The 288,358-nt window shown below is 51.5% G+C and overlaps 2 protein-coding genes across 2 annotated transcripts; one reads left to right on the top strand and one right to left on the bottom strand.

Annotated features, from left to right (window-relative positions):
• Positions 1–14,211: 14,211 nt before the first annotated feature.
• LOC148136434 (putative G protein-coupled receptor 139) lies at positions 14,212–17,394 on the bottom strand. Its single transcript, XM_087983193.1, has 2 exons — positions 17,325–17,394; positions 14,212–15,119 (listed from the first exon to the last, which is right to left on the bottom strand). Exons 1-2 carry the CDS (start codon positions 17,392–17,394, stop codon positions 14,212–14,214), a joined length of 978 nt encoding a protein of 325 aa, XP_087839319.1.
• Positions 17,395–81,839: 64,445 nt separating this feature from the next.
• On the top strand, positions 81,840–283,179 carry LOC148136433 (CD209 antigen-like protein C). Its single transcript, XM_087983248.1, has 6 exons — positions 81,840–81,995; positions 266,795–266,914; positions 275,631–275,702; positions 278,632–278,783; positions 280,247–280,356; positions 281,679–283,179. The coding sequence occupies exons 1-6, from the start codon at positions 81,911–81,913 to the stop codon at positions 281,809–281,811; spliced, it is 672 nt and encodes a 223-aa protein (XP_087839374.1). The 5' UTR covers positions 81,840–81,910; the 3' UTR covers positions 281,812–283,179.
• The last annotated feature ends 5,179 nt before the right edge of the window (positions 283,180–288,358 follow it).

The following is a 288,358-nucleotide window of genomic DNA, read 5'->3' as shown; positions in this document are numbered from 1 at the left end:
CAGCTTTAAGTCACAGCGTTCTGTGGTTTGGCCTCTCTCCAAGTCTTAGTATGCTCTGTCTACTGAGCTGATCTGCCAAACATACAAATAGAACGTCCAGTTCATCAGTATGCATGATCATAGAATCCCATCAGAGTGGAAACAGGCCATTCAGGCTAACCAGTCTGCACCAACATTCTGAAGAGAATCGCACCCTGACCCATCCCCCTATCCTATATTTCCCATGGCTTGTCCACCAACCTGCACATCCCTGTGCACAATGGGTAATTTACATTGATCAATCCATCTAACCTGCACATCCCTGAACACGATGGGTAATTTACCATGGCCAATCCAGCTAACCTACACATCCCTGAGCATTTTGGGTTATTTAGCATGGCCAATCCACCTAACCTGCACCTCCCTGAACACTATGGGTAATTTACTATGGCCAATCCACCTCGTCTGCATATCCCAAAACACTATGGGTTATTGATCATGGCCAATCCATCCAACCTGCACATCGTTGGACTGTGGGAGGAAACTCAAGCAGACACAAGGAGAATGTGAAAACTCCACACAGACTGTCACCTGAGGATGAATCAAACCCGGGTCCCTGCTGCTGTCTGGCAGAAGTGCTAATCACTGAGCATCGGACCATGGACATGTCAATCAGTGGCTGGGGATAACAACCATTGATGTGAGGTCAAACACTTCAGTTAATGAACCACATTTGTAATAAAGGTGGCCCACGTGAGAGGACATTGTGATCTGAGACATGGTGCAGGATGGAACGCTACTGTTCCTGGGGGCGCTTAAACACAGATGGGTCAGGGACCATTCAAAAGGGTTGAATTGTGCCTCAGTTGGGCAGGGCCCAGTATCCTGGAGTTCACAGGGGATTTTACCTGCATGGTTGGAGAGGTTAAAAGTATATTAGCAGAGGGGCTGTTATATTCAATAAGGATATATTACGCCAAACAGTTTGTGACAGTTCGTCAAGAGATAAAGGCCCACCTTGATAGAGCAGATATGCTCTATTTGTCCAGCCTATGTCATTATGATCTGCGTGGACCATATCAACTGGATCCTTCTTTCTAACTCCAGGTTCCTTTCCAGCCCTGAGCAGTTGCCCAGAAACCCAGGCACCCAGCAGCTTACACAGCCATTTGGACACATGCAGTTACCCAGAAACCCAGGCACCCAACAGCTAACACAGCCATTTGGACTCATGCAGTTTGCTGCAAAATGCAATGTCAATCCCGCTCACTATACCTTCGCTTACAGCCACTTCACTCTTTATTACTCCTCCTCATCAGTGACTACCTGTAACAGGGTGCCATGTTCAGTGCCCTCTTCCTCTGTCTCCCCACATCCAGACAAGCAGCAATCTGATGGAAGGTTGCAAACTCCTGCAGTGCTGTCCCCTGCTCTCCCCACCTGTCTAAATCACAGTCACACTCTCTTTCCTTGAACACTGACGAAATCAGAAGATCCAATCCCATGAGCTGTGACTGACACCAGGGACCACCACCTTTCCCCCCTCCAACTCCACGATGTGTCAAATAGCCTGCTGTGCAGCCTCCAACTCATAAACCCGGTTCCGAAACCGATTGAACTTCAAACACGTAACACAAACAGGTTTGATCCAAATGTATGCCAGTATCCCCTGAATCCCTAAATACTGCAATTGTGACACATTACTCAATCTGCCATTCAGCAGTGTCCCCAAAGGGTGGGGTAGGTACTAATTGAGACAGGTTTTGTTAAATAATGTGCTGCTCGAGAGAAAAAAAAAACACCCCGACGCCACCCTTTGGTACCCCTCTGTCACATTCTGGCACCATCATACCAAAACAACTCATCCCTTCCTGGATATCCAGAACTGTCCAAGACCCATGGTGCAGCACCACCATTAGAAAGATACTGTGCACCCAGACAAAGGGTTGTCAGTCTGGAGCTGCCCTACATAGTTCCTGACACTGGCCCTAGACGTCTCAGACACTGGAAATTCTGTGCCTCTCCTTGTGTGCAGGGACATGGAGATGCCGCTGATGGTGATGCGTTGATGCAGAGGCAGGGCATCCTTTTCACCCAGGCCAGCAGAGGATGCCATTCTACTGGAACCATGCCAACCTGGGTTACCATTCAGGCCAGTGTAGCCCCAACCATCTGAAAGAATGCACAGAATAATGAGAGAAGAGCAGTGACCTTCTCCACTCTGCCAGGGAAAGGGCCACCACCTTCTCATTGATACCTCACACTCCCTCTACCTCTGTTACTGTACCCACCATTTCCTCCAACACCTTCCCTCCTCACTCTCACCCTCACTAACATCTGACCCTGAATAACCCTGAATCTCTTCTGCACAGCCTACTCACCCCCTCAGGACATCTCCACAGATGCACTGAAAGTAACAGTGTGTTTCAAACCTTTCTCTCCTTCACCCACTGGGTGCAGAGTTGCCAACTCTGATCACATTGAGTAGCTGACTGACCATGTCCAAGCCCATGTAATGGTATTGTTTTGCAGTTTGTTTCCATAGTGATTAGTCACTGAAACAGATTCATGTGAGTCTGCAGATATTCTTCCACATCTAAACGTACGTTTTAAGGAAAAAAGAGAAAAAAAAGCTTTAATACAAACAACAAGGCCAAATTTTAAACTGATCCTCATCATATTCCTTTCACTGTGAGTCAGTTCCAGTGAAATTTCACTTTTATCTCAATTCTTTAAGTTTTTAAATTAACAGATTGCTCCTAATTTCTTGCCCTCAGAGTGTAGAGACATTTTCACGATGCTTTTCCAGGTTCACTAGCACAAACATTTCACAATATGTTTCACAATGTTCTTCACGAAAAAATCGCATGAACTGACTGACCATGTAATGCTGGTGCAGAGTATAATCCTTCGTGCACCGTGACACCTTGTGTGGGGGATGGGAATCGGGTAACAGCGAACGGGAACTCACTCTATAAAATAAACTGTGGTCAATTCATGTATCGCATTCCAGAGAAATGGCTTTTATTAAATGAGCATTATTGAGGAACCACCTGTATACTCATCATGTGTAATATGAGGAAAAAGCTGGAGGAAGACCCTCTTCTGTGACGGAACAAATTGGATATTGATGCTAAAACAGATGATGAAATAGACTTCTCCCATGGTTTGGCAAAATCCAAGCATGTCAGCCAAAAATCTGTGAACAAGCAGCAGCCGTGACTGTTACCAAGGCAGGTATCCGTGAGAATGGAATTGATAGTGTTTCCCCAACAGTTCCATCCCTGCGTGAGGAGACAGAGTTGGTGGATAATGTCACGCATGAGCTGGAAGGGGGAGATGAAGGATTAGGTCCCTTAGGTACAGTTAGGGAGGAGATCGAGTCCTGTTCCACCACGAGAGTGAAAAAAGGCCTCTGTGAAAATTGTGTTGTACTGACGGAGCATTTCCATAACTGTTATGGGGACTGCATTCCTTACATTCGACGGAATTTAATACTGAAAGAAAGAGTACTCTTACGTTTATCACCAGTTTTGCTTGTCGGAGTAGTTCAAGGAGCTCTGCCATCTGTACCATAAGGTCTTTCCAGGACTTACTACTAAAGATCATTACATCATCTAAATGGAGTGCACAGCTTGTTAACCCAGCCACAACTCTATTCATGTGTGTTTGAAATGTGATGAGTACATTCTTCATTTCAAAGGGCATCACTTTAAACTGATGCAGCTCATTTGGGGTTACAAATGCAGAAATTTCTTTTGCCATCTCTGATAAGTTTAATGACACTAACCACGCATTAAGTTCAACTTGGTGACATAACTGGCTTGTCCGACTTTCTCAGTACAGTCCTCCAATCTAGGAATTGGATATGAGTCTGATTGTGTAACGGCACTGACCTTCCAATAATCCACAGAAAATCGTTGAGTCCCGTCCTGTTTGGGAACTAAGACGATCGGCGAACTCAACTCGCTCTGGCTTGGTTTGATGATGTTCTCATCGAGCATAGCCTCCAGCTCCATCTGGACTTGTCTAGCCTTGAAAGGATTAAGCCAATAAGGGTATTGTTTTACCAGAGCAATATTCCCTACGTTTGCTTCATGTACAATTGCATTAATCCTACCCATCTGATTCTTACATATGTCATTATACTCATTTCAAAATAGATTTTAAATCAGGCGGTTCTGTGGACATGGGTGAGGCTCTCGAATGGTTTGTTGCCTCCTGGGTGCCAGGGTCCGAGGCGTCTCGGACCGTGTCTTCAGAATCCTTAAGGGGGAGGGTGTGCAGCCAGAAGTCGTGGTGCACGTTGGCACCAACGACATAGGTAGGAAGAGGGGTGGGGAGGTCATTCAGGAGCTGAGGGAGTTAGGCTGGAAGCTAAAAGCTCGGACAGACAGAGTCGCCATCTCTGGGTTGTTGCCGGTGCCACGTGACAGTGAGGCAAGGAATAGGGAGAGAGTGCAGTTGAACACGTGGCTGCAAGGATGGTGTAGGAGGTAGGGCTTCAGGTATTTGGATAGTTGGACTGCATTCTGGGGAAGGTGGGACCTGTACAAGCAGGGCGGGTTGCACCTGAACCAGAAGGGCACCAATATCCTGGGAGGGAGGTTTGCTAGCACTCTTCGGGGGCGGGGGGTTAAACTAATTTGGCAGGGGGATGGGATCGGGACTTGTAGTCATGCAAGTAGGCTAGCTGTTTGTCAGGATGTCCAAGAATGTAGGGAGGCTGTGGAGAAGGTAGCACTGACAGGGAGTACTTGCGGACACAGAGATGTATGTATACTCCAATGCAAGGAGTATCAGAAATAAGGTGGGTGAACGTAAGGCGTGGATCGGTACCTGGGATTACGATGTTATGGCCATCACGGAAACGTGGATAGAAGAGGGACAGGAATGGTTGTTGGAGGTTCCTGGTTACAGATGCTTTAGTAAAATTAGGGAGGGTGATAAAAAAGGAGGGGGGGGGGGGTGGCGTTGCTAATTAGAAATAGTATAACGGCTGCAGAAAGGCAGTTCGAGGGGGATCTGCCTTTGGAGGTAGTATGGGCTGAAGTCAGAAATAGGAAAGGTACAGTCACCTTGTTGGGTGTTTACTATAAGCCCCCCAATAGCAGCAGAGATGTGAAGAAACAGATTGGGAAATAGATTTTGGAAAGGTGCAGAAGCCACAGGGTAGTAGTCATGGGTGATTTCAACTTCCCAAACATTGATTGGAAGCTCTTTAGATCAAGTAGATTGGTTTGTGCAGTGTGTACAGGAAGCTTTTTTTAACTCAGTATGTAGATTGCCCGACCAGAGGGGAGGCCATATTGGATTTGGTACTTGGTAACGAACCGGGACAAGTGATGGGCTTGTTCGTGGGTTAACATTTTGGTGATGGTGACCACAATTCTGTGACTTTCACCTTGGTTATGGAGAGAGATAGGTGCGTGCAACAGGGTAGGTTTTACAATTGGGGGAAGGGTAAATACGATGCTGTAAGACAGGATCTGAGGAGCATAAGTTGGGGGCACAGGCTGTCAGGGAAGGATGTCGTGGAAATGTGCAACTTTTTCAAGGAACAGATACGGCGTGTCTTTGATAAGTATGTACCTGTCAGGCAGGAAAGGGTTGGTCGTGTGAGGGAACCTTGGTTGACGAGGGAGGTTGAATGTCTTGTAAAGAGGAAGAACGGGACTTACATAAGGTTGAGGAAACAAGGTTCAGACAGAGCATTGGAGGGATACAGGATAGCCAGAACGGAGCTGAAGAAAGCGATTAGGAGAACTAAGAGAGGGCATGAAAAATCTTTGGCGGATAGGATCAAGGATAACCCCAAGGCATTTTATGCGTATGTGAGAAACATGAGAATGAAGAGAATGAGGGTAGGTCCGATCAAGGACAGTAGTTGGAGACTGTGTATTGAGTCGGCAGAGATAAGTGAGGTCTTGAATGAGTACTTTTCTTCAGTATTTACAAATGAGAGGGACTGTATTGTTGAAGAGGAGATTGTGAAATTGACTGGTAAGCTAGAGGAGATACTTGTTAGGAAGGAAGATGTGTTGGACATTTTGAATAACTTGAGGAGAGACAAGTCCCCCAGGCCTGACGGGATGTATCCTAGGATTATGTGGGAAGCAAGAGAGGAAATTGCAGAGCCATTGGCAATGATCTTTTCGTTTTCACTGTCAACAGGGGTGGTACCAGGGGACTGGAGAGTGGTGATGTTGTGCCACTGTTCAAAAAAGAGAATAGGGATAACCCCGGGAATTACAGGCCAGTTAGTCTTACTTCGGTGGTAGGCAAAGTAATGGAAAGGGTACTGAGGGATAGGATTTATGAGTATCTGGAAAGACACTGCTTGATTAGGGACAGCCAGCACGGATTTGTGAAGGGTAGGTCTTGCCTTACAAGTCTTATTGAATTCTTTGAGGAGGTGACCAAGCATGTGGATGAGGGTAGAGCAGTGGATGTAGTGTACATGGATTTTAGTAAGGCATTTGATAAGGTTCCCCATGGTAGGCTTATGCGGAAAGTCAGGAGGCATGGGATAGAGGGAAATTTGGCCAGTTGGATCTAAAACTGGCTAACCGGTCGAAGTCAGAGAGTGGTGGTAGATGGTAAATATTCAGCCTGGAGCCCGGTTACAAGTGGAGTTCCGCAGGGATCAGTTCTGGGTCCTCTGCTGTTTGTAATTTTTATTAATGACTTGGAAGAGGGAGTCGAAGGGTGGGTCAGTAAATTTGCAGATGATACGAAGATTGGTGGAGTTGTGGATAGTGAGGAGGGCTGTTGTCGGCTGCAAAGGGACTTAGATATGATGCAGAGCTGGGCTGAGGAGTGGCAGATGGAGTTCAACCCTGCCAAGTGTGAGGTTGTCCATTTTGGAAGGACAAATAAGAACGCAGAATACAGGGTTAACGGTAGGGATCTTAGTAAGGTGGAGGAGCAGGGGGATCTTGGGATCTATGTTCAGAGATCTTTGAAAGTTACCACTCAGGTGGATAGAACTTGTAAGAAGGCCTATGGTGTATTAGCGTTTATTAGCAGAGGGATTAAATTCAAGAGTTGTGAAGTGATGTTACAGCTGTACAGGACTTTGGTTAGGCCACATTTGGAGTACTGTGTGCAGCTTTAGTCGCCTCAATTTAGGAAAGATTTGGAAGCTATGGAGAGGGTGCAGAGAAGATTTACCAGGATGTTCCCTGGAATGGAGAATAGGTCGTACGAGGATAGGTTGAGAGTGCTAGGCCTTTTCTCATTGGAACGGAGAAGGATGAGGGGTGACTTGATAGTGGTGTATAAGCTGATCAGGGGAATAGATAGAACAGACAGTCAGAAACTTTTTCTCCGGGTACAACAGAGTGTTCCAAGGGACATAAATTTAACGTGAAGAATGGAAGGTATAGGGGGGATGTCAGGGGTAGGTTCTTTACCCAGAGAGTGGTGGGGGCATGGAATGCGCTGCCTGTGGGAGTGGCAGAGTCAGAATCATTGGGTAACTTTAAGCGGCAATTGGATAGGTACATGGATGGGTGCTTAAGCTAGGACAAATGTTCGGCACAACATCGTGGGCCGAAGGGCCTGTTCTGTGCTGTATTGTTCTATGTTCTATGTTCTATCCCCATATTCCTATGTACCAGCTTTGAAAGGCTGAATGTTTCCTTCCGTTTCCTGTGTAACAGACATTAGAGTTAAAAAAATGTGCTCTAATTGCTGAGTATCAGGCTCCAATGGCCGAATTTCCTCTTCTGTTCCTGTTTGATGTGCTGAATAGCTGCTTCAGTACCAGTTTACCTGTGAATAGGGCTGAACATTGTGGAACCCCCATCAGTGAACAACCCACTTCTGAGTTGATGATGGAGGGAAGGCCATTGATGCTGCAGCTGCTGAGAGCCGACAGTGCCTCATTGATGCCCAGTTTCCATTTGCTCGGTCCTTTAGAACTATGTCCTATTTCGCAGGAGGTAGTGTTATATAACACCTTGGGCCATATCTTTAAATGAGGCTGAGACTTTACCAGGAATATGTACTGCGAGCTCTTACAGACACTGTTATTGCACAGACATCTGGGCAAAGTCATTTGCTGAGAATGTTTCTGCCTTGTTGGTTCTCTCATCAGTTCAGATTCTAGCTTCTGTGCAATTGAGGCCTAGTCCTGCACAAGTCAGTGATGGGTCTATGGAGACATTCCATCTTTGGACATTGAAGTACCACACCCAGAGTACGTTCAGTGTCCTTGTCACCCTAGCGCTTCGTCCCCTTTGTTTTCAATATCAAGGGGAACAGAATCATTACTGAGGGATAATATGGAGGATAGTAGATGTCCATCAGCAAGCGGTTTCCTTGACCATCATTAAACGTGAGATTTCTTGGGTTCTAGAATAATGCTGGAGAATCCCAGCGTAATTCATTTCCTGACTATACCACGGTGCCACCACCACTAGTGGGTCTGTCCTACCGGTCATACAGGGTAGACCCAGGGATGGTAATGTTCCTTCATGCAACATTACCCATTAGGTCTGATTCTGTGAGTATGATGATGTCTGACTGTTTTCTGAGCGGTAAAAGTGAGCAATAAAAGTGACATTGGAACAGGGAATAATCGGTTAAAAAGATGAATGAAAGGCACTCTGTCTGGATGTGTGTTGCTTTCTCAAAAAGGATTGAGGAATTCATTGCATGAACCGAGGTAAAAGGATATGATTTAACAAGGTGAGACAGACATGGTGACAGGGTAACCGATGTTGGGAACTGAATATCCAGGATATTTCACAGCTGAGATTATTACACAAGATGGAAAAGGAGGTGCGGGAGCTCTCCAAATAAGGGATGCCATCTGTATGATTGTAAAAGCGAATCTTACATTAAATGATTCAGGTATTGTCTTCATCTTATTGTTTTTCTTTGCAAAGTGACAGTTGAACATAGAACAGAGAACATAGAATATTACAGTGCAGTCCAGGCCCTTCAGCACTCGATGTTGTGTCAACCTGTGAAATTAATCTGATGCCAATCTAAACTACACCATTCCATTCTTATCCATGTTCATGTACAATGCCCATTTAAATGCCCTTAACATCAGTGATCTACTATCGTTGCGGGCAGGGCATTCCACGCTCCTACTACTCTCTGATTAAAGAAACTACCTGTGGCATCTGTCCTAAATCTATCACCCCTCAATTTAAGCTATGGCCCCTCATTTTAGCCTTCACCATCTGAGAAAAAAGGCTCTCACTGTCCACACTTCTAACCCTCTGATTATCTTATATGTCTCGATTAAGCCACCTCTCCACCGTATTCTTTCCAATGAAAACAGGCTCAGTTTCCTCAGCCTTTCGTTGTAAGACCTTCCTTCCATACCAGGCATCATCCTAGTAAATCTTCTCTGAATCCTTTCCAAAGCTTCCACATCCTTCCTATAATGAGGTAACCAGAACTGTATATAATACTCCAGGTTCGGCCTTATCAGTGTCTTGTACAGCTGAAGCATGACCTTGTGGCTCCGAAACTCAATCCCCCTACCAATAAACATCAACACAACATATTCCTTCTTAACAACCCGATCAACCTGGGCGGCAACTTTCAGGGATTTATGCACCTGGACACCGAGATCTCTCTATTCATCTGCACTACCAAGAATCTTACCATTAGCCCAGTATTCTGCATTCCTATTACTTCTTCTGAAGTGAACTACCTCATACCTTTCCGTTTTAAACTCCATTCATCACTTTTGAGCCCAGATCTGTGTCTTATCTATGTCCCTCTATAACCTGCAACATCCACAACTGTGCCTCCCTTCGTGTCATCCACAAATTTAATCACTCATCCTTCTAAGCCCATTCCAAATCATTTATAAAACTGAAAAATACCGGTGGCCCCAAAACAGATTGTTGTGGCACACCACTGGTAACTGAGCTCCAGGATGAACATTTCCCATCAACCACCGCCTGTCTTTTGTCAGCTCGCCAATTTCTGATCCATACCTCCAAATCACCTTCAGTCCCAAAGGTCCAAACTTTGTGCAATAGCATACAGTGTGGAGTCTTATCAAACACCTTAGCGAAGGCTTGTGGAGTGGGACATAGTGTGGAGGGCTGTTGTTGGTTGCAATGGGGCATTCACAGGATGCTCCCTCTGTTGCTCCTGCAAGTCTCACCAATCTCCCTGCAAATTTGTTCCTCTAATTCCAATTGAGAATGTGAGGGCCTACAGTACTACCCAATAACGTCATCACGCCTCCTTATTCCTGAGCTCGACACACAAAGCCTCATTGGATGATTATTCAGTTATTTCATTTCTGATTATTGTTATGGAACATGCCTTGTACAAAAAACATCTCCCCCTCCCTTCCTTCCACCACCTCTGTCCTGCCTAAAACATCTATACCCTGACACATCAAGCTGCTTGTCCTGTCGTTCCCTTAGTCATGTTTCTGTAATGGCTATAATATCTCAGCCCACGTATCTAACCACGCCCTGAGTTCATCAGCCTTACCTATCAGCCCTCTTTGAGAGAAAGTGAGGGCTGCAGATGCTGGAGATCAGAACTGAAAATGTGTTGCTGGAAAAGCGCAGCAGGTCAGGCAGCATCCAAGGAACAGGAGAATCGACGTTTCGGGCATACGCCCTTCTTCAGGAATGCGGAAAGTGTGTCCAGCAGGCTAAGATAAAAGGTAGGGAGGAAGGACTTGGGGAGGGGCCTTGGAAATGCGATAGGTGGAGGGAGGTCAAGGTGAGGGTGATAGGCCGGAGTGGGGTGGGGGCGGAGAGGTCAGCAGAAAGACCACTCCCTCCGTGACTCCCTCGTCAGGTCCACACCCCCCACCAACCCAACCTCCACTCCCGGCACCTTCCTCTGCAACCGCAAGAAATGCAAAACTTGCGCCCACACCTCCCCACTTACTTCCCTCCAACGCCCCAAGGGACACTTCCATATCCGCCACAAATTCACCTGCACCTCCACACACATCATCTATTGCTTTCGCTGCACCCGATGTGGCCGCCTCTTTATTGGGGAGACAGGCCGCCTACTTGCGGAACGTTTCAGAGAACACCTCTGGGACACCCGGACCAACCAACCCAACCACCCCATAGCCAAACACTTTAACTCCCCCTCCCACTCCGCCACGGACATGCAGGTCCTTGGACTCCTCCATCGCCAGACCATGGCAACACGACGGTTGGAGGAAGAGTGCCTCATCTTCCGCCTAGGAACTCTCCAACCACAAGGGATGAACTCAGATTTCTCCAGTTTCCTCATTTCCCCTCCCCCCACCTTGTCTCAGTCAAATCCCTCGAACTCAGCACCGCCTTCCTAACCTGCTATCATCTTCCTGACCTCTCCGCCCCCACCCCACTCCGGCCTATCACCCTCACCTTGACCTCCCTCCACCTATTAATTTCCAACGCCCCTCCTCCACTCCCTCCTCCCTACCTTTTATCTTAGCCTGCTGGACACACTTTCCTCATTCCTGAAGAAGGGCTTATGCCCGAAACGTCGATTCTCCTGTTCCTTGGATGCTGCCTGACCTGCTGCGCTTTTCCGGCAACACATTTTCAGATCCCATCCCTCTTGCATTGTGATAGATGCAATTTAATTCAACAGGCATTCCTTGCTTCCCGTCATGTTCCAGCCTGACCTGTCTTTTCACTTTAATATTAAAGGAACAAGAATAACCAGAGAGAGAATAGGGCTCCTCAAGGTCCAAAGTGGGCATGCGTGTATAGAACTGCTGGAGATGGATGAGGTTCTCAATGGATATTGCTCCACTATGTTTACCACGGAGAAAGGCATGAAGGCTTAGTAACTTGGGCAAGTTAGTGGTGATATCTTGGGGACAGACCATGTCACTGTACGGGAGGTGTTGGATCTATTCGAATATGTGAAGGTGGGTAAATTCTCTTGTCCTGAACAGATACATCCAAGAACATTTCAAGAGGCTGGAGAAGAAATTGCGGGGGCCCTCATTTATATTTTTGATTCATCGTTAGCTATGGGTTTGCTCCTGAACGACTGGTGAAGAGCGAGTTTTATGCCCTTATTCAAGAAGAAGTGCAAAGAAAAACCTGGGAACTGCAGACTAGTAAACATAACATCTGTGGAAGGTCAGTTACTTTAGAGATTCTGAGAGATAAGACATACATGCACTTGGTTAGGGATAGTCAGCATGGATTTGTATGTAGGAGATCATGCCTGACAAATGTGTTTGAGTTCTTTAATGAAGTGACCAGAAAGTCTGACATGGGCAGGGTGGTAGATTTTGTCTACTTGGATTTCAATACGTTCTTTCATAAGATTCCACAGTGTAGGCTGCTCTGGCAGGTTAGATCGCATGGAATCCAGGGCGAGCTGCCAAATTGAATGCACACTTGGCTTGATGGTAGGAAGCAGAGGGTAATAGTGAAAGGGTACTTGTCAGACTGGAGGTCTGTGACTAATGGACTCAGGGGTCGGTGCTGGGCCCATTGCTGATTGTTATTTATATCAATGATTTGGATGAGAATGTACAGTAAGTTTGCAGATGAATATGTGTTATCGTGGAAAACGAGGAAGAGTATTAGAAAATGCAGGAGGACCTTGATCAGCTGGAGAATTGGGTCGAGAAATGGCAAAAGGTGTTTAATGTAGATAAGTGTGAAGTATTGCATTTTATAGAGTGAAATCAAGATAGGAGTTTCATGTTGAACTGTCGGACATTGAGGAGTATAGATGTACAGAGGGACCTTGGAGTTCTGGTGTAAATTTCTCTGAAATTGTTGTCACATATAAACAGGGCAATGAAAAAGGCTTTTGGCACACTGGCCTTCATCAGTCAAGGAACTGAGTATAGAAGTTGGGAAGTTAGGTTGCAGTTGGACAGGACATTGGTGAGACTGCACTTGGAGTACTGTGTTCAGTTTTGGTCACCTTGTTATCGGAATGATGTTAGTAAACTGGCAAGAGTGCAGAAGAATTTACAACAACATTGCCAGGAACCAAGGATCTGAGTTATAGGAAGAAGTTGGATAAGCTAAACCTTTTTCTTTAGAGCATAGGAGACTGTTATAGAAATGTATAAGATCATGAGAGGCATTGATCAGGCGAATGCACGCAGCCTTTTTCCCAGAGTGGGGGAATCGAGGAATAGAGGGCATCAGTTTAAGGTTAGAGGGGAAAGAATAAAAGAGAAGATGAGGGACAACTTTCTTTTACACAGACAGTAATACGCATGTTGAATGAGCAGCCAGGGGAAGTGATTGAAGCAGACACATTAACAACATTTGAAAGGAGTTTGGACAAATGCATTGATGCCAAAGGTTTAGAAGAATATGGTCCAAGTGCAGGGAAATGGGTTTAGCGTGGATGAAAAGTTTATTTGACATGGGCCAGTTAGAGGCAAAGGGGCCTGTTTCCATGCTGTGGGATTCAATGACTCAATGGTAACAACGTCAATCCGAAACGAAAGCTGTCCCATACTAATTAGCAACAGGTTTATGTATTCGGATTAGACATTTCTGTTCCCTTCCAGTTGGGAAGGAATGAACATAGCATTGGCCCACATTATGTCTGAAAGGTGTAATATTTCATATACAGATGTGTGAATTCATAACACATGCAGAGAAAATAAAAAGAATGTGAAAATAAATTTTCAGAACGTGGTCAATGTAACTTTTCTGAAGGGATCAATTTTCATTTGGAAATAGCTGTGAATGAGTTCCCTGAAAACGAAGCCGAAATGTGGAATTATATCTAATTCTGAGAGGAAGGAAAGAAGTGAATGCAGAAACTCCAAACATGTCTCAGACACATTGACCTTGTCAAACCTATCCTCATTTGAGAGGGAGAGAGAAATCATTCGTTGAGGAAGAAGTAAGATGTTCAAAGCACTTTATTTTTTTCCACCCACATCACACTACAGAAGTTAATCTCAGATTGCAAGATTAATCTTTTTACAAAATAGCTGACACATCATTTTTAAATTCACAAATTGCTGCATACGTTTACTTTTAATGTGTCTGACATTGCAGAAGAAACAATTACTGGTCGTACCTAATAGAGCTGCGGAAACCAGTTCTCCCTGCCATTTCAAACCAGACTTCATCTACACCAGGCTACACAAACAGGAGGAAATGTATTTAGCACCAAGTCATCAAATGTCCTTTTACTGGATCAAAAGTGAATTGAATAATTAAAGTCACTTCGCAACCTTATACTTTTCACCAGATCATGTCACTAGTTGGCGGCAGGTAACCCCCTTGTGTAGTTTCTATTTCATTTGTTTTTCCTTATAATTGCACAAGCGATTAGTGGATTCCTGACAATGTTCTTCAACTCCTCTCTAAATTTGCTCTGAGTTATGGCATAGATAAACGTGTTGGTGCATGCACTGAGTAGCTGCAACATGTTACCACATTCTCGAAGAATAAATTGTGGATCGCTGAAACCTGTGATTTGATAATCATTTGTAAACCGTTCATAAAGGAAGTAGATCAGAAACGTCAGCCATAGAAGGATGAAACTGCCGGATACAGCAAATAGCAAAACGATAGACTTTCTCCGGCTCTCCATTTCCGGGTCAGCCTTATTCTCTTCATTGTGTTGGGAGCGGAGTCTTCTGCGGGCCTCATTGGCCACCAAAATGTTTCTGACAGTCAGAGCATTTAGCAGAAGAATCAGAAAGAATGGAAAACATGGCGTTAAAATATGCTCAACCCATTCAAATGTTATCCACAAAAGGGAAGTATAACGGATTTTCTTCAACCTGCAATACCATGGTATGTTATTATTTATGTCGATGGGTTCATGTAGAAAGTACCACGGGACGCTCTTTAGACATCCCAATGAGCAAACTGTTCCGATTACCACAGCAGACATTGTATCAGTACAATATTTGACTTTAAATTTCTGACAACAAATAGCAACAAACCGGTCCACAGTGAATGCAACAGTTAACCAGACAGAAGTATTTCTGGCCGCGTAAATTAAAACAATGGTGAGACTGCAGACGGGAGTAATCGATAGGACAGAACCTGGAAAATAAATCCCAGGAATACGGTTTAGAAGCACAGCAGTAATGATAACCAGGAGGTCCGTTACTGCCATGGACACCAAGTACCTTGTGATACATCTCGATAGTCCGCATTTTCCTCGGGACAAAATTGCAATCGCCAGTAAATTAACTGTTCAAACAAAATGAAATGACCAGTGTCAGTTAAGAGTGACGAAAACATTACACTTATCATAATGCAAAGTTGGGGGTTTGACATTTGAAGTAAGCAAATATATTTTAGCATCTAAAGATAAGGTAGGATAAATGAGAACTTGATAGGATGTCAGTTACTGTTTTATCATTATAATAATAGAAATACTTGGAGTCTACACGGAAATGGACACGATATTAATACCTATGTACAATTTAAATAAACAAAAATGATCCACCGCACAAGTGAAGCAACACAGCCTGAGCTGGTATGTCCAGAGAATTTCAAGAGGATATAGACATTGTTGGAATGAAAAATGGTTGCATCGACCAAGTACAAGTCCAGTACCAAACTATGTAAGTAACCTTCAAGTGACACAACAGCTTTCGTGATTTTAAATTGCGTGCAAACCCGAAGAATGTGTTCTACACCTTGTTTGAATTCAACCAATGTATATTAAATCAAAGCAATACTTTAGCAACTGCTTGAAAATAAATGATGCAACTGTCAGAATTTGGCTTGGAATTGTTAATCAAACATTTCAAGGAATAAAACACTCTTATTTTCATCTGAAAGGTATTAAATCCAAGCTCCATTTTGTCTTAGGCAATCTGTAGCACTATTTTAAACAGAAGAGTCCACGCAGGTCTGTCTCCATAAGAGGAGATGGGAGGAAACAATAACACACAGCATGTGGGGGGCAAGTGGAATTCACTACTTAACGTTAGGAGATCCAGAAACCTTCATAACATTTCAGAAATAGATAGATGTGTAATTGGTCAGCCAATGCATCCACGGTTCTGGAGCAAGCGCTGGAAAATAGGATTAGAAAAGTGAGGTTGTGTTTGGAACAGCACAGATGCATTGGCTCAAATCACTCTTTTCTGTGCAGTCGACGTCTATGACACTGTGTTCCGTCCTCATGGTGATAAATAATTCCTGATCATATCCGAAATCAGGCAAATGTCTTCTTTTGCTTTCTAATTTATTGCAAATCATAGCATGGGATGTGATGGTAATACTGCGATAATATTTCCAGATAAAGGTGAAGTCGTCATAGCACGACAAGAAGAATGTGCTGCTCTCTCAAAAGCGAGAGATGATTGGCGGTGGTATAACCTGAGCGATATCACACCTCAGGAGAGGGGATAACTGAGAAATGTTAGCTCTATTAGACAGTTGTCTGATTTGCCCTGCAAGATTCCCTTCAAAGTGTGGGTTCAATTCCTGTCCTGACTGATGTTTGCGTGGTGGGTCTGCCTTTTCAAAGTTAGCACTTGGCGGTATATGGTGACCCTCAGAAGAAACCCACTCTGTCAGTCGGCTCTCTCTGGAATGAGAGCATTGACTATGGTGACCTCATCGTTGTAATACGAACACTTTTCACGTCAGTGTTTGGAGCCCTTGCATTAATTAGCATTGTTTCTCGATTATGGAAACTTGCAAAATGCTCATTGGAGTTAACTCTTTGCTACATAATCTCTAGACAGGTTAAACAAGGAACTGATGCATTTGATTTTAAAGCTGGCAAACTGATTTGGAACAAGTTAATGTCATTTACGCAAGATGAGCGAGCAGTAAAAACATGATGGGAGGTCAAAACTGGAATGGAAATTGGTTCAGAGGCAAAGATTGGAATTGCACGTGTGTACAAAAAAAATCAATGAGATCTGTGGAGAAACAGTGTCATTTACCAGACAAAGGGCCAGAGTTGGGAGGCGCAGCTGGACAGAAGCTGAGCTGCTCCTCTGAGTGAAGGCATATGGATTTGAGCATTTTTGTATCATTGTTTGCCGTGATCTTCTCCCGGCTATTGAAAGATAGAAGGTCAGTGCTGCCCAAGCCAGGAACAGTGAAGGCAAAGGCGTAGTCAGACAATGACCAAGTGGCTGATCGGTGAGAATTAACACAGTTTAGAAATATTCTTGGGACAGTGGTCCAGGTGGATGCCTTTACCATTTTTATACCGAGTGACACTCCGAATGTACATCAGAACGCGACTCTAACTGAGTTAAAGAAAAACATTTAAACGTTCATTCAGCTTGGAACATCAATCCAACTGATAGAGCTTGTTCAGAAAACTCAGCTGGAATCTCGTTGTTAAAATTATCATCAACAGATCTTTACCACGATAATCCACTTAACTAGTGCATTGCAAAATGCTTAAAATTCGGAGGACTTTACCTGGGACTGCGATACCTGCAAGGGCTGTGTAGTAAATTGCATAGATCAGGCCTCTTGGTGGAAGATGCATTATTTCCTCGGAGCACTGATGTCTGTTTGTATCCCACATGCATTATTTCCACCTCTCCATGTTTATAGCTGATGTTGAATCCTTAGAGATGCAATTAGAGTGCAGCAGGAGGTATCTTCCAATACACTGGTTAGGTTACATCACAGTGAACAAAGACTGTAGTCATTAAGCAAATGCATTTCATCAAACATTTCTTTTCCAAATAGTTTTAATACAAATAGTTTTAAAAAAACACGCTGTTAATCATCTGCAACAGAATCTGAATTTTACATCAAATTAGAACACTTTGATGATGATTAATTCAGCTTGTTCTTTACAACAGAAATAAGTAATAGATTACAAAACTGATACTGAGCACGAAGTGACCAGCTGCTCTGTTGTCTCTATCCACATTTTCGCTTGTAGGTGCTCCAAATATTTCTATCCACGTGCTGGATAACCAAGTAATTGTTCACTTTGCTTTAAATTATCCAACTCCATTCTGGGAATGATCAGTGAGTCGATATTCAGCAGACTTCATAGAGGCGATAACCATAAGGTTTCAGCTCACCAGCTTACCGCTTTCACTTCACTACTGGTGAAAAATTTGCCAGTCAGCTTCAGCTACTCTCCTTTAACTGATGCCCCTTGTCAAGAAGTGCTTGCTTTAAAATGCAATGTGCTACTGAACTGGATGTCACTTTTTCGCATAATCATTCAGGACTTGTTATACCTGCATGATATTGATGTAACAAACAGGAAACTCCAAATAGCATTTCACAGGTTGAGGTATCACAGAATCAATGTCTATTTATTTAAGGGCTTTCCAAACACTGACCTAAAAAGAGACAATATTACAAAGATAAAGTCGCCACATTCTGCACTGTCATAGAGAGAGATTTAGAGATGCCAGTGTTGGACTGGGGTGTACAAAGTTAAAAATCACTCAACACCAGTTTATAGTCCAACAGGTTTATTTGGTTGCACTCGCTTTCGGGGCACTGCTCCTTCATCAGGTGGTCATTAACCTTTCCTTGTGAGTTTCATCAAATTGAAATGTCTAGATCTGTAAGTCACAAGAAAGATTATAGAGTTTAGGCAGACACTACGCCATGTACTGATGAATAAACAGTGCTCCGAAAGCTAGTGTACAGGTAGTGTACAGAGTAAACCGGGTTGATGTGGTGTATATGGATTTCAGCAAGGCATTCGAAAAGGTTCCCCACAGTAGGCTATTGTACAAAATGCGGAAGAATGGGATTGTGGGAGATATAGCAGTTTGGATCAGTAATTAGCTTGCTGAAAGAAGACAGAGGGTGGTGGTTCATGGGAAATGTTCATCCTGAAGTCCAGTTACCATTGGTGTACCACAAAGGTGGGTGTTGGGTCCACTGCTGCTCGACATTTTTATAAACGACCTGGATGAGGGTGTAGAAGGGTGGGTTAGTAAATTTGCAGATGACACTAAGGTCGGTGGAGTTGTGGATAGTGACGAAGGATTTTTTAGGCTACAGAGAGACATAGATAAGCTGCAGAGCTGGGCTGAGAGGTGGCAAATGGTGTTTAATGTGGACAAGTGTGAGGTGATTCACTTTGGTCGGAGTAGCCGGAATGCAAAGTACTGGGCTAATGGTAAGATTCTTGGTAGTGTAGATGAGCAGAGAGATCTTGGTGTCCAAGTCCACAGATCCTTGAAAGTTGCCACCCATGTTGACAGGGTTGTTAAGAAGGTATGCAGTGTTTTAGCCTTTATTAATAGAGGGATCCAGTTCCGGAACCATGAGGTTATGCTAAAGCTCTACAAAACTCTGGTATGGCTGCACTTGGAGTATCGTGTACAGTTCTGGTCACCACATTATAAGAAGGATGTGAAAACTTTGGAAAAGGTGCAGAGGAGATTGACTAGGATGTTGCCTGGTATGGAGAGAAGGTCTTATGAGGAAAGGCTGCGGGACTTGAGGCTGTTTTCGTTGGAGAGAAGAAGGTTGAGAGGTGACTTAATAGAGACATATAAGATAATCAGAGGGTTAGAGAGGGTGGACAGGAAGAACCTTTTTCCAAGTATGGTGACGGCAAGGACGAGGGGGCATTGTTATAGGACAAGTGTCAGAGGTAGTTTCTTTACTCAGAGAGTAGTAAGGGTATGGAATGCTTTGCCTGCAACGGTAGTAGATTCACCAACTTGAAGTTCATTTAAGTTGTCTTTGGACAAGCATATGGACGTACATGGAATAGTCTAGGTTAGATGGGCTTCAGATTGGTATGACAGATCGATGCAACATCGAAAGCCAAAGGGCCTGTATTTCGCTGTAACGTTCTATGATCTATATATATATATATATATATATATATGTATATATAGAGAGAGAGAAAGAGAGAGAGAGAGAGAGAGAGAGCACTGGTGGGGAGTTTAATCTGAGACTCACCACACTATCAGCGAGGGATGAGATTGAGAAGGCAGAGCCATCCTGATAACCTCAGCTAGAGCAGGAAATAAACCGATGCTGTTAGTCTCATTCTGCACAGTAAATCAGCCGACGAACCAAGGAACCTATCAACCACTCCCCTTGACTGAGAGGTGGTCACCCTCAGGTTGTACCATACACCAGTTACATCTCTCTGGTGAGAGATCAATTCTGTGCTCCTGTGGGAGTGTAGTGACTTTACATTCCCAAAAGTATTATCGTGGTCTCACCATTATATACTTATCCAAGCTATCAGAAACCATAATATCAACAAAGGAAAGAGAAACATGTCATATTATCTTCAACACCTCTGTGATCTTTCTTGTGACTAACAGATCTACATATTTCAATTTGATGAAACTCACAAGGAAAGGATAATGTTTAATGAAATGAAGAGGTGCATATCATAACATTTGTCACCATCTTGGAAGTTCCTGGAGAGGTTTCCAACAAACGGTGTGGCATTAAACTCTCCAGATGAAACTGGTATACCAGCAATACATAGCAATATTCCAAAATGTCCCCAATACACTGAATAGATCGAAGGCCACACAAACGAAATCAATTTATCATGTTCTGTCTCTGGCACCATCATCAAATCATGAATGAATTTCTTGCCTATTTCTTCTTAAGAACGATTCATAGATGATTATAAAGTGACAGACTTCAGCAATCTGCAAAATGTCCATCTAAAAGAAAACAATATGTGAAGGCAATTTTGCGCATGCAACAACACATTTGTCACCGCAGTAGCTCAGAGCAAATTCAGATCTGCATTCGAGAAAATGGTTAAGCATCCATGAATGTTGTTAACTAGATTAAAATAAAGTAAATTAATGAGAAAACAAAAAAGGAGTCTACCTGCTCAAAATTATTAACTTCATTTGGGGAAATTGCGTTTTGGTGAAGTGAATTATAGATTTCAGCTCACTTTTGAGCCCGTAAACTGAAGCTTATTATCTCGAGGCTAAATAGTGCAACAGTGCAGGGATAGACAGTAGGAAAGAAATGTTTTCATTATTGCATGACCTGACCTGGATAAACTGTCAGGGAAGGCGATAGCTTACTGGTATTATCGTTCGACTATTAAACCAGAGACTCAGAAAATGATCTGGGGACACAACTTTGAATCCTGCGGCAGATGGTGGAATTTGAATTCAATAAATCTAGAAGTAAGGACCTAATAGTGATAATGAAACCATTGTGGATTGTCAGAAAAATACATCAACTTCCTCAGTGTCCTTCAGGGAATTAAATCTGCTATCTTCATCTTGATTGGCCTCCACGTGACAGTTAATCCATAAACTCAGCTAATGTCCTGGCACCCAGGTTCGAATCTCACCATGGCAAATAGCGGACTTTTGAAATCAATAACTTTAAAAACATCTGAAATTAAGAATCTGCTAATGCCATTGTTTCCATTGTAGATTGTCAGAAAAGACCATATGCTTCAGGGAAGACAATCTACTATCTCCACCTGGTTTGGCCTATGTGTGACTTCAGATCCATAGCAATATGGTTGACTCTCAATTGCACTCTCAAAATAACCTAACAAGCCATTCAGATGTACCATTCGCTACAAAATCTCAAACAAATGAAACTGGATGGATCAGCAAATATCACACTCGGCACCGGAAAAGGAAATGGCAGAAACAGCCTTGTGGGACTTTCAAAAGTCGACTCACTAAGATCTGGGCGCTAGTGCCAAAATTAGGAGAGCTGCCTCACAGACTAGATAGGTAACAGGCTGACGTAGTCATGCTCATGCAATCATACCTCACAGGCAATGACACTGACACCACAATCACATTCCTGGATGTGCCTTGTCCCAGCCGCAGGATAGACTCAGTAGAGGTGGGAGTACAGTGGTACAAAGGCGAAGGGAGTTTCTCTGCGATTCCTGAACATTGACACTTGATCTTGTGAAGACTTATGGCTTCAGGTTAAACATGGGCAAGGAAACCTCCTGCTGATTACCACGTATCATCTTCCCACAGCTGATGAACCAGTACTCTTCCGTGTTGAACAACATGATGAGGAAACAATGAGGATGGTAAAAACACCAAATATTCTCTGTGTGGGGGATTTTAATGATCACCCCCAAGAGTGGCTCGGCAGCAGGACTACTGATCGAGCTGGTCGGGTCCTAAAGGACATTGCTGCTAGACTGGGTCTGCCGCAGGTGGTGAGGGAACCAACAAGAGGGAAAAATATACCTGATCTCATCCTTACCAATCTGTCAGCTGCAAATACATCTGTCCATGACTGTATTGGTATGAGTGGGCTTGGTAGAGCTTCTTTGGAGACCAAGGGCCGCCCTTCATATTGTGCTCAATGGGACAGACTTTGAACAATTCGAGCAACTGAAGACTGGGCATCCATGAGGCGCTGTGGGACACCAACAGCAGGAGACTTGTACTTACACAAAGTGTAACATCATGGCCCGGCATATCCCCCACAAAGCCATCACCATCAAACCAGGGAATCATCACTGGTTCAATGGAGAGTACTGGAGGGCATGCCAGGAACAGCACCAGGCATACCTGAAGATGAGGTGCCAAGCTGGCGAAGCCACCAAGTAAGGCTAGTTGCATAGCAAACAATATAAACAGCAAGTTTTAGACAGAGCTAAGCGATGCCACAATCAATAGATCAGATCCAAGCTCGGCAGTTTTGCCACATTCTGTCGTGACCGGTAGCGAATGATTAAATAGCGCACTGGAGGAGGAGACTCCACAAATATCCCCATCCTCATTGATAGAAGAGCCTAGCACCTCAGTGTAAAATATAAGGCTGTAGCTTTCACAGCAATCTTCAGCCAGAAGTACCGAGTGGATGATCCATCTCAGCCTCCGCCAGTGATTACCAGCATTACAGATACCAGACTTCAGTCAATTCGATTCACTCCACGAGATATTAGGGAAACGTTGGAAACACTGGACACTGCAAAGGCTATGAGAACATTCGGGCAGTAGTATTGAAGAGTTGTGTTCCAAACCTTTTTGCTCATCTAGCCAAGCTGTTCCAGACCAGTTACAATGCATGCATCTTCCGATTATTGTGGAAGATTGCCCAGGTACGACCTGCAAACAAAAAACAGACAAATCCAACCCGGCCAATTCCCAAACCCACCAGTCCACTGCCGATCATCAGTATTGTTAATGACACCTTCCATCACATTACTATCAAGCAGCACCTACTCAGTGATGCCCAGCTTGGGTTCCACCAGGGCCTCTCAGCTCCTGATGTCATCGCCACCTTGGCCCAAACAAGGAGAAAAAGAGCTGAATTCCAGAGGTGACATCAAGGCCGCAATCGATTAAAAGTGGCATCAAGGAGCCTGCCTAAAACTGGCATTAGCGGTAACAAGGGGCAACCTCTCAGGTGGTTGGAGTCATACCTGACACACAGAAAGATGGTGAGAATTGTGGGAAGTCAGCCATCTGAGCTCCAGCGCATCTCTGCAGGATTTCCTCAGGGTAATGACCGAGGCCCAACCATTTTCAGTTGCGTTGTCAATCATCTTCCCTGCATCATAAGGTCAGGAGTGGGGATGTTCCCTGATGATTGAACAATGTTCAGTGCCATTCGCCACTCCTCAGGCACTAAAGCAGTCCATGTCTAAATGCACAAAGATCTGGATGATATCCAGGCTTGGGCTGATAAGTGGGAAATAACATTCATGCTACACAAATTCAAGGTTATGACCATCTCCAATAAGTTAAAATGAAAACACCTTGACATTCAATGGTGTTATCATCACTGAGTCCCTCACTATCAGCATCCTGGAGTTATCATTGATCAGAATCTCAACTGGACTGAACACACAAATGCATTGCAATGGCTACACGATCAGGTGAGAGGCTAGGAATATTGTGGTGAGTAACTCACCTCCTGACTCCCCAAAGCCTGTCCACCATCTACAATGCCCAAGTCAGGAGTGTGATGGAATCACTGAGTCTATCATTATCAGCATCCTGGAGTTATCAATGATCAGAATCTCAACTGGACTGAACACACAAATGTCATGAAACATCTACAAGATCAGGTTAGAGGCTTGCAGTACTGTGATGAGTAAGTCACCCCCTGACTCCCCAAAGCCTGTCCCACCATCTATAATGCACAGGGCAGGAGTATGATGGAATACTCCCCACTTGCCTGGCTGGGTGCAGCCCCAACAACACTCAAGAAGCTTAATACCATCCAGGACAAAGCAGACCCCTCTTGATTGGCAACAAATCCACAAGCATCCATCCCTACATAACTGATGCTCAGTAGCAATAGTGTGTACTATCTAAAAGATGCAGAACTTCACCACCGATCCTCAGACAGCACCTTCCAAAACTATCATCACTTCTGTCTGGAAGGACAAGGGCAGCAGATATATGGGAACACCACCAACTTCAAGATCCCCTTCAAGCCTCTCTCCATTCTGACTTGGCAATATATTGCCGTCCCTTCACCGTGACTTGATCCAAATCCTGAAATTCCCTCAGTAAATGGCACTGTGGGACAACCGAAAGCAGGTGGACTGCAGCTGTTCAAGAAGACATCTGAGCACGACCTTCTCTTAGGCAACTAGGAAAGGGCAATGAATGCTGACCAGCCAGCAAAGCCCACATCCCAAATGAATTGAAACATATCAGCAAGAGGGAAGTTAGTGAAAGGAGGGGTCCACTCAAATGAAAATGCAGGGAGTTTATGTGTGGAGTTGAATTGGATGAAATCCTGAACAGACCCTTTGCATTGTATTCACAAAAATAAGTACATGGTGAATGGTGAATATAGAAAGGGATATGTGTCCAGAGCGTTTCTAATTACAATATGGAGGAGGTACTGGACACTTTGATAAATATTAAAGTGTACACGTGCGCAGGACCTGAAGAGATCAATCCCAGAATACTGAGGGAGGAGCGGGAATAAAATGCTGAGCCGTTGTCTGTGTTCTTCAAATCTTCTTTCGTCACAGGAGACATTTCGGAGAACTGTGGAATCTCCAACATTGTTCACTCGTTGAAGCAAGGTAACAGGATTTGTTAGGAAATTACAGGCCAGTGAGCGTCAGTGGGAGGGAAATTATCAGAGAAACTTATTCGAGGTAGGATTGATTCTCATTTGGTAAAATATGGAATTACTAGCAATAGGCAGTATGATTGTGTGCAGGGAGGTCATGTCTCACAAATACGACTGAGTTTTTTGAAGGGAGTGACAAAGATTCTTGATTAGGGCATGGAGCTGGATGTTATCCAAATGGACCCAAGCAAAGTCTTTGACAAGGTCCATCATGGCTGGCTGATACAGAAGGTGAAGTCAAGTGGGATCTGTCGTGAGGTGGTAAAGTGGATATCGAACTAATTTGGTGACTGAAGACAGACGACTGTTGAATGGATTTTTTTGCCTTCAAACCTTTGACCAGTTGTGTTCCACAGTGATCAACACTGTATCTCCTGGTGTTTATGAAAATATATAAATGCTCTGGAGATAGAGAGTAGGTATTCTGATTAGAAATCTTCGAGACCACACATAATTCAGAGAGCTGCGGAAAGTGAGGACAATTGCCAGATGATATTTCAGGACATGGATAGGCTGCGGACTTGGAGACAAAAAACGGCAGATGCAATTTAATCTGGACAGTTCAGAGGTGATACATTTTTGAAGGACTCATGCAGGAGATATGTAAACAGTAAATGGAAGAATTCTTCATAACATCAATTTCTGCTGGGGATTCCGAGGCTGACATGTCGACAGGCTCCTGAAAGTGAAAACCCAAGTGAACAAGGCAGTCAAGAATTTTCATGGCATGCTTGCCTTCATCGATTGGGGCATTTATATAAAAGTTGGCAAATAATATTGCAGCTTCATAGAACATTAATTTAGCCACATTTCGAATATTATGTACAGTGCTAGTTGCCACGCCACTCGTGAATGTGGATGCTTTGGGGAGAGTAGAGAGACAGTTTAACAGGATGTAATCTGGTTGGGAGGGTATGAGCTTTAAGGAGAGAGTGGACAAACTTGGTTTGGTTTCCCTTGAAGGTCTGAGGCTGGTCATGTGAGATTCGAGCTGAGTTGAATGCTCACAGAAGTATTGCGTGCCGAACTCTGGAGCAGTATTTCCCTTCTGCCAGAGCGACCAGGCTCACCCACCTGCTGTGCTGGCTTGTTGTTTAGTACAGACACAAAACCAGGAAGATTGATATCATTGTCCACGGTTAGTCAAGGGCCCCAGTACAGTGAGCCAAGGGGAGTCTCTGATATCAGTTCAGGACACATTCAGTCAGTCGCACATGGTTGTTTAGGTCAGGATCATTTCCCTGTTATGGGGAGTATTTGAATATTGAGGAGTTCACTACCCCTCTTGGACCTTATGCCTAATTGTGGAGATTCCTTCTGGAATAAGAGACCGACTAAGAATGTGTGAATGGTAGTGAAGTGATTGCCACAGCTGTTAGTGTTGGTAAAGCTAGGGGAAAGATGGCAAGGAGTCCGGAGCAAGTGAATAGGCAGCACATGCACAAGGGAGGGAAAAGTGCAGAGAAGAGGTTGGGAGAATGTGAGAAGATGCTGCATTCACTGGTGAGAGTGGGAGGTAAGGGAGAATGTGCGAAGATGATGCATTCTGTGGTGAGAGCGGCTGGTTAGGGACAATGTGAGAAGGTGCTGCATTCACTGGTGAGAGTGGGAGGTAAGGGAGAATTTGCGAAGATGATGCATTCTGTGGTGAGAGCGGCTGGTTAGGGACAATGTGAGAAGGTGCTGCATTCAGTGGTGAGAGCGGCTGGTTAGGGAGAACATGAGAAGATGCTGCATTCACTGGGGTGAGAATCGGAGTTTAGGGAGAACGTGAGAAGATGCTGCATTCACTGGGGTGAGAGTGGGAAGTTAGGGAGAATGTGAGAAGATGCTGCATTCTGTGGCAAGTGGGAGGTCAGGGAGAACGTGAGAAGATGCTGCATTCCATTGTGAGAGTGGTAGAACATGAGTCCTAGTGGGAGGTTAGAGCAGCAGCAGAGAGAGTGAATGCGAGATCACAGAGTGCAGATACTGGCTCTTACACTGGTGGAGTGGTGAAGCTCACTGCCATCCTTCCTACACTGCCGGGTGTTCATTGAGAAGACAAGATCTTCACCAATTCAGGGGTCAACCTCGGGCACACCTCAGCACAATGGTTAAGTTGTTAGGACTGCTGCCTCACAGCGCCAAGGACTCAGCTTCAAATCCAGCCGTGGGCGTCTGTGTGTGTGGAGTTTGTACGTTCGACCTGTGTCTTTGTGGGTGTCTGCTGGGTCCGGTTTCCTCCCAAAGTCCAGAGATGTGCAGATTTTGTTGATTGTCCAGTGTTCAAGGATGCTTAAGTTAAATGTATTAGCTATGGAAAATGCACAGCTATAGGGATAGGATGAGGGGATGTATAGAACATAGAAAAACATAGAAACATATCTGGCAGAAACATATCTGCTATTTGTGAGTTGGTGTGGACTATTTGGACTGAATGTCCTGTTTCCATGCAGTCGGATTCTGGGAACGCCGACAGTGTCTGGAGTCATGACCTCCCATGACAGTTCTGAAGGAAGATCATTTCTCTCTTCTGCACCATGTTATCCACAAGAACCTCAGGTGTTTGTCCACACAGTGAGTCCCCAGTTTTACTGTGTCTGCCATGTCTCGGGCCATTTCAGATTAACAATCAAAGAGTGAAATGGTGTTTTCCAGATGACACCTACTAAAGGAAACTGATTCATTGTGGGCTATCCAGCTGTTTGGGAGTTGTTAAGGGGAATAACGAAAGGAAGACATCACCAGGTTAGTGTCAGAGGAGAGGAGGACTGAATAAAACCGGTTTGGGATGCTATCAGGAGAAAATTCACTTCATCTTGCAGGAGGAAAGCCCCCCTTAAAACTCACTAAAATGAGTCGTGACAAAATCACAATATCGGTATAAAAGGGTCCTTCTCAAGATGGGAGCCGATTACTCGTGGTGTTCCAAAAGGGTCAGTGCTGGGACCACAACGTTTCACCGTATACATTAATGGTGTGGATGAAGAAACTCCGGGCACTCTGGTTAAGTTTGCAGATGATACAAAGATAGGCGGAGGGACAGTTAGTACTGAGGAGGCAGGGAGGCTGCAGAAAGATTTAGACATTTCAGGAGAGTGAGTTAAGAACTTTCAGATGGAATACACTGTGGGAATGTGCGAGGTCATGCACTTTGATTGGAAGAGTGGAGGCATGGGCTAGTTTCTAAATGGAGAGAAAATGCAGAAATGTGAAGTGCAAACGGACGTGGCGAACTTGCAGGTCGAGACGATAGTTAAGAGGACAAATATAATGTTTTAATTCACCGTGAGGGGACGAGAATATCAAAGCAGCGATGTACTTCAGAGGCTTTATAAAGCTCTGCTCAGAACACATTTCTTTTTCTGTGCGCATTTTTGGCTCCTTATGTTAGGGAGGATGCACTGGCCCTGGACCAATTCCAGAGGTAGTTCACGTGAATGGTCCCAGGGATGAAAGGTTTAACAATGAGGAATGTTTGGGGACTCTGGAACTATATGTTTTGGAGTTTAGAAGGATGGAAATGGGGAGATCTAAATGAAACTTATGGAATACTGAATGGCCAGTACAGAGTGGATTTTTGGAATATGTTTCTATTGACAGGAGAGACCAGGAAATGACTGCAAAGTCTTAGAGTAAAGGGAAGACCCTTTAGAACAGAGATAAAGAGAACATTCTTTAGCCAGGGAGCAGTGAGTCTGTGGAATTCTTTGCCACGGAAGGTTGTGGAGGCCAAGCCATTGAATATATTTAAAACTGAGCTCGTTAGATTCTTGGTTATCAAGAGAATCGAAGAATATGGGAAGAAAGTGGGAGAATGGAGTTGAGAAAGCTGATCAGCCACAATTGAATGGTAGATCAGACGTGATGGGTCCAATGGCCTAATTTCTGTTCCTGTATCTTGTGGTCTATTATGGTCTTCTGAATGGAGTGATTCGAGGAGATTACCGTGTTAGAGAGGGGTGGACTGCCTGGGAAATGTTATATTGATGGGGAGGGATGGAGTGACTGGGAACGTTGTAGTGTTGTGGAATGTTGGAGTGAATGGAGGAGATTAGACATATTCGCAGGGTTGGAATAACTGGAGGAGGTTAAAGTGATAGGGAGGGTTGGGGTGGCTGCAGGAAATTACAGTGAGATGAAGGTTGGAGTGACTGGTGAGAGTATACAGTGATAGGGATGTTTGGACTAAATGTGGAGAGTTCCAGAAGTAGGGAGAGATGGAGTGATTGGGGAGATGAGAGCTACTGAAGGTTGGAGTGTCCAGGGGTGGTTGCAATCATAGTGTGGGTTGGAGTGACTGGAGAAAGTTACAGAGGTAATGTGGGCTGGAGTGAATGGAGTGGTCACCGAGTAAGGGAGAATGGAATTGACTGGAGGGATTTATTTATTGGGAGATTGGAGTGACTGGAGGAGATTATAGTGTTCAGGAGGATTACAGTGTCTGGGAGATGGTACAGAGACTATGAGGGTTGGAATGACTGTTAGAAGTTACGGAGATCGGAGTGAGTTGGAGTGACTGTGGGAGGTTTCAGAGATTGAGGGTTGGACTGAATGCAGGTGATTACAGAGACAGGGAGGGTTAGAGTCACTGGGGATGGTTACAGAGAGTGGACATTAGGAATGACTTGAGGTGATTACAAGCTTTCTGAGGTTTGAAGTGACTGGCAGTGTTTACATAAGTAGTGTGGGTTGTAATGAATGAGGGGACATCACAGAGATAGGGAGTCTGTGAGTGAGTGGAGGATTTTACTGATAGGGAGGATTGGAGTTACTGGAGGAGGTTAGAGTGTTTTGGAGGGTCTCAGTGACTGTAGGAATGTACAAAGATATGCAGCATTGGAGTGACTGGAGATAGTTCCAGAGATCGGGAGGTTTGGAGTGACTGGAAGAAGTTACATCAATCAGAACATTTGGAGTGCCTTGTAGAGGGTAGAGAGATAGGGAGAGTGCACCAGTAACTGTACGAGTTTGCAATGTTGGGAAGATGGAAGTAACAGAGACAGAGAGGGCTGGAGTGATTGGAGGAGGTTCCAGAGACATGCAGATTTGGAATCACTGGTGGAGCGTATAGTGATAGGGAGGGTTGGATTGACTGGAGAGTCCACTGAGACAGGGAGGATTGGAGCGATTGGGAGATATTACTCCAATGGGAAAAATTGGAGGGACTGGAGACTCCATGGACACAGGGAGGATTGAAGTGATTGGGAGATGTTACAACAATGGGATGGATTTGAGGGTCTGGAGAATCCAGGGAGACAGGGAGGATTGGAATGATTGGGCGATGTCACAGCAATGGGAAGGGTTGGAGGTACTGGAGAAGGTTACTGTGATGTGTGCTAATGGAATGACAGAATGAGTTTACAGTGAGAAGGAGGATACGAGTGACGGGAGAGGCTTCAGAGAGAAAGAGGGTAGAATATACTAGGGGAACATACAGAGATAGGTAAGATTGGTGTGATGGTTGATGGTACAGAATTGGGGAGGGTTGGGGTAGCTGAGAGGTTACAGTGATAGGGAGGTTTGGAATGATGGGTGACTTTACACAGATTGGGAAAGTTGAGTGACTACAGGATTTTAAAATACCTGAAGATTTTAAAATACCTGAAGAGTCAAGGAGAGGATACATAGATAGGAAGGGTAGGAGTTACTGGGGGAGGCTACTGTGATTGGGTGGTTTGGAATGATGGGTAACTTTACACACATAGGGAACGTTTGCGTGACGGGGAGGTTGGAGTGATAGTGAGGGTTGGAGTAACTTGGGAGGTTAAAGAGATAGTGTGGGTTGGATTTACTGGAGCAGATCACAGAGACAGGGAGTATTAGAATGATTGGGAGTCATTGGAGTGATTGGGAGTGTTCCAGCAGAGGGTAAACTCCTCTGCTAATTTAAACCAACAACACAGAAAAGATTCACCCCGTGCTATAATCTGTTAAAATTGGAGATACAAAGAACTATCCTAGAACACTATTTAAAGTAAAAAAATAAAAAACTTTATTCTTTAAGTGTAACTGAGAATATTAGCTAACAATGATTTAAAACTTCTTTTTCTTAAACCTATCATTTACCTCTCATTCTACAATACTGGTCTGATACAACATTCCGATTACAAATTCCGAAAAAAATAAATCATGTTTCAAAACCAGCTTTGCCGAGATTCGTTTATAGATTCTCTCCAGTTCGGTTGTGAACTGCTGTGCAGACTTCTTCCACAGACAGGTACCTCTCACAGAGGTCTTCAACTCGCAGTCTCCACCTTTTGGGCTTTTAGCTGTTGTCTCTCAACTGTTTAAAAATGTCTGGTTTAATACTCCAAAACATTGGATCAATTCATTGGTTTTAATATTATCAAAATACTAAATTCAAATTTGATTGAATTTGGCATCTTGGAGCATAATTTAAACTGATTGGTTGAATTTGAATTTGTTTTTGTCTCATGGCAACCCAACTACTCTATTTGTGTCGACGATATGTTACGTTCTTCTCCTGTTCAGAACACTTTGTGCTATGTCAGGCAGTTTTGCGAGCTTTTCAACTCTCTTCAAGGTAGAGTATCTCTATTCCTTCACAACACCTCCTCCCTTAAGAAAAAAGAAAGAAATATCAGAATGAAAAGATGGCTAATGTTTCTTTCTCTACTACTTAACTACAATACCATTACATATGGATGACTTTAATCGACGTTCATATTAACAACTTTCCACATAAGTATAACACAGAATAAATATTAATCTTATGGATACATTTCAATTAAATTCACGATAAAGCATCTGCGATTACATTCTTACAAACTGCAACATGTACGATATGTAAATTAAAAGTCTATAACATAAGATTCCAATGAAGGTTGCAAGGTCTGGAGGAGATTACATAATAAGAAGCTTGTTTGGAACTGGACGACATTACAGAGGCGAAGAATGTCGGTCTAAGGGAAATAGAGACCCAGAGCTCTGAGGAATGATGGATATTGAAGGGTTCAGAGAGCTGCAGTCAAGTGTCGGACGAAGTAGCTTTGAGTTAGGGAGGAGTGCAGATGCTGGAAAGGCAGACTCGATAAAGGCTGGAGCTGGAAAAAGCACAATCGGTCAACCAGCGTCAGAGGAGCAGGGGAGACGAATTTTCAGGTTGGAATCTTTCTTCAGGGCTCATCTTCAGGAGACCCCTGCTCCTCTGATGCTGCTTAACCTGTTGAGATTTTTTTCCAACCAAGGGAAGAAGCAGATTTGCCAGGTTGATAATAAGGGTTCTCCTCATAGGAAGAGCTGCTGAAGGAGTAGGAAGCATTGTTAGAGTTTAATAAAATGTTACAACATGGGAGAGTGAGTGGGGGCACCTTGGGGACAATTCATATCACAGTAGAGGAGTTGGTGGATGTATTATAAAGTATGAAGGTGGATAAATCTCCTGGTATTGATCAGATATATACAAGGACACTAGAAGACGCTAGAGAAGAAATTGACGGGGTCCTGGCTGATAATTGTGCATCATTGTTAGCCACCAGTGAGCTCCCAGCAGACTGGAGTGTCATGATTGTTGTCCCATTCTTCAAGAAGGACTGCAAAGACAAAGCCTGGGAACGATAGAGCAGTAAGTTTAACCTCTTGGTGCGTAAGTTACTTGTGAACATTGTGAGAAATAAGATATACGTGCATTTGGAAAGACAGGGTTTGGTTCGGAGTACTCAGCATGGCTTTGTGGGTGGGATATCATGCCTCACAAATTTGTTAGAGTACTTGATGAAGCAACTGGGAAGGTTGACGAGGGCAGGGCAGTGGATGTAGCATATATGGATTTCAGTAAAACATTTGATAAGATTCCATATGGTAGGCTGCTCGAGGAGCGAGATCGCGTGGAATCCAGGAGGAGCTGTCAATTTGGATACAAAATTGGCTTGATGGTAGGAAGCAGAGGGTAATAGTGGACAGATATTTGTTGGACCTGGGACATGTGAAGAGTGCAATGGCTCAGGGATTGGTGCTGGGCCCATTACTGTTAGTTTTTGATGTAAATGATTTGGATGAGAATGTACACGGCATCATTAGTAAGTTTGCTGATGACACTAAAATAGGTGATATCATGGAGAGTGAGGAAGTTTATCAGAAATTGCAGCAGGACCTTGATCAGCTGGAGAAGTGGGTTGGGAAGTGGCAAATGGAGTTCAATACAGATAAGTGTGAGGTCTTGCAGCTTGAAAAGTCAAATCAAGGTAGGAGTTACATCGTGAATGGTAGTTGTTTACAAGGTTAGTGGAACAAAGACATCCTGGAATTCAGGTTCCCAGTTCTATGAAAGTGGAGTCACATCAAAGCAGCGCAGTGAAGAGGACTTTGGGCACACTGGCCTTCAACAGTCAGGGCATTGACTATAGAAGTTCTGAAGTTATGTTGCAGTTATACAGGACATTGGTGAGGCAACACTTGGAGTATTGTGTTCAGTTTTATTACCTTGTCATAGGAAGGATGTTATTAACCAGGGAACCATCCAAAAGAAATTTGCAAGGATGTTACCTGGTCTCAACGGTCTGCGTTATAGGGAGAGGTTGGACACGCTAGTACATTTTTCCAAAGAGCATAGGAGACTGAGGAGGGAACTCATAGAGATGTATACAATGATGAGAGTTATGGATAGGGTGAATGCACTCAGTCTTTTTCCGAGGATTGGGGAATCGAGGATTGAGGCCATCAGTTTAAGGTTAGAGTGGACAGAATAAAATGGAACCTGAAGGGCAACATTTTTACACAGAGGGTTGTACGCATATGGAATGAGCTGCCAGTGGACATGGTTGTGACGGTTAACTTAACAACATTTAAAAGGCATTTGGACAATTACATGGATAGGAAAGGATTCTGAGGATATGGGCAAAGTGCTGGGAAATCGAGTGAGTGGGGACGGATGGTTTTGTCAGCATGGACCAGTTTGGGCCAAAGGGCTTGTCTCTGTGCTGAAGGACTCGGTGACACTACATATGGCCATTTTTAGGCGCTGTAAGTTATGGCAGAGATATGGAATGTGTTAAGGGAATGAATTATGTCACAAAGCTGTGCAAATGGCTGTGGTTGGGGAAGGTTATAGAGATCGGGAGTGCAACATGTGGTACAGTTGACTAAAAGATGTAGGTGGGGTCAATGGCAAAGGGAGGAAGAGAACACATTGTAGGACCCGAAAACAGGTTATCAAGATGGGAAGAGTCAAGGTGTGAGCATAGTTCTGGAGATCAACAAACCTGTTGGGGATCGAGAAGTTTAGATATTGAGAGGAGTTGCAGGAACAAGAAGATGTTCAGGGATTTAGCTGATTACAAAAACGTTGCAGGTACAAATATTTTGTATGGACTGGAAGCTGATAAGTTCCGGTCCTGGTGGTTGAGAAAGAAAATGCCAATATGTACATTCAGAATTGACATGCTCAAAGTGAATAAAGAGTTACAAAATACAACCATTCACCATTGACCATGCCTTCAATAAGGCGTTTGATAAGGTGAGTTCAGTAAGGTCTTTGATAAGGTGAGTTCAAGAAAGCATTTGATAAGGTAACTTCAGGAAGGCATTTGATAAGGTTCCCCATGATCGACTGATGAAAAAAATGAAGTAACATGGGGTCCAGGGTGTACTAGCTAAATGGATAAAGAACTGACTGAGCAATAGGAGACAGAGAGTAATAGTTGAAGGAAGTTTCTCAAAATGGAGACCTATGACTTGTGGTGTTCTGCAGTGATCCTTGTTGGGACCACTGTCGTTTGTGATTCACATAAATGATCTGGAGGAAGGTAGAGGTGGTCTGATGAGCAAGTTTGCAGATGACACAAAGATTGGTGGAGTAGCAGATAGTGAAGTGGACTGTCAGAGAATGCAGCAGAATATAGATAGACTGGGGAGTTGGGCAAAGAATTGGCAGATGGAGTTCAATCCGGGCATTATGGTGTTCAGGTCCATTGCTCCCTCAAGGTGGGAATGCAGGTCGGTAGAGTGGTCAAGAAGGATGTGGCATGCTTTCCTTCATCGGACAGGATATTGAATATAAGTGTTGGCAGGTCATATTACAGTTGTATAAGACTTTGTTTTGGCTGCTTCTGGAATACTGCGTACAGTTCTGGTCGCCACATTACCAAAAGGATGTGGATGCTTTGGAGAGGGTGCAGAGGAAGTTCACCAGGATGTAGCCTGGTATGGAGGATGCTAGCTATGAAGAGAGATTGAGTAGATTAGGATCATTTCCATTAGAAAGATGGAGGTTGAGGGGGGGACCTAATTGAGGTCTACAAAATCATGACAAGTATAGAGAGGGTGGAGAGCAAGAAGCCTTTTCCCAGAATGAGGAACTCAATTACGAGGGGTCACGAGTTCAAGGTGAGAGGGAAAACATTTAAGGGAGATATAGGTGGAAAGGTCTTTATTCAGAGGGTGGGGATGCCTGGAAGGTGCTGCCAGCAGAGGTGGTAGTGATGGGCACAATACGGTGATTTTAAGAGTATCTAGAAAGATACATGAATTGGCAGGGAGCAGAGGGATACAGATCCTTAGAAAATAGGTGACAGGTTTAGATAGAGGATTGGATCGGGACAGTCTAGGAGGGCCGAAGGGCCTGTTCCTGTGCTGCAATGCTCCTTTTTCTTTGTTTTTCCTTTGTATCGGCAGATGAAACATTACCCGCACAGTGTTTGTATTAGCAGATGATACAGTACCCAGACATGCCAGTGTAGTGTTTGTATTAGCAGATGAAATAGGACCCAGACATGCCAGTGTAGTGTTTGTATTAGCAGATGATACAGTACCCAGACATGCCAGTGTAGTGTTTGCATCAGCAGATGAAACATTACCTGCACACATCGTGCAGTGTTTGAAGATTCAAAACTCCACAGAATCAAAAGCTTCTGTCCACACAGAACTGGCTACTTCCAATCCATTTGATTAAAATCAAATTCCCAACAGACCATTTGAAGCCCACAGGATAAAAATAAGCTCGCCACAGCTCATTGACCATTTCTACTTCACAGTTCCAAACCAGCGTTTCCCAGAGAAATACCTATTTACAGTTAACCCACAAAAGGAGAGATCATCCCTGGCCACCACCCCTGACACACATAACTGACCATTCACAATCCAAGGGTAAAACTCAGATGCCTTGGGAGAAATGACTGTGCACAATCCACTGAATAAAAAAAATCAGATCCACACGCTGATCTGACCTTTCAGAATCCACAAGGTGAGATTCATATTCTCAGACAGACATGACCACAATCTGTAGAATTAGAAACAAACTCCCCACAAAAAGTCCATTCAAAAATGCCAGGATTCACCTGCTCCACATGCATATCTATCCCTTGCCAAGCCACAGGAAAAATAAACTCCCACACATTGGGAGTGCCAATGTGCACATTCTCAGGTCATGGATTAAGGACAGCATGACGCATCGAACTGTCTATTAGCGTTCCATAGGAGAGATGAAAACCTCCCATTCGCTGAAAAAGCAGGTCATCCCCAATCCACACCACGGGTTACAAATCAGCTTGCCCCAGGAACAGACAAGTGCACAGGTTGAGAATATCCTCCTACACAGTTGGCCAAATACTGTCCTTGGGAAAAGAAACAGATACTCGAACAGTACTGAACCCACACATTAACATGAATGAGGCAATATTCAAAAGCTGTAACCATCAGCATTTGGTTAATAATTAATTGTTTAATCAACCAGACATAACACACATGCCAACATTAATTATATTCATTTGAAGATATGTTCAAACTTCTTAAAAAGAGTTGTGTTCACTGTTTCCAAACTGCTCTCCCACTGAAAGGTCAGTCACCTGGACAGGCAATGAGCCAATACCCTGGCAAGTTGAATATCCCCTCTCTCAACCAGGTCTCTGTAATGACCAGAACATCATAGCCCACGTACTAATCCAGGTTCTATTCCCATCTGTTTTACCCATAAGACCTCTGGCGTTGAAGTAAACAGACGTTAATCCATCAGTAGCATCATGTTAATTTACCTGTCTCTGGGTGTCCTTTCTTTTGGATTAAGTGATAATTAGCACATCGCTACTTGTCGAAGCTTTTTTTGTTCAGATATGATATTGCTTTCTCTTAGCTGCATTATATTTAGGAACGTTTAAGTTCAAGAGAATTATGAACGTGACAAGTCATACATGTGTGTCTCAATATGTATGTTTCTGAATTTCTCTGTCGGTTTGCAATTGACATTGTAAGTTTCGATCAAAATATATAAATTCCATTTTCATAATATTTGTGATAAAGAAAGAATATTTTTTTTTATTATTGGTACATGCTATGCATTTAATCATACATCAACACTTTGCACCACGGTATTTAGGAATGGCCGATAAATATTGGCTCAACCAGCAACACCTGCCTTTCTCCAGATGTTACTTTTTTGAAATGAAAAGAATGATTGTTCGTTTGGCCACAATTACAAAAGGGTCCTGTCTATGTCGCTCGCTTCCCTTCAGAACATTTTGAAAATGGGCAAGTGGGAGCAGGGTCCAACGTTGAATGATCAGCCATGATCTGTTAAGAGGCTAAGCAGGATAGAATGGTGGAATGGCCTATTTCTGCCAATCTTTCTCTGCTGATGTTTCTTTTAATTAATCATTACCAACTACTTTTATCCTGCTGTTTTCCACATTACCAATACTTGAAACATCAATTATTTCTTTAAAGTGTAAAACATTTGATGACTTAAAGGGATTCCATCCGAATCCGCTTTGGGTTCTCTATGCTCAAGAGAGTCAGCATAGTGAATCGTGACTGTCTAATTAACTGGGAACTTGCAGCTTAAAAATAAGTTTAATGAAGCTCTTTTATGCGTTGACGACTGGAGTGAAAATCTTATTAAATGTTGAGTGTGTCAGTATGGTACATTATACCGTAGTGTCCATGGATGAGAAGGTTTTTGTGTGTTAGCCATGATAAATTACACCAATGTATGCACGGATGTGCATAGCGGGGTGGGTTGGTTGTCCATGCTAAATTACAGCATAATATCCACAAATGTGTAGGATGGGTGTGTTAGCCATACTAAATTACTCCATAGTGTTCACGAATGTGTAGTTTGGGTGTGTTAACCATGCCAAATTTCACCATAGTGTCCACGGATGTGTAGGTTGGGTGAGGTGGTATGGAAAATAAAGAACATGAAAGTATGGGAAGGGTTAAAGCATGAAGACTACTGGCAATCTGTGGTCTGTGGAAGGCAGGATGGGCTAAGAACAGTGGAATGCTCTTACACCAATTAGCAGAGTAAAGTTAAGGCTGAAAGGTCACTATGGTAAGATGAGATAACAGTTAGTAGAGGTAGCTTTCCCGTTAAGTGTTATTGTGATAGGATTGGGACCATAAATATTTGGGACATTACATTAAAATATCTAATTAATAGTTAGTAGATCAGCTTGAGACAGGAGACTATTATAATAGCTGGAATAGCTACATATCTGTCATGGCAGGTTAGTCTGGAATGGAAGATCACTGTAGTAGAAGTGATAATAAATGTCTAATCATGGCATTAGGAAAGTATTTAGTAGGGTCTGGAATGAAAGAGCATTGTTGCAAAAGGTTAGCAATAAATATCTAACCGTGATATAAGAATAACTTAAGTAGAATGTACAACTAAAGAAATAATGAGAACTAACATCACTGGCTTATTGTGTAGCCAGAGTGAGGTACTTTGGTTCATATAGTTGGACATGCTGATAAGGTAACAGGAACATGATAAAAAAAAAATAAAATCCACAGACCCTGAGGTTCGTGGCCATTTGAGAATCTGCTTTCGAAGTGTCATGATCTTTTTGTTTGCAAATAAAAAAACCTGCTTCTTGAAGAACTGTCTGCTGCTGATTCTCAATATTGTCTCCACGGCATTAGCCATGGGAAATATTGGGTGGGCTACTAGTCCAGATGGGATCCTCTTCCAAGAGCTGGTGTGGAATCGCTCGGCTGTATGACCTGTCTCAACACTGTATGGATTCTATGAAGTTCAGGATTTGCTCCCTCTCTACTTGTAACATCTATGTATTGATAACGAAAATTCTCTTGAACTCATTTAACAAATTATTCATCATCCAAATCTTTAAATATGGCAGTCATAGTCAGTATTTGGAAAATTAAACTCCCTTACTTTTAGAACCTTCCTATTCTTACTGATGTTGAGATCTCAATATGTTTACTACTCAAATTGTTTCTCAGAATTGTGTGTGTGGGGGGGATAGGGGGTGCTGCTGTACAACCCCGTGAAGGTCACCATACCTCTCTTATTTCTCATTTTAACCCATATGTGATCACTAAATGGCCTCTCAGAAATATGTGCTCTAATTACAGTAGTGATGTTTTCCCGAATTAAAAATCCCTCCCTCTCCTCTCTTGCCTCTCTCCCTATCCTTCACATAACATCTAAAACCCAAAACATTGAGCTGTTATTCTTGTCGTCCCCGCAGCCAGGTTTATGTCATAACTACAAAAGCCCAGTACGATGTAAAGATATATGCCGTGAGATCATCGCTCATATCTGTAAGACCTCTTGCACTGAAAGAAATTTATTTGAATTCTTCAGTTATTTTGATCCCTGACTTCCTCCTGTATTATTTTTTTCTAATTAACTTATTCTTTTCTGCTTCTGAATCGTCCTCACCCTCCTTTCTATTTTCACTCTTATTTAGGAAGTTCCCACTCCCATCTCTAAACGTGTATAGGCTCTAAAAATAGAGCCGAACAGGCTAACGGTCTCTTTCCAATTCAGGTCTTTTCTGTCCCAGAAGAGATCCCAATGATCCATGAAACGGAATCCCTGCAGCCTGCACCACCTCTTCAGCCACGGATTTATCTGTCCTGTCCTTCCCTTCCTTCCCTCATTAGAACTTGGCATTGGAAGGAAACCACAAATTATTACTTGAGATGTTCTGTATTTAACCTGTTCCCTAACCTTTTATACTCACTCCGCAAAGCTTTAACCCATTCCCTGACTCTGTCATTCCTATTGATTTGTACAATAACTTCCAGCTTCTCACTCTCCCCTTTGACAATATGTTTCACATATTTTGAGAAGTCCTTTACCCTGGCCCCAGAAAAGCAACATACTCTCCTAGATTCACCCTCCCTGCCGCTGAATCTCCTGTCTGAGCCCCTGACAGCAGAAGCCCTGTTAACAATTATTCTTTGAAATCTTGACAAACCAGTTAAACATCAGATTCATTCTTAGTGCCCAACATCTGGCTACTATTTCTATTTTCCTCTGAGAGACTACCTCTTTTCACAGCATCCGAAACAGAGAGGAATAGCCATAAGAGATTTCTGAACTCCCCTCTGACATTTCCTGACAGTCAATCATCTATCTGATTGGTCCTGCTGTGTAACCACTTATCGAAATCTATTCGGCATCACACTCAGTGTCTCCTGTATGTCTCCAATGACATTAAGTCTGAAATGAAGACGCTCTCAATAGCATCTTATATCTAAAAACAAAACTGCCTTTCCTTCCCCATCAATTTAATATGGAGCATGCATAAAATAGTAAGGGAAAGCAATTTAACGATTAAAAAGAGAGCAAAGACTTAACAGTATGGTGGCTCAGAGGTTAGCTCTGCTGACACAGCGCCAGGGACCCAGCTTCGATTCCAGCCTCGGGCGACTGTCTGTGTGGAGTTTGCACATTCTCCCTGTGTCTGCGTGGGTTTCCTCCGGGTGCTTCGCTCTGGGTGTAATAATGATAATTCAAAAACATAATGCTCCTGTGAGAATGAAAGGCCAGCTTGCTGAGGTTAGGAAACAAGGAGGAATACTGTTATTGAAGCTCTTGTCAAGAATAAAAAGGAATCAAGTATCAGAAAGAGACAATTGGGATCAACTGAATCTCTTGCCAAGTTTAAAGAATGTAGCAGCACTCTTCAGAAGGAAACGAGGAAGGCAAACACAGGATGAGACATTTTTGCCAGATAAGGTTAAAGACTATCCAAAACAGATTCTACAAATAAAGAACAAGAGAGCAAATTGAGAGAGTCGGCCCATCTGAGAATCAATGCGGTTGTCTTTGCGTTGAAGATGAAGAGATGGGAGAGACATTAAATGAATATTTGAAATCAGCTGTGACTGTTGAGAAATAAATGGATATTAGACATCTCAGGGAAATAAATGTTGTTTTCGGGAGTGTGGTGCTGGAAAAGCACAGCAGGTCAGGCGTCCAAGGAGCAGGAGACTCGACATTTCAGGCAGAAACCCTTCATCAGGAATGAGGCTTGTGGGCCGTTGGCGGAGGGTGTGGGGTGGGGTGTGTGTGGCTGAGACATAAATAGGAGGGAAGTAGGGCTGGGGGAAGGTAGCTGGGAATGTGATAGGTAGGTGAAGTTAGGGGATATGGTGATTGGTCAGAGAGGAGAGTGGAAGATGGACAGATGGGGCAGTTCAAGAGGATGGTGCCGAGTTGGAGGCTTGGGAATAGGATAAAGTGAGGGGAGGGGAAATGAGGAAACTGGTGGAATCAGCATTGATCCCGTGTGGTTGCAGGGTCCTCAGACAGAAGATGAGGCTTCACACACTTGAGCCACAGGGAGATGCTGAATAGGCTGGGGCTGTTTTCCCTGGAGCATCGGAGGCTGAGTGGTGACCCTATAGATGTTTATGAAATCATAAGATGCATGGAGAGAGTAAATAGCTAAGGTATTTTCCTTGGGGTGTGGGAGTTCAGAACTAGAGGGCTAAGGTTTAGGCGGGAAAAATATAAAAGGGACCCGGGGCAACTTTTTCACACAGTGGGTGGTGCGTGTCTGGAATGAGCTGCCAGACGAAGTGGTAGAGGTTGGTATAATTACAGCATTTAAAAAGCATCTGGATGGATATATGAACAGGAAGGATTTGGAGGGATATGGGCCAAGTGAGGGCAAATGGGACTAGGTTAGGTTGGGATATCTGGTGAGCATGGACGAGTTGAACCGAAGGATCTGTTTCCGTGCTGTATATCTTTATGACTCTATAATTCTGCGACTGAATTCTATGAATTCTGCAATTTCTTTGACTATCACACCAGCTGATAATATTACACCACAGTAGAATATTTAACACTTGCACAGAGGTTTTACAGAACAAGATTTACACCCGGAGGAGAAAGTGAGGTCTGCAGATGCTGGAGATCAGAGCTGGAAATGTGTTGCTGGAAAAGCGCAGCAGGTCAGGCAGCATCCTGAAGAAGGGCTTATGCCCGAAACGTCAATTCTCCTGTTCTCTAGATGCTGCCTGACCTGCTGCGCTTTTCCAAGATTTACACCCATCCAGGAAACCAAATAGCATTTCGAATAGCAGTGAGAATGTATAACTGAGAATTTGGAGGACAACATGCCTGTGTGTGTCACTCTGGTGAGTGGATGGTCAGGAAATGGGATTTGCTGATAAAAGAAACCAAGAGAGTGGAAGAAATTTGTACGAAGTTAATGTATGGAATTTATAATCTGGTGTCAGGCTGATGTGGTGCTGGAATACAAGGGCCCGAAGAAACAATGGAATTAATGATTGATTCAGCAATCATGAGCTGAGGCAGGGATGGGTTGAAGAGCTGTGTTCCAGATGGAAACAATAAATCTTGGTGATGATGCAAGTATCTTTCTGCATTGATCTCAGGCTCTAGTATCAAGCCACAAGCAAACAGGGTTCATCCAGAGTCAGTTCCTGCTAAGCTCGATGGACTCACTGAGATCCACAAAGCATTTTCATGGAAGCACTGACGATGTCAGCTCATCTCCCACATTCGACCTGATTCCCGAGCTTCGGATCCCACCTGCCACCGAGCCCTCTGATTGGGCCGTGGATTCCCCATCAACACAGCAGCTGATTGGTGGAAATAATCAAATAAAGAAAGGGAGGGATATCAGCAGCAGGCCGGGGGAAGAACTGAATTGGAACAGACAACGTGTTGCTGGAAATACATTCGTAATCAAAAGATACAGTTTTATTACAGTACGTTATTTATACTTTTAATAGAAACCTTGTTTTTAACATTTGTCCCGATGTGTGGATCAGAGAATTCCGTGAGGAGAGTGGAGAGGATTCTGTCATTGTTATTCCCACATTGACCTGCAATCAAACATGATCCTTCCCTCCATGTCCTTTTTTAACAATCCGACTCACTCACTGGGAAGGGATTGCTTGGGATGAATGCTTTTTTGTGCATGTTTAATTACCCTTCCAGTTATGTTTTTGTTGTTCAGCTCACAGCTAACAGCACTTTACGCTGGCTTAACTCCTGCAGAGTCTCTTTCATTCTGATCCTCAGATGGATGCATTCCCTGCTCATTAGAAAAGGAGTGTTATCATGATGTTCCTCCTCCTTCTCCTTTCAGTCCATTCCTCACCTGGACTCCTCCTTCCAATCTCTGCTGCATCTCATGTTGCCTCTCAGTTTCTTGGATTTATTCATCAATTGAGTTACTTTTATAATGGGATATTTCGCTGCATGCTTTAACTGGTCTCTGATATTTTTCTGTGTTACCACATAAATAACTGCATTTGTGCAGCAGCTTAGATTCCGCAGCATATATCCGACTTGTTTAAAGAGATCAGCAGCAGCGGAATCCAAGGAATAATCAGCTTGAAAGAAAAATAAAATATACCCCAACCAGAGAAGGATGAAGCTGGCGGATATAGCAAAGAGTAAAGTCACAGAATTCTGCCTGCTCTCTACCTGCGGGTCATTCTCTGCTTTTCTCTGACCCCTCAGTCTCTTACGCATCTGATTGGCCTCAGTGATATCTCTGACAGTCAGAACATTCAGAAAGAGAATACAAGTAAATGGAAGAAATGGTGTTAAAAAATTTTCAAAACGCTTAAAATTTATCCAGCGACTATCATTATAATAGCCATAGCTGTTATAATAGTACCATGGAACATTGTTGATGATCTTTCCAGGTTTAAATCGGAAATAGACAGGAATGTTCTTCACAGAAAACAAAATACAGATTGTTGCCAGAACCCTCGTTGCAGTTTTCTCTGTGCAATCCTGAGATTTCATCTGATGTGAACAAATAGCAATAAATTGATGAAAAGAAAAGGCGACAGTGAACCAGACAGAACAATCAATGGTCACGGGGTTCAGGTCATAGATAACACTACAGACAGGAGTGATGTCCAGGAAACACCATGGATAATAATAGTAAGCAAACTGATCAAGTATGACATAAAATATAATGAAGAGTAGATCAGCTGTTGCCATGGTCAACAGATAGCGAGTGGTACATTTAGAAAGACCACAGTTCCCCCGAGCCAAAAGTACAATCGTCACTAGACTCACTGTAAGAGAGAGATGGAGTAAAAGAGACATGAAGTTACTGATCAAACATTCTCAGTGACTGCGCCCAGACTGTGAGTAATGGATTTTCACATATAGAAAATTGTAGTTCCATATCATATGAAGTTTAAACAATCAGAACCAGAGCAACAAATCATCTATAAATGAATCATTTTCACTTGTAAATTACATAGAGAAGAGCATGAGCAGCAGATTATTCTCAGAAATACTGTCATATATTCAGTGTATTTTTTGGGGTTCGACAGTGGTTGATATTACCTGCTTTGTAGGTTACTCTAATGGAATAGTTTTTCCCATAAGACCATAACATCAACACAAGACAACAACAATCAGTAAACAAAGTACTGGAGACACCTAACACAGACATTGGTTGCAAAATACATTCATACAATTTTGAAGCCTCCATAGTTGAGATTGCCTCCAGAAGTATACATCACACAACATGACCTACAGTTTATTGGCATTCAATCATTCCACATTGTGCCCGCCACCATGTGGATGAACCAATGGTCAGGCATTGAGTGTCTCCGTCTGAGAATCCTGACAATCTGAACCATGGAAATATTCAGTAGTGAATCCAACCGCTATGTCCCAATTGGATCCTCATCACAATCAATATTTAACACAATCGAGGTGAAAGGACCTGTCTTCTGGCTTTGAGACCAGCAGGAGTTAGGAAACTCATTGGACCTGGCAAAATAAGCTGTGACACAGATTATCCACGGGGATGGGGGGAAAGCTGATGCTCTGAAAACCATTCACCTTGGATATTTCTCCTGGGTGACAAGGGAGAGCCATTCAGGACTGAGATGACAAAGAATTTCTGCACTCAGAGAGTTGCAAACTTGTGGAATTCTCTGCCACAGAAAGCTGTTGGGGCAAGTTTGTTAGAAATATTCAAGATGGAGCGAGTCATGGCTCTTTCAGTGGAAGGGATCAAGGGGTATGGAGAGAAAGTGGAAGGGGGAGACTGAGATTGCACGATCAGACACGAAAATATTAAATGTTGGTGAAGGATCAAAAGGCCAAATAGACTACTCCTGCAACTTTTTTCTGGATGTTTCTATGTTTCCCTCCTTTAGACACCAGAGCAGGAGGACTGGAGCGATTTAAGAAGGCAGCTCACCATCACCTTCTCAAGATCAACGAGGGACAGGCAGTAAATGCTGAGTCCAGCCAGCCACACCCACATCTCAAAATTGAATAAATTAAAAACACAGTTATATTGGAATGTCAGAGGCTATGGTACAATAACCAAATAACGAGTAACAGCATTTGGCCTCCCAGCAGATTCAGAATGTCTGTCATTATCACATAAAATGAAGAAAAATGCCCACCATTCTGGAAGTGGAAATTGTAAAATGCGTTAGTAACATACGAGTATATGCAGATGTATACAGAGGATAAAGGACTTTGTGATGCAAATATGGAAATCTTATTTCCCAAATGAAAGAGACTACAATGGAATCTTTGGCATTAATATGGAATACTCATTCTGGGTTCGAGCACATTATGATAGGGGAGAATTGTATGGTCTGTTGAAATACTATGTTAAATGTTCTGTATTCTTACTGTTATTTCTATGTCATACTCTTCAACTCAATTATAAACCATCAAAATATTGCAGGGACTAATGTTAGTTATTTGTTGAAATCGGCATTTTTATTCTATTACTATTATTGTTTTTATTTTTATTTTTATACATTGCCTTAAATGGGTACGCAATGAACACAATCCACCGATTTCTCAGCAACAAACCCAAACAAGCAGACACAACACGTCCAGAAACCCAAGCCACTCTCCCCTACATCAAAGGCATTAAGAAATGACTGCCAGACTACTCAGACCCCTTGTCATCATGGTAGCCCACAAACCCACCAACACACTAAAACAGCATCTAATGAACTTGAAAGGCTCTATACAGACAACAAGCAAAACTAATGTCATTTACAAAATACCAGGCAAAAACTGTCACAAACACGACATTTGACAAACAGGCAGAAAACTAGCCATCAGGATGCATGATCATCAACTTGCAACAAAAAGAGATGACTCTGTCTCACTAATATCCTTATATACAGATGAGCACAGACACCATTCCACTTGGGACAACAGATCCATCCTAGGACATGTCAAACAGGGGCACACACGAAAATTCCAAGAAGCATGGAATTCCAACAACTATCAACAAATACTTTGACGAAGATCATATTTACCACCACTGAGAAAAAGAACAGGAAATGAGATCACAACAGGAAATGAGATCACCACAGGAATGATGTCAGCAATCCAAGGAAACGAGGCCATACCTCCAGTGCTTCATCCGGAGGCTCCCTGTTGAGGTTACCTGGTATTGTGATGAAATGTCTGAAAACAAATCTTCCAGCTCAGCAAGGTAAAAGCAATGACTACAGATGCTGGAAACCAGATTCTGGATCAATGGTGCTGGAAGAGCACAGCAGTTCAGGCAGCATCCGAGGAGCTTCAGCAAAATCGACGTTTCGGGCAAAAGTCCTTCATCAGGAATAAAGGCAGAGAGCCTGAAGCGTGGAGAGATAAGCTGGAGGAGGGTGGGGGTGGGGAGAGAGTAGCATAGAGTACAATAGGTCAGTGGGGGAGGAGATGAAGGTGATAGGTCAGGGAGGAGAGTTGGAGTGGATAGGTGGAAAAGGAGCTGGGCAGGTCGGACAAGTCCGGACAAGATAAGGGGACAGTGTTGAGCTGGAGGTTTGAAACTAGGATGAGGTGGGGGAAGGGGAAATGAGGAAGCTGTTGAAGTCCACATTGATGCCCTGGGGCTGAGTGTTCCGAGGCGGAAGATGAGGCGTTCTTCCTCCATGCGTCTGGTGGTGAGGGAGCGGCAGTGGAGGAGGCCCATATCCTCGGCAGAGTGGGAGGCAGAGTTGAAATGTTGGGCCACGGGGCGGTTTGGTTGAAACCTACATCCCGAACCTCAACCTAAGCTACAAATCTTCTCAAAATTCGCTAACACTTATGGGTGCAACACACTAAAACTGGCCTGAAAATTGGAAACCAATGCCATCCATTGGAGCGCCACCCACGAACAGTTGTACTTACTGCAGGAATGCCGAAGGAAACAGATACTACCTAAATGTCTTAAATACAAACCTCCCCATAACACCCCACTAGCCAAAATAATGGCCGAGCAAAACGTCAACAGAATACTTAGAGAAATGATTAATGATGCCCACAACAGACTCCGTAAATACAACTGGGAAATTTCGCACCAAACAATTTTACGCACCAATGTAACAGATCAATAATGGACAGAAACAGTACAACACGCCATAGATATTAGACAGCGACAAACACAGAAAATGGAAAAAACTAGGCCTGCAGAAAGAAAATAGACAATCTTACACAAAATAACAAGACAGACAACACCAAAGCATGGATGTAACACTTATCTGACCGACCCTTAACAGGCACTGACAAATCTGTCTCAGTAAGGGAATTAAATTACAACTTCCAGGATGCAGACAAGAAAGATTTCTTAGCAGCATTAGAGACAACACTGAAATACCAACAGATACCAACACTTACCAACTAGTGGAGATCGACCCAATCCCACCGAATCACAGCCCGACTCAAAAAGCTTCAGAATTCTGGAGAAATAAATAAGACCGACTTCAAAAAACTGAAACCAGATGGATCCAACACACACACTCTTCTACGAATTACCCATCATTCACAAACTAGGAGCTTCCCTCAGACCCAGTCTCACTAACCTGGAACACTGACTTAGAGATTGGCCAAGGAGCTACACCAAAGACTAAAACACTTAACAGAAGACTTACACCACTCCATCCACTCCACCCAAAACTTCCTGAAGAATATCACAGACACCAAGATAGAAGAGGTTAAATAATGATCTCTTTTGAAGCAACAGCCCTGTTCACATCCATCAACATCAACCTGGCTCAGGAAACATTGACTACACTATTCGAAGAATCAAAGACACTTACACTAAACACCACCAACTTCAACAGCAAGGACAGTATCGTCAAGCTAGTGGACCTATGCCTTACCACACACTTCATCTGCAACAACAAAACCTACAGACAAACCAATGGAACATCCATGGGATCTCCGATATCAGGGTTCTGAGCAGAGACACTCAAACAAACATCTCTGCCAACCATCCAACCCAACCTTTGGATCCACTACATGGATGACACCTTTGCCATCACTGAGCAAAACAAGTTAGAGGAAACGTTCAAGACCATCAATAATACCTTTACTGGCATACAGTTAACTAAAGAGGAGGAAAACAACAACAAACTGCCAATCCTAGATGTCACAGTAGAGCGACCAGCCAATGGGGAACTTCAAACCAGCGTCTACAGGAACACAATGCATATTGACCAAATACTGAAGTACAGAAGCAATCATCCTAACACCCACAAATAAAGCTACATTAGAATATTATCTGAACAAGCCACCACAGACTGCACCACAGAGGAACTCTGCAGAGCACAGAAAAATCATCAAAACAGTGTATTGAAAAAGAATGGGTACTCAATGAACACAGTCCACCGATTTCTAAGCAACAAATCCAAACAAGCAGACAGAACACGTCTAGAAACCCGAACCACTCTCCCCACATCAAAGACATTTCGGAAATGACTTCCAGCTCAGCGAGCAAACCTACATGCATTGCCTTAAATCTGATCGATGTACGGCCCTTTTCAATACCTCCTCCTCGCAAGGAGGATACACCTTACAAAGTGGAGAGCAGCAATCACTAGGAAATTAACTGTCGAAAGATTATAAATTACAGATTCAAACATTGTACCTCTGAATCTAACTAGGGATAGATGATAAATAGTGTCAACTCTTCCAACTCCCTAATCATCCTTATTAATGTACGGACAATAACTGAGTGTAGCCATGTCCCACAACTTGTCCCAACCTTGCTGAAAGATTAATCAGCACCAGAAATATTATTTGTGTCAACATGATACGTTGATCGGTCACTTTAGTGAATGAACATTTTTGTTCTGCCATTTTCACTTTATGAAAAATATCACATCTGTTTATCTCCATTGGGATATTCCCGTTGTAAACTTAGCACCAAACATATACAACTAGCTGTGAGGATTTTCCCACTTGCAATCCATTTTATATTTACAAACTACACTGAGAGCTCCATCATGGGGTAGAACAGAAATGGGGAATGTAACATAAATCAAGCAGCGCATGGTTCATATTGTTATTGTCCTAGTTCCCACTGCGGTCAGATATTCCATTTCATTCAGTTCCCTACAAATGGTTAAGGTCTATTGTCAGGGACAGACCTCCTTATGTAACTGGGGGGAGTTGGTCCTCTGCAGTTTGTAACCCACACTTTAATTTGAGAAATGCTCCCAGTATCACTTGGATTGGGGTTGGTTGTTCCCTTTTGGCTTGGAACCCACAGTCATTAAATTCAAATCGAAAGACTCTCACTGAATCACATTGTCACTGGAATCTGATGTTCGCTTCAGGTTATTGCACATGAAATAAAGTTCTACAGTGAAAGATATTCCCAGTAAAATTTGCAATTGGTATCACAGGTATTCTCCTGTCAGTGCTCCACACTTACTACAATGCTACATCTATAGATACCCAAAGAAAAGCAGAGCACTGGGTCAGAAATGGCTATGGAAGCAGTTCCCCCTACTCAGTACAATTTTACAATGACCCATTCTCTCAGCAACATGAGGACACAGCTATCAGAGGTAAAAACAATGACTGCAGATGCTGGATACCAGATTCTGGTTTAGTGGTACTGGAAGAGCACAGCAGTTCAGGCAGCATCCAAGGAGCTTCGAAATCGACGTTTCGGGCAAAAGCCCTTCATCAGGAATGAAGGCAGTGAGCCTGGAGTGTGGAGAGATAAGCTAGAGGAGGGTGGGGGTGGGGAGAAAGTAGCATAGAGCACCTGGGAGTTGCAGTGGGAGAGGGACTCCCTGAGATTATTGTAGAGAGAGGAGGAAAACTTCTTCAAGGCAGGCATCCTTGCAAGAGGATTCGCAATAGGGTTAAAATCAACGAGGTAAAAACAATGACTGCAAATGCTGGGAACCAGATTCTGGATTAGTGGTGCTGGAAGAGGGTCCAGCCTGTGGATTGGGATCCCCATTCCATACAATTCCACAATCAGGAATACCTTCACTCAGATTGATTCCTGGAGATCTGGATCAACAGCGGCACAGTGGCACAGTGGTTAGCACTGCTGCCTCACAACGCCCGAGACCCGAGTTCAGTTCCCGCCTCAGGCGACTGACTGTGTGGAGTTTGCACGTTCTCCCCGTGTCTGCGTAGGTTTCCTCCGGGTGCTCCGGTTTCCTCCCAGAGTCCTAAAGATATGCAGGTTAGGTGAATTGGCCATGCTAAATTGCCCGTAGTGTTAGGTAAGGGGTAAATGTAGGGGTATGGGTGGGTTGCGCTTCGGCGTGTTGGTGTGGACTTGTTGGGCCGAAGGGCCTGTTTCCACACTGTAAAGTAATCTAATCTAATCTAACAATACAGAATATTCTAGTCAATCACTGGATAATGCAGATGGCCTGTGAGCGACAGACAAAATATTTACTTTCCTCTCAGTTGAGGAATTACCCACAGAGTCAGTTTGGTAATGTTAACTGTGTACATTATTATCATGCATTAGGATCTTGTAACGTCCCAGTCCAGTATGCAGTAAGTTAAGGGTTAAGGCTGGTGGGATCTCAATCTGCATTGAAATAACTACAGCGAGTCACATTAGAACTGTTGGAATGTATATATCTGTATGAATGTCGGTCATGTACAGTAACGGATCAGCATTCAGACAGCACCCAACATCAACGAGCAGGATCCTCTGAGGAAGTGAGTCAGGACAAGAATAAAAAAAAAGCTACCAGAGAGTTCCTCACAGAATACTCGTGCCCCAGTACACTCAGCGTCTTGCATTGGACTAATCTCTGTCATTATGAGAGTAATACATTATGACAGTAATACATTATAAGAGTAACACTCAGTGTTCTGCATTGTACTGACCTCTGGCACTATGAGAGTAACGCATTTTCTCTGAATCTTATATGCTGCTGTCAGCTACAAAAATAAATTTGTTTGATATCTTGCCACCCATTTCGCCGACAATAGCATTTTCCTTCAAGTAAACCATTTTGGGATTGAAGCTACAGGATGTCATTGCATCAAAGAGATGTATCCATGGTGTTACTGCCCTGCTGTAAAACACACTGGGCCAGGTCTGTCCCAGCAGCAGTGTGGGTGCTGCATCCCTAACATTTACAATGGACTGTGGAAATTGTCTGCTCAGTGTTACTGTTACTGCAAACATTTATAAACTTCCAAGTGCAAGCTGGCAGCAACAAGTCCCTTCAATACTCCCTCACTCTCACCCCGAACATACTTTCCATCCATCAATCACCACAAAACAGTCTGGGATTACTGAGCCCTTAAATGTGATCTCCAATAAACTACCTCCCCTTGATACAGCGACTTGAACAACAGGAAAAGCATCATCCATCCAGAAGGAGCTGAACCTACTGAGCTGCCCTGTGTGGGGTGAGTTCCCTGAATGTTGCTGATGGACAATGGATCAACTGGTGACTCTGATATACATCCAACGCACCAAACCTCTCAATACTGAACATCAGGTCAGCTGGAGGTCACAGTAACAGTGCTGATTTCCCTCCATACGGTTGGCTGTTCTTGATCCTGATTGGATCCCCGGAGCAGCACCAGGATATCAATTATCTGGAATCGTGCATCAGTCACTACAAACCAACTTGTCTTTCATCAGCGAAACAATCATGTTGTACCACCCAATCTCCAGTGTTCAGAGCCCTGTGGACCAGGGACAAGAAAGGAGATTTCACAAAGCTGACAGAGTACTGCACTCCATGGTGTGGCACGATGGCTTCACAGTGAATCGGTCTCAAAATATTTCCAGGGCATTCATCTCCAAAAGGTCAGTGTCAACTAAATAACGACAATAATAATCGAACATAATTATCCAAATTGATATCCAAATACTAAATAACAATCCCAAACCAAGGCACATGGGAGGACCTTCACATAGACCACTATCGTGCAGGGAACATCAAAGGATAACAACAACAAAAAGGCAGGGTGGGAAAGCACCTGTTGGACAAAGATGTTTGATTCTCTGTGGGACAGCTGCTACTCCCACACTCCAGATCTCAGTGTTTCTCCTGTTCGACAGTATGGTGCATCGTTTCATAAATGACACAACTCACATGTCTGTTTGACAAATAATTCAACAATACACATCGCAATTGGAACCCTGTGCTCAACACCCCTCCAACTGATCTGTCCTCACAAATACCATGCCCCCACCCAACCACTGATTTTTAAAACACACATGGTAGTGAAAGCATTCTGTGCTGATGCTTATCGATCACTCTATAATGACCTGCTCCAGCCACCCTTTGCCCATATTGTATCTGGGCACCCATTTGGAACAAGCTGCCTGAGCAAGAGCCACCAACACAATATCTTGACATCAAGGAATGGGGAACACCAAGTGTCATTAAAAGGTGGGTTGTTCCAAAACCTATCCGACTGATAGCAGGCTTTGAACTCCCACAGAGAGTGTGGTCTTTCTAAACACTTTCTACACCAGCCAGGGCCGGTGGTCAGCCAAACTCAATCAATGAGGCCTCAGTGCAAACCCATTGGGCACAGAGCAGAGAAACAGACAATGGTGCACATTACTGAGGAGCCTCCTCATTGACAAACTCTTCACTTTAAACTATGTAAGTGAGGACACTGTCACCTGGCATCAGGATTTCCCTTGCTAAAACGAAATAAAATACTTTTCAGTCGTCGAGTTGAAATAGGTATGAATCAACACAGAGATTTATACACGTTGATTACTTCCAAGACTTACCAGGAATACCAACAACAGCAAGGATGGTGTAGTATACTTTGGTGACCATTTGCCTTGGAAGATGCATATTGTTGTTTGGGAAACCACCTCTCTGTTACTGCTGCTAGCAATCTGCCGGAATTGGCGAATTCTCTTGGAGTTGGAGCTGACATCGTTCAAGAGACTTTATTTTATATTGTGTGGTATCCCCACTGGGAAACTATGGTTACATGTATATTTTTAAAATCATTTTCAGCAAACAGATTACGACAACAGGTTTATTTTAATGATATGATATCATTAAGATTTAAGTCTGTAACTAAATACTGGATTAATCTGATCCTATTAAGTCTCAAATGTTAATCGCAATTTGTCTTCAAACAACACTCCTGACATTATTTCACACACTATCGTCCCAGCAATATCTAAATATCATTTGATATCCTTTTCCGCGATACCCTTCATTTTGCTGAAGCTGTTTGTTTATTCAATCCCTCATGTTGTCGAGCTCCTTGAGAGCTGTTCTACTACACACTGTTATCCCACTGCTTTCCTTGTTCATTCAGTTTTCCAACTCATTTGGGAAATTCTGTCTGGAAACGAGCACTGTAATAGAAAAGCTGAAACTGATACTGACCACATCAGCAGCTGGAACATACAAAGAGTAAAACGGAAACTAATTCTGAAACTTCACTTCAGAATACTAGAATGATAGAATCATATAGGACACAAGGGGCACTGAGGCCCATTGTGTTTTTCCATCCAAAATGACTGAATTTCCATCAGTCCCACTTTCCAGCACTTGGGCCATAGCCTTCAGTGTCATAACATTTCAAGTATTCATCCAAGTACTTTTCTGAGCTTTTCCATCTGAATTACAGACCACTACCATCCTCCAGGTGAGAAGATTTTGCCTCTGGTCCCTTCAAAACCTCCTGCCTATCAGCTTCAAATGATGTCACCTTGTTATTGACCTTTGGACGAAGTGGTGCATCTGCTTTATATTCACCTTGTCCATGCCATTCCCAGTTTTATATACCCCTGCCTCTGCTCTAAAGAAAGCAGCCTGAGCTTATCCAGCCTCCCACTTTATAGCTAAACTCCCGCAGCCCAAGCAATGTTCTGGTGAATCCTCCAATACAAACCCTGTGGTGCAGTGACCAGAATTGTACACAATACTTCAACTGTGGCCTCACCAAATATCTGTACAACTCCAACGTCACCTCCCTGCTCTTACAATCTATACCTCAACTAGTAAAGGCAACTGCCCCATCTGTCTTCCTAATTACCGTATTAACCTGTCTTTTCACCTGCTGGGATCTGTTAACAAGCTCCTCAAGATCTTTCTGTTTTCTGAGCTTCTTCGTGTCCTACTATTCATTGTCTTGTTACTTCTGGCAACGTTCATCACTCACACTTATCAGGGTTAAATTGCATCCCCCGCTGATCTGTCCATCTGATCAAGCTGTCTGTATCTGTCTGTCACTTCAGGCTTTATTCCTCACTGAGCACTGTGTCATCTGCAAACTTACCAATCGTCCCCAGCTACATGCCCCCCTGTGTCCACCAACATACACATTCTCTCTCTCACACACACACCGTCACAAACACAGATACACACTCTGTCTCACACACACACACAAACATGCACACACACACTCTCTCTCTCACACACATATGCATACACATTATCACACAAACACACGTGCACACAATCATACAGTATACGTCCACAAGCACACACGTGTGCATACAATGTACACACTAACACATATTTACACACATGTTCACGCACACATGTGCACACACTCTAAAACACACACAATCTCTCTCTCTCTCTCTCTTTCTCTCTCTGTCTCTCTCTCTCTCTCTCTCCCACACACATACACCTACACAAACTACAACACCATTTATAAGTATCAAAACCAAGAAGGGATCTGGCACTGACCCCTGTGGTGCACCACTGGGCACCAGCTTCTAACGACACAAACAGCCTTCTACCAACATTTATGACTGGGCCAATATTGGAGCCAACTGACCAATTTACTCTGGATGCCATGTGGCTTCATTATCAATCTCCCATGTGGGGCCTTGTCAAAGGCTTTGCTGAAATCGATATAAACAACTTTACTTGCCCTACCCTCATCCATAGACCTGGTCATCTCCCCCCAAAAAACTCCACCAGATTTGTTAGGCATGACCTTCTTCTGTCAAGGCCACACTGACTATTCATAATTGAACTATGCTTTTCCAGATGGATATTAAAATTCTCTCCTTTAGACTTTTCTCCAATTTGTTCCAGAACACTGATGGTACACTCAATGGTCTGCTACTCCTGGTCTATCTCTGCCACCTTTCTTGGAAAGTGGAATTACATCAGCTGTCCTCCAGGCCTCTGGCACTTCCTCTGTGGCCAGCGAGGATTTAATCATTTGGTTCAGAGTCACTGTAATTTCCTCCCTCAGTTCCTTGGTTACAACTCCTCTAGACCTCAATATTTGTCCATCTTTAAGCCCACCAGACCTACAAAACCTGCTCCCATCGCATATAAATCCGCTCATGAGTGACTGAAAGCAGGGTTATTTATTTATGCGGTATCCCTTCCCAAACCTGTTCCCATCCTCCCTGAGCCTGGGAAAAATATGTTCCCTGAACCATGGATTTCGAAAACCAGTTTCTCAAATCAACACATCACATATCGTTTCAAACTGAGATTTACTATAACACTCATAAAGAGGAAGAACGTCTGATACATTTTACACACATTCACGTATACGTCATCCACGTGTAAATTATTCTTCCGCCTTTCCACTTCATACTTTCCTTAGCATGAGAAAACAACTCACTCTGCTCATCCATAGTTCCTGCAAATCACCCACTAAACAATTACACAAGCCCATCTCAATAAGAAGCAAACTACACAGTCACACTATTGTTTCCAGTCAATTCAAGAAAATGTCATTGACAGCCACCACTTATTCTGTCTGTATTCCCATTTTCTCAGGAACAATAGAGATAAATTCATATTCAATGATAAATAACAAAATTTCTTAGGGAAGTGGAACAGAAATATCAAGTTGCTCTGAATCAACCAGGAAGCCAGACACTGAGTCGGCTCCATATTAAGACATTTCAGAAGTTTATTGTGGAGCTGGGTCAAATCCTACCATGTCAGAACGTCAATGTAATAAATATCTGGAATTATAACTCTAATGTTGACCATGAGACCATGGCTCTTGCCTCAATTTATCTTGGCTCCCGAGGTCGGTCGAACTAGTCACAGATGTTCATGAGTTTGTGCAATGAAGGAAGATCTGAATAGAAAACATCGACATTGTCCATGTACAGGATTGTTTGGAGCTGCAGCCCTTCCCTCCCTGGAATAGTCACCGTGTTCAGGGTCACATCTTTCCTGATGGATTTAGGAAAAGGTTCTATATAGTACCTAAACAAGGCAGGAAAAAGTGGGCAGGCCTGCCTGCTTTTCTGATTCCTATCCATTGTGTGAGACTGTACAAACAATGCTGGTGTAGAGCAGTCAGAGGAGAAAGTGAGGGCTGCAGATGCTGGAGATCAGATCTGAAAATGTGTTGCTGGAAAAGCACAGCAGGTCAGGCAGCATCCAAGGAACAGGAGAATCGACGTTTCGGGCACAAGCCCTTCTTCATGAAGAGCAGTCAGAGCCAAGTGTGGAGTCCCTCCTCCCAAAGTCCATTTTGGAGAGCACATCCCACGTGTGATATCCTTCTTCTGGCACAGGCTGATGAGGCAGGTGTCATCCTTTTTAAATCAAAGATCTTGGAATTTACTAGCCTGCAACACTCAGTCACCCCCAAGTTCTTGTTCTGGAAGACCAACAAGTTTCAGGGAGACAAAAAAGCGTCTTTCATTGAATTGATGCTCCTCTCAGTCTGGTTGGTCTTTGTCTTCATCTCCCAGGAGCAGAGTGTAGAGCTCAGAGTCCTCCAGCATGGAGCTGCACGGGGTAAATCTCAGCAACAACCACTGCATCTTTCTCCAAATGTACATTGCGAAGGCACAACAAGCAGGGGACATATTTTTGAAGTAATTCTTCGAATTGACTGTCATAAGAAATTGCTTACAAAAGATTTAGTGTCCTGTTTATATCCTTGAGCTGATGTTTGGATGAGACGAACTGGGAAGTCTGAAGTTCAGATTCTCAGAATTTATAGTGGTAGATTAAATACCAAGTTGTTTCTGCCATAATATAACTGTAGATAACTGTTTTAGTGAGCACGGTTATTCATGGATATGGGCCAAAGGCAAGTGTATGGGGTCAGACCACAGATCAGCCATGATCTCATTGGATGATTAGTTTCATTTGCATTCTATCATCCACAACTAAAACGGAATTAGGGGAAGCAGATGGAAGATGCACATTATTAAATTGGTAAAAAATGTGATGAGTCGGTATTATTGAGGATTCTGACGATGAGATACTGCTACGTTTGGCTAAGGTTATTTCTGAATCTTAGATCCTACCAAAATAAATTTTGAGCCCATTCACATGACATACTTTATCAGATTTCGTTCTATCTTGCATTCTTATTGAATAGCTTGCCTCAATCAGTTTCCTTTCGATTTGATAAGGCCCACTAACGCTTGCTTTTAAAGCCTCCCCTACCCCTGGGACTAATAGTAATACTTTATCTCCGCTAATGGGATTGTGAATGTTGGGTTTGTTTTGTCTGGAATCTCGTGGATTCATCCATTGTCATCATCAAATTCCGACTCACACTTTTTGTTTTGGGTAGGGGCCCAACAAAAACAATTCGCAACACTTGTCAAATTTTCCTGCAATGCGGGAATGGGTATTAAGGGTCCTGGTATTATCACTGCCTGAGGTTTTCCAATTACATATGACTTTCGGGCTCATAAAGATGCTTTTTTATTTTGGATTGAGCTTTCCTTACTCCCAAATGACCTCCTACTGATGGTTCATCTGCGACCTGGAACCCTTCCTTTCTATAACCCACCAATAATACAATTAGTGACCTTCTGCTCATTTCACATCTGCATGAATACACAATTTTCTCCAATTCTTCATCAAGGTGTCAGTAGCCATCACACTCAACTGTGATCCAGCTCTATCATTAACAAGAATAAACTGTTTTTTCTCCATTACTACTACCACTACTTCACTTTTCTCCGGACTCTCCAATCTCACTTTACATAACAGAGCGTTGCTCTCTCACAATGAATTCCATATATTACTGTCTTTTTCTGAAAATACTCCTTCTGAATTATTTTCTCATCTCTCACCATCAAAGACTAACTTGCTTCCGTATACATTTAAAATTTAATTTCTTTAACTGCTCCGTCTGACCTACCTTACCCACAAAAGTAAATTCTTGAAAGAGATCTGGCACTTCCTTCTCAAACAGCCCCTGACCAGCTTGTGCATACTTTTGGTCCTTTTAACCTTCCACTGTACTTCCCTTTACCACTTAACAAAACTCATTGGCATACCTTGTTTTCCCACAGCTTTTTTTTCGAACCCACCAATCCTGTGACTTCATGTGGTCTAGTTTATTACAGTGAAAGGAACTGAGCTTTTTAATTCTCTTTCTCCCTCAGAACTTTCCATTTTATCCTGTGGTAAATTATCTTTACTATCTTTAATGAGGTCTCCTGTTCCCTTATCACCCGAGGATTTCTCTTTTCAAAAGTTTCTATCCCTCACAGATTAAAACTGAATTTGGAAACCAGTCTTTGATTCATGAACCAACTCATAACCATCAGCCATTTCAGCTGTTCATCTTGCAATCGATAACTTTCTGTTCTTCCACGTGCATTCTCAGCTCCTCAGGAAGTGAATTTTTGAAATTCTCCAAAATAGACGTCTCTCAGCATTATATATTTGATCTGTTTTCAATGCCGTTATGCATCTATCAAAATTACTTTGTTTGATCCTTTCAAATTCAATGCATGTTTGACCAGGTTCCCTCCTTAGATTCCTAAAACGTTGTCTGTAGACTACTGGTACTAGCTCATGTACACTGAAGACGGATCTTTTCACCTCATACTCCCCAGATTCCAGATCTGATCGTGATGCAAATGCCTCACTGGGTGTATCTACCAACATTGCTTGAATCCATAATACCCAAATAAAAAGACAGGGTTGATAAAGGTAAACCATTTCCACAGGTTGGAGATTCAAGAAGTAGGGAGCATTGACTGAGAATTGGATCCAGACCAGGTAAGGACTGGAGAGATATTCGGAAGCATTTCTACACACAAAGAGAGGTTGATGTTTGGAACTCTCTTCCACAATGCCAGTGGATGCTGGATCAGTTGTTCATGTTAAATGTGAGATAGATAACATTTTGTTATGCAAAGGTGTTAAAGCGATATCGGCTGGTGTGTGGAGTTAGGCCACGGTCCAACAGGATCGAGGGGATGCACAGCCAACTCCTTTTTATATTCCTCACTGGATATGGGCGACACTGGCTTATATGAGATTAATTGCCCATCCCTAATTGCCCAGAAGTGTTTGGAGTCACGCGTCGGCCAGACCAGATAAGGACAATGCTTTCTGTCCCAAAAGAGCATTAATGAACCAAACTGATGTTTTCCCAAAAGAATCGTTGTTAATCTTTTGATTTCATACACTTTGTTAGTTGGGTTTGAATTCCAATTGGTGGAATTCAAACCCGGGTCCCCAGAAAATGACCTGCGTTTCTCGATTAATAGTCTAGTGACGACATCGTTGCAACATGCCCCCACCCTCGGCCCACCCCGTCTTGCTAAGACTCTGTAAATTGTAATTCTGTAGAGGTAACTGAAGGTGTCTTTTGGATTGATAATAACTGATTAACTTTACATTGGTATACTATTCACTTTGAATTGAATTTAATATCCTTTTAAAAATTAACGAGAAACTGTCTGTGTGGAGTTTGCACATTCTCCCCGTGTCTGCGTGAGTTTCCTCCGGGTGCTCTGGTTTCCTCCCACAGTCCAAAGATGTGCAGGTCAGGTGAATTGGCCATGGTAAGTTGCCCGTAGTGTTAGGTGAAGGGGTAAATGTAGGAGAATGGGTCTGGGTGGGTTGCTCTTCGTAGGGTTGGTGTGGACTTGTTGGGCCGAAGGGCCTGTTTCCACACTGTAAGTAATCTAATCTAAAATGAATTATATTCTTTTTGCATTTAGTATGTTTGCCTGTGGATGAGTAATTGTGTTCTCTCTGCCTTTTTAGTTGTGCGTATATAATTATAGTTTATAGAGTCATAGAATTGTATAGAATAGAAATAGATCCTTCAGTCCAACTCATCGGCAGCAAACAGGTATCCTAAACTGATCTATTCCCATTTGTCAGCATTTGGCTCATATCCCACTAAACCCTTCCAATTCAAATACCCATCCAGATCACCACCTCCTCTGGCTCATTCCTACATGTACCCTCCTCTCTATGAAAATGTTGCCCTTTCGGTCCTTTTTAAGTCTTTCCGCTCTCAACATAAACATATATCTGATCACTCCCCCAGCTGAGGAAAAAACCTTGACTATTTCCCATCTCCATGCCTCTCATGGCTTTATTAGCCTCGATAAGGTCACCCAGAAAGAAAGGTGGAAGTCATTGCTTTAAACTGTTGCTGAAAAAATGTGTTACTGGGAGAAGAACCACAACTGTGTTAGCTTTTAAACAATTGCCTCCCCGCAACCACCAACCCCCACCCCCATCCCGCTGAGGAAATTGAAAACTGTTGCTTGGCGATCCTAACGCAGAAGTTCTGTTTGAGGATTCTCCCGATTGGTACTTCCTCCAGAGAGGCCACATTTAGGCCTTTACCACAGACTGTCCTCAATGGGCCCATCAAATTGATTCATCCCATGGCTGAACATTTCCAAACGTGTAAAGACCTGAATTTACTTCCTCGATAATGATTGCATTTTGTGTCAACATTGTTATCTTCGAAAAGGAAAGCTATGCACCTTTTAGGGACAGTGACCACGGCACTGTTCAGGTGCACCTTTTCGGGACAGTGGCCATAGCACTGTTCAGGTGCAGGGAATACGAAACTTCTGTCCAACTATAGACCTGGTTAGTGGGTAACTTCAAATGGAGCCTTCATTTTAGAGCTATGATACTCATCTGCCTGACAGTGGACAATTCCCTTATGTCCTGTACAGAAGATAAATCCAACCCATCCCTGATCAGTAAAGTGATTGAAAGCTACAAGAATGATATTGAGCAGCAACTGCTCCCTGATACACAGTCTGATGCTGACCGGGGGACTCAGCTCCTATCGTGCCCAACTTGTGAAGGGAACTGGGTCACCAGATTGTCTCTGCACGTTGGTTTGCATTTGCAGCATAATGTAACCATCCCACTGAGGGAGTAAACACCAAACATCACAGCAAGCTCCCTCCAGGGGGAGGGCGTACAGATGTAATAGAAGGCAGTCCCAGGAAACCCAGCCTTGGAAACAATCCTTGAATTATTTCCATGTGAATGCAGAAACAAGAACAGCAGTTACAATATGCAACACACGGGAAAGCACAACTTCATGAAGGATTGCTTCATGGGTGGGATAGAGCATGCTTGCGTATTCTGTGCAGGAACAAGGCCAGCAATGAAGCAGAGATCAGACAGACAGCTGTCACAGTCAGGAATACCATCGAATCCAGTTCTGACTTCACACCTACACAACCAGGAGAAGCCAGGGAAAAAAGGGACAGAAAGGGAAACCAGCAGGCAGCCATCTCCACACATGGAGACCCCTCCAGTATCCTTCCCTCAACCTCAGGCAGGGCTCAGTTGCCAGGTTGGTCAGCCCAGTATCCAGAATGACCAGGGGGCCAAGTGAGGGTTCCCCCTCCCACTTCAATCCAGCTTCACTCTCTGCAAGACCAAACATCCCAGTCAGGAATGGGGGAGAGGGGGAGCGCCAACATCGAGAGGGTCAATGTCCTACCAGCTTCAGGGCCAAGGCCCGTCCTTCCTCTGGAGGGGAACAGGATCTCCATTGTGCTCCCACAGTTCCCCACATGGCAGCAGGCACAAATGTCACTGTTTAATTCCTCCAGTGGAGTCCAGATAAACAAGAGAAAGAGCTCAACGACAGCCCACCAAACAGTGCATCATCTCTCCCAACAACAACATCCCTGAGGGACAAAGAGAGGGAACTTACATATTCTGTAGCTTCCGGAAAGTACAAGCTTTGTTTCTGGAATCTTCCTGATCCACTGCCGCAACTTTCAGGTGACACGTGATGAACCCCTGAGGGACATATTCAGATCAAGTCAGTATTGAGTGACACCCGCCCACTATGGAGAAGCCAATCAGCAGCATCCTCTTACGAAGGAACGCTCATCTCCATAGAAACGGAAGGCATCCAGGTCACACCAGAGCTTGTCTGGCTCCTGCCTGTCTCTCGGCAACACAAAGGTTGAAAAGGAGTCCTCAGCTTTTATGTCCAGGAGGCAAGTGTAGATTGATAAACAGCCATGAAGTGAATCGAGTGAAGCCATTGAGGATGGAGCAGCTGGAGAAAGCAGAGAGCTCCTTCCCCATTGTAGTCAATAACGCTGTATCTCCTTGTCTGGGCTCAGTGTAGCTACACAGTGATCAATGTACAGCATCCAGGGATACTGGTTGTCCATTGAAACAGATGCCTCAATATGAATGAGGTCTCCCAGTGAGTAGGCTGTGGACGGGTGCTCTGTAAGCCAGTCTTCTGCAGTACAGGAGGACAAGGGTTGGTGACAGTGGGTGTAACTCCCAGTGAGTGACACCAGGAGAGCCCTCCCCAGTCACCCATCACGTACAATTCATGAGGCGTAGGGAGAATGACAGATGGCCTTCTCCAGACCTGGTGGAGCTGAATGGGATCCAGGTGGGATTGATGGGGTTACTGCTCACATTGCCCTCCCTGGGGAGAGACAGGGCAGCCACTTTAGGACAGGGTCAGACAACATCAGCAGCTGGGGATCATATTGACAATCAAGTAAAGATTCTCACCTCAAATAACGACACTGAATGGGAACAACAGCCCCATTGGTTCTCACAATGACAGATCCAGGATATTTTGGGGTGTGGGTAAGGTGGGTGGTGTAGATCAGGAAAGCTCCAGTGATTTGAAAGACAACAGGTTAAGGAATGGGGAACTGGTCTGATTTGAGAAGGGTCTACAGAGGGTTCAAAATGACATCAACCCGTTAGAACAATTCTTTAGGGAGTGTGACAGGCTCAGGGCAAGGAGGCTGTTTCCACCCAGAGCTGGAGGGACCACAATAAGGGGGCAATAGGTCACAAGTCAGGGGTTAGTCATTACAGGATCAATGTGACAAGGAACTGCATCATTCCAGAGGTCACAGTTCATTCAAATTCTCTATCCCAGAAAGTTGGGAATGCACAGTAGAACACATTGGAAATCATTCAGACTACTTAGATAATTAATTATTGAGGCGACAGGAACATGGATGTTGTTGAGCAGTTTAGGAACATTATTCCCAAAGAGTGAACTGGCTCACAGGGCAGTACCATGTTTCTGGGCTGGATATATATTTGACTGGGGAATAGATGAGCAGATGATTCGTTTTTGGGGACGGAACTCAATCAAAGGGCAGATTTATGTTCAATAACTTTTAAACCAATGACCATTCTCTGTACGTTTTAAAGATTAGAATCAGAATCCCTACAGTGTGGAAATAGGCCCTTCTGCCAAACAAGTCCACACTGGACCTTCAAAGAGTAACCCACCTAGAACCATTCCCTACATTTACCCCGACTAATAACCTAAAATATGGGCAATTGAGCACGGCCAATTCACCTGACCTGCACATCTTTGGATATCTACCACAGAAGTTTGAACACAGGGGCACAGTTATTTAAATGGAAAGGAAAGGAGAAATTTCAGGAATCCAATACCTACAAGTTCACGCGTTTTTTTGTGAATCTGCCAGTCACACCACTATGGGAGAGACCTCGACTGATTGCACTCCTCCATTGAGTGAATCAGACCAAGGGGAATGGAACCCATCCCCACAAAGCAAAAAAAAAAGCTCAAATGCCACCAAAGGGAGGGTTCTAGAATATGATTACAGAACAGGTTTGGGGATAGAGAGCAGTTAAAACCAAAATTCAATTAACTACAAAAGCCCAGTCAGTGGTTGATAAAGCATGAGACCATCCTGCCTGAATATCAATGCCATCCCAGCCAGAGTTACAGTCAGGAATAATGTACAGCCCAAGCTTTCTGCAAGTGTGGAAAACTCCCATGAGCTGCAATCTGCTGCCACACTCACGCAGCCCATAGTCAAAAAGGACAGTGTGGTTCTCAGGGTAGACCCTGCTTGGCTGATAACCTGCTGTCCCCAGGGTCAGATCAGCAGCTTTAAACAGGTGCCCAGTTCCAAATCAATCAAGTTGGGCCCTGACCAGCAGGTTGTGCTCTCCACACTGCACCATCACAGTCTGTCGTGGGGACACACTCACAACCTCACTACCTCAGGGACTCTCTCAGGAGTAGGGCTGGCTCTCACTATTACCCATGGAAACCTCTGGCTCATAAACTGTTACCATATTTCAGAGCAACAGCCAGCTCCAACTAACTCGACCGGTGGGGGTGGGGGTGGGGGCTGGGGTGAACAAAATCCCCCATGTTTTCAAACAACTCAACCGTCCCCTCAGTCTCCAACCAGCTCCTTTAATACACACAGCCTGCACTCCCTGGCACAAATGTGACCAGAAGCAGCAACATTGAACCGATCAACCAGCTCCAATCTCTACACATTCCACCAATGTATGAACAAATCTGTTTGTTCCCAGGTGGGTATATTTCATTTGGAATAATAGGATTGACTGTAATTGCAGTGCTCTCACCTGACTGAATTGAGCTCCACAAGATCTCATAGGGAAGGCCCCATGATTACAATCATCAAATGCAGCTCATTGATCCAGGAGGGTGTCTGCTGGCTACTGCCCACCCTGACCTGGGGAGTCTGACAGTGAGAACCACAGAGAGATTGTCTGAGAATGGTGTTTTGGAAACAGGGTTTGTGCAGAACAAAGGGGCTGTCTCTCATATTTACCTCATGCTGTACCCCCCCGGGAGTGTTTGATCAGGTCACTGTAAGTGGAGCGTTACTTTCAGTTGAAAGGAGCAGAGAGAGTTTTCTCAGTATCTTGACCCATGCTGCCCCTGTCCCGGTAGTATTCGAACCTCCCAGTGTAGCGGGAGCTTTGTTCTGGATCGAACCCTGTGGTGTCTCTTTCTTTGGAATGTTTGATGGAGACAGCGTACAGGGAGCTTTATTCCACATCGAACTCTGGATTGTCACTTTGCACTCCTGTCACTGAGAATCTCTGAGGGAGAATCTTGATGGAGTATCATTTTCACTTTAAAACAGTAGAGGGAGCCTTTCTCTGTCTCTGAGTCTTGGTTGTACCTGTCCTGGGAACGTTTGATAGCAACAGTGTAGAGGAAGCTGTACTTCTGGTTTAATTGAGCAGAGAGAGATTTATTTTCAATGTAAAAGGAAGCTGTATTCTGTCCTCACCCATGCTTGACTTGTTCTGGTAGTGCTTGATGGGGAGAGTGTGAAGAGAGCTTTTCTCATCCAGGTCATTTATAAAATAGCATACAGCAGTGGACCCAAACCCAAGCCTTGTGGTACACCACTCGTAACTGAACTTCAGGATAAATATTTCCCATCAACCACCACTCTCTATCTTCTTTTAGCTAGCCAACGTTGATCCAAACCACTAAATCACACTCAATCCCATGCCTCTATATTTTCTACAATAGCCTACCATGGAGAACTTTATCAAACGCATCACTGAAATCCACACTCACCACATCAACCGCATTACCTCATCTACATGTTTGGCCACCTTCTCAAAGAACTCAGTAAGATTTGTGAGGCAAAAACTCCACTTAACAAAATCGTGTTGACTGTCCCCAAGCAACCTATTCCTTTCTAGATGATTATAAATCCTATCTATTATAACGCTTTCTAACACTTTACCACAACCAAAGTAAGGCTCACTGGATTGTGTCTACTCCCCTTCTTGAATAACGGAACAACATTTGCTGTCCTCCAGTCTTGTGGCACTATTCCTGCAGACATAAAGATCAAAGGCAAAGGCTCGGTAATCTCCTCCCTGGCGTCCCAAAGAATCCTGGGATAAATTCCATCCACCCCAGGGAACTGGTCTGTTATTACACTTTCTGGAATTGCTAACACCTTACCTTGTGAACCTCCATCCTATTAGTCTCGTAGCCTGTATCACAGTGTTCTCCTCGACAACATTGTCCCTTTCCAATGTGAATGCTAATGAAAAATATTCAGTTAGCACTTCCCCTATCTCCTCTGACTCCATGCACAACTTTCCACTAATATCCTTGATTGACCCTAATCTTACTCTCGTCATTCGTTTATTCCTGATATACCTATAGAAAGCTTTAGGGTTTTCCTTGATCTGCCAATGACATCTCATGTCCCCTCTTGGCTCTTCTTAGCTCTCTCTTTAGGTCTTGCCTGTCTAATCTGTAACTCTCAAGCGCCCTAACTGAGGAATCACATCTCATCGTAACATTAACTTTCTGCACCTTCTCAACAGATTCCATTTCCTTCGTAAACCACAGTTCCCACACTCGACCACTTTCTCCCTGCCTGACCAGTACGTACTTATCAAGGACACGCAGTAGCTGTTCCTTGAATAAGCTGCATATTTCAATTGTGCCAACCCCTGCAATTTCCGTCCTCACCCTATGCATCCCAAATCTTGCCTAATCACATTGTAATTGCCTTTTGCCCAGCTTTAGCTCTTGCCCTGTGGTACATACGTATCCCTTTCCTATGCTAAAGTAAATTAAAGGAAGAGATTCGTGAAGTTGTTTCTCCCCAGCCCAGGCCATACTCCATGTCACCTGCTGTTCTGTGTGGTTGGAGTTATCTTGGGAACACAATTTCCACCGACTTCCCCCGCTGCCTCAGTGACAATCTTCCTGTTTTGTGGTGCTACTGCAGTACCAGCTGTAGGTTACCAAAGCTGACTGTGCACTCCGTGCATAGCCACATGGCAAATGCAGCTGGTGCTCTCTCTGTTCCTGCCTACGCTGAGTTAACACTCCACGGGCTCTCCCAGGCTGAATCCTGCAGTGGCGAGCATCGCTGGTTCCATGGCCTTCAGCTCCTCTCCTGCTACATTCTGCGGATTGCACTGCGAGCCTCATGCACATTCACATTAATGTGTCAAGCCTGTGGAGAGACCTTTGCTGGTGGTTGCTGGGAAAAACCGTGTGGGGTTCAGTCATGGGGCTGGAACGGGGGATCTTGTGTATGTCATCAGATTATTGTTCTGAGTTCATTCGGGCATGTTAAGATCCCAGGGGTCTGGGACACAGAAAACAAATGCAAGGAAGTTGAATCCAAGGTCGGAAGAACTAGGCAGTGGGGTCAGGGATCCATGGGAGTAGCATTAATTAATATTGTAACACAGGAGGTGAGAGATATAAAAAGGGTTGGGGAATAATAGAGAAGTAAAAGAAAAGCAGCTGATATTCGATTCGATTAGATTCCCTACAATGTGGAGCCAGGCCCTTCGGTCCAACAAGTCAACACCAACCCTCTGAAGAGTAACTCACCTCGACTCATTTTCCTACATTTACCCCTGACTAATGGACCTAACACTGTGGGCAATGTATCACGGCCAATTCACCCTAAACTGCACATCTTTGGACCGTGGGAGGAACTCAGAGCAGCACTGAGAGCTGGAGGAAAGCTTTAAAACCCAGCAAGGCAGAAGCAATACCCAGCTGCATGGAGTGGCTACGAGATAAAGAATGGGAGAAGGTGAAGCAGTTAGAGAGCTGGGAAAAAGTGAAGCAGGAACTGGAGGGAGAAAGGTCCAACCAGCAGAGCAGAGCAGAGGAGCCAGACGAATGGAGTACACTTTCGGACAGTTTTAGACTCAGTGAGGTAGACCATAGCAGGGGCTTCAGTGTTTGCTCAGTGATCGAGACAACCCACAGGCTGTACACCAGGCTGGCAAAGCAAAAGAGCCCACACTTCGCACCATTCGAGATGCCAATGCAAGACTGAACAATTAAATACACAATATCCAGGGACGGTGGAATCATGGACCATGGGGCTAATGTTTTCGGGATAGACTGGGAGAAAACGGAAGAACAAGAGTGAAGGTTGGAGACACCTACCCACCCCACCTTTCCAGAGGGAGTCGATCTTTGGCAGCCCCAGTCCCTGTACTAGCCTGGTTTAGATTTCCTTTCAGACAACATTACATAATGGACACAGTACAGAAGGAGGTCGTTCAGCCCATTGTGTCTATGCTAGCTCGTTATGCCTCCAACTCACCCCATCCCTGCATCCTCTTCCTTTTCAGATAAAATCCGATGCGTTTTTGAAGGCCTCAATTGATCCTGTCTCTGCAGTCTTCTCAGTCAGTACATTCCAAGTCCTGATCACCTGTTGCATTCCGTGATTCCCCAATCCTGTACTAACTCTGAAAGCTTATCCCATTCACCCACTCCTTCTTTCACCCACTTGAAGTTGGTTATCACATCGAGTAGTTTGTCGCTTAAATCAGGCTGAGGCCAGAATATCCAAGAGTTCAAGGTTCATGCGGTTCAACTTTGGAGATTACACAAACCCTTCTAATCAAATACCACCCAGGGGCACCAGTGTTGCTTCTGATTTGGACCAGTTAATGTGTTATTAAAAACACTTTACCCCAGTGTCCTTGTCAGTGAGGTAGAAACAGTGACAGAGAACTCAGTTTGTGGTTCAAATATGTCCTTGTCCGCCTTGGTCCAGATCTTCCGGAATGCTCTGTGGCCTTTATCCAATGGGACCATGGGCAGCGTTCAAAGCGTCCAATGGGTTGGCACCAACCCCCTTCACTGTTGCCATGTCAGGGGAGGTGTAAGGTGCACATCCCCCAGCACTGGGCTGAGAGTCACCGTTTCAAGAAGTTCGGATTGACACTTCAACTCACACAGACCTCAGGCTGGCTGTAACTGTTTCCCCCCGAACCTTTGTAAGCTCTTCGACCTCGGATCTCACTGTTCTCTGCAGCCGATAGTTGCTGGCTGCTGGTTAATTTAGTTTGGCTAATTTTCTGTCAGGCCAGATTTCTCTGGCTGTCGATGAGTTCGCATCTTCAAATTTCGGTACATAGTATCTTGATTGTATATGTCTTCATATGTCTGGTGCATGGTTAATAATGTGGAGAAAATCTGTCTCGAACAGCATAAAGGAGATGTGGAAAAAGGAGACCGAGGTGATTCAAGTGAGGACTGTCATATGAAGCCAGCAAGAAGTGATCCTGAGGACAGTTGTTCCCTGTGTTGGTGACTATCTCAATATGTGCTCACAGGATCACCAAAGCCCAGTCAACTGAGGACTTACCAGGAATAAATCAAACTGTCCTGATGCAGATTATTCCGCAAATTCCACCTGAATTCATCACAAAATGTGACCTCCGATGTCGAGATTGTGACAAATAAAGTGTATACATCGAATCTCGTCCAATTCCAGCAACAAAGAAACACTATATCAGACCTGCGAACGACCCATGATACTGCAAGCTTCATCGAAGCTTGTGCGAACACATCAGCTTCACAGAGGCAAGTCTGACTTTAGATCCCAAGCGCTGAGTTGGTCCCATCCCAAACACAACATTCAAAGTCTCCAATCACTGGGGATAAGGTTTTCAATGTCAGACAGAAAGAGCTCGAGATTTAGTGATTAGCTGTTGTGATCGACCACAGTTATCACAGTCATAGGAAACAACAAAGATGTGAAATTTGCAAGTTTCCAAAGAGATGAATTGTATAAAAAGTAAAATTTAGACAGAGTTTATGTCCATGGAGCCACAAAGTGGATAGATACAGAGCAGAGTAAACAATCTGTCCTGTTGCTGGATTTCCCATGTCATGGGAGGGTGTTGTATAAATGGAGGAAATTAAACAATTGTTGGAAATAAATAGAAAGGATATTTAGGAATTAATGCAACTTAATATGAAACAGTCACTGGGCTCTACTGAAAGTACTGAAGGAAACGAGAGTGGAATTTGTAGGCTGTAGTCATGATTTCTCAGTCCTTCTTCACATATAATTCTGTTTTTAGTGCAGAGAGTGACTGATGTCATTGTATAATAACAGGGAGGTCAGGTGTCTAACTGCAGCTGATCATCCAATGTCCATTTGGACTCAAAGCGGAATCTTCGGTTTCTTTGGCGAAGTGTGAGTTTTGGTGGGTTTCATGGAGGGTTTCTCTCTGTGTGAGGCCTGGCCAGAGGTTTTGTTGGACGTTGACTTGCTGCAGGGATAAAACATATTCTCGCCAAATTTCAGGTCACACTAAAATGGAGAGAATGTGAGGTGCAATGAAGTAAGGAATTTACAAACAGGTCTGGATATGTTTGGCAAATGGACCACAATTTTGCAGATGGAGTTTAATGTGGGTAAGTGTGAGGTTATCCATTCTGCCTGGAAGTATAGAAAGGCAACTCATTACAATCACACAAAGGATGGTGCACGTGTATGGAATGAGCTGCCAGAGGACATAATGGAGGCTGGTACAATTACAGCATTTTAAAGTCATCTGGATGGGTATATGAATAGGTAGAGTTTAGAGGGATATGGAGCAAATGCTGGCAAATGGGACGAGATTGATTTAGAATAACTGGTCAGCATGGACGAGTTGGACCGAATGACCTCTTTCCACGCTGTACATCTTCATGACTCTATAACTCCATCAGCCAGATTCATTGACTGTCAATGTCAACTCAAGCTCCTTGTTGTGTGGGGAAACCTTTCGAGCTGATTCCCATTTAAAAAAAGCAACCAAGATCAACTGAAATTGCGAGAAGCTTCAGATTGCTTTAATGCAAAGGGATATTGGTTTCCTCGTGCAGGAATTGCAGGAAACCAGCCTGTAGATTCAACAGGGAGTAAGGAGGCCTCATGGAATTTCAGCATTTATTATTGAAGGAATAGAGTGAAAGAGTCCGGAAATATTTCTGGACTTGTCCAAGGCATTAGTGAGACTGTGCTTGATATTGTCCACTGTTTCGGGCTGGTAACTTGAGAGAGTTGATTTGATTTATTCTTGTCCCCTGTCGCTACGTACAGTGTAAATGTGCAGGGGGAGCATCACATGCAAAGACCATCAAACAGGGCAAAGGATACAAAGACATGCTGCCAAGAGGGTGCACAGAAAAGCAACATTCAATCGGAAATGAGCCAGGTCCATTCAGAAGAATAACAGCAGGGAGGAAGCTGTTCTTCAACCTGTCAGTGCGTGTGTTTCAGCTTCTGTATCTTCTACCTGACCGAAGAGGTTGGAAGAGATTTTCATTGGGGTGGGAGGGGTCTCTGATGATGAGGGATCGAGAAGTTTTGGTGAATAGTAGATTTCAATCAGAGATGAGGAGAAATGACCTTGCTCAAAGTGTCGTGAATCTGCTAAATCACTTCCCCAAAGTAGGGTGGATGTTGGGAAATTGAGTAAATTTGATGAAGAGATAGACAGCTTTTTAATTAATAATGGGTTAAAGGGGAGCTGGCAGGAAAGTGGAGTTAGAGACTGAGATGTGATGCCGGTTGTGTGGAATGCCCTGCCAGTGGCAGTCTGGTCAGACACATTAGGGACATTTAAGTGACTCTTGGACAGGTACATGGATGATAGTTAGATTGATCTTAGAGCTGGAAAAAAGGCTGGCACAACATCAAGGGCCGAAAGACATGTACTGTGCTGTACTGTTCTATATTCTATATTCAGCCTTGATGATGTTAAATATGTCGATTTGAGGTGCTGAATGGCCTTCTCTTGCTCCAGCACTTCCAGTTTAACTAAACGTACCTAATTATGCTTCCCTCATCCAATTTAAGACCATCGTCCTGGGAGAATTTGCCATTCATTGGATATCCACTGCAAGAGGGGCATCCTTGGACTATGTCATCTTTAACAGGTCGCTGTGCACCCAGATACACACTTGCAATTTGTCATTCACCTTCACAGACGCTGTAATGGCCTAGCAGCCACTATATTCATTGGACAGGACTTACAAAGAAGGATCCTCCCTTACACAGGCGAAAGTGAGGACTGCAGATGCTGGAGATCTGAGTTGAGACTTTGGAGCTGGAAAAGCACAGCAGATCAGGCAGCATCTGAGGAGCAGGAGAATCAAAGTTTTGAGCATAAGCCCTTCATCAGGAATCCTGCTGTGCTTTTCCAGCATCACACTCTCCATTCATTCACACATACACACATACACACACAATCTCATTCACTCACCCTATTCGCTGTTTAACCACCAGGCCCCATAGTTATCTCACCTACATTACATTAGACCTTGCTGCTTTAAAACATTGCTACTGTCCCCAGTGCTCACCCCGACCCGGGACGTTTGACATTGATCCAGAGCTGGAGAAATCGGGCCTGACAGAAAATTTGCTACAATAAATAAGATGGATGCTAGAGCGATTGAATACAGAGAACCTGCTCTTCACTTCTCACTGAGTTTCCGGATTCATTCTCGTCCATGTGCATTTACAGCAGTTAAACTGAACAGCTCCATTAAGCATGAAACTTACTTTACTCTTTGGATTTCCCCGAGTCCCAGCCACACCGAACTAGTCCAGCAGTATTCTTCTAGGACCTTCCTGTATAACCCACCTATACAGAATATGTAGTTTCCTGCTGTGGTGTTACCCACAATGCCATTGAACGAGGGGAATTCCAGGATTTTGACCAAGTGACAGAGAAGGAGCAGTGTTATATTTCCAAGTCAGGATAGTGAGGGGGCGAGGTGATAGGAACATGCCCCTGTGCACCGATTTCACTGACAATGTCATTTGAACCTTGTGATTTTTTAAACTCTAAACATTGCATCGATGTAAATTGCTAAAATGTATGCACGAAATGTGTGAAACAGCCATGCATTTCACTATATGCTGTAATTTGTGTTTGAAAATGTATTCAGTAATTTAACATTGATTATCTTGTTTTTGCTTCATTATTGGTTTAATAAAATCCTTGCTGTTTTATCAGTGCCCTGCTTATGTCTGTTCATTGCCTTTGATACTGGAACAGAAATCAAGAGGCTCATGGTCACACCCTCCGAAACTTGCACATCATGCCTGATAACAGCAAGTGGGTGAGGTGGGAAAGTTGAATAAGTCTCAGTCCAGCATCTTGAATGTTTTCCTCCAGCCCATTTTGTACAGTGATTGTGAATAAATCACCACAAGTTCCCTTTAATTCGGTTATTTATTAATTAATCTGGGAGACAATCCAGGGCTGAAATAATGATTCATACTTTATTACATGGAGCAATCAAAATACATCCTCTCAAGTAATTAAGTTAATCTCAGAGCTCAACTTGGCTCTGACCTGATGAGTGTTGGAATTCAGTTACAGTGCCTGTCTCTGTCAGTATCCACGCTCTGAATCTTGTGCAATGTTATTCTTTAAAGTTCTGCTGCTGTAGATTCCCAGATTTGGATTCTTCCACAGGTTTCTCTCACTCAAGCATGTGACCCCTTAGATCCATCCTATCCGAAGATGCTGAGAGGTTGATCATTCCCACTCTGGGAGTGGATTCCACAGACAGTGCGGGTAGGAAGGATATCGTGGAATACCATCCCCAGGGACAAATCTGTGAGATCTTTTATGTATGTCCAGTCGGTCTGTGCCAGCGTACACTGCTCTCGAAGTAGCTGTAGTGATGTTGACACTGTCACACATCTCCTGCTGGGATGTGCTTTTGCAAAGGAAGCCTGGAGGAAGATGCAGTGGTGTGTGTCGAGGTTTGTCCTGAGCAGCTCCGTGGTCTGGGACTCTATGCCCGACAGCCTGTTCCCCGGGACGCACACTGCCACACACACTGACTGTGCCTGGAGGACCATTAGCCCAATGAAAGGTGCTCATTGGTCTGCCCAAACCTTTTTGGTCTTTCAGAACAAAGAGTTAGCCCTGACTGAGTGTTAAAGACTGGCACAATCCAAGGTCCAGCACTACATGCTGAGGGATGCACTAAAGACCACTGTCTTTCTGCTGAAGGTAAATGGGCATCTATTTAGTAACCGGACTCTCCCAGTCCCCCAGTGTATATAAATATTAGTGTTGTAGGTGGAAGAGAGGTCGTTGGTTTTTCAGACAGAGTCAGAGTCCAATGTTTTGTTTATTTACTTGAAATGTAACTGTACAGAACCGAATTCTGGCGATGGCCTCAGACAGGATTTTGTAGTCTTCATTCAGCAAGAATATTGTGAGAATGTGGATGGACAAAGACTTCTTATGAATAAAGATTTGAGATAAAATCTGGTCTTGGAGTGGACCTGACAGGCAGTGTGGGTGTGTCGGGCATTATGGAACAGTCAACCCGAACATGACATTCCTGTGGCATTTTATTGCTTCTTCCTCATCCAATCAAAGAGAGAGGATAAGTAAGGTTCAGAGGAGACGGAACATCGAGAGAGGACGTTTGCAGTGAGTTCCGGTGAGTAAAGGCCACGAGCGGAAATTACTTCTGGAAACTGTTGTTGGTGAGTAGCAGCTGAGTTTTGAGAAATAGTTATTGGAGCAGAGCTCACCAGCAGCTTTAGTGTAGTATTAAAAGTGTAGTATTTGATATTGTAAGGATAAATGACGTTATAGAGGTAAGGCACGGTAGGAGATCTCCAAGTGGTTGTCTACTCCTCTTGCTCGATGTGGGAAGGTGGGCATATTCCCAGTGCCTGGGAAGTACATGGGGAGAGGAAGTTGCTCCATCTACAGATCCTGGGATCCTGAGTTTTGGAGTTGTGGGACACTGTGGAGCTTCCATGGACAGACTGTCATGGTTCGCATGTTTAGGGATGTGGTCACACCAGGGGCACACAGTCCACAGGCAGGAAGGGAATGGGTGACCACCAGGCAAAGCAGGAGGGCTAACCAGGCAGTGCAGGAATTTTCATGTGGCTATTCCCCTGCAAAACAGATTAACATTAGACAGAGTATTGAGTACAGGAGTTGGGAGGTCATGTTGCGGCTGTACAGGACATTGGTTAGGCCACTTTTGGAAAATTGTGCGCAATTCTGGTCTCCTTCCTATCGGAAGGATGTTATGAAACTTGAAAGGGCTCAGAAAGTGTTTACAAGGATGTTGCCAGGATTGGAGGTTTTGAGTTATAGGGAGTAGATGAATAGATTGAGGTTGTTTTCCCGGGAGTATTAGAGGCTGAGGGGTGACCCGATGGAGGTTTATAAAATCAATAGGAGCGTGGATAGGGTAAATAGACAAAGTCTTTTCCTGGGGTGGGGGAATCCAGAACTAGAGGTTTAGGTGAAAGGGGAAAGATATAAAAGATACCCAAGGGGCAACGTTTTCATGCAGAGAGTGGTACATGGATGGAACGTATTGACAGAGGAAGTGGTGGAGGCTGGTACAATTGCAATATTTAAATGGCATCTGGATGTGTGTATGAACAGGAAGGGTTTGGAGGGATATGGGTCGGGTGCTGGCAGGTAGGACTAGATTGGTTTGGGATAGATGGTTTTCATGGATGAGTTGGACTGAAGGGTTTGTTTACATGCTGCACATCTCTATGATTCTCTGACTCTATGATGTTTTTGGGGACTGTTGAGAGAACTGGTCTTTCAAGGGATAACAGCAACAGTCAAATTCATGGCACTGTGATTGGCTCTGCTACAGAGGGAGGGCGAGCTAGGCATAGAAATGCTGTACAGGGAACTCATCAGTAAGAGGAATAGATAGATGTTTCTGTGGCTGCAAATGCGAGTCCAGGGTGGTGTGCTGCCCCCTGGTGCTCGGGCCCTGGATGTCTTGGAGCAGGTCCACAACATTCTGGAGGGGGGAGGGTGAACAGCCAGTGGTCATGGCACCTATTGATACTAACAACAGGGAACAAAAAAGGGATGAGGTCCTGAGAGCAGAACATAGAGAACTAGGAAGAAAGTTACAAGGTAGGACCTCAAAGGTTGTTACCTCAGGATTCTGACCATTGCCATGAACACGTGGCTGACGGATGGTGGGAGGGGGAGGGTTTCAGGCTCATTGGGCATTGGGACCAGCTCCAGTGGGAGGTGGGGCCTGTACAAACTGGAGGGGGTACGCTTGGGCAGGGCTGGGACTGATGTCCTTGGGGTGGGGGGGGTGGGGGGAGGGTTTTAAGTAGTGTGGCAGAGGGAGGGGAACATGAGGACCAGGCCAATAGATGCAGAAGTTGAGGAGAGGTAAGAACCAAGGCGAACATAACGAGAACAAAGAGCTAAGAAATTTACAGCACAAGAACACGCCCTTCGGCCCTCCTAGCCTATCCCAATCCAGATGCTCTATGTAAACCAGTCACCTATTTTCTAAGGATCCGTAACCCTATGCGCCCTGCCCATTCATGTATCTGTCTGAATAGTTCTTAAATGATGCTGTCATGCCCACCACTGCCACCTCCGCTGGCAATGTGTTTCAAGCACCCACCACCTCCTTGAAACGTTTCCCCTCTCACCTTGAACTCGTGACCCACAGTAATTGAGTCCCCCCACTCTGGGAAAAAGCTTTTTGCTATCCACCCTGTGTCCAGCTCTCATTATTTTGTTGACCTCAATCAGGTGCCCCCTCAACCTCCGTCTTTCTAATGAGTATAATCCTAATCTACTCAACCTCTCTTCATAACTCGTGCCCTCCATACAAGACTATATCCTGGTGAACCTTCTCTGTACCCTATCCAAAGCATCCACATCCATTTGGTAATATGATGACCAGAACTGTAAGCAGTATTCCAAATGTGGCTGAACCAAAATGCGAAACAACGGTAACATGGCCTGCCAACTCTTATACTCAACACTCTGTCCGATGAAGGAAGGCATGCCGTTTGCCTTCTTGTCAACTCTGTTGGCCTGTGTTGCCACCTTCAAGCAACAATGGACCTGAACATCCAGATCTCTCTGCACATCAATTTTCCCCACAACATTTTATTTAACGTATAGTTAGCTCCTGAATTGGATTTTCCAAAATGCATCAACTCGCATTTACCTGGATTGAACTCCAGCTGCCATTTTTGTGCCCAACTCTCCAATCTATCATATTCTGGTGCATTCTCTGACAGTACCCTTCACTACCTGCTACTCCACCAATTTTAGTGTCATCTGCAAACCTGCTGGTCAGGCCACCTATATCTTCCTCCAGATTATTTATGTAAATCACAAACAACAGTGGTCCCAACGTGGATCCCTGTGGAACATTACTGGCCACAGTTCTCCATTTTGAGAAACTCCCTTCCACGACTACTCTCTGTCTCCTGTTGCCAGCCAGTTCTCTATCCATCTCGCTAGTACACCCTGGACCCCACACGGCTTCAAGAACAAATTTCCTGAACAGGTGAAGCTCTTGAAGTATGTAAGGAAAGTAGGGAAAAACTTAAACAAGGAATTAGAAAGATTAAAGGGGATAATGAAAAGTCATTTGTGAACAGGATTAAGGAGAATCCCAAGGATTTTTAGACAGATATAAAAAAGCAAGATGGTAGCCTGGGAAAGGGTTGGCCAACTCAAGGAATCGTTATGTGGAGCCAAAAGATGTAGATGAGCTCCTAAACGAATACTTAGTGTCAGGATTCACCAACGAGAAGAAATTCGTGGGTCCTAATGGGATCTGTCCCAGAATATTGACAGAGGCGCAGTAACAAGTTGCTGGAGCATTGACATACACCTTTGTATCCTATTTGGCCACAGATGAACGCCCAGAGGATGACAGAATAGCCAGTGTTGTCCCTTTGTTTAAGATAGGCAACAGGGATAATCCAGGAAATTACAGGCCTGTGACCCTCACATTGTTGGTAGGGCAATTATTGGAATAATTCTCAGAAACAAGATCTATACGCATATTGAATCAATTGGACTTATTAGCGATAGACAGCAGCATACTGGTACAAAAGGTGAAGTCAAATGGTGTCAGGGGTGATCTGGCAGGATGGAAAGTGAACTGGCTGAGTCTTCAGAGACAGTGGGTAGCATTGGAAAGAGGCTTTTCGGAACAGAATGCTGTGCCTAGTGGTGTTCCACCGGGATCAGTGCTAGGAACTCTGCTGTTCGTGAACGATATAAATGATTTGGAGGAAACGTAGCTGGTCTGATTGGTGAGTTTGTGGATGATAGAAAGATTGATGGAGTTGTGGATCGCGAGGAGGACTGTCAGAGGATTCAGCAGGATATAGATCAGTTGGAGGTATGGACAGAAAAATGGCAGATGGAGTTTAATCCCAACAAATGTGAAGTGATGTATTTTGGTAGTTCAAAGTCAGGTGGAAATGATACAGTGAATGGCAGGACCCTTAGGAGGGATCTGGGTGTACAGGCCCACAGATCATTGAAGGTGGCCGTGCAGCTCGATAAGGCAGTAACAAAGGCAAATGACATGCTGACCTTCACTGGAAGGGGCACTGAGAATAAGGAAAGGCAAGTTATGCTGCTGCTTTACAGAATTTTAGTTAGTCCAAACTTGGAATACTGCGTACAATTCTACTCACCACACTCCCAGAAGGAAGTGGATGCTTTGGAGATGGTCCAGAAAAGGTTGACCAGGATGTTGCCTGGTTTGGGGGGGCGGGAGGAACGGGGGTTTAGCGAAGAAGAAAGGCTGGATAGACTGGGTTAGTTTTCACTGGAACGTAGGAGTTTGAGGGGTGACCGGATAGAAGTATATAAGATTGTGAATGGCATAGATAGAGTGGAATGTATGAGGCTTTTTCCCAGGGTGGAGGGATAGTTACTAGGGGGGACAGGTTCAAGGCGTGAGGGGAAATGTTTAAAAGATTTGTGAGAGGCAGGTGTTTCCCACAAAGGGTGGTCAGTGCTTGGGACGTGCTGCCAAAGGAGGTGGTGGTAGCAGATACAATAGCATTATTTAAGAGACACCGATACAGATCCGTGAATAGATAAGATTACTTACAGTGTGGAAACAGGCCCTTTGGCCCAACAAGTCCACACCTACCCTCCGAAGAGCAAACCGACCAGACACATTCCCCTACATTTATCCCCTCATTTTACCATGGCCAATTCACCTAACCTGCACATCATTGGACTGTGGGAGGAAACTGGAGCACCCGGAGGAAACTCACGCAGCCACAGGGAGAATGTGCAAACTCCACAACAGACAGTTACCTGAGGTGGGAATTGAACCCGTGCCTCTGGCGATGTGAGGCTGCAGTGCTCACCACTGTGCCACCGTGCCACGCAAATAGGAAGGGAATAAAGGGATACGGATCCTGTATGTGAGGATGGCTTCAGAATGGAAGGAAAAAATCTGGAGTTCTCTCCTCTGGAGCTTGTCTTTCTATCAGGAGGAGCTCTACTGCTCCCTGTTCCATTCAGAGTGAGCTATCTGTTAGAAACAGCCTGACATGGATTGAACCACCATCCTTCAGGAGAGTGCGGACCCTCTTGATGACCCATTTGTCATGAGACAGCAGGTTATCAAGTCATGTGACCTCCCCTTTCCAAGGGGACAGCTTGTTCATGTTGCTTTGGCTCATTCTGAGTTAAATTAGAATCATCAACTCCTGACAGTGTGGAAACAGGCCATTTGGCTCAACAAGTCCACACTGACCCTCCAAAGAGTAACTCACCCAGACCTATTGCCCTCCCCATTACTCTACGTTTCCCCCTAATTAATGCACCTAACCTACACACCCCTGAATATAATGAACAATTTACCATGGCCAATTCACCCGAAACTGTACATCCCTGGACTGTGAGAAGAAACCGGTGCACCCAGAGAAAACACACGCAGACACGGGGAGAATATGCAAACTCAGCACAGACAGTCGCCTGAGGCTGGAATCGAAACTGGGTCCCGGGCAATATGATGCAGCACTGCTAACCACTGAGACACCATGTCGTCTGCATGTTGCTTTTAATTCCTCTATAATCGTTTCTTCTTGTCCCTTTCATCTTTGGAAACAATTTATTCCACAAAGAGTTGTTGGTGATTCGTTCAATCTATAAAGTTCTGAAAGTTGTGAAGTTGACACTGTCACACAGATGTGGCAGGGTTGGCCCTGTGATATGGCACACCATCTCTTCCATCAGGCTGAAGGGTGTGCAGGCCTCATGCCTGGTATGCTCTGTTCCTGTCTGATGTGAATAGCCTTGAGCAGTAAGATCGAGGACAAATTGACAGTGATGGTGCTGTTCAGTGTCTGGCTGATGGACCTGCCATCGCTGGTGGGGAATGGGGGCAGTGAGAGGTGTGTAGGGCACTGGCATCATTTGAAGGTGTATAACGGTGGGAGGCAGTATTTTAGTGAGTGTTTGAAAGGGATGTCAGACCACATGAGCAGAGTGAGAGGTTGGCGGGTGGGTATGTGGAAGACACTGACTTCTGAAGTTTCATTCATCCACTGTGAGCATTTGCGTGGGGTCATTACCAATCCGGTTCCCTTCCCCTCCCTTCCTTTCCCTTCCCTTCCCTTTCCTTCCCCTTCTCTTCCCTTCCTTTCCCTTCCCAGCCCCTCTCTTCCCTTTTCCTTTCCCTTTATAACGTACCCTCGCACGTTCAACAGCGCTGAGGTTAAGATCCTAACCTGTCAACATCCTCTTGTGATTCTGCCTGTTCTGTAATGAACTGTCCAGTTCTGCATTTAGCCTTTTGAAGAGGAGGAGCAGATAGTTATCTCTGCACTACTTCAAACGGTTTCAATGCATTTTTCTCTGAAAGCTCTGTTGGTGTATCTGCACTGGATCCCCACACAGATATCACTCAGCAGGAGATACTGGCAGGCAGCAAGCGGATTGGTAGCTTGTTTCGATGGACAATTTAAAGAGAAGTTGAAGTTTTTTGAAGAGACCTTTGAATGACTGCTTGATTACTTTGACAATCTCATGAGTAAGTCTAAGCCTTATTATAGAGCTCATGGATTCTGTCCAGAGTGAATACTAGGTGAGTGGACATAGTGTGGCCATGGGGAACATGAGTGAGCAGGGGAGGTAAGGAAGGTACACGGGAATCATGGCAGAGTGAGGAACGGCTAGAGGCTCAGGAACGAGGGGGACCGCACCTCACACTCAATTACAATGTCCCAGTGAATGAGGGAGGGTCTGCTGGCCTTGGCATCTGCCCACTACCTTTCCTGCCCCGAACCCCCTTCCACAGATCCTGGTGCCACCCCTTTCTCAAAGTGAGAACAGCATGGGTGAGCACTGCCAGGCAGGAAGCAGAGTGGCAATGCTGGGCTCCACATCACAATTACTGCCTGAAGGTGAAAATCTTGATCAGTTCGTTCTGTTTTAAGGACAACATTTCAAGAGTCTTGTTCTTGAACCATACCCCTCAAAGCTGTCAACGTAGCGATATGGCAAATTGTCGATGTGTTGAGCAGGACTGACTCCAAATCCACATGATGCCCTGACCTTATTTAAGAAAACGTTGGGATTCCACTGATTGGTGTGTTATTTCTAACTAGTTATAGTGAAGTTGGGAAATAAGCATCACCTGAATGAATCGTCTTTATCGACCATACTTATTGGACCTAATATCAGTCCGGAGAGCACTTGCTAATGGGCTCCTGAAGATTGTGGCAAGCTAAAGACATACCTGTCTAAAATCCCCACAAGGGAGAGGAATGCCTGATTCATTTACCAAGGTGACTCCAGACATTGACCAGCTCCCCACACCAGCACAAAAGCAAAATGCTGAAATAGCTTTCTGCTGATCAGGCATAATTTTTGTTTGTGTTTTATTTTAGAACAACAAAAAAAGGAACTGCGAGGAACATTTCTCTCAGTTCTTCAAACGGGGGTTCACTTGATAACAAAGTTCCTCCAGCTGTGCAATGGATCCAACTGATGGATACGAACATCTCACTGCTGGCCATCTTGATCAACTGAGAAAAGGCAGAGGAGATCAGGAACTGGCAGGTACTGAGCAAAGGTCATTCCTGTGTCGTTTATTCAGTTTGAGTAAATCTAGAGTTCATTATCATATGCCAAGCAATTAACATATTGTCTAGCTATCACCATTGTTAACAGCTAACCTGAGAATGCAATTTTTAAAAAAAGGTTTTGTGATTTACACATGAAAGAAGTGAAACTATCACTGTATTCCAGCAGATGAAAGGCTTAACAATCAATTTTTCAATGTATAATTTCAGTTACATCACACTGTAAATTTTTGCATAAATTCTGTGTTAGGATTGAGCCCTCCACTATCACCTGATGAAGGAGCGTCGCTCCGAAAGCTAGTGTGCTTCCAATTAAACCTGTTGGACTATAACCTGGTGTTGTATGATTTTTAACAATCAATTAACAACAGTGAAAAAGATCCTTTCCCTCTCCTCGAGGTAACATCTTGTCAGGAAATGTCACTTCTCCAGGAGAACTGATGGATGATCAATGAGACAGAACAGGGGTCAGAAATCTCCTCTTCAATCTCTTTAATGTGACTGAGTGTTACTCAGTCACATTGAAATCATTGAAAGTTTATTTAAGATAAATTTGTTGGATGAGATTAATGAAGCTTTGAAAGAATGAGTTAATGTTGTGAGATGGATGTAACTGTATTGTATTCCATCGAACCATATCGATGACAAGGGCGAAGTGTGCTGATATTTCACTGTGTCATTTTCATCGCGCTCGATGGAAGGTTTCTCTTTCTGAGGACGAAGGGTTTCCTTGGGTTATTATCCCAAACCTGCCTCATTAGCGACTGACTCCATTCCTACAATGTTCCTGTTGTCCAATGCTCACCCAATCCGAGCACTTGCTTCAGCGGGAAGAGATCACCGCTGCCGAGATATCCCTGTGTACCTTGTCAGCCTTAGTGCTGGCACATCCTCAAGGGGGTGTTTCTCAGCTGGACACATACTGCCTGTCCCACAGCTGCCTGTCCCAGAGCTGCCTGTCCCACAGCTGCCTGTCCCAGAGCTGCTTGTCCCACAGCTGCCTGTCCCACAGCTGACTGTCCCAGAGCTGCCTGTCCCACAGCTGCCTGTCCCACAGCTGCCTGTCTCACAGCTGCCTGTCCCACAGCTGCCAGTCGCACAGCTACCTGTCTCACAGCTGCCTGTACCACAGTTGCCTGTCACAGAGTTTCCTGTCCCACAGTTGCCTGTCTCACAGCTGCCTGTCCCACAGTTGCCTGTCTCAGAGTTTCCAGTCCCACAGCTGACTGTTCCAGAGCTGCCTGTTCCAGAGCTGCCTACACCACAGCTGCCTGTCCCACAGCTGCCTGTCCCAGAGTTGCCAGTCACAGAGTTTCCTGTCCCACAGTTGCCTGTCTCACAGCTGCCTGTCCCACAGTTGCCTGTCCCAGAGTTTCCTGTGTGACAGCTGCCTGTCCCAGAGCTACCTGTCCCACTGTTGCCTGTCCCACAGCTGCCTGTCCCACAGTTGCCTGTCCCAGAGTTTCCTGTCCCACAGCTGCCTGTTCCAGAGCCGCCTGTTCCAGAGCTGCCTGTCCCACAGCTGCCTGTCCCACAGCTGCCTGTCACACAGTTGCCTGTCACAGAGTTTCCTGTCCCACAGCTGCCTACCCCACAGCTGCCTGTCCCACAGTTGCCTGTCACAGAGTTTCCTGTCCCACAGTTGCCTGTCTCACAGCTGCCTGTCCCACAGTTGCCTGTCCCAGAGTTTCCTGTCCCACAGCTGCCTGTCCAAGAGCTGCCTGTCCCACTGTTGCCTGTCCCACAGCTGTCTGTCCCACAGTTGCCTGTCCCAGAGTTTCCTGTCCCACAGCTGTCTGTTCCAGCGCCGCCTGTTCCAGAGCTGCCTACAGCACAGCTGCCTGTCCCACAGTTGCCTGTCACAGAGTTTCCTTTCCCACAGTTGCCTGTCTCACAGCTGCCTGTCCCACAGCTGCCTGTCCCACAGCTGCCTGTCCCACAGCTGCCTGTCCCAGAGCTGCCTGTCCCACAGTTGCCTGTCACAGAGTTTCCTGTCCCACAGTTGCCTGTCTCACAGCTGCCGGTCCCACAGTTGCCTGTCCCAGAGTTTCCTGTCCCACAGCTGCCTGTTCCAGAGCCGCCTATTCCAGAGCTGCCTACACCACAGCTGCCTGTCCCACAGCTGCCTGTCACACAGTTGCCTGTCCCAGAGCTGCCTGTCCCACTGTTGCCTGTCCCACAGCTGCCTGTCCCACAGTTGCCTGTCCCAGTGTTTCCTGTCCCACAGCTGCCTGTTCCAGAGCCGCCTGTTCCAGAGCTGCCAACACCATAGCTGCCTGTCCCACAGCTGCCTGTCACACAGTTGCCTGTCACAGAGTTTCCTGTCCCACAGCTGCCTGTCCCACAGCTGCCTGTCCCACAGTTGCCTGTCACAGAGTTTCCTGTCCCACAACTGCCTGTCCAAGAGCTGCCTGTCCCACTGTTGCCTGTCCCACAGCTGCCCGTCCCACAGTTGCCTGTCCCAGAGTTTCCTGAACCACAGCTGCCTGTTCCAGAGCCGCCTGTTCCAGAGCTGCCTACACCACAGCTGCCTGTCCACACAATTGCCTGTCACAGAGTTTCCTGTCCCACAGCTGCCCGTCCCACAGCTGCCTGTCCCACAGTTGCCTGTCACAGAGTTTCCTGTCCCCCAGTTGCCTGTCTCACAGCTGCCTGCCACACAGTTGCCTGTCCCAGAGCTGCCTGTCACACAGCTGACTGTCCCACAGTTGCCTGTCACAGAGTTTCCTCTCCCACAGCTGCCTGTCCCACTGTTGCCTGTCCCACAGCTGCCTGTCCACACAGTTGCCTGTCCCAGAGTTTCCTGTCCCACAGCTTCCTGTCCCACAGCTGCCTGTCCCACAGTTGCCTGTCACAGAGGTTCCTGTCCCACAGTTGCCTGTCTCACAGCTGCCTGTCACACAGTTGCCTGTCACAGAGTTTCTGTTCCACAGCTGCCTGTCACACAGTTGCCTGTCACAGAGTTTCCTATCCCACAGTTGCCTGTCCCAGAGCTGCCGGTCCCACAGTTGCCTGTCACAGAGTTTCCTGTCCCACAGCTGCCTGTTCCAGAGCCGCCTGTTCCAGAGCTGCCTACACCACAGTTGCCTGTCCCACAGCTGCCTGTCACACAGTTGCCTGTCACAGAGTTTCCTGTCCCACTGTTGCCTGTCCCACAGCTGTCTGTCCCACAGTTGCTTCTCCCAGAGTTTCCTGTCCCACAGTTGCCTGTCTCACAGCTGCCTGTCCCACAGTTGCCTGTCCCAGAGTTTCCTGTCCCACTGTTGCCTGTCCCACAGCTGTCTGCCCCACAGTTGCCTGTCCGAGAGTTTCCTGTCCCACTGTTGCCTGTCGGACAGCTGCCCGTCCCACAGTTGCCTGTCCCAGAGTTTCCTGTCCCACAGCTGCCTGTCCCAGAGCTGACTGTCCCACTGTTGCCTGACCCACAGCTGCCTGTCACACAGTTGCCTGTCACAGAGTTTCCTGTCCCACAGCTGCCTGTCACACAGTTGCCTGTCCCAGAGTTTCCTGTCCCACTGTTGCCTGTCCCACAGCTGTCTGTCCCACAGTTGCCTGTCCCAGAGTTTCCTGTCCCACTGTTGCCTGTCCCACAGCTGCCCGTCCCACAGCTGCCTGTCCCAGAGTTTCCTGTCCCACAGCTCCCTGTCCCAGAGCTGACTGTCCCACTGTTGCCTGTCCCACAGCTGCCTGTCACACAGTTGCCTGTCACAGAGTTTCCTGTCCCACAGCTGCCAGTCACACAGTTGCGTGTCCCAGAGTTTCCTGTCCCACAGTTGCCTGTCACAGAGCTGCCGGTCCCACAGTTGCCTGTCACAGAGTTTCCTGTCTCACAGCTGCCTGTCCCAGAGCTGACTGTCCCACTGTTGCCTGTCCCACAGCTGCCAGTCACACAGTTGCCTGTCACAGGGTTTCCTGTCCCACAGCTGACTGTCACACAGTTGCCTGTTCCAGAGTTTCCTGTCCCACAGTTGCCTGTCCCAGAGCTGCCGATCCCACAGTTGCCTGTCCCACAGCTGTCTGTCCCACAGTTGCCTGTCCCAGAGTTTCCTGTCCCACAGCTGCCTGTCCAAGAGCTGCCTGTCCCACTGTTGCCTGTCCCACAGCTGTCTGTCCCACAGTTGCCTGTCCCAGAGTTTCCTGTCCCACAGCTGCCTGTCCAAGAGCTGCCTGTCCCACTGTTGCCTGTCCCACAGCTGTCTGTCCCACAGTTGCCGGTCCCAGAGTTTCCTGTCCCACAGCTGTCTGTTCCAGCGCCGCCTGTTCCAGAGCTGCCTACAGCACAGCTGCCTGTCCCACAGTTGCCTGTCACAGAGTTTCCTTTCCCACAGTTGCCTGTCCCACAGTTGCCTGTCTCACAGCTGCCTGTCCCACAGTTGCCTGTCCCAGAGTTTCCTGTCCCACAGCTGCCTGTCCAAGAGCTGCCTGTCCCACTGTTGCCTGTCCCACAGCTGTCTGTCCCACAGTTGCCTGTCCCAGAGTTTCCTGTCCCACAGCTGTCTGTTCCAGCGCCGCCTGTTCCAGAGCTGCCTACAGCACAGCTGCCTGTCCCACAGTTGCCTGTCACAGAGTTTCCTTTCCCACAGTTGCCTGTCTCACAGCTGCCTGTCCCACAGCTGCCTGTCCCACAGCTGCCTGTCCCACAGCTGCCTGTCCCAGAGCTGCCTGTCCCACAGTTGCCTGTCACAGAGTTTCCTGTCCCACAGTTGCCTGTCTCACAGCTGCCGGTCCCACAGTTGCCTGTCCCAGAGTTTCCTGTCCCACAGCTGCCTGTTCCAGAGCCGCCTATTCCAGAGCTGCCTACACCACAGCTGCCTGTCCCACAGCTGCCTGTCACACAGTTGCCTGTCCCAGAGCTGCCTGTCCCACTGTTGCCTGTCCCACAGCTGCCTGTCCCACAGTTGCCTGTCCCAGTGTTTCCTGTCCCACAGCTGCCTGTTCCAGAGCCGCCTGTTCCAGAGCTGCCAACACCATAGCTGCCTGTCCCACAGCTGCCTGTCACACAGTTGCCTGTCACAGAGTTTCCTGTCCCACAGCTGCCTGTCCCACAGCTGCCTGTCCCACAGTTGCCTGTCACAGAGTTTCCTGTCCCACAGCTGCCTGTCCAAGAGCTGCCTGTCCCACTGTTGCCTGTCCCACAGCTGCCCGTCCCACAGTTGCCTGTCCCAGAGTTTCCTGAACCACAGCTGCCTGTTCCAGAGCCGCCTGTTCCAGAGCTGCCTACACCACAGCTGCCTGTCCACACAATTGCCTGTCACAGAGTTTCCTGTCCCACAGCTGCCCGTCCCACAGCTGCCTGTCCCACAGTTGCCTGTCACAGAGTTTCCTGTCCCCCAGTTGCCTGTCTCACAGCTGCCTGCCACACAGTTGCCTGTCCCAGAGCTGCCTGTCACACAGCTGACTGTCCCACAGTTGCCTGTCACAGAGTTTCCTCTCCCACAGCTGCCTGTCCCACTGTTGCCTGTCCCACAGCTGCCTGTCCACACAGTTGCCTGTCCCAGAGTTTCCTGTCCCACAGCTTCCTGTCCCACAGCTGCCTGTCCCACAGTTGCCTGTCACAGAGGTTCCTGTCCCACAGTTGCCTGTCTCACAGCTGCCTGTCACACAGTTGCCTGTCACAGAGTTTCTGTTCCACAGCTGCCTGTCACACAGTTGCCTGTCACAGAGTTTCCTATCCCACAGTTGCCTGTCCCAGAGCTGCCGGTCCCACAGTTGCCTGTCACAGAGTTTCCTGTCCCACAGCTGCCTGTTCCAGAGCCGCCTGTTCCAGAGCTGCCTACACCACAGTTGCCTGTCCCACAGCTGCCTGTCACACAGTTGCCTGTCACAGAGTTTCCTGTCCCACTGTTGCCTGTCCCACAGCTGTCTGTCCCACAGTTGCTTCTCCCAGAGTTTCCTGTCCCACAGTTGCCTGTCTCACAGCTGCCTGTCCCACAGTTGCCTGTCCCAGAGTTTCCTGTCCCACTGTTGCCTGTCCCACAGCTGTCTGTCCCACAGTTGCCTGTCCGAGAGTTTCCTGTCCCACTGTTGCCTGTCGGACAGCTGCCCGTCCCACAGTTGCCTGTCCCAGAGTTTCCTGTCCCACAGCTGCCTGTCCCAGAGCTGACTGTCCCACTGTTGCCTGACCCACAGCTGCCTGTCACACAGTTGCCTGTCACAGAGTTTCCTGTCCCACAGCTGCCTGTCACACAGTTGCCTGTCCCAGAGTTTCCTGTCCCACTGTTGCCTGTCCCACAGCTGTCTGTCCCACAGTTGCCTGTCCCAGAGTTTCCTGTCCCACTGTTGCCTGTCCCACAGCTGCCCGTCCCACAGCTGCCTGTCCCAGAGTTTCCTGTCCCACAGCTCCCTGTCCCAGAGCTGACTGTCCCACTGTTGCCTGTCCCACAGCTGCCTGTCACACAGTTGCCTGTCACAGAGTTTCCTGTCCCACAGCTGCCAGTCACACAGTTGCGTGTCCCAGAGTTTCCTGTCCCACAGTTGCCTGTCACAGAGCTGCCGGTCCCACAGTTGCCTGTCACAGAGTTTCCTGTCTCACAGCTGCCTGTCCCAGAGCTGACTGTCCCACTGTTGCCTGTCCCACAGCTGCCAGTCACACAGTTGCCTGTCACAGGGTTTCCTGTCCCACAGCTGACTGTCACACAGTTGCCTGTTCCAGAGTTTCCTGTCCCACAGTTGCCTGTCCCAGAGCTGCCGATCCCACAGTTGCCTGTCCCACAGCTGTCTGTCCCACAGTTGCCTGTCCCAGAGTTTCCTGTCCCACAGCTGCCTGTCCCACAGCTACCTGTCCCAGAGCTGCCTGTCCCACAGCTGACTGTCCCACAGTTGCCTGTCACAGAGTTTCCTGTCCCACAGCTGCCTGTCCCAGAGCTGCCTGTCCCACAGCTGCCTGTCCACACAGTTGCCTGTCACAGAGTTTCCTGTCCCACAGCTGCCTGTCCTACAGCTGCCTGTCCCACAGTTGCCTGTCACAGAGTTTCCTGTCCCACAGTTGCCTGTCTCACAGCTGCCTGTCACACAGTTGCCTGTCACAGAGTTTCCTGTCCCACAGCTGCCTGTCACACAGTTGCCTGTCACAGAGTTTCCTGTCCCACAGTTGCCTGTCCCAGAGCTGCCGGTCCCACAGTTGCCTGTCACAGAGTTTCCTGTCCCACAGCTGCCTGTTCCAGAGCCGCCTGTTCCAGAGCTGCCTACACCACAGCTGCCTTTCCCACAGCTGCCTGTCACACAGTTGCCTGTCACAGAGTTGCCTGTCACAGAGTTTCCTGTCCCACTGTTTCCTGTCCCACAGCTGTCTGTCCCACAGTTGCTTGTCCCAGAGTTTCCTGTCCCACAGTTGCCTGTCTCACAGCTGCCTGTCCCACAGTTGCCTGTCCCAGAGTTTCCTGTCCCACTGTTGCCTGTCCCACAGCTGTCTGTCCCACAGTTGCCTGTCCCAGAGTTTCCTGTCCCACTGTTGCCTGTCCCACAGCTGCCCGTCCCACAGCTGCCTGTCCCAGAGTTTCCTGTCCCACAGCTCCCTGTCCCAGAGCTGACTGTCCCACTGTTGCCTGTCCCACAGCTGCCTGTCACACAGTTGCCTGTCACAGAGTTTCCTGTCCCACAGCTGCCTGTCACACAGTTGCCTGTCCCAGAGTTTCCTGTCCCACAGTTGCCTGTCACAGAGCTGCCGGTCCCACAGTTGCCTGTCACAGAGTTTCCTGTCTCACAGCTGCCTGTCCCAGAGCTGACTGTCCCACTGTTGCCTGTCCCACAGCTGCCAGTCACACAGTTGCCTGTCACAGAGTTTCCTGTCCCACAGCTGCCTGTCACACAGTTGCCTGTCCCAGAGTTTCCTGTCCCACAGTTGCCTGTCCCAGAGCTGCCGATCACACAGTTGCCTGTCCCACAGCTGTCTGTCCCACAGTTGCCTTTCCCAGAGTTTCCTGTCCCACAGCTGCCTGTCCCACAGCTGCCGGTCCCACAGTTGCCTGTCACAGAGTTTCCTGTCCCACAGTTGCCTGTCTCACAGCTGCCTGTCCCACAGTTGCCTGTCCCAGAGTTTCCTGTTCCACTGTTGTCTGTCCCACAGCTGTCTGTCCCACAGTTGCCTGTCCCAGAGTTTCCGTCCCACTGTTGCCTGTCCCACAGCTGCCCGTCCCACAGTTGCCTGTCCCAAAGTTTCCTGTCCCACGGCTGCCTGTCCCAGAGCTGACTGTCCCACTGTTGCCTGTCCCACAGCTGCCTGTCACACAGTTGCCTGTCACAGAGTTTCCTGTCCCACAGTTGCCTGTCACACAGTTGCCTGTCCCAGAGTTTCCTGTCCCACAGCTGCCTGTTCCAGAGCCGCCTGTTCCAGAGCTGCCTATACCACAGCTGCCTGTCCCACAGCTGCCTGTCACACAGTTGCCTGTCACAGAGTTTCCTGTCCCACAGTTGCCTGTCTCACAGCTGCCTGTCCCACAGTTGCCTGTCCCAGAGTTTCCTGTCCCACTGTTGCCTGTCCCACAGCTGTCTGTCCCACAGTTGCCTGTCCCAGAGTTTCCTGTCCAACTGTTGCCTGTCCCACAGCTGCCTGTCCCATAGTTGCCTGTCCCAGAGTTTCCTGTCCCACAGCTGCCTGTCCCAGAGCTGACTGTCCCACTGTTGCCTGTCCCACAGCTGCCGGTCCCACAGTTGCCTGTCCCAGAGTTTCCTGTCCCACAGCTGCCTATCCCACAGCTGCCTGTCCCACAGTTGCCTGTCACAGAGGTTCCTGTCCCACAGTTGCCTGTCTCACAGCTGCCTGTCACACAGTTGCCTGTCACAGAGTTTCCTGTCCCACAGCTGCCTGTCACACAGTTGCCTGTCACAGAGTTTCCTGTCCCACAGTTGCCTGTCCCAGAGCTGCCGGTCCCACAGTTGCCTGTCACAGAGTTTCCTGTCCCACAGCTGCCTGTTCCAGAACCGCCTGTTCCAGAGCTGCCTACACCACAGCTGCCTGTCCCACAGCTGCCTGTCACACAGTTGCCTGTCACAGAGTTGCCTGTCACAGAGTTTCCTGTCCCACTGTTGCCTGTCCCACAGCTGTCTGTCCAACAGTTGCTTGTCCCAGAGTTTCCTGTCCCACAGTTGCCTGTCTCACAGCTGCCTGTCCCACAGTTGCCTGTCCCAGAGTTTCCTGTCCCACTGTTGCCTGTCCCACAGCTGTCTGTCCCACAGTTGCCTGTCCCAGAGTTTCCTGTCCCACTGTTGCCTGTCACAGAGTTGCCTGTCACAGAGTTTCCTGTCCCACTGTTGCCTGTCCCACAGCTGTCTGTCCCACAGTTGCTTGTCCCAGAGTTTCCTGTCCCACAGTTGCCTGTCTCACAGCTGCCTGTCCCACAGTTGCCTGTCCCAGAGTTTCCTGTCCCAGAGTTTCCTGTCCCACAGCTGTCTGTCCCACAGTTGCCTGTCCCAGAGTTTCCTGTCCCACTGTTGCCTGTCCCACAGCTGTCTGTCCCACAGTTGCTTGTCCCAGAGTTTCCTGTCCCACAGTTGCCTGTCTCACAGCTGCCTGTCCCACAGCTGCCTGTCACACAGTTGCCTGTCACAGAGTTGCCTGTCACAGAGTTTCCTGTCCCACTGTTGCCTGTCCCACAGCTGTCTGTCCCACAGTTGCTTGTCCCAGAGTTTCCTGTCCCACAGTTGCCTGTCTCACAGCTGCCTGTCCCACAGTTGCCTGTCCCAGAGTTTCCTGTCCCACTGTTGCCTGTCCCACAGCTGTCTGTCCCACAGTTGCCTGTCCCAGAGTTTCCTGTCCCACTGTTGCCTGTCCCACAGCCGCCCATCCCACAGCTGCCTGTCCCAGAGTTTCCTGTCCCACAGCTCCCTGTCCCAGAGCTGACTGTCCCACTGTTGCCTGTCCCACAACTGCCTGTCACACAGTTGCCTGTCACAGAGTTTCCTGTCCCACAGCTGCCTGTCACACAGTTGCCTGTCCCAGAGTTTCCTGTCCCACAGTTGCCTGTCACAGAGCTGCCGGTCCCACAGTTGCCTGTCCCAGAGATGCCGATCACACAGTTGCCTGTCCCACAGCTGTCTGTCCCACAGTTGCCTGTCCCAGAGTTTCCTGTCCCACAGCTGCCTGTCCCACAGCTGCCGGTCCCACAGTTGCCTGTCACAGAGTTTCCTGTCCCACAGTTGCCTGTCTCACAGCTGCCTGTCCCACAGTTGCCTGTCCCAGAGTTTCCTGTTCCACTGTTGTCTGTCCCACAGCTGTCTGTCCCACAGTTGCCTGTCCCAGAGTTTCCGTCCCACTGTTGCCTGTCCCACAGCTGCCCGTCCCACAGTTGCCTGTCCCAAAGTTTCCTGTCCCACGGCTGCCTGTCCCAGAACTGACTGTCCCAATGTTGCCTGTCCCACAGCTGCCTGTCACACAGTTGCCTGTCACAGAGTTTCCTGTCCCACAGCTGCCTGTCACACAGTTGCCTGTCCCAGAGTTTCCTGTCCCACAGTTGCCTGTCCCAGAGCTGCCGGTCCCACAGTTGCCTGTCACAGTGTTTCCTGTCCCACAGCTGCCTGTTCCAGAGCTGCCTACACCACAGCTGCCTGTCCCACAGCTGCCTGTCACACAGTTGCCTGTCACAGAGTTTCCTGTCCCACAGTTGCCTGTCTCACAGCTGCCTGTCCCACAGTTGCCTGTCCCAGAGTTTCCTGTCCCACTGTTGCCTGTCCCACAGCTGTCTGTCCCACAGTTGCCTGTCCCAGAGTTTCCTGTCCCACTGTTGCCTGTCCCACAGCTGCCTGTCCCACAGTTGCCTGTCCCAGAGTTTCCTGTCCCACAGCTGCCTGTCCCAGAGCTGACTGTCCCACTGTTGCATGTCCCACAGCTGCCGGTCCCACAGTTGCCTGTCCCCGAGTTTCCTGTCCCACAGCTGCCTGTCCCACAGCTGCCTGTCCCACAGTTGCCTGTCACAGAGGTTCCTGTCCCACAGTTGCCTGTCACACAGCTGCCTGTCACACAGTTGCCTGTCACAGAGTTTCCTGTCCCACAGCTGCCTGTCACACAGTTGCCTGTCACAGAGTTTCCTGTCCCACAGTTGCCTGTCCCAGAGCTGCCGGTCCCACAGTTGCCTGTCACAGAGTTTCCTGTCCCACAGCTGCCTGTTCCAGAGCCGCCTGTTCCAGAGCTGCCTACACCACAGCTGCCTGTCCCACAGCTGCCTGTCACACAGTTGCCTGTCACAGAGTTTCCTGTCCCACTGTTGCCTGTCCCACAGCTGTCTGTCCCACAGTTGCTTGTCCCAGAGTTTCCTGTCCCACAGTTGCCTTTCTCACAGCTGCCTGTCCACAGTTGCCTGTCCCAGAGTTTCCTGTCCCACTGTTGCCTGTCCCACAGCTGTCCGTCCCACAGTTGCCTGTCCCAGAGTTTCCTGTCCCACAGCTGCCTGTCCCTGAGCTGACTGTCCCACTGTTGTCTGTCCCACAGCTGCCTGTCACACAGTTGCCTGTCACAGAGTTTCCTGTCCCACAGCTGCCTGTCACACAGTTGCCTGTCCCAGAGTTTCCTGTCCCACAGTTGCCTGTCACAGAGCTGCCGGTCCCACAGTTGCCTGTCACAGAGTTTCCTGTCTCACAGCTGCCTGTCCCAGAGCTGACTGTCCCACTGTTGCCTGTCCCACAGCTGCCCGTCACACAGTTGCCTGTCACAGAGTTTCCTGACCCACAGCTGCCTGTCACACAGTTGCCTGTCCCAGAGCTTCCTGTCCCACAGTTGCCTGTCCCAGAGCTGCCGATCCCACAGTTGCCTGTCCCACAGCTGTCTATCCCACAGTTGCCTGTCCCAGAGTTTCCTGTCCCACAGCTGCCTGTCCCACAGCTGCCTGTCCCAGAGCTGCCTGTCCCACAGCTGACTGTCCCACAGTTGCCTGTCACAGAGTTTCCTGTCCCACAGCTGCCTGTCCCAGACTGCCTGTCCCACAGCTGCCTGTCCACACAGTTGCCTGTCACAGAGTTTCCTGTCCCACAGCTGCCTGTCCACCAGCTGCCTGTCCCACAGTTGCCTGTCACAGAGTTTCCTGTCCCACAGTTGCCTGTCTCACAGCTGCCTGTCACACAGTTGCCTGTCACAGAGTTTCCTGTCCCACAGCTGCCTGTCACACAGTTGCCTGTCACAGAGTCTCCTGTCCCACAGTTGCCTGTCCCAGAGCTGCCGGTCCCACAGTTGCCTGTCACAGAGTTTCCTGTCCCACAGCTGCCTGTTCCAGAGCCGCCTGTTCCAGAGCTGCCTACACCACAGCTGCCTGTCCCACAGTTGCCTGTCACACAGTTGCCTGTCACAGAGTTGCCTGTCACAGAGTTTCCTGTCCCACTGTTGCCTGTCACACAGCGGTCTGTCCCACAGTTGCTTGTCGCAGAGTTTCCTGTCCCACAGTTGCCTGTCTCACAGCTGCCTGTCCCACAGTTGCCTGTCCCAGAGTTTCCTGTCCCACTGTTGCCTGTCCCACAGCTGTCTGTCCCACAGTTGCCTGTCCCAGAGTTTCCTGTCCCACTGTTGCCTGTCCCACAGCTGCCCGTCCCACAGTTGCCTGTCCCAGAGTTTCCTGTCCCACAGCTGCCTGTCCCTGAGCTGACTGTCCCACTGTTGTCTGTCCCACAGCTGCCTGTCACACAGTTGCCTGTCACAGAGTTTCCTGTCCCACAGCTGCCTGTCACACAGTTGCCTGTCCCAGAGTTTCCTGTCCCACAGTTGCCTGTCCCAGAGCTGCCGGTCCCACAGTTGCCTGTCACAGAGTTTCCTGTCTCACAGCTGCCTGTCCCAGAGCTGACTGTCCCACTGTTGCCTGTCCCACAGCTGCCCGTCACACAGTTGCCTGTCACAGAGTTTCCTGACCCACAGCTGCCTGTCACACAGTTGCCTGTCCCAGAGCTTCCTGTCCCACAGTTGCCTGTCCCAGAGCTGCCGATCCCACAGTTGCCTGTCCCACAGCTGTCTGTCCCACAGTTGCCTGTCCCAGAGTTTCCTGTCCCACAGCTGCCTGTCCCACAGCTGCCTGTCCCAGAGCTGCCTGTCCCACAGCTGACTGTCCCACAGTTGCCTGTCACAGAGTTTCCTGTCCCACAGCTGCCTGTCCCAGACTGCCTGTCCCACAGCTGCCTGTCCACACAGTTGCCTGTCACAGAGTTTCCTGTCCCACAGCTGCCTGTCCACCAGCTGCCTGTCCCACAGTTGCCTGTCACAGAGTTTCCTGTCCCACAGTTGCCTGTCTCACAGCTGCCTGTCACACAGTTGCCTGTCACAGAGTTTCCTGTCCCACAGCTGCCTGTCACACAGTTGCCTGTCACAGAGTCTCCTGTCCCACAGTTGCCTGTCCCAGAGCTGCCGGTCCCACAGTTGCCTGTCACAGAGTTTCCTGTCCCACAGCTGCCTGTTCCAGAGCCGCCTGTTCCAGAGCTGCCTACACCACAGCTGCCTGTCCCACAGTTGCCTGTCACACAGTTGCCTGTCACAGAGTTGCCTGTCACAGAGTTTCCTGTCCCACTGTTGCCTGTCCCACAGCGGTCAGTCCCACAGTTGCTTGTCGCAGAGTTTCCTGTCCCACAGTTGCCTGTCTCACAGCTGCCTGTCCCACAGTTGCCTGTCCCAGAGTTTCCTGTCCCACTGTTGCCTGTCCCACAGCTGTCTGTCCCACAGTTGCCTGTCCCAGAGTTTCCTGTCCCACTGTTGCCTGTCCCACAGCTGCCCGTCCCACAGTTGCCTGTCCCAGAGTTTCCTGTCCCACAGCTGCCTGTCCCAGAGCTGACTGTCCCACTGTTGCCTGTCCCACAGCTGCCTGTCACACAGTTGCCTGTCACAGAGTTTCCTATCCCACAGCTGCCTGTCACACAGTTGCCTGTCCCAGAGTTTCCTGTCCCACAGTTGCCTGTCCCAGAGCTGCCGGTCCCACAGTTGCCTGTCACAGAGTTTCCTGTCTCACTGCTGCCTGTCCCAGAGCTGACTGTCCCACTGTTGCCTGTCCCACAGCTGCCAGTCACACAGTTGCCTGTCACAGAGTTTCCTGTCCCACAGCTGCCTGTCACACAGTTGCCTGTCCCAGAGTTTTCTGTCCCACAGTTGCCTGTCCCAGAGCTGCCAATCACACAGTTGCCTGTCCCACAGCTGTCTGTCCCACAGTTGCCTGTCCCAGAGTTTCCTGTCCCACAACTGCCTGTCCCACAGCTGCCTGTCCCACAGTTGCCTGTCACAGAGTTTCCTGTCCCACTGTTGCCTGTCCCACAGCTGTCTGTCCCACAGTTGCCTGTCACAGAGTTTCCTGTCCCACAGTTGCCTGTCTCACAGCTGCCTGTCCCACAGTTGCCTGTCCCAGAGTTTCCTGTTCCACTGTTGTCTGTCCAACAGCTGTCTGTCACACAGTTGCCTGTCCCAGAGTTTCCGTCCCACTGCTGCCTGTCCCACAGCTGCCCGTCCCACAGTTGCCTGTCCCAGAGTTTCCTGTCCCACTGTTGCCTGTCCCACAGCTGCCTGTCACACAGTTGCCTGTCACAGAGTTTCCTGTCCCACAGCTGCCTGTCACACAGTTGCCTGTCCCAGAGTTTCCTGTCCCACAGTTGCCTGTCCCAGAGCTGCCGGTCCCAGAGTTGCCTGTCACAGTGTTTCCTGTCCCACAGCTGCCTGTTCCAGAGCTGCCTACACCACAGCTGCCTGTCCCACAGCTGCCTGTCACACAGTTGCCTGTCACAGAGTTTCCTGTCCCACAGTTGCCTGTCTCACAGCTGCCTGTCCCACAGTTGCCTGTCCCACAGCTGCCTGTCACACAGTTGCCTGTCACAGAGTTTCCTGTCCCACTGTTGCCTGTCCCACAGCTGCCTGTCACACAGTTGCCTGTCGCAGAGTTTCCTGTCACACAGCTGCCTGTCACACAGTTGCCTATCCCAGAGTTTCCTGTCCCACAGTTGCCTGTCCCAGAGCTGCCGGTCCCACAGTTGCCTGTCACAGTGTTTCCTGTCCCACAGCCGCCTGTTCCAGAGCTGCCTACACCACAGCTGCCTGTCCCACAGTTGCCTGTCACACAGTTGCCTGTCCCAGAGTTTCGTGTCCCACAGTTGCCTGTCTCACAGCTGCCTGTCCCACAGTTGCCTGTCCCAGAGTTTCCTGTCCCACTGTTGCCTGTCCCACAGCTGTCTGTCCCACAGTTGCCTGTCCCAGAGTTTCCTGTCCCACTGTTGCCTGTCCCACAGCTGCCTGTCCCAGAGTTTCCTGTCCCACAGCTGCCTGTCCCAGAGCTGACTGTCCCCATGTTGCCTGTCCCACAGCTGCCGGTCCCACAGTTGCCTGTCCCAGAGATTCCTGTCCCACAGCTGCCTATTCCAGAGCCGCCTGTTCCAGAGCTGCCTACACCATAGCTGCCTGTCCCACAGCTGCCTGTCACACAGTTGCCTGTCCCACAGCTGCCTGTTCCAGAGCCGCCTGTTCCAGAGCTGCCTACACCATAGCTGCCTGTCCCATAGCTGCCTGTCCCACAGCTGCCTGTCTCACAGTTGCCTGTCACAGAGTTTCCTGTCCCACAGTTGCCTGTCTCACAGCTGCCTGTCCCACAGTTGCCTGTCCCAGAGTTTCCTGTCCCACAGCTGCCTGTCCCAGAGCTGCCTGTCCCACTGTTGCCTGTCCCACAGCTGCCTGTCCCAGAGTTTCCTGTCCCAGAGTTTCCTGTCCCACAGCTGCCTGTCCCACAGCTGCCTGTCCCAGAGTTTCCTGTCGCACAGTTGCCTGTCTCAGAACTGCCTGTCCCAGAGCTGCCTATCCTACAGCTGCCTGTCCCAGAGCTGCCTCCCCCACAGCTGCCTATCCCACTGTTGCCTGTCCCACAGCTGCCTGTTCCAGAACTGCTTAACCCACAGCTGCCTGCCCCAGAGCTGCCTGTCCCACAGCTGCCTGTCCCAGAGTTTCCTGTCCCAGGTCTGCCTGTTCTAGAGATGCCTGTTCCAGAGATGCCTGTCTCAGAGCTGCCTGCTCCTTAGCTGCCTGTCCCAGAGCTGCCTGTCCCACAGCTGCCTGTCCCACAGCTGCTTGTTGCAGGGCTGCCTGTCCCACAGCTGCCTGTCCCAGAGCTGCCTGTCTCGGAGCTGCCTGTTCCTTAGCTGCCTGTCCCAGAGCTGCCTGTCCAACAGCTGCATGTCCCTGAGCTGCCTATCTCAGAGCTGCCTGTCCCACAGCTGCCTGTCCCAGAGCTGCCTGTCCCAGAGCTGTCTGTCCCACAGCTGCCTGTCCCAGAGCTGCTTGTTGCAGGGCTGCCTGTCCCACAGCTGTCCGTCCCACAGTTGCCTGTCCCAGAGTTTCCTGTCCCACAGCTGCCTGTCCCAGAGCTGACTGTCCCACTGTTGCCTGTCCCACAGCTGTCTGTCCCACAGTTGCCTGTCACAGAGTTTCCTGTCCCACAGCTGCCTGTCACACAGTTGCCTGTCCCAGAGTTTCCTGTCCCACAGTTGCCTGTCACAGAGCTGCCGGTCCCACAGTTGCCTGTCACAGAGTTTCCTGTCTCACAGCTGCCTGTCCCAGAGCTGACTGTCCCACTGTTGCCTGTCCCACAGCTGCCAGTCACACAGTTGCCTGTCACAGAGTTTCCTGTCCCACAGCTGCCTGTCACACAGTTGCCTGTCCCAGAGTTTCCTGTCCCACAGTTGCCTGTCCCAGAGCTGCCGATCACACAGTTGCCTGTCCCACAGCTGTCTGTCCCACAGTTGCCTGTCCCAGAGTTTCCTGTCCCACAGCTGCCTGTCCCACAGCTGCCGGTCCCACAGTTGCCTGTCACAGAGTTTCCTGTCCCACAGTTGCCTGTCTCACAGCTGCCTGTCCCACAGTTGCCTGTCCCAGAGTTTCCTGTTCCACTGTTGTCTGTCCCACAGCTGTCTGTCCCACAGTTGCCTGTCCCAGAGTTTCCGTCCCACTGTTGCCTGTCCCACAGCTGCCCGTCCCACAGTTGCCTGTCCCAAAGTTTCCTGTCCCACGGCTGCCTGTCCCAGAGCTGACTGTCCCACTGTTGCCTGTCCCACAGCTGCCTGTCACACAGTTGCCTGTCCCAGAGTTTCCTGTCCCACAGTTGCCTGTCACACAGTTGCCTGTCCCAGAGTTTCCTGTCCCACAGTTGCCTGTCCCAGAGCTGCCGGTCCCACAGTTGCCTGTCACAGTGTTTCCTGTCCCACAGCTGCCTGTTCCAGAGCCGCCTGTTCCAGAGCTGCCTACACCACAGCTGCCTGTCCCACAGCTGCCTGTCACACAGTTGCCTGTCACAGAGTTTCCTGTCCCACAGTTGCCTGTCTCACAGCTGCCTGTCCCACAGTTGCCTGTCCCAGAGTTTCCTGTCCCACTGTTGCCTGTCCCACAGCTGTCTGTCCCACAGTTGCCTGTCCCAGAGTTTCCTGTCCCACTGTTGCCTGTCCCACAGCTGCCTGTCCCATAGTTGCCTGTCCCAGAGTTTCCTGTCCCACAGCTGCCTGTCCCAGAGCTGACTGTCCCACTGTTGCCTGTCCCACAGCTGCCGGTCCCACAGTTGCCTGTCCCAGAGTTTCCTGTCCCACAGCTGCCTATCCCACAGCTGCCTGTCCCACAGTTGCCTGTCACAGAGGTTCCTGTCCCACAGTTGCCTGTCTCACAGCTGCCTGTCACACAGTTGCCTGTCACAGAGTTTCCTGTCCCACAGCTGCCTGTCACACAGTTGCCTGTCACAGAGTTTCCTGTCCCACAGTTGCCTGTCCCAGAGCTTCCGGTCCCACAGAGTTTCCTGTCCCACAGTTGCCTGTCCCAGAGCTGCCGGTCCCACAGTTGCCTGTCACAGAGTTTCCTGTCCCACAGCTGCCTGTTCCAGAACCGCCTGTTTCAGAGCTGCCTACACCACAGCTGCCTGTCCCACAGCTGCCTGTCACACAGTTGCCTGTCACAGAGTTGCCTGTCACAGAGTTTCCTGTCCCACTGTTGCCTGTCCCACAGCTGTCTGTCCCACAGTTGCTTGTCCCAGAGTTTCCTGTCCCACAGTTGCCTGTCTCACAGCTGCCTGTCACACAGTTGCCTGTCCCAGAGTTTCCTGTCCCACTGTTGCCTGTCCCACAGCTGTCTGTCCCACAGTTGCCTGTCCCAGAGTTTCCTGTCCCACTGTTGCCTGTCCCACAGCTGCCCGTCCCACAGTTGCCTGTCCCAGAGTTTCCTGTCCCACAGCTGCCTGTCCCAGAGCTGACTGTCCCACTGTTGCCTGTCCCACAGCTGCCTGTCACACAGTTGCCTGTCACAGAGTTTCCTATCCCACAGCTGCCTGTCACACAGTTGCCTGTCCCAGAGTTTCCTGTCCCACAGTTGCCTGTCCCAGAGCTGCCGGTCCCACAGTTGCCTGTCACAGAGTTTCCTGTCTCACTGCTGCCTGTCCCAGAGCTGACTGTCCCACTGTTGCCTGTCCCACAGCTGCCAGTCACACAGTTGCCTGTCACAGAGTTTCCTGTCCCACAGCTGCCTGTCACACAGTTGCCTGTCCCAGAGTTTTCTGTCCCACAGTTGCCTGTCCCAGAGCTGCCAATCACACAGTTGCCTGTCCCACAGCTGTCTGTCCCACAGTTGCCTGTCCCAGAGTTTCCTGTCCCACAACTGCCTGTCCCACAGCTGCCTGTCCCACAGTTGCCTGTCACAGAGTTTCCTGTCCCACTGTTGCCTGTCCCACAGCTGTCTGTCCCACAGTTGCCTGTCACAGAGTTTCCTGTCCCACAGTTGCCTGTCTCACAGCTGCCTGTCCCACAGTTGCCTGTCCCAGAGTTTCCTGTTCCACTGTTGTCTGTCCAACAGCTGTCTGTCACACAGTTGCCTGTCCCAGAGTTTCCGTCCCACTGCTGCCTGTCCCACAGCTGCCCGTCCCACAGTTGCCTGTCCCAGAGTTTCCTGTCCCACTGTTGCCTGTCCCACAGCTGCCTGTCACACAGTTGCCTGTCACAGAGTTTCCTGTCCCACAGCTGCCTGTCACACAGTTGCCTGTCCCAGAGTTTCCTGTCCCACAGTTGCCTGTCCCAGAGCTGCCGGTCCCAGAGTTGCCTGTCACAGTGTTTCCTGTCCCACAGCTGCCTGTTCCAGAGCTGCCTACACCACAGCTGCCTGTCCCACAGCTGCCTGTCACACAGTTGCCTGTCACAGAGTTTCCTGTCCCACAGTTGCCTGTCTCACAGCTGCCTGTCCCACAGTTGCCTGTCCCACAGCTGCCTGTCACACAGTTGCCTGTCACAGAGTTTCCTGTCCCACTGTTGCCTGTCCCACAGCTGCCTGTCACACAGTTGCCTGTCGCAGAGTTTCCTGTCACACAGCTGCCTGTCACACAGTTGCCTATCCCAGAGTTTCCTGTCCCACAGTTGCCTGTCCCAGAGCTGCCGGTCCCACAGTTGCCTGTCACAGTGTTTCCTGTCCCACAGCCGCCTGTTCCAGAGCTGCCTACACCACAGCTGCCTGTCCCACAGTTGCCTGTCACACAGTTGCCTGTCCCAGAGTTTCGTGTCCCACAGTTGCCTGTCTCACAGCTGCCTGTCCCACAGTTGCCTGTCCCAGAGTTTCCTGTCCCACTGTTGCCTGTCCCACAGCTGTCTGTCCCACAGTTGCCTGTCCCAGAGTTTCCTGTCCCACTGTTGCCTGTCCCACAGCTGCCTGTCCCAGAGTTTCCTGTCCCACAGCTGCCTGTCCCAGAGCTGACTGTCCCCATGTTGCCTGTCCCACAGCTGCCGGTCCCACAGTTGCCTGTCCCAGAGATTCCTGTCCCACAGCTGCCTATTCCAGAGCCGCCTGTTCCAGAGCTGCCTACACCATAGCTGCCTGTCCCACAGCTGCCTGTCACACAGTTGCCTGTCCCACAGCTGCCTGTTCCAGAGCCGCCTGTTCCAGAGCTTCCTACACCATAGCTGCCTGTCCCATAGCTGCCTGTCCCACAGCTGCCTGTCTCACAGTTGCCTGTCACAGAGTTTCCTGTCCCACAGTTGCCTGTCTCACAGCTGCCTGTCCCACAGTTGCCTGTCCCAGAGTTTCCTGTCCCACAGCTGCCTGTCCCAGAGCTGCCTGTCCCACTGTTGCCTGTCCCACAGCTGCCTGTCCCAGAGTTTCCTGTCCCAGAGTTTCCTGTCCCACAGCTGCCTGTCCCACAGCTGCCTGTCCCAGAGTTTCCTGTCGCACAGTTGCCTGTCTCAGAACTGCCTGTCCCAGAGCTGCCTATCCTACAGCTGCCTGTCCCAGAGCTGCCTCCCCCACAGCTGCCTATCCCACTGTTGCCTGTCCCACAGCTGCCTGTTCCAGAACTGCTTAACCCACAGCTGCCTGCCCCAGAGCTGCCTGTCCCACAGCTGCCTGTCCCAGAGTTTCCTGTCCCAGGTCTGCCTGTTCTAGAGATGCCTGTTCCAGAGATGCCTGTCTCAGAGCTGCCTGCTCCTTAGCTGCCTGTCCCAGAGCTGCCTGTCCCACAGCTGCCTGTCCCACAGCTGCTTGTTGCAGGGCTGCCTGTCCCACAGCTGCCTGTCCCAGAGCTGCCTGTCTCGGAGCTGCCTGTTCCTTAGCTGCCTGTCCCAGAGCTGCCTGTCCAACAGCTGCATGTCCCTGAGCTGCCTATCTCAGAGCTGCCTGTCCCACAGCTGCCTGTCCCAGAGCTGCCTGTCCCAGAGCTGTCTGTCCCACAGCTGCCTGTCCCAGAGCTGCTTGTTGCAGGGCTGCCTGTCCCACAGCTGTCCGTCCCACAGTTGCCTGTCCCAGAGTTTCCTGTCCCACAGCTGCCTGTCCCAGAGCTGACTGTCCCACTGTTGCCTGTCCCACAGCTGTCTGTCCCACAGTTGCCTGTCACAGAGTTTCCTGTCCCACAGCTGCCTGTCACACAGTTGCCTGTCCCAGAGTTTCCTGTCCCACAGTTGCCTGTCACAGAGCTGCCGGTCCCACAGTTGCCTGTCACAGAGTTTCCTGTCTCACAGCTGCCTGTCCCAGAGCTGACTGTCCCACTGTTGCCTGTCCCACAGCTGCCAGTCACACAGTTGCCTGTCACAGAGTTTCCTGTCCCACAGCTGCCTGTCACACAGTTGCCTGTCCCAGAGTTTCCTGTCCCACAGTTGCCTGTCCCAGAGCTGCCGATCACACAGTTGCCTGTCCCACAGCTGTCTGTCCCACAGTTGCCTGTCCCAGAGTTTCCTGTCCCACAGCTGCCTGTCCCACAGCTGCCGGTCCCACAGTTGCCTGTCACAGAGTTTCCTGTCCCACAGTTGCCTGTCTCACAGCTGCCTGTCCCACAGTTGCCTGTCCCAGAGTTTCCTGTTCCACTGTTGTCTGTCCCACAGCTGTCTGTCCCACAGTTGCCTGTCCCAGAGTTTCCGTCCCACTGTTGCCTGTCCCACAGCTGCCCGTCCCACAGTTGCCTGTCCCAAAGTTTCCTGTCCCACGGCTGCCTGTCCCAGAGCTGACTGTCCCACTGTTGCCTGTCCCACAGCTGCCTGTCACACAGTTGCCTGTCCCAGAGTTTCCTGTCCCACAGTTGCCTGTCACACAGTTGCCTGTCCCAGAGTTTCCTGTCCCACAGTTGCCTGTCCCAGAGCTGCCGGTCCCACAGTTGCCTGTCACAGTGTTTCCTGTCCCACAGCTGCCTGTTCCAGAGCCGCCTGTTCCAGAGCTGCCTACACCACAGCTGCCTGTCCCACAGCTGCCTGTCACACAGTTGCCTGTCACAGAGTTTCCTGTCCCACAGTTGCCTGTCTCACAGCTGCCTGTCCCACAGTTGCCTGTCCCAGAGTTTCCTGTCCCACTGTTGCCTGTCCCACAGCTGTCTGTCCCACAGTTGCCTGTCCCAGAGTTTCCTGTCCCACTGTTGCCTGTCCCACAGCTGCCTGTCCCATAGTTGCCTGTCCCAGAGTTTCCTGTCCCACAGCTGCCTGTCCCAGAGCTGACTGTCCCACTGTTGCCTGTCCCACAGCTGCCGGTCCCACAGTTGCCTGTCCCAGAGTTTCCTGTCCCACAGCTGCCTATCCCACAGCTGCCTGTCCCACAGTTGCCTGTCACAGAGGTTCCTGTCCCACAGTTGCCTGTCTCACAGCTGCCTGTCACACAGTTGCCTGTCACAGAGTTTCCTGTCCCACAGCTGCCTGTCACACAGTTGCCTGTCACAGAGTTTCCTGTCCCACAGTTGCCTGTCCCAGAGCTTCCGGTCCCACAGAGTTTCCTGTCCCACAGTTGCCTGTCCCAGAGCTGCCGGTCCCACAGTTGCCTGTCACAGAGTTTCCTGTCCCACAGCTGCCTGTTCCAGAACCGCCTGTTTCAGAGCTGCCTACACCACAGCTGCCTGTCCCACAGCTGCCTGTCACACAGTTGCCTGTCACAGAGTTGCCTGTCACAGAGTTTCCTGTCCCACTGTTGCCTGTCCCACAGCTGTCTGTCCCACAGTTGCTTGTCCCAGAGTTTCCTGTCCCACAGTTGCCTGTCTCACAGCTGCCTGTCACACAGTTGCCTGTCCCAGAGTTTCCTGTCCCACTGTTGCCTGTCCCACAGCTGTCTGTCCCACAGTTGCCTGTCCCAGAGTTTCCTGTCCCACTGTTGCCTGTCCCACAGCTGCCCGTCCCACAGCTGCCTGTCCCAGAGTTTCCTGTCCCACAGCTCCCTGTCCCAGAGCTGACTGTCCCACTGTTGCCTGTCCCACAGCTGCCTGTCACACAGTTGCCTGTCACAGAGTTTCCTGTCCCACGGCTGCCTGTCACACAGTTGCCTGTCCAAGAGTTTCCTGTCCCACAGTTGCCTGTCACAGAGCTGCCGGTCCCACAGTTGCCTGTCACAGAGTTTCCTGTCTCACAGCTGCCTGTCCCAGAGCTGACTGTCCCACTGTTGCCTGTCCCACAGCTGCCAGTCACACAGTTGCCTGTCACAGAGTTTCCTGTCCCACAGCTGCCTGTCACACAGTTGCCTGTCCCAGAGTTTCCTGTCCCACAGTTGCCTGTCCCAGAGCTGCCGATCACACAGTTGCCTGTCCCACAGCTGTCTGTCCCACAGTTGCCTGTCCCAGAGTTTCCTGTCCCACAGCTGCCTGTCCCACAGCTGCCGGTCCCACAGTTGCCTGTCACAGAGTTTCCTGTCCCACAGTTGCCTGTCTCACAGCTGCCTGTCCCACAGTTGCCTGTCCCAGAGTTTCCTGTTCCACTGTTGTCTGTCCCACAGCTGTCTGTCCCACAGTTGCCTGTCCCAGAGTTTCCGTCCCACTGTTGCCTGTCCCACAGCTGCCCGTCCCACAGTTGCCTGTCCCAAAGTTTCCTGTCCCACGGCTGCCAGTCCCAGAGCTGACTGTCCCAATGTTGCCTGTCCCACAGCTGCCTGTCACACAGTTGCCTGTCACAGAGTTTCCTGTCCCACAGCTGCCTGTCACACAGTTGCCTGTCCCAGAGTTTCCTGTCCCACAGTTGCCTGTCCCAGAGCTGCCGGTCCCACAGTTGCCTGTCACAGTGTTTCCTGTCCCACAGCTGCCTGTTCGAGAGCTGCCTACACCACAGCTGCCTGTCCCACAGCTGCCTGTCACACAGTTGCCTGTCACAGAGTTTCCTGTCCCACAGTTGCCTGTCTCACAGCTGCCTGTCCCACAGTTGCCTGTCCCAGAGTTTCCTGTCCCACTGTTGCCTGTCCCACAGCTGTCTGTCCCACAGTTGCCTGTCCCATAGTTTCCTGTCCCACTGTTGCCTGTCCCACAGCTGCCTGTCCCACAGTTGCCTGTCCCAGAGTTTCCTGTCCCACAGCTGCCTGTCCCAGAGCTGACTGTCCCACTGTTGCCTGTCCCACAGCTGCCGGTCCCACAGTTGCCTGTCCCAGAGTTTCCTGTCCCACAGCTGCCTGTCCCACAGCTGCCTGTCCCACAGTTGCCTGTCACAGAGGTTCCTGTCCCACAGTTGCCTGTCCCACAGCTGCCTGTCACACAGTTGCCTGTCACAGAGTTTCCTGTCCCACAGCTGCCTGTCACACAGTTGCCTGTCACAGAGTTTCCTGTCCCACAGTTGCCTGTCCCAGACCTGCCGGTCCCACAGTTGCCTGTCACACAGTTGCCTGTCCCACAGCTGCCTGTTCCAGAGCCGCCTGTTCCAAGCTGCCTACACCACAGCTGCCTGTCCCACAGCTGCCTGTCACACAGTTGCCTGTCACAGAGTTTCCTGTCCCAGAGTTTCCTGTCCCAGATTTTCCTGTCCCACAGTTGCTTGTCCCAGAGTTTCCTGTCCCACAGTTGCCTGTCTCACAGCTGCCTGTCCACGGTTGCCTGTCCCAGAGTTTCCTGTCCCACTGTTGCCTGTCCCACAGCTGTCCGTCCCACAGTTGCCTGTCCCAGAGTTTCCTGTCCCACAGCTGCCTGTCCCTGAGCTGACTGTCCCACTGTTGCCTGTCCCACAGCTGCCTGTCACACAGTTGCCTGTCACAGAGTTTTCTGTCCCACAGCTGCCTGTCACACAGTTGCCTGTCCAAGAGTTTCCTGTCCCACAGTTGCCTGTCCCAGAGCTGCCGGTCCCACAGTTGCCTGTCACAGAGTTTCCTGTCTCACAGCTGCCTGTCCCAGAGCTGACTGTCCCACTGTTGCCTGTCCCACAGCTGCCCGTCACACAGTTGCCTGTCACAGAGTTTCCTGACCCACAGCTGCCTGTCACACAGTTGCCTGTCCCAGAGCTTCCTGTCCCACAGTTGCCTGTCCCAGAGCTGCCTATCCCACAGTTGCCTGTCCCACAGCTGTCTGTCCCACAGTTGCCTGTCCCAGAGTTTCCTGTCCCACAGCTGCCTGTCCCACAGCTGCCTGTCCCAGAGCTGCCTGTCCCACAGCTGACTGTCCCACAGTTGCCTGTCACAGAGTTTCCTGTCCCACAGCTGCCTGTCCCAGAGCTGCCTGTCCCACAGCTGCCTGTCCACACAGTTGCCTGTCACAGAGTTTCCTGTCCCACAGCTGCCTGTCCCACAGCTGCCTGTCCCACAGTTGCCTGTCACAGGGTTTCCTGTCCCACAGTTGCCTGTCTCACAGCTGCCTGTCACACAGTTGCCTGTCACAGAGTTTCCTGTCCCACAGCTGCCTGTCACACAGTTGCCTGTCACAGAGTCTCCTGTCCCACAGTTGCCTGTCCCAGAGCTGCCGGTCCCATAGTTGCCTGTCACAGAGTTTCCTGTCCCACAGCTGCCTGTTCCAGAGCCGCCTGTTCCAGAGCCGCCTACACCACAGCTGCCAGTCCCACAGTTGCCTGTCACACAGTTGCCTGTCACAGAGTTGCCTGTCACAGAGTTTCCTGTCCCACTGTTGCCTGTCCCACAGCGGTCTGTCCCACAGTTGCTTGTCGCAGAGTTTCCTGTCCCACAGTTGCCTGTCTCACAGCTGCCTGTCCCACAGTTGCCTGTCCCAGAGTTTCCTGTCCCACTGTTGCCTGTCCCACAGCTGTCTGTCCCACAGTTGCCTGTCCCAGAGTTTCCTGTCCCACTGTTGCCTGTCCCACAGCTGCCCGTCCCACAGTTGCCTGTCCCAGAGTTTCCTGTCCCACAGCTGCCTGTCCCAGAGCTGACTGTCCCACTGTTGCCTGTCCCACAGCTGCCTGTCACACAGTTGCCTGTCACAGAGTTTCCTATCCCACAGCTGCCTGTCACACAGTTGCCTGTCCCAGAGTTTCCTGTCCCACAGTTGCCTGTCCCAGAGCTGCCGGTCCCACAGTTGCCTGTCACAGAGTTTCCTGTCTCACTGCTGCCTGTCCCAGAGCTGACTGTCCCACTGTTGCCTGTCCCACTGCTGCCAGTCACACAGTTGCCTGTCACAGAGTTTCCTGTCCCACAGCTGCCTGTCACACAGTTGCCTGTCCCAGAGTTTCCTGTCCCACAGTTGCCTGTCCCAGAGCTGCCGATCACACAGTTGCCTGTCCCACAGCTGTCTGTCCCACAGTTGCCTGTCCCAGAGTTTCCTGTCCCACAACTGCCTGTCCCACAGCTGCCTGTCCCACAGTTGCCTGTCACAGAGTTTCCTGTCCAACTGTTGCCTGTCCCACAGCTGTCTGTCCCACAGTTGCCTGTCCCAGAGTTGCCTGTCCCACAACTGCCTGTCCCACAGCTGCCTGTCCCACAGTTGCCTGTCACAGAGTTTCCTGTCCCACTGTTGCCTGTCCCACAGCTGTCTGTCCCACAGTTGCCTGTCACAGAGTTTCCTGTCCCACAGTTGCCTGTCTCACATCTGCCTGTCCCACAGTTGCCTGTCCCAGAGTTTCCTGTTCCACTGTTGTCTGTCCAACAGCTGTCTGTCCCACAGTTGCCTGTCCCAGAGTTTCCGTCCCACTGTTGCCTGTCCCACAGCTGCCCGTCCCACAGTTGCCTGTCCCAGAGTTTCCTGTCCCACAGCTGCCTGTCCCAGAGCTGACTGTCCCACTGTTGCCTGTCCCACAGCTGCCTGTCACACAGTTGCCTGTCACAGAGTTTCCTGTCCCACAGCTGCCTGTCACGCAGTTGCCTGTCCCAGAGTTTCCTGTCCCACAGTTGCCTGTCCCAGAGCTGCCGGTCCCAGAGTTGCCTGTCACAGTGTTTCCTGTCCCACAGCTGCCTGTTCTAGAGCTGCCTACACCACAGCTGCCTGTCCCACAGCTGCCTGTCACACAGTTGCCTGTCACAGAGTTTCCTGTCCCACAGTTGCCTGTCTCACAGCTGCCTGTCCCACAGTTGCCTGTCCCACAGCTGCCTGTCACACAGTTGCCTGTCACAGAGTTTCCTGTCCCACTGTTGCCTGTCCCACAGCTGCCTGTCACACAGTTGCCTGTCGCAGAGTTTCCTGTCACACAGCTGCCTGTCACACAGTTGCCTGTCCCAGGGTTTCCTGTCCCACAGTTGTCTGTCCCAGAGCTGCCGGTCCCACAGTTGCCTGTCACAGTGTTTCCTGTCCCACAGCCGCCTGTTCCAGAGCTGCCTACACCACAGCTCCCTGTCCCACAGCTGCCTGTCACACAGTTGCATGTCACAGAGTTTCCTGTCCCACAGTTGCCTGTCTCACAGCTGCCTGTCCCACAGTTGCCTTTCCCAGAGTTTCCTGTCCCACTGTTGCCTGTCCCACAGCTGTCTGTCCCACAGTTGCCTGTCCCAGAGTTTCCTGTCCCACTGTTGCCTGTCCCACAGCTGCCTGTCCCACAGTTGCCTGTCCCAGAGTTTCCTGTCCCACAGCTGCCTGTCCAAGAGCTGACTGTCCCACTGTTGCCTGTCCCACAGCTGCCGGTCCCACAGTTGCCTGTCCCAGAGTTTCCTGTCCCACAGCTGCCTGTTCCAGAGCCGCCTGTTCCAGAGCTGCCTACACCATAGCTGCCTGTCCCACAGCTGCCTGTCACACAGTTGCCTGTCCCACAGCTGCCTGTTCCAGAGCCGCCAGTTCCAGAGCTGCCTACACCATAGCTGCCTGTCCCATAGCTGCCTGTCCCACAGCTGCCTGTCACACAGTTGCCTGTCACAGAGTTTCCTGTCCCACAGTTGCCTGTCTCACAGCTGCCTGTCCCACAGTTGCCTGTCCCAGAGTTTCCTGTCCCACAGCTGCCTGTCCCAGAGCTGCCTGTCCCACTGTTGCCTGTCCCACAGCTGCCTGTCCCAGAGTTTCCTGTCCCAGATTTTCCTGTCCCACAGCTGCCTGTCCCACAGCTGCCTGTCCCAGAGTTTCCTGTCGCACAGTTGCCTGTCTCAGAACTGCCTGTCCCAGAGCTGCCTATCCTACAGCTTCCTGTCCCAGAGCTGCCTCCCCCACAGCTGCCTATCCCACTGTTGCCTGTCCCACAGCTGCCTGTTCCAGAACTGCTTAACCCACAGCTGCCTGCCCCAGAGCTGCCTGTCCCACAGCTGCCTGTCCCAGAGTTTCCTGTCCCAGAACTGCCTGTTCTAGAGATGCCTGTTCCAGAGATGCCTGTCTCAGAGCTGCCTGCTCCTTAGCTGCCTGTCCCAGAGCTGCCTGTCCCAGAGCTGCCTGTCCCACAGCTGCCTGTCCCACAGCTGCTTGTTGCAGGGCTGCCTGTCCCACATCTGCCTGTCCCAGAGCTGCCTGTCTCAGAGCTGCCTGTTCCTTAGCTGCCTGTCCCAGAGCTGCCTGTCCCACAGCTGCATGTCCCTGAGCTGCCTATCTCAGAGCTGCCTGTCCCACAGCTGCCTGTCCCAGAGCTGCCTGTCCCAGAGCTGTCTGTCCCACAGCTGCCTGTCCCAGAGCTGCTTGTTGCAGGGCTGCCTGTCCCACAGCTGCCTGTCCCAGAGCTGCCTGTCTCAGAGCTGCCTGTTCCTTAGCTGCCTGTCAGGTAGCTCTGGGACAGACACCTGAGGGACAGGCAGCCCTACAACAGGCAGCTCTGGGACAGGCAGCTAAGGAACAGGCAGCTCTGAGTCAGGCAGCTCTGGGACAGGCAGCCCTGGGACAGGCAGCTCTGGGACAGGCAGCTCTGAGACAGGCAGCTCTGGGAAAGGCAGCTGTGGGACAGGTAGCTCTGAGACAGGCAGCTGTGGGACAGGCAGCTGTGGGACAGGCAGCCCTGCGACAAGCAGCTCTGGGACAGGCAGCTGTGGGACAGGCAGCTCTGGGACAGGCAGCTGTGGGACAGGCAGCTCTGGAACAGGCAGCTGTGGGACAAGCAACTCTGGGACAGGCAACTGTGGGACAGGCAGCCCTGCGACAAGCAGCTCTGGGACAGGCAGCTGTGGGACAGGCAGCCCTGGGACAGGCAGCTAAGGAGCAGGCAGCTCTGAGACAGGCAGCTCTGGGAAAGGCAGCTGTGGGACAGGCAGCTCTGGGACAGGCAGCTGTGGGACAGGCAGCTGTGGGACAGGCAGCCCTGCGACAAGCAGCACTGGGACAGGCAACTGTGGGACAGGCTGCTCTGGGACAGGAAACTCTGTGACAGGCAGCTGTGGGACAGGCAGCTCTGGGCAGGCAGCTGTGGTTTAGGCAGTTCTGGAACAGGCAGCTGTGGGACAGGCAGTTCTGGGACAGGAAACTCTGGGACATGCCTGTGTTCCCGTGTCTGTGTTCCTGTGTCTGTGTGCCCGTGTCTGTGTTCCCGTGTCTGTGTTCCTGTGTCTGTGTTCCTGTGTCTGTGTGCCCATGTCTGTGTTCCCGTGTCTGTGTTCCCGTGTCTGTGTTCCTGTATCTGTGTTCCTGTGTCTGTGTTCCCGTGTCTGTGTGCCGGTATCTGTGTTCCTGTGTCTGTGTTCCCGTGTCTGTGTTCCTGTATCTGTGTTCCTGTGTCTGTGTTCCCGTGTCTGTGTGCCGGTATCTGTGTTCCTGTGTCTGTGTTCCCGTGTCTGTGTGCCCATGTCTGTGTTCCTGTGTTCCCGTGTCTGTGTTCCCATGTCTGTGTTCCTTTGTCTGTGTTCCCGTGTCTGTGTGCCCATGTCTATGTTCCCGTGTCTGTGTTCCTGTGTCTGTGTTCCTGTGTCTGTGTTCCCGTGTTTGTGTTCCTGTGTCTGTGTTCCTGTGTCTGTGTGCCCGTGTCTGTGTTCCTGTGTCTGTGTTCCTGTGTCTGTGTTCCCATGTCTGTGTGCCCGTGTCTGTGTTCCTGCGTCTGTGTGGCCATGTCTGTGTTCCCGTGTCTGTGTTCCCGTGTCTGTGTGCCGGTATCTGTGTTCCCGTGTCTTTGTTCCCGTGTCTGTGTGCCCATATCTGTGTTCCCGTGTCTGTATTCCCGTGTCTGTGTGCCGGTATCTGTGCTCCCGTGTCTGTGTGCCCGTGTCTGTGCGTCCGTGTCTGTGTGCTGTTGTCTGCGTTCCCGTGTCTGAGTGCTGGTATCTGTTTTCCCATGTCTGTGTTCCCATGTCTGTGTTCCTGTGTCTGTGTGCCCATGTCTGTGTTCCCGTGTCTGTATTCCTGTGTCTGTGTGCCCGTGTCTGTGTCCCTGTGTCTGTGTGCCCATGTCTGTGTTCCCGTGTCTTTGTTCCTGTGTCTGTGCTCCTGTGTCTGTGTGCCCATGACTCTGCTCCCATGTCTGTGCGCCCGTGTCTCTGTGCTGTTGTCTGTGTTCCCGTGTCTGTGTGCTGTTGTCTGTGTTCCCGTGTCTGTGTGCCGGTATCTGTGTTCCCATGTCTGTGTTCCCGTGTCTGTGTTCCTGTGTCAGTGTGCCCATGTCTGTGTTCCCGTGTCTGTGTTCCTGTGTCTGTGTGCCCGTGTCTGTGTTCCTGCATCTGTGTGCCCATGTCTGTGTTCCCGTGTCTGTGTCCCTGTGTCTGTGTGCCGGTATCTGTGTTCCCGTGTCTGTGTAACCATGTCTGTGTTACATGTCTCTGCTCCCATGCCTGTGTTCCCATGTCTGTGTTCCTCTGTCTGTGTGCCCGTGTCTGTGTCCCCGAGACTGTGTTCCTGAGTCTGTGTGCCCATGTCTCTGCTCCCATGTCTGTGCGCCCGTGTGTGTGTGATGTTGTCTGTGTTCCCATGTCTGTGTTCCTGTGTCTGTGTGCCCGTGTCTGTGTTCCCGTGTCTGTGTGCTGTTGTCTGTGTTCCCGTGTCTGTGTTCCCGTGTCTGTGTGCCCATGTCTGTGTTCCCGTGTCTGTGTTCCTCTGTCTGTGTGCCCGTGTCTGTGTTCCTGTGTCTGTGTTCCTGTGTCTGTGTTCCTGTGTCTGTGTGCCCGTGTCTTTGTTCCCGTGTCTGTGTTCCCATGTCTGTGTTCCTGTGTCTGTGTGCCCATGTCTGTGTTCCCGTGTCTGTGTTCCCATGTCTGTGTTCCTGTGCCTGTTGTAGGGCTGCCTGTCCCTCAGGTGTCTGTCCCAGAGCTACCTGTCCCACCTCATGACCTTCCCCTTGGTAAAGTTGTGGCCATGGGTGCCATGTTTTGCCTGAATGTCCTGCTGGATGAGTCGGGTCTAGGACCCTAGACCATGCCAGTCTAGCCTGAAGGTGCCACCCAGGGCAGTGCAGTCCCAGCTGTTTGCAAGAACACCCAACTGTTTAGGAAGTCAGTCAATGGCCTTTTCCACTGTCCCTGGGTTAGCATCAGCTGCTTCTCTCTGCTGCTTCTCTCTCTCTCTTTCTGTGAAAACTGGAACTGAACATGAAGGCTCGTGCTCTCCCACTCTCGCTATTGTCTGCAGCACCTTCTCGGGACTTTTCTTACCCATGCCAACTTCCTGCACTGTATGTCCAGGGCACTGCCTAATCACCCACTCACTGGAAACATCTCTCTAAATGTTCCCGATCTCCACCAGCCCTAACCACTGAGTCGGTCACATTTTCCCACAGTCAACCTTTGGATGTGTCCCATTCCAGGAGAAAACAGCCTGTTCCTGAGCAGTGACGGTCGACACAGGGGACGGGTTGGTGATGAAAGGGGTTTCACATCACCTGTGATGGAGGAGGGCAGACCCTGACCACTCCAGGCAGCTCCCTGACTCTGCCCATGCCTCTGGGCTGCTACCAGAGGCTGCCGCTGACTCTCTAAGTTGGTGACCTCGGTGGAAGACTGTAGTCCTTGTGGTGACTGGGCACTACCCTCCCTGCCATTGGCACGAGCCATTCGGTTGAAGCACAAGCAGGCTTTCTGATAACTCAGCTGCTGGCACAAGGTGCAGCAGTGACGTTAATGTGGTACATTGCAGCAACAGGCTCAACCCTTTGCCTAGTCACTGCTAATAAACACGATAAGCTGCCTGGTGCTGTGGGCATACTGAAAGACAAGCGGGGAACGCAAGTTAGGTCAACCATGAGGAACACAGACACGGGCACACAGACAATGGCACACAGACACAGGAACACAGACACTGGCACACAGACACAGGAACACAGACAATGGCAGACAGACACAGGAACACAGACAGAGGTGAACAGACACTGGAACACAGACAACAGCACACAGACACAGGCGCACAGACATGGGAACACAGATACAGGCACACAGACACAGGAACACAGACACGGGAACACAGATACCGGCACACAGACACAGGAACACAGACACGGAAACACAGACATGGGCACACAGACACGGGAACACAGATACCGGTACACAGACACAGGAACACAGACACAGGAACACAGACACGGGAACACAGACATGGGCACACAGACACAGGAACACAGACACGGGCCCATAGACACAGGAACACAGACACAGGAACACAGACACGGGAACACAGACTTGGGCACACAGACACAGGAACACAGACACGGGCACAGAGACACAGGAACACAGACACGGGAACACAGACACGAGCACACAGACACAGGAACACAGACACAGGAACACAGACACAGGAACACAGACACGGGCACACAGACACGGGAACACAGACACGGGCACACAGGCACGGGCACACAGACACAGGAACACAGACACGGGAACACAGACATGGGCACACAGACACGGGAACACAGATACCGGTACACAGACACAGGAACACAGACACAGGAACACAGACACGGGAACACAGACATGGGCACACAGACACAGGAACACAGACACGGGCCCACAGACACGGGCACACGGACACAGGAACACAGACACAGGAACACAGACACAGGAACACAGACACGGGCACACAGACAGAGGAACACGGACACGGGAACACAGACATGGGCACACAGACACGGTAACACAGACATGGGCACACAGACACGGGCACACAGACACAGGAACTCAGACACGGGAACACAGACATGGGAGCAGAGACACGGGAGCACAGATAACGGCACACAGACACAGGAACACAGACACGGGAACACAGACACGGGCAAACAGACAGAGGAACACAGGCATGGGAGCAGAGACACGGGAAGATAGACACGGGCACACAGACACGGGAACACAGATACCGGCAAACAGACACAGGAACACAGACACGGGAACGCAGACATGGGCACACAGACACGGGAACACAGATACCGGCACACAGACACAGGTAAACAGACACGGGAACACAGATATGGGCACACAGACACGGGAACACAGATGCCGGCACACAGATACGGGAACACAGACACGGGAACACAGACACGGGCACACAGACACGGGAAGACAGATGCCGGCACACAGATACGGGAACACAGACACAGGAACACAGACACGGGAACACAGACACGGGCACACAGATACAGGAACACAGACACGGGAACACAGACAACAGCACACAGACACGGGCGCACAGACATGGGAGCAGAGACATGGGCACACAGACACAGGAACACAGACACGGGAACACAGACACGGGCACACACACAGAGGAACACAGACATGGGAACACAGACACGGGAACACAGACATGGGCACACAGACATAGGAACACAGACACAAGAACACAGACATGGGAACACAGATACCAGCACACAGACAAGGGAACACAGAAACAGCACACAGACACGGGCACACAGACACGGGAGCACAGATACCGGCACACAGACACGGGAACACAGACACGGGAACACAGACACGGGAACACAGATACCGGCACACAGACACAGGAACACAGACACGGGAACACAGACATGGGCACATAGACACAGGAACACAGACACGGGCACACAGACGCAGGAACACAGACATGGGAACACAGATACCAGCACACAGACACAGGAACACAGACAACAGCACACAGACACGGGCGCACAGACATGGGAGCAGAGACATGGGAACACAGATACCAGCACACAGACACGGGAACGCAGACAACAGCACACAGACACGGGAGCACAGATACCGGCACACAGACACGGGAACACAGACACGGGAACACAGAAATGGGCACACAGCCACAGGAACACAGACACGGGCACACAGACACAGGAACAGAGACACAGGAACACAGACACGGGAACACAGACAACAGCACACAGACACGGGCGCACAGACATGGGAGCAGAGACATGGGAGCAGAGACACGGGAGCACAGATAACGGCACACAGACATGGGAACACAGACACGGGAACACAGATACCAGCACTCAGACACTGGCACACAGACACGGGAACACAGACACGGGAACACAGACATGGGAGCAGAGACATGGGAGCAGAGACACGGGAGCACAAATAACAGCACACAGACACGGGAACACAGACACAGGAACACAGACACGGGCACACAGACACAGGAACACAGACACGGGAAGACAGACATGGGCACACAGACACAGGAACACAGACATGGGAACACAGACATGGGAACACAGACATGGGAACACAGGCATGGGAGCAGAGACATGGGAACACTGACATGGGAACACAGACACGGGAACACAGACAACAGCACACAGACACGGGAACACAGATACCGGCACACAGACACAGGAACACAGACACGGGAACACAGACATGGGCACACAGACACGGGAACACAGATACCGGCACACAGATACAGGAACACAGACATGGGAACACAGGCATGGGAAAACAGGCATGGGAGCAGAGACATGGGAACACAGACACAGGCACACAGACACGGGAACACAGACAACAGCTCACAGACACGGGAACACAGATACTGGCACACAGACACAGGAACACAGACACGGGAACGCAGACATGGGCACACAGACACAGGAACACAGATACCAGCACACAGACACAGGAACACAGACACAGGAACACAGACACAGGAACACAGACACGGGCACACAGACGCAGGAACACAGACACGGGAACACAGACAACAGCACACAGACACGGGCGCACAGACATGGGAGCAGAGACATGGGCACACAGACACGGGCACACAGACATGGGAGCACAGATACCGGCACACAGACACGGGAACACAGACACGGGAACACAGATACCGGCACACAGACATGGGAACACAGACATGGGAACACAGACATGGGCACGCAGACACAAAAACATAGACACAGGAACACAGACACGGGAACATAGACACAGGAACACAGACACGGGCACACAGACACAGGACCACAGTCATGGGAACACAGACATGGGAACACAGGCATGGGAACAGAGACATGGGAACACAGACATTGTCACACAGACACGGGAACACAGATGCCGGCACAGAGAAACGGGAACACAGATACGGGAACACAGACACGGGAACACAGACAACAGCACACAGACACGGGAACACAGATACGGGAACACAGACACGGGAACACAGACAACAGCACACAGACACGGGAACACAGACACGGGCACACAGACACAGGAACACAGACATGGGAACACAGACAACATCACACACACGGGCGCACAGACATGGGAGCAGAGACATGGGCACACAGACTCAGGAACACAGACACGGGGACACAGACACGGGCACACAGGCACAGGAACACAGACATGGGAACACAGGCATGGGAGCAGAGACATGGGAACACAGACATGGTCACACAGACACGGGAACACAGATACCGGCACACAGACACAGGAACACAGACACGGGAACACAGACATGGGCACACAGATGCAGGAACACAGACACGGACACACAGACACAGGAACACAGACACGGGAACACAGACATGGGCACACTGACACAGGAACACAGACACGGGAACACAGACATGGGAACACAGATACCGGCACACAGACACGGGAACACAGACAACAGCACACAGACACGGGAACACAGACAACAGCACCGAGACACGGGCGCACAGACATGGGAGCAGAGACATGGGCACACAGACACAGGAACACAGACACAGGAACAAAGACACGGGAACACAGACATGGGCACACAGACACAGGGACACAGACACGGGCACACAGACACAAGAACACAGACACGGGAACACAGACATGGGCACACAGACACAGGAACACAGACATGGGAACACAGACATGGGAACACAAATACCAGCACTCAGACACGGGAACGCAGACAACAGCACACAGACACGGACGCACAGACATGGGAGCAGAGACACGGGCACACTGACACGGGCACACAGACACGGGAGCACAGATACCGGCACACAGACACGGGAATACAGACACGGGAACACAGATACCGGCACACAGACACGGGAACACAGACACGGGAACACAGACATGGCCACACAGACGCAGGAACACAGACACGGTCACACAGACATGGGAACACAGACACAGGAACACAGACACAGGAACACAGACACGGGCACACAGACACAGGAACACAGACACAGGAACACAGACACGGGAACACAGACACAGGAACACAGACATGGGAACACAGACACGGGAACACAGCAACACAGACATGGGCACACAGACACGGGAACACAGACACAGGAACACAGATACCGGCACACAGACACGGGAACACAGACACAGGAACACAGATACAGGAACACAGACACGGGAACACAGACACGGGAACAGATACATGGGCACACAGACACAGGAACACAGACACAGGAGCACAGACACGGGAACACAGACACGGGCACACAGACACAGGAACACAGACACGGGAACACAGACATGTCCCAGAGTTTCCTGTCCCAGAGCTGCCTGTCCCACAGCTGCCTGTCCCAGAGTTTCCTGTCCCAGAGCTGCCTGTCCCACAGTTGCCTGTCCCAGAGCTGCTTGTCGCAGGGCTGCCTGTCCCACAGCTGCCTGTCCCACAGCTGCCTGTCCCAGAGCTGCCTGTCCCACAGCTGCCTTTCCCAGAGCTGCCTGTCTCAGAGCTGCCTGCTCCTTAGCTGCCTGTCCAAGGGCTGCCTGTCCCACAGCTGCCTGTCCCAGAGCTGCTTGTCGCAGGGCTGCCTGTCCCACAGCTGCCTGTCCCAGAGCTGCCTATCCCATAGCTGCCTGTTCCAGAGCTGCCTGTCCCACAGCTGCCTGTCCCAGAGCTGCCTGTCCCACAGCTGCCTGTCCCAGAGCTGCTTGTCGCAGGGTTGCCTGTCCCACAGCTGCCTGTCCCACAGCTGCCTGTCTCAGAGCTGCCTGTCCCACAGCTGCCTTTCCCAGAGCTGCCTGTCTCAGAGCTGCCTGTCCCAGAGCTGCCTGTCCCACAGCTGCCTGTCCCAGAGCTGCCTACCCCACAGCTGCCTGTCCCACTGTTGCCTGTCCCACAGCTGCCTGTTCCAGAACTGCCTAACCCACAGCTGCCTATCCCACTGTTGCCTGTTCCACAGCTGCCTGTTCCAGAACTGCCTAACCCACAGCTGCCTGCCCAGAGCTGCCTGTCCCACAGCTGCCTGTCCCAGAGTTTCCTGTCCCAGAGCTGCCTGTCCCACTGCTGCCTGTCCCAGAGCTGCTTGTCGCAGGGCTGCCTGTCCCACAGCTGCCTGTCCCACAGCTGCCTGTCCCACAGCTGCCTTTCCCAGAGCTGCCTGTCTCAGAGCTGCTTGCTCCTTAGCTGTCTGTCCCAGAGCTGCCTGTCCCAGAACTGCTTGTTGCAGGGCTGCCTGTTACACAGCTGCCTGTCCCAGAGCTGCCTGTCTCAGAGCTGCCTGTTCCTTAGCTGCCTGTCCCAGAGCTGCCTGTCCCACAGCCGCATGTCCCTGAGCTGCCTATCTCAGAGCTGCCTGTCCCACAGCTGCCTGCCCCAGAGCTGCCTGTCCCTTAGCTGCCTGTCCCAGAGCTGCATGTCCCAGATCTGCCTATTGCAGGGCTGCCTGTCCCACAGCTGCCTGTCCCAGAGCTGCCTACCCCACAGCTGCCTATCCCACTGTTGCCTGTCCCACAGCTGCCTGTTCCAGAACTGCCTAACCCACAGCTGCCTGCCCAGAGCTGCCTGTCCCACAGCTGCCTGTCCCAGAGTTTCCTGTCCCAGAGCTGCCTGTCCCACTGCTGCCTGTCCCAGAGCTGCTTGTCGCAGGGCTGCCTGTCCCACAGCTGCCTGTCCCACAGCTGCCTGTCCCACAGCTGCCTTTCCCAGAGCTGCCTGTCTCAGAGCTGCTTGCTCCTTAGCTGTCTGTCCCAGAGCTGCCTGTCCCAGAGCTGCCTGTCCCACAGCTGTCTGTCCCAGAGCTGCTTGTTGCAGGGCTGCCTGTCCCACAGCTGCCTGTCCCAGAGCTGCCTGTCTCAGAGCTGCCTGTTCCTTAGCTGCCTGTCCCAGAGCTGCCTGTCCCACAGCTGCATGTCCCTGAGCTGCCTATCTCAGAGCTGCCTGTCCCACAGCTGCCTGTCCCAGAGCTGCCTGTCCCTTAGCTGCCTGTCCCAGAGCTGCATGTCCCAGAGCTGCCTATTGCAGGGCTGCCTGTCCCACAGTTGCCTGTCCCAGAGCTGCCTGTCTCAGAGCTGCCTGTTCCTTAGCTGCCTGTCCCACAGCTGCCTGTCCCTTAGCTGCCTGTCCCAGAGCTGCATGTCCCAGAGCTGCCTATTGCAGGGCTGCCTGTCCCATAGCTGCCTGTCCCAGAGCTGCCTGTTGTAGGGCTGCCTGTTCCTTAGCTGCCTGTCCCAGAGCTGCCTGTTGTAGGGCTGCCTGTCCCTCAGGTGACTGTCCCAGAGCTACCTGTCCCACCTCATGACCTTTCCCTTGGTAAAGGTGGGGCCATGGGTGCCATGTTTTGCCTGAATGTCCTGGTGGATGAGTCGGGTCTAGGACCCTAGACCATGCCAGTCTAGCCTGAAGGTGCCACCCAGGGCAGTGCAGTCCCAGCTGTTTGCAAGAACACCCAACTGTTTAGGACGTCAGTCAATGGCCTTTTCCACTGTCCCTGGGTTAGCACCAGCTGCTTCTCTCTGCTGCTTCTCTCTCTCTCTTTCTGTGAAAACTGGAACTGAACATGAAGGCTCGTGCTCTCCCACTCTCGCTATTGTCTGCAGCACCTTCTCGGGACTTTTCTTACCCATGCCAACTTCCTGCACTGTATGTCCAGGGCACTGCCTAATCACCCACTCACTGGAAACATCTCTCTAAATGTTCCCGATCTCCACCAGCCCTAACCACTGAGTCGGTCACATTTTCCCACAGTCAACCTTTGGATGTGTCCCATTCCAGGAGAAAACAGCCTGTTCCTGAGCAGTGACGGTCGAGACAGGGGACGGGTTGGTGATGTAAGGGGTTTCACATCAGCTGTGATGGAGGAGGGCAGACCCTGACCACTACAGGCAGCTCCCTGACTCTGCCCATGCCTCTGGGCTGCTACCAGAGGCTGGCGCTGACTCTCTAAGTTGGTGACCTCGGTGGAAGACTGTAGTCCTTGTGGTGACTGGGCACTACCCTCCCTGCCATTGGCACGAGCCATTCGGTTGAAGCACAAGCAGGCTTTCTGATAATTCAGCTGCTGGCACAAGGTGCAGCAGTGACGTTAATGTGGTACAGTGCAGCAACAGGCTCAACCCTTTGCCTAGTCACTGCTAATAAACACGATAAGCTGCCTGGTGCTGTGGGCATACTGAAAGACAAGCGGGGAACGCAAGTTAGGGCAACCATGAGGAACACAGACACGGGCACACAGACAATGGCACACAGACACAGGAACACAGACAATGGCACACAGACACAGGAACACAGACAGAGGTGAACAGACACGGGAACACAGACAACAGCACACAGACACAGGCGCACAGACATGGGAACACAGATACAGGCACACAGACACAGGAACACAGACACAGGAACACAGATACCGGCACACAGACACAGGAACACAGACACGGGAACACAGACATGGGTACACAGACACGGGAACACAGATACCGGTACACAGACACAGGCACAGAGACACAGGAACACAGACACGGGCCCACAGACACAGGAACACAGACAGAGGAACACAGACACGGGAACACAGACTTGGCCACACAGACACAGGATAACAGACACGGGCACAGAGACACAGGAACACAGACACGGGAACACAGACACGAGCACACAGATACAGGAACACAGACACAGGAACACAGACACAGGAACACAGACACGGGCACACAGACACGGGAACACAGACACGGGCACACAGGCACGGGCACACAGACACAGGAACACAGACACGGGAATAAAGACATGGGCACACAGACACGGGAACACAGATACCGGTACACAGACACAGGAACACAGACACAGGAACACAGACACGGGAACACAGACATGGACACACAGACACAGGAACACAGACACGGGCCCACAGACACAGGAACACAGACACAGGAACACAGACACGGGAACACAGACTTGGGCACACAGACACAGGAACACAGACACGGGCACAGAGACACAGGAGCACAGACACGGGAACACAGACATGGGCACACAGACACGGGAACACAGACACGGGCACACAGGCACGGACACACAGACACAGGAACACAGACACGGGAATACAGACATGGGAGCAGAGACACGGGAGCACAGATAACGGCACACTGACACAGGAACACAGACACGGGAACACAGACACGGGAACACAGACACAGGAACACAGACACGGGCACACAGACAGAGGAACACAGACACGGGAACACAGACATGGGCACACAGACACGGGAACACAGACACGGGCACACAGACACGGGAACACAGACACGGGAACACAGACATGGGAGCAGAGACACGGGAGCACAGATAACGGCACACTGACACAGGAACACAGACACGGGAACACAGACATGGGCACACAGATACAGGAACACAGTCATGGGAACACAGACATGGGAACACAGGCATGGGAGCAGAGACACGGGAACACAGACACGGGCACACAGACACGGGAACACAGATACCGGCACACAGACACAGGAACACAGACACAGGAAGCAGGTATGGGCAAACAGACACGGGAACACAGATGCCGGCACACAGACACAGGTAAACAGACACGGGAACACAGATATGGGCACACAGACACGGGAACACAGATGCCGGCACACAGATACAGGAACACAGACACGGGAACACAGACACGGGCACACAGACACGGGAACACATATGCCGGCACACAGATACGGGAACACAGACACGGGCACACAGACACAGGAACCCAGACACGGGAACACAGACATGAGCACACAGATACAGGAACACAGACACGGGAACACAGACAACAGCACACAGACACGGGCGCACAGACATGGGAGCAGAGACATGGGCACACAGACACAGGAACACAGACACGGGAACACAGACACGGGCACACAGACAGAGGAACACAGACATGGGAACACAGACATGGGAACACAGGCATGGGAGCAGAGACATGGGAACACAGACATGGGCACACAGACATAGGAACACAGACACAGGAACGCAGCCACGGGAACACAGATACCGGCACACAGACACAGGAACACAGACACGGGAACACAGACATGGGCACACAGACACGGGAACACAGACACAGGAACACAGACACAGGAACACAGACACAGGAACACAGACACGGGAACACAGACACAGGAACGCAGACACGGGAACACAGACATGGGCACACAGACACGGGAACACAGACACAGCACACAGACACAGGAACACAGACACAGGAACACAGACACGGGCACACAGACAGAGGAACACAGACACGGGCCCACAGACACAGGAACACAGACACAGGAACACAGACACGGGAACACAGACTTGGGCACACAGACACAGGAACACAGACACGGGCACAGAGACACAGGAACACAGACACGGGAACACAGACATGGGCACACAGACACGGGAACACAGACACGGGCACACAGGCACGGGCACACAGACACAGGAACACAGACACGGGAATACAGACATGGGAGCAGAGACACGGGAGCACAGATAACGGCACACTGACACAGGAAAACAGACACGGGAACACAGACACGGGAACACAGACACGGGCACACAGACACAGGATCACAGACACAGGAACACAGACATGGGCACACAGACACGGGAACACAGACACGGGCACACAGGTACGGGCACACAGGCACAGGAACACAGACACGGGAATACTGACATGGGAGCAGAGACAAGGGAGCACAGATAACGGCACACTGACACAGGAACACAGACACGGGAACACAGACACGGGAACAAAGACACGGGCACAGAGACACAGGAACACAGACACGGGAACACAGACATGGGCACACAGACACGGGAACACAGACACGGGCACACAGGCACGGGCACACAGACACAGGAACACAGACACGGGAATACAGACATGGGAGCAGAGACACGGGAGCACAGATAACGGCACACTGACACAGGAACACAGACACGGGAACACAGACACGGGAACACAGACACGGGCACACAGACACAGGAACACAGACACAGGAACACAGACACAGGAACACAGACACGGGCACACAGACAGAGGAACACAGACACGGGAACACAGACATGGGCACACAGACACGGGAACACAGACATGGGCACACAGACACGGGCACACAGACACAGGAACACAGACACGGGAACACAGACATGGGAGCAGAGACACGGGAGCACAGATAACGGCACACTGACACAGGAACACAGATACGGGAACACAGACATGGGCACACAGACACAGGAACACAGTCATGGGAACACAGACATGGGAACACAGGCATGGGAGCAGAGACAAGGGAACACAGACACGGGCACACAGACACGGGAACACAGATACCGGCACACAGACACAGGAACACAGACAGGGGAACACAGACCCCACAGGAACACAGACACGGGCACACAGACATGGGAACACAGACACGGGAACACAGACATGGGCACACAGACATAGGAACACAGACACAGGAACGCAGACACGGGAACACAGATACCGGCACACAGACACAGGAACACAGACACGGGAACACAGACATGGGCACACAGACACGGGAACACAGACACAGGAACACAGACACAGGAACACAGACACAGGAACACAGACACGGGCACACAGACAGAGGAACACAGACACGGGAACACAGACATGGGCACACAGACACGGGAACACAGACACAGCGCACAGACACAGGAACACAGACACAGGAACACAGACACGGGCACACAGACAGAGGAACACAGACACGGGCCCACAGACACAGGAACACAGACACAGGAACACAGACACGGGAACACAGACTTGGGCACACAGACACAGGAACACAGACACGGGCACAGAGACACAGGAACACAGACACGGGAACACAGACATGGGCACACAGACACGGGAACACAGACACGGGCACACAGGCACGGGCACACAGACACAGGAACACAGACACAGGAACACAGACACGGGAACACAGACACGGGCACAGAGACACAGGAACACAGACACGGGCACAGAGACACAGGAACCCAGACACGGGAACACAGACATGGGCACACAGACACGGGAACACAGACACGGGCACACAGGCACGGGCACACAGACACAGGAACACAGACACGGGAATACAGACATGGGAGCAGAGACACGGGAGCACAGATAACGGCACACTGACACAGGAAAACAGACACGGGAACACAGACACGGGAACACAGACACGGGCACACAGACACAGGATCACAGACACAGGAACACAGACATGGGCACACAGACACGGGAACACAAACACGGGCACACAGGTACGGGCACACAGGCACAGGAACACAGACACGGGAATACTGACATGGGAGCAGAGACAAGGGAGCACAGATAACGGCACACTGACACAGGAACACACACACGGGAACACAGACACGGGAACAAAGACACGGGCACAGAGACACAGGAACACAGACACGGGAACACAGACATGGGCACACAGACACGGGAACACAGACACGGGCACACAGGCACGGGCACACAGACACAGGAACACAGACACGGGAATACAGACATGGGAGCAGAGACACGGGAGCACAGATAACGGCACACTGACACAGGAACACAGACACGGGAACACAGACACGGGAACACAGACACGGGCACACAGACACAGGAACACAGACACAGGAACACAGACACAGGAACACAGACACGGGCACACAGACAGAGGAACACAGACACGGGAACACAGACATGGGCACACAGACACGGGAACACAGACATGGACACACAGACACGGGCACACAGACACAGGAACACAGACACGGGAACACAGACATGGGAGCAGAGACACGGGAGCACAGATAACGGCACACTGACACAGGAACACAGACACGGGAACACAGACATGGGCACACAGACACAGGAACACAGTCATGGGAACACAGACATGGGAACACAGGCATGGGAGCAGAGACACGGGAACACAGACACGGGCACACAGACACGGGAACACAGATACCGGCACACAGACACAGGAACACAGACACAGGAAGCAGGCATGGGCAAACAGACACGGGAACACAGATACCGGCACACAGACACAGGGAAACAGACACGGGAACACAGATATGGGCACACAGACACGGGAACACAGATGCCGGCACACAGATACAGGAACACAGACACGGGAACACAGACACGGGCACACAGACACGGGAACACAGATGCCGGCACACAGATACGGGAACACAGACACGGGAACACAGACACGGGCACACAGACACAGGAACCCAGACACGGGAACACAGACATGAGCACACAGATACAGGAACACAGACACGGGAACACAGACAACAGCACACAGACACGGGCGCACAGACATGGGAGCAGAGACATGGGCACACAGACACAGGAACACAGACACGGGAACACAGACACGGGCACACAGACAGAGGAACACAGACATGGGAACACAGACATGGGAACACAGGCATGGGAGCAGAGACATGGGAACACAGACACGGGCACACAGACACGGGAACACAGATACCGGCACACAGACACAGGAACACAGACAGGGGAACACAGACCCCACAGGAACACAGACACGGGCACACAGACATGGGAACACAGACACGGGAACACAGACATGGGCACACAGACATAGGAACACAGACACAGGAACGCAGACACGGGAACACAGATAACGGCACACAGACAGAGGAACACAGACACGGGAACACAGACATGGGCACACAGACACGGGAACACAGACACAGCACACAGACATAGGAACATAGACACGGGCACATAGACAGAGGAACACAGACACGGGCCCACAGACACAGGAACACAGACACAGGAACACAGACACAGGAACACAGACTTGGGCACACAGACACAGGAACACAGACACGGGCACAGAGACACAGGAACACAGACACGGGAACACAGACATGGGCACACAGACACGGGAACACAGACACGGGCACACAGGCACGGGCACACGGACACAGGAACACAGACACAGGAACACAGACACGGGAACACAGACACGGGCACAGAGACACAGGAACACAGACACGGGCACAGAGACACAGGAACACAGACACGGGAACACAGACATGGGCACACAGACACGGGAACACAGACACGGGCACACAGGCATGGGCACACAGACACAGGAACACAGACACGGGAATACAGACATGGGAGCAGAGACACGGGAGCACAGATAACGGCACACTGACACAGGAAAACAGACACGGGAACACAGACACGGGAACACAGACACGGGCACACAGACACAGGAACACAGACACAGGAACACAGACACGGGCACACAGACAGAGGAACACAGACACGGGAACACAGACATGGGCACACAGACACGGGAACACAGACATGGGCACACAGACACGGGCACACAGACACAGGAACACAGACACGGGAACACAGACATGGGAGCAGAGACACGGGAGCACAGATAACGGCACACTGACACAGGAACACAGACACGGGAACACAGACATGGGCACACAGACACAGGAACACAGTCATGGGAACACAGACATAGGAACACAGGCATGGGAGCAGAGACACGGGAACACAGACACGGGCACACAGACACGGGAACACAGATACCGGCACACAGACACAGGAACACAGACACAGGAAGCAGGCATGGGCAAACAGACACGGGAACACAGATACCGGCACACAGACACAGGGAAACAGACACGGGAACACAGATATGGGCACACAGACACGGGAACACAGATGCCGGCACACAGATACAGGAACACAGACACGGGAACACAGACACGGGCACACAGACACGGGAACACAGATGCCGGCACACAGATACGGGAACACAGACACGGGAACACAGACACGGGCACACAGACACAGGAACCCAGACACGGGAACACAGACATGAGCACACAGATACAGGAACACAGACACGGGAACACAGACAACAGCACACAGACACGGGCGCACAGACATGGGAGCAGAGACATGGGCACACAGACACAGGAACACAGACACGGGAACACAGACACGGGCACACAGACAGAGGAACACAGACATGGGAACACAGACATGGGAACACAGGCATGGGAGCAGAGACATGGGAACACAGACACGGGCACACAGACACGGGAACACAGATACCGGCACACAGACATGGGCACACAGACATAGGAACACAGACACAGGAACGCAGACACGGGAACACAGATAACGGCACACAGACAGAGGAACACAGACACGGGAACACAGACATGGGCACACAGACACGGGAACACAGACACAGCACACAGACATAGGAACACAGACACGGGCACATAGACAGAGGAACACAGACACGGGAACACAGACAACAGCACACAGACACGGGCGCACAGACATGGGAGCAGAGACATGGGCACACAGACACAGGAACACAGACACGGGAACACAGACACGGGCACACAGACAGAGGAACACAGACATGGGAACACAGACATGGGAACACAGGCATGGGAGCAGAGACATGGGAACACAGACACGGGCACACAGACATGGGAACACAGACACGGGAACACAGACATGGGCACACAGACATAGGAACACAGACACAGGAACGCAGACACGGGAACACAGATAACGGCACACAGACAGAGGAACACAGACACGGGAACACAGACATGGGCACACAGACACGGGAACACAGACACAGCACACAGACATAGGAACACAGACACGGGCACATAGACAGAGGAACACAGACACGGGCCCACAGACACAGGAACACAGACACAGGAACACAGACACAGGAACACAGACTTGGGCACACAGACACAGGAACACAGACACGGGCACAGAGACACAGGAACACAGACACGGGAACACAGACATGGGCACACAGACACGGGAACACAGACACGGGCACACAGGCACGGGCACACGGACACAGGAACACAGACACAGGAACACAGACACGGGAACACAGACACGGGCACAGAGACACAGGAACACAGACACGGGCACAGAGACACAGGAACACAGACACGGGAACACAGACATGGGCACACAGACACGGGAACACAGACACGGGCACACAGGCACGGGCACACAGACACAGGAACACAGACACGGGAATACAGACATGGGAGCAGAGACAAGGGAGCACAGATGACGGCACACTGACACAGGAACACAGACACGGGAACACAGACACGGGAACACAGACACGGGCACACAGACACAGGATCACAGACACAGGAACACAGACATGGGCACACAGACACGGGAACACAGACACGGGCACACAGGCACGGGCACACAGACACAGGAACACAGACACGGGAATACAGACATGGGAGCAGAGACAAGGGAGCACAGATGACGGCACACTGACACAGGAACACAGACACGGGAACACAGACACGGGAACACAGACACGGGCACAGAGACACAGGAACACAGACACGGGAACACAGACATGGGCACACAGACACGGGAACACAGACACGGGCACACAGGCACGGGCACACAGACACAGGAACACAGACACGGGAATACAGACATGGGAGCAGAGACACGGGAGCACAGATAACGGCACACTGACACAGGAACACAGACACGGGAACACAGACACGGGAACACAGACACGGGCACACAGACACAGGAACACAGACACAGGAACACAGACACAGGAACACAGACACGGGCACACAGACAGAGGAACACAGACACGGGAACACAGACATGGGCACACAGACACGGGAACACAGACATCGGCACACAGACACGGGCACACAGACACAGGAACACAGACACGGGAAGACAGACATGGGAGCAGAGACACGGGAGCACAGATAACGGCACACTGACACAGGAACACAGACACGGGAACACAGACATGGGCACACAGACACAGGAACACAGTCATGGGAACATAGACATGGGAACACAGGCATGGGAGCAGAGACACGGGAACACAGACACGGGCACACAGACACGGGAACACAGATACCGGCACACAGACACAGGAACACAGACACAGGAAGCAGGCATGGGCAAACAGACACGGGAACACAGATACCTGCACACAGACACAGGGAAACAGACACGGGAACACAGATATGGGCACACAGACAAGGGAACACAGATGCCGGAACACAGATACAGGAACACAGACACGGGAACACAGACACGGGCACACAGACACGGGAACACAGATGCCGGCACACAGATACGGGAACACAGACACGGGAACACAGACACGGGCACACAGACACAGGAACCCAGACACGGGAACACAGACATGAGCACACAGATACCGGAACACAGACACGGGAACACAGACAACAGCACACAGACACGGGCGCACAGACATGGGAGCAGAGACATGGGCACACAGACACAGGAACACAGACACGGGAACACAGACACGGGCACAGACAGAGGAACACAGACATGGGAACACAGACATGGGAACACAGGCATGGGAGCAGAGACATGGGAACACAGACAAGGGCACACAGACACGGGAACACAGATACCGGCACACAGACACAGGAACACAGACAGGGGAACACAGACACAGGAACACAGACACAGGAACACAGACAGGGGAACACAGACACAGGAACACAGACACGGGCACACAGACATGGGAACACAGACACGGGAACACAGACATGGGCACACAGACATAGGAACACAGACACAGGAACGCAGACACGGGAACACAGATACCGGCACACAGACACAGGAACACAGACACGGGAACACAGACATGGGCACACAGACACGGGAACACAGACACAGGAACACAGACACAGGAACACAGACACAGGAACACAGACACGGGCACACAGACAGAGGAACACAGACACGGGAACACAGACATGGGCACACAGACACGGGAACACAGACACAGGAACACAGACACAGGAACACAGACACAGGAACACAGGCACGGGCACACAGACAGAGGAACACAGACACGGGAACACAGACATAGGCACACAGACACGGGAACACAGACATGGGCACACAGACACGGGATCACAGATACCGGTACACAGACACGGGAACACAGACACGGGAACACAGACATGGGCACACAGACACAGGAACACAGACACGGGCCCACAGACACAGGAACTCAGACACAGGAACACAGACACGGGAACACAGACATGGGCACACAGACACAGGAACACAGACATGGGCACAGAGACACAGGAACACAGACACGGGAACACAGACACGAGCACACAGACACAGGAACACAGACACAGGAACAACGACACAGGAACACAGACACGGGCACACAGACAGAGGAACACAGACATGGGAACACAGACATGGGAACACAGGCATGGGAGCAGAGACATGGGAACACGGACAAGGGCACGCAGACACGGGAACACAGATACCGGCACACAGACACAGGAACACAGACAGGGGAACACAGACACAGGAACACAGACACAGGAACACAGACAGGGGAACACAGACACAGGAACACAGACACGGGCACACAGACATGGGAACACAGACACGGGAACACAGACATGGGCACACAGACATAGGAACACAGACACAGGAACGCAGACACGGGAACACAGATACCGGCACACAGACACAGGAACACAGACACGGGAACACAGACATGGGCACACAGACACGGGAACACAGACACAGGAACACAGACACAGGAACACAGACACAGGAACACAGACACGGGCACACAGACAGAGGAACACAGACACGGGAACACAGACATGGGCACACAGACACGGGAACACAGACACAGGAACACAGACACAGGAACACAGACACAGGAACACAGACACGGGCACACAGACAGAGGAACACAGACACGGGAACACAGACATAGGCACACAGACACGGGAACACAGACATGGGCACACAGACACGGGATCACAGATACCGGTACACAGACCCGGGAACACAGACACGGGAACACAGACATGGGCACACAGACACAGGAACACAGACACGGGCCCACAGACACAGGAACTCAGACACAGGAACACAGACACGGGAACACAGACATGGGCACACAGACACAGGAACACAGACATGGGCACAGAGACACAGGAACACAGACACGGGAACACAGACACGAGCACACAGACACAGGAACACAGACACAGGAACAACGACACAGGAACACAGACACGGGCACACAGACAGAAGAACACAGACACGGGAACACAGACATGGGCACACAGACACGGGAACACAGACACGGGCACACAGGCACGGGCACACAGACACAGGAACACAGACACGGGAATACAGACATGGGAGCAGAGACACGGGAGCACAGATAACGGCACACTGACACAGGAACACAGACACGGGAACACAGACACGGGAACACAGACACGGGCACACAGACACAGGAACACAGTCATGGGAACACAGACATGGGAACACAGGCATGGGAGCAGAGACACGGGAACACAGACACGGGCACACAGTCACGGGAACACAGATACCGGCACACAGACACAAGAACACAGACACAGGAAGCAGGCAAGGGCAAACAGACACGGGCACACAGACACAGGAACACAGACACAGGTAAACAGACATGGGAACACAGATATGGGCACACAGACACGGGAACACAGATGCCGGCACACAGGTACAGGAACACAGACACGGGAACACAGACACGGGCACACAGACACGGGAACACAGATGCCGGCACACAGATACGGGAACACAGACACGGGAACACAGACACGGGCACACAGACACAGGAACCCAGACACGGGAACACAGACATGAGCACACAGATACAGGAACACAGACACGGGAACACAGACAACAGCACACAGACACGGGCGCACAGACATGGGAGCAGAGACATGGGCACACAGACACAGGAACACAGACACGGGAACACAGACACGGGCACACAGACAGAGGAACACAGACATGGGAACACAGACATGGGAACACAGGCATGGGAGCAGAGACATGGGAACACAGACACGGGCACACAGACACGGGAACACAGATACCGGCACACAGACACAGGAACACAGACAGGGGAACACAGACACAGGAACACAGACACGGGCACACAGACATGGGAACACAGACACGGGAACACAGACATGGGCACACAGACATAGGAACACAGACACAGGAAAGCAGACATGGGAACACAGATACCAGCACACAGACAAGGGAACACAGACAACAGCACACAGACACGGGCGCACAGACATAGGAGCAGAGACATGGGCACACAGACACGGGCACACAGACACGGGAGCACAGATACCGGCACAAAGACACGGGAACACAGACACGGGAACACAGACACTGGAACACAGATACCGGCACACAGACACAGGAACACAGACACGGGAACACAGACATGGGCACACAGACAAAGGAACACAGACACGGGCACACAGACACAGGAACACAGACATGGGAACACAGACATGGGCACACAGACACAGGAACACAGACAACAGCACACAGACACGGGCGCACAGACATGGGAGCAGAGACATGTGAACACAGACACGGGCACACAGACACGGGAACACAGAAATGGGCACACAGACACAGGAACACAGACACGGGCACACAGACACAGGAACACAGACACAGGAACACAGACACGGGAACACAGACATGGGAGCAGAGACATGGGAGCAGAGACACGGGAGCACAGATAACGGCACACAGACACGGGAACACAGACACGGGAACACAGATACCGGCACTCAGACACGGGCACACAGACAACAGCACACAGACACGGGAACACAGATACCGGCACACAGACACAGGAACAGACACGGGAACACAGACATGGGCACACAGACACGGGAACACAGATACCGGCACACAGACACAGGAACACAGACATGGGAACACAGACATGGGAAAACAGGCATGGGAGCAGAGACATGGGAACACAGCCACGGGCATACAGACACGGGAACACAGACAACAGCACACACACACGGGAACACAAATACCGGCACACAGACACAGGAACACGGACACGGGAACGCAGACATGGGCACACAGACACGGGAACACAGATACCAGCACACAGACAAAGGTAAACAGACATGGGAACACAGACATGGGCACACAGACAGAGGAACACAGACACGGGAACACAGACATGGGCACACAGACACGGGAACACAGACATCGGCACACAGACACGGGCACACAGACACAGGAACACAGACACGGGAACAGAGACATGGGAGCAGAGACATGGGAGCACAGATAACGGCACACTGACACAGGAACACAGACACGGGAACACAGACATGGGCACACAGACACAGGAACACAGTCATGGGAACACAGACATGGGAACACAGGCATGGGAGCAGAGACACGGGAACACAGACACGGGCACACAGACACGGGAACACAGATACCGGCACACAGACACAGGAACACAGACACAGGAAGCAGGCAAGGGCACACAGACACGGGCACACAGACACAGGAACACAGACACGGGAAGACAGACATGGGAGCAGAGACACCGGAGCACAGATAACGGCACACTGACACAGGAACACAGACACGGGAACACAGACATGGGCACACAGACACAGGAACACAGTCATGGGAACATAGACATGGGAACACAGGCATGGGAGCAGAGACACGGGAACACAGACACGGGCACACAGACACGGGAACACAGATACCGGCACACAGACACAGGAACACAGACACAGGAAGCAGGCATGGGCAAACAGACACGGGAACACAGATACCTGCACACAGACACAGGGAAACAGACACGGGAACACAGATATGGGCACACAGACACGGGAACACAGATGCCGGAACACCGATACAGGAACACAGACACGGGAACACAGACACGGGCACACAGACACGGGAACACAGATGCCGGCACACAGATACGGGAACACAGACACGGGAACACAGACACGGGCACACAGACACAGGAACCCAGACACGGGAACACAGACATGAGCACACAGATACCGGAACACAGACACGGGAACACAGACAACAGCACACAGACACGGGCGCACAGACATGGGAGCAGAGACATGGGCACACAGACACAGGAACACAGACACGGGAACACAGACACGGGCACAGACAGAGGAACACAGACATGGGAACACAGACATGGGAACACAGGCATGGGAGCAGAGACATGGGAACACAGACAAGGGCACACAGACACGGGAACACAGATACCGGCACACAGACACAGGAACACAGACAGGGGAACACAGACACAGGAACACAGACACAGGAACACAGACAGGGGAACACAGACACAGGAACACAGACACGGGCACACAGACATGGGAACACAGACACGGGAACACAGACATGGGCACACAGACATAGGAACACAGACACAGGAACGCAGACACGGGAACACAGATACCGGCACACAGACACAGGAACACAGACACGGGAACACAGACATGGGCACACAGACACGGGAACACAGACACAGGAACACAGACACAGGAACACAGACACAGGAACACAGACACGGGCACACAGACAGAGGAACACAGACACGGGAACACAGACATGGGCACACAGACACGGGAACACAGACACAGGAACACAGACACAGGAACACAGACACAGGAACACAGACACGGGCACACAGACAGAGGAACACAGACACGGGAACACAGACATAGGCACACAGACACGGGAACACAGACATGGGCACACAGACACGGGATCACAGATACCGGTACACAGACACGGGAACACAGACACGGGAACACAGACATGGGCACACAGACACAGGAACACAGACACGGGCCCACAGACACAGGAACTCAGACACAGGAACACAGACACGGGAACACAGACATGGGCACACAGACACAGGAACACAGACATGGGCACAGAGACACAGGAACACAGACACGGGAACACAGACACGAGCACACAGACACAGGAACACAGACACAGGAACAACGACACAGGAACACAGACACGGGCACACAGACAGAGGAACACAGACACGGGAACACAGACATGGGCACACAGACACGGGAACACAGACACGGGCACACAGGCACGGGCACACAGACACAGGAACACAGACACGGGAATACAGACATGGGAGCAGAGACACGGGAGCACAGATAACGGCACACTGACACAGGAACACAGACACGGGAACACAGACACGGGAACACAGACACGGGCACACAGACACAGGAACACAGTCATGGGAACACAGACATGGGAACACAGGCATGGGAGCAGAGACACGGGAACACAGACACGGGCACACAGTCACGGGAACACAGATACCGGCACACAGACACAAGAACACAGACACAGGAAGCAGGCAAGGGCAAACAGACACGGGCACACAGACACAGGAACACAGACACAGGTAAACAGACATGGGAACACAGATATGGGCACACAGACACGGGAACACAGATGCCGGCACACAGGTACAGGAACACAGACACGGGAACACAGACACGGGCACACAGACACGGGAACACAGATGCCGGCACACAGATACGGGAACACAGACACGGGAACACAGACACGGGCACACAGACACAGGAACCCAGACACGGGAACACAGACATGAGCACACAGATACAGGAACACAGACATGGGAACACAGACAACAGCACACAGACACGGGCGCACAGACATGGGAGCAGAGACATGGGCACACAGACACAGGAACACAGACACGGGAACACAGACACGGGCACACAGACAGAGGAACACAGACATGGGAACACAGACATGGGAACACAGGCATGGGAGCAGAGACATGGGAACACAGACACGGGCACACAGACACGGGAACACAGATACCGGCACACAGACACAGGAACACAGACAGGGGAACACAGACACAGGAACACAGACACGGGCACACAGACATGGGAACACAGACACGGGAACACAGACATGGGCACACAGACATAGGAACACAGACACAGGAAAGCAGACATGGGAACACAGATACCAGCACACAGACAAGGGAACACAGACAACAGCACACAGACACGGGCGCACAGACATAGGAGCAGAGACATGGGCACACAGACACGGGCACACAGACACGGGAGCACAGATACCGGCACAAAGACACGGGAACACAGACACGGGAACACAGACACTGGAACACAGATACCGGCACACAGACACAGGAACACAGACACGGGCACACAGACATGGGAACACAGACACGGGAACACAGACATGGGCACACAGACATAGGAACACAGACACAGGAAAGCAGACATGGGAACACAGATACCAGCACACAGACAAGGGAACACAGACAACAGCACACAGACACGGGCGCACAGACATAGGAGCAGAGACATGGGCACACAGACACGGGCACACAGACACGGGAGCACAGATACCGGCACAAAGACACGGGAACACAGACACGGGAACACAGACACTGGAACACAGATACCGGCACACAGACACAGGAACACAGACACGGGAACACAGACATGGGCACACAGACAAAGGAACACAGACACGGGCACACAGACACAGGAACACAGACATGGGAACACAGACATGGGCACACAGACACAGGAACACAGACAACAGCACACAGACACGGGCGCACAGACATGGGAGCAGAGACATGTGAACACAGACACGGGCACACAGACACGGGAACACAGAAATGGGCACACAGACACAGGAACACAGACACGGGCACACAGACACAGGAACACAGACACAGGAACACAGACACGGGAACACAGACATGGGAGCAGAGACATGGGAGCAGAGACACGGGAGCACAGATAACGGCACACAGACACGGGAACACAGACACGGGAACACAGATACCGGCACTCAGACACGGGCACACAGACAACAGCACACAGACACGGGAACACAGATACCGGCACACAGACACAGGAACAGACACGGGAACACAGACATGGGCACACAGACACGGGAACACAGATACCGGCACACAGACACAGGAACACAGACATGGGAACACAGACATGGGAAAACAGGCATGGGAGCAGAGACATGGGAACACAGCCACGGGCATACAGACACGGGAACACAGACAACAGCACACACACACGGGAACACAAATACCGGCACACAGACACAGGAACACAGACACGGGAACGCAGACATGGGCACACAGACACGGGAACACAGATACCAGCACACAGACAAAGGTAAACAGACATGGGAACACAGACATGGGCACACAGACAGAGGAACACAGATACCAGCACACAGACATGGGCACACAGACACGGGAACACAGACATCGGCACACAGACACGGGCACACAGACACAGGAACACAGACACGGGAACACAGACATGGGAGCAGAGACATGGGAGCACAGATAACGGCACACTGACACAGGAACACAGACACGGGAACACAGACATGGGCACACAGACACAGGAACACAGTCATGGGAACACAGACATGGGAACACAGGCATGGGAGCAGAGACATGGGAGCACAGATAACGGCACACTGACACAGGAACACAGACACGGGAACACAGACATGGGCACACAGACACAGGAACACAGACACGGGCACACAGACACGGGAACACAGATACCGGCACACAGACACAGGAACACAGACACAGGAAGCAGGCAAGGGCAAACAGACACGGGCACACAGACACAGGAACACAGACACAGGTAAACAGACATGGGAACACAGATATGGGCACACAGACACGGGAACACAGATGCCGGCACACAGATACAGGAACACAGACACGGGAACACAGACACGGGCACACAGACACGGGAACACAGATGCCGGCACACAGATACGGGAACACAGACTCGGGAACACAGACACGGGCACACAGACACAGGAACCCAGACACGGGAACACAGACATGAGCACACAGATACAGGAACACAGACACGGGAACACAGACAACAGCACACAGACACGGGCGCACAGACATGGGAGCAGAGACATGGGCACACAGACACAGGAACACAGACACGGGAACACAGACACGGGCACACAGACAGAGGAACACAGACATGGGAACACAGACATGGGAACACAGGCATGGGAGCAGAGACATGGGAACACAGACACGGGCACACAGACACGGGAACACAGATACCGGCACACAGACACAGGAACACAGACAGGGGAACACAGACACAGGAACACAGACACGGGCACACAGACATGGGAACACAGACACGGGAACACAGACATGGGCACACAGACATAGGAACACAGACACAGGAAAGCAGACATGGGAACACAGATACCAGCACACAGACAAGGGAACACAGACAACAGCACACAGACACGGGCGCACAGACATAGGAGCAGAGACATGGGCACACAGACACGGGCACACAGACACGGGAGCACAGATACCGGCACACAGACACGGGAACACAGACACGGGAACACAGACACTGGAACACAGATACCGGCACACAGACACAGGAACACAGACACGGGAACACAGACATGGGCACACAGACAAAGGAACACAGACACGGGCACACAGACACAGGAACACAGACACGGGAACACAGACATGGGCACACAGACATAGGAACACAGACACAGGAAAGCAGACATGGGAACACAGATACCAGCACACAGACAAGGGAACACAGACAACAGCACACAGACACGGGCGCACAGACATAGGAGCAGAGACATGGGCACACAGACACGGGCACACAGACACGGGAGCACAGATACCGGCACAAAGACACGGGAACACAGACACGGGAACACAGACACTGGAACACAGATACCGGCACACAGACACAGGAACACAGACACGGGAACACAGACATGGGCACACAGACAAAGGAACACAGACACGGGCACACAGACACAGGAACACAGACATGGGAACACAGACATGGGCACACAGACACAGGAACACAGACAACAGCACACAGACACGGGCGCACAGACATGGGAGCAGAGACATGTGAACACAGACACGGGCACACAGACACGGGAACACAGAAATGGGCACACAGACACAGGAACACAGACACGGGCACACAGACACAGGAACACAGACACAGGAACACAGACACGGGAACACAGACACAGGAACACAGACACAGGAACACAGACACGGGAACACAGACATGGGAGCAGAGACATGGGAGCAGAGACACGGGAGCACAGATAACGGCACACAGACACGGGAACACAGACACGGGAACACAGATACCGGCACTCAGACACGGGCACACAGACAACAGCACACAGACACGGGAACACAGATACCGGCACACAGACACAGGAACAGACACGGGAACACAGACATGGGCACACAGACACGGGAACACAGATACCGGCACACAGACACAGGAACACAGACATGGGAACACAGACATGGGAAAACAGGCATGGGAGCAGAGACATGGGAACACAGCCACGGGCATACAGACACGGGAACACAGACAACAGCAAACACACGGGAACACAAATACCGGCACACAGACACAGGAACACAGACACGGGAACGCAGACATGGGCACACAGACACGGGAACACAGATACCAGCACACAGACAAAGGTAAACAGACATGGGAACACAGACATGGGCACACAGACAGAGGAACACAGACACGGGAACACAGACATGGGCACACAGACACGGGCACACAGACACAGGAACACAGACACGGGAACACAGACATGGGAGCAGAGACATGGGAGCACAGATAACGGCACACTGACACAGGAACACAGACACGGGAACACAGACATGGGCACACAGACACAGGAACACAGTCATGGGAACACAGACATAGGAACACAGGCATGGGAGCAGAGACACGGGAACACAGACACGGGCACACAGACACGGGAACACAGATACCGGCACACAGACACAGGAACACAGACACAGGAAGCAGGCAAGGGCAAACAGACACGGGCACACAGACACAGGAACACAGACACAGGTAAACAGACATGGGAACACAGATATGGGCACACAGACACGGGAACACAGATGCCGGCACACAGATACAGGAACACAGACACGGGAACACAGACACGGGCACACAGACACGGGAACACAGATGCCGGCACACAGATACGGGAACACAGACTCGGGAACACAGACACGGGCACACAGACACAGGAACCCAGACACGGGAACACAGACATGAGCACACAGATACAGGAACACAGACACGGGAACACAGACAACAGCACACAGACACGGGCGCACAGACATGGGAGCAGAGACATGGGCACACAGACACAGGAACACAGACACGGGAACACAGACACGGGCACACAGACAGAGGAACACAGACATGGGAACACAGACATGGGAACACAGGCATGGGAGCAGAGACACGGGAACACAGACACGGGCACACAGACACGGGAACACAGATACCGCCACACAGACACAGGAACACAGACACAGGAAGCAGGCAAGGGCAAACAGACACGGGCACACAGACACAGGAACACAGACACAGGTAAACAGACATGGGAACACAGATATGGGCACACAGACACGGGAACACAGATGCCGGCACACAGATACAGGAACACAGACACGGGAACACAGACACGGGCACACAGACACGGGAACACAGACACGGGCACACAGACACGGGAACACAGATGCCGGCACACAGATACGGGAACACAGACTCGGGAACACAGACACGGGCACACAGACACAGGAACCCAGACACGGGAACACAGACATGAGCACACAGATACAGGAACACAGACACGGGAACACAGACAACAGCACACAGACACGGGCGCACAGACATGGGAGCAGAGACATGGGCACACAGACACAGGAACACAGACACGGGAACACAGACACGGGCACACAGACAGAGGAACACAGACATGGGAACACAGACATGGGAACACAGGCATGGGAGCAGAGACATGGGAACACAGACACGGGCACACAGACACGGGAAAACAGATACCGGCACACAGACACAGGAACACAGACAGGGGAACACAGACACAGGAACACAGACACGGGCACACAGACATGGGAACACAGACACGGGAACACAGACATGGGCACACAGACATAGGAACACAGACACAGGAAAGCAGACATGGGAACACAGATACCAGCACACAGACAAGGGAACACAGACAACAGCACACAGACACGGGCGCACAGACATAGGAGCAGAGACATGGGCACACAGACACGGGCACACAGACACGGGAGCACAGATACCGGCACACAGACACGGGAACACAGACACGGGAACACAGAAACTGGAACACAGATACCGGCACACAGACACAGGAACACAGACACGGGAACACAGACATGGGCACACAGACAAAGGAACACAGACACGGGCACACAGACACAGGAACACAGACATGGGAACACAGACATGGGCACACAGACACAGGAACACAGACAACAGCACACAGACATGGGAACACAGGCATGGGAGCAGAGACATGGGAACACAGACACGGGCACACAGACACGGGAACACAGATACCGGCACACAGACACAGGAACACAGACAGGGGAACACAGACACAGGAACACAGACACGGGCACACAGACATGGGAGCACAGACACGGGAACACAGACATGGGCACACAGACATAGGAACACAGACACAGGAAAGCAGACATGGGAACACAGATACCAGCACACAGACAAGGGAACACAGACAACAGCACACAGACACGGGCGCACAGACATAGGAGCAGAGACATGGGCACACAGACACGGGCACACAGACACGGGAGCACAGATACCGGCACAAAGACACGGGAACACAGACACGGGAACACAGACACTGGAACACAGATACCGGCACACAGACACAGGAACACAGACACGGGAACACAGACATGGGCACACAGACAAAGGAACACAGACACGGGCACACAGACACAGGAACACAGACATGGGAACACAGACATGGGCACACAGACACAGGAACACAGACAACAGCACACAGACACGGGCGCACAGACATGGGAGCAGAGACATGTGAACACAGACACGGGCACACAGACACGGGAACACAGAAATGGGCACACAGACACAGGAACACAGACACGGGCACACAGACACAGGAACACAGACACAGGAACACAGACACGGGAACACAGACATGGGAGCAGAGACATGGGAGCAGAGACACGGGAGCACAGATAACGGCACACAGACACGGGAACACAGACACGGGAACACAGATACCGGCACTCAGACACGGGCACACAGACAACAGCACACAGACACGGGAACACAGATACCGGCACACAGACACAGGAACAGACACGGGAACACAGACATGGGCACACAGACACGGGAACACAGATACCGGCACACAGACACAGGAACACAGACATGGGAATACAGACATGGGAAAACAGGCATGGGAGCAGAGACATGGGAACACAGCCACGGGCATACAGACACGGGAACACAGACAACAGCACACACACACGGGAACACAAATACCGGCACACAGACACAGGAACACAGACACGGGAACACAGCCACGGGCATACAGACACGGGAACACAGACAACAGCACACACACACGGGAACACAAATACCGGCACACAGACACAGGAACACAGACACGGGAACGCAGACATGGGCACACAGACACGGGAACACAGATACCAGCACACAGACAAAGGTAAACAGACATGGGAACACAGACATGGACACACAGACAGAGGAACACAGACACGGGAACACAGACATGGGCACACAGACACGGGAACACAGACATCGGCACACAGACACGGGCACACAGACACAGGAACACAGACACGGGAACACAGACATGGGAGCAGAGACATGGGAGCACAGATAACGGCACACTGACACAGGAACACAGACACGGGAACACAGACATGGGCACACAGACACAGGAACACAGTCATGGGAACACAGACATGGGAACACAGGCATGGGAGCAGAGACACGGGAATACAGACACGGGCACACAGACACGGGAACACAGATACCGGCACACAGACACAGGAACACAGACACAGGAAGCAGGCAAGGGCAAACAGACACGGGCACACAGACACAGGAACACAGACACAGGTAAACAGACATGGGAACACAGATATGGGCACACAGACACGGGAACACAGATGCCGGCACACAGATACAGGAACACAGACACGGGAACACAGACACGGGCACACAGACACGGGAACACAGATGCCGGCACACAGATACGGGAACACAGACTCGGGAACACAGACACGGGCACACAGACACAGGAACCCAGACACGGGAACACAGACATGAGCACACAGATACAGGAACACAGACACGGGAACACAGACAACAGCACACAGACACGGGCGCACAGACATGGGAGCAGAGACATGGGCACACAGACACGGGAACACAGACACGGGCACACAGACAGAGGAACACAGACATGGGAACACAGACATGGGAACACAGGCATGGGAGCAGAGACATGGGAACACAGACACGGGCACACAGACACGGGAACACAGATACCGGCACACAGACACAGGAACACAGACAGGGGAACACAGACACAGGAACACAGACACGGGCACACAGACATGGGAACACAGACACGGGAACACAGACATGGGCACACAGACATAGGAACACAGACACAGGAAAGCAGACATGGGAACACAGATACCAGCACACAGACAAGGGAACACAGACAACAGCACACAGACACGGGCGCACAGACATAGGAGCAGAGACATGGGCACACAGACACGGGCACACAGACACGGGAGCACAGATACCGGCACACAGACAGGGGAACACAGACACGGGAACACAGACACTGGAACACAGATACCGGCACACAGACACAGGAACACAGACACGGGAACACAGACACTGGAACACAGATACCGGCACACAGACACAGGAACACAGACACGGGAACACAGACATGGGCACACAGACAAAGGAACACAGACACGGGCACACAGACACAGGAACACAGACATGGGAACACAGACATGGGCACACAGACACAGGAACACAGACAACAGCACACAGACAGGGGCGCACAGACATGGGAGCAGAGACATGTGAACACAGACACGGGCACACAGACACGGGAACACAGAAATGGGCACACAGACACAGGAACACAGACACGGGCACACAGACACAGGAACACAGACACAGGAACACAGACACGGGAACACAGACAACAGCACACAGACACGGGCGCACAGACATGGGAGCAGAGACATGGGAGCAGAGACACGGGAGCACAGATAACGGCACACAGACACGGGAACACAGACACGGGAACACAGATACCGGCACTCAGACACGGGCACACAGACACGGGCACACAGACACGGGAACACAGACACGGGAACACAGACATGGGAGCAGAGACATGGGAGCAGAGACACGGGAGCAAAAATAACGGCACACAGACACGGGAACACAGACACAGGAACACAGACACGGGAATACAGACACAGGAACACAGACACGGGAGGACAGACACGGGCACACAGACACAGGAACACAGACATGGGAACACAGGCATGGGAGCAGAGACATGGGAACACAGACATGGGAACACAGACACGGGAACACAGACACGGGAACACAGACAACAGCACACAGACACGGGAACACAGATACCGGCACACAGACACAGGAACAGACACGGGAACACGGACATGGGCACACAGACACGGGAACACAGATACCGGCACACAGACACAGGAACAGACACGGGAACACAGACATGGGCACACAGACACAGGAACACAGACACGGGAACACAGACATGGGAGCAGAGACATGGGAGCAGAGACACGGGAGCACAGATAACGGCACACAGACACGGGAACACAGACACGGGAACACAGATACCGGCACACAGACACAGGAACACAGACATGGGAATACAGACATGGGAAAACAGGCATGGGAGCAGAGACATGGGAACACAGCCACGGGCATACAGACACGGGAACACAGACAACAGCACACACACACGGGAACACAAATACCGGCACACAGACACAGGAACACAGACACGGGAACACAGCCACGGGCATACAGACACGGGAACACAGACAACAGCACACACACACGGGAACACAAATACCGGCACACAGACACAGGAACACAGACACGGGAACGCAGACATGGGCACACAGACACGGGAACACAGATACCAGCACACAGACAAAGGTAAAAAGACATGGGAACACAGACATGGGCACACAGACAGAGGAACACAGATACCAGCACACAGACATGGGCACACAGACACGGGAACACAGACATCGGCACACAGACACGGGCACACAGACACAGGAACACAGACACGGGAACACAGACATGGGAGCAGAGACATGGGAGCACAGATAACGGCACACTGACACAGGAACACAGACACGGGAACACAGACATGGGCACACAGACACAGGAACACAGTCATGGGAACACAGACATGGGAAAACAGGCATGGGAGCAGAGACACGGGAACACAGACACGGGCACACAGACACGGGAACACAGATACCGGCACACAGACACAGGAACACAGACACAGGAAGCAGGCAAGGGCAAACAGACACGGGCACACAGACACAGGAACACAGACACAGGTAAACAGACATGGGAACACAGATATGGGCACACAGACACGGGAACACAGATGCCGGCACACAGATACAGGAACACAGACACGGGAACACAGACACGGGCACACAGACACGGGAACACAGATGCCGGCACACAGATACGGGAACACAGACTCGGGAACACAGACACGGGCACACAGACACAGGAACCCAGACACGGGAACACAGACATGAGCACACAGATACAGGAACACAGACACGGGAACACAGACAACAGCACACAGACACGGGCGCACAGACATGGGAGCAGAGACATGGGCACACAGACACAGGAACACAGACACGGGAACACAGACACGGGCACACAGACAGAGGAACACAGACATGGGAACACAGACATGGGAACACAGGCATGGGAGCAGAGACATGGGAACACAGACACGGGCACACAGACACGGGAACACAGATACCGGCACACAGACACAGGAACACAGACAGGGGAACACAGACACAGGAACACAGACACGGGCACACAGACATGGGAACACAGACACGGGAACACAGACATGGGCACACAGACATAGGAACACAGACACAGGAAAGCAGACATGGGAACACAGATACCAGCACACAGACAAGGGAACACAGACAACAGCACACAGACACGGGCGCACAGACATAGGAGCAGAGACATGGGCACACAGACACGGGCACACAGACACGGGAGCACAGATACCGGCACACAGACACGGGAACACAGACACGGGAACACAGACACTGGAACACAGATACCGGCACACAGACACAGGAACACAGACACGGGAACACAGACATGGGCACACAGACAAAGGAACACAGACACGGGCACACAGACACAGGAACACAGACACGGGAACACAGACATGGGCACACAGACATACGAACACAGACACAGGAAAGCAGACATGGGAACACAGATACCAGCACACAGACAAGGGAACACAGACAACAGCACACAGACACGGGCGCACAGACATAGGAGCAGAGACATGGGCACACAGACACGGGCACACAGACACGGGAGCACAGATACCGGCACAAAGACACGGGAACACAGACACGGGAACACAGACACTGGAACACAGATACCGGCACACAGACACAGGAACACAGACACGGGAACACAGACATGGGCACACAGACAAAGGAACACAGACACGGGCACACAGACACAGGAACACAGACATGGGAACACAGACATGGGCACACAGACACAGGAACACAGACAACAGCACACAGACACGGGCGCACAGACATGGGAGCAGAGACATGTGAACACAGACACGGGCACACAGACACGGGAACACAGAAATGGGCACACAGACACAGGAACACAGACACGGGCACACAGACACAGGAACACAGACACAGGAACACAGACACGGGAACACAGACACAGGAACACAGACACAGGAACACAGACACGGGAACACAGACATGGGAGCAGAGACATGGGAGCAGAGACACGGGAGCACAGATAACGGCACACAGACACGGGAACACAGACACGGGAACACAGATACCGGCACTCAGACACGGGCACACAGACAACAGCACACAGACACGGGAACACAGATACCGGCACACAGACACAGGAACAGACACGGGAACACAGACATGGGCACACAGACACGGGAACACAGATACCGGCACACAGACACAGGAACACAGACATGGGAACACAGACATGGGAAAACAGGCATGGGAGCAGAGACATGGGAACACAGCCACGGGCATACAGACACGGGAACACAGACAACAGCACACACACACGGGAACACAAATACCGGCACACAGACACAGGAACACAGACACGGGAACGCAGACATGGGCACACAGACACGGGAACACAGATACCAGCACACAGACAAAGGTAAACAGACATGGGAACACAGACATGGGCACACAGACAGAGGAACACAGACACGGGAACACAGACATGGGCACACAGACACGGGAACACAGACATCGGCACACAGACACGGGCACACAGACACAGGAACACAGACACGGGAACACAGACATGGGAGCAGAGACATGGGAGCACAGATAACGGCACACTGACACAGGAACACAGACACGGGAACACAGACATGGGCACACAGACACAGGAACACAGTCATGGGAACACAGACATGGGAACACAGGCATGGGAGCAGAGACACGGGAACACAGACACGGGCACACAGACACGGGAACACAGATACCGGCACACAGACACAGGAACACAGGCACAGGAAGCAGGCAAGGGCAAACAGACACGGGCACACAGACACAGGAACACAGACACAGGTAAACAGACATGGGAACACAGATATGGGCACACAGACACGGGAACACAGATGCCGGCACACAGATACAGGAACACAGACACGGGAACACAGACACGGGCACACAGACACGGGAACACAGATGCCGGCACACAGATACGGGAACACAGACTCGGGAACACAGACACGGGCACACAGACACAGGAACCCAGACACGGGAACACAGACATGAGCACACAGATACAGGAACACAGACACGGGAACACAGACAACAGCACACAGACACGGGCGCACAGACATGGGAGCAGAGACATGGGCACACAGACACAGGAACACAGACACGGGAACACAGACACGGGCACACAGACAGAGGAACACAGACATGGGAACACAGACATGGGAACACAGGCATGGGAGCAGAGACACGGGAACACAGACACGGGCACACAGACACGGGAACACAGATACCGCCACACAGACACAGGAACACAGACACAGGAAGCAGGCAAGGGCAAACAGACACGGGCACACAGACACAGGAACACAGACACAGGTAAACAGACATGGGAACACAGATATGGGCACACAGACACGGGAACACAGATGCCGGCACACAGATACAGGAACACAGACACGGGAACACAGACACGGGCACACAGACACGGGAACACAGACACGGGCACACAGACACGGGAACACAGATGCCGGCACACAGATACGGGAACACAGACTCGGGAACACAGACACGGGCACACAGACACAGGAACCCAGACACGGGAACACAGACATGAGCACACAGATACAGGAACACAGACACGGGAACACAGACAACAGCACACAGACACGGGCGCACAGACATGGGAGCAGAGACATGGGCACACAGACACAGGAACACAGACACGGGAACACAGACACGGGCACACAGACAGAGGAACACAGACATGGGAACACAGACATGGGAACACAGGCATGGGAGCAGAGACATGGGAACACAGACACGGGCACACAGACACGGGAAAACAGATACCGGCACACAGACACAGGAACACAGACAGGGGAACACAGACACAGGAACACAGACACGGGCACACAGACATGGGAACACAGACACGGGAACACAGACATGGGCACACAGACATAGGAACACAGACACAGGAAAGCAGACATGGGAACACAGATACCAGCACACAGACAAGGGAACACAGACAACAGCACACAGACACGGGCGCACAGACATAGGAGCAGAGACATGGGCACACAGACACGGGCACACAGACACGGGAGCACAGATACCGGCACACAGACACGGGAACACAGACACGGGAACACAGACACTGGAACACAGATACCGGCACACAGACACAGGAACACAGACACGGCAACACAGACATGGGCACACAGACAAAGGAAAGCAGACACGGGCACACAGACACAGGAACACAGACATGGGAACACAGACATGGGCACACAGACACAGGAACACAGACAACAGCACACAGACATGGGAACACAGGCATGGGAGCAGAGACATGGGAACACAGACACGGGCACACAGACACGGGAACACAGATACCGGCACACAGACACAGGAACACAGACAGGGGAACACAGACACAGGAACACAGACACGGGCACACAGACATGGGAGCACAGACACGGGAACACAGACATGGGCACACAGACATAGGAACACAGACACAGGAAAGCAGACATGGGAACACAGATACCAGCACACAGACAAGGGAACACAGACAACAGCACACAGACACGGGCGCACAGACATAGGAGCAGAGACATGGGCACACAGACACGGGCACACAGACACGGGAGCACAGATACCGGCACAAAGACACGGGAACACAGACACGGGAACACAGACACTGGAACACAGATACCGGCACACAGACACAGGAACACAGACACGGGAACACAGACATGGGCACACAGACAAAGGAACACAGACACGGGCACACAGACACAGGAACACAGACATGGGAACACAGACATGGGCACACAGACACAGGAACACAGACAACAGCACACAGACACGGGCGCACAGACATGGGAGCAGAGACATGTGAACACAGACACGGGCACACAGACACGGGAACACAGAAATGGGCACACAGACACAGGAACACAGACACGGGCACACAGACACAGGAACACAGACACAGGAACACAGACACGGGAACACAGACATGGGAGCAGAGACATGGGAGCAGAGACACGGGAGCACAGATAACGGCACACAGACACGGGAACACAGACACGGGAACACAGATACCGGCACTCAGACACGGGCACACAGACAACAGCACACAGACACGGGAACACAGATACCGGCACACAGACACAGGAACAGACACGGGAACACAGACATGGGCACACAGACACGGGAACACAGATACCGGCACACAGACACAGGAACACAGACATGGGAATACAGACATGGGAAAACAGGCATGGGAGCAGAGACATGGGAACACAGCCACGGGCATACAGACACGGGAACACAGACAACAGCACACACACACGGGAACACAAATACCGGCACACAGACACAGGAACACAGACACGGGAACACAGCCACGGGCATACAGACACGGGAACACAGACAACAGCACACACACACGGGAACACAAATACCGGCACACAGACACAGGAACACAGACACGGGAACGCAGACATGGGCACACAGACACGGGAACACAGATACCAGCACACAGACAAAGGTAAACAGACATGGGAACACAGACATGGACACACAGACAGAGGAACACAGACACGGGAACACAGACATGGGCACACAGACACGGGAACACAGACATCAGCACACAGACACGGGCACACAGACACAGGAACACAGACACGGGAACACAGACATGGGAGCAGAGACATGGGAGCACAGATAACGGCACACTGACACAGGAACACAGACACGGGAACACAGACATGGGCACACAGACACAGGAACACAGTCATGGGAACACAGACATGGGAACACAGGCATGGGAGCAGAGACACGGGAATACAGACACGGGCACACAGACACGGGAACACAGATACCGGCACACAGACACAGGAACACAGACACAGGAAGCAGGCAAGGGCAAACAGACACGGGCACACAGACACAGGAACACAGACACAGGTAAACAGACATGGGAACACAGATATGGGCACACAGACACGGGAACACAGATGCCGGCACACAGATACAGGAACACAGACACGGGAACACAGACACGGGCACACAGACACGGGAACACAGATGCCGGCACACAGATACGGGAACACAGACTCGGGAACACAGACACGGGCACACAGACACAGGAACCCAGACACGGGAACACAGACATGAGCACACAGATACAGGAACACAGACACGGGAACACAGACAACAGCACACAGACACGGGCGCACAGACATGGGAGCAGAGACATGGGCACACAGACACGGGAACACAGACACGGGCACACAGACAGAGGAACACAGACATGGGAACACAGACATGGGAACACAGGCATGGGAGCAGAGACATGGGAACACAGACACGGGCACACAGACACGGGAACACAGATACCGGCACACAGACACAGGAACACAGACAGGGGAACACAGACACAGGAACACAGACACGGGCACACAGACATGGGAACACAGACACGGGAACACAGACATGGGCACACAGACATAGGAACACAGACACAGGAAAGCAGACATGGGAACACAGATACCAGCACACAGACAAGGGAACACAGACAACAGCACACAGACACGGGCGCACAGACATAGGAGCAGAGACATGGGCACACAGACACGGGCACACAGACACGGGAGCAAAGATACCGGCACACAGACACGGGAACACAGACACGGGAACACAGACACTGGAACACAGATACCGGCACACAGACACAGGAACACAGACACGGGAACACAGACATGGGCACACAGACAAAGGAACACAGACACGGGCACACAGACACAGGAACACAGACATGGGAACACAGACATGGGCACACAGACACAGGAACACAGACAACAGCACACAGACAGGGGCGCACAGACATGGGAGAAGAGACATGTGAACACAGACACGGGCACACAGACACGGGAACACAGAAATGGGCACACAGACACAGGAACACAGACACGGGCACACAGACACAGGAACACAGACACAGGAACACAGACACGGGAACACAGACAACAGCACACAGACACGGGCGCACAGACATGGGAGCAGAGACATGGGAGCAGAGACACGGGAGCACAGATAACGGCACACAGACACGGGAACACAGACACGGGAACACAGATACCGGCACTCAGACACGGGCACACAGACACGGGCACACAGACACGGGAACACAGACACGGGAACACAGACATGGGAGCAGAGACATGGGAGCAGAGACACGGGAGCACAAATAACGGCACACAGACACGGGAACACAGACACAGGAACACAGACACGGGAATACAGACACAGGAACACAGACACGGGAGGACAGACACGGGCACACAGACACAGGAACACAGACATGGGAACACAGGCATGGGAGCAGAGACATGGGAACACAGACATGGGAACACAGACACGGGAACACAGACACGGGAACACAGACAACAGCACACAGACACGGGAACACAGATACCGGCACACAGACACAGGAACAGACACGGGAACACAGACATGGGCACACAGACACGGGAACACAGATACCGGCACACAGACACAGGAACACAGACATGGGAACACAGACATGGGAAAACAGGCATGGGAGCAGAGACATGGGAACACAGACACGGGCCTACAGACACGGGAACACAGACAACAGCACACACACACGGGAACACAAATACCGGCACACAGACACAGGAACACAGACACGGGAACGCAGACATGGGCACACAGACACGGGAACACAGATACCAGCACACAGACAAAGGTAAACAGACATGGGAACACAGACATGGGCACACAGACACGGGAACACAGATACCGGCACACAGACACAGGAACACAGACACAGGAACACAGACACAGGAACACAGACACGGGCACACAGATACAGGAACACAGACACGGGCACACAGACAACAGCACACAGACACGGGCGCACAGACATGGGAGCAGAGACATGGGCACACAGACACGGGCACACAGACACGGGCACACAGACATGGGAGCACAGATACCGGCACACAGACACGGGAACACAGACACGGGAACACAGATACGGGCACACAGCCACAGGAACACAGACATGGGAACACAGACATGGGCACACAGACACAGGAACACAGACACAGGAACACAGACACAGGAACATAGACACAGGAACACAGACACGGGCACACAGACACAGGAACACAGTCATGGGAACACAGACATGGGAACACAGGCATGGGAGCAGAGGCACGGGAACACAGACACGGGCACACAGACACGGGAACACAGATACCGGCACACAGACACAGGTAAACAGACACAGGAACACAGACATGGGCACACAGACACGGGAACACAGATGCCGGCACAGAGATACGGGAACACAGATCCGGGAACACAGACACGGGAACACAGACAACAGCACACAGACACGGGAACACAGACACGGGCACACAGACACAGGAACACAGACAAAGGAACACAGACACGGGAACACAGACATGGGCACACAGATACAGGAACACAGACACGGGCCCACAGACACAGGAACACAGACACAGGAACACAGACACGGGAACACAGACATGGGCACACAGACACAGGAACACAGACACGGGCACAGAGACACAGGAACAGAGACACGGAACACAGACACGGGCACACAGACATGGGCACACAGACAGAGGAACACAGACACGGGAACACAGACATGGGCACACAGACACGGGAACACAGACACGGGCACACAGACACGGGCACACAGACACAGGAACACAGAAACGGGAATACAGACATGGGAGCAGAGACACGGGAGCACAGATAACGGCACACTGACATAGGAACACAGACACGGGAACACAGACACGGGAACACAGACACGGGCACACAGACACAGGAACACAGGCACAGGAACACAGACACAGGAACACAGACACGGGCACACAGACACGGGAACACAGACACGGGCACACAGGCACGGGCAAACAGACACAGGAACACAGACACGGGAACACAGACATGGGCACACAGACACGGGAACACAGATACCGGTACACAGACACAGGAACACAGACACAGGAACACAGACACGGGAACACAGACATGGGCACACAGACACAGGAACACAGACACGGGCCCACAGACACAGGAACACCGACACAGGAACACAGACACGGGAACACAGACTTGGGCACACAGACACAGGAACACAGACACGGGCACACAGACACAGGAACACAGACACGGGAACACAGACACGAGCACACAGACACAGGAACACAGACACAGGAACACAGACACGGGCACACAGGCACGGGCACACAGACACAGGAACACAGACACGGGAATACAGACATGGGAGCAGAGACACGGGAGCACAGATAACGGCACACTGACACAGGAACACAGACACGGGAACACAGACACGGGAACACAGACACGGGCACACAGACACAGGAACACAGACACAGGAACACAGACACAGGAACACAGACACGGGCACACAGACAGAGGAACACAGACACGGGAACACAGACATGGGCACACAGACACGGGAACACAGACATGGGCACACAGACACGGGCACACAGACAAAGGAACACAGACACGGGAACACAGGCATGGGAGCAGAGACACGGGAGCACAGACATGGGCACACAGACACAGGAACACAGTCATGGGAACACAGACATGGGAACACAGGCATGGGAGCAGAGACACGGGGACACAGACATGGGCACACAGACACAGGAACACAGTCATGGGAACACAGACATGGGAACACAGGCATGGGAGCAGAGACACGGGGACACAGACACAGGCACACAGACACCGGAACACAGATACCGGCACACAGACACAGGAACACAGACACAGGAAGCAGGCATGGGCAAACAGACACAGGAACACAGATACCGGCACACAGACACAGGTAAACAGAAAAGGGAACACAGATATGGGCACACAGACACGGGAACACAGATGCCGGCACACAGATACAGGAACACAGACACGGGAACACAGACACGGGCACACAGACACGGGAACACAGATGCCGGCACACAGACACGGCAACACAGACACGGGAACACAGACACGGGCACACAGACACAGGAACCCAGACACGGGAACACAGACATGAGCACACAGATACAGGAACACAGACACGGGAACACAGACAACAGCACACAGACACGGGCGCACAGACATGGGAGCAGAGACATGGGCACACAGACACAGGAACACAGACACGGGAACACAGACACGGGCACACAGACAGAGGAACACAGACATGGGAACACAGACATGGGAACACAGGCATGGGAGCAGAGACATGGGAACACAGACACGGGCACACAGACACGGGAACACAGATACCGGCACACAGACAAAGGAACACAGACAGGGGAACACAGACACAGGAACACAGACACGGGAACACAGACATAGGAACACAGACACAGGAACGCAGACACGGGAACACAGATACCGGCACACAGACACAGGAACACAGACACGGGAACACAGACATGGGCACACAGACACGGGAACACAGACACAGGAACACAGACAGAGGAACACAGACACAGGAACACAGACACGGGCACACAGACAGAGGAACACAGACACGGGAACACAGACATGGGCACACAGACACGGGAACACAGACACAGGAACACAGACACAGGAACACAGACACAGGAACACAGACACGGGCACACAGACAGAGGAACACAGACACGGGAACACAGACATGGGCACACAGACACGGGAAGACAGACATGGGCACACAGACACGGGAACACAGATACCGGTACACAGGCACAGGAACACAGACACAGAAACACAGACACGGGAACACAGACATGGGCACACAGACACAGGAACACAGACACGGGCGCACAGACTCAGGAACACAGACACAGGAACACAGACACGGGAACACAGACATGGGCACACAGACACAGGAACACAGACACGGGCACAGAGACACAGGAACACAGACACGGGAACACAGACACGAGCACACAGATACAGGAACACAGACACAGGAACACAGACACAGGAACACAGACAAGGGCACACAGACAGAGGAACACAGACACGGAAACACAGACATGGGCACACAGACACGGGAACAGAGACACGGGCACACAGGCACGGGCACACAGACACAGGAACACAGACACGGGAATACAGACATGGGAGCAGAGACACGGGAGCACAGATAACGGCACACTGACACAGGAACACAGACACGGGAACACACACACGGGAACACAGACACGGGCACACAGACACGGGCACACAGACACAGGAACACAGACACGGGAACACAGACATGGGAGCAGAGACACGGGAGCACAGATAACGGCACACTGACACAGGAACACAGACACGGGAACACAGACATGGGCACACAGACACGGGCACACAGACACAGGAACACAGACACGGGAACACAGACATGGGAGCAGAGACACGGGAGCACAGATAACGGCACACTGACACAGGAACACAGACACGGGAACACAGACATGGGCACGCAGACACAGGAACACAGTCATGGGAACACAGACATGGGAACACAGGCATGGGAGCAGAGACACGGGAACACAGACACGGGCACACAGACACGGGAACACAGATACCGGCACACAGACAAGGAACACAGACACAGGAAGCAGGCATGGGCAAACAGACACGGGAACACAGATACCGGCACACAGACTCAGGTAAACAGACACGGGAACACAGATATGGGCACACAGACACGGGAACACAGATGCCGGCACACAGATACAGGAACACAGACACGGGAACACAAACACGGGCACACAGACACGGGAACACAGATGCCGGCACACAGATATGGGAACACAGACACGGGAACACAGACACGGGCACACAGACAAAGGAACCCAGACACGGGAACACAGACATGAGCACACAGATACAGGAATACAGACACGGGAACACAGACAACAGCACACAGACACGGGCGCACAGACATGGGAGCAGAGACATGGGCACACAGACACAGGAACACAGACACGGGAACACAGACACGGGCACACAGACAGAGGAACACAGACATGGGAACACAGACATGGGAACACAGGCATGGGAGCAGAGACATGGGAACACAGACATGGGCACACAGACACGGGAACACAGATACCGGCACACAGACACAGGAACACAGACAGGGGAACACAGACACAGGAACACAGACACGGGCACACAGACATGGGAACACAGACACGGGAACACAGACACGGGCACACAGACATAGGAACACAGACACAGGAACGCAGACATGGGAACACAGATACAGGAACACAGACAAGGGAACACAGACAACAGCACACAGACACGGGCGCACAGACATGGGAGCAGAGACATGGACACAGACACGGGCCCACAGACACGGGAGCACAGATACCTGCACACAGACACGGGAACACAGACACGGGAACACAGACTCTGGAACACAGGTACCGGCACACAGACACACGAACACAGACACGGGAACACAGACATGGGCACACAGACAAAGGAACACAGACACGGGCACACAGACACAGGAACACAGATATGGGAACACAGACATGGGCACACAGACACAGGAACACAGACAACGGCACACAGACACGGGCGCACAGACATGGGAGCAGAGACATGTGAACACAGACACGGGCACACAGACACGGGAACACAGATACCGGCACACAGACACGGGAACACAGATACCGGCACACAGACACGGGAACACAGACACGGGAACACAGAAATGGGCACACAGACACAGGAACACAGACACGGGCACACAGACACAGGAACACAGACACAAGAACACAGACACGGGAACACAGACAACAGCACACAGACACGGGCGCACAGACATGGGAGCAGAGACATGGGAGCAGAGACACGGGAGCACAGATAACGGCACACAGACACGGGAACACAGACACGGGGACACAGATACCGGCACTCAGACACGGGCACACAGACAAGGGCACACAGACACGGGAACACAGACACGGGAACACAGACATGGGAGCAGAGACATGGGAGCAGAGACACGGGAGCACAAATAACGGCACACAGACACGGGAAGACAGACACAGGAACACAGACACGGGCACACAGACACAGGAACACAGACACGGAAAGACAGACACGGGCACACAGACACAGGAACACAGACATGGGAACAAAGACATGGGAACACAGACATGGGAACACAGGCATGGGAGCAGAGACATGGGAACACAGACATGGGAACACAGACACGGGAACACAGACACGGGAACACAGACAACAGCACACAGACACGGGAACACAGATACCGGCACACAGACACAGGAACACAGACACGGGAACACAGACATGGGCATACAGACACAGGAACACAGATACCGGCACACAGACACAGGAACACAGACATGGGAACACAGACATGGGAAAACAGGCATGGGAGCAGAGACATGGGAACACAGACACGGGCATACAGACACGATAACACAGACAACAGCACACAGACACGGGAACAAAGATACCGGCACACAGACACAGGAACACAGACACGGGAACACAGACATGGGCACACAGACACGGGAACACAGATACCGGCACACAGACACAGGAACACAGACACGGGAACGCAGACATGGGCACACAGACACGGGAACACAGATACCAGCACACAGACAAAGGTAAACAGACATGGGAACACAGACATGGGCACACAGACACGGGAACACAGATACCGGCACACAGACACAGGAACACAGACACAGGAACACAGACACAGGAACACAGACACGGGCACACAGACACAGGAACACAGACACGGCACACAGACAACAGCACACAGACACGGGCGCACAGACATGGGAGCAGAGACATGGGCACACAGACACGGGCACACAGACACGGGCAAACAGACATGGGAGCACAGATACCGGCACACAGACACGGGAACACAGACACGGGAACACAGATACCGGCACACAGACACGGGAACACAGACATGGGAACACAGACATGGGCACACAGACACAGGAACACAGACACAGGAACACAGACACGGGAACATAGACACAGGATCACAGACACGGGCACACAGACACAGGAACACAGTCATGGGAACACAGACATGGGAACACAGGCATGGGAGCAGAGGCACGGGAACACAGACATGGGCACACAGACACGGGAACACAGATACCGGCCCACAGACACAGGTAAACAGACACAGGAACACAGACATGGGCACACAGACACGGGAACACAGATGCCGGCACAGAGATACATGAACACAGACATGGGAACACAGACACGGGAACACAGACAACAGCACACAGACACGGGAACACAGACACGGGCACACAGACACAGGAACACAGACACAGGAACACAGACACGGGAACACAGACATGGGCACACAGATACAGGAACACAGACACGGGCCCACAGACACAGGAACACAGACACAGGAACACAGACATGGGAACACAGACATGGGCACACAGGCACAGGAACACAGACACGGGCACAGAGACACAGGAACACAGATACACAGGAACATAGACACGGGCACACAGACATGGGCACACAGACATGGGCACACAGACAGAGGAACACAGACACAGGCACACAGACACGGGAACACAGACACGGGCACACAGACACGGGCACACAGACACAGGAACGCAGAAACGGGAATACAGACATATGCACACAGACACGGGAACACAGATACCGGCCCACAGACACAGGTAAACAGACACAGGAACACAGACATGGGCACACAGACACGGGAACACAGACACGGGCACACAGACAGAGGAACACAGACATGGGAACACAGACATGGGAACACAGGCATGGGAGCAGAGACATGGCAACACAGACACGGGCACACAGACACGGGAACACAGATACCGGCACACAGACAAAGGAACACAGACATGGGAACACAGACACAGGAACACAGACACGGGAACACAGACATAGGAACACAGACACAGGAACGCAGACACGGGAACACAGATACCGGCACACAGACACAGGAACACAGACACGGGAACACAGACATGGGCACACAGACACGGGAACACAGACACAGGAACACAGACACAGGAACACAGACACAGGAACACAGACACGGGCACACAGACAGAGGAACACAGACACGGGAACACAGACATGGGCACACAGACACGGGAACACAGACACAGGAACACAGACACAGGAACACAGACACAGGAACACAGACACGGGCACACAGACAGAGGAACACAGACACGGGAACACAGACATGGGCACACAGACACGGGAAGACAGACATGGGCACACAGACACGGGAACACAGATACCGGTACACAGACACAGGAACACAGACACAGAAACACAGACACGGGAACACAGACATGGGCACACAGACACGGGAAGACAGACATGGGCACACAGACACGGGAACACAGATACCGGAACACAGACACAGGAACACAGACACAGAAACACAGACACAGGAACACAGTCATGGGAACACAGACATGGGAACACAGGCATGGGAGCAGAGGCACGGGAACACAGACATGGGCACACAGACACGGGAACACAGATACCGGCCCACAGACACAGGTAAACAGACACAGGAACACAGACATGGGCACACAGACACGGGAACACAGATGCCGGCACAGAGATACGGGAACACAGACATGGGAACACAGACACGGGAACACAGACAACAGCACACAGACACGGGAACACAGACACGGGCACACAGACACAGGAACACAGACACAGGAACACAGACACGGGAACACAGACATGGGCACACAGATACAGGAACACAGACACGGGCCCACAGACACAGGAACACAGACACAGGAACACAGACACGGGAACACAGACATGGGCACACAGGCACAGGAACACAGACACGGGCACAGAGACACAGGAACACAGATACACAGGAACACAGACACGGGCACACAGACATGGGCACACAGACATTGGCACACAGACAGAGGAACACAGACACAGGCACACAGACACGGGAACACAGACACGGGCACACAGACACGGGCACACAGACACAGGAACGCAGAAACGGGAATACAGACATATGCACACAGACACGGGAACACAGATACCGGCCCACAGACACAGGTAAACAGACACAGGAACACAGACATGGGCACACAGACACGGGAACACAGACACGGGCACACAGACAGAGGAACACAGACATGGGAACACAGACATGGGAACACAGGCATGGGAGCAGAGACATGGGAACACAGACACGGGCACACAGACACGGGAACACAGATACCGGCACACAGACAAAGGAACACAGACAGGGGAACACAGACACAGGAACACAGACACGGGAACACAGACATAGGAACACAGACACAGGAACGCAGACACGGGAACACAGATACCGGCACACAGACACAGGAACACAGACACGGGAACACAGACATGGGCACACAGACACGGGAACACAGACACAGGAACACAGACAGAGGAACACAGACACAGGAACACAGACACGGGCACACAGACAGAGGAACACAGACACGGGAACACAGACATGGGCACACAGACACGGGAACACAGACACAGGAACACAGACACAGGAACACAGACACAGGAACACAGACACGGGCACACAGACAGAGGAACACAGACACGGGAACACAGACATGGGCACACAGACACGGGAAGACAGACATGGGCACACAGACACGGGAACACAGATACCGGTACACAGACACAGGAACACAGACACAGAAACACAGACACGGGAACACAGACATGGGCACACAGACACAGGAACACAGACACGGGCGCACAGACTCAGGAACACAGACACAGGAACACAGACACGGGAACACAGACATGGGCACACAGACACAGGAACACAGGCACGGGCACAGAGACACAGGAACACAGACACGGGAACACAGACACGAGCACACAGATACAGGAACACAGACATAGGAACACAGACACAGGAACACAGACAAGGGCACACAGACAGAGGAACACAGACACGGAAACACAGACATGGGCACACAGACACGGGAACACAGACACGGGCACACAGGCACGGGCACACAGACACAGGAACACAGACACGGGAATACAGACATGGGAGCAGAGACACGGGAGCACAGATAACGGCACACTGACACAGGAACACAGACACGGAACACACACACGGGAACACAGACACGGGCACACAGACACAGGAACACAGACACAGGAACACAGACACAGGAACACAGACACGGGCACACAGACAGAGGAACACAGACACGGGAACACAGACATGGGCACACAGACACGGGAAAACAGACATGGGCACACAGACACGGGCACACAGACACAGGAACACAGACACGGGAACACAGACATGGGAGCAGAGACACGGGAGCACAGATAACGGCACACTGACACAGGAACACAGACACGGGAACACAGACATGGGCACGCAGACACAGGAACACAGTCATGGGAACACAGACATGGGAACACAGGCATGGGAGCAGAGACACGGGAACACAGACACGGGCACACAGACACGGGAACACAGATACCGGCACACAGACAAGGAACACAGACACAGGAAGCAGGCATGGGCAAACAGACACGGGAACACAGATACCGGCACACAGACTCAGGTAAACAGACACGGGAACACAGATATGGGCACACAGACACGGGAACACAGATGCCGGCACACAGATACAGGAACACAGACACGGGAACACAAACACGGGCACACAGACACGGGAACACAGATGCCGGCACACAGATATGGGAACACAGACACGGGAACACAGACACGGGCACACAGACAAAGGAACCCAGACACGGGAACACAGACATGAGCACACAGATACAGGAATACAGACACGGGAACACAGACAACAGCACACAGACACGGGCGCACAGACATGGGAGCAGAGACATGGGCACACAGACACAGGAACACAGACACGGGAACACAGACACGGGCACACAGACAGAGGAACACAGACATGGGAACACAGACATGGGAACACAGGCATGGGAGCAGAGACATGGGAACACAGACATGGGCACACAGACACGGGAACACAGATACCGGCACACAGACACAGGAACACAGACAGGGGAACACAGACACAGGAACACAGACACGGGCACACAGACATGGGAACACAGACACGGGAACACAGACACGGGCACACAGACATAGGAACACAGACACAGGAACGCAGACATGGGAACACAGATACAGGAACACAGACAAGGGAACACAGACAACAGCACACAGACACGGGCGCACAGACATGGGAGCAGAGACATGGACACAGACACGGGCCCACAGACACGGGAGCACAGATACCTGCACACAGACACGGGAACACAGACACGGGAACACAGACTCTGGAACACAGGTACCGGCACACAGACACACGAACACAGACACGGGAACACAGACATGGGCACACAGACAAAGGAACACAGACACGGGCACACAGACACAGGAACACAGATATGGGAACACAGACATGGGCACACAGACACAGGAACACAGACAACGGCACACAGACACGGGCGCACAGACATGGGAGCAGAGACATGTGAACACAGACACGGGCACACAGACACGGGAACACAGATACCGGCACACAGACACGGGAACACAGATACCGGCACACAGACACGGGAACACAGACACGGGAACACAGAAATGGGCACACAGACACAGGAACACAGACACGGGCACACAGACACAGGAACACAGACACAAGAACACAGACACGGGAACACAGACAACAGCACACAGACACGGGCGCACAGACATGGGAGCAGAGACATGGGAGCAGAGACACGGGAGCACAGATAACGGCACACAGACACGGGAACACAGACACGGGGACACAGATACCGGCACTCAGACACGGGCACACAGACAAGGGCACACAGACACGGGAACACAGACACGGGAACACAGACATGGGAGCAGAGACATGGGAGCAGAGACACGGGAGCACAAATAACGGCACACAGACACGGGAAGACAGACACAGGAACACAGACACGGGCACACAGACACAGGAACACAGACACGGAAAGACAGACACGGGCACACAGACACAGGAACACAGACATGGGAACAAAGACATGGGAACACAGACATGGGAACACAGGCATGGGAGCAGAGACATGGGAACACAGACATGGGAACACAGACACGGGAACACAGACACGGGAACACAGACAACAGCACACAGACACGGGAACACAGATACCGGCACACAGACACAGGAACACAGACACGGGAACACAGACATGGGCATACAGACACAGGAACACAGATACCGGCACACAGACACAGGAACACAGACATGGGAACACAGACATGGGAAAACAGGCATGGGAGCAGAGACATGGGAACACAGACACGGGCATACAGACACGATAACACAGACAACAGCACACAGACACGGGAACAAAGATACCGGCACACAGACACAGGAACACAGACACGGGAACACAGACATGGGCACACAGACACGGGCACACAGACATGGGAACACAGACACGGGAACACAGACACGGGCACACAGACATAGGAACACAGACACAGGAACGCAGACATGGGAACACAGATACAGGAACACAGACAAGGGAACACAGACAACAGCACACAGACACGGGCGCACAGACATGGGAGCAGAGACATGGACACAGACACGGGCCTACAGACACGGGAGCACAGATACCGGCACACAGACACGGGAACACAGACACGGGAACACAGACTCTGGAACACAGGTACCGGCACACAGACACACGAACACAGACACGGGAACACAGACATGGGCACACAGACAAAGGAACACAGACACGGGCACACAGACACAGGAACACAGATATGGGAACACAGACATGGGCACACAGACACAGGAACACAGACAACGGCACACAGACACGGGCGCACAGACATGGGAGCAGAGACATGTGAACACAGACACGGGCACACAGACACGGGAACACAGATACCGGCACACAGACACGGGAACACAGATACCGGCACACAGACACGGGAACACAGACACGGGAACACAGAAATGGGCACACAGACACAGGAACACAGACACGGGCACACAGACACAGGAACACAGACACAAGAACACAGACACTGGAACACAGACAACAGCACACAGACACGGGCGCACAGACATGGGAGCAGAGACATGGGAGCAGAGACACGGGAGCACAGATAACGGCACACAGACACGGGAACACAGACACGGGGACACAGATACCGGCACTCAGACACGGGCACACAGACAAGGGCACACAGACACGGGAACACAGACACGGGAACACAGACATGGGAGCAGAGACATGGGAGCAGAGACACGGGAGCACAAATAACGGCACACAGACACGGGAAGACAGACACAGGAACACAGACACGGGCACACAGACACAGGAACACAGACACGGAAAGACAGACACGGGCACACAGACACAGGAACACAGACATGGGAACAAAGACATGGGAACACAGACATGGGAACACAGGCATGGGAGCAGAGACATGGGAACACAGACATGGGAGCAGAGACACGGGAGCACAGACACGGGAACACAGACAACAGCACACAGACACGGGAACACAGATACCGGCACACAGACACAGGAACACAGACACGGGAACACAGACATGGGCATACAGACACAGGAACACAGATACCGGCACACAGACACAGGAACACAGACATGGGAACACAGACATGGGAAAACAGGCATGGGAGCAGAGACATGGGAACACAGACACGGGCATACAGACACGATAACACAGACAACAGCACACAGACACGGGAACAAAGATACCGGCACACAGACACAGGAACACAGACACGGGAACACAGACATGGGCACACAGACACGGGAACACAGATACCGGCACACAGACACAGGAACACAGACACGGGAACGCAGACATGGGCACACAGACACGGGAACACAGATACCAGCACACAGACAAAGGTAAACAGACATGGGAACACAGACATGGGCACACAGACACGGGAACACAGATACCGGCACACAGACACAGGAACACAGACACAGGAACACAGACACAGGAACACAGACACGGGCACACAGACACAGGAACACAGACACGGCACACAGACAACAGCACACAGACACGGGCGCACAGACATGGGAGCAGAGACATGGGCACACAGACACGGGCACACAGACACGGGCAAACAGACATGGGAGCACAGATACCGGCACACAGACACGGGAACACAGACACGGGAACACAGATACCGGCACACAGACACGGGAACACAGACATGGGAACACAGACATGGGCACACAGACACAGGAACACAGACACAGGAACACAGACACGGGAACATAGACACAGGATCACAGACACGGGCACACAGACACAGGAACACAGTCATGGGAACACAGACATGGGAACACAGGCATGGGAGCAGAGGCACGGGAACACAGACATGGGCACACAGACACGGGAACACAGATACCGGCCCACAGACACAGGTAAACAGACACAGGAACACAGACATGGGCACACAGACACGGGAACACAGATGCCGGCACAGAGATACGGGAACACAGACATGGGAACACAGACACGGGAACACAGACAACAGCACACAGACACGGGAACACAGACACGGGCACACAGACACAGGAACACAGACACAGGAACACAGACACGGGAACACAGACATGGGCACACAGATACAGGAACACAGACACGGGCCCACAGACACAGGAACACAGACACAGGAACACAGACACGGGAACACAGACATGGGCACACAGGCACAGGAACACAGACACGGGCACAGAGACACAGGAACACAGATACACAGGAACACAGACACGGGCACACAGACATGGGCACACAGACATGGGCACACAGACAGAGGAACACAGACACGGGCACACAGACACGGGAACACAGACACGGGCACACAGACACGGGCACACAGACACAGGAACGCAGAAACGGGAATACAGACATATGCACACAGACACGGGAACACAGATACCGGCCCACAGACACAGGTAAACAGACACAGGAACACAGACATGGGCACACAGACACGGGAACACAGATGCCGGCACAGAGATACGGGAACACAGACATGGGAACACAGACACGGGAACACAGACAACAGCACACAGACACGGGAACACAGACACGGGCACACAGACACAGGAACACAGACACAGGAACACAGACACGGGAACACAGACATGGGCACACAGATACAGGAACACAGACACGGGCCCACAGACACAGGAACACAGACACAGGAACACAGATACGGGAACACAGACATGGGCACACAGGCACAGGAACACAGACACGGGCACAGAGACACAGGAACACAGATACACAGGAACACAGACACGGGCACACAGACATGGGCACACAGACATGGGCACACAGACAGAGGAACACAGACACGGGCACACAGACACGGGAACACAGACACGGGCACACAGACACGGGCACACAGACACAGGAACGCAGAAACGGGAATACAGACATGGGAGCAGAGACACGGGAGCACAGATAACGGCACACTGACACAGGAACACAGACACGGGAACACAGACACGGGAACACAGATACGGGCACACAGACACAGGAACACAGACACAGGAACACAGACACGGGCACACAGAGAGAGGAACACAGACACGGGAACACAGACATTGGCACACAGACATGGGAACACAGACATGGGCACACAGACACGGGCAGACAGACACAGGAACACAGACACGGGAACACAGACATGGGAGCATAGACACGGGAGCATAGATAACGGCACACTGACACAGGAACACAGACACGGGAACACAGACATGGGCACACAGACACAGGAACACAGACACGGGAACACAGACACAGGCAAACAGACACAGGAACACAGACACGGGAACACAGACACGGGCACACAGACACAGGAACACAGACACGGGAACACAGACACGGGCACACAGACACAGGAACACAGTCATGGGAACACAGACGTGGGAACACAGGCATGGGAACACAGACACGGGCACACAGACATAGGAACACAGACACAGGAACGCAGACATGGGAACACAGATACCAGCTCCAGACAAGGGAACACAGACAACAGCACACAGACACGGGCGCACAGACATGGGAGCAGAGACATGGGCACACAGACACGGGCACACAGACACGGGAGCACAGATACCGGCACACAGACACGGGAACACAGACACTGGAACACAGACACTGGAACACAGATACCGGCACACAGACACACGAACACAGACACGGGAACACAGACATGGGCACACAGACAAAGGAACACAGACACGGGCACACAGACACAGGAACACAGATATGGGAACACAGACATGGGCACACAGACACAGGAACACAGACACGGGCGCACAGACATGGGAGCAGAGACATGTGAACACAGACACGGGCACACAGACACGGGAACACAGATACCGGCACACAGACACGGGAACACAGATACCGGCACACAGACACGGGAACACAGACACGGGAACACAGAAATGGGCACACAGACACAGGAACACAGACACGGGCACACAGACACAGGAACACAGACATGGGAACACAGACACGGGAACACAGACAACAGCACACAGACACGGGCGCACAGACATGGGAACACAGACATGGGAGCAGAGACACGGGAGCACAGACACGGGAACACAGACAACAGCACACAGACACGGGAACACAGATACCGGCACACAGACACAGGAACACAGACACGGGAACACAGACATGGGCATACAGACACAGGAACACAGATACCGGCACACAGACACAGGAACACAGACATGGGAACACAGACATGGGAAAACAGGCATGGGAGCAGAGACATGGGAACACAGACACGGGCATACAGACACGATAACACAGACAACAGCACACAGACACGGGAACAAAGATACCGGCACACAGACACAGGAACACAGACACGGGAACACAGACATGGGCACACAGACACGGGAACACAGATACCGGCACACAGACACAGGAACACAGACACGGGAACGCAGACATGGGCACACAGACACGGGAACACAGATACCAGCACACAGACAAAGGTAAACAGACATGGGAACACAGACATGGGCACACAGACACGGGAACACAGATACCGGCACACAGACACAGGAACACAGACACAGGAACACAGACACAGGAACACAGACACGGGCACACAGACACAGGAACACAGACACGGCACACAGACAACAGCACACAGACACGGGCGCACAGACATGGGAGCAGAGACATGGGCACACAGACACGGGCACACAGACACGGGCAAACAGACATGGGAGCACAGATACCGGCACACAGACACGGGAACACAGACACGGGAACACAGATACCGGCACACAGACACGGGAACACAGACATGGGAACACAGACATGGGCACACAGACACAGGAACACAGACACAGGAACACAGACACGGGAACATAGACACAGGATCACAGACACGGGCACACAGACACAGGAACACAGTCATGGGAACACAGACATGGGAACACAGGCATGGGAGCAGAGGCACGGGAACACAGACATGGGCACACAGACACGGGAACACAGATACCGGCCCACAGACACAGGTAAACAGACACAGGAACACAGACATGGGCACACAGACACGGGAACACAGATGCCGGCACAGAGATACGGGAACACAGACATGGGAACACAGACACGGGAACACAGACAACAGCACACAGACACGGGAACACAGACACGGGCACACAGACACAGGAACACAGACACAGGAACACAGACACGGGAACACAGACATGGGCACACAGATACAGGAACACAGACACGGGCCCACAGACACAGGAACACAGACACAGGAACACAGACACGGGAACACAGACATGGGCACACAGGCACAGGAACACAGACACGGGCACAGAGACACAGGAACACAGATACACAGGAACACAGACACGGGCACACAGACATGGGCACACAGACATGGGCACACAGACAGAGGAACACAGACACGGGCACACAGACACGGGAACACAGACACGGGCACACAGACACGGGCACACAGACACAGGAACGCAGAAACGGGAATACAGACATATGCACACAGACACGGGAACACAGATACCGGCCCACAGACACAGGTAAACAGACACAGGAACACAGACATGGGCACACAGACACGGGAACACAGATGCCGGCACAGAGATACGGGAACACAGACATGGGAACACAGACACGGGAACACAGACAACAGCACACAGACACGGGAACACAGACACGGGCACACAGACACAGGAACACAGACACAGGAACACAGACACGGGAACACAGACATGGGCACACAGATACAGGAACACAGACACGGGCCCACAGACACAGGAACACAGACACAGGAACACAGATACGGGAACACAGACATGGGCACACAGGCACAGGAACACAGACACGGGCACAGAGACACAGGAACACAGATACACAGGAACACAGACACGGGCACACAGACATGGGCACACAGACATGGGCACACAGACAGAGGAACACAGACACGGGCACACAGACACGGGAACACAGACACGGGCACACAGACACGGGCACACAGACACAGGAACGCAGAAACGGGAATACAGACATGGGAGCAGAGACACGGGAGCACAGATAACGGCACACTGACACAGGAACACAGACACGGGAACACAGACACGGGAACACAGATACGGGCACACAGACACAGGAACACAGACACAGGAACACAGACATTGGCACACAGACATGGGAACACAGACATGGGCACACAGACACGGGCAGACAGACACAGGAACACAGACACGGGAACACAGACATGGGAGCATAGACACGGGAGCATAGATAACGGCACACTGACACAGGAACACAGACACGGGAACACAGACATGGGCACACAGACACAGGAACACAGACACGGGAACACAGACACAGGCAAACAGACACAGGAACACAGACACGGGAACACAGACACGGGCACACAGACACAGGAACACAGACACGGGAACACAGACACGGGCACACAGACACAGGAACACAGTCATGGGAACACAGACGTGGGAACACAGGCATGGGAACACAGACACGGGCACACAGACATAGGAACACAGACACAGGAACGCAGACATGGGAACACAGATACCAGCTCCAGACAAGGGAACACAGACAACAGCACACAGACACGGGCGCACAGACATGGGAGCAGAGACATGGGCACACAGACACGGGCACACAGACACGGGAGCACAGATACCGGCACACAGACACGGGAACACAGACACTGGAACACAGACACTGGAACACAGATACCGGCACACAGACACACGAACACAGACACGGGAACACAGACATGGGCACACAGACAAAGGAACACAGACACGGGCACACAGACACAGGAACACAGATATGGGAACACAGACATGGGCACACAGACACAGGAACACAGACACGGGCGCACAGACATGGGAGCAGAGACATGTGAACACAGACACGGGCACACAGACACGGGAACACAGATACCGGCACACAGACACGGGAACACAGATACCGGCACACAGACACGGGAACACAGACACGGGAACACAGAAATGGGCACACAGACACAGGAACACAGACACGGGCACACAGACACAGGAACACAGACATGGGAACACAGACACGGGAACACAGACAACAGCACACAGACACGGGCGCACAGACATGGGAGCAGAGACATGGGAGCAGAGACACGGGAGCACAGATAACGGCACACAGACAAGGGAACACAGACACGGGAACACAGATACCGGCACTCAGACACGGGCACACAGACAAGGGCACACAGACACGGGAACACAGACACGGGAACACTGACATGGGAGCAGAGACATGGGAGCAGAGACACGGGAGCACAAATAACGGCACACAGACACGGGAAGACAGACACAGGAACACAGACACGGGAACACAGACACGGGAACACAGACACGGGAACACAGACATGGGCACACAGACACGGGAACACAGATACCGGCACACAGACACAGGAACACAGACATGGGAACACAGACACGGGAACGCAGACATGGGCACACAGACACGGGAACACAGATACCAGCACACAGACAAAGGTAAACAGACATGGGAACACAGACATGGGCACACAGACACGTAAACACAGATACCAGCACACAGACACAGGAACACAGACACAGGAACACAGACACAGGAACACAGACACGGGCACACAGACACAGGCACACAGACACGGGCACACAGACACGGGCACACAGACATGGGAGCACAGATACCGGCACACAGACACGGGAACACAGATACCGGCACACAGACACGGGAACACAGACATGGGAACACAGACATGGGCACACAGACACAGGAACACAGACACAGGAACACAGACACGGGAACATAGACACAGGAACACAGACACGGGCACACAGACACAGGAACACAGTCATGGGAACACAGACATGGGAACACAGGCATGGGAGCAGAGGCAAGGGAAAACAGACATGGGCACACAGACACGGGAAAACAGATACCGGCCCACAGACACAGGTAAACAGACACAGGAACACAGACATGGGAACAGACATGGGAACACAGATGCCGGCACAGAGATACGGGAACACAGATACGGGAACACAGACACGGGAACACAGACAACAGCACACAGACACGGGAACACAGACACGGGCACACAGACACAGGAACACAGACACGGGAACACAGACACGGGCACAGACAGAGGAACACAGACATGGGAACACAGACATGGGAACACAGGCATGGGAACAGAGACATGGGAACACAGACAAGGGCACACAGACACGGGAACACAGATACCGGCACACAGACACAGGAACACAGACAGGGGAACACAGACACAGGAACACAGACACAGGAACACAGACAGGGGAACACAGACACAGGAACACAGACACGGGCACACAGACATGGGAACACAGACACGGGAACACAGACATGGGCACACAGACATAGGAACACAGACACAGGAACGCAGACACGGGAACACAGATACCGGCACACAGACACAGGAACACAGACACGGGAACACAGACATGGGCACACAGACACGGGAACACAGACACAGGAACACAGACACAGGAACACAGACACAGGAACACAGACACGGGCACACAGACAGAGGAACACAGACACGGGAACACAGACATGGGCACACAGACACGGGAACACGGACACAGGAACACAGACACAGGAACACAGACACAGGAACACAGACACGGGCACACAGACAGAGGAACACAGACACGGGAACACAGACATAGGCACACAGACACGGGAACACAGACATGGGCACACAGACACGGGATCACAGATACCGGTACACAGACACGGGAACACAGACACGGGAACACAGACATGGGCACACAGACACAGGAACACAGACACGGGCCCACAGACACAGGAACTCAGACACAGGAACACAGACACGGGAACACAGACATGGGCACACAGACACAGGAACACAGACATGGGCACAGAGACACAGGAACACAGACACGGGAACACAGACACGAGCACACAGACACAGGAACACAGACACAGGAACACAGACACAGGAACACAGACACGGGCACACAGACAGAGGAACACAGACACGGGAACACAGACATGGGCACACAGACACGGGAACACAGACACGGGCACACAGGCACGGGCACACAGACACAGGAACACAGACACGGGAATACAGACATGGGAGCAGAGACACGGGAGCACAGATAACGGCACACTGACACAGGAACACAGACACGGGAACACAGACACGGGAACACAGACACAGGAACACAGACACAGGAACACAGACACGGGCACACAGACAGAGGAACACAGACACGGGAACACAGACATGGGCACACAGACACGGGAACACAGATATCGGCACACAGACACGGGCACACAGACACAGGAACACAGACACGGGAACACAGACATGGGAGCAGAGACATGGGAGCACAGATAACGGCACACTGACACAGGAACACAGACACGGGAACACAGACATGGGCACACAGACACAGGAACACAGTCATGGGAACACAGACATGGGAACGCAGGCATGGGAGCAGAGACACGGGAACACAGACACGGGCACACAGACACGGGAACACAGATACCGGCACACAGAAACAGGAACACCGACACAGGAAGCAGGCATGGGCAAACAGACACGGGAACACAGATACCTGCACACAGACACAGGGAAACAGACACGGGAACACAGATACGGGAACACAGATGCCGGCACACAGATACAGGAACACAGACACGGGAACACAGACACGGGCACACAGACACGGGAACACAGATGCCGGCACACAGATACGGGAACACAGACACGGGAACACAGACACGGGCACACAGACACAGGAACCCAGACACGGGAACACAGACATGAGCACACAGATACCGGAACACAGACACGGGAACACAGACACAGGCAAACAGACACAGGAACGCAGACACGGGAACACAGACACGGGCACACAGACACAGGAACACAGACACGGGAACACAGACACGGGCACACAGACACAGGAACGCAGTCATGGGAACACAGACATCGGAACACAGGCATGGGAGCAGAGACACGGGAACACAGACACGGGAACACAGACACGGGCACACAGACATAGGAACACAGACACAGGAACGCAGACATGGGAACACAGATACCAGCTCCAGACAAGGGAACACAGACAACAGCACACAGACACGGGCGCACAGACATGGGAGCAGAGACATGGGCACACAGACACGGGCACACAGACACGGGAGCACAGATACCGGCACACAGACACGGGAACACAGACACTGGAACACAGACACTGGAACACAGATACCGGCACACAGACACACGAACACAGACACGGGAACACAGACATGGGCACACAGACAAAGGAACACAGACACGGGCACACAGACACAGGAACACAGATATGGGAACACAGACATGGGCACACAGACACAGGAACACAGACAACAGCACACAGACACGGGCGCACAGACATGGGAGCAGAGACATGTGAACACAGGCACGGGCACACAGACACGGGAACACAGATACCGGCACACAGACACGGGAACACAGATACCGGCACACAGACATGGGAACACAGACACGGGAACACAGAAATGGGCACACAGACACAGGAACACAGACACGGGCACACAGACACAGGAACACAGACACGGGCGCACAGACATGGGAGCAGAGACATGGGAGCAGAGACACGGGAGCACAGATAACGGCACACAGACACGGGAACACAGACACGGGAACACAGATACCGGCACTCAGACACGGGCACACAGACAAGGGCACACAGACACGGGAACACAGACACGGGAACACAGACATGGGAGCAGAGACATGGGAGCAGAGACACGGGAGCACAAATAACGGCACACAGACACGGGAAGACAGACACAGGAACACAGACACGGGAACACAGACACGGGAACACAGACATGGGCACACAGACACGGGAACACAGATACCGGCACACAGACACAGGAACACAGACATGGGAACACAGACATGGGAAAACAGGCATGGGAGCAGAGACATGGGAACACAGACACGGGCATACAGACACGGGAACACAGACAACAGCACACACACACGGGACCACAAATACCGGCACACAGACACAGGAACACAGACACGGGAACGCAGACATGGGCACACAGACACGGGAACACAGATACCGGCACACAGACAAAGGTAAACAGACATGGGAACACAGACATGGGCACACAGACACGGGAACACAGACACAGGAACACAGACACAGGAACACAGACACGGGAAGACAGACACAGGAACACAGACACGGGCACACAGACAACAGCACACAGACACGGGCGCACAGACATGGGAGCAGAGACAATGGCACACAGACACGGGCACACAGACACGGGCACACAGACATGAGAGCACAGATACCGGCATACAGACACGGGAACACAGACACGGGAACACAGATACCGGCACACAGACACGGGAACACAGACATGGGAACACAGACATGGGCACACAGACACAGGAACACAGACACAGGAACACAGACACGGGAACATAGACACAGGAACACAGACACGGGCACACAGACAACAGCACACAGACACGGGCGCACAGACATGGGAGCAGAGACAATGGCACACAGACACGGGCACACAGACACGGGCACACAGACATGGGAGCACAGATACCGGCACACAGACACGGGAACACAGACACGGGAACACAGATACCGGCACACAGACACGGGAACACAGACATGGGAACACAGACATGGGCACACAGACACAGGAACACAGACACAGGAACACAGACACGGGAACATAGACACAGGAACACAGACACGGGCACACAGACACAGGAACACAGTCATGGGAACACAGACATGGGAACACAGGCATGGGAGCAGAGGCAAGGGAACACAGACATGGGCACACAGACACGGGAACACAGATACCGGCCCACAGACACAGGTAAACAGACACAGGAACACAGACATGGGAACAGACATGGGAACACAGATGCCGGCACAGAGATACGGGAACACAGATACGGGAACACAGACACGGGAACACAGACAACAGCACATAGACACGGGAACACAGACACGGGCACACAGACACAGGAACACAGACACGGGAACACAGACACGGGCACAGACAGAGGAACACAGACATGGGAACACAGACATGGGAACACAGGCATGGGAGCAGAGACATGGGAACACAGACAAGGGCACACAGACACGGGAACACAGATACCGGCACACAGACACAGGAACACAGACAGGGGAACACAGACACAGGAACACAGACACAGGAACACAGACAGGGGAACACAGACACAGGAACACAGACACGGGCACACAGACATGGGAACACAGACACGGGAACACAGGCATGGGCACACAGACACGGGAACACAGACACAGGAACACAGACACAGGAACACAGACACAGGAACACAGACACGGGCACACAGACAGAGGAACACAGACACGGGAACACAGACATGGGCACACAGACACGGGAACACAGACACGGGAACACAGACACAGGAACACAGACACGGGAACACAGATACCGGCTTACAGACACAGGAACACAGACAGGGGAACACAGACACAGGAACACAGACACGGGAACACAGACATGGGCACACAGACACGGGAACACAGACACAGGAACACAGACACAGGAACACAGACACAGGAACACAGACACGGGCACACAGACAGAGGAACACAGACACGGGAACACAGACATGGGCACACAGACACGGGAACACAGACACAGGAACACAGACACAGGAACACAGACACAGGAACACAGACACGGGCACACAGACAGAGGAACACAGACACGGGAACACAGACATAGGCACACGGACGCGGGAACACAGACATGGGCACACAGACACGGGATCACAGATACCGGTACACAGACACGGGAACACAGACACGGGAACACAGACATGGGCACACAGACACAGGAACACATACACGGCCCCACAGATACAGGAACTCAGACACAGGAACACAGACACGGGAACACAGACATGGGCACACAGACACAGGAACACAGACATGGGCACAGAGACACAGGAACACAGACACGGGAACACAGACACGAGCACACAGACACAGGAACACAGACACAGGAACACAGACACAGGAACACAGACACGGGCACACAGACAGAGGAACACAGACACGGGAACACAGACATGGGCACACAGACACGGGAACACAGACACGGGCACACAGGCACGGGCACACAGACACAGGAACACAGACACGGGAATACAGACATGGGAGCAGAGACACGGGAGCACAGATAACGGCACACTGACACAGGAACACAGACACGGGAACACAGACACGGGAACACAGACACGGGCACACAGACACAGGAACACAGACACAGGAACACAGACACGGGCACACAGACAGAGGAACACAGACACGGGAACACAGACATGGGCACACAGACACGGGAACACAGATATCGGCACACAGACACGGGCACACAGACACAGGAACACAGTCATGGGAACACAAACATGGGAGCAGAGACATGGGAGCACAGATAACGGCACACTGACACAGGAACACAGACACGGGAACACAGACATGGGCACACAGACACAGGAACACAGTCATGGGAACACAGACATGGGAAAACAGGCATGGGAGCAGAGACACGGGAACACAGACACAGGAACACAGTCATGGGAACACAAACATGGGAGCAGAGACATGGGAGCACAGATAACGGCACACTGACACAGGAACACAGACACGGGAACACAGACATGGGCACACAGACACAGGAACACAGACACAGGAACACAGACACGGGAACATAGACACAGGAACACAGACACGGGCACACAGACACAGGAACACAGTCATGGGAACACAGACATGGGAACACAGGCATGGGAGCAGAGGCAAGGGAACACAGACATGGGCACACAGACACGGGAACACAGATACCGGCCCACAGACACAGGTAAACAGACACAGGAACACAGACATGGGAACAGACATGGGAACACAGATGCCGGCACAGAGATACGGGAACACAGATACGGGAACACAGACACGGGAACACAGACAACAGCACATAGACACGGGAACACAGACACGGGCACACAGACACAGGAACACAGACACGGGAACACAGACACGGGCACAGACAGAGGAACACAGACATGGGAACACAGACATGGGAACACAGGCATGGGAGCAGAGACATGGGAACACAGACAAGGGCACACAGACACGGGAACACAGATACCGGCACACAGACACAGGAACACAGACAGGGGAACACAGACACAGGAACACAGACACAGGAACACAGACAGGGGAACACAGACACAGGAACACAGACACGGGCACACAGACATGGGAACACAGACACGGGAACACAGGCATGGGCACACAGACACGGGAACACAGACACAGGAACACAGACACAGGAACACAGACACAGGAACACAGACACGGGCACACAGACAGAGGAACACAGACACGGGAACACAGACATGGGCACACAGACACGGGAACACAGACACGGGAACACAGACACAGGAACACAGACACGGGAACACAGATACCGGCTTACAGACACAGGAACACAGACAGGGGAACACAGACACAGGAACACAGACACGGGAACACAGACATGGGCACACAGACACGGGAACACAGACACAGGAACACAGACACAGGAACACAGACACAGGAACACAGACACGGGCACACAGACAGAGGAACACAGACACGGGAACACAGACATGGGCACACAGACACGGGAACACAGACACAGGAACACAGACACAGGAACACAGACACAGGAACACAGACACGGGCACACAGACAGAGGAACACAGACACGGGAACACAGACATAGGCACACGGACGCGGGAACACAGACATGGGCACACAGACACGGGATCACAGATACCGGTACACAGACACGGGAACACAGACACGGGAACACAGACATGGGCACACAGACACAGGAACACATACACGGCCCCACAGATACAGGAACTCAGACACAGGAACACAGACACGGGAACACAGACATGGGCACACAGACACAGGAACACAGACATGGGCACAGAGACACAGGAACACAGACACGGGAACACAGACACGAGCACACAGACACAGGAACACAGACACAGGAACACAGACACAGGAACACAGACACGGGCACACAGACAGAGGAACACAGACACGGGAACACAGACATGGGCACACAGACACGGGAACACAGACACGGGCACACAGGCACGGGCACACAGACACAGGAACACAGACACGGGAATACAGACATGGGAGCAGAGACACGGGAGCACAGATAACGGCACACTGACACAGGAACACAGACACGGGAACACAGACACGGGAACACAGACACGGGCACACAGACACAGGAACACAGACACAGGAACACAGACACGGGCACACAGACAGAGGAACACAGACACGGGAACACAGACATGGGCACACAGACACGGGAACACAGACATCGGCACACAGACACGGGCACACAGACACAGGAACACAGTCATGGGAACACAAACATGGGAGCAGAGACATGGGAGCACAGATAACGGCACACTGACACAGGAACACAGACACGGGAACACAGACATGGGCACACAGACACAGGAACACAGTCATGGGAACACAGACATGGGAAAACAGGCATGGGAGCAGAGACACGGGAACACAGACACGGGCACACAGACACGGGAACACAGATACCGGCACACAGACACAGGAACACAGACACAGGAAGCAGGCAAGGGCAAACAGACACGGGCACACAGACACAGGAACACAGACACAGGTAAACAGACATGGGAACACAGATATGGGCACACAGACACGGGAACACAGATGCCGGCACACAGATACAGGAACACAGACACGGGAACACAGACACGGGCACACAGACACGGGAACACAGATGCCGGCACACAGATACGGGAACACAGACTCGGGAACACAGACACGGGCACACAGACACAGGAACCCAGACACGGGAACACAGACATGAGCACACAGATACAGGAACACAGACACGGGAACACAGACAACAGCACACAGACACGGGCGCACAGACATGGGAGCAGAGACATGGGCACACAGACACAGGAACACAGACACGGGAACACAGACACGGGCACACAGACAGAGGAACACAGACATGTGAACACAGACATGGGAACACAGGCATGGGAGCAGAGACATGGGAACACAGACACGGGCACACAGACACGGGAACACAGATACCGGCACACAGACACAGGAACACAGACAGGGGAACACAGACACAGGAACACAGACACGGGCACACAGACATGGGAACACAGACACGGGAACACAGACATGGGCACACAGACATAGGAACACAGACACAGGAAAGCAGACATGGGAACACAGATACCAGCACACAGACAAGGGAACACTGATAACAGCACACAGACACGGGCGCACAGACATAGAAGCAGAGACATGGGCACACAGACACGGGCACACAGACACGGGAACACAGACACTGGAACACAGATACCGGCACACAGACACAGGAACACAGACACGGGAACACAGACATGGGCACACAGACACGGGAACACAGACATGGGCACACAGACACAGGAACACAGACATGGGAACACAGACATGGGCACACAGACACAGGAACACAGACAACAGCACACAGACAGGGGCGCACAGACATGGGAGCAGAGACATGTGAACACAGACACGGGCACACAGCCACGGGAACACAGAAATGGGCACACAGACACAGGAACACAGACACGGGCACACAGACACAGGAACACAGACACAGGAACACAGACACGGGAACACAGAAAACAGCACACAGACACTGGCGCACAGACATGGGAGCAGAGACATGGGAGCAGAGACACGGGAGCACAGATAACGGCACACAGACACGGGAACACAGACACGGGAACACAGATAACGGCACTCAGACACGGGCACACAGACAACCGCACACAGACACGGGAACACAGATACCGGCACACAGACACGGGAACAGACACGGGAACACAGACATGGGCACACAGACACGGGAACACAGATACCAGCACACAGACACAGGAACACAGACATGGGAACACAGACATGGGAAAACAGGCATGGGAGCAGAGACATGGGAACACAGCCACGGGCATACAGACACGGGAACACAGACAACAGCACACACACACGGGAACACAAATACCGGCACACAGACACAGGAACACAGACACGGGAACGCAGACATGGGCACACAGACACGGGAACACAGATACCAGCACACAGACAAAGGTAAACAGACATGGGAACACAGACATGGGCACACAGACAGAGGAACACAGACACGGGAACACAGACATGGGCACACAGACACGGGAACACAGACATCGGCACACAGACACGGGCACACAGACACAGGAACACAGACACGGGAACACAGACATGGGAGCAGAGACATGGGAGCACAGATAACGGCACACTGACACAGGAACACAGACACGGGAACACAGACTTGGGCACACAAACACGGGAACACAGTCATGGGAACACAGACATGGGAACACAGGCATGGAAGCAGAGACACGGGAACACAGACACGGGCACACAGACACGGGAACACAGATACCGGCACACAGACACAGGAACACAGACACAGGAAGCAGGCAAGGGCAAACAGACACGGGCACACAGACACAGGAACACAGACACAGGTAAACAGACATGGGAACACAGATATGGGCACACAGACACGGGAACACAGATGTCGGCACACAGATACAGGAACACAGACACGGGAACACAGACACGGGCACACAGACACGGGAACACAGATGCCGGCACACAGATACGGGAACACAGACTCGGGAACACAGACACGGGCACACAGACACAGGAACCCAGACACGGGAACACAGACATGAGCACACAGATACAGGAACACAGACACGGGAACACAGACAACAGCACACAGACACGGGCGCACAGACATGGGAGCAGAGACATGGGCACACAGACACAGGAACACAGACACGGGAACACAGACACGGGCACACAGACAGAGGAACACAGACATGGGAACACAGACATGGGAACACAGGCATGGGAGCGGAGACATGGGAACACAGACACGGGCACACAGACACGGGAACACAGATACCGGCACACAGACACAGGAACACAGACAGGGGAACACAGACACAGGAACACAGACACGGGCACACAGACATGGGAACACAGACACGGGAACACAGACATGGGCACACAGACATAGGAACACAGACACAGGAAAGCAGACATGGGAACAAAGATACAAGCACACAGACAAGGGAACACAGACAAGGGCACACAGACACGGGCGCACAGACATAGGAGCAGAGGCATGGGCACAGAGACACGGGCACACAGACACGGGAGCACAGATACCGGCACACAGACACGGGAACACAGACATTTGGAACACAGATACCGGCACACAGACACAGGAACACAGACACGGGAACACAGACATGGGCACACAGACAAAGGAACACAGACACAGGAACACAGACACGGGAACACAGACACGGGAACACAGACAACAGCACACAGACACGGGCGCACAGACATGGGAGCAGAGACATGGGAGCAGAGACACGGGAGCACAGATAACGGCACACAGACACGGGAACACAGACACGGGAACACAGATACCGGCACACAGACACGGGCGCACAGACATGGGAGCAGAGACATGTGAACACAGACACGGGCACACAGACACGGGAACACAGAAATGGGCACACAGACACAGGAACACAGACACAGGAACACAGACACGGGAACACAGACAACAGCACACAGACACGGGCGCACAGACATGGGAGCAGAGACATGGGAGCAGAGACACGGGAGCACAGATAACAGCACACAGACACGGGAACACAGACACGGGAACACAGATACCGGCACTCAGACACGGGCACACAGACACGGGCACACAGACACGGGAACACAGACACGGGAACACAGACATGGGAGCAGAGACATGGGAGCAGAGACACGGGAGCACAAATAACGGCACACAGACACGGGAACACAGACACAGGAACACAGACACGGGAATACAGACACAGGAACACAGACACGGGAAGACAGACACGGGCACACAGACACAGGAACACAGACATGGGAACACAGGCATGGGAGCAGAGACATGGGAACACAGACATGGGAACACAGACACGGGAACACAGACACGGGAACACAGACAACAGCACACAGACACGGGAACACAGATACCGGCACACAGACACAGGAACAGACACGGGAACACAGACATGGGCACACAGACACGGGAACACAGATACCGGCACACAGACACAGGAACACAGACATGGGAACACAGACATGGGAAAACAGGCATGGGAGCAGAGACATGGGAACACAGACACGGGCATACAGACACGGGAACACAGACAACAGCACACACACACGGGAACACAAATACCGGCACACAGACACAGGAACACAGACACGGGAACGCAGACATGGGCACACAGACACGGGAACACAGATACCAGCACACAGACAAAGGTAAACAGACATGGGAACACAGACATGGGCACACAGACACGGGAACACAGATACCGGCACACAGACACAGGAACACAGACACAGGAACACAGACACAGGAACACAGACACGGGCACACAGATACAGGAACACAGACACGGGCACACAGACAACAGCACACAGACACGGGCGCACAGACATGGGAGCAGAGACATGGGCACACAGACACGGGCACACAGACACGGGCACACAGACATGGGAGCACAGATACCGGCACACAGACACGGGAACACAGACACGGGAACACAGATACGGGCACACAGCCACGGGAACACAGACATGGGAACACAGACATGGGCACACAGACACGGGAACACAGACACAGGAACACAGACACGGGAACATAGACACAGGAACACAGACACGGGCACACAGACACAGGAACACAGTCATGGGAACACAGACATGGGAACACAGGCATGGGAGCAGAGGCACGGGAACACAGACACGGGCACACAGACACGGGAACACAGATACCGCCACACAGACACAGGTAAACAGACACAGGAACACAGACATGGGCACACAGACACGGGAACACAGATGCCGGCACAGAGATACGGGAACACAGATACGGGAACACAGACACGGGAACACAGACAACAGCACACAGACACGGGAACACAGACACGGGCACACAGACACAGGAACACAGACAAAGGAACACAGACACGGGAACACAGACATGGGCACACAGATACAGGAACACAGACACGGGCCCACAGACACAGGAACACGGACACAGGAACACAGACACGGGAACACAGACATGGGCACACAGACACAGGAACACAGACACGGGCACAGAGACACAGGAACAGAGACACGGAACACAGACACGGGCACACAGACATGGGCACACAGACAGAGGAACACAGACACAGGAACACAGACAGGGGAACACAGACACAGGAACACAGACACGGGCACACAGACATGGGAACACAGACACGGGAACACAGACATGGGCACACAGACATAGGAACACAGACACAGGAAAGCAGACATGGGAACAAAGCTACAAGCACACAGACAAGGGAACACAGACAAGGGCACACAGACACGGGCGCACAGACATAGGAGCAGAGACATGGGCACAGAGACACGGGCACACAGACACGGGAGCACAGATACCGGCACACAGACACGGGAACACAGACACTGGAACACAGATACCGGCACACAGACACAGGAACACAGACACGGGAACACAGACATGGGCACACAGACAAAGGAACACAGACACAGGAACACAGACACGGGAACACAGACACGGGAACACAGACAACAGCACACAGACACGGGCGCACAGACATGGGAGCAGAGACATGGGAGCAGAGACACGGGAGCACAGATAACGGCACACAGACACGGGAACACAGACACGGGAACACAGATACCGGCACACAGACACGGGCGCACAGACATGGGAGCAGAGACATGTGAACACAGACACGGGCACACAGACACGGGAACACAGAAATGGGCACACAGACACAGGAACACAGACACAGGAACACAGACACGGGAACACAGACAACAGCACACAGACACGGGCGCACAGACATGGGAGCAGAGACATGGGAGCAGAGACACGGGAGCACAGATAACAGCACACAGACACGGGAACACAGACACGGGAACACAGATACCGGCACTCAGACACGGGCACACAGACACGGGCACACAGACACGGGAACACAGACACGGGAACACAGACACGGGCACACAGACACGGGAACACAGATGCCGGCACACAGATACGGGAACACAGACTCGGGAACACAGACACGGGCACACAGACACAGGAACCCAGACACGGGAACACAGACATGAGCACACAGATACAGGAACACAGACACGGGAACACAGACAACAGCACACAGACACGGGCGCACAGACATGGGAGCAGAGACATGGGCACACAGACACAGGAACACAGACACGGGAACACAGACACGGGCACACAGACAGAGGAACACAGACATGGGAACACAGACATGGGAACACAGGCATGGGAGCGGAGACATGGGAACACAGACACGGGCACACAGACACGGGAACACAGATACCGGCACACAGACACAGGAACACAGACAGGGGAACACAGACACAGGAACACAGACACGGGCACACAGACATGGGAACACAGACACGGGAACACAGACATGGGCACACAGACATAGGAACACAGACACAGGAAAGCAGACATGGGAACAAAGATACAAGCACACAGACAAGGGAACACAGACAAGGGCACACAGACACGGGCGCACAGACATAGGAGCAGAGGCATGGGCACAGAGACACGGGCACACAGACACGGGAGCACAGATACCGGCACACAGACACGGGAACACAGACATTTGGAACACAGATACCGGCACACAGACACAGGAACACAGACACGGGAACACAGACATGGGCACACAGACAAAGGAACACAGACACAGGAACACAGACACGGGAACACAGACACGGGAACACAGACAACAGCACACAGACACGGGCGCACAGACATGGGAGCAGAGACATGGGAGCAGAGACACGGGAGCACAGATAACGGCACACAGACACGGGAACACAGACACGGGAACACAGATACCGGCACACAGACACGGGCGCACAGACATGGGAGCAGAGACATGTGAACACAGACACGGGCACACAGACACGGGAACACAGAAATGGGCACACAGACACAGGAACACAGACACAGGAACACAGACACGGGAACACAGACAACAGCACACAGACACGGGCGCACAGACATGGGAGCAGAGACATGGGAGCAGAGACACGGGAGCACAGATAACAGCACACAGACACGGGAACACAGACACGGGAACACAGATACCGGCACTCAGACACGGGCACACAGACACGGGCACACAGACACGGGAACACAGACACGGGAACACAGACATGGGAGCAGAGACATGGGAGCAGAGACACGGGAGCACAAATAACGGCACACAGACACGGGAACACAGACACAGGAACACAGACACGGGAATACAGACACAGGAACACAGACACGGGAAGACAGACACGGGCACACAGACACAGGAACACAGACATGGGAACACAGGCATGGGAGCAGAGACATGGGAACACAGACATGGGAACACAGACACGGGAACACAGACACGGGAACACAGACAACAGCACACAGACACGGGAACACAGATACCGGCACACAGACACAGGAACAGACACGGGAACACAGACATGGGCACACAGACACGGGAACACAGATACCGGCACACAGACACAGGAACACAGACATGGGAACACAGACATGGGAAAACAGGCATGGGAGCAGAGACATGGGAACACAGACACGGGCATACAGACACGGGAACACAGACAACAGCACACACACACGGGAACACAAATACCGGCACACAGACACAGGAACACAGACACGGGAACGCAGACATGGGCACACAGACACGGGAACACAGATACCAGCACACAGACAAAGGTAAACAGACATGGGAACACAGACATGGGCACACAGACACGGGAACACAGATACCGGCACACAGACACAGGAACACAGACACAGGAACACAGACACAGGAACACAGACACGGGCACACAGATACAGGAACACAGACACGGGCACACAGACAACAGCACACAGACACGGGCGCACAGACATGGGAGCAGAGACATGGGCACACAGACACGGGCACACAGACACGGGCACACAGACATGGGAGCACAGATACCGGCACACAGACACGGGAACACAGACACGGGAACACAGATACGGGCACACAGCCACGGGAACACAGACATGGGAACACAGACATGGGCACACAGACACGGGAACACAGACACAGGAACACAGACACGGGAACATAGACACAGGAACACAGACACGGGCACACAGACACAGGAACACAGTCATGGGAACACAGACATGGGAACACAGGCATGGGAGCAGAGGCACGGGAACACAGACACGGGCACACAGACACGGGAACACAGATACCGCCACACAGACACAGGTAAACAGACACAGGAACACAGACATGGGCACACAGACACGGGAACACAGATGCCGGCACAGAGATACGGGAACACAGATACGGGAACACAGACACGGGAACACAGACAACAGCACACAGACACGGGAACACAGACACGGGCACACAGACACAGGAACACAGACAAAGGAACACAGACACGGGAACACAGACATGGGCACACAGATACAGGAACACAGACACGGGCCCACAGACACAGGAACACGGACACAGGAACACAGACACGGGAACACAGACATGGGCACACAGACACAGGAACACAGACACGGGCACAGAGACACAGGAACAGAGACACGGAACACAGACACGGGCACACAGACATGGGCACACAGACAGAGGAACACAGACACAGGAACACAGACAGGGGAACACAGACACAGGAACACAGACACGGGCACACAGACATGGGAACACAGACACGGGAACACAGACATGGGCACACAGACATAGGAACACAGACACAGGAAAGCAGACATGGGAACAAAGATACAAGCACACAGACAAGGGAACACAGACAAGGGCACACAGACACGGGCGCACAGACATAGGAGCAGAGACATGGGCACAGAGACACGGGCACACAGACACGGGAGCACAGATACCGGCACACAGACACGGGAACACAGACACTGGAACACAGATACCGGCACACAGACACAGGAACACAGACACGGGAACACAGACATGGGCACACAGACAAAGGAACACAGACACAGGAACACAGACACGGGAACACAGACACGGGAACACAGACAACAGCACACAGACACGGGCGCACAGACATGGGAGCAGAGACATGGGAGCAGAGACACGGGAGCACAGATAACGGCACACAGACACGGGAACACAGACACGGGAACACAGATACCGGCACACAGACACGGGCGCACAGACATGGGAGCAGAGACATGTGAACACAGACACGGGCACACAGACACGGGAACACAGAAATGGGCAAACAGACACAGGAACACAGACACAGGAACACAGACACGGGAACACAGACAACAGCACACAGACACGGGCGCACAGACATGGGAGCAGAGACATGGGAGCAGAGACACGGGAGCACAGATAACAGCACACAGACACGGGAACACAGACACGGGAACACAGATACCGGCACTCAGACACGGGCACACAGACACGGGCACACAGACACGGGAACACAGACACGGGAACACAGACATGGGAGCAGAGACATGGGAGCAGAGACACGGGAGCACAAATAACGGCACACAGACACGGGAACACAGACACAGGAACACAGACACGGGAATACAGACACAGGAACACAGACACGGGAAGACAGACACGGGCACACAGACACAGGAACACAGACATGGGAACACAGGCATGGGAGCAGAGACATGGGAACACAGACATGGGAACACAGACACGGGAACACAGACACGGGAACACAGACAACAGCACACAGACACGGGAACACAGATACCGGCACACAGACACAGGAACAGACACGGGAACACAGACATGGGCACACAGACACGGGAACACAGATACCGGCACACAGACACAGGAACACAGACATGGGAACACAGACATGGGAAAACAGGCATGGGAGCAGAGACATGGGAACACAGACACGGGCATACAGACACGGGAACACAGACAACAGCACACACACACGGGAACACAAATACCGGCACACAGACACAGGAACACAGACACGAGAACGCAGACATGGGCACACAGACACGGGAACACAGATACCAGCACACAGACAAAGGTAAACAGACATGGGAACACAGACATGGGCACACAGACACGGGAACACAGATACCGGCACACAGACACAGGAACACAGACACAGGAACACAGACACAGGAACACAGACACGGGCACACAGATACAGGAACACAGACACGGGCACACAGACAACAGCACACAGACACGGGCGCACAGACATGGGAGCAGAGACATGGGCACACAGACACGGGCACACAGACACGGGCACACAGACATGGGAGCACAGATACCGGCACACAGACACGGGAACACAGACACGGGAACACAGATACGGGCACACAGCCACGGGAACACAGACATGGGAACACAGACATGGGCACACAGACACGGGAACACAGACACAGGAACACAGACACGGGAACATAGACACAGGAACACAGACACGGGCACACAGACACAGGAACACAGTCATGGGAACACAGACATGGGAACACAGGCATGGGAGCAGAGGCACGGGAACACAGACACGGGCACACAGACACGGGAACACAGATACCGGCACACAGACACAGGTAAACAGACACAGGAACACAGACATGGGCACACAGACACGGGAACACAGATGCCGGCACAGAGATACGGGAACACAGATACGGGAACACAGACACGGGAACACAGACAACAGCACACAGACACGGGAACACAGACACGGGCACACAGACACAGGAACACAGACAAAGGAACACAGACACGGGAACACAGACATGGGCACACAGATACAGGAACACAGACACGGGCCCACAGACACAGGAACACGGACACAGGAACACAGACACGGGAACACAGACATGGGCACACAGACACAGGAACACAGACACGGGCACAGAGACACAGGAACAGAGACACGGAACACAGACACGGGCACACAGACATGGGCACACAGACAGAGGAACACAGACACGGGAACACAGACATGGGCACACAGACACGGGAACACAGACACGGGCACACAGACACGGGCACACAGACACAGGAACACAGAAACGGGAATACAGACATGGGAGCAGAGACACGGGAGCACAGATAACGGCACACTGACACAGGAACACAGACACGGGAACACAGAGACGGGAACACAGACACGGGCACACAGACACAGGAACACAGGCACAGGAACACAGACACAGGAACACAGACACGGGCACACAGACACGGGAACACAGACACGGGCACACAGGCACGGGCAAACAGACACAGGAACACAGACACGGGAACACAGACATGGGCACACAGACACGGGAACACAGATACCGGTACACAGACACAGGAACACAGACACAGGAACACAGACACGGGAACACAGACATGGGCACACAGACGCAGGAACACAGACACGGGCCCACAGACACAGGAACACAGACACAGGAACACAGACACGGGAACACAGACTTGGGCACACAAACACAGGAACACAGACACGGGCACACAGACACAGGAACACAGACACGGGAACACAGACACGAGCACACAGACACAGGAACACAGACACAGGAACACAGACACGGGAACACAGACATGGGCACACAGACACGGGAACACAGACACGGGCACACAGGCACGGGCACACAGACACAGGAACACAGACACGGGAATACAGACATGGGAGCAGAGACACGGGAGCACAGATAACGGCACACTGACACAGGAACACAGACACGGGAACACAGACACGGGAACACAGACACGGGCACACAGACACAGGAACACAGACACAGGAACACAGACACGGGCACACAGACAGAGGAACACAGACACGGGAACACAGACATGGGCACACAGACACGGGAACACAGACATGGGCACACAGACACGGGCACACAGACAAAGGAACACAGACACGGGAACACAGACATGGGAGCAGAGACACCGGAGCACAGACATGGGCACACAGACACAGGAACACAGTCATGGGAAGACAGACATGGGAACACAGGCATGGGAGCAGAGACACGGGGACACAGACATGGGCACACAGACACAGGAACACAGTCATGGGAACACAGACATGGGAACACAGGCATGGGAGCAGAGACACGGGGACACAGACACGGGCACACAGACACCGGAACACAGATACCGGCACACAGACACAGGAACACAGACACAGGAAGCAGGCATGGGCAAACAGACACAGGAACACAGATACCGGCACACAGACACAGGTAAACAGAAAAGGGAACACAGATATGGGCACACAGACACGGGAACACAGATGCCAGCACACAGATACAGGAACACAGACACGGGAACACAGACACGGGCACACAGACACGGGAACACAGATGCCGGCACACAGATACGGGAACACAGACACGGGAACACAGACACGGGCACACAGACACAGGAACCCAGACACAGGAACACAGACATGAGCACACAGATACAGGAACACAGACACGGGAACACAGACAACAGCACACAGACACGGGCGCACAGACATGGGAGCAGAGACATGGGCACACAGACACAGGAACACAGACACAGGAACACAGACACGGGCACACACACAGAGGAACACAGACATGGGAACACAGACATGGGAACACAGGCATGGGAGCAGAGACATGGGAACACAGACACGGGCACACAGACACGGGAACACAGATACTGGCACACAAACACAGGAACACAGACAGGGGAACACAGACACAGGAACACAGACACGGGAACACAGACATAGGAACACAGACACAGGAACGCAGACACGGGAACACAGATACCGGCACACAGACACAGGAACACAGACACGGGAACACTGACATGGGCACACAGACACGGGAACACAGACACAGGAACACAGACACAGGAGCACAGACACAGGAACACAGACACGGGCACACAGAGAGAGGAACACAGACACGGGAAAACAGACATGGGCACACAGACACGGGAACACAGACACAGGAACACAGACACAGGAACACAGACACAGGAACACAGACACGGGCACACAGACAGAGGAACACAGACACGGGAACACAGACATGGGCACACAGACACGGGAAGACAGACATGGGCACACAGACACGGGAACACAGGTACTGGTACACAGACACAGGAACACAGACACAGAAACACAGACACGGGAACACAGACATGGGCACACAGACACAGGAACACTGACACGGGCGCACAGACACTGGAACACAGACACAGGAACACAGACACGGGAACACAGACATGGGCACACAGACACAGGAACACAGACACGGGCACAGAGACACAGGAACACGGACACGGGAACACAGACACGAGCACACAGATACAGGAACACAGACACAGGAACACAGACACAGGAACACAGACAAGGGCACACAGACAGAGGAACACAGACACGGAAACACAGACATGGGCACACAGACACGGGAACACAGACACGGGCACACAGGCACGGGCACACAGACACAGGAACACAGACACGGGAATACAGACATGGGAGCAGAGACACGGGAGCACAGATAACGGCACACTGACACCGGAACACAGACACGGGAACACACACACGGGAACACAGACACGGGCACACAGACACAGGAACACAGACACAGGAACACAGACACAGGAACACAGACACGGGCACACAGACAGAGGAACACAGACACGGGAACACAGACATGGGCACACAGACACGGGAAAACAGACATGGGCACACAGACACGGGCACACAGACACAGGAACACAGACACGGGAACACAGACATGGGAGCAGAGACACGGGAGCACAGATAACGGCACACTGACACAGGAACACAGACACGGGAACACAGACATGGGCACGCAGACACAGGAACACAGTCATGGGAACACAGACATGGGAACACAGGCATGGGAGCAGAGACACGGGAACACAGACACGGGCACACAGGCACGGGAACACAGATACCGGCACACAGACAATGAACACAGACACAGGAAGCAGGCATGGGCAAACAGACACGGGAACACAGATACCGGCACACAGACTCAGGTAAACAGACACGGGAACACAGATATGGGCACACAGACACGGGAACACAGATGCCGGCACACAGATACAGGAACACAAACACGGGAACACAAACACGGGCACACAGACACGGGAACACAGATGCCGGCACACAGATATGGGAACACAGACACGGGAACACAGACACGGGCACACAGACAAAGGAACCCAGACACGGGAACACAGACATGAGCACACAGATACAGGAATACAGACACGAGAACACAGACAACAGCACACAGACACGGGCGCACAGACATGGGAGCAGAGACATGGGCACACAGACACAGGAACACAGACACGGGAACACAGACACGGGCACACAGACAGAGGAACACAGACATGGGAACACAGACATGGGAACACAGGCATGGGAGCAGAGACATGGGAACACAGACATGGGCACACAGACACGGGAACACAGATACCGGCACACAGACACAGGAACACAGACAGGGGAACACAGACACAGGAACACAGACACGGGCACACAGACATGGGAACACAGACACGGGAACACAGACACGGGCACACAGACATAGGAACACAGACACAGGAACGCAGACATGGGAACACAGATACAGGAACACAGACAAGGGAACACAGACAACAGCACACAGACACGGGCGCACAGACATGGGAGCAGAGACATGGACACAGACACGGGCACACAGACACGGGAGCACAGATACCGGCACACAGACACGGGAACACAGACACGGGAACACAGACTCTGGAACACAGATACCGGCACACAGACACACGAACACAGACACGGGAACACAGACATGGGCACACAGACAAAGGAACACAGACACGGGCACACAGACACATGAACACAGATATGGGAACACAGACATGGGCACACAGACACAGGAACACAGACAACGGCACACAGACACGGGCGCACAGACATGGGAGCAGAGACATGTGAACACAGACACGGGCACACAGACACGGGAACACAGATACCGGCACACAGACACGGGAACACAGATACCGGCACACAGACACGGGAACACAGACACGGGAACACAGAAATGGGCACACAGACACAGGAACACAGACACGGGCACACAGACACAGGAACACAGACACAAGAACACTGACACGGGAACACAGACAACAGCACACAGACACGGGCGCACAGACATGGGAACACAGACACGGGAACACAGACACGGGCACACAGACATAGGAACACAGACACAGGAACGCAGACATGGGAACACAGATACAGGAACACAGACAAGGGAACACAGACAACAGCACACAGACACGGGCGCACAGACATGGGAGCAGAGACATGGACACAGACACGGGCACACAGACACGGGAGCACAGATACCGGCACACAGACACGGGAACACAGACACGGGAACACAGACTCTGGAACACAGATACCGGCACACAGACACACGAACACAGACACGGGAACACAGACATGGGCACACAGACAAAGGAACACAGACACGGGCACACAGACACATGAACACAGATATGGGAACACAGACATGGGCACACAGACACAGGAACACAGACAACGGCACACAGACACGGGCGCACAGACATGGGAGCAGAGACATGTGAACACAGACACGGGCACACAGACACGGGAACACAGATACCGGCACACAGACACGGGAACACAGATACCGGCACACAGACACGGGAACACAGACACGGGAACACAGAAATGGGCACACAGACACAGGAACACAGACACGGGCACACAGACACAGGAACACAGACACAAGAACACTGACACGGGAACACAGACAACAGCACACAGACACGGGCGCACAGACATGGGAGCAGAGACATGGGAGCAGAGACACGGGAGCACAGATAACGGCACACAGACACGGGAACACAGACACGGGGACACAGATACCGGCACTCAGACACGGGCACACAGACAAGGGCACACAGACACGGGAACACAGACACGGGAACACAGACATGGGAGCAGAGACATGGGAGCAGAGACACGGGAGCACAAATAACGGCACACAGACACGGGAAGACAGACACAGGAACACAGACACGGGCACACAGACACAGGAACACAGACACGGAAAGACAGACACGGGCACACAGACACAGGAACACAGACATGGGAACAAAGACATGGGAACACAGACATGGGAACACAGGCATGGGAGCAGAGACATGGGAACACAGACATGGGAACACAGACACGGGAACACAGACACGGGAACACAGACAACAGCACACAGACACGGGAACACAGATACCGGCACACAGACACAGGAAAACAGACACGGGAACACAGACATTGGCACACAGACACGGGAACACAGATACCGGCACACAGACACAGGAACACAGACATGGGAACACAGACATGGGAAAACAGGCATGGGAACACAGATACCAGCACACAGACAAAGGTAAACAGACATGGGAACACAGACATGGGCACACAGACACGGGAACACAGATACCGGCACACAGACACAGGAACACAGACACAGGAACACAGACACAGGAACACAGACACGGGCACACAGACACAGGAACACAGACACGGGCACACAGACAACAGCACACAGACACGGGTGCACAGACATGGGAGCAGAGACATGGGCACACAGACACGGGCACACAGACAGAGGAACACAGACACGGGAACACAGACATGGGCACACAGACACGGGAAGACAGACATGGGCACACAGACACGGGAACACAGATACCGGTACACAGACACAGGAACACAGACACAGAAACACAGACACGGGAACACAGACATGGGCACACAGACACAGGAACACTGACACGGGCGCACAGACACAGGAACACAGACACAGGAACACAGACACGGGAACACAGACATGGGCACACAGACACAGGAACACAGACACGGGCACAGAGACACGGGAACACAGACACGGGAACACAGACACGAGCACACAGATACAGGAACACAGACACAGGAACACAGACATGGGAACACAGACATGGGCACACAGACACGGGCACACAGACACAGGAACACAGTCATGGGAACACAGACATGGGAACACAGGCATGGGAGCAGAGGCACGGGAACACAGACATGGGCACACAGACACGGGAACACAGACATGGGAACACAGACATGGGCACACAGACACAGGAACACAGACACAGGAACACAGACACCGGAACACAGACACAGGAACACAGACACGGGCACACAGACAGAGGAACACAGACACGGGAACACAGACATGGGCACACAGACACGGGAAGACAGACATGGGCACACAGACACGGGAACACAGATACCGGTACACAGACACAGGAACACAGACACAGAAACACAGACACGGGAACACAGACATGGGCACACAGACACAGGAACACTGACACGGGCGCACAGACACAGGAACACAGACACAGGAACACAGACACGGGAACACAGACATGGGCACACAGACACAGGAACACAGACACGGGCACAGAGACACGGGAACACAGACACGGGAACACAGACACGAGCACACAGATACAGGAACACAGACACAGGAACACAGACACAGGAACACAGACAAGGGCACACAGACAGAGGAACACAGACACGGAAACACAGACATGGGCACACAGACACGGGAACACAGACACGGGCACACAGGCACGGGCACACAGACACAGGAACACAGACACGGGAATACAGACATGGGAGCAGAGACACGGGAGCACAGATAACGGCACACTGACACAGGAACACAGACACGGGAACACACACACGGGAACACAGACACGGGCACACAGACACAGGAACACAGACACAGGAACACAGACACAGGAACACAGACACGGGCACACAGACAGAGGAACACAGACACGGGAACACAGACATGGGCACACAGACACGGGAAAACAGACATGGGCACACAGACACGGGCACACAGACACAGGAACACAGACACGGGAACACAGACATGGGAGCAGAGACACGGGAGCACAGATAACGGCACACTGACACAGGAACACAGACACGGGAACACAGACATGGGCACGCAGACACAGGAACACAGTCATGGGAACACAGACATGGGAACACAGGCATGGGAGCAGAGACACGGGAACACAGACACGGGCACACAGACACGGGAACACAGATACCGGCACACAGACAAGGAACACAGACACAGGAAGCAGGCATGGGCAAACAGACACGGGAACACAGATACCGGCACACAGACTCAGGTAAACAGACACGGGAACACAGATATGGGCACACAGACACGGGAACACAGATGCCGGCACACAGATACAGGAACACAGACACGGGAACACAAACACGGGCACACAGACACGGGAACACAGATGCCGGCACACAGATATGGGAACACAGACACGGGAACACAGACACGGGCACACAGACAAAGGAACCCAGACACGGGAACACAGACATGAGCACACAGATACAGGAATACAGACACGAGAACACAGACAACAGCACACAGACACGGGCGCACAGACATGGGAGCAGAGACATGGGCACACAGACACAGGAACACAGACACGGGAACACAGACACGGGCACACAGACAGAGGAACACAGACATGGGAACACAGACATGGGAACACAGGCATGGGAGCAGAGACATGGGAACACAGACATGGGCACACAGACACGGGAACACAGATACCGGCACACAGACACAGGAACACAGACAGGGGAACACAGACACAGGAACACAGACACGGGCACACAGACATGGGAACACAGACACGGGAACACAGACACGGGCACACAGACATAGGAACACAGACACAGGAACGCAGACATGGGAACACAGATACAGGAACACAGACAAGGGAACACAGACAACAGCACACAGACACGGGCGCACAGACATGGGAGCAGAGACATGGACACAGACACGGGCACACAGACACGGGAGCACAGATACCGGCACACAGACAAGGGGACACAGACACGGGAACACAGACTCTGGAACACAGATACCGGCACACAGACACACGAACACAGACACGGGAACACAGACATGGGCACACAGACAAAGGAACACAAACACGGGCACACAGACACAGGAACACAGATATGGGAACACAGACATGGGCACACAGACACAGGAACACAGACAACGGCACACAGACACGGGCGCACAGACATGGGAGCAGAGACATGTGAACACAGACACGGGCACACAGACACGGGAACACAGATACCGGCACACAGACACGGGAACACAGATACCGGCACACAGACACGGGAACACAGACACGGGAACACAGAAATGGGCACACAGACACAGGAACACAGACACGGGCACACAGACACAGCAACACAGACACAAGAACACAGACACGGGAACACAGACAACAGCACACAGACACGGGCGCACAGACATGGGAGCAGAGACATGGGAGCAGAGACACGGGAGCACAGATAACGGCACACAGACACGGGAACACAGACACGGGGACACAGATACCGGCACTCAGACACGGGCACACAGACAAGGGCACACAGACACGGGAACACAAACACGGGAACACAGACATGGGAGCAGAGACACGGGAGCAGAGACACGGGAGCACAAATAACGGCACACAGACACGGGAAGACAGACACAGGAACACAGACACGGGCACACAGACACAGGAACACAGACACGGAAAGACAGACACGGGCACACAGACACAGGAACACAGACATGGGAACAAAGACATGGGAACACAGACATGGGAACACAGGCATGGGAGCTAGAGACATGGGAACACAGACATGGGAACACAGACACGGGAACACAGACACGGGAACACAGACAACAGCACACAGACACGGGAACACAGATACCGGCACACAGACACAGGAAAACAGACACGGGAACACAGACATGGGCACACAGACACGGGAACACAGATACCGGCACACAGACACAGGAACACAGACATGGGAACACAGACATGGGAAAACAGGCATGGGAGCAGAGACATGGGAACACAGACACGGGCATACAGACACGATAACACAGACAACAGCACACAGACACGGGAACACAGACACCGGCACACAGACACAGGAACACAGACACGGGAACACAGACATGGGCACACAGACACGGGAACACAGATACCGGCACACAGACACAGGAACACAGACACGGGAACGCAGACATGGGCACACAGACACGGGAACACAGATACCAGCACACAGACAAAGGTAAACAGACATGGGAACACAGACATGGGCACACAGACACGGGAACACAGATACCGGCACACAGACACAGGAACACAGACACAGGAACACAGACACAGGAACACAGACACGGGCACACAGACACAGGAACACAGACACGGGCACACAGACAACAGCACACAGACACGGGCACACAGACATGGGAGCAGAGACATGGGCACACAGACACGGGCACACAGACACGGGCAAACAGACATGGGAGCACAGATACCGGCACACAGACACGGGAACACAGACACGGGAACACAGATACCGGCACACAGACACGGGAACACAGACATGGGAACACAGACATGGGCACACAGACACAGGAACACAGACACAGGAACACAGACACGGGAACATAGACACAGGATCACAGACACGGGCACACAGACACAGGAACACAGTCATGGGAACACAGACATGGGAACACAGGCATGGGAGCAGAGGCACGGGAACACAGACATGGGCACACAGACACGGGAAAATAGATACCGGCCCACAGACACAGGTAAACAGACACAGGAACACAGACATGGGCACACAGACACGGGAACACAGATGCCGGCACAGAGATACGGGAACACAGACATGGGAACACAGACACGGGAACACAGACAACAGCACACAGACACGGGAACACAGACACGGGCACACAGACACAGGAACACAGACACAGGAACACAGACACGGGAACACAGACATGGGCACACAGATACAGGAACACAGACACGGGCCCACAGACACAGGAACACAGACACAGGAACACAGACACGGGAACACAGACATGGGCACACAGGCACAGGAACACAGACACGGGCACAGAGATACAGGAACACAGATACACAGGAACACAGACACGGGCACACAGACATGGGCACACAGACATGGGCACACAGACAGAGGAACACAGACACGGGCACACAGACACGGGAACACAGACTCGGGCACACAGACACGGGCACACAGACACAGGAACGCAGAAACGGGAATACAGACATGGGCACACAGACACGGGAACACAGATACCGGCCCACAGACACAGGTAAACAGACACAGGAACACAGACATGGGCACACAGACACGGGAACACAGATGCCGGCACAGAGATACGGGAACACAGACATGGGAACACAGACACGGGAACACAGACAACAGCACACAGACACGGGAACACAGACACGGGCACACAGACACAGGAACACAGACACAGGAACACAGACACGGGAACACAGACATGGGCACACAGATACAGGAACACAGACACGGGCCCACAGACACAGGAACACAGACACAGGAACACAGATACGGGAACACAGACATGGGCACACAGGCACAGGAACACAGACACGGGCACAGAGACACAGGAACACAGACACACAGGAACACAGACACGGGCACACAGACATGGGCACACAGACATGGGCACACAGACAGAGGAACACAGACACGGGCACACAGACACGGGAACACAGACACGGGCACACAGACACGGGCACACAGACACAGGAACGCAGAAACGGGAATACAGACATGGGAGCAGAGACACGGGAGCACAGATAACGGCACACTGACACAGGAACACAGACACGGGAACACAGACACGGGAACACAGATACGGGCACACAGACACAGGAACACAGACACAGGAACACAGACACGGGCACACAGAGAGAGGAACACAGACACGGGAACACAGACATTGGCACACAGACATGGGAACACAGACATGGGCACACAGACACGGGCAGACAGACACAGGAACACAGACACGGGAACACAGACATGGGAGCATAGACACGGGAGCACAGATAACGGCACACTGACACAGGAACACAGACACGGGAACACAGACATGGGCACACAGACACAGGAACACAGACACGGGAACACAGACACAGGCAAACAGACACAGGAACACAGACACGGGAACACAGACACGGGCACACAGACACAGGAACACAGACACGGGAACACAGACACGGGCACACAGACACAGGAACACAGTCATGGGAACACAGACATGGGAACACAGGCATGGGAACACAGACACGGGCACACAGACATAGGAACACAGACACAGGAACGCAGACATGGGAACACAAATACCAGCTCCAGACAAGGGAACACAGACAACAGCACACAGACACGGGCGCACAGACATGGGAGCAGAGACATGGGCACACAGACACGGGCACACAGACACGGGAGCACAGATACCGGCACACAGACACGGGAACACAGACACTGGAACACAGACACTGGAACACAGATACCGGCACACAGACACACGAACACAGACACGGGAACACAGACATGGGCACACAGACAAAGGAACACAGACACGGGCACACAGACACAGGAACACAGATATGGGAACACAGACATGGGCACACAGACACAGGAACACAGACAACGGCACACAGACACGGGCGCACAGACATGGGAGCAGAGACATGTGAACACAGACACGGGCACACAGACACGGGAACACAGATACCGGCACACAGACACGGGAACACAGATACCGGCACACAGACACGGGATCACAGACACGGGAACACAGAAATGGGCACACAGACACAGGAACACAGACACGGGCACACAGACACAGGAACACAGACATGGGAACACAGACACGGAAACACAGACAACAGCACAGAGACACGGGCGCACAGACATGGGAGCAGAGACATGGGAGCAGAGACACGGGAGCACAGATAACGGCACACAGACAAGGGAACACAGACACGGGAACACAGATACCGGCACTCAGACACGGGCACACAGACAAGGGCACACAGACACGGGAACACAGACACGGGAACACAGACATGGGAGCAGAGACATGGGAGCAGAGACACGGGAGCACAAATAACGGCACACAGACACGGGAAGACAGACACAGGAACACAGACACGGGAACACAGACACGGGAACACAGACACGGGAACACAGACATGGGCACACAGACACGGGAACACAGATACCGGCACACAGACACAGGAACACAGACATGGGAACACAGACACGGGAACGCAGACATGGGCACACAGACACGGGAACACAGATACCAGCACACAGACAAAGGTAAACAGACATGGGAACACAGACATGGGCACACAGACACGGGAACACAGATACCAGCACACAGACACAGGAACACAGACACAGGAACACAGACACAGGAACACAGACACGGGCACACAGACACAGGAACACAGACACGGGCACACAGACAACAGCACACAGACACGGGCGCACAGACATGGGAGCAGAGACATTGGCACACAGACACGGGCACACAGACACGGGCACACAGACATGGGAGCACAGATACCGGCACACAGGCACGGGAACACAGATACCGGCACACAGACACGGGAACACAGACATGGGAACACAGACATGGGCACACAGACACAGGAACACAGACACAGGAACACAGACACGGGAACATAGACACAGGAACACAGACACGGGCACACAGACACAGGAACACAGTCATGGGAACACAGACATGGGAACACAGGCATGGGAGCAGAGGCAAGGGAACACAGACATGGGCACACAGACACGGGAAAACAGATACCGGCCCACAGACACAGGTAAACAGACACAGGAACACAGACATGGGAACAGACATGGGAACACAGATGCCGGCACAGAGATACGGGAACACAGATACGGGAACACAGACACGGGAACACAGACAACAGCACACAGACACGGGAACACAGACACGGGCACACAGACACAGGAACACAGACACGGGAACACAGACACGGGCACAGACAGAGGAACACAGACATGGGAACACAGACATGGGAACACAGGCATGGGAACAGAGACATGGGAACACAGACAAGGGCACACAGACACGGGAACACAGATACCGGCACACAGACACAGGAACACAGACAGGGGAACACAGACACAGGAACACAGACACAGGAACACAGACAGGGGAACACAGACACAGGAACACAGACACGGGCACACAGACATGGGAACACAGACACGGGAACACAGACATGGGCACACAGACATAGGAACACAGACACAGGAACGCAGACACGGGAACACAGATACCGGCACACAGACACAGGAACACAGACACGGGAACACAGACATGGGCACACAGACACGGGAACACAGACACAGGAACACAGACACAGGAACACAGACACAGGAACACAGACACGGGCACACAGACAGAGGAACACAGACACGGGAACACAGACATGGGCACACAGACACGGGAACACAGACACAGGAACACAGACACAGGAACACAGACACAGGAACACAGACACGGGCACACAGACAGAGGAACACAGACACGGGAACACAGACATAGGCACACAGACACGGGAACACAGACATGGGCACACAGACACGGGATCACAGATACCGGTACACAGACACGGGAACACAGACACGGGAACACAGACATGGGCACACAGACACAGGAACACAGACACGGGCCCACAGACACAGGAACTCAGACACAGGAACACAGACACGGGAACACAGACATGGGCACACAGACACAGGAACACAGACATGGGCACAGAGACACAGGAACACAGACACGGGAACACAGACACGAGCACACAGACACAGGAACACAGACACAGGAACACAGACACAGGAACACAGACACGGGCACACAGACAGAGGAACACAGACACGGGAACACAGACATGGGCACACAGACACGGGAACACAGACACGGGCACACAGGCACGGGCACACAGACACAGGAACACAGACACGGGAATACAGACATGGGAGCAGAGACACGGGAGCACAGATAACGGCACACTGACACAGGAACACAGACACGGGAACACAGACACGGGAACACAGACACGGGCACACAGACACAGGAACACAGACACAGGAACACAGACACAGGAACACAGACACGGGCACACAGACAGAGGAACACAGACACGGGAACACAGACATGGGCACACAGACACGGGAACACAGACATCGGCACACAGACACGGGCACACAGACACAGGAACACAGACACGGGAACACAGACATGGGAGCAGAGACATGGGAGCACAGATAACGGCACACTGACACAGGAACACAGACACGGGAACACAGACATGGGCACACAGACACAGGAACACAGTCATGGGAACACAGACATGGGAACGCAGGCATGGGAGCAGAGACACGGGAACACAGACACGGGCACACAGACACGGGAACACAGATACCGGCACACAGACACAGGAACACAGACACAGGAAGCAGGCATGGGCAAACAGACACGGGAACACAGATACCTGCACACAGACACAGGGAAACAGACACGGGAACACAGATATGGGCACACAGACACGGGAACACAGATGCCGGCACACAGATACAGGAACACAGACACGGGAACACAGACACGGGCACACAGACACGGGAACACAGATGCCGGCACACAGATACGGGAACACAGACACGGGAACACAGACACGGGCACACAGACACGGGAACACAGACACTGGAACACAGACACTGGAACACAGATACCGGCACACAGACACACGAACACAGACACGGGAACACAGACATGGGCACACAGACAAAGGAACACAGACACGGGCACACAGACACAGGAACACAGATATGGGAACACAGACATGGGCACACAGACACAGGAACACAGACAACGGCACACAGACACGGGCGCACAGACATGGGAGCAGAGACATGTGAACACAGACACGGGCACACAGACACGGGAACACAGATACCGGCACACAGACACGGGAACACAGATACCGGCACACAGACACGGGAACACAGACACGGGAACACAGAAATGGGCACACAGACACAGGAACACAGACACGGGCACACAGACACAGGAACACAGACATGGGAACACAGACACGGGAACACAGACAACAGCACAGAGACACGGGCGCACAGACATGGGAGCAGAGACATGGGAGCAGAGACACGGGAGCACAGATAACGGCACACAGACAAGGGAACACAGACACGGGAACACAGATACCGGCACTCAGACACGGGCACACAGACAAGGGCACACAGACACGGGAACACAGACACGGGAACACAGACATGGGAGCAGAGACATGGGAGCAGAGACACGGGAGCACAAATAACGGCACACAGACACGGGAAGACAGACACAGGAACACAGACACGGGAACACAGACACGGGAACACAGACACGGGAACACAGACATGGGCACACAGACACGGGAACACAGATACCGGCACACAGACACAGGAACACAGACATGGGAACACAGACACGGGAACGCAGACATGGGCACACAGACACGGGAACACAGATACCAGCACACAGACAAAGGTAAACAGACATGGGAACACAGACATGGGCACACAGACACGGGAACACAGATACCAGCACACAGACACAGGAACACAGACACAGGAACACAGACACAGGAACACAGACACGGGCACACAGACACAGGAACACAGACACGGGCACACAGACAACAGCACACAGACACGGGCGCACAGACATGGGAGCAGAGACATTGGCACACAGACACGGGCACACAGACACGGGCACACAGACATGGGAGCACAGATACCGGCACACAGACACGGGAACACAGATACCGGCACACAGACACGGGAACGCAGACATGGGAACACAGACATGGGCACACAGACACAGGAACACAGACACAGGAACACAGACACGGGAACATAGACACAGGAACACAGACACGGGCACACAGACACAGGAACACAGTCATGGGAACACAGACATGGGAACACAGGCATGGGAGCAGAGGCAAGGGAACACAGACATGGGCACACAGACACGGGAAAACAGATACCGGCCCACAGACACAGGTAAACAGACACAGGAACACAGACATGGGAACAGACATGGGAACACAGATGCCGGCACAGAGATACGGGAACACAATTACGGGAACACAGACACGGGAACACAGACAACAGCACACAGACACGGGAACACAGACACGGGCACACAGACACAGGAACACAGACACGGGAACACAGACACGGGCACAGACAGAGGAACACAGACATGGGAACACAGACATGGGAACACAGGCATGGGAACAGAGACATGGGAACACAGACAAGGGCACACAGACACGGGAACACAGATACCGGCACACAGACACAGGAACACAGACAGGGGAACACAGACACAGGAACACAGACACAGGAACACAGACAGGGGAACACAGACACAGGAACACAGACACGGGCACACAGACATGGGAACACAGACACGGGAACACAGACATGGGCACACAGACATAGGAACACAGACACAGGAACGCAGACACGGGAACACAGATACCGGCACACAGACACAGGAACACAGACACGGGAACACAGACATGGGCACACAGACACGGGAACACAGACACAGGAACACAGACACAGGAACACAGACACAGGAACACAGACACGGGCACACAGACAGAGGAACACAGACACGGGAACACAGACATGGGCACACAGACACGGGAACACAGACACAGGAACACAGACACAGGAACACAGACACAGGAACACAGACACGGGCACACAGACAGAGGAACACAGACACGGGAACACAGACATAGGCACACAGACACGGGAACACAGACATGGGCACACAGACACGGGATCACAGATACCGGTACACAGACACGGGAACACAGACACGGGAACACAGACATGGGCACACAGACACAGGAACACAGACACGGGCCCACAGACACAGGAACTCAGACACAGGAACACAGACACGGGAACACAGACATGGGCACACAGACACAGGAACACAGACATGGGCACAGAGACACAGGAACACAGACACGGGAACACAGACACGAGCACACAGACACAGGAACACAGACACAGGAACACAGACACAGGAACACAGACACGGGCACACAGACAGAGGAACACAGACACGGGAACACAGACATGGGCACACAGACACGGGAACACAGACACGGGCACACAGGCACGGGCACACAGACACAGGAACACAGACACGGGAATACAGACATGGGAGCAGAGACACGGGAGCACAGATAACGGCACACTGACACAGGAACACAGACACGGGAACACAGACACGGGAACACAGACACGGGCACACAGACACAGGAACACAGACACAGGAACACAGACACAGGAACACAGACACGGGCACACAGACAGAGGAACACAGACACGGGAACACAGACATGGGCACACAGACACGGGAACACAGACATCGGCACACAGACACGGGCACACAGACACAGGAACACAGACACGGGAACACAGACATGGGAGCAGAGACATGGGAGCACAGATAACGGCACACTGACACAGGAACACAGACACGGGAACACAGACATGGGCACACAGACACAGGAACACAGTCATGGGAACACAGACATGGGAACGCAGGCATGGGAGCAGAGACACGGGAACACAGACACGGGCACACAGACACGGGAACACAGATACCGGCACACAGACACAGGAACACAGACACAGGAAGCAGGCATGGGCAAACAGACACGGGAACACAGATACCTGCACACAGACACAGGGAAACAGACACGGGAACACAGATATGGGCACACAGACACGGGAACACAGATGCCGGCACACAGATACAGGAACACAGACACGGGAACACAGACACGGGCACACAGACACGGGAACACAGATGCCGGCACACAGATACGGGAACACAGACACGGGAACACAGACACGGGCACACAGACACAGGAACCCAGACACGGGAACACAGATATGAGCACACAGATACCGGAACACAGACACGGGAACACAGACACAGGCAAACAGACACAGGAACACAGACACGGGAACACAGACACGGGCACACAGACACAGGAACACAGACACGGGAACACAGACACGGGCACACAGACACAGGAACACAGTCATGGGAACACAGACATGGGAACACAGGCATGGGAGCAGAGACACGGGAACACAGACACGGGAACACAGACACGGGCACACAGACATAGGAACACAAACACAGGAACGCAGACATGGGAACACAGATACCAGCTCCAGACAAGGGAACACAGACAACAGCACACAGACACGGGCGCACAGACATGGGAGCAGAGACATGGGCACACAGACACGGGCACACAGACACGGGAGCACAGATACCGGCACACAGACACGGGAACACAGACACTGGAACACAGACACTGGAACACAGATACCGGCACACAGACACACGAACACAGACACGGGAACACAGACATGGGCACACAGACAAAGGAACACAGACACGGGCACACAGACACAGGAACACAGATATGGGAACACAGACATGGGCACACAGACACAGGAACACAGACAACAGCACACAGACACGGGCGCACAGACATGGGAGCAGAGACATGTGAACACAGACACGGGCACACAGACACGGGAACACAGATACCGGCACACAGACACGGGAACACAGACACGGGAACACAGAAATGGGCACACAGACACAGGAACACAGACACGGGCACACAGACACAGGAACACAGACATGGGAACACAGACACGGGAACACAGACAACAGCACACAGACACGGGCGCACAGACATGGGAGCAGAGACATGGGAGCAGAGACACGGGAGCACAGATAACGGCACACAGACACGGGAACACAGACACGGGCACACAGACACAGGAACACAGACACGGGAACACAGACACGGGCACAGACAGAGGAACACAGACATGGGAACACAGACATGGGAACACAGGCATGGGAACAGAGACATGGGAACACAGACAAGGGCACACAGACACGGGAACACAGATACCGGCACACAGACACAGGAACACAGACAGGGGAACACAGACACAGGAACACAGACACAGGAACACAGACAGGGGAACACAGACACAGGAACACAGACACGGGCACACAGACATGGGAACACAGACACGGGAACACAGACATGGGCACACAGACATAGGAACACAGACACAGGAACGCAGACACGGGAACACAGATACCGGCACACAGACACAGGAACACAGACACGGGAACACAGACATGGGCACACAGACACGGGAACACAGACACAGGAACACAGACACAGGAACACAGACACAGGAACACAGACACGGGCACACAGACAGAGGAACACAGACACGGGAACACAGACATGGGCACACAGACACGGGAACACAGACACAGGAACACAGACACAGGAACACAGACACAGGAACACAGACACGGGCACACAGACAGAGGAACACAGACACGGGAACACAGACATAGGCACACAGACACGGGAACACAGACATGGGCACACAGACACGGGATCACAGATACCGGTACACAGACACGGGAACACAGACACGGGAACACAGACATGGGCACACAGACACAGGAACACAGACATGGGCACAGAGACACAGGAACACAGACACGGGAACACAGACACGAGCACACAGACACAGGAACACAGACACAGGAACACAGACACAGGAACACAGACACGGGCACACAGACAGAGGAACACAGACACGGGAACACAGACATGGGCACACAGACACGGGAACACAGACACGGGCACACAGACACAGGAACACAGACACGGGAATACAGACATGGGAGCAGAGACACGGGAGCACAGATAACGGCACACTGACACAGGAACACAGACACGGGAACACAGACACGGGAACACAGACACGGGCACACAGACACAGGAACACAGACACAGGAACACAGACACAGGAACACAGACACGGGCACACAGACAGAGGAACACAGACACGGGAACACAGACATGGGCACACAGACACGGGAACACAGACATCGGCACACAGACACGGGCACACAGACACAGGAACACAGACACGGGAACACAGACATGGGAGCAGAGACATGGGAGCACAGATAACGGCACACTGACACAGGAACACAGACACGGGAACACAGACATGGGCACACAGACACAGGAACACAGTCATGGGAACACAGACATGGGAACGCAGGCATGGGAGCAGAGACACGGGAACACAGACACGGGCACACAGACACGGGAACACAGATACCGGCACACAGACACAGGAACACAGACACAGGAAGCAGGCATGGGCAAACAGACACGGGAACACAGATACCTGCACACAGACACAGGGAAACAGACACGGGAACACAGATATGGGCACACAGACACGGGAACACAGATGCCGGCACACAGATACAGGAACACAGACACGGGAACACAGACACGGGCACACAGACACGGGAACACAGATGCCGGCACACAGATACGGGAACACAGACACGGGAACACAGACACGGGCACACAGACACAGGAACCCAGACACGGGAACACAGATATGAGCACACAGATACCGGAACACAGACACGGGAACACAGACACAGGCAAACAGACACAGGAACACAGACACGGGAACACAGACACGGGCACACAGACACAGGAACACAGACACGGGAACACAGACACGGGCACACAGACACAGGAACACAGTCATGGGAACACAGACATGGGAACACAGGCATGGGAGCAGAGACACGGGAACACAGACACGGGAACACAGACACGGGCACACAGACATAGGAACACAAACACAGGAACGCAGACATGGGAACACAGATACCAGCTCCAGACAAGGGAACACAGACAACAGCACACAGACACGGGCGCACAGACATGGGAGCAGAGACATGGGCACACAGACACGGGCACACAGACACGGGAGCACAGATACCGGCACACAGACACGGGAACACAGACACTGGAACACAGACACTGGAACACAGATACCGGCACACAGACACACGAACACAGACACGGGAACACAGACATGGGCACACAGACAAAGGAACACAGACACGGGCACACAGACACAGGAACACAGATATGGGAACACAGACATGGGCACACAGACACAGGAACACAGACAACAGCACACAGACACGGGCGCACAGACATGGGAGCAGAGACATGTGAACACAGACACGGGCACACAGACACGGGAACACAGATACCGGCACACAGACACGGGAACACAGACACGGGAACACAGAAATGGGCACACAGACACAGGAACACAGACACGGGCACACAGACACAGGAACACAGACATGGGAACACAGACACGGGAACACAGACAACAGCACACAGACACGGGCGCACAGACATGGGAGCAGAGACATGGGAGCAGAGACACGGGAGCACAGATAACGGCACACAGACACGGGAACACAGACACGGGAACACAGATACCGGCACTCAGACACGGGCACACAGACAAGGGCACACAGACACGGGAACACAGACACGGGAACACAGACATGGGAGCAGAGACATGGGAGCAGAGACACGGGAGCACAAATAACGGCACACAGACACGGGAAGACAGACACAGGAACACAGACACGGGAACACAGACACGGGAACACAGACATGGGCACACAGACACGGGAACACAGATACCGGCACACAGACACAGGAACACAGACATGGGAACACAGACATGGGAAAACAGGCATGGGAGCAGAGACATGGGAACACAGACACGGGCATACAGACACGGGAACACAGACAACAGCACACACACACGGGAACACAAATACCGGCACACAGACACAGGAACACAGACACGGGAACGCAGACATGGGCACACAGACACGGGAACACAGATACCGGCACACAGACAAAGGTAAACAGACATGGGAACACAGACATGGGCACACAGACACGGGAACACAGATACCAGCACACAGACACAGGAACACAGACACAGGAACACAGACACAGGAACACAGACACGGGCACACAGACACAGGAACACAGACACGGGCACACAGACAACAGCACACAGACACGGGCGCACAGACATGGGAGCAGAGACATTGGCACACAGACACGGGCACACAGACACGGGCACACAGACATGGGAGCACAGATACAGGCACACAGACACGGGAACACAGACACGGAACACAGATACCGGCACACAGACACGGGAACACAGACATGGGAACACAGACATGGGCACACAGACACAGGAACACAGACACAGGAACACAGACACGGGAACATAGACACAGGAACACAGACACGGGCACACAGACACAGGAACACAGTCATGGGAACACAGACATGGGAACACAGGCATGGGAGCAGAGGCAAGGGAACACAGACATGGGCACACAGACACGGGAACACAGATACCGGCCCACAGACACAGGTAAACAGACACAGGAACACAGACATGGGAACAGACATGGGAACACAGATGCCGGCACAGAGATACGGGAACACAGATACGGGAACACAGACACGGGAACACAGACAACAGCACATAGACACGGGAACACAGACACGGGCACACAGACACAGGAACACAGACACGGGAACACAGACACGGGCACAGACAGAGGAACACAGACATGGGAACACAGACATGGGAACACAGGCATGGGAGCAGAGACATGGGAACACAGACAAGGGCACACAGACACGGGAACACAGATACCGGCACACAGACACAGGAACACAGACAGGGGAACACAGACACAGGAACACAGACACAGGAACACAGACAGGGGAACACAGACACAGGAACACAGACACGGGCACACAGACATGGGAACACAGACACGGGAACACAGGCATGGGAGCAGAGACATGAGAACACAGACACGGGCACACAGACACGGGAACACAGATACCGGCACACAGACACAGGAACACAGACAGGTGAACACAGACACAGGAACACAGACACGGGCACACAGACATGGGCACACAGACACGGGAACACAGACACAGGAACACAGACACAGGAACACAGACACAGGAACACAGACACGGGCACACAGACAGAGGAACACAGACACGGGAACACAGACATGGGCACACAGACACGGGAACACAGACACAGGAACACAGACACAGGAACACAGACACAGGAACACAGACACGGGCACACAGACAGAGGAACACAGACACGGGAACACAGACATAGGCACACAGACACGGGAACACAGACATGGGCACACAGACACGGGATCACAGATACCGGTACACAGACACGGGAACACAGACACGGGAACACAGACATGGGCACACAGACACAGGAACACATACACGGGCCCACAGATACAGGAACTCAGACACAGGAACACAGACACGGGAACACAGACATGGGCACACAGACACAGGAACACAGACATGGGCACAGAGACACAGGAACACAGACACGGGAACACAGACACGAGCACACAGACACAGGAACACAGACACGGGCACACAGACAGAGGAACACAGACACGGGCACACAGACAGAGGAACACAGACACGGGAACACAGACATGGGCACACAGACACGGGAACACAGACACGGGCACACAGGCACGGGCACACAGACACAGGAACACAGACACGGGAATACAGACATGGGAGCAGAGACACGGGAGCACAGATAACGGCACACTGACACAGGAACACAGACACGGGAACACAGACACGGGAACACAGACACGGGCACACAGACACAGGAACACAGACACAGGAACACAGACACAGGAACACAGACACGGGCACACAGACAGAGGAACACAGACACGGGAACACAGACATGGGCACACAGACACGGGAACACAGACATCGGCACACAGACACGGGCACACAGACACAGGAACACAGACACGGGAACACAGACATGGGAGCAGAGACACGGGAGCACAGATAACGGCACACTGACACAGGAACACAGACACGGGAACACAGACATGGGCACACAGACACAGGAACACAGACACGGGAACACAGACACAGGCAAACAGACACAGGAACACAGACACGGGAACACAGACATGGGCACACAGACACGGGAACACAGACATCGGCACACAGACACGGGCATACAGACACAGGAACACAGACACGGGAACACAGACATGGGAGCAGAGACATGGGAGCACAGATAATGGCACACTGACACAGGAACACAGACACGGGAACACAGACATGGGCACACAGACACAGGAACACAGACATGGGAACACAGACATGGGAACACAGGCATGGGAGCAGAGACACGGGAACACAGACACGGGCACACAGACACGGGAACACAGATACCGGCACACAGACACAGGAACACAGACACAGGAAGCAGGCAAGGGCTAACAGACACGGGCACACAGACACAGGAACACAGACACAGGTAAACAGACATGGGAACACAGATATGGGCACACAGACACGGGAACACAGTTGCCGGCACACAGATACAGGAACACAGACACGGGAACACAGACACGGGCACACAGACACGGGAACACAGATGCCGGCACACAGATACGGGAACACAGACTCGGGAACACAGACACGGGCACACAGACACAGGAACCCAGACACGGGAACACAGACATGAGCACACAGATACAGGAACACAGACACGGGAACACAGACAACAGCACACAGACACGGGCGCACAGACATGGGAGCAGAGACATGGGCACACAGACACAGGAACACAGACACGGGAACACAGACACGGGCACACAGACAGAGGAACACAGACATGTGAACACAGACATGGGAACACAGGCATGGGAGCAGAGACATGGGAACACAGACACGGGCACACAGACACGGGAACACAGATGCCGGCACACAGACACAGGAACACAGACAGGGGAACACAGACACAGGAACACAGACACGGGCACACAGACATGGGAACACAGACACGGGAACACAGACATGGGCACACAGACATAGGAACACAGACACAGGAAAGCAGACATGGGCACACAGACACGGGCACACAGACACGGGAGCACAGATACCGGCACACAGACACGGGAACACAGACACGGGAACACAGACACTGGAACACAGATACCGGCACACAGACACAGGAACACAGACACGGGAACACAGACATGGGCACACAGACAAAGGAACACAGACACGGGCACACAGACACAGGAACACAGACATGGGAACACAGACATGGGCACACAGACACAGGAACACAGACAACAGCACACAGACAGGGGCGCACAGACATGGGAGCAGAGACATGTGAACACAGACACGGGCACACAGACACGGGAACACAGAAATGGGCACACAGACACAGGAACACAGACACGGGCACACAGACACAGGAACACAGACACAGGAACACAGACACGGGAACACAGACAACAGCACACAGACACGGGCGCACAGACATGGGAGCAGAGACATGGGAGCAGAGACACGGGAGCACAGATAACGGAACACAGACACGGGAACACAGATAACGGCACTCAGACACGGGCACACAGACAACAGCACACAGACACGGGAACACAGATACCGGCACACAGACACGGGAACAGACACGGGAACACAGACAGAGGAACACAGACACGGGAACACTGACATGGGCACACAGACACGGGAACACAGACACGGGCACACAGGCACGGGCACACAGACACAGGAACACAGACACGGGAATACAGACATGGGAGCAGAGACACGGGAGCACAGATAACGGCACACTGACACAGGAACACAGACACGGGAACACAGACACGGGAACACAGACACGGGCACACAGACACAGGAACACAGACACAGGAACACAGACACAGGAACACAGACACGGGCACACAGACAGAGGAACACAGACACGGGAACACAGACATGGGCACACAGACACGGGAACACAGACATCGGCACACAGACACGGGCACACAGACACAGGAACACAGACACGGGAACACAGACATGGGAGCAGAGACACGGGAGCACAGATAACGGCACACTGACACAGGAACACAGACACGGGAACACAGACATGGGCACACAGACACAGGAACACAGACACGGGAACACAGACACAGGCAAACAGACACAGGAAAACAGACACGGGAACACAGACATGGGCACACAGACACGGGAACACAGACATCGGCACACAGACACGGGCACACAGACACAAGAACACCGACACGGGAACACAGACATGGGAGCAGAGACATGGGAGCACAGATAATGGCACACTGACACAGGAACACAGACACGGGAACACAGACATGGGCACACAGACACAGGAACACAGACATGGGAACACAGACATGGGAACACAGGCATGGGAGCAGAGACACGGGAACACAGACACGGGCACACAGACACGGGAACACAGATACCGGCACACAGACACAGGAACACAGACACAGGAAGCAGGCAAGGGCAAACAGACACGGGCACACAGACACAGGAACACAGACACAGGTAAACAGACATGGGAACACAGATATGGGCACACAGACACGGGAACACAGTTGCCGGCACACAGATACAGGAACACAGACACGGGAACACAGACACGGGCACACAGACACGGGAACACAGATGCCGGCACACAGATACGGGAACACAGACTCGGGAACACAGACACGGGCACACAGACACAGGAACCCAGACACGGGAACACAGACATGAGCACACAGATACAGGAACACAGACACGGGAACACAGACAACAGCACACAGACACGGGCGCACAGACATGGGAGCAGAGACATGGGCACACAGACACAAGAACACAGACACGGGAACACAGACACGGGCACACAGACAGAGGAACACAGACATGGGAACACAGACATGGGAACACAGGCATGGGAGCAGAGACATGGGAACACAGACACGGGCACACAGACACGGGAACACAGATACCGGCACACAGACACAGGAACACAGACAGGGGAACACAGACACAGGAACACAGACACGGGCACACAGACATGGGAACACAGACACGGGAACACAGACATGGGCACACAGACATAGGAACACAGACACAGGAAAGCAGACATGGGAACACAGATACCAGCACACAGACAAGGGAACACAGACAACAGCACACAGACACGGGCGCACAGACATAGGCGCAGAGACATGGGCACACAGACACGGGCACACAGACACGGGAGCACAGATACCGGCACACAGACACGGGAACACAGACACGGGAACACAGACACTGGAACACAGATACCGGCACACAGACACAGGAACACAGACACGGGAACACAGACATGGGCACACAGACAAAGGAACACAGACACGGGCACACAGACACAGGAACACAGACATGGGAACACAGACATGGGCACACAGACACAGGAACACAGACAACAGCACACAGACAGGGGCGCACAGACATGGGAGCAGAGACATGTGAACACAGACACGGGCACACAGACACGGGAACACAGAAATGGGCACACAGACACAGGAACACAGACACGGGCACACAGACACAGGAACACAGACACAGGAACACAGACACGGGAACACAGACAACAGCACACAGACACGGGCGCACAGACATGGGAGCAGAGACATGGGAGCAGAGACACGGGAGCACAGATAACGGAACACAGACACGGGAACACAGATAACGGCACTCAGACACGGGCACACAGACAACAGCACACAGACACGGGAACACAGATACCGGCACACAGACACGGGAACAGACACGGGAACACAGACATGGGCACACAGACACGGGAACACAGATACCAGCACACAGACACAGGAACACAGACATGGGAACACAGACATGGGAAAACAGGCATGGGAGCAGAGACATGGGAACACAGCCACGGGCATACAGACACGGGAACACAGACAACAGCACACACACACGGGAACACAAATACCGGCACACAGACACAGGAACACAGACACGGGAACGCAGACATGGGCACACAGACACGGGAACACAGATACCAGCACACAGACAAAGGTAAACAGACATGGGAACACAGACATGGGCACACAGACAGAGGAACACAGACACGGGAACACAGACATGGGCACACAGACACGGGAACACAGACATCGGCACACAGACACGGGCACACAGACACAGGAACACAGACACGGGAACACAGACATGGGAGCAGAGACATGGGAGCACAGATAACGGCACACTGACACAGGAACACAGACACGGGAACACAGACTTGGGCACACAGACACGGGAACACAGTCATGGGAACACAGACATGGGAACACAGGCATGGAAGCAGAGACACGGGAACACAGACACGGGCACACAGACACGGGAACACAGATACCGGCACACAGACACAGGAACACAGACACAGGAAGCAGGCAAGGGCAAACAGACACGGGCACACAGACACAGGAACACAGACACAGGTAAACAGACATGGGAACACAGATATGGGCACACAGACACGGGAACACAGATGTCGGCACACAGATACAGGAACACAGACACGGGACAACAGACACGGGCACACAGACACGGGAACACAGATGCCGGCACACAGATACGGGAACACAGACTCGGGAACACAGACACGGGCACACAGACACAGGAACCCAGACACGGGAACACAGACATGAGCACACAGATACAGGAACACAGACACGGGAACACAGACAACAGCACACAGACACGGGCGCACAGACATGGGAGCAGAGACATGGGCAAACAGACACAGGAACACAGACACGGGAACACAGACACGGGCACACAGACAGAGGAACACAGACATGGGAACACAGACATGGGAACACAGGCATGGGAGCAGAGACATGGGAACACAGACACGGGCACACAGACACGGGAACACAGATACCGGCACACAGACACAGGAACACAGACAGGGGAACACAGACACAGGAACACAGACACGGGCACACAGACATGGGAACACAGACACGGGAACACAGACATGGGCACACAGACATAGGAACACAGACACAGGAAAGCAGACATGGGAACACAGATACCAGCACACAGACAAGGGAACACAGACAACAGCACACAGACACGGGCGCACAGACATAGGAGCAGAGACATGGGCACACAGACACGGGCACACAGACACGGGAGCACAGATACCGGCACACAGACACGGGAACACAGACACTGGAACACAGATACCGGCACACAGACACAGGAACACAGACACGGGAACACAGACATGGGCACACAGACAAAGGAACACAGACACAGGAACACAGACACGGGAACACAGACACGGGAACACAGACAACAGCACACAGACACGGGCGCACAGACATGGGAGCAGAGACATGGGAGCAGAGACACGGGAGCACAGATAACGGCACACAGACACGGGAACACAGACACGGGAACACAGATACCGGCACACAGACACGGGCGCACAGACATGGGAGCAGAGACATGTGAACACAGACACGGGCACAAAGACACGGGAACACAGAAATGGGCACACAGACACAGGAACACAGACACGGGCACACAGACACAGGAACACAGACACAGGAACACAGACACGGGAGCACAGACAACAGCACACAGACACGGGCGCACAGACATGGGAGCAGAGACATGGGAGCAGAGACACGGGAGCACAGATAACGGCACACAGACACGGGAACACAGACACGGGAACACAGATACCGGCACTCAGACACGGGCACACAGACACGGGCACACAGACACGGGAACACAGACACGGGAACACAGACATGGGAGCAGAGACATGGGAGCAGAGACACGGGAGCACAAATAACGGCACACAGACACGGGAACACAGACACAGGAACACAGACACGGGAATACAGACACAGGAACACAGACACGGGAAGACAGACACGGGCACACAGACACAGGAACACAGACATGGGAACACAGGCATGGGAGCAGAGACATGGGAACACAGACATGGGAACACAGACACGGGAACACAGACACGGGAACACAGACAACAGCACACAGACACGGGAACACAGATACCGGCACACAGACACAGGAACAGACACGGGAACACAGACATGGGCACACAGACACGGGAACACAGATACCGGCACACAGACACAGGAACACAGACATGGGAACACAGACATGGGAAAACAGGCATGGGAGCAGAGACATGGGAACACAGACACGGGCATACAGACACGGGAACACAGACAACAGCACACACACACGCGAACACAAATACCGGCACACAGACACAGGAACACAGACACGGGAACGCAGGCATGGGCACACAGACACGGGAACACAGATACCAGCACACAGACAAATGTAAACAGACATGGGAACACAGACATGGGCACACAGACACGGGAACACAGATACCGGCACACAGACACAGGAACACAGACACAGGAACACAGACACAGGAACACAGACACGGGCACACAGATACAGGAACACAGACACGGGCACACAGACAACAGCACACAGACACGGGCGCACAGACATGGGAGCAGAGACATGGGCACACAGAAACGGGCACACAGACACGGGCACACAGACATGGGAGCACAGATACCGGCACACAGACACGGGAACACAGACACGGGAACACAGATACGGGCACACAGCCACGGGAACACAGACATGGGAACACAGACATGGGCACACAGACACAGGAACGCAGACACAGGAACACAGACACGGGAACATAGACACAGGAACACAGACACGGGCACACAGACACAGGAACACAGTCATGGGAACACAGACATGGGAACACAGGCATGGGAGCAGAGGCACGGGAACACAGACACGGGCACACAGACACGGGAACACAGATACCGGCACACAGACACAGGTAAACAGACACAGGAACACAGACATGGGCACACAGACACGGGAACACAGATGCCGGCACAGAGATACGGGAACACAGATACGGGAACACAGACACGGGAACACAGACAACAGCACACAGACACGGGAACACAGACACGGGCACACAGACACAGGAACACAGACAAAGGAACACAGACACGGGAACACAGACATGGGCACACAGATACAGGAACACAGACACGGGCCCACAGACACAGGAACACGGACACAGGAACACAGACACGGGAACACAGACATGGGCACACAGACACAGGAACACAGACACGGGCACAGAGACACAGGAACAGAGACACGGAACACAGACACGGGCACACAGACACGGGAACACAGACACGGGCACACAGACACAGGAACACAGGCACAGGAACACAGACACAGGAACACAGACACGGGCACACAGACACGGGAACACAGACACGGGCACACAGGCACGGGCAAACAGACACAGGAACACAGACACGGGAACACAGACATGGGCACACAGACACGGGAACACAGATGCCGGTACACAGACACAGGAACACAGACACAGGAACACAGACACGGGAACACAGACATGGGCACACAGACGCAGGAACACAGACACGGGCCCACAGACACAGGAACACAGACACAGGAACACAGACACGGGAACACAGACTTGGGCACACAGACACAGGAACACAGACACGGGCACACAGACACAGGAACACAGACACGGGAACACAGACACGAGCACACAGACACAGGAACACAGACACAGGAACACAGACACGGGAACACAGACATGGGCACACAGACACGGGAACACAGACACGGGCACACAGGCACGGGCACACAGACACAGGAACACAGACACGGGAATACAGACATGGGAGCAGAGACACGGGAGCACAGATAACGGCACACTGACACAGGAACACAGACATGGGAACACAGACACGGGAACACAGACACGGTCACACAGACACAGGAACACAGACACAGGAACACAGACACGGGCACACAGACAGAGGAACGCAGACACGGGAACACAGACATGGGCACACAGACACGGGAACACAGACATGGGCACACAGACACGGGCACACAGACAAAGGAACACAGACACGGGAACACAGACATGGGAGCAGAGACACGGGAGCACAGACATGGGCACACAGACACAGGAACACAGTCATGGGAACACAGACATGGGAACACAGGCATGGGAGCAGAGACACGGGGACACAGACATGGGCACACAGACACAGGAACACAGTCATGGGAACACAGACATGGGAACACAGGCATGGGAGCAGAGACACGGGAACACAGACACGGGCACACAGACACCGGAACACAGATACCGGCACACAGACACAGGAACACAGACACAGGAAGCAGGCATGGGCAAACAGACACAGGAACACAGATACCGGCACACAGACACAGGTAAACAGAAAAGGGAACACAGATATGGGCACACAGACACGGGAACATAAATGCCGGCACACAGATACAGGAACACAGACACGGGAACACAAACACGGGCACACAGACACGGGAACACAGATGCTGGCACACAGATACGGGAACACAGACACGGGAACACAGACACGGGCACACAGACACAGGAACCCAGACACGGGAACACAGACATGAGCACACAGATACAGGAACACAGACACGGGAACACAGACAATAGCACACAGACACGGGCGCACAGACATGGGAGCAGAGACATGGGCACACAGACACAGGAACACAGACACGGGAACACAGACACGGGCACACAGACAGAGGAACACAGACATGGGAACACAGACATGGGAACACAGGCATGGGAGCAGAGACATGGGAACACAGACACGGGCACACAGACACGGGAACACAGATACTGGCACACAGACACAGGAACACAGACAGGGGAACACAGACACAGGAACACAGACACGGGAACACAGACATAGGAACACAGACACAGGAACGCAGACACGGGAACACAGATACCGGCACACAGACACAGGAACACAGACACAGGAACACAGACACAGGAACACAGACACAGGAACACAGACACGGGCACACAGACAGAGGAACACAGACACGGGAACACAGACATGGGCACACAGACACGGGAACACAGACACAGGAACACAGACACAGGAACACAGACACAGGAACACAGACACGGGCACGCAGACAGAGGAACACAGACACGGGAACACAGACATGGGCACACAGACACGGGAAGACAGACATGGGCACACAGACACGGGAACACAGATACCGGTACACAGACACAGGAACACAGACACAGAAACACAGACACGGGAACACAGACATGGGCACACAGACACAGGAACACTGACACGGGCGCACAGACACAGGAACACAGACACAGGAACACAGACACGGGAACACAGACATGGGCACACAGACACAGGAACACAGACACGGGCACAGAGACACAGGAACACAGACACGGGAACACAGACACGAGCACACAGATACAGGAACACAGACACAGGAACACAGACACAGGAACACAGACAAGGGCACACAGACAGAGGAACACAGACACGGAAACACAGACATGGGCACACAGACACGGGAACACAGACACGGGCACACAGGCACGGGCACACAGACACAGGAACACAGACACGGGAATACAGACATGGGAGCAGAGACACGGGAGCACAGATAACGGCACACTGACACAGGAACACAGACACGGGAACACAGACACGGGCACACAGACACAGGAACACAGACACAGGAACACAGACACAGGAACACAGACACGGGCACACAGACAGAGGAACACAGACACGGGAACACAGACATGGGCACACAGACACGGGAAAACAGACATGGGCACACAGACACGGGCACACAGACACAGGAACACAGACACGGGAACACAGACATGGGAGCAGAGACACGGGAGCACAGATAACGGCACACTGACACAGGAACACAGACACGGGAACACAGACATGGGCACGCAGACACAGGAACACAGTCATGGGAACACAGACATGGGAACACAGGCATGGGAGCAGAGACACGGGAACACAGACACGGGCACACAGACACGGGAACACAGATACCGGCACACAGACAAGGAACACAGACACAGGAAGCAGGCATGGGCAAACAGACACGGGAACACAGATACCGGCACACAGACTCAGGTAAACAGACACGGGAACACAGATATGGGCACACAGACACGGGAACACAGATGCCGGCACACAGATACAGGAACACAGACACGGGAACACAAACACGGGCACACAGACACGGGAACACAGATGCCGGCACACAGATATGGGAACACAGACACGGGAACACAGACACGGGCACACAGACAAAGGAACCCAGACACGGGAACACAGACATGAGCACACAGATACAGGAATACAGACACGAAAACACAGACAACAGCACACAGACACGGGCGCACAGACATGGGAGCAGAGACATGGGCACACAGACACAGGAACACAGACACGGGAACACAGACACGGGCACACAGACAGAGGAACACAGACATGGGAACACAGACATGGGAACACAGGCATGGGAGCAGAGACATGGGAACACAGACAAGGGCACACAGACACGGGAACACAGATACTGGCACACAGACACAGGAACACAGACAGGGGAACACAGACACAGGAACACAGACACGGGCACACAGACATGGGAACACAGACACGGGAAAACAGACACGGGCACACAGACATAGGAACACAGACACAGGAACGCAGACATGGGAACACAGATACAGGAACACAGACAAGGGAACACAGACAACAGCACACAGACACGGGCGCACAGACATGGGAGCAGAGACATGGACACAGACACGGGCACACAGACACGGGAGCACAGATACCGGCACACAGACACGGGAACACAGACACGGGAACACAGACTCTGGAACACAGGTACCGGCACACAGACACACGAACACAGACACGGGAACACAGACATGGGCACACAGACAGAGGAACACAGACACGGGCACACAGACACAGGAACACAGATATGGGAACACAGACATGGGCACACAGACACAGGAACACAGACAACGGCACACAGACACGGGCGCACAGACATGGGAGCAGAGACATGTGAACACAGACACGGGCACACAGACACGGGAACACAGATACCGGCACACAGACACGGGAACACAGATACCGGCACACAGACACGGGAACACAGACACGGGAACACAGAAATGGGCACACAGACACAGGAACACAGACACGGGCACACAGACACAGGAACACAGACACAAGAACACAGACACGGGCGCACAGACATGGGAGCAGAGACATGGGAGCAGAGACACGGGAGCACAGATAACGGCACACAGACACGGGAACACAGACACGGGAACACAGATACCGGCACTCAGACACGGGCACACAGACAAGGGCACACAGACACGGGAACACAGACACGGGAACACAGACATTTTAGCAGAGACATGGGAGCAGAGACACGGGAGCACAAATAACGGCACACAGACACGGGAAGACAGACACAGGAACACAGACACGGAAAGACAGACACGGGCACACAGACACAGGAACACAGACATGGGAACAAAGACATGGGAACACAGACATGGGAACACAGGCATGGGAGCTAGAGACATGGGAACACAGACATGGGAACACAGACACGGGAACACAGACACGGGAACACAGACAACAGCACACAGACACGGGAACACAGATACCGGCACACAGACACAGGAACACAGACACGGGAACACAGACATGGGCACACAGACACGGGAACACAGATACCGGCACACAGACACAGGAACACAGACATGGGAACACAGACATGGGAAAACAGGCATGGGAGCAGAGACATGGGAACACAGACACGGGCATACAGACACGGGAACACAGACAACAGCACACACACACGGGAACACAAATACCGGCACACAGACACAGGAACACAGACACGGGAACGCAGACATGGGCACACAGACACGGGAACACAGATACCAGCACACAGACAAAGGTAAACAGACATGGGAACACAGACATGGGCACACAGACACGGGAACACAGATACCGGCACACAGACACAGGAACACAGACACAGGAACACAGACACAGGAACACAGACACGGGCACACAGACACAGGAACACAGACACGGGCACACAGACAACAGCACACAGACACGGGCGCACAGACATGGGAGCAGAGACATGGGCACACAGACACGGGCACACAGACACGGGCAAACAGACATGGGAGCACAGATACCGGCACACAGACACGGGAACACAGATACCGGCACACAGACACGGGAACACAGACATGGGAACACAGACATGGGCACACAGACACAGGAACACAGACACAGGAACACAGACACGGGAACATAGACACAGGAACACAGACACGGGCACACAGACAGGGGCACACAGACACAGGAACCCAGACACGGGAACACAGACATGAGCACACAGATACAGGAACACAGACACGGGAACACAGACAACAGCACACAGACACGGGCGCACAGACATGGGAGCAGAGACATGGGCACACAGACACAGGAACACAGACACGGGAACACAGACACGGGCACACAGACAGAGGAACACAGACATGGGAACACAGACATGGGAACACAGGCATGGGAGCAGAGACATGGGAACACAGACACGGGCACACAGACACGGGAACACAGATACTGGCACACAGACACAGGAACACAGACAGGGGAACACAGACACAGGAACACAGACACGGGAACACAGACATGGGCACACAGACACGGGAACACAGACACAGGAACACAGACACAGGAACACAGACACAGGAACACAGACACGGGCACACAGACAGAGGAACACAGACACGGGAACACAGACATGGGCACACAGACACGGGAACACAGACACAGGAACACAGACACAGGAACACAGACACAGGAACACAGACACGGGCACACAGACAGAGGAACACAGACACGGGAACACAGACATGGGCACACAGACACGGGAAGACAGACATGGGCACACAGACACGGGAACACAGATACCGGTACACAGACACAGGAACACAGACACAGAAACACAGACACGGGAACACAGACATGGGCACACAGACACAGGAACACAGACACGGGCGCACAGACACAGGAACACAGACACGGGCGCACAGACACAGGAACACAGACACAGGAACACAGACACGGGAACACAGACATGGGCACACAGACACAGGAACACAGACACGGGCACAGAGACACAGGAACACAGACACGGGAACACAGACACGAGCACACAGATACAGGAACACAGACACAGGAACACAGACACTGGAACACAGACAAGGGCACACAGACAGAGGAACACAGACACGGAAACACAGACATGGGCACACAGACACGTGAACACAGACACGGGCACACAGGAACGGGCACACAGACACAGGAACACAGACACAGGAACACAGACACAGGAACACAGACACAGGCACGCAGACAGAGGAACACAGACACGGGAACACAGACATGGGAGCAGAGACACGGGAGCACAGATAACGGCACACTGACACAGGAACACAGACACGGGAACACACACACGGGAACACAGACACGGGCACACAGACACAGGAACACAGACACAGGAACACAGACACAGGAACACAGACACGGGCACACAGACAGAGGAACACAGACACGGGAACACAGACATGGGCACACAGACACGGGAAAACAGACATGGGCACACAGACACGATCACACAGACACAGGAACACAGACACCGGAATACAGTCATGGGAGCAGAGACACGGGAGCACAGATAACGGCACACTGACACGGGAACACAGATACCAGCACACAGACAAGGAACACAGACACAGGAAGCAGGCATGGGCAAACAGACACGGGAACACAGATACCGGCACACAGACTCAGGTAAACAGACACGGGAACACAGATATGGGCACACAGACACGGGAACACAGATGCCGGCACACAGATACAGGAACACAGACACGGGAACACAAACACGGGCACACAGACACGGGAACACAGATGCCGGCACACAGATATGGGAACACAGACACGGGAACACAGACACGGGCACACAGACAGAAGGAACCCAGACACGGGAACACAGACATGAGCACACAGATACAGGAACACAGACACGGGAACAATGACAACAGCACACAGACACGGGCGCACTGACATGGGAGCAGAGACATGGGCACACAGACACAGGAACACAGACACGGGAACACAGGCACGGGCACACAGACAGAGGAACACAGACATGGGAACACAGACATGGGAACACAGGCATGGGAGAAGAGACATGGGAACACAGACATGGGCACACAGACACGGGAACACAGATACCGGCACACAGACACAGGAACACAGACAGGGGAACACAGACACAGGAACACAGACACGGGCACACAGACATGGGAACACAGACACGGGAACACAGACACGGGCACACAGACATAGGAACACAGACACAGGAACGCAGACATGGGAACACAGATACAGGAACACAGACAAGGGAACACAGACAACAGCACACAGACACGGGCGCACAGACATGGGAGCAGAGACATGGACACAGACACGGGCCCACAGACACGGGAGCACAGATACCGGCACACAGACACGGGAACACAGACACGGGAACACAGACTCTGGAACACAGGTACCGGCACACAGACACACGAACACAGACACGGGAACACAGACATGGGCACACAGACAAAGGAACACAGACACGGGCACACAGACACAGGAACACAGATATGGGAACACAGACATGGGCACACAGACACAGGAACACAGTCAACGGCACACAGACACGGGCGCACAGACATGGGAGCAGAGACATGTGAACACAGACACGGGCACACAGACACGGGAACACAGATACCGGCACACAGACACGGGAACACAGATACCGGCACACAGACACGGGAACACAGACACGGGAACACAGAAATGGGCACACAGACACGGGCACACAGACACAGGAACACAGACACAAGAACACAGACACGGGAACACAGACTACAGCACACAGACACGGGCGCACAGACATGGGAGCAGAGACATGGGAGCAGAGACACGGGAGCACAGATAACGGCACACAGACACGGGAACACAGACACGGGAACACAGATACCGGCACTCAGACACGGGCACACAGACAATGGCACACAGACACGGGGACACAGACACGGGAACACAGACATTTTAGCAGAGACATGGGAGCAGAGACACGGGAGCACAAATAACGGCACACAGACACGGGAAGACAGACACAGGAACACAGACGCGGGCACACAGACACAGGAACACAGACACGGAAAGACAGACACGGGCACACAGACACAGGAACACAGACATGGGAACAAAGACATGGGAACACATACATGGGAACACAGGCATGGGAGCAGAGACATGGGCACACAGACACGGGAACACAGATACCGGCACACAGACACAGGAACACAGACACAGGAACACAGACACAGGAACTCAGACACGGGCACACAAACACAGGAACACAGACACGGGCACACAGACAACAGCACACAGACACGGGCGCACAGACATGGGAGCAGAGACATGGGCACACAGACACGGGCACACAGACACGGGCAAACAGACATGGGAGCACAGATACCGGCACACAGACACGGGAACACAGATACAGGCACACAGACACGGGCACACAGACGCAGGAACACAGTCATGGGTACACAGACATGGGAACACAGGCATGGGAGCAGAGGCACGGGAACACAGACATGGGCACACAGACACGGGAACACAGATACCGGCCCACAGACACAGGTAAACAGACACAGGAACACAGACATGGGCACACAGACACGGGAACACAGATGCCGGCACAGAGATACGGGAACACAGATACGGGAACACAGACACGGGAACACAGACAACAGCACACAGACACGGGAACACAGACACGGGCACACAGACACAGGAACACAGACACAGGAACACAGACACGGGAACACAGACACGGGCACACAGACACAGGAACACAGACACGGGAACACAGACATGGGCACACAGATACAGGAACACAGACACGGGCCCACAGACACAGGAACACAGACACAGGAACACAGATACGGGCACACAGAAATGGGCACACAGGCACAGGAACACAGACACGGGCACAGAGACACAGTAACACAGATACACAGGAACACAGACACGGGCACACAGACATGGGCACACAGACATGGGCACACAGACAGAGGAACACAGACACGGGCACACAGACACGGGAACACAGACACGGGCACACAGACACGGGCACACAGACACAGGAACGCAGAAACGGGAATACAGACATGGGAGCAGAGACACGGGAGCACAGATAACGGCACACTGACACAGGAACACAGACACGGGAACACAGACACGGGAACACAGATACGGGCACACAGACACAGGAACACAGACACAGGAACACAGACACGGGCACACAGAGAGAGGAACACAGACACGGGAACACAGACATTGGCACACAGACACGGGAACACAGACATGGGCACACAGACACGGGCACACAGACACAGGAACACAGACACGGGAACACAGACATGGGAGCAGAGACACGGGAGCACAGATAACGGCACACTGACACAGGAACACAGACACGGGAACACAGACATGGGCACACAGACACAGGAACACAGACACGGGAACACAGACACAGGCAAACAGACACAGGAACACAGACACGGGAACACAGACACGGGCACACAGACACAGGAACACAGACACGGGAACACAGACACGGGCACACAGACACAGGAATACAGTCATGGGAACACAGACATGGGAACACAGGCATGGGAGCAGAGACACGGGAACACAGACACGGGATCACAGACACGGGCACACAGACATAGGAACACAGACACAGGAACGCAGACATGGGAACACAGATACCAGCTCCAGACAAGGGAACACAGACAACAGCACACAGACACGGGCGCACAGACATGGGAGCAGACATCATGGGCACACAGACACGGGCACACAGACACGGGAGCACAGATACCGGCACACAGACACGGGAACACAGACACGGGAACACAGACACTGGAACACAGATACCGGCACACAGACACACGAACACAGACACGGGAACACAGACATGGGCACACAGACAAAGGAACACAGACACGGGCACACAGACACAGGAACACAGATATGGGAACACAGACATGGGCACACAGACACAGGAACACAGACAACAGCACACAGACACGGGCGCACAGACATGGGAGCAGAGACATGTGAACACAGACACGGGCACACAGACACGGGAACACAGATACCGGCACACAGACACGGGAACACAGATACCGGCACACAGACACGGGAACACAGACACGGGAACACAGAAATGGGCACACAGACACAGGAACACAGACACGGGCACACAGACACAGGAACACAGACATGGGAACACAGACACGGGAACACAGACAACAGCACACAGACACGGGCGCACAGACATGGGAGCAGAGACATGGGAGCAGAGACACGGGAGCACAGATAACGGCACACAGACACGGGAACACAGACACAGGAACACAGATACCGGCACTCAGACACGGGCACACAGACAAGGGCACACAGACACAGGAACGCAGACACGGGAACACAGACATGGGAGCAGAGACTTGGGAGCAGAGACACGGGAGCACAAATAACGGCACACAGACACGGGAAGACAGACACAGGAACACAGACACGGGAACACAGACACGGGAAGACAGACACGGGAACACAGACATGGGCACACAGACACGGGAACACAGATACCGGCACACAGACACAGGAACACAGACATGGGAACACAGACATGGGAAAACAGGCATGGGAGCAGAGACATGGGAACACAGACACGGGCATACAGACACGGGAACACAGACAACAGCACACACACACGGGAACACAAATAATGGCACACAGACACAGGAACACAGACACGGGAACGCAGACATGGGCACACAGACACGGGAACACAGATACCAGCACACAGACAAAGGTAATCAGACATGGGAACACAGACATGGGCACACAGACACGGGAACACAGATACCAGCACACAGACACAGGAACACAGACACAGGAACACAGACACAGGAACACAGACACGGGCACACAGACACAGGAACACAGACACGGGCACACAGACAACAGCACATAGACACGGGCGCACAGACATGGGAGCAGAGACATTGGCACACAGACACGGGCACACAGACACGGGCACACAGACATGGGAGCACAGATACCGGCACACAGACACGGGAACACAGACACGGGAACACAGATACCGGCACACAGACACGGGAACACAGACATGGGCACACAGACACAGGAACACAGACACAGGAACACAGACACGGGAACATAGACACAGGAACACAGACACGGGCACACAGAAACAGGAACACAGTCATGGGAACACAGACATGGGAACACAGGCATGGGAGCAGAGACATGGGAGCAGAGACACGGGAGCACAAATAACGGCACACAGACACGGGAAGACAGACACAGGAACACAGACACGGGAACACAGACACGGGAACACAGACACGGGAACACAGACATGGGCACACAGACACGGGAACACAGATACCGGCACACAGACACAGGAACACAGACATGGGAACACAGACATGGGAAAACAGGCATGGGAGCAGAGACATGGGAACACAGACACGGGCATACAGACACGGGAACACAGACAACAGCACACACACACGGGAACACAAATACCGGCACACAGACACAGGAACACAGACACGGGAACGCAGACATGGGCACACAGACACGGGAACACAGATACCAGCACACAGACAAAGGTAAACAGACATGGGAACACAGACATGGGCACACAGACACGGGAACACAGATACCAGCACACAGACACAGGAACACAGACACAGGAACACAGACACAGGAACACAGACACGGGCACACAGACACAGGAACACAGACACGGGCACACAGACAACAGCACATAGACACGGGCGCACGGACATGGGAGCAGAGACATTGGCACACAGACACGGGCACACAGACACGGGCACACAGACATGGGAGCACAGATACCGGCACACAGACACGGGAACACAGACACGGGAACACAGATACCGGCACACAGACACGGGAACACAGACACGGGAACACAGACATGGGCACACAGACACAGGAACACAGACACAGGAACACAGACACGGGAACATAGACACAGGAACACAGACACGGGCACACAGACACAGGAACACAGTCATGGGAACACAGACATGGGAACACAGGCATGGGAGCAGAGGCAAGGGAACACAGACATGGGCACACAGACAGGGGAACACAGATACCGGCCCACAGACACAGGTAAACAGACACAGGAACACAGACATGGGCACACAGACATGGGAACACAGATGCCGGCACAGAGATACGGGAACACAGATACGGGAACACAGACACGGGAACACAGACAACAGCACACAGACACGGGAACACAGACACGGGCTTACAGACACAGGAACACAGACACGGGATCACAGACACGGGCAAACAGACACAGGAACACAGACACGGGAACACAGACACGGGCACACAGACACAGGAACACAGACACAGGAACACAGACACGGGAACACAGACATGGGCACACAGATACAGGAACACAGACACGGGCCCACAGACACAGGAACACAGACACAGGAACACAGACACGGGAACACAGACATGGGCACACAGACACAGGAACACAGACATGGGCACAGAGACACAGGAACACAGATACACAGGAACACAGACACGGGCACACAGACATGGGCACACAGACATGGGCACACAGACAGAGGAACACAGACACGGGCACACAGACACGGGCACACAGACACAGGAACACAGAAACGGGAATACAGACATGGGAGCAGAGACACGGGAGCACAGATAACGGCACACTGACACAGGAACACAGACACGGGAACACAGACACGGGCACACAGAGAGAGGAACACAGACACGGGAACACAGACATTGGCACACAGACATGGGCACGCAGACACGGGCACACAGACACAGGAACACAGACACTGGCACACAGAGAGAGGAACACAGACACGGGAACACAGACATTGGCACACAGACACGGGAACACAGACATGGGCACGCAGACACGGGCACACAGACACAGGAGCACAGACACGGGAACACAGACATGGCAGCAGAGACACGGGAGCACAGATAACGGCACACTGACACACGAACACAGACACGGGAACACAGACACGGGAACACAGACACGGGCACACAGACACAGGAACACAGACACAGGAACACAGACACGGGCACACAGAGAGAGGAACACAGACACGGGAACACAGACATGGGCACACAGACACAGGAACACAGACACGGGATCACAGACACGGGCAAACAGACACAGGAACACAGACACGGGAACACAGACACGGGCACACAGACACAGGAACACAGTCATGGGAACACAGACATGGGAACACAGGCATGGGAGCAGAGACACGGGAACACAGACACGGGCACACAGACACAGGAACACAGACACAGGAACGCAGACATGGGCACACAGAAATGGCAACACAGATACCGGCACACAGACACAGGTAAACAGACACGGGAACACAGATATGGGCACACAGACACGGGAACACAGATGCCGGCACACAGATACGGGAACACAGACACGGGAACACAGACACGGGCACACAGACACTGGAACACAGACACGGGCACACAGACACAGGAACACAGACACGGGAACACAGACACGGGCACACAGACACAGGAACACAGTCATGGGAACACAGACATGGGAACACAGGCATGGGAGCAGAGACACGGGAACACAGACACGGGCACACAGACACAGGAACACAGACACAGGAACGCAGACATGGGCACACAGACATCGGAACACAGATGCCGGCACACAGACACAGGTAAACAGACACGGGAACACAGATATGGGCACACAGACACGGGAACACAGATGCCGGCACACAGATACGGGAGCACAGACACAGGAACACAGACACGGGAACACAGACACGAGCACACAGATACAGGAACACAGACACGGGAACACAGACAACAGCACACAGACACGGGCGCACAGACATGGGAGCAGAGACATGGGCACACAGACACAGGAACACAGACACGGGAACACAGACACGGGCACACAGACAGAGGAACACAGACATGGGAACACAGACATGGGAACACAGGCATGGGAGCAGAGACATGGTAACACAGACACGGGCACACAGACACGGGAACACAGATACCGGCACACAGACACAGGAACACAGACAGGGGAACACAGACACAGGAACACAGACACGGGCACACAGACATGGGAACACTGACACGGGAACATAGACATGGGTACACAGACATAGGATCACAGACACAGGAACACAGACATGGGAACACAGATACCAGCACACAGACAAGGGAACATAGACAACAGCACACAGACACGGGCTCACAGACATGGGAGCAGAGACATGGGCACACAGACACAGGCACACAGACACGGGAGCACAGATACCGGCACACAGACAAGGGAACACAGACACGGGAACACAGACACTGGAACACAGATACCGGCACACAGACACAGGAACACAAACACGGGAACACAGACATGGGCACACAGACAAAGGAACACAGACACGGGCACACAGACACAGGAACACAGACATGGGAACACAGACATGGGCACACAGACACAGGAACACAGACAACAGCACACAGACACGGGCGCACAGACATGGGAGCAGAGACATGTGAACACAGACACGGGCACACAGACACGGGAACAAAGATACCGGCACACAGACACGTGAACACAGATACCGGCACACAGACACGGGAACACAGACACGGGAACACAGAAATGAGCACACAGACACAGGAACACAGACACGGGCACACAGACACAGGAACACAGACACAGGAACACAGACACGGGAACACAGACAACAGCACACACACACGGGCGCACAGACATGGGAGCAGAGACACGGGAGCACAGATAACGGCACACAGACACGGGAACACAGACACGGGAACACAGACACCGGCACTCAGACACGGGCACACAGACACGGGAACACAGACATGGGAGCAGAGACATGGGGGCAGAGACACGGGAGCACAAATAACGGCACACAGACACGGGAACACAGACACAGGAACACAGACACGGGCACACAGACACAGGAACACAGACACGGGAAGACAGACACGGGCACACAGACACAGGAACACAGACATGGGAACAAAGACATGGGAACACAGACATGGGAACACAGGCATGGGAGCAGAGACATGGGAACACAGACATGGGAACACAGACACGGGAACACAGAGACGGGAACACAGACAACAGCACACAGTCACGGAAACACAGATACCGGCACACAGACACAGGAACACAGACACGGGAACACAGACATGGGCACACAGACACGGGAACACAGATACCGGCACACAGACACAGGAACACAGACATGGGAACACAGACATGGGAAAACAGGCATGGGAGCAGAGACATGGGAACACAGACATGGGCACACAGACACGGGAACACAGACAACAGCACACAGACACGGGAACACAGATACCGGCACACAGACACAGGAACACAGACACAGGAACACAGATACCAGCACACAGACAAAGGTAAACAGACATGGGAACACAGACATGGGCACACAGACACGGGAACACAGATACCGGCACACAGACACAGGAACACAGACACGGGCACACAGACACAGGAACACAGACATGGGAACACAGACATGGGAACACAGGCATGGGAGCAGAGACATGGGAACACAGACACGGGCACACAGACACGGGAACACAGATACCGGCACACAGACACAGGAACACAGACAGGGGAACACAGACACAGGAACACAGACACGGGCACACAGACATGGGAACACAGACACGGGAACACAGACATGGGCACACAGACATAGGAACACAGACACAGGAACACAGACATGGGAACACAGATACCAGCACACAGACAAGGGAACACAGACAACAGCACACAGACACGGGCGCACAGACATGGGAGCAGAGACATGGGCACACAGACACAGGCACACAGACACGGGAGCACAGATACCGGCACACATACACGGGAACACAGACACGGGAACACAGACACTGGAACACAGATACCGGCACACAGACACAGGAACACAGACACGGGAACACAGACATGGGCACACAGACAAAGGAACACAGACACGGGCACACCGACACAGGAACACAGACATGGGAACACAGACATGGGCACACAGACACAGGAACACAGACAACAGCACACAGACACGGGCGCACAGACATGGGAGCAGAGACATGTGAACACAGACATGGGCACACAGACACGGGAACACAGTTACCGGCACACAGACACGGGAAAACAGATACCGGCACACAGACACGGGAACACAGACACGGGAACACAGAAATGGGCACACAGACACAGGAACACAGACACGGGCACACAGACACAGGAACACAGACACAGGAACACAGACACGGGAACAAAGACAACAGCACACAGACACGGGCGCACAGACATGGGAGCAGAGACATGGGAGCAGAGACACGGGAGCACAGATAACGGCACACAGACACGGGAACACAGACACGGGAACACAGATACTGGCACTCAGACACGGGCACACAGACACGGGAACACAGACACGGGAACACAGACATGGGAGCAGAGACATGGGAGCAGAGACACGGGAGCACAAATAACGGCACACAGACACGGGAACACAGACACAGGAACACAGACACGGGCACACAGACACAGGAACACAGACACGGGAAGACAGACACGGGCACACAGACACAGGAACACAGACATGGGAACAAAGACATGGGAACACAAACATGGGAACACAGGCATGGGAGCAGAGACATGGGAACACAGACACGGGAACACAGACACGGGAACACAGACAACAGCACACAGAAACGGAAACACAGATACCGGCACACAGACACAGGAACACAGACACGGGAACACAGACATGGGCACACAGACACGGGAAGACAGATACCGGCACACAGACACAGGAACACAGACATGGGAACACAGACATGGGAAAACAGGCATGGGAGCAGAGACAAGGGAACACAGACATGGGCACACAGACACGGGAACACAGACAACAGCTCACACACACGGGAACACAGATACCGGCACACAGACACAGGAACACAGACATGGGAACGCAGACATGGGCACACAGACACGGGAACACAGATACCAGCACACAGACAAAGGTAAACAGACATGGGAACACAGACATGGGCACACAGACAGGGGAACACAGATACCGGCACACAGACACAGGAACACAGACACAGGAACACAGAAACAGGAACACAGACACGGGCACACAGACACAGGAACACAGACACGGGAACACAGACAACAGCACACAGACACGGGCGCACAGACATGGGGGCGGAGACATGGGCACACAGACAGGGGCACACAGACACGGGCACACAGACATGGGAGCACAGATACCGGCACACAGACACGGGAACACAGATACCGGCACACAGACACGGGAACACCGACATGGGAAGACAGACATGGGCACACAGACACAGGAACACAGACACAGGAACACAGACACGGGAACATAGACTCAGGAACACAGACACGGGCACACAGACACAGGAACACAGTCATGGGAACACAGACATGGGAACACAGGCATGGGAGCAGAAGCACAGGAACACAGACACGGGCACACAGACACGGGAACACAGATACCGGCACACAGACACAGGTAAACAGACACAGGAACACAGACATGGGCACACAGACACTGGAACACAGATGCCGGCACAGATATACGGGAACACAGATACGGGAACACAGACACGGGAACACAGACAACAGCACACAGACACGGGAACACAGACACGGGCACACAGACACAGGAACACAGACACGGGAACACAGACAACATCACACACACACGGGCGCACAGAAATGGGAGCAGAGACATGGGCACACAGACACAGGAGCACAGACACGGGGACACAGACATGAGAACACAGACATGGGCACACAGACATGGGAACACAGGCATGGGAGCAGAGACATGGGAACACAGACATGGGCACACAGACACGGGAACACAGATACCGGCACACAGACACAGGAACAGACACGGGAACACAGACATGGGCACACAGATGCAGGAACACAGACACGGGCACACAGACACAGGAACACAGACACGGGAACACAGACATGGGCACACTGACACAGGAACACAGACACGGGAACACAGACATGGGAACACAGATACCAGCACACAGACACGGGAACACAGACAACAGCACAGAGACACGGGAACACAAACACAGGAACACAGTCATGGGAACACAGACATGGGAACACAGGCATGCGAGCAGAGGCACGGGAACACAGACACAGGCACACAGACACGGGAACACAGATACCGGCACACAGACACAGGTAAACAGACACAGGAACACAGACATGGGCACACAGACACGGGAACACAGATGCCGGCACAGAGATACGGGAACACAGATACAGGAACACAGACACGGGAACACAGACAACAGCACACAGACACGGGAACACAGACACGGGCACACAGACACAGGAACACAGACACGGGAACACAGACAACATCACACACACGGGCGCACAGACATGGGAGCAGAGACATGGGCACACAGACACAGGAACACAGACACGGGGACACAAACATGGGCACACAGACATGGGCACACAGACATGGGAACACAGGCATGGGAGCAGAGACATGGGAACACAGACATGGGCACACAGACACGGGAACACAGATACCGGCACACAGACACAGGAACACAGACACGGGAACACAGACATGGGCACACAGATGCAGGAACACAGACACGGGCACACAGACACAGGAACACAGACACGGGAACACAGACATGGGCACACTGACACAGGAACACAGACACGGGAACACAGACATGGGAACACTGATACCAGCACACAGACACGGGAACACAGACAACAGCACACAGACCCGGGAACACAGACAACAGCACAGAGACACGGGCGCACAGACATGGGAGCAGAGACATGGGCACACAGACACAGGAACACAGACACAGGAACAAAGACACGGGCACACAGACACAGGAACACAGACACGGGAACACAGACAACAGCACACAGACACGGGCGCACAGACATGGGAGCGGAGACATGGGCACACAGACAGGGGCACACAGACACGGGCACACAGACATGGGAGCACAGATACCGGCACACAGACACGGGAACACAGATACCGGCACACAGACACGGGAACACAGACATGGGAAGACAGACATGGGCACACAGACACAGGAACACAGACACAGGAACACAGACACGGGAACATAGACACAGGAACACAGACACGGGCACACAGACACAGGAACACAGTCATGGGAACACAGGCATGGGAGCAGAAGCACAGGAACACAGACACGGGCACACAGACACGGGAACACAGACACGGGCACACAGACACAGGAACACAGACACGGGAACACAGACACGGGCACACAGACACAGGAACACAGTCATGGGAACACAGACATGGGAACACAGGCATGGGAGCAGAGACACGGGAACACAGACACGGGCACACAGACACAGGAACACAGACACAGGAACGCAGACATGGGCACACAGACATGGGAACACAGATACCGGCACACAGACACAGGTAAACAGACACGGGAACACAGATATGGGCACACAGACACGGGAACACAGATGCCGGCACACCGATACGGGAACACAGACACGGGAACACAGACACGGGCACACAGACACGGGAACACAGACACGGGCACACAGACACAGGAACACAGACACGGGAACACAGACACGGGCACACAGACAGAGGAGCACAGTCATGGGAACACAGACATGGGAACACAGGCATGGGAGCAGAGACACGGGAACACAGACACGGGCACACAGACACAGGAATACAGACACAGGAACGCAGACATGGGCACACAGACATGGGAACACAGATGCTGGCACAGAGACACAGGTAAACAGACACGGGAACACAGATATGGGCACACAGACACGGGAACACAGATGCCGGCACACAGATACGGGAGCACAGACACAGGAACACAGACACGGGAACACAGACACGAGCACACAGATACAGGAACACAGACACGGGAACACAGACAACAGCACACAGACACGGGCGCACAGACATGGGAGCAGAGACATGGGCACACAGACACAGGAACACAGACACGGGAACACAGACACGGGCACACAGACAGAGGAACACAGACATGGGAACACAGACATGGGAACACAGGCATGGGAGCAGAGACATGGTAACACAGACACGGGCACACAGGCACGGGAACACAGATACCTGCACACAGACACAGGAACACAGACAGGGGAACACAGACACAGGAACACAGACACGGGCACACAGACATGGGAACACTGACACGGGAACACAGACATGGGTACACAGACATAGGAACACAGACACAGGAACACAGACATGGGAACACAGATACCAGCACACAGACAAGGGAACATAGACAACAGCACACAGACACGGGCGCACAGACATGGGAGCAGAGACATGGGCACACAGACACAGGCACACAGACACGGGAGCACAGATACCGGCACACAGACAAGGGAACACAGACACGGGAACACAGACACTGGAACACAGATACCGGCACACAGACACCGGAACACAGACACGGGAACACAGACATGGGCACACAGACAAAGGAACACAGACACGGGCACACAGACACAGGAACACAGACATGGGAACACAGACATGGGCACACAGACACAGGAACACAGACAACAGCACACAGACACGGGAGCACAGACATGGGAGCAGAGACATGTGAACACAGACACGGGCACACAGACACGGGAACAAAGATACCGGCACACAGACACGTGAACACAGATACCGGCACACAGACACGGGAACACAGACACGGGAACACAGAAATGAGCACACAGACACAGGAACACAGACACGGGCACACAGACACAGGAACACAGACACAGGAACACAGACACGGGAACACAGACAACAGCACACAGACACGGGCGCACAGACATGGGAGCAGATACACGGGAGCACAGATAACGGCACACAGGCACGGGAACACAGACACGGGAACACAGACACCGGCACTCAGACACGGGCACACAGACACGGGAACACAGACATGGGATCAGAGACATGGGAGCAGAGACACGGGAGCACAAATAACGGCACACAGACTCGGGAACACAGACACAGGAACACAGACACGGGCACACAGACGCAGGAACACAGACACGGGAAGACAGACACGGGCACACAGACACAGGAACACAGACATGGGAACAAAGACATGGGAACACAGACATGGGAACACAGGCATGGGAGCAGAGACATGGGAACACAGACACGGGAACACAGACACGGGAACACAGACAACAGCACATAGACACGGAAACACAGATACCGGCACACAGACACAGGAACACAGACACGGGAACACAGACATGGGAAAACAGGCATGGGAGCAGAGACATGGGAACACAGACATGGGAACACAGACACGGGAACACAGACAACAGCACACAGACACGGGAACACAGATACCGGCACACAGACACAGGAACACAGACACGGGAACGCAGATACCAGCACACAGACAAAGGTAAACAGACATGGGAACACAGACATGGGCACACAGACACGGGAACACAGATACCGGCACACAGACACAGGAACACAGACACAGGAACGCAGACACAGGAACACAGACATGGGAACACAGACATGGGAACACAGGCATGGGAGCAGAGACATGGGAACACAGACACGGGCACACAGACACGGGAACACAGATACCGGCACACAGACACAGGAACACAGACAGGGGAACACAGACATAGGAACACAGACACGGGCACACAGACATGGGAACACAGACACGGGAACACAGACATGGGCACACAGACATAGGAACACAGACACAGGAACACAGACATGGGAACACAGATACCAGCACACAGACAAGGGAACACAGACAACAGCACACAGACACGGGCGCACAGACATGGGAGCAGAGACATGGGCACACAGACACAGGCACACAGACACGGGAGCACAGATACCGGCACACATACACGGGAACACAGACACGGGAACACAGACACTGGAACACAGATACCGGCACACAGACACAGGAACACAGACATGGGAACACAGACATGGGCACACAGACAAAGGAACACAGACACGGGCACACAGACACAGGAACACAGACATGGGAACACAGACATGGGCACACAGACACAGGAACACAGACAACAGCACACAGACACGGGCGCACAGACATGGGAGCAGAGACATGTGAACACAGACACGGGCACACAGACACGGGAACACAGTTACCGGCACACAGACACGGGAACACAGATACCGGCACACAGACACGGGAACACAGACACGGGAACACAGAAATGGGCACACAGACACAGGAACACAGACACGGGCACACAGACACAGGAACACAGACACAGGAACACAGACACGGGAACACAGACAACAGCACACAGACACGGGCGCACAGACATGGGAGCAGAGACATGGGAGCAGAGACACGGGAGCACAGATAACGGCACACAGACACGGGAACACAGACACGGGAACACAGATACCGGCACTCAGACACGGGCACACAGACACGGGAACACAGACACGGGAACACAGACATGGGAGCAGAGACATGGGAGCAGAGACACGGGAGCACAAATAACGGCACACAGACACGGGAACACAGACACAGGAACACAGACACGGGCACACAGACACAGGAACACAGACACGGGAACACAGACATGGGCACACTGACACAGGAACACAGACACGGGAACACAGACATGGGAACACAGATACCAGCACACAGACACGGGAACACAGACAACAGCACACAGACACGGGAACACAGACAACAGCACAGAGACACGGGCGCACAGACATGGGAGCAGAGACATGGGCACACAGACACAGGAACACAGACAACAGCACACAGACACGGGAACACAGACATGGGCACACAGACACAGGGACACAGACACGGGCACACAGACACAGGAACACAGACACGGGAACACAGACATGGGCACACAGGCACAGGAACATAGACATGGGAACACAGACATGGAAACACCGATACCAGCACACAGACACGGGCGCACAGACATGGGAGCAGAGACATGGGCACACTGACACGGGCACACAGACACGGGAGCACAGATACCGGCACACAGACACGGGAATACAGACACGGGAACACAGATATGGGCACACAGGCACGGGAACACAGACACGGGAACACAGATGCCGGCACACAGACGCGGGAACACAGACACGGGAACACAGACATGGGCACACAGATGCAGGAACACAGATACCGGCACACAGACACAGGAACACAGACACAGGAACAGAGACACAGGAACACAGACACGGGCACACAGACACAGAAACACAGACACGGGAACACAGACAACAGCACACAGACACGGGCGCACAGACATGGGAGCGGAGACATGGGCACACAGACAGGGGCACACAGACACGGGCACACAGACATGGGAGCACAGATACCGGCACACAGACACGGGAACACAGATACCGGCACACAGACACGGGAACACAGACATGGGAAGACAGACATGGGCACACAGACACAGGAACACAGACACAGGAACACAGACACGGGAACATAGACACAGGAACACAGACACGGGCACACAGACACAGGAACACAGTCATGGGAACACAGGCATGGGAGCAGAAGCACAGGAACACAGACACGGGCACACAGACACGGGAACACAGACACGGGCACACAGACACAGGAACACAGACACGGGAACACAGACACGGGCACACAGACACAGGAACACAGTCATGGGAACACAGACATGGGAACACAGGCATGGGAGCAGAGACACGGGAACACAGACACGGGCACACAGACACAGGAACACAGACACAGGAACGCAGACATGGGCACACAGACATGGGAACACAGATACCGGCACACAGACACAGGTAAACAGACACGGGAACACAGATATGGGCACACAGACACGGGAACACAGATGCCGGCACACAGATACGGGAACACAGACACGGGAACACAGACACGGGCACACAGACACGGGAACACAGACACGGGCACACAGACACAGGAACACAGACACGGGAACACAGACACGGGCACACAGACACAGGAGCACAGTCATGGGAACACAGACATGGGAACACAGGCATGGGAGCAGAGACACGGGAACACAGACACGGGCACACAGACACAGGAATACAGACACAGGAACGCAGACATGGGCACACAGACATGGGAACACAGATGCTGGCACACAGACACAGGTAAACAGACACGGGAACACAGATATGGGCACACAGACACGGGAACACAGATGCCGGCACACAGATACGGGAGCACAGACACAGGAACACAGACACGGGAACACAGACACGAGCACACAGATACAGGAACACAGACACGGGAACACAGACAACAGCACACAGACACGGGCGCACAGACATGGGAGCAGAGACATGGGCACACAGACACAGGAACACAGACACGGGAACACAGACACGGGCACACAGACAGAGGAACACAGACATGGGAACACAGACATGGGAACACAGGCATGGGAGCAGAGACATGGTAACACAGACACGGGCACACAGGCAGGGGAACACAGATACCGGCACACAGACACAGGAACACAGACAGGGGAACACAGACACAGGAACACAGACACGGGCACACAGACATGGGAACACTGACACGGGAACACAGACATGGGTACACAGACATAGGAACACAGACACAGGAACACAGACATGGGAACACAGATACCAGCACACAGACAAGGGAACATAGACAACAGCACACAGACACGGGCGCACAGACATGGGAGCAGAGACATGGGCACACAGACACAGGCACACAGACACGGGAGCACAGATACCGGCACACAGACAAGGGAACACAGACACGGGAACACAGACACTGGAACACAGATACCGGCACACAGACACAGGGACACAGACACGGGAACACAGACATGGGCACACAGACAAAGGAACACAGACACGGGCACACAGACACAGGAACACAGACATGGGAACACAGACATGGGCACACAGACACAGGAACACAGACAACAGCACACAGACACGGGAGCACAGACATGGGAGCAGAGACATGTGAACACAGACACGGGCACACAGACACGGGAACAAAGATACCGGCACACAGACACGTGAACACAGATACCGGCACACAGACACGGGAACACAGACACGGGAACACAGAAATGAGCACACAGACACAGGAACACAGACACGGGCACACAGACACAGGAACACAGACACAGGAACACAGACACGGGAACACAGACAACAGCACACAGACACGGGCGCACAGACATGGGAGCAGAGACACGGGAGCACAGATAACGGCACACAGACACGGGAACACAGACACGGGAACACAGACACCGGCACTCAGACACGGGCACACAGACACGGGAACACAGACATGGGAGCAAAGACATGGGAGCAGAGACACGCGAGCACAAATAACGGCACACAGACTCGGGAACACAGACACAGGAACACAGACACGGGCACACAGACACAGGAACACAGACACGGGAAGACAGACACGGGCACACAGACACAGGAACACAGACATGGGAACAAAGACATGGGAACACAGACATGGGAACACAGGCATGGGAGCAGAGAGATGGGAACACAGACACGGGAACACAGACACGGGAACACAGACAACAGCACATAGACACGGAAACACAGATACCGGCACACAGACACAGGAACACAGACACGGGAACACAGACATGGGAAAACAGGCATGGGAGCAGAGACATGGGAACACAGACATGGGCACACAGACACGGGAACACAGACAACAGCACACAGACACGGGAACACAGATACCGGCACACAGACACAGGAACACAGACACGGGAACGCAGATACCAGCACACAGACAAAGGTAAACAGACATGGGAACACAGACATGGGCACACAGACACGGGAACACAGATACCGGCACACAGACACAGGAACACAGACACAGGAACGCAGACACAGGAACACAGACATGGGAACACAGACATGGGAACACAGGCATGGGAGCAGAGACATGGGAACACAGACACGGGCACACAGACACGGGAACACAGATACCGGCACACAGACACAGGAACACAGACAGGGGAACACAGACATAGGAACACAGACACGGGCACACAGACATGGGAACACAGACACGGGAACACAGACATGGGCACACAGACATAGGAACACAGACACAGGAACACAGACATGGGAACACAGATACCAGCACACAGACAAGGGAACACAGACAACAGCACACAGACACGGGCGCACAGACATGGGAGCAGAGACATGGGCACACAGACACAGGCACACAGACACGGGAGCACAGATACCGGCACACATACACGGGAACACAGACACGGGAACACAGACACTGGAACACAGATACCGGCACACAGACACAGGAACACAGACATGGGAACACAGACATGGGCACACAGACAAAGGAACACAGACACGGGCACACAGACACAGGAACACAGACATGGGAACACAGACATGGGCACACAGACACAGGAACACAGACAACAGCACACAGACACGGGCGCACAGACATGGGAACACAGACATGGGCACACAGACAAAGGAACACAGACATGGGAACACAGACACGGGCACACAGACACGGGAACACAGATACCGGCACACAGACACAGGAACACAGACAGGGGAACACAGACATAGGAACACAGACACGGGCACACAGACATGGGAACACAGACACGGGAACACAGACATGGGCACACAGACATAGGAACACAGACACAGGAACACAGACATGGGAACACAGATACCAGCACACAGACAAGGGAACACAGACAACAGCACACAGACACGGGCGCACAGACATGGGAGCAGAGACATGGGCACACAGACACAGGCACACAGACACGGGAGCACAGATACCGGCACACATACACGGGAACACAGACACGGGAACACAGACACTGGAACACAGATACCGGCACACAGACACAGGAACACAGACATGGGAACACAGACATGGGCACACAGACAAAGGAACACAGACACGGGCACACAGACACAGGAACACAGACATGGGAACACAGACATGGGCACACAGACACAGGAACACAGACAACAGCACACAGACACGGGCGCACAGACATGGGAGCAGAGACATGTGAACACAGACACGGGCACACAGACACGGGAACACAGTTACCGGCACACAGACACGGGAACACAGATACCGGCACACAGACACGGGAACACAGACACGGGAACACAGAAATGGGCACACAGACACAGGAACACAGACACGGGCACACAGACACAGGAACACAGACACAGGAACACAGACACGGGAACACAGACAACAGCACACAGACACGGGCGCACAGACATGGGAGCAGAGACATGGGAGCAGAGACACGGGAGCACAGATAACGGCACACAGACACGGGAACACAGACACGGGAACACAGATACCGGCACTCAGACACGGGCACACAGACACGGGAACACAGACACGGGAACACAGACATGGGAGCAGAGACATGGGAGCAGAGACACGGGAGCACAAATAACGGCACACAGACACGGGAACACAGACACAGGAACACAGACACGGGCACACAGACACAGGAACACAGACACGGGAACACAGACATGGGCACACTGACACAGGAACACAGACACGGGAACACAGACATGGGAACACAGATACCAGCACACAGACACGGGAACACAGACAACAGCACACAGACACGGGAACACAGACAACAGCACAGAGACACGGGCGCACAGACATGGGAGCAGAGACATGGGCACACAGACACAGGAACACAGACAACAGCACACAGACACGGGAACACAGACATGGGCACACAGACACAGGGACACAGACACGGGCACACAGACACAGGAACACAGACACGGGAACACAGACATGGGCACACAGGCACAGGAACATAGACATGGGAACACAGACATGGAAACACCGATACCAGCACACAGACACGGGCGCACAGACATGGGAGCAGAGACATGGGCACACTGACACGGGCACACTGACACGGGCACACAGACACGGGAGCACAGATACCGGCACACAGACACGGGAATACAGACACGGGAACACAGATATGGGCACACAGGCACGGGAACACAGACACGGGAACACAGATGCCGGCACACAGACGCGGGAACACAGACACGGGAACACAGACATGGGCACACAGATGCAGGAACACAGATACCGGCACACAGACACAGGAACACAGACACAGGAACACAGACACAGGAACACAGACACGGGCACACAGACACAGGAACACAGACACGGGAACACAGACAACAGCACACAGACACGGGCGCACAGACATGGGAGCGGAGACATGGGCACACAGACAGGGGCACACAGACACGGGCACACAGACATGGGAGCACAGATACCGGCACACAGACACGGGAACACAGATACCGGCACACAGACACGGGAACACAGACATGGGAAGACAGACATGGGCACACAGACACAGGAACACAGACACAGGAACACAGACACGGGAACATAGACACAGGAACACAGACACGGGCACACAGACACAGGAACACAGTCATGGGAACACAGGCATGGGAGCAGAAGCACAGGAACACAGACACGGGCACACAGACACGGGAACACAGACACGGGCACACAGACACAGGAACACAGACACGGGAACACAGACACGGGCACACAGACACAGGAACACAGTCATGGGAACACAGACATGGGAACACAGGCATGGGAGCAGAGACACGGGAACACAGACACGGGAACACAGATGCCGGCACACAGACGCGGGAACACAGACACGGGAACACAGACATGGGCACACAGATGCAGGAACACAGATACCGGCACACAGACACAGGAACACAGACACAGGAACACAGACACAGGAACACAGACACGGGCACACAGACACAGGAACACAGACACGGGAACACAGACAACAGCACACAGACACGGGCGCACAGACATGGGAGCGGAGACATGGGCACACAGACAGGGGCACACAGACACGGGCACACAGACATGGGAGCACAGATACCGGCACACAGACACGGGAACACAGATACCGGCACACAGACACGGGAACACAGACATGGGAAGACAGACATGGGCACACAGACACAGGAACACAGACACAGGAACACAGACACGGGAACATAGACACAGGAACACAGACACGGGCACACAGACACAGGAACACAGTCATGGGAACACAGGCATGGGAGCAGAAGCACAGGAACACAGACACGGGCACACAGACACGGGAACACAGACACGGGCACACAGACACAGGAACACAGACACGGGAACACAGACACGGGCACACAGACACAGGAACACAGTCATGGGAACACAGACATGGGAACACAGGCATGGGAGCAGAGACACGGGAACACAGACACGGGCACACAGACACAGGAACACAGACACAGGAACGCAGACATGGGCACACAGACATGGGAACACAGATACCGGCACACAGACACAGGTAAACAGACACGGGAACACAGATATGGGCACACAGACACGGGAACACAGATGCCGGCACACAGATACGGGAACACAGACACGGGAACACAGACACGGGCACACAGACACGGGAACACAGACACGGGCACACAGACACAGGAACACAGACACGGGAACACAGACACGGGCACACAGACACAGGAGCACAGTCATGGGAACACAGACATGGGAACACAGGCATGGGAGCAGAGACACGGGAACACAGACACGGGCACACAGACACAGGAATACAGACACAGGAACGCAGACATGGGCACACAGACATGGGAACACAGATGCTGGCACACAGACACAGGTAAACAGACACGGGAACACAGATATGGGCACACAGACACGGGAACACAGATGCCGGCACACAGATACGGGAGCACAGACACAGGAACACAGACACGGGAACACAGACACGAGCACACAGATACAGGAACACAGACACGGGAACACAGACAACAGCACACAGACACGGGCGCACAGACATGGGAGCAGAGACATGGGCACACAGACACAGGAACACAGACACGGGAACACAGACACGGGCACACAGACAGAGGAACACAGACATGGGAACACAGACATGGGAACACAGGCATGGGAGCAGAGACATGGTAACACAGACACGGGCACACAGGCAGGGGAACACAGATACCGGCACACAGACACAGGAACACAGACAGGGGAACACAGACACAGGAACACAGACACGGGCACACAGACATGGGAACACTGACACGGGAACACAGACATGGGTACACAGACATAGGAACACAGACACAGGAACACAGACATGGGAACACAGATACCAGCACACAGACAAGGGAACATAGACAACAGCACACAGACACGGGCGCACAGACATGGGAGCAGAGACATGGGCACACAGACACAGGCACACAGACACGGGAACACAGATACCGGCACACAGACAAGGGAACACAGACACGGGAACACAGACACTGGAACACAGATACCGGCACACAGACACAGGAACACAGACACGGGAACACAGACATGGGCACACAGACAAAGGAACACAGACACGGGCACACAGACACAGGAACACAGACATGGGAACACAGACATGGGCACACAGACACAGGAACACAGACAACAGCACACAGACACGGGAGCACAGACATGGGAGCAGAGACATGTGAACACAGACACGGGCACACAGACACGGGAACAAAGATACCGGCACACAGACACGTGAACACAGATACCGGCACACAGACACGGGAACACAGACACGGGAACACAGAAATGAGCACACAGACACAGGAACACAGACACGGGCACACAGACACAGGAACACAGACACAGGAACACAGACACGGGAACACAGACAACAGCACACAGACACGGGCGCACAGACATGGGAGCAGAGACACGGGAGCACAGATAACGGCACACAGACACGGGAACACAGACACGGGAACACAGACAACGGCACTCAGACACGGGCACACAGACACGGGAACACAGACATGGGAGCAGAGACATGGGAGCAGAGACACGGGAGCACAAATAACGGCACACAGACTCGGGAACACAGACACAGGAACACAGACACGGGCACACAGACACAGGAACACAGACACGGGAAGACAGACACGGGCACACAGACACAGGAACACAGACATGGGAACAAAGACATGGGAACACAGACATGGGAACACAGGCATGGGAGCAGAGACATGGGAACACAGACACGGGAACACAGACACGGGAACACAGACAACAGCACATAGACACGGAAACACAGATACCGGCACACAGACACAGGAACACAGACACGGGAACACAGACATGGGAAAACAGGCATGGGAGCAGAGACATGGGAACACAGACATGGGCACACAGACACGGGAACACAGACAACAGCACACAGACACGGGAACACAGATACCGGCACACAGACACAGGAACACAGACACGGGAACACAGATACCAGCACACAGACAAAGGTAAACAGACATGGGAACACAGACATGGGCACACAGACACGGGAACACAGATACCGGCACACAGACACAGGAACACAGACACAGGAACGCAGACACAGGAACACAGACATGGGAACACAGACATGGGAACACAGGCATGGGAGCAGAGACATGGGAACACAGACACGGGCACACAGACACGGGAACACAGATACCGGCACACAGACACAGGAACACAGACAGGGGAACACAGACATAGGAACACAGACACGGGCACACAGACATGGGAACACAGACACGGGAACACAGACATGGGCACACAGACATAGGAACACAGACACAGGAACACAGACATGGGAACACAGATACCAGCACACAGACAAGGGAACACAGACAACAGCACACAGACACGGGCGCACAGACATGGGAGCAGAGACATGGGCACACAGACACAGGCACACAGACACGGGAGCACAGATACCGGCACACATACACGGGAACACAGACACGGGAACACAGACACTGGAACACAGATACCGGCACACAGACACAGGAACACAGACATGGGAACACAGACATGGGCACACAGACAAAGGAACACAGACACGGGCACACAGACACAGGAACACAGACATGGGAACACAGACATGGGCACACAGACACAGGAACACAGACAACAGCACACAGACACGGGCGCACAGACATGGGAGCAGAGACATGTGAACACAGACACGGGCACACAGACACGGGAACACAGTTACCGGCACACAGACACGGGAACACAGATACCGGCACACAGACACGGGAACACAGACACGGGAACACAGAAATGGGCACACAGACACAGGAACACAGACACGGGCACACAGACACAGGAACACAGACACAGGAACACAGACACGGGAACACAGACAACAGCACACAGACACGGGCGCACAGACATGGGAGCAGAGACATGGGAGCAGAGACACGGGAGCACAGATAACGGCACACAGACACGGGAACACAGACACGGGAACACAGATACCGGCACTCAGACACGGGCACACAGACACGGGAACACAGACACGGGAACACAGACATGGGAGCAGAGACATGGGAGCAGAGACACGGGAGCACAAATAACGGCACACAGACACGGGAACACAGACACAGGAACACAGACACGGGCACACAGACACAGGAACACAGACACGGGAACACAGACATGGGCACACTGACACAGGAACACAGACACGGGAACACAGACATGGGAACACAGATACCAGCACACAGACACGGGAACACAGACAACAGCACACAGACACGGGAACACAGACAACAGCACAGAGACACGGGCGCACAGACATGGGAGCAGAGACATGGGCACACAGACACAGGAACACAGACAACAGCACACAGACACGGGAACACAGACATGGGCACACAGACACAGGGACACAGACACGGGCACACAGACACAGGAACACAGACACGGGAACACAGACATGGGCACACAGGCACAGGAACATAGACATGGGAACACAGACATGGAAACACCGATACCAGCACACAGACACGGGCGCACAGACATGGGAGCAGAGACATGGGCACACTGACACGGGCACACAGACACGGGAGCACAGATACCGGCACACAGACACGGGAATACAGACACGGGAACACAGATATGGGCACACAGGCACGGGAACACAGACACGGGAACACAGATGCCGGCACACAGACGCGGGAACACAGACACGGGAACACAGACATGGGCACACAGATGCAGGAACACAGATACCGGCACACAGACACAGGAACACAGACACAGGAACACAGACACAGGAACACAGACACGGGCACACAGACACAGGAACACAGACACGGGAACACAGACAACAGCACACAGACACGGGCGCACAGACATGGGAGCGGAGACATGGGCACACAGACAGGGGCACACAGACACGGGCACACAGACATGGGAGCACAGATACCGGCACACAGACACGGGAACACAGATACCGGCACACAGACACGGGAACACAGACATGGGAAGACAGACATGGGCACACAGACACAGGAACACAGACACAGGAACACAGACACGGGAACATAGACACAGGAACACAGACACGGGCACACAGACACAGGAACACAGTCATGGGAACACAGACATGGGAACACAGGCATGGGAGCAGAAGCACAGGAACACAGACACGGGCACACAGACACGGGAACACAGATACCGGCACACAGACACAGGTAAACAGACACAGGAACACAGACATGGGCACACAGACACGGGAACACAGATGCCGGCACAGAGATACGGGAACACAGATACGGGAACACAGACACGGGAACACAGACAACAGCACACGGACACGGGAACACAGACGCGGGCACACAGACACAGGAACACAGACACGGGAACACAGACAACATCACACACACACGGGCGCACAGACATGGGAGCAGAGACATGGGCACACAGACACAGGAACACAGACACGGGGACACAGACATGAGCACACAGACATGGGCAAACAGACATGGGAACACAGGCATGGGAGCAGAGACATGGGAACACAGACATGGGCACACAGACACGGGAACACAGATACCGGCACACAGACACAGTAACACAGACACGGGAACACAGACATGGGCACACAGATGCAGGAACACAGACACGGGCACACAGACACGGGCGCACAGACATGGGAGCAGAGACATGTGAACACAGACACGGGCACACAGACACGGGAACACAGTTACCGGCACACAGACACGGGAACACAGATACCGGCACACAGACACGGGAACACAGACACGGGAACACAGAAATGGGCACACAGACACAGGAACACAGACACGGGCACACAGACACAGGAACACAGACACAGGAACACAGACACGGGAACACAGACAACAGCACACAGACACGGGCGCATAGACATGGGAGCAGAGACATGGGAGCAGAGACACGGGAGCACAGATAACGGCACACAGACACGGGAACACAGACACGGGAACACAGATACCGGCACTCAGACACGGGCACACAGACACGGGAACACAGACACGGGAACACAGACATGGGAGCAGAGACATGGGAGCAGAGACACGGGAGCACAAATAACGGCACACAGACACGGGAACACAGACACAGGAACACAGACACGGGCACACAGACACAGGAACACAGACACGGGAACACAGACATGGGCACACTGACACAGGAACACAGACACGGGAACACAGACATGGGAACACAGATACCAGCACACAGACACGGGAACACAGACAACAGCACACAGACACGGGAACACAGACAACAGCACAGAGACACGGGCGCACAGACATGGGAGCAGAGACATGGGCACACAGACACAGGAACACAGACACAGGAACAAAGACACGGGAACACAGACATGGGCACACAGACACAGGGACACAGACACGGGAACACAGACACAGGAACACAGACACGGGAACACAGACATGGGCACACAGGCACAGGAACACAGACATGGGAACACAGACATGGAAACACCGATACCAGCACACAGACACGGGCGCAGAGACATGGGCACACTGACACGGGCACACAGACACGGGAGCACAGATACCGGCACACAGACACGGGAATACAGACACGGGAACACAGATATGGGCACACAGGCACGGGAACACAGACACGGGAACACAGATGCCGGCACACAGACGCGGGAACACAGACACGGGAACACAGACATGGGCACACAGATGCAGGAACACAGATACCGGCACACAGACACAGGAACACAGACACAGGAACACAGACACAGGAACACAGACACGGGCACACAGACACAGGAACACAGACACGGGAACACAGACAACAGCACACAGACACGGGCGCACAGACATGGGAGCGGAGACATGGGCACACAGACAGGGGCACACAGACACGGGCACACAGACATGGGAGCACAGATACCGGCACACAGACACGGGAACACAGATACCGGCACACAGACACGGGAACATAGACATGGGAAGACAGACATGGGCACACAGACACAGGAACACAGACACTGGAACACAGACACGGGAACATAGACACAGGAACACAGACACGGGCACACAGACACAGGAACACAGTCATGGGAACACAGACATGGGAACACAGGCATGGGAGCAGAAGCACAGGAACACAGACACGGGCACACAGACACGGGAACACAGATACCGGCACACAGACACAGGTAAACAGACACAGGAACACAGACATGGGCACACAGACACGGGAACACAGATGCCGGCACAGAGATACGGGAACACAGATACGGGAACACAGACACGGGAACACAGACAACAGCACACAGACACGGGAACACAGACACGGGCACACAGACACAGGAACACAGACACGGGAACACAGACAACATCACACACACACGGGCGCACAGACATGGGAGCAGAGACATGGGCACACAGACACAGGAACACAGACACGGGGACACAGACATGAGCACACAGACATGGGCAAACAGACATGGGAACACAGGCATGGGAGCAGAGACATGGGAACACAGACATGGGCACACAGACACGGGAACACAGATACCGGCACACAGACACAGGAACACAGACACGGGAACACAGACATGGGCACACAGATGCAGGAACACAGACACGGGCACACAGACACAGGAACACAGACACGGGAACACAGACATGCGCACACTGACACAGGAACACAGACACGGGAAAACAGACATGGGAACACAGATACCAGCACACAGACACGGGAACACAGACAACAGCACACAGACACGGGAACACAAACACAGGAACACAGTCATGGGAACACAGACATGGGAACACAGGCATGGGAGCAGAGGCACGGGAACACAGACACGGGCACACAGACACGGGAACACAGATACCGGCACACAGACACAGGAACACAGACAGGGGGACACAGACACAGGAACACAGACACGGGCACACAGACACAGGAACACAGACACGGGAACACAGACATGGGCACACTGACACAGGAACACAGACACGGGAACACAGACATGGGAACACAGATACCAGCACACAGACACGGGAACACAGACAACAGCACACAGACACGGGAACACAAACACAGTAACACAGTCATGGGAACACAGACATGGGAACACAGGCATGGGAGCAGAGGCACGGGAACACAGACACGGGCACACAGACACGGGAACACAGATACCGGCCCACAGACACAGGTAAACAGACACAGGAACACAGACATGGGCACACAGACACGGGAACACAGATGCCGGCACAGAGATACGGGAACACAGATACAGGAACACAGACACGGGAACACAGACAACAGCACACAGACACGGGAACACAGACACGGGCACACAGACACAGGAACACATACACGGGAAAACAGACAACATCACACACACGGGCGCACAGACATGGGAGCAGAGACATGGGCACACAGACACAGGAACACAGACACGGGGACACAAACATGGGCACACAGACATGGGCACACAGACATGGGAACACAGGCATGGGAGCAGAGACATGGGAACACAGACATGGGCACACAGACACGGGAACACAGATACCGGCACACAGACACAGGAACAAGGACACGGGAACACAGACATGGGCACACAGATGCAGGAACACAGACACGGGCACACAGACACAGGAACACAGACACGGGAACACAGACATGGGCACACTGACACAGGAACACAGACACGGGAACACAGACATGGGAACACAGATACCAGCACACAGACACGGGAACACAGACAACAGCACACAGACACGGGAACACAGACAACAGCACAGAGACACGGGCGCACAGACATGGGAGCAGAGACATGGGCACACAGACACAGGAACACAGACACAGGAACAAAGACACGGGAACACAGACATGGGCACACAGACACAGGGACACAGACACGGGCACACAGACACAGGAACACAGACACGGGAACACAGACATGGGCACACAGGCACAGGAACACAGACATGGGAACACAGACATGGAAACACCGATACCAGCACACAGACACGGGCGCACAGACATGGGAGCAGAGACATGGGCACACTGACACGGGCACACAGACACGGGAGCACAGATACCGGCACACAGACACGGGAATACAGACACGGGAACACAGATATGGGCACACAGGCACGGGAACACAGACACGGGAACACAGATGCCGGCACACAGACGCGGGAACACAGACACGGGAACACAGACATGGGCACACAGATGCAGGAACACAGACACGGGCACACAGACATGGGAACACAGACACAGGAACACAGACACAGGAACACAGACACAGGAACACAGACACGGGCACACAGACACAGGAACACAGACACGGGAACACAGACATGGGCACACTGACACAGGAACACAGACACGGGAACACAGACATGGGAACACAGATACCAGCACACAGACACGGGAACACAGACAACAGCACATAGACACGGGAACACAAACACAGGAACACAGTCATGGGAACACAGACATGGGAACACAGGCATGGGAGCAGAGGCACGGGAACACAGACACGGGCACACAGACACGGGAACACAGATACCGGCCCACAGACACAGGTAAACAGACACAGGAACACAGACATGGGCACACAGACACGGGAACACAGATGCCGGCACAGAGATACGGGAACACAGATACAGGAACACAGACACGGGAACACAGACAACAGCACACAGACACGGGAACACAGACACGGGCACACAGACAAAGGAACACAGACACGGGAACACAGACAACATCACACACACGGGCGCACAGACATGGGAGCAGAGACATGGGCACACAGACACAGGAACACAGACACGGGGACACAAACATGGGCACACAGACATGGGCACACAGACATGGGAACACAGGCATGGGAGCAGAGATATGGGAACACAGACATGGGCACACAGACACGGGAACACAGATACCGGCACACAGACACAGGAACACAGACACGGGAACACAGACATGGGCACACAGATGCAGGAACACAGACATGGGCACACAGACACAGGAACACAGACACGGGAACACAGACATGGGCACACTGACACAGGAACACAGACACGGGAACACAGACATGGGAACACAGATACCAGCACACAGACACGGGAACACAGACAACAGCACACAGACACGGGAACACAGACAACAGCACAGAGACACGGGCGCACAGACATGGGAGCAGAGACATGGGCACACAGACACAGGAACACAGACACAGGAACAAAGACACGGGAACACAGACATTGGCACACAGACACAGGGACACAGACACGGGCACACAGACACAGGAACACAGACACGGGAACACAGACATGGGCACACAGGCACAGGAACACAGACATGGGAACACAGACATGGAAACACCGATACCAGCACACAGACACGGGCGCACAGACATGGGAGCAGAGACATGGGCACACTGACACGGGCACACAGACACGGGAGCACAGATACCGGCACACAGACACGGGAATACAGACACGGGAACACAGATATGGGCACACAGGCACGGGAACACAGACACGGGAACACAGATGCCGGCACACAGACGCGGGAACACAGACACGGGAACACAGACATGGGCACACAGATGCAGGAACACAGACACGGGCACACAGACATGGGAACACAGACACAGGAACACAGACACAGGAACACAGACACAGGAACACAGACACGGGCACACAGACACAGGAACACAGACACAGGAACACAGACACGGGAACACAGACACAGGAACACAGATACAGTAACACAGACACGGGAACATAGACATGGGCACACAGACATGGGCACACAGACACAGGAACACAGACACGGGAACACAGACACAGGAACACAGACATGGGCACACAGACACGGTAACACAGACACAGGAACACAGATACCGGCACACAGACACGGGAACACAGACACGGGAACACAGACACGGGAACACAGACACGGGAACACAGATACCGGCACACAGATACCGGCACACAGACACTGGCACACTGACATGGACACACAGATACTGACACACAGTCATGGTAACACAGACACTGGCACACAGACACCGGCACGCAAACACTGGCACACAGACATGGGCATGCAGACACTGACACACAGACATGGGAACACAGACACTGGCACACAGAAATGGGCACACAGACACTGGGACAGAGACACTGGCACACAGACAGGAACACAGGAAGGGGAGCACAGACACAGCCACACAGACTGGCACACAGACATAGGCACACAGACACTGGCATACAGGCACAGTCATACAGACATGGGAGCAGAGACGCAGGCACAGATGTGGGCACACATACACGGTCACACAGATGCGGGCACACTGGAGGTGTGTGCTGTCACTGCTCTTGGAGGGTATCCACAGATGCTGGTGCCAGGAAGCCAAGGGTTTTGGAGGAACAAGCAGTGGGTCAGAGATGTCGGATTTCACACTCGGATTCCATTTTGGGAATTAGAATCATAGAGTCATCGAGATGTACAGTATGGAAACAGATCCTTCAGCCCAACCCATCCATGCTGCCCAGATATCCCAACCCAATCTAGTCCCACCTGCCAACACCAGGCCCATATCCCTCCAAACTCTTCCTATTCATATACCCATTCAGATGCCTTTTAAATTTTGCAATTGTACCAGCCTCCATCACTTCCTATGGCAGCTTAATCCATACACATACATCCTCTGCATGAAAAGGTTGCCCCTTAGGTCTCTTTTATATCTTTCCCCTCTCACCCTAAACCTATGCCCTCTAGTTCTGGACTCCCAATCCCAGGGAAAAGACTTTGGCTATTTATCCTATCCATGCCCCTCATAATTTTGTAAACCTCTCTAAGGTCACCCCTCAGCCTCCGACGCTCCAGGGAAAACAGCCCCAGCCTGTTCAGCCTCTCCCTATAGCTCAAACCCTGGCAACATCCTTGTAAATCTTTTATGAACCCTTTCAAGTTTTACAACATCTTTTTGATAGGAAGGAGACCAGAATTGCATGCAATATTCCAACAGTGGCCTAACCAATGTCTTGTACAGCCGCAACATAACCTGTACTCAACTCCTGTACTCAATACTTGACCAATAAAAGAAAGCATAACAAACTTCACTGCGACTCCACTTTCAAGAAGCTATGAACCTGCCCTCCAAGGTCTCTTTATTCAGTAACACTCTCTAGGACCTTACTAATAAGTGTATAAGTCCTGCTAAGATTTGCTTTCCCAAAATGCAGCACCTCGCATTTTTCTGAATTAAACTCCATCTGCCACTTCTCAGCCCATTGGCCCATCTGGTCCAGATCCTGTTGTAATCCAAGGTAATCTTCTTTGCTGTCCACTACACCTCCAATTTTGGTGTCATCTGCAAACTTACTAACTGTACCTCTTATGCTCACATCCAAATCATTTATGTAAATGCCAAAAAGTAGAGGGCCCAGCACGGATCCTTGTGGCACTCCACTGGTCACAGGCCTCCAGTCTGAAAAATAACCCTCCACCACCACCCTCTGTCTTCTACTTTGAGCCAGTTCTGTATCCAAATGGCGAGTTCTTCCTTTATTCCGTGAGATCTAACCTTGCTAAATGGGGTGGCATGGTGGCTCAGTGGTTAGCACTGCTGTCTCACAGCACCAGGGTCCCACGTTCGATTCCAGCCTTGGGTGACTGTCTGTGTGGAGTTTGCACGTTCTCCCCGTGTCTGTGTGGGTTTCCTCCGGGTGCTCCAGTTTCCTCCCACAGTCCAAAGATGTGCAGGTAAGGTGGAGTGGCCATGCTAAATTGCCCATAGTGTTAGGTGCATTAGTCAGAGGGAAATGGGTCTGGGTGGGTCTTCGGAGGGTCGGTGTGGACTTGTTGGACCGAAGGGCCTGTTTCCACACTGTAGGGAATCCAATCTAATCAGTCTCCCATGGGGAACCTTGCCAAGCGCCTTACTGAAGTCCATATAGATCACATCTACCACTCTGCCCTCATCAATGCTCTTTGTTAATTCTTCAATAAACTCATTCAAGTTTGTGAGACATGATTTCCCATGCATAACGCTATGTTGACTATCCCTAATCAGTCCTTGCTTTTCCAAACACATGTACATCCTGTCCCTCAAGATTCCTGGCTCACAGTTTCTATTTTCCTTTCCTTTATTTTCTTATTTTATCTTTTCACCTCACAGCAGTCGTGTTTATTTTCCTCCAGCACCCATCTTGTGTGTGCAGGTGTCAGACATAGTGACTGAACAACGAGGACATTAAACATTCTTCCTGTTCCTCCAGCAGGAAGAAAGGAACCACCCGAGTGGCCAGTGACAAGCAGAGCCCCTCTCATCAAAGGCCAGTGCTGCAGGATCAAACCGTGAAGGGGGACGGCAGGGAGGGACATAGTTAAAAATCACACAACACCAGGTTATAGTCCAACAGGTTTAATTGGAAGCACACTAGCTTTCGGAGCGACGCTCCTTCATCAGGTGATAGTAGGGAGGGACATAGTTTCTATTCGGCAGATGGTAGGACAGGAACTCAGATATGAATGATGTGAGAGCCAATGTTAATGAAGTTGATGACAAGCAGTAATCCCCATTTCGAGGCACCTTGCTGTTCCTTATTGAGAACCACATGTCTGGAACTCCAGGAGAAAAACACAACAAATTCCTCCCAACATTGAGAGAAGTCTCAGTGGCCTTTTCCCATCATTGTCCCAGACTTCTCTCCATTATCTAAGGCCTTCAGGGCCTTACAAGGTCTGCCCCATGTGTCTGTTGTCCATAACTGACATCACTTCCATTTATTGCTCAGTTTAGATCTTCAAGCTACTGTTCCTGAATGTTCTCAAATTGAAGAAACACGTGTTTTGTTTATTCACTCCTGGGATGTGGGGGTCGCTGGCTGGGCCCAGCATTTATTACCCTGTCCCTAGTTGCTCCTTGATAAGGTGGGGAGAGCTGCCTTCTTGAAATCACTATAGTCCAAGTGTTGTCGGTTGATGTACAATGCCCTTAGGGAGAGAGTTCCAGGATTTTCACTCAGTGTCAGTGAAGGGATGATGGTATATTTCTGTCAGGATGGTGCATGGTTCAGAGGAGAACTTGCGGGGGGTGGCGTTCCCATGTATCTGCTGCCCTGGTCCTTCTAGATGGAGGTGGTGAGGGTTTGGAAGGTGCTGCCTGAGGATGTTTGCTGAATTCCTGCAGTACATCTCGTAGATAGTACACAGTGCTGCCCGTGTGTGTCTGTGGTAGAGGGAGTGGATGCTTGGGGATGTGATCCACAGGCTACTTTGTCCTTTATGTGTTTGTGTACAAGCTTCAATAACTTCCATTAACGGTTGGCCCCTCCCCCTCTTCTTCAGAATCATTTAAGTGAAGGTTTAAAGTCCTCTTCGTAAAATGGTTCCCTGAACTGTCTCATTGGTGACTTTCCGTTACACATTACAGAGTATCGTGGCTGGTCAAGAGAACTTATCCAAAGAAAATGGTCACCTCTGGTGATCTACGTTCTCCTGGGTGTCTCCATCCTGCTGTCTGTGGTGATCCTAGGCACTGTGTTTAAACTATGTAAGTTTTGTCATCCTTTATGGGACTTGTCAAAAAAGCATAACCGTTAACAAGGATAAATTGAGATATTCCTGCCTCAGCCTTTCTTATTGCTGGTGTTATTAATTCAGGAATGGAGTGAGGAATAACACATCAGTCATCTGACATTTTATGGTAGTTAGCATTTCCACATTGTGAGTATAGAAACGCTAATCTGAAAGGAAATTAGACTGAACTTTGGAGGGGGTGATAGTCATTTCTGGCAGTAATGAGATGGAATAGCACTGTTCAGTTTCTCCTGTTCTCTTTCCCAGTATTGTTCCTTATTCCAAGCTGACTGTTCCCCACCCAGCACAGCAGGAGCTGCATTCTCTAACACGGAGCTGGTGTGGCTGAATTAAATCAGCAGCACTATCATTCCTGATGAAGAACTTATGCCCGAAACATCAATTCTCCTGCTCCTCAGATACTACCTGACCTACTGTGCTTTCCCAGCACCATATTCTCGACTATGAAAAATCTCCAGAATCTGCAGTCCTCACTTTCTCTGAGCACGATGTTATCCTGTCGGGTTCGAACCCACTGGAAATGCTGACATGTCTTCTCCATGTGAACAGTTCCCAAAAGAAGGATAAATGTGAGAACGCTTTATTTCTTCAATGAAGTAAAATTGAGAATTAATCAAATAGGGGCAGATGGGATCTCGCTATATGGTTCCTGTTTAAATATGTTTGAATGCATAGTTTTTCTAGCTATGATCAAAAGCTACATGGACTCATTTGATTGATGCTCCAAGGATAATCTACTCATGAATTAACCTCCCTTTCCTGATGTTGCCCTGCAACATTAACCCATAGATCCCTCTGCTGGGATTGTCTTTTCTCCCTGTGAGTCATGGGAAGTTTACACGTTCCCTGTTGTCATTTGATACTCACCTTCTCTGTGTAACCTTTCCCCCCTTACCCCCACTCTGGTGAGCAACTCCATAACCTGTTGGGAAATATTTGGTGAGAGCTGTGCCCTGGGGATGGGGACTTTCCTCATCCTCCTCAGGTCCTCGGAGGAATCATTCCATAAGGTCATTGACTTGCGGATAGTCTGGAAGTCTGAACAGTGAGAGAAACTGTATGACCAGTCAGTACTCTGCGAACAGGGAAAGAATGTTTGATTGTAGCATTTCTCACTCTGTTCAGCCCGCGTGAAGATGACTGTATGAGTATTATATGACATGAGGGTCACAGATATTTAATTCTGTCACCAAGTGTTGAGAGATGACAATTTTTTCATTAGTTTCATAATCCTCAGTGCCTTACCTTGAGCATTAATTAGCTGTGAGATGGACAGAGCCCATGACGATCTCTACAATAGATCCAGGAGGGTCAGTAACACTGGCTATGGGTTTACTCCCTGAGTGAGCCATGCTCTGAAAAGTAACTCACAAAATTAGAAACACAGGAATGGACATCAGCAATCTCAAAATCAGGTTGCAGTTCCTGATTTGAAAGAATTCCAGAGCCAAACTGTGTGGGGTGGGGGGGGAGGGGGAGGGGGAGTCTGGTCCAAAGTGATCAGGTGAAGTTGGACGAAAGGGAGAGAATGGAAATAAGGCAATGAAATGTTCTATCGGGAACAGCTCGGGGAATTGATATCGTCAGGCAGATCCAGGAGAAAGAGATCAGGCTGGGTTACCGGATCGGACTGGATTAATTAATGCTCCATACATCCCCCCCAAACTGGCCATCATGACTGAGAGCCCCAGGTGGATACCTTGGAGCCACACTTTTAGTTTGGAGCAAGGGAGTGAAATTGAAGCTGAGGTTGTTCAGAATGAGACGGGAGCAAAACATACCTGACCTCGTCCTTACCAATCTGCCAGCTATCCAGGACAGGAGCGGTTAGAGTGACCGGTAAGGAGACAAAGTCCCACCCTCACATTGAGAATACCCTCCAGCGTGTTGTGTGGCACTATCACCGTGCTAAATGGGACAGACTTTCAACCGATTGAGCAACTCAGGACGGGGCATCCATGAGACACTGTGGGTCATCAACAGCTGCAGAACTGTACTCCAGCACAATCTGAAACCTCAAGGCCCGACATATCCCCCACTCAACCATTACCATCACGCCAGGGGGGTCAATCCTGGTTCAATGGGGAGTGCAGGAGGGCATGCCAGGAGCAGCATCAGGCATACCTGGAGATGAGGTGCCAACCTGGTGTAGCTACCAAACAGCATAAGCAGCAAGTGAGAGACAGAACCAAGCGATCCCATGACGAACGGATCAGATCGAAGCTCTGCAATCCTGCTACATCCAGCCGTGAACAGTGGTGGATGATTAAACTACTCACTCGAGGAGGAACCTCCACACATATCCCCATCCTCAGTGATGGAAGAGCCCAGCACATCAGTGTGAAAGATAAGGCTGTGGATGATCCAGTGGTCCCCAACATCACAGATACCAGGCTTCAACAATTCGATTCACTCCACATGATATCAAGGAACAGTTGGAGACACTGGATACTGCAAAGGCTACGGGCCCTGACAACATTCCGGCAATAGGACTGACGACTTGTGCTCCAGAACATGCCGCTCCCCGAGCCAAGCTGTTCCAGTACATTTACAACCCTGGAATCTACTCGTCAGATATGTCCGATAACCGTCCCATCAGTTTACTCTCGGTCATCAGTAATATGATGGAAGGGGTCATCAACAGCGCTCTCAAGCAGGACCTGCTCAGCAATAACCTGCTCAGTTTGGGTTACCCCAGGGACACTCAGCTCTTGACCTCAATACAGCCTGGGTTCAAACATGGACAAACGAGCTGAATTCCAGAGGGGTTGGGGATGTGGGTAGAGTGACAGCCCTTGACATCAAGGCTGCATTGAACTGGATGTGCCATCAAGACGCCCTGGCAAACATGTGTATCAAGGGGCAAACTCCATTGGTTAGAATCATACCTGACACATAGGAAGCTGGTCATGGTTGTTGGAGGTCAGTCGTCTCAGCTCCAGGACATCTCTGCAGGAGTCCCTCAGGTAGTGTCCAAGGTCCAACCATCTTCAGCTGCTTCATCAATGACCCTCCTCCCATCAGAAGGTCCGAAATCGGGATGTTTGCCGATGATTGCTCAATGTTCATCTCCATTCACAACTCCTCAGATACTGAAGCAGTCTGTGTCCAAACGCAACAAGATCTGGGCAATATCCAGGCATGGGCTAACAAGTAGCAAGTAACATTCGTGTCACACAAATGCCAGACTATGACCATTACCAATAAGTAACAATCTAACCATCGCCTCTTCACCACATAAACTCAATGGCTACACGATCAGGTCAGGTGCTAGGAATAATGCACCTCCTGATTTCCCAAAGCCTGTCCACCATCTACACGGCACAAGGCAGGAGTGGGATGGAATACGCCCCATTTACCTGGATGGGTGCAGCCCCAATAACACTCAAGAAGCTCAACACCATCCAGGATAAAGCAGCTGATTTGATTGGCACCACATCCACAAACATCCACTTCCTCCACCACTAACGCTCAGTAGCAGCAGCGTGTGCCATCTACAAGATGCACTGCAGAAATTCACCAAATATCCTCAGACAGCACCTTCCAAACCCATGCCCACTTGCACAATGAAGGACAAGGGCAGCAGATACATAGGGACACCACCATCTTCAAATTCCCCTCGAAGGCACTCACCATCCTAACTTAGAAATATATCGCCGTTCCTTCACAGTCGCTGGGTCAAAATCCTGGAATTCCCTCCCTAAGGGCATTGTGGTCAACCCACAGCAGATGGACTGCTGTGGTTCAAGAAGGCAGCTCACCCCCACCTTCTCAAGGGGCAACTAGGGACAGGGCAATGAATGCTGGACCCAGCTAGCAACCCCCACATCCCACAAAATGAATCAATAAATAAACCACGTTCAGCCTGGGTCACCCTGTGGTGGATAGGGATTATTTGGACCACTGTATCAGGAAGAAGCAGGGAGCTCTGACAGTGTTCTGCTGGGAATAAAGGTGTAGACGGATTGGATAGCCATGGTGTAGTGGAGTGGTTCAGCCCACGGGACTGGAGATTATAAATGGTTGAGGTGATGAAGGATGGAAGTCCAATGTGAATGCACAAGGGGTGAGAAATGGGGGAGAGATATGAAGAAAGAAGTTCAGTGGGATAGGGTCAAGATGAACAGTCGGTTGGCCAGGACAGTTCTAATTTATGGATCTTGGGAAGGAGGATAAAACGGTCTGAGGGACTATGATACTAAAGTCACTGAAGGGAAGATCTGTGCAGGATCTGAGGTCACTGTTGCTTTTGGACACGACAGCTTGATGTTTAGTCGTGAGGTCATGGTCCAGGGTGGGGTCAGAGGAATTGCCGTTTGGCCTTTGCTGGGCAGAGGTCATTATGTCAAGCAAAAACAGCAACATGGTGGCAATGTTTGGGGTGGACTTCGGAGAAGAGGGTTCAGCAGGATCAGAGGGAGACACACAAGGGGTGAGGGAGACGAACAGAGAGATTGAGGTAGCCATGTAGAGGGTGCGAAGTGCCCATGTCAAGGGAGACTGTTGGAGATGGGTGGAGGGGTTGCTTTTATTAGCAGGGGAGACTCTTGGTTAAAAAAGTGGGCATGGAGATGGAGACAATGTAAGTTGAGTAAGCTGAGGTCTTTACGAAGACAGAGAATTGAGGATCAGAGTGCATCAGGTCAGAAACGATTGTGAAAACCCAGCCAAGGAGTGGAATTAAAGGAAGACAGGTAGTTCAAGAGAATGATGGGGGAGGAAGGATCTAGATGTGTGTTGATATCCATTCGTTGATGAAGCTTGTGATCCTTGACCCCTGAAGGCACAGAGTAAACTGAAAGTTGAAGTGAAACTCTGGAAGCTGGACAGTTTTGAGAGAGGCTGAGTCAGTCCCTGTTGAAGGGAGAAATCAAGGCAGCTTGCATGTGGGTCTCGTGGCATGGGAAGGGTACAAATGATGGAAGACCATAGCACTTGGAAAACATTGTCACCATCAGGCCAAGTTAATCTGGATTTGGGAAAGGGAAATCGTGCTTGAGAAATCTACTGGAAGGTTTTGAGAATGTAATTAATGGAGTTGATAAGACGGAGCCAGTTAATGTGGTTTTCTTGAACATACAGAAAGTTTCAACTCAGTCCCATGTGAGAAATGAGCATGTCAAATTAAAACACATGGGACCGGAAATGGTGCACAGACATCGATAGAGAAGTGCATTGTCAGAAAAGAAACGAATAAAGTTTTTTTCCAAGTTACAGGCAGTGATGAGTGAGCCACCAAGGGATCAGTGCTGGGAAACCTTTTATTCACCATGTTTATCACTGATTTAGATGAGCGATTTGAATGAGGCCTTTGGTAAGACTGCTCTGGAAGGTTAGATCGCATGGAATCCATGGGGAGCTGGCAAACTGGATACATAATTGGCTTGATGGTCAGAAGCAGAGGGTAATAGTGGAAGGATGCTTGTTGGACTGGAGACCTGTGACTAGTGGAGTGCCTCAGGGTTGGTGCTGGGCCCATTGCTGTTTTTTATTGATATCAATAATTTGGACAAGAATGTACAAGGCAGGATTAGTAAGTTTGCAGATGACACTAAAATAGACAGTATTGTGGACAGTGAGGAAGGTTATCAGAAATTGCATCGGGACATTGATCAGCTGGGAAAGTAGACTGACACACATCTATCCTGGGACAGGCTAAGCAAAGACATGCTAGAGAATTCCTAGAGGCCTGGCACTCCAACCACAACGCCATAAACAAACACATAGATCTAGATGCCATCTATCAACCCCTCAGAAAACGAACAGGAAATGACATCACCACAAACCCCAGGAACCCCATCCAGGAGAAAGATATAAATGGAAAGCAGGAGACAACAGCTTCGCTTCACTTGGAGGTCGCCACTGATGATGTTACCTAGGCAGGTAACGAAACGTCTGGATATCAAACCTACAGCTCAGCGAGCAAACCTACACCCTAAACCTCAACCTGAGCTACAAACCTTCACAAACCTTGCAAAGTAGACTGAGGAATGGCAAATAGAGTTTAATCTAGACAAGTGCGAGGTGTTGCATTTTGGAAAGTCAAATCAAGGTAGGAGTCTCATGGTGAATAGTGGGGCCTTAAGGAGTGCAGTGGAACAGAGGGAGCTTGGAGCTCAGGTGCTTTGTTCTCTGAAAGTGGAGTCACAGGTAGACAGGGCAGTGAAGAAGGTTTTTGGCACTGATCTTCATCAGTCAGGGCAGTGAGTATGGAAGTTGGGAAGTTTTGCTGCAGCTGTATAAGACGCTGGTGAAGCTGCATTTGGAGTATTGTGTTCAGTTTTGGTCAGTTTAGGAAGGATGCTATTAAACTGGAAAGAGTGTGGAAGAAATTTACAAGGACGTCACCAGGACTCAAGGGTCGGAGTCATTGGGAGAGGTTGGACAAGCTGGGACTTTTTTCCTTAGAGCATAGGAGACTGAGAGGGAAATCTTGTAGAAGTGAATAAGATCATGAGAGGCATGGATAGAGTGAATGTACTCAGTCTTTTTCCCAGGATTGGGGAATCAAGGGCTGGAGGGCATCAGTTTAAGGTTAGAGGGGACAGAATAAAAGCGAACCTGAGGGGCAGCATTTCTACACAGAGGGCGGTACGCATATAGAATGAGCTGGCAGTGGAAGTGGTTGATGCTGGTACATTAATAACACTTAAATGGCATTTGGACAAATATAAAGGAACCCTGATTATTTGAACAAGATGGGCAAGCACAATTTTGTTCTGATAATTGATTATTCAGTTAGTGGATTCAATGCCTTTCCTCTGGGTCTCTGAGTCTTCCTTCTTTCTCACTCGGCCTGCCTTGTTCCCCTCTCTCTGTGTCAGGCTTTGTTTCTGAGCAGACATACCCTTGTGTGTCAGGGTCCTGCAGCATTGCTGAAGCCCCCCACCAACATCCCCCAATTCAGTTCAATGGGATTGACACAGTGAGCACTTGCTAAGTCCGCTCCCTGTTCAGGAGACTAGGCAGCAGCACACCATGTGTGAGATCCCACTACCCGACCACCCTCCCGCCCCCTACCCTGTCCACCTCCATCCGTCTGCACCCCCTTCCACTCCCAGCCCCCTACCCCATCCACCCCACCCATTCGCTCCCCCCATTTGCTCCCCCCATCTACCCCCGTCCCGTCCCCCATCCACCCTGAGCCTTCTGTTGCTTGGGATGTTAGTTCTTCTCTTTGATCTGACATGGACCTTCCTGTCTGTGGCTGCTCATGTTCCAGTCAACAGACATGTAGAAGGCTGGGAGAACACAGCAAGCCCGGGAATATCAGGAGATTGACATGGCAACATTTCAGGTGGAACCCTTCTTCAGGATTACACTGTTCCCCTGTATTTCTCCATTTTCTTTTTGAAATATCTGATCTGAACTCCACTTCTATCCACTTACCTGGTTCTGATGATATCTCTTGAAATGGTTTGCACAAAGGAATTCTGAACCTATTCCTTCGGTGAACTGGTGATGATTTTCAGCTGAAGACCTCTAGTTAAAAGGTAGCTCACCAACCAGTAGATATAATTTTATTGATGTCACCCATTAAGATCTCTCCTAAATCTCTCCAGTGGCATGGTGGCTGAGTGGTTAGCACTGCTGCCTTTCAATGTCAGGTGCTCAGGTTTGATTCTAGCCTTGGGTGACTGTCTGTGTGGAGTTTGCACATTTTCCCCGTGTCTGCGTGGGGTTTTCTCTGGGAGCTCTAGTTTCATCCCACAGTCCAAAGATGTGCAGGTTATGGTGAACTGGCCATGCTAAATTGCCCATAGTGTTCAGGGATGTGTAGGTTAGATACATTAGTCAGGGGTAAATGTAGAGTAATAGGGTAGGGGGATGGGTCTGGGTGGGTTACTCTTTGGAGGGCCGGTGTGGATTTGTTGGGATTTGATGATCTATGATTCTGTGATAATCTAATGAAAAGCCAAGACTGATCTTGTTCTCCAAACTGTGCCACTTGATCTAAAATGTTGCTCCTGAAAATGTTAGAGAGAGTTTTTCTTAGATTAGATTACTTACAGTGTGGAAACAGGCCCTTCGGCCCAACAAGTCCACACCAACCCAGACGCATTTCCCTATATTTACCCCCTTCACCTAACATGACAGGCAATTTAGCATGGCCAATTCACCTAACCTGCGCAGCTTTGGACTGTGGGAGGGAACCAGAGCACCTGGAGGAAACCCACGCAGACAGTTGCCCAAGGCAGGAATTGAACCGGGGGTCTCTGGCGCCGTGAGGCAGCAGTGCTAACCACTGTGCCACCCACTGATCCAGGTGTTCATGATTTCGAGGAGCCTGGACATAGTCAATAGGAAGGGATTGTTCGTCTGAGTGACAATGTTGGGTTAGACGATTAGTAAAGGAACAGTGCCATGGGTCACCAGGTTTCTACAATGACTGGTTCAGATCTGGAGAGTTTGACCAAGTTGGTTAGAGACAAAAACACTGCAAATGTTGGAATCCAAAATAGGCAGGCAGGAAGCTGGAAGAACACAGCAAGGCCGATTCAATCATGGTTTTCGAAAGAGAATTATATCAGCAGCTAAAGAGAAAAAAGAAATGATAGAGCAAGGCAGGAAAGTGAGAAACAGGCTGTACTCCTCTTGGAGAGAGCCTACATGAATTACTTTCTATGCTTCAACAATTCTCTGAGATTTTCTCATTGATATTCTTGCAGCTCGAGGAACTTCTGAGCAGTCCAAAAGCTTCATGGCTGAACTTAGGAATGAAATTTCACAGCTGAAGGAGAGTAAGTGTAATTTCCAGTAAAGTCCCTGAATGATTCATAATACTGTATCATTACTTACTGTGATTCCTGAGTACAATCATATCTGGGGTGGTCACATCAACAAATGATTCTAAACAGTGATAAGGAGCTATTGCTTCTAATCTCCAATAAAAACCTTTTACAGATTTGCAAATGAATGCAGTTACTGTACTTTAGGTTACAAGTTACGAGAGGAGTTTTAAAGGTTTGTGTCATTAACCCCTATAACAGCATCATCGTGTTTCATGCTGATGGCACTGTTCAGTGTTGACTCTTTCAGACTCATGTCCAATACTTCTCCCATGCTTTACTTTTCATTATTACGATTATACATTGTGCATATAAATATTTTTTACAAATATTATTTACCACGATTAAACACTTCACAAATTCAGGCGATCCAGTGGTTTCACTGTTCTCCTGGATTTTGAATTACCTCAAAACGTCTGGACTCTTCCATTACACTAACGGGTGGATGGGAGCCTGCATTTTGATTACAAATGCACAGTAAATGCTTCAGTGCAGCTCAATTGGCTGGATGGCTGGTTTGTGATACAGAGTAACACCAACAGCATGGGTTCGGTTCCTGTACCAGCTGAGGGTATGATGGATATCTCACCTCTTCAACGTCACCTGTTGCCTGAGGTATTGTGACCATCAGTTTAATCTCCCATCGGTTACCTCCTCTAACAAGTGAGTAGCATGATGAGGCCTTCACTTTTACACAATAGCAGAAATACCGTACTGAACAATTCAAAGCTTTTTTTAAGTGGGGGAAAGAAACACATTTTTAAAACATGACACACAACAAGGCAAAGAAGAATATCATTGGCAGGAAGATGTAGTTCAAAGATGGGTGAAATAAAATACTTAATTGGACATCTTAAAGAAAATAATTCTGAAGATGTACAATTACTTCCAAATTGGGGGGATGCAATGGCCTCGTGGCATTATCACGGGACTGTTAATCCAGAGACCCAGGTCATGTTCTGGGGACCTGGGGTTGAATCTTACCATGGCAGATGGTAGAATTTGAAATCAATAAAAATCTAGAATTAAGCATCTAATAATGACAATGAATCCATTGGTGATTGTTGGGAAACACCTATCAGGTTCACTAATGTTCTTTAGGGAAGGAAAATGCAATTCTTACTTGGTTTGACCTACTCCAAACCCACAGCATTGTGGTTGGCTCTTCTGGGTAATTAAGGGTGGATACTAAATGGAATGATTAAAACAAAGATTCAAAATCAAATATTGAAGAGCTAGTTCACTTTCACATTCAACTGGGGCTGTAAGGTGATAATTTTGTAGCTTACCATGATATAACCAAAAGAATTAATTAACTTCTGCCAACCTTTTGAAATTAATTAAATCTTCAAACAAAGAAAATTCTTGAAAGAAGGGGAAATCCACAGACAATTTCATTAATGATCTCAACAGATTAGTGGGGGAAAGGGACAACATGACATTGCATTTAATTGTCACTTTTACAAGCTCAACAGCATACTGATTGTGTTCTTTCCAAAATGGCAGTACCTGCTTGTCTTGTGTATTATTGGAAACTCGTGGGATGATGTTGGTGAACTAACTGCACAGAGGCCGGTTTCCCATCACTAATTCACCCCTTATTTACATGTGACTAGCTAGCTCAGAGCCAGCCCCTAGAATGAGGAAATTCTCTGAGACTCCTGTTTAGATCTGTCAGACAGGGCTCCCTGATTGGTCCAGATTAATGGCTCCGATCAGGGACCTCATTTTTAATGAGATCTGCCTGGCCAACCACCTTCCAATCATGGTGGGTGGAATACTGACGGAAAATCCTGACATCATATTTTCTGTGAGGACATTGGGCGAAAATATATTTCCTTGTTTCAACTTGGGTCCTTATGCCAAATTGTAGCTGTGTCGATGGGTTATTACACTTTTCTCCTCACTTAACTAAACAGTTCATGGTTTTCAACAATTCTGTCAAATCTCCACTTAATCTTCTCTCGGCTGTGAGCAATCTCACCTTCTCACTCCATGAAACTAACATTTCTCTTCCCCACATCATCCCAGTAAATCTCTTCTGTTTCATTTTTAAGGACTGGACGTCATTCCTAAAGATTGGTACCCAAAATTGAACATACAATCCTAGGTGAGAATAAGCAACTAGTTTAGAAAGGTTTAAAATAACTCCCCGGCACAAATTCAGGATCTTAAATGTTTCCATTACTGTAATTTCTTCTGTCAACATCAAAAGTTGCAATCCCGCCGATCTCTGTTCCAGTATCAATTCCCAAATGCTATAATTTATTTTGTTGCTTCTCCTCAGTCTTTTTTCAAAATGCATCACTTCACAATTCTCAGCTGTAAATCCCTTTGTGTTCTGTCCCTGTCCAATTCCCCAATCTGTTTCTGAAGTCTATTATCGTCCTTGTTACTGTTTGTTACATTTAGTAGCACTTCACTCTGTGAGAGCGGTGATCTTTGACAATAGTATCAGCTTTGACAATGGTTGAAGTTGTGAGAGTAGTAATATCTGAGAAAACTATATCATTGTTGGGAACTGTAGTAATTTCAAGCATTTAAAGAATGTCACAGCACAACAGGAGGCTATTTAGCCCAACATGATGATTGTGGCTCTTTAAAGAAGCAAGCATGTTTTCCGAGCAGGAGTAAGATCAGAGCCAATCTGGTTAGTCCATGTTCCCGATAGAAACATTTTCTAATCTACCTACTCAGAGATGTGACGACATTACTCTGGAGCAGGGTGGACTGAACCCAAACCTCCCGGTTCAGAGGTCGAAATATTACCACTGAAAACCAGTAAATGCAGCCTGCCATGTAAAATGTCAGTAAATAAGGAAATCTGTAAGATACTGTCGTGCCTCAGCCGTCTCTCATGTTTATCTCAATACCCTCACAGATTTTCTTCACATCCAACTGCCCGACCAGTGGAGCCAGGGGAACCAAAAGCATTACTACTTTTCAACTCGGAAAACAACTTGGAAAGAAGCTCAGACATTCTGTGAATCCATGGGTGCCCACCTTGTTGTCATTAACAGTGCTGAGGAGCAGGTTGGAACAGTCCGTTCGTTCGGTTCATTGGTTGGCAGACTGCAGTCTGACTTGGAACAAATCACTTGTTCCGTTTTCCTGTTAGGTTATGGATAAGAAGCTGAAGTTGTTGCGAAAGGAAATGATTTATGAGGGGTGCACTGACTCATTATTTCAGATGAACACACCATTTAGCAGCTACAGTGGGCGACTTAGCCCGTGCAGTTTGCTCCATTATCCAATCAGATCATGGCTGGGCAGATTGCTTCATATTTCTGCTGACTCTATGTAACCATTCACCAGCACCACCTCTCCCGACCCTCCTCTGCCACACATCAATCTATATGTCTCTGAATTCAGAATATTCAAGGACACTGCTTTCACCATCTTTTCAAACAATCAAAACACTCTGTGAGGAACATTATTTTGCTTTCTGTCTAAAATTTACCAGGAACCATACGGCCTTCATATCAGGAGGGCTGGAGTACAGGGATGCAGATGTTATGCTGTAGTTATACAAAACTTTGGTTAGACCCCACTTGGAGTACTGTGAGCGAATCTGGGCACGACACCTTAGGAAGGTGTTTGGGCCCTGGAGGGGTCCCGTTGCAAGTTTACAGAGATAAAATCTGGAATTCAGTAGTTAAGTTATGAGGAGAGATTAGCCAGATTGGACCTTTTAGTCTCTGAAATTTAGAACATTAAAGGGTGATCTAATCGGATTTTCAGGATATTATGGATAGATAAAGACAGGTGTTTTCTATTGGTTGAAGATTCTGGAATTCACTGGAGTTTAGGTGAATGAGAGATGATCACATTGAAATGTATTGGATTGTTACGGGGTTTAATGGGGTAAATGCTGAGAGGCTGGTTCCCTTCCTGGGAGAGTCTAGAACCACAGGGCACAGTCTCAGAATGGAGGAGTACCAACTTAAGACTGAGAGGAGGAGGAACCATTTCTCTCAAAGAGTTGTGACTCTTTGGAGCTCCTTACCACAGAGAGCTGTGGGGAAAGGTCCTTGTGTATGTTTAAGGCTGAGCTAGATTAGAACGTAGAATGTAGAGCATCACCTTTTTTTATTAGTTTCAGCTTCACATTTTACAAACCATGTGGCTTAAATTTCAGCCATTCCTAATGTAACCCATCAAGGATTAAAATGGAATCCGATGTCAGTGAGAGGTATTGCTTGCCTCGTCCCCTCAGAGATTATACCAGGAATGGAGACGTTACTGGGCAGTCTGCTCATCCTACGATGAGTTAAGACCCTCAAATGATCAAATAATGAAAGACAATTTCAAACTAAAATAAAGAGACCAAGTTTTCTTGTTTTCATGTCATTTAATATGCATCTAATAGTAACAGCTGTTATTACAAAACATTTGATTATAGTAAACACTCCAGTTTTCATAGTAATTTATTGTTGCTGAACTAACAGCTCTTTAATAGTGACCACTAACATAGATACATTGTTGTATTCCATCAGATGTATTTGCAACAGAATGGACGATGCACTAATTGGATTGGACTCCATGACACTGTTGAAGAAGGGAAATGGCGTTGGGTGGATGGGACAGATTATGATTCAAATATGAAGTGAGTAGTGTTTTCATTGCACAATGAGATAATTTTCACTTTAACTGCCTGGGCAGTAACTCAGCAAAGAGCATCAGCCACCAGATTGAATTGAGCCAAGTTTTAGTTTGTTTTCTGTTCCCCAGCTTACTTTCGATCTCAGGGACTTCATCACTTCATTATCATGAGGCAGTACCCTTTGCATGAATCATTTTAAATAAATATGTTTTGTGATTGACTGTGAATTGCTTTTAAAAATCCATTAAAAAGCCATCCATTGCATTTTCTTTTGTTCCTGTATTTCTCCAAAGAATTTGAGGAGGTTGGGCAGCATATCCCCAATTCCCTCTTTTCCTGCTCCCTTTTAAATTGAAGATCATCTTGTTCATATTATTTATTCCTTGCTCTTCCTTCCCAGTACATTACCTCACAGAGTACAGGGATTCAAGCTCTATCTGTAATCTGTACGTTGCTTCTGTAAGATCTTATACATCCAAGTTGCATAAAATTAACATCACAATAATGATATGAAAATAGCATTTATCTCACCTCAATCATATCTAATCATTGGTCTGAATTTTACAAACATTGAGAATGTTTCATGCAGTGCTGATGAGTGTAAAGGTGCTCCAAACACTGCTGTACATTTCTTCTGGAATCTTCTAATCTCATCTGACCCAGACCCTGTCCTCCATGTGAGGTGGCCTTGCAGTAGCATTCCGATAAGAGAACAGGAAGTGGATCAGAGGTGCCTCACAATGGTGCTGCTATGGGGCTGCTGTGTGTTGGATGTCAACCTCCCTGGCCATGAGGTGTGTGAGCATATGGCCCAGGGAGTGAACCCTGAGATGATATTACTGGGAGTCCAGAATAGAAGGCCAGAGGAGCAAGCAGCTTGCTGAAGCCACCAGGTAGCTGCTGGAGCTTTATACCTGAAACCCTGGCATCTCATTCCTATGCAGCATGTGCCTAATCCATTTTGCGTATTAATGAGGTGACATTAATGAGTGATAACCCCGTTAATAAGGTCTCATGTTGTTATAGAGCTATAACCTCACCTCAAAGTCGGGAATTTAGTTAGAAACTACAACTTGCTGCTTCTGGGGTCGAGGAAGCCCTCACTCTATTTCTCCATCATTCTCCCCACATTCCTTGCCATGACCCAAGACATGTAGAGACTTTATAAGAACTTTCTTTCTATATGTCGTGAATCCCCATTATGATGTTTGTCAGAGAGCTCTCAGTTTCCAAGAGAAACTCTTGTCTGAATTAGAGAACGTTCTGAAATGAAATGTAATATTGAGCAGTCCATTGATGCTGTTCCATGTTCTCTCCTCTTTCAGGTTTTGGGACAGCAGTCAGCCGAATGGCCATGAAAGTTATGAAGAAGACTGTGTGGTGACTTCCTGCAGTGGACAATGGCATGACTGGCCATGCGATTCTATTCATACCTCAATCTGTGAAAAATCAGCATAATGTTGTTTTCCTTTTTGTTACAATTGATGGAAATCTGTCAATAAGTATTCAATCCATGTTGTTATGACCAAGTTGGGAGGAGTGTTACACATCACAACATCGTTCATTGTCTGACCCAATTCCTGATGCAGACAATCAAAAGGTATTTCCACACTAAGCTTGAAACAAAATGAGCCATTGATCAGGTTTCTTTAAAAAATATAGATTTATTATGAAATAAAATTATTCAATGAAGAGGTAAAACTACTTAATGCACTTAGTTTGTAAAGAGAAAATATAAATGCTTACCCAACATGCGTACACGCAAAAAGTCTCACACACATCATTTCTCTCACTCATGCACTCACACATACAGTCTCTCTCTCTCTCTCTGACTCACACACACGCACAGAGTCTCTCTGTCTCTCTCCCTCTTATCCCTCTCTCTGTGTCATATACACACACTGCAATGATTCACTTTGGTGAAATGAACTGTTTTGACCTGGAAAAGCCAAGGAATGTTTTTAAAATTATTCATTGTTGGGTCAGCATTTATTGCCCATCCCCAAGTGCTCGGAGGGCAGTTAAGAGTTGCTATGGGTCTGGAGTCACATGTAGACCAGACCGAGTAAGGATGGAAGATTCCTTCCCTAAAGGACATTAGTGACCCAGATGAGTTTTTCCAACAATCGACAATGGATTAGACTCTTAATTCCAGATTTTACTAAATTCAAATTACACCATCTGCCACATAGGGATTTAAACCCGTGTCCCCAGAACATTACTTGGGTCTCTGGATGAACAGTCTAGTGATAACACCACTGGGCCATTGCCTTCACAATTATGATCAGTACATACTCATGGCTGTCTGTATCCATGATGGACACTCAATTCCAAATGGTTTCCGATCCAACAGGCTTCACATGTTGACATCAGACCGCACCTCCCCCCATGTCACAAGCATTGATTGCTCGCTTTCAGGGTTCAGGAATATTAGGGGCAACCAACAGTGGGTCTTTGATCAAAATAGCTCTCAGCCTCTCAAACTGTCCAGCACTCTCCTGACCACTTTCACAAATAATGACTGGATCAGTACGGCAGCTGTAGGAATGCAGTTTGGAACAAATTTACAAAAGAAACAAACATTCCAAAAATCTCATAAGGTCAGGACAACATTTTGGTCCGAAGCTTGTACTGTGCTGTACTATTCTATGTTCTATGTTGTCATTCGGTTTTCAGGGTAGGGACTAAAGCTTGTCCTTTTCCTGGTCCTGGCAGCATTTCTCTTGCCCTCCCATATGCCCTCAGTAGGTTAACTGGGCTTTTGCAAATTCAGTTTTGGTAAGGTAACTCAGCTGAGTGTAATTTTCTAAATAAAGCTTCTAATTGTTCCAAGTGTTGCTTCCGCGTGTTATGACATAGCTCTATGTTAATGTAAACTACACAACAACATACACAGAGCTGACTAGCACGTGATTGATCATTTCCTTGGAAACTGGTGGGAGCATCACCTCGCGAGAATGCCATTTCTCAGCGTCAAAGAAAACCATCTGGTTGGATAAACACCAACAGCTCTATAGCTCAGTAGGTATCCTGATCTCAAAGCTATATTGGTAAGAAACCTGGCTTTCCCAATTCTGTCGGTGCAGTTTTCCGGTGGGAAATTGTGCGGAAATTTGCCTTTGTTCACCATTCTGTAATCCCTGCAGAGTCTGGTTGAACCAATGAGGCTGAGGCTGATGGCGGAGCACATCTGGGAAACACCAGCTGCTTTGATTGGCTTCAATCGTGTGGTTTTCCAATCCGGGTTGGAGTTTTGCTTTCACCTCGGCCTGTCTGTATGGATCCAAACGACAGGAATGCTGCTTTATACATCACACCATGCATTGGTAAGGCTGCCCACCCTAGACTGTCCCTAAAGACTTGTGAGAACCTTCCCCTTCCTCTACATTGGCAAATGAAAGCCTGTTTTCTAACTTCCCCAATAGTACAATGTTAGATAAATAGGGAGTAGGTAACTCAATTTGACAAACCCTTAGGCCTCCTTCTGCTCCAGACTCACTCCCCCTTCATCCTCTTCTGTCCTAATTACCTCAGATATATGCGATAGCATATCCTCCTTATATAGTGGCATTGTTTCAAACATTGAACTAACACAGGGAGAAAGTGAGGACTGCAAGCCTCATTCCTGATGAAAGGCATATGCCTGAAACGTCGATTCTCCTGCTCCTCGGATGCTGCCTGACCGGCTGTGCTTTTCCAGCACTACACTCTCGACATTGAAATAACACGGCCTCATCCTTTCTGTGGTAGCAATAAAATATGTTACCTCACCAATCCTTTGGATTACCTTGTGTAGACGAGTGAATCCATGTTTTCACCTTGTCCAGGCAGTTGGAACAATAGTTTATCCCTTTTTGAAATGTTTGGGATTTGACACGCTCACCAGCCAGTATTTTCACGGGTGGTTGTGAAACACGAACGTGCTCTGGAATCCCTTTGTAGGCTTCTGTGAGCTGTTCCTGGATCACAGATCCGTAGTCGGGTAACTAGGTCGATTAGCCTGACCTCAGTCATGGATAAGATCCCTGAATCCATTTCGAAGGATGAGGTTTCTGAATACTGGGAAGTCCATGATAAAACAGGGCAAAGTCAGGGAGGTCATGCCTGATAAATCTACTGGAATTCTTTGAGGAAGTAACGAGCAGATTAGATCAAGGAGAGCCAATGGATGCTATCTACCTGGACTTCGAGAAGGTAAGCAAGGGCCCATGGTGTTAGAGGCAAGATGCTAGCATAGATAGAAGCTTGGCTGTCTGGCAGAAAGCAGAGAGTGGGGATAAAAGGGTCTTTCTAAGGATGGCAGCCGATGACAAGTGGTGTTCCGCAAGGATCAGCGTTGGGACCACAACTTTTCACTTTGTGCATTAATGATCTAGATGAACAGGAAATGAGGGCATTCTGGCTAAGTTCGCAGATGATACAAAGATAGGTAGGGGGACAGGTAGCATTGAAGAGGCGGGAGGCTACAGAAGGATTTGTAGTGCTGGAAAAGCACAGCAGGTCAGGCAACATCCGAGGAGCAGAAGAATTGATGTTTCATCAGGAAGGGACTACGCTCAAAACATCAACTCTCTTGATCCTCAGATACTGTCTGACCTGCTGTGCCTTTCCAGCACTACACTCTCGACTCTGATCTTCAGCATCTGAATCCTCACTTTCTCCTCCCTGCAGAAGGATTTGGTCAGGTTAGGAGAGTGGGCAAAGAAGTGGCAGTTGGAGTACAATGTGGTAAAAATATGAGATCATGCACTTTGGTAGGAAGAATAGGGGCATGGGCTGTTTTCTAAATGGGGAGTAAATTCAGGAATCTGTAGTGCAAAGAGCCTTGGGAGTTCTAGTCCAGGATTCTCTCAAGGTAAACTTGCAGGTTGACTCAGTAATTCAGAAGGCAAATAGAATGTTGTCATTCATCTCGGAGAAGATTTGAAGCAGGGATGTACTTCTGAGATTCTATCAGTCTCTGGTCAGACCACATTTGGAGTATTGTGTGCAGTTTTGGGCCTCATTTCTCAGGAAGGATGGACTGGCCCTGGAGCGTGTTCAGAAGAAGTTCACAGAATGGTCCCAGGCATGAAAATCTTAACACATGGGGAACATCTGAAGACTCTGGGACTATGCGCAATGGAGGTTAGAAGGATGAGGGGGGATCTAATTGAAACAGTACTGTGGAGAACTAGCTATTTGGATACAGAACTGACTCAAAGGTAGAAGACAGAGGGTGGTGGTGGAGGGTTGCTTTATGGATTGGAGGCCTGTGCCCAGTGCAGTGCCACAAGGTTCGATGCTGGGTCCTCGACTTTTCATCATTTATGTAAATTACTTAGATGTGAGCAAAAGAGGTATAGTTGGGAAGTGTGCAGATGACACTAAAATTGGAGGTGTAGTGGAAAGCGAGGAAGGTTTACTTGGATTATAACATGATCTTGATCTGATGGGCCAAGGGGCTGAGGAGTGGCAGATGGAGATAATTTAGATAAATGCAAGATGCTGCAGGAATTATGCACTTAATGGTCAAGTCCTAGGGAGTGTTGCTGAACAAAGAGACCTTGGAGTGCAGATTCATAGTTCCTTGAAAGTCGAGTCGCAGGCAGATAGGATAGTGACAACGGCGTTTGGTATGCTTTCCTTTCTTGGTCAGAAGATTGAGTATAGGCGATGGGAGATCATGTTGCAGCTGTACAGGACATTGGTTAGGCCACTTTTGGAAAATTGCATGCAATTCTGGTCTCCTGCCTTTCAGAAGGATGTTGTGAAACTTGAAAGGGTTCAGAAAAGATTTATAAGAATGTTGGTAGTGTTGGAGAATTTGAGCTATAGGGTGAGGTTGAATAGGCTTGGGTTGTTTTCGCTGGAGCGTCGGAGACTGAGGGGTGAGCTTATAGAGATTTACAAAATCATGAGGGGCATGGATAGGGAAAATACACAAGGTCTTTTCCTTGGGATGGGCGAGTCCAGAACTAGAGGGCATAGGTTTAAGGTGAGAGGGGAAAGATATAAAGGAGACCTAAGGGGCAACTTTTTCACAGAGAGGGTGGTGTGTGTATGGAACGAGCTGCCAGAGGAAGTGGTGGTGGCTGGTACAATTGCAACATTTAAAAGACATCTGGATGGGTGTATGAATAGGAAGGGTGTGGAGGGATATAGGCCAGGTGCTGGCAGGTGGAACTAGATTGGAATATACGGTTGGCATGGACGAGTTGGACCCAAGGGTCTGTTTCCAGGCTTACATCTCTATGACTCTATGACTCTGTATAGAATACTAAATAGCATGTTCAGAGTAGATGCTAGGAAGATATTTCCATTGGAGGAGAGACTAGGACCCGAGGGCACAGCTTCAGAGTAATGGGAAGACCTTATAGAATGAAGATAAGGAGAAACTTCTTCAGCCAGAGAGTGGTGAATCTATCATTGCTACAGAAGGCCGTGGAGGCCGGGTCATTAAGTATATTTAAGGTAGACATAGATAGGTTCTTGAGTATCAAGGGGATCAAGGGTTACGGGGAGAAAGTGGGAGAATGGTTGAAAAACGTATCAGTCATGATTGAAGAGTGAAGCAGACTCAATGGGCTGAATGCCTAATTTCTGCTCCTATGTCTTATAGTTTTAAATATAAGGAAGTATGAGGCATTTTCCCAGAGTGGAGGGGCCGCTTACTAGGGGACACAGGTTGAAGGTGCTGGGGGAGAAGTTTAAAAGAGACATGCGAGGCAGGTTTTTCTCACAAAGGGAGGTGAGTGCTGCCAGAGGAGGTGATGGAAGCAGATACAATCACCGTATTCAAGAGGCACCTGACCGAATCCACGAATAGGAAGGGAATCAAGGGATGTGGATCCTGTAAGTGAACGCAGTTTGACTATGAAAGGGCAAAATGTGTCAGCGCATTTTCTTTGTTCTTGTTTGTTTGTACGGTTAGACACACAATCGGAACAATGATCTGACTGCAATTCCACTGATAAACCATATCAAGTGAAGAGCGAAGTTTATCTTAGTGACTGTTCCCGAGTGTATGTCCTCTGGGAATCAAGATACCTTATCCATAACCGTAATATCCATAACTGATGGCACAGAGGGCTGGAGTACAGAAAAAGGCCCTTTGACCCATCACATTGGAGAAGGCTCATTGGATCTGTTTTACTGTAAGGAGCCTGTTTGGCAAGGTGGATGGACTTAGAGCATTGATCAGTCTGTGGGACCATAATATGGTTGGCAAGATGGATTGACTTAGAGCTTTGATCAGTCTGTGTGACTGTGACATGATTGCAATCGCTATGACACGGTTGACATTCCAGGATCCAGGAGTTTCAGGCAGGATAGTGGAGACTGCCCGAGAGCCGGGGGCATTGCTTTATTGATAAAGGAAACCATCACTGCAGCAATGAGAGAGGATGTCAGAAGACTATTCAAATGAGGCCACCTGGGTAAAACATAGAAATAAAGAAAGGATGATTACTTTGCTGGAACTAAATTCCAGGCCTCCCAACAGGCAGAGGGAGATGGCGGAGCTGATCACAGGAAGGAATGAGAGAAGCAGCGTTACAGTTGCAGGGATTTCAACTTTGCTAATATTAACCAGGATCAACTTAGTGCTTTAAAGTTTTAAAGTGCATTCAGGAGAGTATTCCCTGCTCTTATGTCGACGGTCCTGCTCGAGGTAGAGCAGAGCTGGATCTAATCCGAGGGAATGAAGCCAATCAAGATATTTGAAGTCTCAATGGTCAAGCATTTGAGAGATAGTGACGATAACTCTGTACATTTCAAAGTCATTATGGAAAGGGATAAGGATAGTGCAGAAGTGAATTGCCATTTTGGAGTTAGGAAAGCCCAAACCAAAATACAAAAATATTTTTATTGGCTTGGACTACATCAGGATGCAGTTGACCATCATGGATATGTCTCATAGATTTCCAAGGAACCATTCCATTATGCAGTATCATGGCAAAAAGGGAAGACCAATTTTAACAGCATTATATGGGACCTGGCAAACATAGTCTGGGAGCAGCTACAT

The sequence above is a fragment of the Chiloscyllium plagiosum genome, unplaced genomic scaffold (genome assembly GCF_037043375.1).
Source record: "Chiloscyllium plagiosum isolate Xiang-an unplaced genomic scaffold, Cpla_swu_hap1 HiC_scaffold_45, whole genome shotgun sequence".
Taxonomy (NCBI): domain Eukaryota; kingdom Metazoa; phylum Chordata; class Chondrichthyes; order Orectolobiformes; family Hemiscylliidae; genus Chiloscyllium; species Chiloscyllium plagiosum.
This window is presented reverse-complemented; position numbering and strand designations above follow the sequence as displayed.

Excerpts from the sequence above, each read along its gene's own strand:
- LOC148136434 (XM_087983193.1), bottom strand. The coding sequence starts at position 17,394 with ATGCATCTTCCACCAAGAGGCCTGATCTATGCAATTTACTACACAGCC. Across the intron at positions 15,120-17,324 it reads TGCAGGTATCGCAGTCCCAG|TTAATTTACTGGCGATTGCA; the intron begins GTAAAGTCCTCC and ends TTGTTTGAACAG.
- LOC148136433 (XM_087983248.1), top strand. The coding sequence starts at position 81,911 with ATGGATCCAACTGATGGATACGAACATCTCACTGCTGGCCATCTTGAT. Across the intron at positions 275,703-278,631 it reads AATTTCACAGCTGAAGGAGA|ATTTTCTTCACATCCAACTG; the intron begins GTAAGTGTAATT and ends ATACCCTCACAG. Across the intron at positions 278,784-280,246 it reads TTAACAGTGCTGAGGAGCAG|ATGTATTTGCAACAGAATGG; the intron begins GTTGGAACAGTC and ends GTATTCCATCAG.